The sequence below is a fragment of the Castor canadensis genome, chromosome 7 (genome assembly GCF_047511655.1).
Source record: "Castor canadensis chromosome 7, mCasCan1.hap1v2, whole genome shotgun sequence".
In the NCBI taxonomy this organism is placed as follows: domain Eukaryota; kingdom Metazoa; phylum Chordata; class Mammalia; order Rodentia; family Castoridae; genus Castor; species Castor canadensis.
Genome location: NC_133392.1, coordinates 17,577,594 through 17,865,951, shown reverse-complemented (window position 1 = coordinate 17,865,951; position 288,358 = coordinate 17,577,594). Strand labels below are relative to the sequence as shown.

At 43.7% G+C, this 288,358-nt stretch overlaps 1 protein-coding gene and 1 non-coding gene across 49 annotated transcripts; both read left to right on the top strand.

The window, feature by feature from the left end:
• The first annotated feature begins 41,966 nt into the window (after nt 1-41,966).
• Nucleotides 41,967-42,156, top strand: LOC141425094 (U2 spliceosomal RNA). Its single transcript, XR_012450199.1, has one exon. It is a non-coding gene; the product is annotated as a U2 spliceosomal RNA (small nuclear RNA).
• A 28,799-nt stretch (nt 42,157-70,955) lies between these two features.
• On the top strand, nt 70,956-258,582 carry Tcf7l2 (transcription factor 7 like 2). 48 transcript variants are annotated; one of them, XM_074078292.1, is made up of 17 exons: nt 70,956-71,683; nt 71,945-72,011; nt 72,215-72,339; nt 83,795-83,863; nt 144,511-144,612; nt 188,203-188,346; nt 233,687-233,819; nt 236,158-236,260; nt 238,157-238,243; nt 242,882-243,022; nt 243,620-243,779; nt 244,182-244,289; nt 248,910-248,958; nt 249,521-249,571; nt 250,818-250,890; nt 251,537-251,609; nt 256,454-256,591. In XM_074078292.1, exons 1-16 carry the CDS (start codon nt 71,495-71,497, stop codon nt 251,577-251,579), a joined length of 1,644 nt encoding a protein of 547 aa, XP_073934393.1. In that variant the 5' UTR covers nt 70,956-71,494; the 3' UTR covers nt 251,580-251,609; nt 256,454-256,591. The 48 variants fall into 48 exon arrangements, with proteins under 48 accessions (XP_073934393.1, XP_073934377.1, XP_073934380.1 ...); XM_074078276.1 differs by lacking the exon at nt 251,537-251,609 and having other exon boundaries at nt 188,206-188,346; nt 256,454-258,582; XM_074078279.1 differs by lacking the exon at nt 251,537-251,609 and having other exon boundaries at nt 236,158-236,248; nt 242,897-243,022; nt 256,454-258,582.
• The last annotated feature ends 29,776 nt before the right edge of the window (nt 258,583-288,358 follow it).

Here is a 288,358-nt window from a genome sequence, read left to right as displayed (position 1 = left end):
TGGAAAAAGGATGGTGGATGATTCAACTCCTGCCAGAACTTGCTTTCAGAGGAAAGGGGAAACAGACAGGTGCAACCAAGTGCTGAGGGAGCACGTTTGACATTGTGGGGTCAGGAAGGGGGATGGAGGCACCTGAAGGCATGGCCTTGGTATCCCCTTTGGGACCCAGAGGCATCTCCTGGAGAGCACAGCAGGTTCAGACACCACATCCCCAAGTCGAGAGTTTAACACAGGTAGACAAAGGCCAGCCTGGCTTTGGCTGGGAAGAATTTTGAAGCTGAACAGAAGGGGAATATACTTGGTAGAGGAAGGCAGATCCTGCATTTGAGGATGATGTTGGAAGTTTTGTTTGGTTGTTTTTCTTTCATTGAGTAAAAGATGAGTCCAACTCTTGAAACACTGACGGGATCTCACCACTTCCCCACTAAATTCAAAAGCCAAGAGTGGTCCCATGTAGGAGGAGTGTCATAAGTGGCCCACATGACCTCACAGGGTGTGACATGGAAACTTGAAGAGACCTTTAAGAAGTTGGGGCTTTGAAGGGCTCTGTCCATCTGCAATCTGCAAAGCTAATTTGTTAATGTTACTCCCTGTTACCTTTATCCTATTATCCTTCAGGATGCTTGCAGGACACTGGATATCATGGCAGTGTTGGAATTCTGTGTTTTCCTGTATGTTGGAGGAGGATTATGTGAAATGAGAAGTATCTATTCCAACAATAGCTCCAGTCTTCATGGTAGAAGCCTTCTGAATTAAATTTTTTTAAAAAGTAGTTTCTGTCTTGCCCATCCCTCCCCTTCTAGGTCATGAGTTCCTTCAGGGTGAGACTGCATCTTACTCATTTTTGTATCCCCACTGTGCCTGCACGGTTGTTTGCATCCCCAGGTCCTGAGGAAACTTAGTAATAAGGAACTTGAACCCTTGTCTGTATGGTTTCTGAGCCTTGGTTCCCTTTGCCAGTCCATCCTGTCTCCAAGAAGTAAACCCACGTACAACTTCACCAAGCCACAGAGACTGTATCTGAGTGAGATTATGGGGTAAGATTGAAGGGAGGAGTCAGGGAGATTATTCCAGAGTGGACTTGCCTCTCTCTTATGCTTTTCTCTAGTCTGTTTCACATCTCCTACCAGGCATTGTGGGGTTTCCCCTGTGCATATTGCTACTGGCACATAATCCCTTCCCTCAAACCTCTTTAATACATCAATGAACTTCTGCAAGAAGGCCCAGAGTAGACAGCAAGAGACATGGATTCTTAGCCTGGCTCTGTCACTGATGTGTAAATTTGGACAAGCCACCTGACTCAGTTTCCCCCAGTACCTTAAGGGGGTTAGATTATCTGATTTTAATCCCCCTTCATTATTCCTCAGGTTGGCCATCATCAGACTGAATATCCTCATCTTAGCCAATCTGGATTATTCTTTGATGGCCAGGAGATAATGACTAAAGGCTCATGAGAGTGTCTATGTTACTGTCTTCAGAGTTCCAAAAGCCAGGTCTGAGACCAGTCCTTGGTGACCAGGAATACCATGTGAACATGGAGTATGAGGCCAGGCACTTCGGGTCTTCCCCAAGTCTTCCCTGGCTCATAGCCTCCAACCTCCTATGAGATTTGGCTTTGGCTTCATCTGTAACTTTGGGATGATAAAACCTGCCCTACTTTTTCCCTGGACCATAGGAAGGATTAAATAATATCACAGATGCTTTAAAAGCACTGTATTATTATTAACCAGATCCCTTTCTGAGAAAGTTGAGACACTTCAGTTACAACAACAATATCAAGCCCTTCCAGCAGCACAGATAACGACTTTGACTCCATAGTATGACAATCACTGGATTCGCTACTTTTGATAAAATCAGAGCTGAGAGCTCATCAATCCAACTTAGGTATTTATTCCAACAAAGGTCAAATCTTATGCTATGGTACTTTTCTAAAAAGTTCATCAATAAAGAATATATTTAAATAAATTAAGATTTATCCATAACATGAACAACACCAAGTACTGATACAAACTTTCCACAATAGATAGTGAGAAGTCAAATTGCTCATGAAAATAAACTGTTATATTATATATTTATTGTACAGACTTATTTTTTAAAAATACATATATATAAATATGCATCTATAAGGGAGCATGTGTGTGTGTGTGTGTGTGTGTGTGTGTGTGTATTCATAAAAACATACTAATAGGTCTGGAAGGAAATGCACCAAATTGTCAACTGTGGTTAACTCTGAGAGGAATGTGGGATGGTAGTGGCAGAGGGTTTTTTCATATTGTTCTTTATATACATCTAAATTGTTTTTATAATGTACATGTATTGCTTGGTTTTTAAATCATCTTGTAAAAGAGGAGATGAGACTCAAAGACAAAGTCCTGAGAGAATTGTTTAGATACATACAGCAAGGGCTGTCTGTTCATTGATATCATTCTCCCCACCATCTTCTTTCTATGCTCAGTTTTACATTTCTCAGACTCCCTTGCAGCTAGGTACAGTCATGTGATGAGTTCTGGCCAATAGAAAGAGAGCAGAAGTAATATGTTAACAGCCAGTCCATAGGCTTAAAGTGGAGTGGCTCTGGCACAATGTACCCCCCCATACAAACCTTGGACTGGTTAGACCCAGAGAGCTACATGGGAGAGAAAAAAAATTCTGTCTTAAGTTACTCTTATTTTAGAGATTGTTTCAGCAGCTGAAACTTTTATGCTATCTAACATAGAAACTTAGAAATCTACTAGTAAATATCAAGGAGTGTGTCCAGCCTCTGTCAGCACCTTAGAGAGAGGAAATGTAGCATGAGACTCACTTCCTCTGCCCAAGGGGCTCAGAATCAACCAATAGGACAAATCTGATTCATGTTTAAAATGGTTCAGGAGAGGTTATTAGAGGCTAAGTGCTGTTCACATAGAAGATCTGGGAGCACGAAGGAAGAGAATGTCAGTGAATGGATCCTTGAGGACTGGAGGGGTCAGAAGGCTTCAAGTCCACATTTGCTGAGCCCCTACTGAGACCTGTGTGAAGCCCTGGGGAGAAAAATACATAGGACCAGGGCCCCATCTTCAAGGAACTCATAGTCAAGAGAGTGACCAATTCAGGGACCAGGTGAGTATCAAGATGGCTCAACCATCCGATCTGAAAGTGAGGTCTGCCCTTGTCTTATTGAAGGATGAGATGTTTGTCAGATAAAATGTGAGCTGAATACAGATGCATACAAACGTCTTTGGGCAATAGATGTTTGGGTCCAACATGTTGGCAGAATGGCCATCTGTGGTAAAAGCATAGCAAGGTCTCATTACCAAGGAAGAAGGAGAGGGTGTCACTCTAGCTACCACCGAGGTCTCCTTGTGCCTAGTGGGGCCAATCATTTCCTGCCTGACCCACACCACTTCCTGCATATTCTTCTTAATAGACCTACCTGTAAGGTAGACATGTTGGAAGAGAAAGCCCAATACCACATGATCCCATCCCACTCCAGCCACTTAACCCAAACTGAGCTTCTCAGATCTTCTCCCCCCACAATCTTGGATATAAAGCCCTGAGGGTGAGTTATCTCTGGGCAGCTGAGCTGACAGGCCATGTAGACACAGGGTCTGAGGCTGTCTTTTTGTAGCATTCATCATAGAATCACGGGTAAGTAGATATGGGAGTAGCAAAGTTGATGCCCAAGAAAGAGGAAGCAGCTGAGATGAATAGGTGACATATGGACCCAGGGGAAAATAACAGAGAAGGGAAACCAGAACAGAGAGGACCATGATCTTAGTTACTGAATCAGTGGGTCACTTCTTTCTTTGCAATGATGCACACTTTAAGCCATATCACAGAGTTTCTGAAGGCATACCTGAGACAGAAGGCCTCAGTGAGGTGGACAAGCAAGGTATCCCGTGCTACTGACATGTCTGCACAGGCCGTGTCAGAGTTCAGTTCAGCTCTGAGCAAGAGGATACTTGGTCTTAATCAGGCTTGACCAGTACTTTCAGGCCTGAACCTCTTCAGGAGTTCTAATTGAACAGCAGGCTAAACCTTTCTCTGCTTATCAAATATGCTTAAGGTCAACTAGGACACAGAGGCAGAAATTCCAGGTTGACCCAGGTAAAATGTGAGGCCCTACCTGAAAAACAAACTAAAAACACAGGCTGGGGGCATGGCTCAAGTGACAGAACACTTGCCTAGCAAACATGAGGCCCTGAGTTCAAATCTCAGTACTACAAAAATCAACTAGGCTTTGCCAGGTGTGGTGGTACATGCATGTAATCCCAGCAGTCAGGATGCTAAAACGGGAGAATAGAAAGTTCCAGAGCAGCCTGGTCTAAAAAGCATAACCCTGCCTCAAAAAAAGAGTCTTTTTTTTTTTTTTTGAAAAAAACATCAACTAGGGCTTGTCCATAACTGTGTGGTATTTTCTGGAAGGTATCTGAACGGATACTTCTGTTTTCAACATACTGCTTCAGTGGGAATTGTTAGCATTTATACCGACATTTACAAATTAGCCTAAAAAAACTAAATCCACATACAATTTGTAACTTTTACTGATTAGATAAATCTAATAACAGGTCAGTAGCACTAAATGAAAATAGCCACTGCAAGTTAAATAACTACAAATGTTCATCAAAAACAAAGATGAATTTCTTGCCCTTGTCCTGACATCAGTCCTCATCTGAGAAGCTCTCATCTTAGTAAGAAATATTAGTATTTCTTACTAATACCATTTGGAACCCAGAAATTGGGTTCTCTTTGCTGCTGGGCTGCTCACTGTCTCTAAATATTTAAGTGGAAAGAGCCAAAAAATGTTCACTGAGCAGAACATCAGGAGTTTAAATGATTCCCAGCACCAATTCTAACTTAGAATACTGGGTTTCTACTTATTTAATTTTATGTTTGTACCTTCACTTTGGTGAAAATCTTGGTCCCTAAGAACACAGACATAATCACTTGTTTGAGGTATAGGAAATAATTTCAAAGTAACACCACCAATGTTAGTGCTATCAAGAGAAAAAAGCAAACAAACTACAAAGACTAGTGTAATTGTGTCCAAGTAGATAGAGCCATTTGGAGGTGGCTTCCACTGAACGTAATAACTGTATCAAATCAATGCACATCAAATATGTTCAATTTGTAAGTTCATAACTATATTTAAAAAGAAGCATTGGGGTTGGAGGAGTGGCTCAAGTGGTAGCATGCCTGCCTAGCAAGCATGAGTCCCTGAGTTCAAGCCCCAGTGCCACCAAAAAAAAAAAAATCCTGAGAAAGAGGAAAGGCTGTCACCTTGACCTACATTCGGGGGCTTTGCAGTAGTAGATTGAACTGATTGTGCCTGCTAGGTAAGCAAGAGCCCTGTCACTTGAGCTACACCCCTGGCCCATTCATGTAGTTTCAAATACCTATCACATAGAAGTAGGTGTCAGTTCATATCACCAATTGCCTGTGGGCTAGAGGCATGGCTCACGTGGTAGAGTGCCTGCCTAGCAAGCACAAGGTCCTGAGTTCAAACCCCAGCACCATCAAAAAAAAAAAAAAAAAAGGAAGCAACAATAAATCTCAGGGCTGGTGGAGTGGCTCAAGTGGTAGAGCGCCTGCCTAGCAAGCATGAGGCACTGAGTTCAAACCCCAGTACCACCAAAAATAAATAAATAATTTTTTTAAAAAACCCTCTCCTAAGTAGTTCTTGCAGCTAGCTAAGGACCTAATTCATTTTCTAAAAACTGGCGCACACAAAAAAAAAATCAAGTATTTAGCTGTTTCTGTGGCATGAACAGTATTTCATAATAACCCAAATGCTGATATAGGAGAGTTCTTTTTTAGAGAAGATCAGCTAATCAACGCGAAAGAATGACAGAACTAGAATGTCACCTCTTACAACCTCTAGCAAGATAACGGATCCAGGCAAAGATCACCAGTGTGGCTCCGAGACCTCTCAGTGCAAAGGTAATGGGGGACTTCATAAGAATGGGTCAAGCTGAAAATGTCTGAGCCCACTGATAGATCGTACATCAGGTAATGTTAACTGTCCCCTTATGTAAAGGAGTACAAAACACACAATGCTGAATATGCAAGACTCTAGCCAAAAAAACACGTAAATCTGATCTTGCTGCCAACTCATTACCAATTAACAGAAAGTGCAGGGAACAACACCTTCACGAAGATTCAGCAAAACCAGGGGTATGGGAGCCTTCAGGGCCATGAGTCAGTTTGTTCAACAAAGAAAAGTCAAGAAATAGAAGAGGAGGGGTAACCTGCACGTTAGAAGGCACTTGGAACCTGACCCAGTAGCTGCAAATACGTGACTCCTTTCATGGAGAACATCCAGAACAGGCAAATCCACAGATACAGGAAGTGAATGTGTGGTAGCCAGTGGCTGGAGGGAGAGGAAACTAAGAATGACAACTTAAAGGGTGTTTTTTGAGGGGATGACAAGGTTCTGAAACTAGAGACAGGTGGTGGTTGCACAGCACTGTCAATATACTAAATGTCAGTGAATTGTACCCTTAAAATGGTGAATTTCACCTCCATAAAAATCAGAGGAAGATGTAAGAGACCTATCAGTCACAGGCAAATGTGTGGGCCTTGTATGGATCCTGATTTCTTTTTAAATAAAATTTTTAATTTGAATCCTTACTCAAATTTTTAAAAATTCAAACATAGTGGTGGTATACACTTGTAACCCCAATACTCAAAAAACTGAGGCAGGAGGTCCAAGAGTTCAAAGCCAGCTTGGGCTAGATAGGAAGAATTTGTCCAAAAAAACTATTCAAAATAATAACAACAACAATGATAATAAAAACATGATACAGGAGCTGGGGGCATAGCTGAGTGGTAGCGCGCATGTTTAGCCTGCACAAGGCCCTGAGTTCAAACCCCTGCAATGAAAAAGAAAAAGAAAAAAGAGACAATCAAACACATCTGAACATTGACTGGCTACTTGGTATTTTAGTAAGTTAGTATTTTTCAAGTTTCATAGTAATATTATGGTTATAGTATAATAAAAATTCCTTGTATTTTAAACTATATACTGGAAATATATCGTTGATTTGATGTCTTGGATTTATTTTGAATAACGTGATATATTTGTGTATGTGAGGAAGGAGAATTAGGAAGACATAAGTGAAGTAAAACTGGCCAGGTATTAATAAATGTTCAGGCTGAGTAATGGCTAGAGAGGTTTCTCTGCCTTTGTATTTTTGAAATTCTCCATAATAGAGTTAAAAAGAGTCAGGGGTGGTAAAGCATGCTTACAAATCCAGTACCAAAGAGGCTGAATCAGGAGGATCATGAATTTGGGGCCAGCCCAGGCTACATAGCAAGACCTTGTCTCAAATAAATAAATAAATACACAGGTAAATAAATAAGTACATAAATAAACAAATCTGCTAAGTTGGTCAACTAACACTTTGAGCATAGTTAGCTTTCCTAGTGATCAAAGAAATGTAAATCAAAATGACATGATACAAATTTTTCCTATCAGATTGTCAAGGGTTATAAGAATAGGCAGTACTGTAGCAGGCACCCATGCATTCCTATGTATTGGGTACAGCCTTGGTGTCACCTTGCTACAAAGCATCTTGGCAATATGAATAAAAGCCTTAACTATGTGGATACTGTTTGCCTTAGATATCCTACTCAAAGACAATTATCCTATAAGGGTACAATAAGTCTGGTCAAGGATGCTTATTAGGGAATAATTATAATAGCATAAATAAATAAGTAAAAAGTACAAGCCATTAAGGAAATGGTATTAAAACAAAGTGAGGGTGTATATACATATATATAGAGAGAGAGAATAAACAGCACTGTTAAGAGATACAGATATTATGTTCATTAGCATAGAAAGATGTGTCTGAGATATGTTAACAAGGGGAAAAAACAAGTTTCAATATAAGGTATGTTTTGTTTTTTTAAATGTGGAAGGAAAAATAAATAAATAAAATGTGGAAGGAGATGGAGTGGTGTAAATGGTAGAGCACCTACATCACAAGCATGAGGCCCTGAGTTCAAACTCTAGGACAACAAAAGAAAAAAATCTGGCAGAAAACATTTTAACAATAATTTCTTGATGATGAGAACATGAATTATTTTTATTACTTTTCTTGCCCTTCTGTTTTGAGGTCTTTATCTCCTGGGAAGAGAGAAACAAAGAGAAGTAGAAAGGAAAGGGGAATTTTTCTGCACAAGTGACTTTGGGCTTTTTTTTTTCTTTCCCAAGGACCCGATCAATGCACAAAATCAAAAATTTTTTAAAGGGATTAAAATTAAAACACCTCTAATAACAAGAAGTCATATATAAAGAACAAAAGGAGAGGGACTAAAGATCCAGGGAAGTTTGTGCAGCTCTATTTTGTTGTTGTTTTTCTAAATAGATTTTGAATCATTTGGGAATTCTAAATAATGAATTCCTATGTAATCAAAATCACCTTTGCCAAGAGAACATCTTAGATATATGTTCTCAACACACACACGCACACACTAGATGTGTGTGAGTAGATAGGTATGAGTCCTATCCAGAGACTTAACACTGTCTGGTATTTTGATTCCTAGAGTGGCTCACCTGCCCTATGGTCAGCAAGGCATTGAGTATGGACTGGTCCTTTTCTGAGCACCACAACCCCCAAATTTTCCTGCCTATGTAAGATAGCTCTGATAATCAGCCTTAGGCATCAACGTGACTGGACCATGGATACCAGATAGCTAACTAAATGTCATTTCTGGGTGTCTGTGAAGGTATTTGTGGACGACACTAGTATTGAGTTTGTGGTCTCAGTAAAGGAGAATGTCCTTCCCAATGTGGTGGGTATCAACCAATTCACTGAGAGCCTGAAAAGGTGCAGAAAGGTTGAGTTTGCTGTCTCTGCCTAACTCCTGGAGCTGGAGTAGTGGTCTTCTGTCCTTGGACTGGGAATTCCAGCATTGGACTTGACCTGGAATTTGTGCCACCAGTTTTGCTGGGTGTCCAACGCACAGACAGCAGATCATGGTACTTCTCAGTCTCCGCAATCATCTGAGCCCATTCCTTATAGCTAAATGTATATCCTATTTGTTCTGTTTCTCTGCAGGACATTGACTAATACACTACCTCTCTGGGACCAGGATTCAGACATCCGCAAGAGACCCAGCAGAGCTAATTGGTCCATGTAAGGAATGAACTCACACTCTTTCCTCTTTAGCACCTCCATCTGTCCGATTCCTGTGTCACCCTATCTGTGATGACATGGCATTGATGCCTCCCACACCTGCCATTTCTTTCTCAGGGGAAGGAAGCATGAACTGGTTAATGGAGTTAGAATTCTGGGCCTAAAGACTGGTTCTTTTCACTTGACCACTGTCTGATACTTTCTCACCCATGTAAATTGAATCTAAAAGTGTCTGGAATGCAAAAATCATTATGAATATTCATGAAGTCATATCATGAATAATACTTCTTTTAAAAGTGAATACTCTTCTGGCTATTTGCCCTAGAAATTGACTTCTTCTCTCACATTTCGAGCCACTAGGAGATTGTTTTATAGCAGCGTTCAGCAAACTACAGCCCAGAGGCCAAAGGTGGTCCGCCATCTATTTTTATATGGCCTGCAAACCAAGAGTGGTTTGACATTTTTAAGTGGTAGAAAAAAATTAGAAGGAGAAGAAAATTTGACATGAAAAATTATATAAAATTCAAGTTGCTCTGTCCATAAATCCAATATCCTTAGCATACAACCAGCTCATTTGTTTGCATATGGCCAATGCCTGCCTTGATGTTACAATGAGAGTTGAATGGATGTGATAGAAACATGTGACCCACACAGTCTGAAATATTTAATTTGTTGATCTTTTTCTATAGGCTTGAGATTTTCCTAACCACACTCTGTGATTCCTCCTTGTCTAATAGAGCTGAACTGCAATGCCACACATGGCCAGCAGGTGAGGCTGTTCACCATACAGCAACCTGAAATCACCAACTATAAAACATTGGATTTTAGAAAATTCATTCACCCATACAACAAAGATTTAATGAATGCCAACTCTGCCACACACAGCTTTGGTTCTAGACTTATAGTAGCCCCCTCCCCAAAAAAGAGCAAAAACTCTGCTTTCTTGGAGCTGAGATTCTACTGAAGGTGATGACCACAAATAAGATAAATAACAACACAAAGTATACTAAGTGATCAGAAGGGCCATGGAGAAAAAATAAAGACAAGGAATCCAGAGGGTCAGAAAAGATTGAGATCAGAGATTTTAAATCAGGGAAGACTTCCTTGACAAGGTAACAATTGAGGAAAAACCTGAAGGAGGTAGGAAAGTGATATATCTACCAGAAGATTCCAGGCATAGGGATTAGCAAATGCAAAGGTCCTGAGGTGGGTTTTGCCCATCCTATTTAGAGTATCACAGATATTGGGTAGCCACTGGGATGAGGAAGCCAAGGGGTAGAGGAAAAAAAAGATCATAGGAGTGTCATACTGATGATTTGGTTTGTATTCTGAGTGAGATGGGAAGACAATGAGGGTGAGAGCAGATAAGTAATTCAGTCTGATTTCCAATGCCTTTCTTAACCTCTGTATGAAATAGAATCAACTATTTTACATAAATAAGGCACACTTTTGCTTTTGCTTTGATTTCTTAAGGCTAAAGAAGAATTCATGAAGACATGTATAAAGAGTTGAAAAACAGGAAAAACTCCTGAAGTATTTCAGTTACCCATTGCTGTGTAACAAATCAGCCCAAAGCTTAGTGGTTTAAAAGAGCAAAAATGTGTTCTTTCTCATGATTATGGATTTAGTAAGATCAGCTTACTAAATTCTGCTTTTTGGGGTTTTTATCACTATTGTTTTTTGTTTTGTTTGGGAGATTTTGCTGTTGTTGATTTGGGGTTTTTGGTTTGGGCGTTAGCGGAGTCACTTATTTTCAGTGAATTCCACTGGACACTAAGAAGCTGGCTGGCAGGTCCAAGGTTTGGTTCACATATCTGGAATTTAGTTGCATCTCCCTGTGGCTATCTCAGGCTTTCTCACAACATGATGGTCTCGGGGTCACAGGTTTCTGTGAAAGCTGATTTTTAAAAGAAAGGCAGAAGCCGACAGAACTCTTAAAGGCTAGACTCAGAACTGGCACAGTATCCCTTCTGCCACATCCTAGTGATCAAAGCAAGTCAAAAGGCCAACCAAGATTCAAGGATAGGAGAAAGAGGTTCCACCAGGTAATAGTCACCCGATGGGGCGAGCAGCATGTATGTACTTAAAGAGAAGAAATTGACACCTAGGCTGGGAAGACTGTCAGAGTAGACAAAAAATACTCTCATTTTCACCCTTAGAATCTTGAGGTCCCCTCCTCTCCTTTTAGCCATTGTATGTGCATGATATTGAGAAATTTGTTTGGCAGATTATAACTGAGTAAGATTCCTAAAATCCAACAAATCATTCTGAGGAGCCCCCGAGCCCTATATACAAGCTCCCTGAGCCTGTGCTCATTTTCAAAGCTGGCTCTGCTGACCTAAGTGTCTGGCTGGACCCCTTCGACATTCCCATTCCTGGGGATCATCACACTCCAACAGATAGCTGTGCTAATCTCAGAAAGGAGGCAAGTGGCACATTCTAAAGAATTTAGGGAAGGTGATACAGTTTTTTCCCCAGAAGAAGTTGCCCAGACTGACCAAATATACTCCCCAGTGACACACTGCCTACCTTCCCAAAGGAAAAGGAACAAAGAATTGCACATGGGCTTTAAAAGCACTTTTACTGGAAATAGTTCCAGATTTACCAAAGAGTTACAACAGTGGTACAGAGAATTCTCATCTACCCTTCACCCAGCTTCCACTAATGCTAGCTCACACCCTCCATAACCATGGGCCATTTGTCATACTATCAAGTAAACCACAGACACTCAGATTGCCCCAGTTTTCCACCAACGTCCCTCTTTTGTTCCAAGATCATAGCCAGGATCCCCTGTGGCTTCTAGATGCCATGTCTTCTTAGTCTTCCCTCATCTTTCATGACCTTGACAGCATTTGAAGAGTAGTGATCAGATGTTTTGTAGACTTTCCCTCAATTTGAAGTGAGTTATGTTTTCTCAGAATTAAATTGAGGCTATCAGGTTTGGGAAGAAAATTACAGTTGTGAAGTGTCTTTTGCATTACCTTTTATCAGGGGGCACATGACATAGACTTGTCTTATTATTGGTGGTGTTAACCTTGATGTTGACCCTAGTTAAGGTGGTGTTTGTGAGGTTTCTCCTCTGTATCTCCATTTTTTGTTTGTTAGAAGCAAGTCACTGATCCAGCTCACAGGATGGAATTGAACTCTAGAGGGAGGAACCTTTCAACTTTTGAAAAATACACAGCACACCAGGCATGACTGCCAGGAGCAGGGAGGGTCCGGGCCTGCCCACTGACTTGCTGGTGACCTTAAATGAGTCAGTTGGTCTCTCAGAGCTGGGATTTCCCTCCCCTTATGAAATCCATAATGGTATCCCTGCCCCACAGCTGTCTCACAGGAGCTACAGGAGGATGGATGGACTGGTAACATTCAGAGATGCTGGAGTATCGATCTGATGGGAGACAACGGGCCCTTGTGGATGGCAGCTGGGGTCCCATTCCTGGTCTGTCAGCATTCCCCAACCCTGATCCCATCATGCCCACAACAGGAGTGTCCCTAAAAGTGATGAGACTATCACTTCTTATAAACATGCTAACAAGGGCTTCGTGTAGAAGGAAATACCACAGGGAAATATTTTTGTAAAGTGAAACATTGTTTTGCAAAGTGGATAATTCCCTTGAATTAGCCTTTTTTGGATAAAGTCAGCTCTTTGCTTATTGGATTTGCTGAAATCAAAGGGTTCTAGGAATTCCTTCCAAAGTGCACACTGTCTTTGTGCAAATGCTTCTGAACACACAGAAAATTTCTACTGTATAGAAAGAGTTCTGTTTCTGTTTGTGATGAATTGCATTTGAGTTGTCAATTATAGTAATTATGTCACATCCTTCTCTACTGGAGAATCCTGACCAACTTGTGTGTCTGACATTTGACACTAGCAAGAACTAAACCCGGAGAGGATGGCTGCTTGGTGACTCTCACAAAAACAATGGCTGGTTAACTGTTTTTCTGAAAGTAGATAAACCTGCTAGGACTGGATGTTTTCCTTCATTCCTGTGGAAATCTCACCTCTCTATGTGGCCCACAACATCTAGAAGACAAACCTTGTATCATCCGCAACTCAAGGGCATCATTTCTAGGGACCCTGATGAGGACTGTGCTCCCTGGAGTTTAGCAACATGGCAGCCTTGTCTCCCAATCTGCAGAGACCACTGCTGAGCCAACCTTGGCTTGACCAATGGCCCAGCTCTTACAAGCCTAGAGCAGGGCTTGTGTTTAGCAGGAATGCCATCAAGCCAAGCCTTTGCTGTTACCTCTGAATTCATCCTGCAGACAATGGAGGAGGTCCTCTGGAGCGGTGAAAGGAGGGCGGGCATTCATCCTACACGGTCCCCTTGTGGCCGTGACTGGACCACACAGCCTGTGTAGTAAGTGACCATGTGCTTTCTAGTTCCTCTAACTTGTCCAGAGAATGGCACAACAGCCTGGGCGGTGTTGGAGAAAGGTGGCCAAGTGTTTCTTAAATATAGAGTAAAGCAGACAAGAATTTTGAGTGCTCACTCGACATTGCATCATTTTAGTGACTCAGAGAATCACTCAGCCTCAGACAGGCTCAGGCCACAAAACCTCCGCCCTCTAATGCTCTCTCTCTCTCTCTCCCTCTCTCTACTTTGACTATCCAACGATGTACGCTTCTTCAAGATTCAGACAGGCATGTAGTTTGTAGGAGGCCCTTTCTATTGCTGTCTTTGCCCCAAAATGACACCCCTATCTACTACTCCAGACCTACTTGGAAGGGAAGGACATGCCACCTCCTTAACACAACACTTTTCTCTTACTGTTTCCTTTCTTGTTAAATGGAGTGTGATGATGGGCACATATTATATTTGCCAGATAAGTATCCACTCCTTCTTCTGGCAAAAGATTTAACTTTCCTTTCTCTGTGTCTCTCATACTTCTCTCTCCTGCCTCCCAGCACCCTACTAAGTTCTTCTAGCTCAGAAGAGCAAGTATAACCCATGCCTTCCATTTCCCTGGCAGATGTTTCATTTTGGGTTTATCAGAGGCACCAGAGAAATGGGATCATATCAGAAGAAAGAAAGAGCAATGGAGTCAGAGACTGAGACAGCGGCCATGTGTGAGCCCCTGGATTCAGCTGCACTGGAAGTGAGGATTATCTCCTGGACTTTTCTGGTATCTAAGCTAGCAAATTTCTCCACTTGTAATACGAAGTTCTCTGGGGGTGGGGCTCAGACCTTATTTACCTTGACTTTCCTCTTATTTACCTTGACGTGCAAGCCCAGTTCTGTGCACATATATAGTGCTTCATAAATAGTTATTACTGATATAAGGGGAAATATGCTAAATCAGCCAGTTCAAAAAGGGAAACTTTTATTTAACAATGAAAACCAAACCAACCATAGTGGTTTTTCACTTCTTACCTAGTGATGTGAGCTCAAGGAGGCAGCCTATAACTAAGGACATTTCTCTTTTTTACCCTTCTCTGAATTATGGCTTTTTGTTTTGGCTTGATTTGGGTTTTTTGTTTGTTTGTTTGCTTTTTGTTTTTGGTAATATTAGGAATTGAACCCAAGATTGAATTTGCCTATGAAAGAAGGCACTTCACCACTGAGCTATACCCCCAGCTCTTTTAATTTTATTTTGAGACAGGATTTCACTAAGTTGCCTGGCTGGCCTTGACTTCACAATCCTCCTGCCTCAGCTTCCTAAATAGTTGAGATTATAGGCATGCTATACCACGCCCAGCTGAATTATGACCTGCTGCTTCTTCTCCTCCTTTTCTTTTTTCTGTTCAAACTCCTGATTCTCCTGCCTTGGCCCTCTGATTGCTGAGATTCCAGGTGTGAGTCACCTCACTCAGCCTGAATTATGGCTGTGTGTGTGTGAGTGGTTCTAGGGATTAAACCCAGGGCCTTGCACATACTAGGCAAGTGTTCTACCACTGAGCTATATTCCCAGCCCCAGCTCTGTTTCCTTAGGCAAGGTAGTCTTTCTAATTCTCAGTTTCTTCAGAAGGAAAAATGATAGTATCCATTTCTTGGGTTGCTATGAAAACTAAATGAGCTATTCCTGGCTATGGAAAAGACTGACTTAATGTTGCTACAATTCTATTTTTTTAGGGGGAGGAACTGAGGTTTGAACTCAGAGAGCTTCATTCTTGCAAAGCAGGCACTCTATCACTTGAGCTGCACGTCCAGTCCATTTTGCTGTGGTGATTTTAGAGATAGGGTCTAACAAACTGTTTGCTTGGACTGACCTCAAACCATGATCCTCCCAAGCTCAGCCTCCCAAGTAGCTAGGATTACAGGTATGAGCCACCGGAGACCAGCATGTTGTTATAATTCTTAAAATGCCAGTATCTCCTCCCATCCAAACCCTTTAGTCTGTTCCCACACAGGACATTGGGACCAAGCTATGCTGTAAGAAAAGGGGTGAGAATAATGGGAGACTTGGGAGAGTTGGCCAGGAGAGAAGGAAGAGGCTGCCCAAGTAACAGGTAAGAAAGACCTCAGTTCCCACAACTGCAGGAACAGCCACAGCCTAAAAATTTTACAGGTCTTTTGTTCTCTACAGACAGGGCAATAGCAGAACAAATGTGAGCTCTGGAGTAAAACTGAGAGTTCAAAGCCCAGCTCTGGTCCTTCACAACATTTTGACCTTCCTAACCCTCTGTTTCTTCATATGTAAAATGGGGATTATATTACCAGCCTCAGTGAGGAATAGTATTCAGGTCATCATCCAACGTGACTAGTCTACTTGTTGATCATCATCTATGTTACAGTCCTTTTGATACATGACAGGGTGACCAGCACATACATGCGCTCTACTCTCCTGGACCTTAGACTAGGTAGGAAGAGAATTATCAGTCAACAAATTCTAATAAAATATGGTGAGTAATTTGATAGAGGAAGAACAAGGAATTCAAGAACTTATAATGGGAGGTTCACCATAAGTTAAGTATTTAGGAGGTCAGGAGAAGAGGCGGAGGAGAAGTTGAAAACTGATAAGAAGCAGAGAGCAAAATAGAAAAAAAAAAAAAAAAAGGAGAGTCATAGAGTGTGGAACATTAGGACTATCTCTCTAATAGCCATCTATCTCTCAACCGTGTGATTTGATGATACCCTTCCCAATCCTTGCTCCAGGAGTAATTTCAGTCAATTAGGCAGCCCCACCCTAAACCAGAGAGCCTATGGCATTCTTCTCATCACAGCAATTGCTTTAGAATGGTTCAAGCACAGCAAAGATAAAGACTCTTTCTTCTCTTGGACATATCCTAAAAAGCATTATCTATTGCTGGCAGCCATCTTACAAGCGTCGGAGAAACCAGACAGGATAGAGCCAATACCGCATAAAGGAAAAGCTAAAAGAATTGCAGACCCCACACTTACGAACCACTGTTCTTTTGACTGACATGTACTGATAGATTCCCTTGGATGTTTTAGCCAGCTTGAGTTGAACTTTCTGTTATTTTCAATGAACTATTCTAAGACACAAGAGTAGTGTGAGAAGTAAGGAGCAAATACAATAATGCCTGATGACATCAACGTCAAGCTACACAAAGTCAGAAAGCATCCGCTGGATCTAGCAATATGAAGGTCATTTGAGACCTAAGAAAGATCAGTCTTTGTCAGGAAGGATGTTGGGAAGAACCCTAGGCAGGTTTCTACTGGGCAACTTCTGAGTAAGCAGAAGATCTCTGAAAGCCATGAATCCTTGACTGACCTTGGAGAGACACAAGCAATCCATGTCTCTGTCATCACAGACAGATGGATTCTCTGAGATTTTAAACAATCTGTCTCATTGTCCTGCTATTCATCAAAATGTCCCCCCCCCATTGGGGTTATTGAGTGGCTTAAGTGGTAGAGGGCTTGCCTAGCAAGCATGAAGCCCTGAGTTAAAACCCCAGTACTGTCAAAAAAATAACGTGAATAAATGAATAATAATTTTAAAAAAATAAATAAAGACAATTAATTTTTTAAAATGTATTCTCCCCCCCCCCAAAAAATATTCCCCCAAACCCTTTAGCTGTTGGGTTCTGTGCTGTCCTCAGGTTCAACTATAGAAGGACCAGGATTTAGAATAGTTTCTTTATAGCTGACCAGTTTGGTTAAATTTTGGTCTTTCTCTCCGGAAAGAAGTTTCTAATTCTTAACATTTTGAGGACACATAGCCCTTGAAAAAATTAGATTTAAACTATGAACTGGGGTGTGTGTGGGGGTGGCTCAGTGGTAGTACACTTGCCCAACATTAGGGAGGCCTTAGGTACAATCCCCAACATCACAAAACTAATAAACAAATAACAAAACATATGAACTATTTCCTTAGGAGAGAAAATGACCCAAAATTCTGTATATGCTTCTAGGGCTTCCTGACCCCTAAGAAACTAGCCTTGCAGGCCAGGTAGGATGCTAGCTAAGCATTCCTCAATTATAAGGTCTGGTGAGTCAAAGTTTCCTTAACTGGGGTCTTGTTCCAATGAATAAAAGATTCCAATTCACAAAGCTCCCTCTTCCTGCCAATTGCTTCTGGATCTCCAGCTTTCGCCTCCAGTTTCTGAGTATTGATCAAGGAAGGACTTATAGCCTTCTCACCCCATCAGAACTCTCACACTAGCCTTACCTCTCCCTATTCCCCTCCAATCCCTCCTTCCCCAAGCACAAATTCCAGCCCTGGTATTAGTAAGGCCTTTGGATATAGGTATATCACTCTCTTTCTCATTCATCTCTTCACTCTGGGGCTCCTACCTGCATAGTGAGTTCCACTTCTCAAGCATCTGTCCTATTCAGCTCTTGGAAACCACACCCAAGGGGAGACAAAAAGGCATCCTTTCCTAGACGTGCCCCGTCACTAACATGTTCCCTTGTCTTTGGCCTCAGTTTTTCTCATTATGGTGCACCATCACTATAAAAGAATTTACTTGTCTCAAAGTGCTGACTTCAGCCTGGCTCAGGCACTCGCTGGTGAGAACTGGAGTGAGGTATAACCTGAGGGCAACTCCCGCTTTCCCGCATGGAGCGCTGGTTTGCTGTGTACTTCCCACCTGAGCCCAAGGAAGGAGTTGAAAGTGTTTTGTCTTGATCTCTGTCAGCACTTACAATGATGCCTTTATTGTCTGCATATCCACAAATCCTCTCACTAGCTCCTTAAGGGTTGTGGCCATGAATAATTAACCTTCCTGTACAATGGATAATAACATTAAACTGACCAACTAAATGTAGACTCAGCTCCCTGCTCTAAGAAAGGAGTTAGGCACTGTTTCTGCCTGTTTCCCTCACAACACTCTGGAAGGCCACCATTATTACCCTACTTGAATGTTTTTTGACTTTTCAGTCTGGAATAAATTCACACTTAAGGGAAAAATTTGCTAAATTAGTACCCCAAGAAATCCCCTTATATCCAGCCCCCACCTAAATGTTAACATCTTACACAATCACAATAAAAAGAGTCAAGGGCTGGGAGCATGGCCTAAGTGGTACAGCATCTGCCTAGCAAGTATGAGGCCCTGGGTTTAGACCCCAGTACTGCCAAAAAATAAATAAAGTCAAAATCAGGAAATTAATCTTATCCAACTTTTAGCAGTTATACCTCTGCTGGGTTCCTTTTCCTGCTCTAGAATTTAGAGTTTTGTGTTGGAGTTGTCACATCTCTAGTGTCCTTTCATTTGAGACAGTTTGAAAAGTTAGCAATTTGTAGACTATCCTCCACTTGGATTTGCCTGATGTTTCTTCAAGATTAGGCTTAGGTTATGTACTTTTGGCAAGAATTCCACCACAGTAATGCCATGCCCTTTTCAGGGCATCATATCGGGTGGTACATGATGTCAATGAATGTCATTTCTGAAAATGTCAACCTTGATCACTTGAGGAAATTGGTGTTTGCCAGCTCTCTCCACTGTAAAGTCACTACTTTTCCCTTTGTATCTGATAAGTATCTTGTGGGAAAATTCCTCCAGTCTATGTACATATCCTGTTTCTCATCATACTTTCAAACACTGGCTTTAGCATCGATTGGTGGTCCTCGCTTGACAACCTTCACTACTGTGGTGTTTGCCAAATGCTGACTATATCCAAATCACCCTCAGTATTGACAATTGGAATTCCACTGTAAGGAAGAGATTGCCTCCTTCTCCCTTCTACTATTTACTTATTTATTAGGCCTGGGTATGGCTCAAGTGGTAGAGCACCTATTTACTTATTTATTTACACCACTAGGAACCCATAGGACATTAACCTCATATTTTAGATGAGAGCTGAGGCTGAGAGCTTTTAGATGAGGTGCCACAAATCAAGGTGAAGGTGAATCAGGAGTTAGTCTTGATCCACCTGGCTCCTTAACAAATACTTCTTCCTGAGAACATAAATTTGTAACCTAACCTGGTTACCTCTTTGCTTTGACTACTATGAAGTTCAAATTAGTAATAAATTTACTAATACCACTGTAAGTAATGTTGCCAGTCTTTACAACATACAAACCGCCCTGACATCCTCTTATATTATTGTACCCTAATTCTCTTACTTCCATGTCTTTGTTTTTATATTTTCATGCTTTTAAACATGAATCCCTTTTAGGAATAGAATTAATAATAAATAAACATGTCTCTGAGGTTAGAACATGGTAGGATTTTTATTATTGTTTGAAATAAATCACTTTGCTGAAAGATTGTTCTGACAATGGTCACCCATGAGTAGTCCTCAAGACCTCCCCAAGAGGACAAATCCACAGAATTATGTAGAAACACACATTATCCAATAAGTGACTGTGTCCAGATAGAGTGTTACCAAAGGACGAATTCCCCACCCCGCTTTTTTTTTGAAACTAGGTCTCACTCTGTACCCAGGCTGGCCTCAAACTCTTAATCCTCTTGCTTCAGCCTCTTGAGTGTTGGGATTACAAACATAAAGAACAATTTTTAATGAATGTCCTGTGCATCCTTAAGATGAACCCCCAGGGATAGGGATGTGACTCAGTGGTATCATGCTTGTCTGGCATGCATGAGGCCCTGGGGTCAGTCCCAAACTTTGAAAACATAAACAAAGACTTGTCCTGGGGCATCATTTGAAGATTCTAGGAGAGGGCAAGCAGTAAGTACTCAAGCAGAGCCTCCCTGGACACCAAATACAGGACTACTGCAGGGCAGGCCAATGTCTTGGAAGATGTGGATGGTGGACCCCTGCACTTTGCTTCCCGAATCCATTTTCCCTCCTTCTGGGAAAGGTGTCTAACGTTTGGGAAATCATCTCTCCTCCATTTTCAATCCTGTGTTTAGATGGAGGTGAATTTACCCATTGCTCCAGGGGGTTAAACCGATAGGTTTAGTCCATTCCCAGCTATCATCAGCTATAGGCAGATAACAGACTCAGAGTCAGACACATGACAGCCAGCTCCTGGGACCTTCTGAGAGAGAGAAGCACGTGTTTTCCATACAAGTTTATGGAGAAAAATACTCTTTCTTGCCCCAATGATAGGGACCATGGTAGGTAGCCATTTGGCAATCTCAGAAGGGAGTCATCCTGTGAAAGAGACAAAACCAGGGAGCTGGAGGTGAGAAATGGAAACCCGGATCTGGGCTCTTCTACCTCCACCGGAAGCCAGATAATCTCCTGGATTGTTATAAAAGCCAGTAGGCTGCCATTATTTTTTACTAGAACAGTTTGGGTAGAGGGTTTTTTTTGTTGTTGTTTTATTTTCCTTTTTTTAACCATTTGCAAAGGAAAAAAACATACATATTCAAACTAGATGGACTAAAAGTCAGTCCAGGCATTCTGTGTTTTAATAAGTACCCCCAATAAACCTGCGCACACCCAAGCCTGGAGCCACAGCCTGGGCATAGGAGGTCCTCATAGGTCCCTTTGGCTTCCTTCCTCCTCCTCCCTCACTCCTCTCCCTCCTCAGGCAGGTGAGAGACCCCCAGGGAAGAGGCCTGGCCCTAGCACCCAAGCTTCAAGGCTTCCTATTTATATGCGAAATTGCTTGCAGTTTCCTAGTTAGTGGCAGATCTGTCTGTTTGATGTTAATGAGTTTGTGAACCCAACAAAAACATAAAAGAGGAGGCTCTTCCAAAGAGGGAAAATAGAAAAAAAGTGCCATCCAAAATGGGACAGGCTTGAAATCTGCCTTAAATCTCACCAGCCCCTTTCCCTGTCTTCCCAATGGGGCCCCCTTTCATCCAATGGAAAAAATCAAGACAAAATACCATCCTGGTGAATATCCTGCAAAACCAAACCAAACTGATTAGTCTAGACAAAGAAAATGAAGAATTTGGCTGATCAAAGTGGGCAAGACTCCCCCTTAAGCTCCACCCACCCCATTAGACCTCCTGTGGACAAGAGACATTTCTCACACATCAGGGACTCTGCCATATTCATTTTCAAATAGCCCCTTGCATCCCAGTGCAAATCTTAGCTGCTTCCTAATAACCCACTTTAGGACATGGATGTTCTGATCTGATATTATTAAATGGAAAGTGGCCGTTTCTAATCTAGAGAGAGACAGGGGCATTTGTAACAGACAGAATCAAAGGCTTGGTCTCTTTCTGTTCCTAATTATCAATAGTGTTTTATAATCTTATTAATATTGATACACAGTATACTGAAGATCTGTTAAGGCGTAATGTATGTGGAAGATAATTAACAAGATCCGAGTCAGATCAATCGCCTATTTGACAGCCAACAGTGTGTGGCTTATAAATTATACATATTCTAGGTATTGCTCAAAATGTTTAAAGTTTCCATCCAATCCTTCCCATCCAGGCGCTAGGGGAAGGCATGAACCTAAAGGTACCGTCCCCAGCCTATTGGAGCCTTCTCTGCACACACAGACTCTCTTTCTTACTTAAAAATCAAAGGGTTCTGTTAACTGCCAAGCTCTACACACAGCATTAAAACACACCTTTTCCTTGTAAAGTGCAGAAAAACAAAAGGTGAAATCTTGTAAGAAAAGAGATGATTAATAAAAGCAAGGTAAGTCGCCTTTTGATTTCCAAGATAAGGTAGCAGTTGGGTGTTTCAAATGGCAGAGCTGGTCTTTCTTACTGACGCTAGTTGGGATCAGAGTGAGCTATTGGGTTACCGTGGACACAATTAATAATCCCAGAGAATGTGTCTGTTTGGGTGAGTTCAGGAATTTAAACTGTACTTGTGGTCAAGTGAAGTGTATGTGTGCACACTCTTAGGTGTGCCATGTGTGTGCATGTACACATCTATACAGATGGCAGGAAGGTAATAAATGCTAGTTTTTTCCTCCAACAGCAACCCAGTCCATGCCTGAAGCAGGGCTGCCTTGTGTCAGCCAACCCACAGAACTATGAGCTAGAAATATATGAGTGAGAAGTATTCACATTTGTGTTGGGAGCCACTTGGTATGCAGCACTGTTGACTAGAAGCTAACTAGTTCAGAGGAGATGTTTAAGAGCTTCTATTCCTATCCACTGGCTTTGCAGATGAAATTATTCACCAACTCTCTGACACGGGATCAGGCAGTATCTGTGATACCAGGCTAGACCATTTCTGGTCTCACTCTGCCATTTCTGTAAAATGGAAATGCAGAACCTGTCTTACCCAGCACTCAGGGATGCAAGAAGGGTAAAACGATAGCTATGAGAAAGTTTTTGTTGTGAGCCCTAAACCATTGTTTCACTGTGGCACATGAATCTGCTGTCTGTTCCTGCTGGCTGATCCACTTTGTTCCTCATAATACCCATATGTGAACCATTTGTCACCCCCAAACTGTCTCTGATCCGCTCTCCATGCCCTGTCTCACCTCAACCCCTTCCCTTGCAGTGCCTTTTCCTGCTATCTCACCTTTTGGAAGCTTCATGGTGTAGCCCAGATGTCACATCCTCCAAATGGTTTCCCTGGCCCCTTAAGCAAAACTTAAGCCATAGTTCCTCCTGGACACTTACCTCATTTTACTTGTATTACAGACACTGGCTCAAGTCTGTCCCCCACACTGAGAGAGGAAAACTTTCTTAGAGCAAGAAACTCTTCTTGTTCATTTTCATCTCCCATGGGCTGGTGAGGTACTATAGATGTGCTCAGTGCTTATGGATCTTGAAGGGTCTTAGACCAACTTCAGTAATCAAATGCGCCTCACACACTGTGCCGTAAATTCTGCTTTCTTCCTCAATAGACAGGGGTACTGACACCTACACCATGAGGACCTGAGTAGCTGCCATTTATTGAGCACTTATTCTGGGGCAGCATCTGTACTAAGCACTTTCTTTCTTTCTTTCTTCTTTCTTTCCTTCCTTCCTCCTTCCCTCCCTCCCTCCCTCCCTCCCTTCTCTTCCTCCTCCTTTCTTTTCTTTTTTTTCTTTTGAGACGGGGTCTCTATATATTCACACTGGCCTTGAACTCATTATCTTCCCTCCTCAGCCTCCCAAGTGCTGGGATTACAGTTGTGTGCCACCACGCCTGGTCATATTGTCTTATTTAAACCTCCCAACAGCCCTCTTGGTTTGTGTCTAAGATGTGTTTCATCTAAATGGTACAATATAGCAGAAACTGTTATGCCTTGTCTCTGTCCTGAGCATCCAGCTGGACCACACTTCCCAGATTCCCCTGCGGTTAGGTGAAACCATGTGTCTGGCTTCTGCCTGATGCAATGTAAAAAGAAGTAATAAGTGGTACTTCCAGGCCGAGCTCATAGCCCTCTGTAATTCTTCTCCCTCCTATTCTGCCTATAGATGCAAAGCATCCAGCCAACAAGCTTAGAGGATAGTGGAGCCCCAGGGAAAACCACCTCTATTGAACCAGTCATACTGGAGGCTCACAACTGTAATCCTAGCAATTTGGGTGGTTGAGATGAAGGCTAGCTCAGGCAAATTGTTTGTGAGACACCATCTCCAAAATAACCCAAGCAAAAAAGAAAAAAAATGGATTGGGGGTGTGGCTCAAGTGGTAGAGCTCCTGCTGTGCTCTTAGTTCAAACTCCAGTCCTACCAAAAAAAAAAAAAAATCCATTTTGTTAAGCCACTGAGATTTTCGAGTTCTTACTTACAGCTGTTATGTTAGGAAATTAAGGTTCCACTTAAATGACTTTAGGCAAGTTACATAATAAGTGATGGAGAGCTAGGATTTTAACCCACCCCTGGCTGTCTCTGATTCCCGTGATTTCACCTACTATAACATGCTGTCTTTCTGCTATGAAAAAAAAAAAAAAACCCAAATAAATAGAAACAAACTTCCTACTGGGGCAAAACCAAGGTTTTCTAAACCATGACTCTGGAATGTTGTCTCCAACAGAGTTCTCCATTGGGCAGTTTTGGGGGGTACTGGGGTTTGAACTCATGGCCTTGCACCTCTAAGGCAGGTGCTCTACAATTTGAGCCACACACACATACTACCATCCCAGCCCTCTTGGATCTGATCCAAGAGAAGGCAGAGCCTGACCACTGAATGGAAGCAGTATCAAAGTATGAACAGCCATTTTAAAACCATCACAATAGGGGGAAAAAATTCTATAGTAGGCAAGACCTTTATTGTGTGACAGTGTGTAACAGAAGGTGCTGTAGAGGAACTGAATTGGTCACAGCAAACGCCTCATTTATGCATTTGCTCGCTCATTCATTCATGCATCTGTGCATTCACTGAGCACCTGTAGGGCATGGGGCCCTCAGGGGAGGAAGTGGACCTGCAAATGGTCATGAGAGGGGCAGGGCTGCCTGGGCAGGAGCACAGTCAGCTCTTGCTTTATCTGGCTTCTTATGAGGCTGCAGAGGTGGTGCCAGTCCATTACCCAGAATGGTTCAGATGCATGTGTAAACTATGTCCAGAGCCCTTCACCTGTGCTGGCCTGGGGAAGGAGTTCAGGGTAACATGGAAGGGTCAGTTCTTGACTCTGGAGGACTTTGACTCTGTGCTGCTATTACGGTCCCCACCATCATTAGTATCAGGAACGCACTACAACCCATGTTGCCTTATGTCCTTAACTACGCTTTGCATTTGGAAAGTGCTGTAGTAGTCGGGTTCTCCAGGGACACAGACTAAGAAGGGATATATACTTGGGAGGAGGGAAGGGAGGGAGAAAACGAGAGAGTAAGGGAAAGGTTGTGAGGTGGGGGGTGGAGATTATGGGACTAGGCTTACATGGTTATGAGGCCCAGAAGTTTACAATCTACCATCTGCAGGCTAAAGAACCAAGAAGAGCCTGCACCTGAGGAGGGTAGAGGGGAGGGTGACAATGTGTAAGTCCTGCTGTGATATCCCAGCACCAGAAGAGAGTGAATATACGCCTTTCCTCCACCTTCTTATTCTATTCGGCCCTCAACAGACTGGTGATGCCATTTTATTTACTGGTCTACTGACTCAAATGCTAATCTCTTCTGGAAACACCTTCACAGACACACCCAGAACTAATGTTTTACCAGCTATCTGGGCATCTCTTAACCCAGTCATGTTGACAAAAGAAATTAGCCATCCTGTAAAGGGATTATGAGTTCCAAAGTTCTTTCCCAGCCCTTACCTTATATGAAGCAATCTATAGGGGAATGGAGTAAGCATCCCATGCACTCCCATTTTACAGATAAGGAGACTGAGCGCAGAGAACTTAAGCCAAGGACTGCCCCAAATCAGCTGTTCATGGCCCCGAGATTCTTCATCGGCCTGACTGTGTTTTTTTAAGTTCTCAAATCCATTTTCTTCTAAATTCTTTTCTTCTCCCTGCCATCAGTATTTCCCTTTAGAGATAAAATTATTGAACACGCTGTAAATATGCATCAAAATATCACACTGTACTCCCAAGTTATGTAAATCTTTATGTGCCGGTTAATTTTTTTTAATTAAAAAAAATTGCTGAACCCCTGTGTGTGTGCCTGATGTTGTACAAAGCTGGCTCTCAAAATCTTCCCAGCTCTCTCAGAGGAGTTCATTGCTATGCCCCTCCCCCCCCACATACAGATTGGGGTTCCTGGGCCTAGCAAAGCAGAATCACATTCTCAGGGTCACACAACAAGTGACAAAGCGGTGCAGAAGAAACTCAGACTCATTAGTTTGACTTGAACCCAACTTGGCCACCGCTGCCTGGAAACAGCATGTGGCGCCCCTCCTCCACTGCCGGCTCCTGCAGTGGTCGCCTTTGTCCCCAAAGTGCTGAGGTGGACACTCAGGGACCCAGGCTAGGATGCTCTGCCCCGGCCTATGCCGAGGCAAATATTCACCGTCATTGCCAGTGTGGGGAACGGGCCTGGCGTTATCAATAATGCATGCTAAGCCCCCGCACCTTGGGAACTGCAGGGAAGGTGCTTGCACAGGGAGTCAGGTTTGGGCCACTTGCCTCTCCTTTAACCCTTTCCCTGCTGCCTCCACCCTAGTGACAGGGCTTCGGTTTGGAGTTCTGTTTTAGGCGTCTCTAACCCAGGCTTGCATCCTCACTGTGTCTCAATGGTGCTGCAGTCAGCTGGCCTTGGGTTCCAGTCACTCCAGGCGATTAGGGGCTCAGCTCAGGTTTACACAGATGTAAACGAGGTCATTAGCACTCCAGGCTTTGGTGAGGAGGTGTGGCCAAAAGGGGATTTAAGGGCGACCTGGTGGGGGTAGGGAGCAAACTTTGAGGCCAACTTAATGTTTCCCCTCTGGGACAAAGGGATTGCGAGGTGTTTCCCCACCCTTATCCCGGGCAGCTCGTGGGGCGAGAGAGCAGATAAATACCCGTAGATAGCAGATGGGGCTGGGGGAGGAAGTGGATTGCTAAATTATACATCAGATGCAGGGTGGCCGGGCCTGGCCAATAGCAGACGACTCCTACCTCCATAGCAGGACTTTCTCCAGCCCCGTCCTCTCCCTTCCTTTGTCTGGGAGGAGAGGGCTGAATGCCTCTTAACACGGTGTTAAATCGTCCAGAGGCGGGAAATCGAAGGGAAGATAATTCCAGGGGGTGGGGGCAGGGAAGAGAGCTGCTGTTTCTGGTAAATAATTAACAAAAATTGTTTCCCTAAAAAAAAAAAAAAGTGCCCAGCAGAACTTTCAACTTCTCTAATTTGGAAAGTCAAAAGTTTAACTGGGCGCCAGGTTGCTGATGCCAACGCGGAGTCATCCTGGCGGTGCCCGAGCTGTCACTCAGCTCTGGACCTCTGCTCAGGAAAGCATGGGGTCCAGGTGACAGTTGACTGGTGGCCTCTAGTTTTCCTCGGGAGTCCCAGGCAGGGAGGCAGGACCCTTGGGTCTCATCCTAGTTGTTGAGGACCCCTCCACAGTGCTACCCAGAACCACTGAGAGTATTTTCAAGCTGATGGCAGGTCAGGACATTGGAAGTATCCATTTTGAATTAAATCAAAACTGGGTTTCCATCCTGGTTTGGTCACTACTGCTGTGTAACCTCACACAAGTGACTTAACCTCTATGAATCAGTTTATTTCATTATAGAATGGAGTCAATAAAACTGCTTTTGCAGAGTCATTGCCAGGACAGTATTTGTCAGGGTTTGGCAAACCATGGCTCATGGACCAAGTTCATCTGACACCCGTTTTTAAAATATAACTCCAAGTTTTGTTGGAAAACATCCCACCCCATTGAATTACTTATTGTCCAAGGCTGCTTTTGTGCTACAAATATAGAGTTGATAGCAGAGACCATGGGGCCAGCAAAGCCTACTGTGTTTCCTCAGCCCTTCACAGACACTTTTGCTGACCTCTGAGATGTGTAAAGTTGAAGCCTAGGGCTGCAGAAGCTGAGCATGGGGAGGAGGTGCTCATTAACACCATGACTGGGCTTGGTTTTCCAGAAGGGTGGCTCTTGCTTCTCTTGCTCATTCACTCCTCCCAGCTCCTCCTCCAAAGCAGTCTGAGGGATGGGAATGGCATTGACTCTGGTTTTTCCTTATGCAACAGATGCTAAAGACACCCCTTCTCACTCTTGTTAGGACCAAGCCGGCCTTTGCCCTCGCTGGTCACCAAGTCATTTGACAGGTGACAACCTGAGGTCCAGGAAAAAGAAACCAGAGACAGGTGAGAGCAGAGCAAGGCCCCAAAGGCAGACCTGTGTCCTCTGAATCACCAAGGCCCAACTCTTCCTGGGAGCCAGCATCTGCCTCCGGATGAGGGACAGTGAGGAAAGAAGGCAGTGAGCCATCACTTCTGGAATGTGGCAGGCCAGCAGCCTGAGCTGCGGGAAGACAGTGCAGACCCCTCCCACAAAAGAGCCGACGAAATCAGGGGCAATGCAGAACTCTTCACTCCTGCCTTCTAGAAGGCAGCACAGAGTGTACAAGTTTAATGAAACTTCATGTTGAGTTTGGCAGACAGAGAGAGACCCTCTCCCTGAACTGTGGTTGGTTCATAGTATCCTGATTTGCCCTTCGTGCAGGGTATCTTAGCATTGTCCCTGCTTGACACGAAAGGAAACTGGAGAAAATCTCTGTTCTCAGAACAAGGCAGCCAGATTCACCGGAAGTCCTCCATGCCCGTCTTCCTTCCAGCCTGCTTCATAGGGCGCATGTGCCCTGGCCCAAAAACCTGAATCATGAGCTTGCAGAGCAGGACTGCAACAGGCACTGGAGAAGTAGTCTAGCAAGTCCTGCCCACAAATACTGTACACCTGCCCTCAGCCTGTTTGGCCTCCCGCTCTCTTCCTGGTAGCCCCAGACTAGAAGAATTGCAGGCGTCCTGAGAACCCTGGAATCCTGCTAGAGAGCCTCCTGCTCCATGAACTCCATGTGGCATGTATCCATCAACTTCAAGTGCATCCAGTGACATAGCTAGAAATGCCAATCCTTGGACCCTAGGCACTGGCCCTTGACACCATGAACTGGCACCTAGCATGCACCAGGTATTGTGTCAAGGGTTTCTCATGCACTAGTACAGAGGTCCTCAAAGTCCCTGAGACCTTCGCAGGGGGCTCCACAATGTCAAAACCACTTCATCATCCTTCATAATATCACTGAGGCATGATTTGTGCTCTCCTTGAGCATACATACTAGGGCAAACGCTCTTCTACTGCCATTCCCTCTTAACTACAAAATAGAATTTTCCAGAGGACCTATGGTATCATCATAGATTTTGATGTTATCATGCGGATGGCCAAAGAAATGTGTTTTCTAAGTTGAGGTCTTTGGGGATATTCACTAATTTTTGTGAGCGTAAAAGGGTCCTGAGATCAAAATGCTTGAGAACTGCTTCTTTTCTTTAGTGTGTTTTTGGAGCCTTCACAACAACCCTGAGGTAACTCCCATCACATCTACTTAAGTAAGGTAAGGTAAGGAAACCCAGGCTCAGAGAGATAAAGTGACTTGCCTTAGGTCACACAGTTAGGACTAGAAGCTGTTTCTGTCTAGGGCCAAGTACAAGCTCAAAACACCTCTGTCCAGTTCTTGTATGAACACATCACTCAGGAGCTAGAAATTCTGACTTAGGGTGTACAAGGCAGGTTCTCTGGGGACAAATGGATTGTTCTCTTGGGTGACCCCAGAAATCCTTTCCAACTGGGCTTTCCCAGGCCCAGAGCTCAAAGTACCAACCTGTAATGAGAGGTGAGGGCAGATGAGGACAATGACAGAGGGGTCAGCTGGGATGGGGCAAAGAGGTCAAAGGACCAGTCACATCTGTTCATTGCTTTTCCTCAGATTTCAACTTTCCCTTTTTAAAAAAATTTGGATAGTCTAGTCAGATTTCATTCCAGTGGCTTTGCCAAGAAGAAATTACTTTAAAAGAAAGAAACAAACAAACGAAACAAAACCTTTTCAACATTGAAAGGTTGGCCCAGCCTTGCCTTCCCTCCATGCGTTAATGGCTATCCCCAATGGCCTAGGCCAGGGCTCTGCTTTGTTCCCTGTGAATGAGGGAGGAGAGCACCTGCTCATCTCTTAAACAAACAGCACCATTTAAACCAGCACCTCAATACCATTGGTGAAGGAGCTCAGAGAAACAGAAACTCTGACTTCAGTTGGGGATTTGTGTGTATGTTTTTCGTTTTGTTTTGTTTGGGATAGTTTGTTATTCTGCACACTTCAAAAGAGCTTGGGTGGCCCAGGGAAGGCCTGTATTCTTAGTTCATTTCCCTCCCATGTGGCTTTTGTGGACTTACTCCTTCTGTTGGTCTTACTATTCTTGCCTATGGATTTGGGCTGTGAAATAAAGAGACTGGATTTTTAAAAAGAAACAAATGTGGCTAGCATAGAGGGGCCCTGAGCAGCTCAATTATACCTGTGAAGTCACTGCATCCCTTAGCACCAGCATTTTTTCCCTCAAGCAGTGGCTGAGTCCCAGTCACAAAGTCCAACCTGCCTGCAACCTGGGACTCTTCTTTGACCCCTATCCATCTCCCAGCAGACCATCCATTCCACCTCCAAGGTTTGGGGCTACTTCCTCCTTAATTGGCCTTAAGTGTTTGGTGTTGCAGGAGGGAAAAGAGTTTTGTCATGAAATAGACATACGTTGGAATCCCAGTTCAGCTTCTTTGACTTTCAGTATCACTGTGGGCAAACACATCCCATATTGTTCTGGCTCACCTTCAAGTTCACCTGCAATTCCTTGTGACCATTGATAGTCTCCTTCATCAAGCACCCTGGGTCTCTCTGCTTTGTGATTCAAAGGCTTTCCATGGTACCAAGGAACTTGCTCAATCATTGAGTAAGGCATCCAGAGTACCCTAGATTTGGCCATCTAGAGAAGACATGTCCCAAAGAGGGACAGTGATTGGTGGATACAGCTCAGCTTCCTTTGGGGCCCTTTGGGGGTGGGGGTGGATGATACTGAGCAGGTGATTCCTCAGAGGGTCTCCAGCAAAATTAAGCCACTTGCCCATGGCAATGCCACGCTTTCCCTCCATTACCCCCTTACTTGTGCTTCCAGGATCACCTTCCAAATAAATTACCCATTCCCAAGTCCTTGTCTTGGGATCTACTAATACAGGTTTATCATCGCTAATCCAAAATCAGAAATGCTCCAAAATCTAGAACTTTTGAGCACTGATATAAGGCCATAAGTGGAAAACTCCACAATGTGGTTACAATCAAAATGCAGGTATTAGGGGGCTGAGGGGGGAGAGATGGTGGGGTTGATCGAACCAATGTACAATATAACCTATTTGGAATTGTCACAGTGAATCCCCCTGTACAAGGAATATATCCTGATTTTTAAAAAACGGGAAAAAAACTCAGAAAACCAAAAAAAAAAAAATGCAGGTACATGGAAAGTATTACATAAAATTACCTTGATGTTTTATATATATATATATATATATATATATATATGTCATGTATGTATATACACATATATATGGCATATGAAACATAAACGAATGTCATTAAAATTACCATATTATTCTCCTGGGTTTACACTTGAAAGACTCAAAGTCAGCATACAAGCAAGGCACCTGCACACCCATGTTTATCTCAGCACTGGTCACAATAGCCAAGTCCATAAACTGGTGACTGGATGAAGAAAATGTGGTATATATATATACAATGGAGTATTATCCAATCACAAAGAAAAATGAAATTATGTTGTTTTCAGGAAAATGGATGGAACTACATCATGTTAAGTGAAATAACACAGACTAAGAAAGACAAATATAAGTGCCAGGGGGGCTATTTCAGAGTGGGGGGGGAGGCGCCAGTGGGAGGAGAAAGGAGACAAGGGAGGGTAGTGAGGGGGTGAATATGATGAATGCACATAGTATGCATTTTGAAAACATAATAATTAAACATATTATCTTATATAATATATAAAAATGAAATTAAAAAATAAACGAATTCCATGTTTAGGCTTGGGTCCACTCCCCAGGATATCTCATGGTATATATGCAAAAATCCCAAAATCTGAAGAAAAAAAAAATTTGACCCCGAGCATTTTGGATAAGGGATACTCAACCTTATCAAAATGAGCTGGGATCATCTCCTTTCCAGTAGTGTTAAACAGTAATGTAATAATTCTCACAATGGCAAAATCCAAAAGTGCACTTGCTGTCTTCCTGAGCCCATGACTACCTTGTGCTCAATAGAACTGACTGGGTATTTATGAAGTCTCATTATTTCCTGATCATAATATTTTCACGGTTAATATTCAGTGCACAGTGACTGAGGTTTAGAGAGTACTTATTACACACTTGGACCAAAGCACTTATGTTCTTCCTTGGATCCTTGTGACAAATGAAAAAATGGCCACTATAGCAAAGAAAGGAAATGAAGTTCCCTGGGCGAGAAGACAAATTCACTACTCATTTGTCAGAAAGATTCTTGATCCTTTCAGAAGTAGCACAGAAGAGCAGAGAGGGTCTGAATTTGGCCCCATCACTTTATAGCCAGGCAAGTTTGAACAATTGGCTTGATCCTGCTAAACCTCAGTTTTCTGCCTTACAGGATTCTAAGAAGAGTTAGAAATAATATCTATAAAACCTTAAAATAGAGGCAGTGCTATCATGGGTAATGAAATGGATGATTCTGTCTCGATTTTCAAAGATCTTAGAATTTCATTGGGGAGTCATCTCAAGACACAGGGATAGCAGAAGCAGGGCATGACTGGATCCTTGGTCACCAACATTTTCAGCCTGTGCTAGGCTCTAGAATAGAGATGTCCACTACAGGTGACTGCAAAAGAGTCTCTCTCCACCGGTGCCCATTTTTTGAGCCTACTTTTTCTTTCTTTTCCTTCCTCCTTTCTTAATTTCTTTCTTTCTTTCTTCTTTTTCTTTCCTTTTTCCTTTCTCTCCCTCACTTCTTTCCTCTCTCCGTCCCTTCCTTCTTTCCTCCCTGCCTTTCTTCCTTCATCTGTTTCTCTCTTCCTCCTTTGCTCTTCTTCTCATCCATATTCTTTCAATCCTTCCTGCCAGCACCATAAGCCTCCAACCAGCAACATCACTTGTCCTCCAGGTACAGTAGATGTTGAGCGCTGTAGATCCCATCCATCTGTCAGTATAGACTGATGCATCTGGATGGATGCAGGATCCTCATAAGCACTGAATTAATCAAATGCCTCTGAGTTCCAGTACACAGAAGCTGTTCTACAAACCATGAACTCAGTCATAAGGGCCAATTGTTAAACTTTTAGGGAATTTCACAAGTACTTGATGTCACCATTGGTTGCTTGAAATCACCCACAGTGAGGGTAGTTATACTACAGAAATTGGCAATCAGGGATTTGTTTCCTCAGAGAATCATTTGTTAAAGGTATCACCCCTGCCTAAAATGTAGGTGATACAAGACAGACTGAGTCTGTATGTACAAGTCTGCCTTCCATGAGCTGCACAGCAGACTGGAGTATGATGCAGAGTGTCACTGATTGATCCACAGTCAGGAAACAAAAATTCAAGCTCCAACTAAATGATCCAGAGTTGATCACTTTTCTTCTCTGGAAATCATTTTTTTTTTTTTTGACAGTACTGAGTTTGAACTCAGGGCTTCAGCTTGCTAGTTAAGTAGTACCCTTTTTCGCTTTAGTTATTTTTTGGATAGGGTCTTGTGCTTTTTGCCTAGGGCTGGCCTCTGACCAAAATCTCTTACCTCTACTTCCTACGTACCTGGGATTACAGGCCTGAGCTACCATGTCAGACCTAGTTTTGTTTTTGTTTTTGTTTTTTGAGACCGGTTCTCACTATGTATTTAAGGCTGGTCTGGAATTTGCTATGCGCTCAGGCTGACCTCAAAGTCATGATCCTCCTGCCTCAGGCTTCTGAGTGCTGGAATTGCAGTTGCTCACTACCATACCTGGATTGGAACTCAGTTTTTGTCTGCTAAATGAGGGTTACAAGAAATACCTCTCTGCCTTTCTCACCAAGCTGTTAGAGGTCTCACCAGCATGTCCCAATCATCATGGAAACATCTAGAAAGCACAAGACTGTCTTATTTAGTACCTGAAGACTGGATTTAACCACATACAGGACCTGCCTGATAAACAGAAGCCAAGACACACAGCAATGACATTAACTCCCTGAGTAGATAAGAAGCAGCATGACAGCATGACTGTCACTCTATACCCCTCCTAGAGTCCAACATGAGCTCGGAGAATAAATATGACGGAGGAGAAGGCTTGGGAGACTTGTGGGTGTCCCACCAAAGCTGTCCTCATGGGTGGGAGCAGAGGAAGCTTTGTCTTTTCCCATTCACTGTCAGGGTTTGGCATAGCTGAATGAAAATGAATGTCCTTGGTGGATGAGGAGAAAAAACAAACACATAAACAAACAAGCTGATATAAGGAGGCAAGAGTGAGTCGCTTTGTAGACTGAGGATTTCTCCTTGGTGGAGTATCATCTCCAAGGTCACCCCCTCAACAGGTGGCCCCTCTCATCATATCCAACAGTCCCAGCACCACCTCCCACATCCTGTCTGTTAGTTCCCCTCTGTCCCTCCATGAAAGTCCAGGGCCACAGCACTTACAGTTGGAACCACATACTCTGCAGTTTAATTGTAGGAAAGTATGCATATCTTTTTCTCTAATGATTTAGTAATCTGTCTTCCCAACCAAACTGTAGAGCCCTGGAGGGTCTGGAAAGCAGCCAATTGACTCTGATTCGCCTGAGCCTCCAGGTGCCCTGCAAGTGCTCAGTAGGTCATTAGCTGCCACGGATAGACTGGTGGCCAGGATGAGGCTACACTTTGCACGTTGGACACAGCACCTCCCAGGAACACAGGAGCCAGCCAACCTCAATGTGTTGACTGGAGCCTTGCAAGGATCCAGTGAGGCAGTAGGTGTAAGCAGGTCCTTTTCGCAGCTAAAGAAACTGTGTTGGAATTACAGATATTCACTACCATACCCGGATGGGGACTCAGTTTTTGTCTGCTAAATGGGGGTTACAAGAAATACTTCTCTGCTTTTCTCACCAAGCTGTGAGAGGTCTCACCAGCATGTCCCAATCATCATGGAAACATCTAGAAAACACAAGATTGTCCTATTTAGTGCTGGCTGCTTACTTTGCCCCAAAGTAAGCAGCAGAAGCAGAATTCAAAGTCTCTTAAAACTCGTGCTCTTTTCTAATATCTCATTAAGCAAAACGGAAATAAAGCTTCCAGGCTAAGTGAGTCATACTACTCACCGAGCAGATTGAGAAACTGAGGCAGTAGTGACTAAGATAACTTGCCATACGGTTGCTGGCAGCCTGCCTACCAGAAAGGACTCAGGAGTTGCATTTCTGCAGAGTTACATGTAAAGTACCATTGGGCCCAAGAAGAGAGGGCCTACCAGGGGTGGGAGCCTCAGAGTGCTCCCAGGTAAGCACTACCGTAGGGTCAGCTTGTCCTTTTGTCCTCTGGGTAGGTGGCCCTTAAACCCCACAGTGACTTGATATGAGTCTCCATTTCTGCTCTGGTTTTCTGTCTTTCTTCCTTCTCTTTTGTTCCTCCTCCTGGGGAGCCCAGGGTATTTTCTGGTTTTTCTCTCCTGTGCTACACAACTATGGCAGAGTGTTCTAGAAACAGCTAGTCAAAGACCACTCACTCACTGTCCTTCCAGGCTGGGTAGCCACCAGAGACTATTAACATGGTGGCAGCCTGGCCTCACAGAGATTAAGGGTAGCGTGTGAGGGTACCAGTGGGATATGTTGTAAACCCAGAGCAGGGGCCAGATGAAGATGAAGGCCAAAGGGTCCTACCTCAAGGTCTTATTTCTCCCTGGGCCTAAGTCATCTCCCAGCATTTCCTCGGCATCAGAAACAGCCGCTGAGGTCCCCACCAATGCTGGTGACTTGGAGTATCTCAGTCTGATTTGCCTCATGTCTCCCACTCCTCAAAAAGCCACTCTCCATTGGCATTGGTGGAGGACATTCTGAACCATCCTCCCCAAAGAGTGATGGTGAAACACCACACACCCTTGGCATGCACCCCAAAGAGCAACTTTTTTTTTACTTGTAGAGCAACGGCATTTCACTCTTCCTTCCCACAAACATTTGCCCTAAAAAGTCCTCTGGTCCTTAAATCAAGCTCCAGGCTGATTTGTATGCTGTAATGGTGACACGCACCGTCTGGCTATAACCAGATCCAAACGCCAAATGGTGAACTTGCTTGAGAAAGTGCAGTTTGTGAGCAACTGTAGAAGGGAAAACGTTAATAAAGGGCAGATCGCTAAGCAGAGGTTAAATACTTTCTTACTTCTCAGCTAAGCCAGAAACTTCCCTGAATTCTCATTAAAAAAAAAAAAGAAAGAAAGTAAGGTCTCTGTAATCTGATGTTTTACCTCATTAAACGCTGCAATTTGAGAAGCATGGAAAGGACCTGAGTTGAAAATTGGCACCTGGTTCAGGTCACTGAGCTGTTATTCTGTGTCTGGTTTGCCTGGTTTCCCTTTCTTGGGGGGGGGGGGGGGCTCAGCAGAGTGACAGGAAACTGGGCAGGGCCTGAGATTTCCTATGGCCTCCGGGAAGCCTTTCCTTTTCTTCTCTCAGCCTCAGTCAACAAAGCCTATTCTGGTCCTTTCCTCTATCACTGACTGCCCTTGGGGCATATGCCACCATGTTGGTTTTTGAATCATTGGCTAAAAGATTGAGAAACCTGGAAGCAAGTTTTCCTTGGTTCCTGGCTCACTTTCTCCTTCCTTTCTGTACTTCTACTATCACTTTCTTCTCTATTCCAATTTGATTTGTCGAAACTTCTAATAAAAAAAGTAAAAACACAATTGCAACGTTAATGACAATATACAATTGAATTGTGCACTTTAAATGGGCGAATTATTGTATCTCAGTAAAACTGTTTAAAGGAAGAAAATGTAGAAATATAATCGTATGTTCTCCCTCATATGTGGACATTAGATCAAGGCAAACACAACAAGGGGGTTGAGCTTTGATCACAAGATAAAAGCGAGGGCCCACAAGAGAGATATGAGGATGGGTAAGACACCTAAAAAATTAGCTAGCATTTGTTGCCCTCAATGCAAAGAAACTAAAGCAGATACTTAAAAGCAACTGAGGCCAATAGGAGAAAGGGACCAGGAACTAGAGAAAAGGTTAGATCAAAAAGAATTAACCTAGAAGGTAACACCCACGCACAGGAAATCAATGTGAGTCAATGCCCTGTATAGCTATCCTTATCTCAACCAGCAAAAACCTTTGTTCCTTCCTATTATTGCTTATATTCGATCTTCAACAAAATTTAGAGATAAGGGCAAAATAGTTTCTGCCGGGTATCAAGGGGGTGGGGGGGGAGAGGAAAGGGGGGAGTGGGTGGTAAGGGAGGGGGTGGGGGCGGGGGGAGAAATGACCCAAGCATTGTATGCACATATGAATAATAAAACAATAAATAAATAAGAAAATGTAGAAATATAATCTGAATAGATGAGAGGTTGAAGCAGTGTTTACATAGCAGCGTTCCTAGCTACCCACATCTAAAAGCAAACTGAGCTAATGGAGATTGAGCAGTACATTCACTCAACTTGAAGTTACATTGTTCTTTTTCCTCCCTCCAAAGGGTAAAATGGCAGATGACTTTGAGGTTGTGGCCAAAATTTGGGTATGTGTGTACAGGGTATATCGATGTGGATGGGAATATTTCTACCACCATGCAGAGTCGTATCCCCTAAGTGTCTTAGTGTTTAGAATCTCAGAGGTTAAATTCAAGTAGCTATGGCTTCTTTTTCTGAGAACTAGCTGGTAGAAAGGTGTGTAAGTCATCTTTGTAAGAGACAATTTGCTTTTATTTGACTTTTTTCCTCATTGACATCACCTCCTCCTCCTTCTTTCCACAGGAGGCACACACACCAGGGGCAGCTAGGATTCTGCAGCACAGGCTCAGCAGTTGAAGGGGAAGTTACTCAAGGTCTCCTCAGTGGCTTGGTGGCCATAACCAGAGCTCCCCTACGCTACCCTCAACCCCTACACACCACCTGCCCCAAGTCACACACTCACAGCTCCGCGTAGGAAATTCACCACTTTACGGCCTCGCATAAAAGTGCCATTCTGAATAAACACAAAAGCCATCAAATGCTCTCGAATTGTTAGTCTTAAATATCAGTCATGCTTCATCGCAGCCATACGGGACCTGTTTCTTGCATGATATCGTCATATAAAGAATGAGGACCTTAGGGGTATCTTAATGAGGTGATAATGAGGAAAAAATGTTCTGGCTGGGGAAAGCTGGTGTTCACTCTGATGCTCAAAATGGTTTAATCTTACATTAGACTTCTTGCTATGCAGTATTAAGAAGAAGTGCAGGAAGGAAATAAAGATGGTATTGAGGTAGGATATGTGTGTGTGTGTGTGTGCACACAGGATTGCACAGTGTTTAGAACTTTCTTAATCTGCCCTTTATTGCTCTTGAAGACCTGCCCATCATATTAAAAGGCTCCTCTTTTTGTGCAGCTGGCTCCAGTCCCGGAGTAGGAATGGAAGGAGGAGCTTCCTTCTCTAACACCCACACCTCTTTGTAGGCTCTGCCTCTGTACTTACGCTGCCTTCCTTCTTTATTATGCTCTCATTGCTTTGCTCTGTTTTCTAAGATGCTCTTTGTTACTCTTGAGGACCTGCCATATTTCAAAACCTTTCTCTTTATAGGAACACCGTGGAGCCATAGGGCAACAGAACTTCAAACTCCACCATACAGATGGTCTTTGTTCTCCCTTCTGCTTTCTTTCTTTTCAGAAACTTGGAATAACCAGGTAGAGAAAATTGGTTGAAATGGGAAATGACAAACTGTCCTCTGTTGAGTGATTTAACCTCTTTGGGAGAAAAGTGTTGTACAAAACCAAGGTGGTATTTTATTACTATTCCCATGTAACAATGAGTTATCATCTATTCATTCATTTGTGACCTAAATGTTCCCCAGGAACATCAGAATTACCTTGGAGACTTATGCCCTAAATTATGTTCGCCCTAAGTCTTCACTTTGCTGAAAGAATTCCATAATTAAAAAAAAATTATTCTACTCCAACAATTCCAACAATTTTAGTCATAACCTCATTTTTGCTCCCTTGCTGCCATTCATTGCCAGTTAATTCAGTCTATAATTATCCATCCATCTATCCACCCATCTATTCATCTGTCCATCTGTCTATTCATCCATCTCTCCATCTATTCAACAAATATTTACTGAACATTTTTATGAGCCAGGTATTGGCAGGACATAGTCTTGAGAGGAATATAGACAAAGTAGAGAAATAATTACAGTATAGTGTAAGATCCAGTGCAGAATGGACAGGGTGCACAAAGGAAGGGAAGCTGGCCAGAGACTCAGAAAGTACCCGTATGGAAATGCTATCTGAGACCCAAAGGATAAAAGAGGAGGAGGGAGAGGGGTGGGACTTTTACTGAGAAAAATATCCACAGGTGTTTCTGCTATTCTACTGAGCAAAGTAATTCATCTTGCTGAACCCTGGGCCTCCTAAGTAATGATGGATTTTCATGTAGAAAGAGCATAGGTTTAGACTTAGTAACTTAGGACAATTTGCTTAAATTCTTCTGGGCCTCAGTTGCCTCATTTGTAATATGTACACGAGAATTCCTGCCCCACAGAGTTGTTAGAAAGTTTCGATGTGTTATAATCAGACTGTTGATCTTACTATGATATAAACAAAAAAAAAATTATAAGATTCAGGGAGACGGAGACTCTTGGAAAGCTTTAAAAAAAAAAAGTAAGAACAAATACACAAATCCAGGCTGCATCCCAGGAGATTCTGAATCACTAGGTCAGGGGTGGTTTTCTAGCATCTGGATTGTCCTAAAATCTCCAGAGGCGATTCTGATATTAACCATGGTTGTGAATTACCACTCTACCCTGAAAAAACAGGGGCCTATTTTCATCCCTATAGCTGCTACTTTGAGTACATTAAAACCACAACTGAGAACACTGTAACCATGATTTAAAGGAACTACCCAGCAGAGTTGGAAGAGTATGCTGATGACCAGTAACCCTCCTCCCGGGGTAATTGAGAAGGGAGTTTGAATTAGTGAGAGTAGAGCTGCAGTTTCCCAGGCTCTTAGAATCCTGCCTGTAAAAATGTCTGGCTTGGGTCAGAGTGGAATTTTGCTGTCATATTTCTCTTGACTGACCACCATAACCCTTTGGTAATTGATCTAGTAAGTTAGTAACTCATATCACACAGCAGCTTAAACTTTCTAGAGTTCATGATTGCTTGCTGAAAATAGACATCTGGCCACAGGATATACAGTATAACTTAAAGACTTCAGTCAGGCATTTGCTCAGGAAAAAGTCCCAATATTTCAATCTGAAATTGTAGTTGTTCAGGATGGAATTCTTAAAGAGTATGTTTGTAAATGTACCCCCAACAGAGAGAATCCAGACTGTTTGTCTTTCATTCACTTCCTCGGTGTAACACAATCTAACACAGTAAGGCTGAAGTTTCGATTTGCTACAGCTTAGGGATATCATTATCTATGAATTGCTGGAAAAAATGTCAGGAATGGGCAAGTTTGGATTTTCAGAGGTGGCTTTGTTGCCCTGGATATAAAAGAAGAGAACACTAAGCATTCTTGATTTGGCCTGAATCATTCCAAGAAAGAAAAGACCTACTATCCAACTCTCCAAATTTGGTCCAAGGAGCCTGCCTGAGGCCCCTGGCAGAGTCCATTAAATAGGCAGGTTCCTGGGGACCTGCCCAGCCGTGCTGATTCTGAATTTCTATGTGTGACACTCAGTGGCCCACCAGGGAACTTTTATAGGTAGTCACATCCTGTCTTGATGTCATACCCTATGAGATGGAAAAAATGTCACTCTTTTTTTTCTTTTTTCCTGAGACAGGGTCTCCTCACTATTTCACTCAGTCTGGCCTGGGACTTGCCATATAGCCCAGGCTGTCTTCAAAATCCCAATCCTCCTGCCCCAGACACCCAAGTGCTGATATTATAGGTGTGTGCCAACACATGCAGCAAAAAGTGAGTTTTTTTCAGTACATTCTTTTGTCACAATGGAATTCCATTTCTGCATTTAGATTTCCAAAAATGAACAAAAAGAAGGAGGAGGTTAGAGCATGAAACTTGGAGTCTCCCACTTTCTGTCCATTTTCTCTTGTTAATTCCCGTAGACAAGCCCTTTACACTTAGAAACTACAGTTTTATTTTCCCCAAATGGCAATAATACTTATTATTGTGCTGTATACTAATTGATGAAAATAATGCATTATTTATTATTATTGTTATTAATTTTTGGTACTAGAGATTGAACCCAGAGCTCCCTGCATGCTAGGCAGACCCTTTATCACTGAGTCCCACCCCTAGCTGCAATAGCCATCATCATTTGAAGAGGAATTATAATTCCAGTGCACCTTACATTAAAAATGAAATGAAGAAATGGATTTGAAACCTAAATGTACACATTTCCATCATTACACTCATTATATTGATATGAAGGTCTGAGGTCTGCAGCTAACGTTATTCCTGGCTAAATGCTAAGTAGACTTTTTAATTTGATTGTTTTGATTTTCACTTAAAGGGAGGTGAATGTTTCCATACACAATGAGCCATCTAGCCCTAAGCATAAATAAGGTGGCTCAGATGTTGCAAAGAAGCAGACAGAGGTCATAAAGTCCTTCACATATCAATTGAGAATTGCATAATTCACATCTAGAGCAGCTACCCAGGAGCAAGGGGAGGAACTTAATATGTTCCCCAAAGCATATTATGGTATTCCATATCCAGGAAGCTACTTAAACCAGAGCTTTCTGGAACCAAAGCAGCGTCCACTATCTCTGAGACTGGTTGCCTGCTGAGTTTTTTTTTTCTTTTTTTCTATTTCAAGCAAAAAAAAAAAAAAAAGCCCTGGCTGTAGAACAAGCTGGCTTGATGTATTTTGCGACAGATCTTTCTTAATATTCTAATCTCTTAGGCTCCAGGCATAAGTCCTCAATAGAGGTAGAAGACTTTGTCCTGAGTCTGGTGGACATGTTAAGAGCCCTCTATTAGCTGGGCACCGGTGGTTCATGCCTATAATCCTAGTTACTCAGGAGGCAGAGACCAGGAGGATCGAGGTTTGGAGCCAGCCTGGGCAAATAGTTCATGAGACCCTATCTCAAAAATATACCTTCACATCGCTTTTCAGCCTTTTGGCTAAGATCGAGTGTAGTGTCTGTTCTTATCAGTTTAATATCTGATATGTCCTCTATCCGAGGACAATATATTAAATGGATTTTTGGAGCAGGGAGATGGAATGGGGCTTGCTCCGTCCACTCCACGCAGTGACCTGGTATTGCAGTACTTCCAGAAATGGCGCACCAAAAAAAAAAAAAAAAAATCCCTTCACAAAAAAAGGGCTGATGGAGTGGCTAAAGGTGCAGGCTCTGAGTTCAAGCCCCAGCACTGAAAAAACAAACAAACAAACAAAAACCCTCTATTATCTGCCTTAAATTATCCTCCTGAGAATGGAGGCTGCCTCCTTCCCAAAATACATTCCTTGACATTTTCAATGGCTAGAGATTGAATCATGCATTAACTAGTCCTATATAGAGCTGTTCCTATTTAGTTACCCGACATCTCTTCAGTATAGTCCTTCTCTGGCATAAATCTAAAGGTGCTTGGACAACCATTTGCTTTGAATAGATGTTTCCCAGGTCTAGAGCAGATTGCCACTGGTAACAGAAGTCTTACAAGCCCCTCCCTAGGGTCCAGTAGAAAATGAGCAAAGGCTGGTGGAGCAGGAAGCAGGAAGCAGGAGAATGAAATGACTGTCCAGACTGAAGAGACTCGCATTCATTCTGCTCCCTGGCTCACTCATGCCATTCTCTGATTCAGCAGTCAGTGTCCCCCTGCTGGGGGAGACCTGTGCCTTTTCAGGTGAGAGTTGCTCTGCACAACCACAGCAGGGTTTTCAGTCACAGTATTTACAAGGTTTCCTCTGCTTTGTTTGAGAGAACAAAGGACCAGAAGATAAAGTGGGCTGAGGCACTGGGGAAGAAAATCCAGTTCCACCTGACTCCTCCTTGACCAGCTCCCACCCCTTCATCAGTCACTGGGACAGGTGGGGAAGACAGAGCCCCTAACCACTGGCTTGGTAAAGAAACTCCTGGTGTCATTTGATCTAGCTCTAAGGGCTGCATTCTACCAGAAACTGGAAGGTAACTTCCAAGATGTTAACCCTTTCATTCACAAGTATAAGATGCAAGACCTTCGAGACACTAAGAGGACACACATCCACGCACTTGAAAAGATGACGATGATGTGGTGGTGATGATGATGATGACAAATGACTCCCATTTATTGAGACTTTCCTATGTGGCTTGATTTTTAGGTGAATCATTCATTGCATCCTCACAACCACAGAATAGGGTGGAGTCACCTCCATTTTACAGATAAGGAAACTGAGGGTCAGAAAAGTTAAGAATTTTATTCAGTCACACAACTAGAAGATGGAAAAGCTGAGCTAGTGTTTCTTCATCTTCTTTCTCCATTCCATTACTCCTGGTTAGTGGAATAAAACAATGGTCATCTTTTATAACTCACATCTTGAGGCTGGGCTTGGCTGGGCGATTCTTCTGTTCCAAATGGTGTCTATACAACTCACATGGTTATGTTCAGCTGCATGATAGGCTGCATTCAGGGTACAAGATGGCACCATTCACATGTCTGGGGCCTTACGAGGATGACTGGCAGGCTGGGCTCAGCTGGGACTGTCAACCAGAGTACCTATACCAGGACATTCCAGTATGGTGGACTTAGGCTAACTGAACAAAGAGAAAGCTGCACAGCTTCATAACCAAGCCTTTCTCTGCCCTCTATTGATAGACATGTAGCCATTCTTCAATATCCATGGGAATTTAGTTCTAGGACACCCACTGGCCTATGGATGCCAAAATCTGTAGATGTTCAAGTCCTTATATACAATGGCATAGAGCCAGGCATGGTGGGTCATGCCTCTTATTGTAGCACTTGGGAAGCAGAGGCAGGAGGATTGCAAGTTTGAGGCCAGCCTGGGCTATAGAGTGAGATCTTGTCTCAAAAAATGAATTTTAAGAAATAAAGTTAAGCTGGGCACTGGTGGCTCATGTCTGTAATCAATCTTAGCTACTCAGGAGGCAGAGATCAGGAAGATCACAGTTTGAAGCCAGTCCAGGCAAATAGTTTGTGAGACTCTACCTTGGAAAATGCCAATCACAAAAAAAAAGGCTGGTAGAATGGCTCAAGGTGTAAGCCCTGAGTTCAAATCCCAGTACAGCAAAAAAAAAAAAAAAAAAGAAAGAAAGAAATGAAATAAAATAAAATGGCATAGTGTTTGCATAAAATCTGCAGTCATCCTCCCATATGATTTACATAATCTCCAGATTACTCATACTACCTAGGCAACCCAAATGCTATGCAAATAGTTGTTACACTGTATTGTTTAGGGAATAAAGATAAGAAAAGAGTGTCTCTGTGTGTTCAATACATTTTTATTTTTCTTGCAGCACTAGTGCTCAAGCCTAGGGTTTTGTGTGTACTAGACAAGCCCTCTACTCTGAGCTTGATGCAATTTTTAATTTTTTAATTAAAATTTAATTTTTAATTTTTTGGTGGTACTGGGGTTTGAATTGAGGGCCATACACTTCCGAGAGCTACTTGAGTCACACCCCCAGCCCTTTTTGCTTTGGTTATTTTTGAGATAGGGTTTCACGATTATGTTGGGGCTGGCTTGAACCGTGATCCTCCTGTTTATGCTTCTCGTATAGCTGGGATGACAGGGGTGCCACTGCATCCAGATATTGATTGAGTTGTAGCCTCACAATTTTTTTGCCTGGGCTGACCTCAAACTGTAATCTTTCAGCTTTCTGCCTCCCCAGTAGCTGGGATTACAGGCATGAGTCACCATGCTCTGCTCTTGTGCAATTTTTAAAAACTGTTTTCAATCTGCAGTTGGTTGAATCTGCAGGTGCACAACCCACAGGTATAGGGGACCAACTGTATAAGCCAGACCATCTGGATTCAAGAAGAAGAGGCATAGACCCCATCTGTCGATGAGAAGGGAATTAAAGTATTTATTTGCAGCCATGTTTTAAAACTGCTACACTACCTCGGGTTACAGATGACACAGAAAGCTCTTGGCATGATGTCTGGCGTGCAGTAGGAGCACATAAGGTTAGGGTCTCTTCCTCAGCTTCTACCCGTAGGCAGAAGAGTAGTCTAAGTTTATTATCTGGGATTTCATAACAAGAAGGCCTGCATCCATTAGGATGGTTTAGTTACAAGTAACAGAAAATTTACATAAAGTACCTTAAGCAATAAGTCATTTATTAGCTCCCCTAACAAGAACATTGACGTTAGAATGATTCCAGAGTCAATAGTTTAGTTGCCCAATTACATGCACAAGGAACCGGGTTATTTCCCTCTGTTCTTTTTTTTTTTTAATCCTTAGCCTGTTTACTCATTCTCCTTAAGTGAGACTCCCTCGTTGTTCCAAACTGGCTGCGAGGGTCACATAAAAATGAAAATAGCCATTAAGCAGTCCATTTGAATGTTAGGGTTAGGCTCTTGTGTTCCTTTTCATGAGCAATGAAACTTTCTGTGAGGCTCTCTAGCACATTTTCCCTCATGACACATTGGTCCTTGTCCAAACCATTCATTTGGCAAGAATGAGACCCCGCTGGGACTGGCTTAGGTCAGTCAGACCTTAAGCCCCTGGGACTGAGGAGGAGTCCAGTGTTTCCGAAAAGCTGTGATCACTCGGATAAGATGAACAAAGTCGGGTTCCATTGACCAGGAAAATAGGAGAGCCACTAGAGACTGTTCTCTTAGAGATCAGGTGATAGGAAGCAGAGAACAAGGTGGGTTAGGGGGAGATGCAAAGATAAGATACAAGTCTAAACCCAAAAGTCTGGGACATTGGTTTGGAACCAAGCCACCAGAATGAGGGCCTGAAAAGGCAAATGTACAGCCATTTTGGAAAGTAGCATTGAGGTTCCTCAAAAAAAAAAAAAAAAAAAAAGATGCCAGTCATGGTAGTGCACACCGTTAATTCCAGCACTTGGGAGTCTCAGACAGGACTGTGAGCTTGAGCCCAGCATGGGCTACATAATAAGACCCCCATCTCAAAAAACAAAAATAAACCAATCAAGAAGCTAAAATGCAATCACCACATGACCCAGCAATCCTACTTGTGGGAATATACCCAAGGCCACTGAAATCAGAGCATTAAAGAGAGGTCTACAGGGTGGCTCAAGACACAGAATCTGTGTTCACTGCAATACCAAGCTCTAGAGTCAACCTCAGTGTCCATCCGTGGACGAAGGTTTTAACATGTGGCTTATATACAGAATGGAATACTACTCAGCCTTAAAAAGAAAAATCAGAGGATTCTGTCATTTATGACAACCTGGGTGAACCTAGAGAACGTTGTTAAGTGGCCCAGGGGTAGAGCACTGGCCTCACAGGTGAAAGGCCCTGGGTTCAATCCCCAGCATCACAAGTAAACAAAACAAAACAAAAAAAACATTTAAAATAAGTGAAATAAGTCAGGCACAGAAAGACAAATGCTGTCTGATCTCACTGATATGTGGAATCCAAAAAAAGTTGAACTCAATACAACTGGAGAGAAAAATAGTGGCTAACAAAAGCTGGAGGGGAGGGGAGGGATATGTGGGTGAGGAAAGCGGAGACCTTGGTCAAGGGATACAAAGTCTCGGTTAGAAATGGGGAGTAAGTTCTGGAGTTCTATTGACAGCAAGCTGACTGTAGTTAATAAAAATGTATTATATATTTCAAAATAACAATAGGATTTTCAATGTTCTTATCACAAAGAAATGATAAGTACTTGATGCTAGTTAGCTTGAATTGATCATTCCATAATGTATACATTATGTATATTATGTATATGTAAAATGTCATATTGTATCATATATATGTATACATAGACATAAAATTATTTATCAATTAAAAATAAAATAAGACTGGGTGCAGAGGCTCATGCCTGTAATCCTAGCCACTTGGGAAGTGAAGATACGAAAGACTGTAGTTCAAGGATAACCCCGGCGAACAATTAGTGAGACCCCATCTCAACCAATAAAAAGCTGGGTGTGGTGGCATGCACTTTTCATCCCAGCCCCATAGGAGGCATGAACAGGAAGATCACTGTCTAGACTGGCCCAGGCATAAAAGTGAGACTCTGTCCCAAAAATAAGACTCTGTCCCAAAAATGAGACTCTGTCCCCTAAATATCAGACCTGAAACTCTGAAGTTACTACAGGAAGGAGCAGGAAACACTCTGGAACTAATAGCTGTAGGCAAAGACTTCCTCAATAGAACCCTGGCAGCCCAGAAACTAAGAGAAAGGATGAATAAATGGGACTTCATAAAATTAAAATTTTCTGCACAACAAAAGAAATGGTCTCTAAACTGAAGAGAACACCCACAGAGTGGGAGAAAATATTTGCCAGCTACACATCAGACAAAGGACTGATAACCAGAATATACAGGGAACTTAAGAAACTAAACCCTCCTAAAGTCAATGAACCAATAAAGAAATGGGCAAGTGAACTAAACAGAACTTTCTCAAAAGAAGAAATTCAAATGGCCAAAAACCACATGAAAAAATGCTCACCATCTCTAGCAATAAAGGAAATGCAAATCAAAACCACACTAAGATTCTACCTCACCCCTGTTAGAATAGCCACCACCAAAAACACCACCAACCACAGGTGTTGGTGAGGATGTGGAGAAAAAGGAAGCCTCATACACTGCTGGTGGGAATGCAAGCTGGTGCAACCACTCTGGAAAAAAATTCGGAGAAGTCTTAAAAATCTAAACATAGACCTGCCATATGATCCAGCAATCCTACTCCTGGGGATATACCCAAAGAAATGCAACATAGGCTACTCCAGAGGCACCTGCACCCCCATGTTTACTGCAGCACTATTCACAATAGCCAAGTTATGGAAACAGCCAAGATGCCCCACTACTGACGAATGGAGCAAGGAAATGTGGTATTGATACACAATGGAATTTTACTCAGCCATGAAGAATGAAATCTTATCATTTGCAGGTAAATGGATGGAACTGGAGAACATCATTCTGAGTGAGGTCAGCCAGGCTCAGAAGACCAAAAATCATACGTTCTCCCTCATATGTGGACTTTAGATCTAGGGCAAATGCAGCAATGTGGTTGGACATGGGTCACATGACAAGGGGAGAGCACATACGGGAGATATAGGAATAGATAGAAAACCCAAAACATGAAAGCGTTTGGTGTCCCCACTCCAGAGGAACTAATACAGAAACCTTAAAATGACAGGTTATCATGAGCAGGGGATCAGGAACTAATGTAAAGATCAGTTAGAGATGAATCAACATGGGTCGTAACACATGGGTACACGAAAGCAATGCTAGGAATCTCTCTGTATAGCTGTCCTTAACTCAACTAGCAAAAACACTTTGTCTTCCTTATTGTGCTTGTGTCTTTTCTTCAACAAAATTAGTGATAAGGGCAGAACAGGATCTGCCTGGACCTGAGAGGGGGAGGGAGAGGAGGTGGAAGAGGGGGGCAGGGTGGAGAAATGACCCAAACAATGTATGCACATGTGAATAAATGAACAACAACAACAACAAAGCAAAAAGGGCTGGGGGCGTGGCTCTAGTGATACAGCACCTGCCTAGCAAAGCACAAGTCCTACTACCACCAAAGAAATAAAACTTAAAAAAAAAAAAAGGCAAAGGGGCCTGAAGCTTGTAGCCATCTTTAAGCTCTTTTGACCTAGTGCAGAACTGGGATTAGTGTGTGGCTAGAGCAGGCCCCATAAGTAGGAGAGTTTACCTCTACCTCGACACAAGAAAAATGTTGAAGAAACGGGAAGTCTGACTTCTGACCCCATTCTCAACCTTGGAAATGGAACCTTAACTCTACGGACAGCACAGATCAGATGTCTTTTGGGAGCCCCTGATTCACTTCCCTGCCCACTTGCCTGGTTCCCCACTGCTCCTAGAAGAAGGACCAGAGTCCCTAACTCTGAGGCTTTGTATGATCTCACGGGGCCCCTCATATGGTGACAGATGTGTGCGTTGGAGAAAGACGTGGATTGAGGTGCAGGTGAGGGCTGAAAGCCACCACTGCAAGAGCCAAGCAGGGTGCCCAGGTCTTTATTTGTCCTAGAGATGCTTTTGCTGGAGTCATTGGGCCCCAGCAAGTTCTGGGTCAGCCCTTGCTTCTTTTCCATTCCCAGATCACAGGGTAGCACTCCAAGCTGTTCTGTTCTTTTCCACTGGCTTCTCACAGTTTCCCATACACATGGTTATCTGCAGCTACAGAATAAAGCATGCCAACAGTTAATGGCTTAAAATGACGATGACATTATTTAATTTAGGCAGGGCTTGTTCTACCTGGCAGCTGCTGAAGCAGCTCAAAAGCAGAGCTGGAGTCATCCAAATGCTCCCTCACTCTTGGGTCTGGAGGGCAATGGCCTTGTTCAGCTGGGGCTGTTCCACGGGGCGCTGTGGCTGCCTCACAGCATGGTTGCTGGGTCCCAAGAAGACTAGGTGGCAGATTTGTATTTAGCATCATATCTGCTGTAGTCACAGGCCCCTTAGGTTAAGGGAAGAAAACATAGATGCTCACCTCTCAGTGGATGAGTGTGGTGTCAGCTTGTAAGAAGAACCATGGGATATCTTATAGTGATGCAACCATCTTTGGAAAATATGTACATAACTGCTTCCTCAGGTCACAGGGCTTTTGAACATTCTGTTTCTTCTACCTGGAAGCCTTCCCTGATCTCCCTGACCAGGTCAGTTCTCCATAGTTTATGCTTTCTGATTCTTCCTCAAAGCTTATCAAAGTTATGTTTTACATATGTGTGGGCATGTATAATACCTGCATACACTTCTGTGTTCTTTTACTCACACACATGTACACACAATTAATGTTTGTCTCAATCAGATAATAAGCCACCTCAAAAGAGTTGTTTGGTTTTTGGTCATCTCTGTTCTGACTGACACACTAAGTGATATACAGTAGGCCTCATTTATTTGTTGAATGAAAAAAAAAAAAGTATGGAGGTCCAGGCTGGCTTTTGGAGCCTCCCATGCAGATGGCCGTGTTGCCACTGGGGAAGGAGCCTTTGATCCAGCAGAGATATGGAGTAGGTGTTTTTGAGCCTCGGACTGGAGTAGCAGCTGACCTCAATTTGGAGGCTCAGCAGCATTGTGAATCCCTCCTGCCTTGCTCCCACAGACTTGCTTACAAATGCCAAAGAGTTCCTTTCATTTGTCTCCACTGAGTAACCCAGGTAGTTCTATTTGCCCCAGGGGAATTAGGGAGACTTGGAAAACTGGGGGAAATGCAGGACTAATGAGCAGCATCCAGCTGCCTTCAGTTCCTTTATCAGTCAGGCAGCAGAAACCTCCAACCGGTTGTGACTTTGCCCTGGGATTAGCAAATGGGCTCTGCTGGGATGCACAGATTCCTGCACAGGGCAGAGGCGTTCAGGTTCAGGAAGCGTAAACCCTAATTATGGAGGAGAGGAAAAAGGCAGTGCAGTGGGGATGGGAAAGGTTTCTGGGAAGGGCCTGGAAAAAGAAGCAAAAAGGTTAGTATCCTGGTTTGCGGTGAGATTAAAATTCCATGCCACAGCCTGCAGAAGACTTGCAAACCTCTCTGTAAGAAGCAGCAGTGATGCAACCAATGAGAAGACACAGTGCAGGGTGGAAACTGGGTCCCACCTATCCCTATTCCAGGGAAAACCTGGAGCACAGGCCTCCCACAGACCACACCCATGCTCTCATCCATGCTCAGACCCAGCTTCTGAGGGCCAAAACCTAGCCCAAGTTTTGTCCCATCTGCTCCAGGGAAGAGCTGCACGTGCTGGAATAGAGAGTGAGGTGCCTATAGGACATCTTAACTTTTTGTGCATGTGTCATAATTCCCTCTGACCATCTGATAAAGGGTACTGACCCTTTTCAGGGTCCATGTTGTGTTTTAAAAGCATTAAACATAGGATTGATGAAGGCTTTTACTACCACTCAAGATGGACTAAAAGAGATCAGGTTTACACCCCTGCCCAAAACAACTAAAAAACCAGACAAAGTATATGAAATCATAGTTTCCAAAACACTGTTTTTTGATCAACAAAAAACAGTGATCAATGAGAGATGAGAAATAAACTTGGTGAGCATCATGACATTGTGCCCAGTGTACTGCCTGGGGGCTTTTCCAAATGGGTACCAGGAAAGGGAGATACAGTCTCATTGAGTTGAGGAGAAAAGCCTGGGAAAAGGGGAGGCTAAGATGGTTAGAATTTTCAAAGCAGAATACCAAAGAGGAGACACTTGCACAGACAGCTCTAGAGATCCACAGAGAGTCTCCCTGGAGTCTTCAGCTGAATGCTGATTGACAGGTGTGTGAAGAAATTCTGCAAAGCCAGGAAAGGAACCACCTGATAGAAGTGGGGAATCAATTCCTGAGCTCACATGGCAGGAGGGAGGGTGTCAGGAAAGGTTCTATTACTGGAATCTAAGGTTCCTACTACTCTACTGACCACCAAATAACAGGGAGACAAAAGTTAGTAGAAGGAAATAGATTTATTCAAGTTTGGCACTGAGAAAAAAAGGGTTTTCTATCTCAAATTTTTTTGGGGGTTACTCTGGAGCGAAAGGCTTTACTGGGACACAAAGGGGGTACAGTGAGACAATGGGCAGAAAACCCCCATACTGATTGGGTTCTTTCTCTCCTTTTCCTTTTCTTACTTATTGAAAGCAATCCAGACCTCAACTTTTTGGGCTAGCATCTGCATTTTCTTTTCATACCCATTACTCTTCTGCAAGTTAAATCATAAGAACTGAGGAGAAGAAGGGTTATACCCAAAGCCTCTCTTTAGGATTTAGAACACCATCTGAAAGGGATGGGCCATTTAAAGATTAGGGAAGAGACTAGGGAGGGGAAGCAAAGACAGCTTCCCCAGGATGCTGCTCCTGTTCTCATCAACCAGAGTAAAAAAACAAAACAAAACCCAAAAAACCTTATAATCCACAGAGGATGAGGGGCAGCACTCAGAATGATTTTGTCTTGGTAGTTGGGAAAATTTAGCTCTAAATTATATGCTGCCCTAAACTCATCCATCAAGGCTTAAAAATAAGACTGGAAAAAAAAAGCAAACTCATTCTAGATAACTTAGCCATGTAGCAAAACAATGCTTGAGAATTTAGGATATTTGTAAGGCTATAAAAATATCCAGCAGCCAAAAGATAAGGTTCATAAAGTCTGGCATGTAATGAAAAATTACCAGGCATGCAAAGAATTAGGAAAATACAACCAATAATGAGTATAATGACCATTCAATCAAAACTGATTCAGAAATGCTACAGATGATAGAATTCATCTATTAGAACCATGTTATATTCACAAAGCTAGAGGGAATACTAAGCATATTAAATAGAAACATCAAAGACTATATATATATGTATATTGCCAGCTGTGTTGGCACATACCTATAATCCCAGCACTTGGAAGGCAAAGGCAGGAGGATTAAAAGTGCAGGAGCCAGCCTGGGCTATGTAATAAGTTCGAGCTCAGCCTGGGCTATATAGCAAGACCCTATCTCAAAATGAAACAAAACAAAAGGATGTATTAGAGAGAATCAGGCATGGTGATGCACCCTGTAATTCCACCTCTTGGGAGGCTGAGGTTGGAGGATCTCAAGTTAGAGGCTGGCCTGCCTGAGCTACATAATTAATGAGCTACATAATGTGTGAGACCTGGGCTCAAAAAACATCTTTGATGTTTTTTGGCAGTGCTGGGGATCAAGCAACCTCATGTATACTAGGCATGCACTCTACACTGAGCTACATCCCCAGCTTCTCAAAGTGCTTTCTAAAAATCAAAATAAAAATGTAGAGACGAAAACTATGATGTCTAAGATGAAAAATACACTAGATTTTATTAATAGCAGATTACATGCTATAGAAAATACGTGTACTTGAAACATAACAACAGAAACGAAAATAAGACACAGAGAAAAAAGGCTTTAAAAAGTAGACAAAAAAAGCATTTAGCTAGGGAACAACTTCAAGCAGCCCAACGTATTTGTGATTGGAATTTTTGAGCAGTAACATATTTGAGGAAATAATGGTCAAAAACTTCAATTTTGATGGAAAATATAAAACCTAGGATACAAGAATCGCAACCAATCCCAAGCACAAGAAACAGGAATAAAATTACACTGAGGCATATCCTAGTAAAGTGGCTTAAAATGAGTAACAAAGAAGCCAGGTTTGGTGGTACATATCTCTAATCTCAACACTCAGGAGGCTATTCTAGGAGGAAAGTTAGTTTGAGACCAGCCTGAGCTATATACTGAGTTCAAGGATTGCTTGGGCTATATAAATGAGACACTGCCTCAAAAAAAAAAAAAAAGTTTTACAGCAGCCAGGGATGAATCACCTCCATGTGTATGGGAACAAAGATAAGAATGATAGTAGACTTCTTGTTAGAGTCAATGCAAGCCAGAAGACAGTGGAGCAAAACCTTATTGAACTGAAAGAAGCAAAACAAAAACTGGCAACTTAGAATTCCGTACTTAACAAAAATATGACCTTTCAAAAATTAAAATAAACACCTCACCAAAGAAGAAGGAAAATAAGCACAGGAAAAGATGCTCAGCCACATATTAATTAAAGAATTGCAAATGGAAAGAACAGTGAGACATCATGACATGTCTAAAGAATGGCTGAAATTCAAAGCTCTGACAGCATCAAATGGTGATGAAGAAGCCTGTGAAAAGCTCCTCACACCATATGTCGTTAGAGAATTACAGAGTGAGACATTAAATTTTGGGATTGGTAGTGTAGCTCAATGGCACAGCATTTACTTAGCCTTTGTGAGGCCCTGGGTTCAATACCCAGCATCAAAAAAAAAAAAAAAATCAAATGCTGATCAGGATGTTGGAGCAGCAGGAACTCTTAATTCATTGCTGGCTCTGAGAGTAAGATATTTTGAAAGACAGTTTGGCATTCTGGAAGACAGCTCATATAAGACCATACACACTTTACCATATGATCCAGTAACTATGCTCCTTGATATTTACCTAGATTAGTTGAAAAACTTTTGTACAATCAAAACCTGCACCCACAGCTAGATGTGATGGCACCAGCACATCCATAATTCCAGCTCTCAAAAGATTGAGGCAGGAGAATTGTGAGTTTGAGGCAAGCCTGGGCTACATGTGATACCCTGTCTCAAAACAAAACAACAAAACAAGGCCAGGGATGTACTCAGTGGTAGTGTGCTTGCCTAGCAAGATGCAAGACCCTTAGTTCCATCCCCAGAGCTCTGAAGCACTGCAAACAATGGTAATAATAACAACAAATGAAACAAGAAACGACCCAAATGTAAATTATGAGCTTTGGTGGTAAAGATGTGTTGATGTAGCTTCATCAGTTGTAACAAATTTTCCATTCTGATGCAGGATATTGGTAGTGAAAGAGGCTGTGTTTGGGTCCAGAAGGAAAGCACAGGGGAAGTATTTGTAACTAATACTATTCTAAGGGTTGGAGGTGTAGCTCAAGTGGTAGAGTGCCTGAGTAGCAAGCATGAGGTCCTGAGTTCAAGCTCTATTGTAGGAAAAAAAAAAAAAACTAACACTACTTTAAAAAATAAAGCATATTTTAAAAAATGAAAGTGAAACACACAGACTCATACTTCAAAAAATGTTAAAAGAAGTCTTTAGGAAGAAAGAAAATTGTATCAGTTTGAAATCCATATCTACACAAGGAAACAGAGTACCAGAAACATTAACTACATGGGTAAGTGCAAGAATTTTTCCCTATTATATAAATATATTTCAAACCTCATTACATAAATATATTTCAAAGGTATTTGACTATTTAAAGAAAGACTACTACCAATGTATTGTAGGGTTTAAACAATTTGTTGTAGCAAAACATATAGCAAAAAGGCAGGTGGGAAGAAATGGACATACATTATTATAAGTTTCTTACACTATAAGTACAGAAGTATTTAAAGGTAGACAATGATAAGGTAAACTCTAAGTCAATTATCAAGAAATACAACAAAGAGTTTTAGCAAACAAGTCAACAAAGGTGATAATATAGAACCATAAAAATGTTCACTTAATTCAAAAGAACATGAGAATGAAGGGAAAAGGAACAAAAGCAAATATGACAACTTGAAAATGACTAGAAAGATGATAGATTTAAACCCAACCACAGTGATATTTACATTAAATATAAATGGCCCTAAACACCCAATCTAAAAAAGTAGAGACCATCAGATTAAATAAAAAAGCAAGTTTTATCTATATGATGCCTACAAGGCATAACTTCAAGTGTAAAGACATAAAGAGATTAGAAACAAAGGGACTAAAAAAGATACACTATGCTAACATGAATCAAAAGGAATTTAGAATATCTATATTAAAATGAGATGAATTAAATTTAGCAGTAAAGAATATTGCCAGTTATAAAAAGAATTGTTTCTGTATATTAACAAGAAATGATTAGAAATTAAAATATTAAAAATACCATTTACATGGTTTTGATTCTTCCAGTTGTTAGGGATCTAGAACTGGAGTTTGCAAACTTAAACCTGAAGTCCAGAACTGGCCCCCTAACTGGTTTTGTAAATAAAGTTTTATTGGAACATACACACACACACACACACAAAATACCATTTACAATAGCATAAACTGTAGGACTAGTACCGTATATAAAATACTTACAGATAAAAGATGTCCAAGACTTGTATACTTAGTATTACAAAATGTTGTCAAAATAAAAATTTGAATGTCTAATTTCCCACTGTTCAGGTGTGGATTGTGTTTATTAACTTTTTTCTTTTCAAATGTACAGTACAATTAGGTAGAAGAAGGGAATAACATGATACTGGAGAAATCAAGCAGAAGACAATGCTAACATCAACAGTCATAAATCACGCTGATATGATGTGCCTTGGCTATGATGTGATGAAAATGATATTTTACCTCTGTGATCTTCCTTCAAGTATCTGAAGTTTAATGAGACAAATTCCAATAGTGGGGCATGCTACAAAATTCTCAAAACTCTTAAAGAAGGTCATGAAAAACAAGGAACACTTGAGAAACTGTTACAGTCAAGATGAGCATAAGAGCCAGGTGCTGGTGGCTATAATCCTAGTTATTTGGGAGGCAGCGATAAGGAGGATCATAATTCGAAGCCAGCCTGGGCAAATAGTTCTGGAGACCCTGTCTTGAAAGTGCCCAACAGGACAAAAGGCTTGTGGAGCAGCTCAAGTGATAGAGTACCTGCCTAGCAAGTGTAAGATCCTGAGTTCAAACTCCAGTACTGTCCACAAAAAGAAGAACCAAAGTAGAGGATTGTACCACCTAATTTCAAGACTTTTTATCAAAAGAGTATGGTGTTGGTGCAAAGATAGACAAATAAGTTAATGGAAGAGAATAAAGAGTTCAGAAATAGATTCAGGCATATATAATCAATTAATCTTATGAAGGCAACTCAGTGGAGACATTTTAATATTTTCAATAAATGTTGATGGAACAATTGGATGTCTATGAGAGGTGAGAAAAGGGAACTGGATTCATACCCTGTTGCTTCATATGTGAAAATTAATTCAAAATGATCCATCAACCTAATAGAAGTATAGCGTTTCTAGAAGAATATATTTGTGACCTTTGGTTAGGTAAAAATCTTAGAGTTTTTACTTTTGTTTCTGCTTTTGTTTAGAGACAGTCTTACTGTGTTGCTCAGGCTAGCCTGGAAATTGCTATTTAGCAATGGCCTTGATATCACCATCCTTCTGCCTCCACCTCCCAAATGCTGGGATTACAGGCTCGTACAACTATGCCTGGCTGATTTCTGAGATTTGACACCCAAAAGATAACACACAAAACAAAACAAACAAATCTGACAAACTGGATGATTTTAATGAATTTGGAATTCATCAAAATCAAGAACTTTTGCTCTTCAAAAAACATTGTGAGGGCTGGGGCATGCTTGTCTAGCATATACAAGCCCAGGGCTCAATCTTCACCACTGAAAAAACAACAACAACAAAAAAAATCAACCAACCAACAAATAAAAAACACTGTTAAACAAGTAAAAAAAAATTTAAAAATAAGTAATCCAATAGGAAATAGCAAAAGCTCTGAACAAACACATCACTAAAGCGATACACAGATTATCAATAAGCACATAGAAAGAGCTCAACATCCTTCATCATCAAGGAAATGCCAACGAAAGCTGGAGTGAGGGATTGGGGACTTAGCTCAGTGGTACAGCACTTCAGTCTGAGGCCCTGGGTTCCTTCCCAGCACCACAATGAGTGAATGAATGAACGAAATCAAAATTAACTACTTATACTTCTTATAACGTCTATAATTAAAAAGGTTGAAGCAGGTCTTGGTGATGCACACCTATAATCTCAGCTCTTGGGAGGTTGAAGCAAAGGGATCTCAAATTTGAGGTCAGCCTGAGCTCAAAAGCCAGACCGTGTCTCAAAAATCAAACAACAACAAAACAAAACAAAGCCCCAAACAAAGAAAATAATGCACCAAATTAAGGAAGATATGGAGCACCTGGAACTCTTGGACAGACTGCTAGTGTTGAACGTCAATGTTACACCACTTTGGGAGAAAAATTCGTGGCTTCCTAACAAGTCAAACACCCTCCTACATGTGGCTGAGCTCTTCCACAGTAGGTAATTACCCCAGAGAAGTGAAAGTAGAAGTGCACACACAGATGTATACCCTAATGTTTAAGAAAGCTTCATTTCCAGGAGTTGGAAGCAATGTAAGTGTGTGCCAACAGGTGAGTGGAGATGCAAATTAGTGTTTATTCACACAAAATAACACCCCTTAGGGAGAAAAAGCAGTAGCCTGCTACTATACATAGCAATGTGGATGAACATGAAAGAAGTTGTATACAATTCTACTTCTATAAAGTCCTAGAAAGTGACAACTAGAGTAGAGTGACAGAAATCAGCTCAATGACTTCCTGGGGATTGAGGTATGAGCAGGAGCAGGAGGGAGGTGCTACTAAATGGTGCCAGGAAGTGTTTGAGAGTGAGCTTTACTTACTTATTTTTTGAGACAGGGTCTCACTGTTTTGCTCAAGCTGACCTTGAACTCATGATCCTCCTGCCTCAGCTTCATGAATAGCTGTACACTGTTTGGATTATGTGTGTACTTATGCCAGAATTTAGCCAATTGTTCATTTTTGCATTAGTCAAGTCTGTAACAAAATACCATGTAACAAAATACCCATGGACCAGGAGGCTCAATTATCAGAAATTTATTTTCTTTCAGTTTTGCAGGCTGGAAGCCCCAGATCAAGATTCAAAAGAATCTGATGAGGCCCTTCTCCTCCTCCTTCTTCTGCTTCTTCTTTGTGGTACTGGGGTTTGAACTCAGGGCTTCATGGTTGCAAAGCAGGTGCTCTATCACTTCAGCCATGCCTCCAGTCCATTTTGTACTGGTTATTTTGGAGATGGAGGTCTTATGAATTGTTTGCCCAGGCTGACCTTGAACCGTGATCCTCCTGATTTCAGCCTCACAAGAGAACAAAGCCCTAGGTTTGATCCTTCACACCACAAAAACAAAAACAAAAGATGGAATGCTTTTGTCTCAGAGTCCTGGGCTGCTAAATTTTGTCCAGGTTGGGAAATCTTGGAAAACCTTTTGGGTCAACCTGTGGTAAAATTGTCAGTTCAGTGCGTAAAGCTGTTTCTCAAAAGCAGGTAAGCACTTGCTTCCTCTCCTCCCTGCTGTGTGGTGGGCTGAAGGGAAGAATCACTAAAAGTCCTGCAATGCAGGGCCCTGGGAGCAAGCGTTCGGGTTACTCAGGAAGGTGCAGGGGGTGTGCACACTCTGTGCACTTGACCTGCTCTGCAGAGCCGATCTCACGCTCCCCTCTCCTTGCAGCCACCTGCAGATGTCAGAGAACACATTTCCTTAATGAAGACCACACCTGCTGATTCCAGGGAAACCAGGCTCACTCCACAGCTGGGCACTTCGTCTTGTGGAAGTGAAGCAGGCAGGTTTCTGTAGGGCCTGGAGTCACTAGAGCCCTTAGTGTCTCCTGCAGTGTCCAGGACTCATTTCCTGTGGAAGGTGATGGGCCTGAGCTGGGCCCACAGGACAATTCTCACTTGGCACAGGGACCCTGCAACTCAGGATTCAGATGTCAGCTTCTTCCTTTGAGCCTTCCATCAAAGCTGCCCCAAAGGAAACCACTCTTGATCTCCCTGCCCCGACCCTGGAGGACAGGCACCAAGCCTCAGCCTGAGAAGTGCTCCTCCGTTAGACATTGCTTCTCAGGCCAGGGAAGCCGAGGAGACATGGAGCATGGAGGGCCTTACGTGAATCTGGGCAGATGCCATGGAATAAGGCATCAGACTGGGAGCTCGAAACCAACCACTGCAGCGGCAAGTTCAAGTTTTAGATTATAGCACAGGTGAAGATGCTTTGTCATTCTTTCTTGGATAGAGTGCAACTATCTCACCATGTTGGAAGTGAACATAGATTCTGTGGAGTTGTGAAACTGGGAGAGAGTTGTAGAATGAATAGAAAGGCGGGACCTGCTGCACAATCAGGTTTGGACTCCAGTGCGGTACCTTCTTGCCTTCTGCTTGCGTGGCTTGGCTTTTTCTGCCCTGGTTGGTCTTCCCACAGGTTGAACTCAGTCTGAAGATCATGACTTTATTCAGGGTCTGCTTTGGATAAGGCCACCTTAGTAATGGGCTTTACAACCATTCAGAACTATAAAAAAATTTTAATAGACCCAGGTGCCAGTGGCTCATGCCTGTAATCCTAGCTACTTGGGAGACAGAGAGCAGAAGGATTGTCACTGGAAGCCAACCCAGGCAAATAGTTTGTGAGGCCCTATCATGAAAAATAACCAACACAAAAAAAGAGATGGTAGAGTGGCTCAAATGGTAGAGTGTCTGCCTAGCAAGTGAGAGACCCTGAGTTTAATCTCCAGTGCCACCAAAAAAAAAAAAAAAAAGATAATAGGAAGGTACATATCCTAAAAACCAAGTCCAATAGATCTACAGGTGGAAGAGAAAGCATAAGTGCTTTTAGAAGGTAACACAGGAGGCTTTTTATAGTAGGTGAAGATTTCTTAACACATACTCATAAAAGCAATAACATAAAGGTTGCTAAAATTAAATTTTTCTGTTCATCAAAATGAACCCTTCTGAGATTAAAAAGACAAGCTACATGGGGAGAGAGAATATTTGCACAACCTATAAAGACCTCATATATAGAATATGGAAAAAGACAAACAGCCCCCTTGTAAAAGTGGGTAAAAGATTGTGGTCCCAGTGTCAGAAGGCTGAGGCAGGTGAATTACAAGTTTAAGGCCAGCCTGAACTACATATCGAGCCCCCATCTCAAAAAAAAAAAAAAAAAGAAAAAGACTAGAACAGGAATTTCATGAAAGAAGACATCTAAACAGCCAATAATCATGTGGAAACATGCTCAGCATCGCTAGTGGCCAGGGAAATGCAAGTTAAAGCCACAGTGATAAACCTCTGTGCACTCGTCATTAAAAAAGAAAACTGACAAACCAGTGAGGCAACCAGATGTGCCAGCACACTCTTGAGTAAATGGTTTCAACAGCTTTGGAGAAATTTGGTACTGGCTGAAGATATGTGTTACTTTCCACCTGCTGCAGGAGTATATCCATCTCCACCTGCACTCATATTTAACAGAGAAGTATATAAGAATGTTTACAGTAGCCTGTTTGCCTTGGCTAAAAACAACCTAAAGATTCATCTTCAATAGAGTGGATAAGTAAATTTATATTCATTGTGTATCTGTGTGTATATCATATACACATATACATATGCATTTATAAATTATTTATACTTATGTAGCAGAACAATATACAGTAATAAAAAAGAACAGACATAAATCAGCTGAAACCAACTGAATACTACTATCTGTATGATTCCACTTGTAAACTGGACTAGAACAGCAAACTATCCTATTATCATATGTCAGAATAGTGATGCCATTGAGGTAGAATTACCAGATAAAATATAGGCCACCCAGTTAAACTTGAAATTCAGATTAATAATGAATAATTTTTAGTACAATGCAATACTCTATTTGCTAAATCTGGTAACTCCATTGTGAAGGAATATTGACTTGTAGGGGGCAATAGGTTTGCTTCTGATATTTAAGACAGAGTTGCATGGGTGTGTCCATTTGTAAATATTCACCGAGGTTAGTGTTTAAGATTTAGTACTTCACAACATGAATTTTATACTTCAACAAAAAGGTTTTAAAAGTTAATAGAGAAGTAGTACAAGGCACTGAGTTCAAAACCCCAGTACTGCCCTCCCATTAATACAGAAGTAGAACAATTTAAGAAGAGTAAGGACTTTTGGGTTCAAATTCCAATTCTTAATGAGTTTGGTTAAGTTTTTCCAAGTGTCAGTTTTTCCATCTGTAAAATAGGATTATTTTTATTTTAAAAATTTTTTATTAGGGTATATTCATTATATAGGGGAGGAATTCATAGTGACAATCTAATTAGACTTATTATTTATTTTGCCCCCATCGTCTGTCCTCCTCAGCCCCCTCCCCACCCCACTTACAGCAATTGTAAGAGGTATTTTAGTCCTGTTTCATATAGGTATATGAAGTCCATCTACCATATACCATCACCTTAATCTTCTTCCTCACCATCTTCCCTCCCACTAGTACCCCCCCACACACACATACACACTGTACCTATTTTACAGTTCTGGTTTTTGTCATTAATATTTAAGTTGATGATCAAGGGGTATCTCAGTGTATGCCCACTGTGGGTATACCCCTTCCATTACTCTCCCTTACCCCTTTACCTCCCACCCCCCCATTTTCAACAGCTTTCAATACACATCCTTATATCCTCTACCTTCACAGATCTTATGTTTTACAATATTACTGTCGCTCTATCTTTCTCTTTTCCTTTCCCTCTTTCCCCGAGTTCCATAGAGTCGTTCCATTGTTACAAACATGTTCTACATCTGAGTTTGTATAGATCATGCTTGTTTTTGTGTATATGTTTATCTTTGGATCTATCTTCCACATATGAGGGAAAACATGCAGCTTTTGTGTTTCGGATCCTGGCTTACTTCATTTAACATGATGTCCTCCAATTGCACGAATGGGAATAATTTTAATTAGAACATCTACTAACTGCATTTTAGATGAGAGAAAATGGAAGTGTAGGGAGGTGAAACAGCTTATTGAGGGCAACTTAGGTGGTGAGTGGCATTGACAGGTTTAAATTTATCATCCCAAAAAACAAAACAAAAAACCCCTGTCATCCTATCTTGTGGTTCCTGCACTCTACAGCTTTGCTAGGAAGGTGCTTCTTAAATTGTAAATCACGCAGCACATGTAATATTTGACTTGAGATTAAATAAGAGGGATTTTCCCCTCTCCTTTCTTTTTTCCCTTTCTTCCCTTTTCCTTTCTTTTTTCTTTTCTTTTCTTTTTTTTGAGACATGATCTCACTATGTAACCCAGGCTGCCCTGGAATGCTCAGTCATCTTGCCTCAGTCTCCTGAGTGCTAGGACTACAGGTGTGTACCACCATGCCCAGTTTAAGGCAGAAAATTTTAATAAAAAGTCTTAAGATTTAGGACAGTCTAAACCTAGGTTCAAATTCTCAAAGAGGTGCCTGACACCCTCCCCTAAAAGTGGGTGAGTCAGAAGAGCCTGGTCTGCAGAAGACCACCAGGCAGAGTCTTAGCCGTAGCCTTGAACTGGCAGCCCTCTCTTCCCTTTTGACCTAGCCTTGCTCCTTTCCTTTTCCTTAGCCTGAGGCCAGCCACTTCTCCTGGGAGCCGTCCCCATTGCCTGCTTTGAAAGCCAGCCAAGGGTGGGAGGGTGGCAGGCCTTCTTCACCCACAGCCCTGCTCTGCTTAATTAGTGTTTGCAAAGGACTGCCTATTATTAAATTACTAGACAATTCAGAGGAAGCCTTAGGGGCTTTGGAAATCTGCACGCTGCCCTAACTACGTAGGAGGGACTTGCCTGGAGGGACCAAGAGAAGAGCATGGTGGAGACCCCCTTCAGTGGGCTGTCCCCCTCCTGAAAGACAACACCTCTAAGAGATCCAGCTTGTCTTTGGGGCTTGACAGTGGCAGCCACTGTGGGAATGTTATTTTCCCTCTCCTTTTATAAAGCAGCTGCTCTTGAAAGGAATTAGGAAGAAGGAAGGAGTAACAGTGGTAAGAGCTACAGTGTGCTAAGGCTTTGGGGGGAGTGTCAGAACCCCACTAAGTCCTAGAATCCAACCCTCATTCTCCAGGAGCAGACCAGAAAGGAAAAGTGCCCGGTGAAAACCACAGCTATTAGTTCTACCTGTTATTTTCAGTGACTCACAATAACATCCAAAGGCAGATACTACGTCCTCATTTATAGATGAGGAGAGTCAGAATGAGTTAGGGATGGGTCCAATGTCACTCATCCATACAAGGTGAAGTAGAGATTTGAATTCCTCCTGTAGCCAAGATGCCCCTGTGCAAGGCATAGGCTATTAACAGGGAGGTAGGGTGTGCTTGGAAAAAAACACCTTGGGCCATTCTGATACAGCTCCTCTTTGACTGGGGTTGGGAGGAGGGGTGGTGACCCCCCAGGTAGAAAACTGACTCACTGATCACATTTCTCCCAGAGAGAGGCTTCTCTGTAGAGCTATGGGTCTTCACAGAGGAAAATTCCTCCCCCAATCTCTGGGGACATTTTTTTTTATTATCACAACCAAGGGGAGAGTTTGCCCCTGGCAACTAGTGAGGAAAGATTGGGGACGCTGGTCAATATCCATCAAGACACAGGAAAGTCCACAAACCAGACTCTTTAACTCCAAGGTGTTAACAGTGCCAAGGATGAGATACTGGAGGAGAGTAAAAGGTGCTGCTTTGGGGTCAAGGCAGGGTAAGTTGGGGAAAGTCCTGGCATCCCAGAAAAGGGTAAGGGGAGGAGGAATGGATGAGCTTTGAAGACAAATATTAGCTACTTCACAACACAGCCTGGGGCTGGGTGCGAGTTGCTTTAAAGGGAGCTATTTATTTTCTTGCCAAGATCTCTGTTTTTCTTTTCTGATAAGATTGGGGTTTGAACTCCGGGCTTTGCACTTGCAAAGCAGGCACTCTACTGTTTGAGCCACGCCTCCAAGTCCATTTTGCTCTGGTTATTTTGGTGATGGTGATCTCAAGAACTATTTGCCAGGGGTGGGCCTGGAACCTCAATCTTCCTGATCTCAGCCTTCCAAGTAGCTAAGGTTACAGGCCACCAAAGACCAGCCAAGATCCTCTTTATAACTTTAGAATGTCACAGAAAAATCATGAGGGTGATTTTGTTGTCATCTTGACCAGGTTCCAGTAACAAAAAAGACCTGGACTTGGATTCAGGAAACTTGAACTCTCGTCCTGGTGTGGTCACTTATGGGACACCTGGATCTCTTAGCGCCTCAGGGTCCTCACCTGTGAGATGGGGATAAACATATTTGTTCTCTGCTTCACAAGCTATGTGAGCAGCAGTGGGACCATGTACGAGAAAGAGTTTTGTAGAAGGACAATCCCACTATGGGACAGAGCACACTGCCTTCATGGCCTGTATAAGGTCGCCAAGTACATTTTTGATAGGGTTCATTACTTATTTTTATTTTATTTTTCAGCACTGGGGATGGAACCCAGGGCCTCATGCATGCTAAGCAATTGCTGTACCACTGAGCTACACTCCTAGCAATCTGTGTGCTTTGAAATTGAACTACAAGAGTAAATTTGTTTAAAATCATGTATTAGGTGCACCTTAGCAATGGCTACCTTGAAATAGTCCCAACTTGCACAGAAAGGTATGGATATGAGCTAGAAGGAAGAAAGTGAAAGAGTTTATTACTTAAAATAGAAAGTACATTACTTCCATTCGGATCATGCAAATAATCCATGCCCTGTTGTAAAAAAAAAAAAAGATAACAGAAAAGTATGAAAATGAAAGTAAAAATTCTCCTAAATTTTCTCATCGAGGAAAAAAAAGTGTTGTTGACATTTTAGAACATAACCTTCCAAATATTTTTAACGAGCAATCACGCATTTTCTTTAGAGAACTCTGCAGTACATGCTGTTTTGTAACCAGCAATAATGTGGCATGACTAGACAGAAGATACACTGGAAAGATGTCTCTTGTATAAAGGCAGGGGTGAGCCTTCGAGAAGAAAGGCTGAAAGGTATAATATCAGATGCCCCCTTAAGAAATGCACCCACTTGGTTCCAGATAACTTATCTATGGCCTTTGCCCCAGGGAGAAGGGGTGAGTAAGGGGCCTGGCAGGAGAGTATCAAAAGCATGCCAGCCATCACGTCTAAGGCCGCCAGACTGAAAGGAGAGGGGAGAAATGGGGCCAAGGGGGCCTCTTTGGGTTCTTCTCCACCCAGGGTTTCTTGGGTTTCTTAAGGAGCAGAGCCGTTTGGAGGGAGCTCGCCTCTCAGACCAGCAGGAGCCCGGGCCACGCTTAGGAAGTAGCCCAAGCAGGGTCCGTGTGCGCAGGCGCGGAAAGAGGCCACGTTTCCACGGGAGGGCACCTGTGTTGCTTATGGGGTTTTGAGGTCGTTATAAGCACTCACGCTCAGCATCTTGGAACCTTTAAGAAGTAACGATTAATGCCTTCTCTCCTGCTCTAGGTATTTACAGTGTGCCCTCAGGCTACCAAGAAGGAGTTTGCTTAAGGTGACAGTCAACCGGAAGCCTCTCGCGTGGTTACTGAACCGTGTGCTGCAGGCTGTTGTCTATATTGAGATCCAAACTCACTCTGGACCCCGGAATTCATTCATTTAACCTTCCTCCTTTTCCCCTTCCAAACGAGTTAAACATAATCCACGCATAGCCCCGGAATTGACAGAAGCAACTGGAATTTTGCAAGGGAGGAGGAGGAGTTGTTGATTCTAATTCAGTCTCCAGTGATTTGATCAGAACACATTTAGTCCTTCCTCCCAGCACACGGGAACTAAGGCTGCTGTGGATTCCGAGGGGGACCAAGCCTGAGATCTTCCCACTCTGGACCTGAGTGTCTCCTTGCATCCATCACCTCCTCCATCCCATGATACTTCTGGTTCAGAAGCAGGTGTATCAGCCCATACCTAGATAAATTACCAGGGGGAACAATGACATTGTCTTCTCCTGAAATTTCACCTGCTTTGTCTCTTGAACACCTTGTGAGTCACCTGTAAGCCACCTTGTGAGATTGCTCAACGCTGGCTGACATCCTCTCTACATCAATTTAAAGTGCCCACAACTGTGTGGAAGGTGCTCTGGTATCTAGGATATTTTTAAACGTGGCAATGGGTTTGAGTGGGCAAAGATGCCCAGGTCATTGAAGCTATTAAAAAAAAAAAAAAAAGAAGGAAGAAAAGAAAACCTCAGGCATTTTAATATGTTAAATACACAACCAATTATTAATTCTAAAGACTTCAACAAGATCAGCCAAGATAAAACTTTTTTCACCTTTTTCCCCCTTCTCAGAAACATTTAGACCTACCCTATGGCAACAACTATCAGGAAGTCTCTACCCTGTGTATCAGGATAGCACAAATAATTCAGCAAAAAAAGCAGTGCAGTTCTTGTAGCCTGGCATTAGGATAAGTATATCTTAAAAAAGTTCTTATGCAGACTTGGCTTCAGGCAATAAAACGTCATAGATGTATAACTGTAGCAAGTGAAATTTCTAGGGAACAAATTAGGCTGCAAACATCTTCTGGAGACGGCAAGAAAGGAATCGTACACTATCCCAAAATAAGGCAAGTTATGCAGTAAATGTTTCATTTATTGGCCTTCTTCCATTATTATTAGGGCTAAAAGACATCTTGTCAATAAGAAAAGTATATTTACGGAGGACTGATGTCTTTTGGAAAGCTGTTCCTGTCACAAATGCCTATAGCAGTAGTGATCAGTGTATGAAAGCAGGTGGTGAGGCCCTGCATGAATGCATACATCTCCCCATTAACCCCTTGATCATCAGTCATCATTGTCACTTTATTGCCTGGACCTGTTATTAGCTGAAGCAAGGCGATCAAGCCAGGTACTTCAGAGAAATGTCAGAAGAGTGTGGCTCAAGGTTTTAAGAGGAGGGTGTGTGTCTTTCTAAGTCCCTTGACAGAATTGTTCCAGGAGAAAAAGGATGCCTGTGAAGTGGGCCCTTTGGCCTACCCCTTCCTCCTGCTAAAATGGAAAACTCTTGGATTTTTAATGTTCCCATGTTGGCAAAGCAAGGCGCTTTCCCCAAGGTCCAAATAAGAAACCATCACCCACGCAGAACAAAAAGCAAACAGAAAAATCTCACAGTGGAATCAGGACTTTGGCTTCTCAACATTTCCCCATTTTATAGCTTCCTTGTGTTTTCAGATTCTTTTTTTGGCTTCCCTCAGTCAGCACACTCCCTGCATAGATAAGTCTAACACAGTGGGTAACAGATCATCCATCTTGGAGCAGGGATCTTTAAAGGAAAACTGCACAGGAACAGAAGTACACACACACACATCCCTGTCGAGGGTAATTTAGTAGACTCTTGCCCAGTGATTGGGGGAGCTGAATATGACTGTCAGCATGTATTTCCTCCTGGTAAGTCTGAGCAGACTATCCTTGTTTTTTCTAAATTCCAAAGTCAGCCTTCAACATGGTTTGTCTCCTTTACTGGTGTGCTGTGAAACTCTTGGCCCTAACTGGGGTGTGGGAGGAAACCAGAGTCACGGACTCTTTGAATATTAAAAAGCACATAGAAAATATTCACCTTATTCACCAGGTGAAGGGGCCACAGGTAACATGGCATATGGCCAACCTATTTCTCCAGTTCCCACCAAGCACATTCCCATATTTTAGTGGGTGCCTAACACTCCACCATAATTTCCCCATAGAGAGCCAATACCAAAATGTAAATCATCTTTTATATAAACTGTAACTTCCTCTTCACACTCACTGATACATATGAGCAAGGAATTACCTGGGGTAGAGGTGATCTAGTCACTTAAGTTTTAAGGTAAAATGAAGATGACTGATATCAACACTTAAGTTTCCACAGAGAAAGCGCTAAGGGAAGGAAGGCTGAAGAGGAGACAACAGAAAAGTGAAGAAACAAGAGTAGATGAGGAGGAGGAGGAGGAAGAGAAAGAAAGGCTGAGGGACAGTTTCTTATAGTTCAGGACCAGGACTGGCCCCAGAAAGGGGCTTCAAAAGATGAGGGCACAGCTTCTTCCCCATCCTGCCCACTCCCATATGCAGAGACCACGCTGGCCAAACCCTTGCAAGGCTCAGGCTAGCATCAGAACCATCTGGTGTTCTCCCTATGGTTTCAGAATCTCTGTCATTTGGGCAGAACCCAGTCCTACAAACTTAAGAGTTGTCATTGCCTAGGGAGAAGTTGCCTTCATACTTGGATCAAAGCCAACACTATTTAAAGATTTCACACCAAATCCATAAATTATATGTCCACATTGGGGGCCAACCTGACTTTTCTTTCTTAAATATTGAATTACCTTGCTTCTTGCCAAGTGCACGTCCAATCCTGCCCCTCTTCCATCTGGGCATGACTGTGAGCCCCTCCAGAGACCAGGGGTTATTGACCCTCTGAGATCTTGTTGATCTTCCAAAGTGTTTTCATAGCACTTAGCAACGAAATGAAATGTGGTGCTTATGCTAGCATGGAATAAGTTTTAATTGCTTAATTAAATCAGAGATTTAAGGGAGGAAAGACTCAAAAGTTCCCTTTGAATAAAAAAAACAAATGAGGATATGTCAAAATGGATATTACTGAACATGGGAAGAAAGCCTGAAGTATTGACATGTGATAAAAATGCAGGCCAGACACTAAAAACAATAGGGACACTCTTTAAAATTTCAGTTTGGCCTATTTATGAGCTTTTATTATACAGGTAGTCCTGCAAAGCACATAGAAGACCTCATTATCCAACTTAATTCAGATCAGTTTAGGTTAAAAAACAAAACAACTTAAAACAAAAAACAAGTCCACCTATACAGGACAAAGAAATTTGTCATAAAAGTGACTGACTATAAATATGTTCCAGTTTATGTAAATAAGCTCTTAAAACAGATCTTAGGAAAAGTCTATGCTTTATATAGACAAACTTAGGCACAAATATACAGGTGACAATTAGCAAGTGGGTAATGCTATGGTCATTTTGGCTAAATGTGTAAATCTAAAGTGAAAAGACCTAAAAAAGGAAACTGTTAAATCCATTTGTACATGGGTTTAACAGTGAAGCATTTCATTTTTCACGTTTTTACTTGGTATCTTGAAATAATCCCTTTTCTGTCTCACTCACCAGCTTAGACTCTGCGCCTGCCTTATTTATTTATGAAGTCTGAAGGTTAGTCCTACCTGCTGAGACTAATTAGCCCTGTGCTTTGTATCCTATGCAATCCTGTCTGATTAAATGTACACATTTGTTTTACTTCTTTTCAGGCTCCTTCTCACTCCACTTGTGATATTCTGATTAATATTAAAGTTGGGAGTTACAGTGTTTTTCCTCTGTCTCCCTCCCAACCCATTTTTATTTTACCTGCATCTTACTCTTTAGTGTGCAAATTCGGTTGTGAATTTTCTTCAGCGCTGGGGAATTCGTTGGCCTTGTCAATCTCGGTATCATTATTTTTAGCAGTCTTCTTTCTGAGACCTTAGCCTATAAAACAGTTTTGCTGAAAACCCAAACTCTCTAAATAGTATATAGTAAATTTGCTTTCTTTTGGAAATGTAGGTTCTGATGGGCCAGCTGAAGTTACAGGTGAGTTTTTTTTTTAAGGGAAGTGTTGTTCCTAATAGGCAATTTGCTAATTCCTATTGATTTTTTTTTTCCTGGTTCTTTTTGTCCCCCTTTTCATGTTGTTTCCAGTCCATTTCTCATTTGGATATTTGCAAGAAAAAGAATATTCTTGCTCTGTCATCCAGGAACACTGTGTTTTGGGATCTAGGCCTTTGTCTTTTAACACAATTCTGTTCACCATTTACAGCAAATCAATCTGCTTGCCTGGTGTGTGTGTGTCTAACACTCAACAAATACTCGTCTCAAATCTCAGGTTTCCCACTTCCTCCCTGAGGTCTTCCACTCCAGCTTGGTTAGCAATCTCCTACTAGGAGCATCTTCATCTTGCTATTTGGTCAGTCTTTAGGGATTTCACTTCAGACCCCCCGGGGAGAAAAACTCCAGCCCCACTGATCTCAGGGCTTGGTGAACTTTCAGTTTTATTTTCCCTGGCGCTGTTAACGCCCAAACTTTTCACCTCCAAAGTCAGAAAGGACTTTGATTCCTAGCTCACTTCCTACCACCTCCAACGTCAGTTAAAAACCAAAACACTTTACATTTGGAAGAATCATATATTTTTCCTTAAGGATATTTGTAATGCCCCTGACAAATCCTACAGTGTCTGTTTTTTGGATAAGAAGTCATCTTGGCATCTTTAACCTAGTGGGACTTTACATTTAATGACATGATTCACTATTACTAAACACAAAAGGGAGGGGGAGACGTCGTGGGTTAATAGTCTCTTTCACTGTAGATGACCAGGAACTTTGTCCAGCCCCTCCGCTTCCCAAGCTCTCACAGAGCCCGGGGGTGATCTATGCTTTTGCCCACTTCTGTTACATCCCGCCCTATGGCGGCCCATTTCACTGCGGGACTAACCATTAAGCACCCCCTCCCCTAGTCCACCACACTCCCCTCCTTCTCCCCTTCCCTAAGACTTATTTCTAATATTTCTAAAGCGCACTTTTCTGGGCCTCTCCCCATCCCCGCCCCCCAAGTGGGCTTTCCTTCCGCCTTCCTCGGCTCAGATTCCCGAGTCGGTCGCCACCCCTTTCCCCTCCTCTCCCACTCCGCATTGTCTTTCTGAAACCGCCCCTCCCGGAGTGAGTCCCGCACCCTGCCCGGACTCCCGGCTCGCGCACTGCGCGCAGGTCCCCCGCCCCCCCATCCCCCCCGCCGCGCGCCTCCCGCGTCCCCCTCCCTCCTCCCTCTCCCGGCGCCCGAAAGGATCATTGTTGGCCGCCCCCGCCCCGCCCACCCCGGCTGTTTATTTATGCACACGTCACCGGGCCGGCCCCGCCCCCCGGCATCTCATTAAGGCGAGTGTGTTCCTCTCGCCCTGTCAATAATCTCCGCTCCCAGACTACTCCGTTCCTCCGGATTTCGATCCCCCTTTTTCTATCTGTCAATCAGCGCCGCCTTTGAACTGAAAAGCTCTCAGTCTAACTTCAACTCACTCAAATCCGAGCGGCACGAGCTCCTCCTGTATCTTCGGCTTCCCCCCCCTTTGCTCCTTATATCTGACTTCTTGTTGTTGTTGGTGTTTTTTTTTTACCCCCCCTTTTTATTTATTATTTTTTTTTTTGCACATTGATCGGATCCTTGGGAACGAGAGAAAAAAGAAACCCAAACTCACGCGTGCAGAAGATCTCCCCCCCTTCCCCTCCCCTCCTCCCTCTTTTCCCCTCCCCAGGAGAGAAAGACCCCAAAGCAGAAAAAAAGTTCACCTTGGACTCGTCTTTTTCTTGCAATATTTTTTTTGGGGGGGCAAAACTTTTTTGGGTTTTTTTTTTTTTTTTTGGCTTTTCTTCCTCCATTTTTCTTCCAAAATTGCTGCTGGTGGGTGAAAAAAAAATGCCGCAGCTGAACGGCGGTGGAGGAGATGACCTAGGCGCCAACGACGAACTGATTTCCTTCAAAGACGAGGGCGAGCAGGAGGAGAAGAGCTCGGACAACTCCTCGGCAGAGAGGGACTTAGCTGATGTCAAGTCGTCTCTAGTCAATGAATCAGAAACGAATCAAAACAGCTCCTCCGATTCCGAGGTAGGAAAAGCCCCTCGGGCTGGTGGGGTTTTTATCTCTTTCCTGGGTTTGGCAAATGTGGCTGGAAGGCGAGAAGTCGGGGCTGGGGGCGGCGGACGCCGCGGGCCGGGCAGGCGGCGTGTGCGCGCGGGGCCACCACTGCAAAAACTTGTAACCCTGTTTTTCTTTCCCCCACCCCCACCCCGCCGACTCTGTTCCCCCCGTACCCCCTTCTGCGTGGCGTTTGCCCCTCGCCCTCCCCACCTCCACCTCTCCGGGAAGGCGGAAAGACGGCCTCCGCCACGCTCCGAAAGTTTCCGAGATAAATCCCGGGAAAGTTTGGAGGAAGGTGAGTACGCCCCGCGCGCCCCCAGTCGCCCGAGCTGTCCCCACGATCGGGCCCGCGCGCCCCGGCCCTGCGCCCCGCTCGGCTCGGCCCAGCGCTGGCCCGGCCGGGGCGCGCGGCCCCTCCGGGCACTTTCTAAAAAGTTTCTCCTGCTTTCTCCCGCTCCGCGCGGCCGCCGGCGTCCCCTCGCTGCCCCGCCATGTTAGCCGCCAAGAGGCAAGATGGAGGGCTCTTTAAGGGGCCACCGTATCCCGGCTACCCCTTCATCATGATCCCCGACCTGACGAGCCCCTACCTCCCCAACGGATCGCTCTCGCCCACCGCCCGAACCGTAAGTGCCACTGCGCGCGCCCCCGCCCGCTGCCCGCCCGGCCCCGCATGCGGCCCCTGCCCTGCCCCCTCCCCTCCCCCTCCCCACCTCTCCCTCCCTCCTTCCCCTCCCCCGCTCGTGGCCCAGGCAGCCCGAAACTCTCCAAACTTCTCTGCCTTTTGTGGACTGGATTTGTTTGCACTTCGCCATGTTCTTGCTTTCAGTTTGCTGCCTCGCGATGTTGGGGAGCCCTTTCTTTCCAAGCAGGGCTTTGTTGGGGGGAAATCAGAACTTTTTTTTGCACTCTGATTTTCCCCCTCCCCCTTTGGTGGTGGTGTTTGTTTCTTCACCCTGGGAAGATGACTGAGTGGCTCTTTCTTTTCTCTCTCTCCCTCTCTCGCTCTCCCTCTTCCTTCCCTCTTCTGTGGCGTCTTGGGTTTTCCCCGGTTAACCCTTTGTCTGCTGCTGCGGGGCACTGATGACGGGTTGCGCCCGAAGCGCGGGGTGCCGAGTGCATTTTCCTCCAGGCGTTGCACTTGAGAACTAGCGAGCGCGCAGAGCCGGGGGCCTTGGAGAGGTGCCTCGGCTTTCTCTTTCGGGCGGTTATTTAGCTTTCTAGTAGTGATCACTTGACTCTCAGGCCTCCTTCCTCCTCCCCCTGGAAGGTCACATTTTCCAGGCTGGTCCCATCGCAAACTTGGGAGCTCTGGGAGCCGTTTTCTTTGGCAACCATGCAGGGCCGCGAGCGCCCAGGGTTCCGTGGCGGGCTCGGCCGCCGGACGCACTGCTACGGGCTCTCCCGGGCCGCGCGGGCAGCCGGGCTGTGCGGGGTGGGGAGGCCCTTGTGACCGAGGTTCTTGATTTGTGTGCAGCCGGCATGGCCTCCTCCGAGCGGACCTGAGGAATTTCTAGGGAAATTTGCTGCCTTGGGGTGTGGAGCGGGGTCTGCTTTCATCAGTTCCCGAGAAGGCCCTCAATGGACTCTGGAGGGGCCAAAGAGACCAGGGTGTGAAGGCTCAAGGGGGTGCAGGGGTTGTAGGAAGCCAAGGGTGTCTCCTGCAGAGAAGTGGACCGCTGATCTCAGGCCACCCAACTTTAGGGGCCCCAGGGCAGCACTGGGTACTAGGTTCCCGGGGACGCTTCCTGCCGCGGGTGTCCGGCACCCTCCGCTGACATTTGTTCGTTCAGCTCACGCTCATTCCCTCCCTCCACCGGCCTTTGCCTCCAGTCCTCACCCTAACCCCCCTCCCCCATCCCACTAGCCTCTAAAAAGCCTGGATTACAAATCTCGACGCGCTAGACAGCGTTTGTGCCCAGCTTCCCGCGACTGTCATTTTGCACCTTCTTTGACTTGGTTCTTCACCTCGTATTTACATACGCTACCTTTGTTTTTTCTTTTTTCGGTAACTCAAGGTGGCAATTTGAAATAATGCACCCACTGTTCAGCAGTGGTGGCTTGGGTGCTCGTGGCCGAGGGTTTTGCCGGCTGGAGCGGATTAGATCTACAAGTGTTTTAAGCATTAAAATATTAACTATCAGGTTGGACTTGTTTTTTTTTTTTTTTTTCTTTTTCCTTTTGGGTCCTGGCAAAATGGCAAGGGCATGCTAGATCGGTCATATATATATATTTTTAAATGGTTAGTAGAGAAAACGAATTATTCTGCCCCCCCACCCCAGCGCCCAGGCGGCTCTGCCTGCTTGGGAAGCTGAAGAGTGGTTCAGCCCGCGCTTTCCGGCTGCAGGGGCCCGGCTGTGGGTTTGCAGCCGTAGGGGACGCAGTGTCCGGTTTTGTTTTTTTGTTTTGGTATTTTTCCTGCGAGTTTGTGGGCATCTTAAAAGGGACTGTGGGGTTCACAATCGAGTGTTCAGTGTAGTAACAAATCAATCGGACCAAGTAATGGAAATTTCTCCCTTTCCTACCATCCTCCCCAGAATGGAAATCTCCTTACTGTTATTTTAAAATCCATTTAGGTATCTGAATATTGAGCTTTGATGGCGGGGCTTGTTGGCTTTCTTGACTCTTCACATTCCACCTCATGACCGCTGGCAATCTTGCCTTACCATAGCCTAAAACTTGAACAGTTGTGTTGTGCTGTAATTAGCAAACAGGGAAATTGTTAAAGACAAATAAATGATTTCCTGGTGAGAAAAGGAAGGCTCCCAACCCTCGGTCCCCTTTGTGGGCATTATAGGAATAGACGGCGTCTAGTTATTTTAATTGTGGACATAGCGGGTGGCCCTGTGCTGTGACATCAGATGGAGTCTAAGAAGACATTTCTGAACTCAGTAGGCAGTTTTAGTATTTGCATGTCAAACACCAGTAGACATCTTTGTGTACACTGCCTCTTCCTCCTTTTTTGTTACCTGAGTTAGATTACGGCTCCTGAATTAAAGTGACTTCTTTAGGCTGGTAAGTGGAGCAGAGGCAATGCGCACCGGAGGCTGTGGTGTATCACTTTTGACGTCTTCGATCTGAGGGCCAGCTTGCAATTCCAGATTTGTTATAGTTTCCGGAGGAATCCACAGGCGAGAGAGCCATCCTTCCACGCTCATTTGAAATTCTCAGTGCTTTCTAGGGTTTGTTTTTGAGGGCAAGGTGTAAAGACAGACTGTGGTCTGCTGGATTCTCTTCCTAGTCCTCGTTTTGGGTGCTTTTGCCCCATTTTCTGTTCCTTATGAGTGTACCTGTAAAACAGCTGCATCCTTTCAAAAGCAAACTTCTGGAACCCTGGTTTCTGCTTTTTCTATTTAAGAATGTAAAGAATTAAGGAGTATCATCAAATCGGCTTATGATGAATAATACATTATTTCAAGAATAATGCTTTAATTGCTAAAGATGCCATAAAGCTTGATAGTAATAATTTTGTTTTAAAATGACAAGGATTTCTGCATAACATTAATGTAGTCTTTAATACAGTAATAGGAATGACTCTTAAAAGGACAGATTCAGATACAAAAATGCATTTAAGGAGAAGTCTAGTTAAGTAGATGAGAAGGGTTAGAACTGCAAATATTAGAATTATGGTAACATTTGTATACTAAAGATAAGAATACTGTTACATATTAAAGTTGATAGGAAAGAGTAGTTTTACATTTCTTTTTCCCTCCTGGCAAACAAGAAATAGGGTTACAGTGGTGAAAATTCTAGTTAGGTTTTTTAAGGACTCTGTTATTAGAATTGTTTGCATCTTCTGTTATCCAAAGTTGTGTGCTTTTCAACTGAGCTGTTTGCTACTAGGCTGAACAGATAAATAAGCAGCATCTTGAATTCATTTTTGAACTTGGAATCCAGCTTTTAAAGGAAACCAAGAGGGGCCTATTCATTGGGGTTTTAGTTAGCCAGGCAACTTCTTCTCTTTCTGGCTTGTGAAAAAATGGAAGTTTTCTCCTCGCTCAAACAATATAATCCTTTTTAATACAAAAGATTGAGACCTTGGAGTGTGAAGGGTTAATATTGGTCCTCCCCTGTTGTCTTCCCACCCCCCACCTTCACCCCTGATTGTTTTGACAACACTTTTCAAAGTGTGACATTCCAAGCTCCTACATAACAATGTAATATTACTGTAATTACACAGGTCATTACATTTTAAATAGAGAACAATAAAATGCTTATCGCCCTGAAAAAGAACAGGTGTTCTTGCTCTTCTTTGGTCTTTACGCTAATTGTTTTTCATCTCCTTCAGAAATATTTATGGCGAACATGTTTAGATTTCAATCTCAATGCAACAGTATTAATTCCGTGCTAATCTTTATAGGTTGGGGTTTAATGTCTGCTGTATGGATTATGGTTTCAACATTTACCCAATAAGTCATATTTAAATGATTATAAATTTAATATGCCAGCACTTGGCAGTTTGTGGATATTAAGGCTTTTTGAAGCCCCAGAAACAAACTCTTAGCAGTTGGGAGCCTAAAGTACTTGTCTAAAAGAAGCGTTTTTTTTTTTTTTGAAAACTTTCTAACTGCTTAAGTAAGGGAAGTAGTTGGCTGATACCCCCCTAATCTCTGATGGAGAAAAGATTTTTCAGGCAAACAGTCCTGGCTTTTGCTTGGAGTTTTTCACCTGCATTTTAATTTTACTGATAGGGATTTCATGTGGAATCACTGCTGGAAGTTTGCTAGCTTTCTGTTTCTTAGCAAGCTGTAAAAGAGTTAGGGGAAGGTTTTTCTTTTTGTGAGCTTACAGATCAAAAATGCTGTTGTGTTCCCAACGCAGGATTATGCCATTAAAAATATATTTGTTTTAGCAAACTGGCATTTTAATAGTTGTACCAGAGGCTCTGCCTTCCAAGATTATAGTACAAGTGTTTCCAGGATTTGAATGCTTTCTCTCATCCCACAAGGTGCCCGGCTACACACAAAAAGTGCCTAGATTTCTCAGTTGAGAAATCCTGGTGCAACTTCCCTTACACACACGCAGTGGGTAAACTAGAAGGTATCTAAGAGGGTTTTGCGTTTTGTCAGATGTTTCACAACAGGGGCCCCTGAATCACATTAAAAAATGCACTGCAGAGAAAGGACAGCTGCAAATTTTTGTGTGGACGCATGTTTCTGGACCATGACTAAAACTCCTAGGACCTTTTCCCCAGCTGTCTGGAAGTTATGTGGAAGTTGGTTTATTGGCAGTTATGTATGACACAACCTGGATTTAGCAAATGCTCTCTCCTACACAGGAAGTAGTGATATTATATTGGGGGGAAGGGAGGAGGCTTCAGGCAGGGAGCAATTTTATAAAAGAAGAATCTTGGAGGTGCCAAATAAATAAGCACTTTCCAAGGAAGTAGGTGTAAGCTTTTTAGTTTTGGTAAGTGGAATTAGATAGTATCTTTGATTGCATTTATAACTCTGGAGGTGACACAGTTCAGGGTTTTGTAAAGGAGGGGTTTTATTTTTGAAGGGTGTGTATGAGGTGAATGTCTGAATTTCTTCAGGGAGTGGATATTGACAATCTTGTAAGTAAATCTTCAACTTGGACTTATAATTCAGCACATTTGTGAAGGAAATGGTTAATTTTACAACCAAAGGCAAACTTGCACCTCGACAGATCTGCTGAAAGAAATGTGCCCCAGTCCTTTGCTGGCAAGCATATCGGGTCATAAATCCACAGGCTTTATTTACAGCCCGTAACACTTATGAATGTTAAGATATTTGACGCCACATTGGCCTTATAATATTCAAGGTCCGCAGACATTGGCAGTAGCTCAAATTTCTCTCACTAATTATAAGCAATGAGGTGGGGGTGGCATGACAAAGGCTGTCCTCTCCCGTCTCCGACCCCCACTTCTGCAGTGTGGGAGTACGGAGACAGACAGCCCCCTCCTTTGGCAGCTGACCTGTACTTTTCCTCTAGGCTATTGTTATACACGTTTATAAAGAGCACTTTCAAGGATGGAAATTCAGTGGGGGGTTTTGCACAAATACCTTCTTTAAAAGCAAAGTTGCTCTGGGTGTTTGCATCTTGCCCCCTTTCTTCTGGGGTCCCCTTCTTTTTCCTTTCTTTTCTTTCTTAATCCCTCTTTTTTTTTTTTTGAGACTACTTTGCCTATATTGTGTATTTCCCACAATACTTAGAGAAACCTGATACAGGAGACTGTGCCTTCATTTACATGATGTTCCACGGGGCTGGAAGAGAAAATATACACACATTGCACGGCGCTCTGTGCGTGAGGTGGGGTGAGGAGAGTTGACTAAAAGAATTTAATAGATTAAAAAAAAAAAACAGTCCAGGATTACAGTGGGGATAGGAGGGCCACTCATTTGGGGAAAATAACCGTGCTGGTGTCTGGGGAAGTAGCCAGAGGTGGCAGGATAAATAAATGCTGGACTAAGAAAAGTTAAAAAAGGAGGAGGAGATGCTACTGAGATTTGGGGTCGACTAATGGCTTGTCTGACATTGGGGGCTGGAGTTTCCTTATGAGGGGCAGGAGTGCCGGGGAGGGTTAGTACAAACTGGATTGCCTTGCTCAGCAGAGATGGTTCCAATCCTGTTCTGACCAAAGTGTTCTATCAGGCACAAATGTTTCCTATCAGTCATCCTGGGAGCATCTGGAGGTGGGGAGTCTGGTTGGGCATTATCTGTGATGGAAACCAAGCAAAGAGAGAGAGAGGGAGGGGGAGAGAGAGTGAGTTAGTTTTAACTTTGGCTTAAAAAGTGGACTGTTCTGGCATAGTACTGGGGGGCGGATTCAGAAGTGAGTGTCTGTAACTGTTGAGCTGATGGCTCTTGTTGTTTCTGGCCCCATCCTTCCATTCAACCCGAACTTAAAGACCCAGGCTGAAAGGTTTTATTTTCTAATCAATGGAATGCAGAAATTTACCAGCCCTGAGGGATGGATGTGAATCCCTTAACAGCTCCATTACAAAGATGGTGCTCAGGGATCTTTGAGCAGGGTATCATCAGCATGGTGTTTTTCAGTTTCCCCATGATAGGGTTTTCCTTCCCTGGCCACATCTGATTTCACTCGAGTAATTCAGTCCAGTTCTATTTTATCCTTTTTTTTTTGTCACGAGGTGGCCCTAGACAGTGTGATCTACGGGGCGGGGGGAGATTGGTGATCAGCTTTGAAGGAGTTAACATTGCTCGCCAAAGTTTGGCATCGTGAAAAGAAATTTGGGGCCTGGTAGGCATTAGCAGGGCCCAGCACATTTACAGAGCTTAATTAGTACGAACTGTAATTGTTCACGGTCGGCCAGAAGTGATGTTCAGGAAAAGTGGAGTCCCTTTCTTGCAGTCTTCAGTTTGAAACCGATAAATCACTTGCATATTTGTGTAGTGATTCAAATGGAGCTAAGACCTCTCCCATCCCAACATGTGGTAAATTGTAAAGTCAATAAATTGCAGATGTAGGCTGCAGTGAGATTCTCTAAGAAAATGCAGAATGAATGGGAAAGAGTGATGCTATAAATATTTACTGAGAAGATAACTAGATTCCTGCGTGCTGGGCCAATTATAATGTACTAAATATATTAGTAAAATGCCTTAAAAAATCGAGAGGATTTGTGTGGGTCTTTGGGTGGGTTGGTTTGTTTTGGAAAGTGAAATAAAGGCACTGTGGTGTTGTCATGTCAGCTTTATGGAGCCTGAGTCACAATGGGATGCCCAGCACAGGACACGTGAAACCCACATTAATGCAAGTTAATTCGTGACGAGTTGCAGTGCTGTGATGCTAAGTGGCGTAATGACGGAGCATCGTTTGAAGAGTGTTAGTGTACAACTTCTAATGAAAAATGCTGCGTTAAGAACACATCTCAGCGCTTCAGCCCATGTGTTTTTATGTGCTAGAAATGTGTTTTATACAAGAGCAGGAAACTTGATTCACTTTTTTTTTTCCCACTTGAAGAACTTTAATTATGTTTTGACGTGTAGTTTTTCTCACAAACCAACCCAGAAATGCCTAACGCCATCACACGAGTTCAACCTCAACTTTTTCTTTTGCCAGCCATTGTAGCTCCAAGTAGAAAAATGGTGAATTCAATGTTCCCCTTGGATCCATAACAAAACTCTTGAAGTGATTTCCCCTGCTTTCTTCTTCTTAGAGGATTTTGGTCTCGGGCAGTGTTGCAAGTCAATACTTCTTTCCCCCAATGTGAGTAGGTGGATATGTATGGAAGCTATAAAAGTTAATGATTGTTCTCTGACTCATAGCTGATGGTTTCAGGTGGAGAAGAAGCAAAAGAAAATTAATGAGGGCAAATAGACATTTGGTGGAACACTGAGACAGTGGTAGAGATTGTTCTTGTGGCTGAGGGCAAGTGTTTTGTTGCTGGAGAATTTCTAAAGGCGAATAATATAGTGAGGTGGCTGTTTTAGGATACAACAGATGTTTGGTGTCCAGATCTTTGCAGAAATACTTAAACTAAGAATCCAGTAGTCATTCTGGTTTTGCCCTCCCTCTTGAAGTTAGAGGCTTCCTTGGCACTTTTTATAAGGACGGTGTGAGTGCAGGCAGTCCTGGTCAAGGGTTTATTTTGCCATTAAATAAAAAAGGATTGGGGTTGGGGCTGTGATATGATGTCCTCTATCTCAACTCCTCAAAATGACTGATAACCTAAGAAGAAGTTTATATATATTTAATACATATATGTTTATATATGAAAGCCAGGTTATTCATAAAACTGAAAATAAAGTGACCACCTTGTCCCAATTTGGTGGGAAATCAACAATTAAGCTTTACCCTATTGGAAGCTAACTTAATGCTGAACAAGGCAACCTTGGGCTTCAATTTTTTTTTTTTTTTTGTGACTTGGAACATGAGATTCCTGTGGTTGAAAAAGCACTTTCCTCTTCTGTCTCTGGATATTTCTGGTATTCTGTATCTGGAGCATCAAATTTAGAGCCAGTAGTTAATGGTTAGAAATAAAATCAAGATATGGTAATAAGGGAAGCAGTTGATCAAAAAATGTAAGCATGTGCTGAGAACTGCAGCGTCTTTAGGTTCTTTTCTAGACAACTGGGGCCCCAGGTGATTTAGGTGTTTGAATGGGAAGGGAGACTTGACGAGTGTGAACAAGCCCCAGGGAAGGTGTCCTTTTGCTGAAAGTTTCCTAGGAGGGAAGGAATGAAATGAAAGTCCCCTGGAGTTCTGCTTTGGTAGCTCCCTGGACATCCCAGGGAGGGAGACACTTGTGGAAGATTTGGCCCATGGTCAGGTTAGAACAGTCACAGTTGCTAGATGAGGAAATGACCTGGAGGCTTAGGTCACTGGAAAAGCCAGTGCAAAGCAGCCCCAGGAGGTAAGGTGTGTGGGTACCTGGTTCTTCAATTCAGATAAGTCTCAGCCATCTTGTCCTGGCTCCACCTCCTCTTAGATTTCCAAAGCCCAGAGAGCCAAGCATTTCTTGTTCTCTCTTTCCTTGTAGCTTCTAGAGAGAGAGAGAAACAATTGTTCCAGTTCAGAGTGCCAAGTTTTGACTGAGCTTGTATTTTATCTTTGTCTTAAAAAGCTGGACTATTAACAAACAAGTATCTTTGTATTTTATAGGGAAGGCAAAAGCAGTTACAGTGTGTTTTAGAAAAGTGTCTTTGGGAAAAGAGGAGAGAATGGAAGCCCAGAGGAGAAAGAAGAAAAATATTTAAGTCTTCACTGCTGCAGCTGGAGGTAGTGCAGTGGAAGTCTCTGCAGTCCAGTGGTTACTGGCTGAGATGGAAGATTTCACTTAGTCACAGATGAGATGCTTGTACTGGCTGGATTTGTGACCCTTTGAGGGTTTTCTGTATTGCTGGACACCTGAGGGAAGGGACATTGGTGGGGGGGAGGTGTTAGGATGGGGTGTGTGTATGCAAGTGCACCTGTGTAATTGAAGGTAAAGTAGCTTTGTCCTGTGTGTTGGTTTCTCTGGTAGAGTCTTCAGGAACTTGGAACTGCACTTCCGTTTTAATTGTAGCATTCTCTCAGTATTGTCCGTGCTATTTGGTGATGAATGCAAGGATTACGAATGGAACTGAACAAAGTTAAAATTGAGTTTGGCTTCGCCACAGTTTCATTAATTTAGTCATAAGACTGTGACTTTATGAAATTATTTTCCACGACATATCCTTAGTTATTAGCTGTCCATTCAGTTTTAATTGATAATATAAGATTCCTGCGGTTACACCAAGTACAGATTGCCTAGGGCTCCACAGGGTTTGTGGGAAGAAAAGCTTGGACAAGTTTCCATTAGGCTTTGAATTGGGCAGTTGGAAAAGAGGAGAATAAAATGGGCTGAAAAGAGGAACAGGTTGTTAGTGTTGCATGCTCTGCTTAAGACAACCTCCTCTCTGTCAAGAGCTGCTCTCTGGCCAAGAATTCCAAACTCGCAGAGAGAGCTGTCCGAAGCACAAAAGTTGTCTTAACACGATGTGGAATTGTCACAGTAATTAGTGCAATCTCTGCTTACTGACTGGCAGTTTTTACAAAAAGGGCAGGGGGACAAAGGGTGCAAATTCATCTTTCCTTTTTAGTGGTTCACTTTGGATGGACTGCCTCTGAGTGTGTGGGGACTGTTTGCTTTCGGGGTTACTTCACTTGCTCATTCTTTATGTTTCTTTGTTTTGGGGGAGTGTGGGTGCCTGCTGTGTTGACAGGTAGGGAATGTATTTTTTATTTTTTGCCTACCTTAATTGTGCCTCCTTTTAATTTTGATTAATCTGTTTTGGCATATGCATACCACACATACAGTACATGTCTTTCTGTTTCTCTCTCTCTCTCTCTCTCTACCTCTCTCTCTCTCTCCTGTCAGAGCCCACTGTGTTCTGAAATGGATTCTGACTGTTTTTTAAAAATTTCATTACTACTGTGGTAAGTATATTTTGAGTTAGTTGAAAAAGTTCTTATGTGTATTTTTTTCCCCCTTTTTAAAAAAACCGAACAAACTGTGGTCTGGATGATTTTTCTTCCAGGGAGCAAGATGCAAATTAACTTGGTCTGAAACTCACTTTAGTCTAAATTATGCTTTTGTTCTAGTAACATAGAGGTGTTCTGATAGTCGTGACAATAGGAATAGTTTGTGGTAACAGTACAGATCTGAGTTTGGGGTGGGCAGTGATTTCATAGTATCATTTGCTTTGCTCTTCATTTATATAGCAATTTAAAGCGCATTTTCAGATGAGATTCTTCAGTGATTATTGGGTTGTTTATAAAATAAGTCAGCAGATGGTGTTTGCTTTCCCAATTGGTAGGATCCCAAGAGAAAGGAGAATTTGGTGAGGAATCTTGGGACTCCTTTTGTTTTGAAAAACCCCCTTCTGTGATGGGTGTTTGTAGGGCTGCAGAGAGTGAGGCTGTGCGGAAACGCCTGTGCTGCGGAGGATCTGAGTAAGCCAGTGGCTTACTAAGAGGTAGTCCTTAGCAGATTGGTGCTGAGATTGGTGGCTGTTGGGCAGTGCCTGGCGCCCTTTGGGGAAGTGTGGATTACTAGAGTGCAGGCGGCAGAGATGTCTTGGACTGACAGCTTAGCCATTGTGAAAGAATGTCTAAGGCATCAGGTGGCCCCTGAATTCTGTCAGACACATTTATTTTCCCAGAAATAGATTGGTGGTGGAGAGCCAGGGCCCAGTTCTATTAGAAGTAGGAGGAGGGGGCTTGTACTTGTAGTCTTGTGGCTTCTCGTAATCCTTTCTTGCAGACGCTGTACTCTTGCCTACGTGTTGCAACTCTGCTGACTTTTTGTAGCACAGTTAATTTTTCTTCAGCCTCCTGCTCAGCACACTGGCTTCCTTTATGTTTTAATGAGCATCAGTCTTTCCTTTTCATGTCATTGACTCTCATTCCTGTCCCCCCTCACCCCTTTTTGCTTACTGAATAGGCACTTTTTTTTTTTTTAAATCTTAGTATGATCAGCTTATCCATAGCAACAAATAAAAGTACACAGGTCTTGATTGAATGCCAAGGCTGCAGTTCAATCTAGGAAGGGTTGTCTGCTATTCATAAACTGCTTAAGATGTTTTCTTGTAGTTTGTGACATCAGCAGAACGCTTTGATTTGGTTTCTTCCTACAGCTCCATTTTCAGTCCGGCAGTACACATTACTCAGCGTACAAAACGATTGAACACCAGATTGCAATTCAGGTAGGAACTGCAAGAGATTCTGAAGTTTGAATTATCAATGTGTAGATCTCTTGTGTCTTTTATCCTCTGCCCCTCCCCCACGTAGATGATGATGGTAATGATAATGGTGGTGATGGTGGTGATGATAGCAATGATGGAGGTGGTGGTGGTGGTGGTGGTGGTGGTGGTTGAATCACTGGGGGTGGTGGAAAACAAAGACGAAAGAAGAACAGAAGAAATGCTGCTGACTTGAGTTAAAGATTTGGACAGAAAGAGAAGCCTGTGTTTATTGTTAAAAATGTCTCCATCAGGCAATATGGGTACAGCTTGGCTACTGCTTTTGGCTTAGGGAGGGATCCTGACTTGGGAGGAGAATGGGATGACAAAATGTGAACAGGAAGAAGTAAGGGAGGAGGGAGAGTTGGGACAGAAGGCCATGTGACAGCCAGAAAGTTGTTTCCGGTGGATCAAAATCACGTTAAGTGATGCTAAGAATATCACTTTTGACCTGATCGTCCTGAAATGTTGATTTCTCTTGGGCCTGTTGATATATGACACTGAAAGTGCTGGAAGGAAAAGGTGACAGATCCCAGCTTCTGATGAGTGTCCTGTTTCCTGCTCACGTAGTACTTCCATTCTCTTAAATCCAAAGGCTAAACAAATCACAAACAAATATAGACCTGGGGTTGAACTAGAGCCAACAGAAAGCAATAGTGGAGGGAGAGCAGACTAATAGGATTTTCGTCTGTCTGTCTTGCAAGAATGGATGTAGCATGGTGTAACTGATGGTACCAGATCTTGAGTGATCTGCTTTAACCCTTGGCAGGGAGGCTACAGAAACCTTTCGTTGTGGTGTGGAAGTCTGGCTTTAGGTTCTTCTCTTTGTAAGTTGATGTTAGTTTGGTGGAAAGTCCCAGTTCTCATCGCTCCCTTTCTTGCAGGCCACTTGTGTACGTCTGAGTATGTGTGTGTGGTCTTGGGCAGCTCCCACCACATGGCACCCATGCATCTTGGCCATTTCAAATCTGCATAGTCTGCAATATGACTTTGAAATAGCCATTTGCCCTGGGACAATGGAGTTATTCCACCTGGGAAGAGCATGAGCCAGCAGGCATTTGTGTTTGGTGGGTTCCTAGTCTTTCTGTGTTTATTTCAAGGCTGCAGTACTTAGTTTAAAAATTTTTTGATCATCTTTCTTGTTGGGGTGCTGCTGATCTTCTGTGTGTGTGCTCTTGATTTTACCCTTTCAACCCCAGAAATTTTCAAGACTGGTGTGACATGAGCCAGTTGCAGCAGTTCTGGCACACCTCCTGTTGGACCTTCCTTCCTTTTGATTAAGGTGTATAAGTCTTGCCTCCAGAAAATGGTTTAGTCTCAGGGTTTAGTTAGAGGGCAAGCACAAACCCTAACTCTAGATGAATGGGTGAATGAATACTCAGTGTCCTGAGGTCTGAGGTCTGCTGCATCTTGGGAGTGCTAGCAAATCCTGATGCCTGGGGTGTGGGAACTGCCAGGGCTGAATAGGATAGTGATCGTTATCTTGGTGTGCAAAGGCTGGCTGGGGCCATGGCACTGGGAGACCAGCCGAGATCACACCAGCTGGTGAATCTTTACACCCCAAGCTGAAGTGCCTCTTGTTTGGCCGAGCAGTTCGTCTTTCTCCAAACCACCTGGCACGGTGCAGACCATGTGAAGCTCTTTCTCAGGAAGAAGATGGAGTAAATTACAGAGCTCATTGTTTGGAGGACTGAAGCCATCACTATTCCTCCATGAACAGGTAGTATTGTTTTTCCCTCCTTCTATTTGCTAAGGCTTGAGGCCCATGTGGGCAAACAGAGAGACGTTTTATTAGAGACCCAGCACCATGCTTTCAGTGTTCATTCTTCTCCTCAGTGTCTGCTAGACCAGCACAAGGCCAGGCCAAATGGCATCGAGCTGTAATTTTAGTGTGATCATCAAAGGATAAATGGCCCAAAACAAAAGAAGCAAAGGGAAAAAAGGGGAAACCTCAGACGGAATGAAATTGTTCCCAGAGTACTCTGGGCAGCTCACCAGCAGCCTGAGTGGGGGTGAGAGAAGAAGGTGGCACCATTGTGATATGGGGAAAGAAGACTTTTCCTTCACTCTTTTCTTCCATCCAAGGCTTCCGCGCATCGTGATGGTCAGGGTAGAATTTTCTTCTCTGGAAACTTAAGACTGTTCAACCTTAATAAATACTGTATTTCAATAGGAGCTGAGCTTGTTGCTCTCCTAAGCTATATCCTAAAATAACCTGGAGTAGTATGACACTGTGAATCACATGAGATTCTTACCCTTTCTCTTCCCATCCCTCCTGTAATCTCAGGATTCAGCCAAGTTCACTGTTTATGTGAATGGCTTCTGAGTGATTCTGTGGACATGTCACACTCATAAAAGGTATGGACTTAGTATCGAGACAAGGATAAATGGCCACATTCTCCCCAAATTGCAAACATAGTTATAACGAATTAAGATTAAAAGGACCTCAATTTAGTTCTGTTTTTCTGCTCTATCTTTTTGTGGTGTTGGGGATTGAACCCAGGGTCTTGCACATGCCATGCATGAATTCCACCATTGAGCTACACCCTCAGCCCTTGACTATTTATTTGGAGGTGTCATTGAAATATATATATATATATATATATATATATATATATATATATATATATATATATATATATTTGAAATATGTATATACACACATGTATTTATGTGCATCATTGAAATATTTATGTATTTTGGCACAGTGGCGTTTGAACTCAGTACCTCATACTTGCTGGGCAGGTGGTCTTACCACTTGAGCTACTCCACAGGCCCATGAAGTATAATTTACAATATAGCACACAGGCCTTTAGTAGAGGTGGGTGAACTTTGGTATGTGTGAACATCCATGAGGCCATCACCCTGATGAATATGTAGATTGGGGTTGGAATACCTCTGTAATGGGCCAGAAAATATTTTAGGCTTTTCAGGCTGAACAGTTTCTTTTGCAACTACTCAACTTTACTATTGTGGTTCAAAAACATCTGAGGATAAGCCTAAAGGAGTAAGTGTGGCTGTGTCCCGGTGAGTCTTATAGAAAGCAGTAATAGCTGAATTTGGCCTCATGGGCTATAGGCTGCTGCCCTCTGAAAAAGAATACCTATAACTTTCCCTGTTCCCTTTTCTTCCCAGTCATTTTGCTTCTTCTGTCACCTGCCTCCAATGAAAATTCTCAGAGTGGATCAGTTTTGTGTTTTTTGGCTTCATATAAATGGACTCGTACAGAATGTACTATTTCCTGTCTGTCCCCTCTCAGCATTTTGTCTGTGAGTTGCACCCACATTATTGTGGGTAGCAGTGGTTTTCTCTTTTTCATTACCCTGTAGCATTCCATGTGTGAACAATGCCCTGATACATTATGTCTCCTTTCTATTTTGGGAGGTATTTACTTCCAGTTTTTTGCTGTTATAAATAAAGCTCTAGCGACATTCTCATACATGTCTTTGGGGCTCTCATGTTTCTGTTTTTGTTGTTCATACATTATGGTTGAACTTGTGGACGTGAGGAGTAGATGTGTCTTCAGCTTTGCATCAACCTTCTGAGAGAGGCCTGGACATTGAATTTTGAGTGTTGACATTGAAATATATAGTGCATAGTGGTTGTCAGGTGTGTGAGTGACAGTTTTAGGGGACAATAAAATTATCTAAGTGTGATTGATCAGAGGCCACTTTGGCCCACACTTCACTGCTGGCTCTTTGTGCAGTGGATTGGCCTCTGGTTCTAGCTCCTGGGAACTCCTCCCAACTTCTCCATCAACCTGGGAAGAGGACAGGCAGGCTGAAGATAGACTCACATTGCAGATATGCATAAACAGAGCTGCCTCCCACCTCCTAGGGATGCCATGAAAGTGATTGCAGATAAACATTTAGGCCTCTCTGTGGTCTCCTTAAAGGAAGCTCTTCCAACATTCCTACTCATGATTATTCCAGCCCCAAGAGCAGAGCTGTAATCAAGGTCAAGACCCACAGAAGATGTTGTCCTTGTTTTTCAGAAGGGCTCCTTCAGAACCAATTAGGCTTTGTTTTAAGAGTATTTTGGCCAAAGGTTGATGTTTTAACACTAAGTCAGATGTGATTTAGGGAAAAAAAACCTCCGCACACAGCAAAAACAAACCGTGTAGCCCTTTCTTGGTTGTTTTTCTTTTAAGATGTGACGTGATTGGGAGTGTGTGTGCACACTCATGCATGTGCACGCTTTTGCGTGTGCGCAAAGACAACTAGGAGCAGATCCAGAAGAAACGGACCATTTGATTTGTTTACACAGCTGAGCAGTGGAGACTTTACAGTGGGTGTTACTCTCCCTCCTATCCTTACGCTCCTGAGATCCTGTCTGAGCTTTGGTCTTGGATTTCCCTGCCATGATTCACTGAGGCCTCCAGAACTAGAGTGCTTTTTAGAGCCAGGGCAAGAAGGATACAAACTGGAGAGTATCCTTGTGCCATTTTGGCTTCCTATTCCTATATGTCAACTGGATGTCTTGCCCACATCTTAAAATTACTGAGATTCTTGAGGTGCTGTGGCTTAGCCTAATTGTCTAACTTAAGTGTAAACTTCAGAACATTCATTCATCAGAAATATGCATTGTGCATCTACTTTGTGCCAGGCCCTTGGGAAATTTACCTGTGAGCAAAACAGTCAAAAAACTCCTTGTTCTTGCCACACTTAAACTCTAGTGCTATTTCAGATAGTGATTTTTTTTAAATACCCCTACTTTGTGGGTCTAGTTGAGCAGGTTTCTGGCATAGTCCATGAGTTACATTTTTAACTCAGGCTGTGATTTTTCAGCTTACTAAAGGTTGAGAATTGCTTCCTTATGTTAGTCTTCTGAAATCAATCCATTGATCATTTATTGGGTACTCAGTCATTTTCAGCTGCTGAATCGAGATGATTGGGATAACATTTTCTCATTCTGAGTGAGAATGTAGACTGGGCTTCGGCTCCAGTGCTCATCTGAGGTCTTTGCTTTTCATTGCTTCTGTGAAGATAGCTAGATACTTCTGCAACACTGTGGAAGAAGGCCTTTTTTTCTGGAAGAATAGCTTGGGCAATAAAGTGCTTGGTTTTGGGGTCAGAGGCAAGAGCAACGGTTAATAATAAGAGCAGCTTATGTTTATTGAATAATCTTGATGCACTGGGTCTGGTGTTAAGTGCTTTTCATGAATTATTTATTGATTCCTTATAACCACACAGAGGGAAGCCTGAAAGGTGGAGTTACTGTTATCACCATATCCCCAGTTTGTAAACAAGGAAGCAGACACCTGAGGTGTTTTGCCCAAGGTCACTTAAGGTTCAGACCCAGGCTGTGTGACTGGAGGGACTAGGCATATCGCCTCATGTGAAGTAATGGCTGCTGAAAACCATGTGCAAAGCTCAGGGCTCAGTGATAGAGTGCTTGCCCAGCATGTCTGAGGTGCTGAGTTCGATTCCGGTACTGCAAAAAATGCTCAAGAGAGCCTATCTGTTTTCTAAGGCAGTGACTACCCTCAATCGTGAGTCCTCCTTGGAGGTTCTCATTTAGGAGAGCAAGGTCAGTGTCTTCCAAACTTGTGCATGTATTGTCTAGAGGAACCTCAAGAGCTTAAGATGCAGACTGGAGTCCCACTCCGGTTTCAGATTCTGCAGGCTGAGGTGGGTTCCTGTGTTTGCAGATTTAACAAGTTCTGGGATAAAACTGATTCCACATCTCTGTGTCCAGCACTCAGAGCTCTTGAGATGAGAGCAGTCGTTCCCAACCTGGCTGCAGGTTATACTCACCTGGGAAATGCTTAGAACAGTGCTCAGGTCCTGGCCCTGCCCCAGACACCTGGCTTAGTATCCTTGGAGGTGGGGTCTGAGCAGCCCTGATTGGCACCGACTATCCAGATGACTTTAGTGAGCAAGTAGACTTGAGTGTCTTCATCTTGCACCCCTTCCCCCAGTGGATGATTCCGTGCTACAGTCTGGGAGGACAGCCATTTCAAGGCCGTCGTTGTTGGCTTATTTACTTTAGCGTGACCCTCTCCTGGAGAGAGAAGAGGGGCTGTCTGCACTCGGAGCTCTGAGGGATGGTCTGTGCCTGTCTGAATGCAGGAGTCTGTTCTGAGAACATTTTATGAACAGGTAGTCAGCAAGGACCTCTGTCTCCTAGGTTAGAACCGGTGAGAGAAGGTGGTGTCAGTCAGGGGCTGCAGAACCCAGGAGCAGAGGGACCTGCTGGTTTGGGGCTTCTCATGCTTTTAGATTATGCCAAAATGCAACTTTGGGCTCTGCAGCTTTGGGTCAGGGCCTGGGTTTCTGAATTTCTGCCGAGCTCCTTAAGGGTGCTGGTGCTTTTTCCCCAGACTGCCAGAGTGCTCTTGGAGTGGATCAAAGGTAGAGTCTCCCCACCTTTTTTCTTTTGAGACAGGGTCTCACTATGTAGCCCAGACTGACCTTGAACTCGCTATCTCCTGCCTCAGCCTCCCAAATACTGAGATTGTAGGCAAGCACTACCATGCCCGTTTTAGAGTACAGTTTGCTAGGCCAAGAAACTGCCTGAGATGCAGACAGGTAAATTGGTTTGTCCAAGGTCCCACATCTTAGTGGAAATGGGATAAGCCAAGACCCCACGAGTCCAGCTCTGCTTTATTTCTGTCTGTCAAGGAGAAGTTTGTGTCTTGCCCAAGCTAATCGTAGCTGTATTACATTCAATAGATAAAACAGTCTAGTTCATTGTTTTACTGATACATCCTTTTCAATGGGTATCTGCTCTAATTATATCATTGTATTTGCATGTGTATGCATTGAGATATATCTCTTCATTCTGCACTGTGTTAAGGCTCTGGGGACCAGCTTGTGAGGTCTGGTTTGTAAGAGAACTGGTGGGGATGCAGGCAGAAGTCTGGTGTCCATCAGTCATCTGCGAGTCCCTTGTGGACCACAGCAAGTGCATGCGGGGGTCTCATCTGAGGCAGTCAGGTGGTTGTTCCTTTTTTTTTTCTTTTTTAGCATAACTTTATTTAAGTTCCACTTATAATATTTACTTTTTATAAAGTCCTTGAAAATCATGGAGCTGTTCAGCTGAGTGCAGAACTTGCTAAATGGGTTATTCCTGACATTTGCAGGCTTATCAGGCTTAGCACTTCATTTGTTTCTGGAGTTTGATTTGGTTGGATAGTATCAAGTCCTGATCAAACAGATACGTGGCTGCAATTTCTTTTTCTCTTCTTTCTTTTTTTTTTTTTTTTACTGTTTGCTTTGAAATCTCAGCATATTCTTCCATTAAACAGAGATAGTGCAGACCATTATTCCTGAGTGTTCCACCCAAACCACTAGTTGGCAGCGCATTTAGTACCAAATGAAATTTAAAAATAAAGTTTAGAGGTAGATACATGTTCTGTATATCTATAATAAATGTTCTAAAAAGAAACATTAGAATCAAAGGTGTTGGGCTGGTGGGATGGCTCAAGTGGTAGAGAGCCTGCCTTGCAAGTGTGATGCCCTGAGTTCAAAAAAAAAGAATCAAAGGTGTGTGGATTCTTTGAAGCATCTCCACAAAGTCCCAGGTTTAAGGGATACAGCTGGAAAGACAGTTGGTTATACCAGATTCCATGCAGGCTGAGGCTGAGTCTTTGCTTTGCTTTGCTTAGTGAGGGCGTAGAGGGTAGCTGGAGGAGATGGGATGGTTTAGAGCCAGGTTTCTGAACCTCAGCACTAGTGACACCTGGGCCCAATAATTCTTTGTTGCAAGGAGCTATCCTGTGCACAGTAGGAAGTTTTTTTCTTTTAGCACCATCCCTGACCACTATCCTCTCTGTGCCACTAGTGCTCAACAGAAATATGACAACCAAAAACGTCTCTAGAGATTGTCAGTTGTCTCCAGGAGTCTAAAGCACCCCTGGCTGGGAACCAGGGGCTTACAAGTTAGAGCATGTGTCCAGCCACCAATGCTGCGAGGGTTCCTTTTGTATTTTAAGGAAAAGAGGTGAGAGGAGGTGGTGGTCCAGTTCAGGATAAACTGGAGTTGAATCTTGGTTCTGGCCAGGTTTCTGTCTCCAGATTGTGAAATGGGGATAACAGTAGTACCTGTTTCCAGAGGGCTGTTGGAAGGTTCAGTGAGACAAGGTGTGCCATGAGCAGGGCAGTGCGGTGGTGCAGAGGAGGGTGTCTGGTGACTGTAAGATTCCGTTTTTACCATTGGGAGCTGTGAAGTAGTCATTTTTCCCCTCTGGGATATGCCTTATCCTGATGTGTATGGTGTATTGTTTATTTCCTGTCAGGAATATCACACATGATGAATTTGATAACCTGGACTATCTTTGCTGGGTAACAAAGATTTATGACTCCTGTTGGTTACCGTTTGTATTTCTCTTATGTCACTTCAAGATTCTGCCTAGTCCTTGCTACAACTGACAAGAATGTAAGCTCTTCTGACGGGTTGGACTGTGTTTTACGTATATTTATGTACTGGTAGTTGGGATGTAATAGGTGGGCAAGGAGTGTGTGTTTAAATGTATAAGTATGAAAGATACAGAGCACGGAAGTGAGACTAGGTTGGCTGGTGTGTATTAGAAGTAGCAATTGAAGAGTGTTATTCTAAGTTTTTATTAACAGCTCCTTTCACAACATGAGAGATCAATACTAATTTTTTCTTGTACTCCACCAAGTAATTTGAGAGGGGAGTTTTGTTCAACTCCTTTGTCACCTTGATGTTCTTTTCCAAGTATTTCAGGTTTTGATTTCTGCTGTCCTTCTGTGTGAATTTGCACCAATGTGAATCTTCATAATGACTTGAATTGGCATTGCTCAAACAATAAGTAACCATGGCGGGGCTGGTTTATATTTACGAGATTGCCTTCTAATTTTCAAAATGCCTGGTGGGTGGCTGGCTTTTGAAAGTGATATTAGACTTTGATAGTTGTCATTCATTCCTGCAGAGGACTTTCCCTACTTGTGGATGAATGAGTCTGCATAGACAAATTCATTTTTTTGTGTTCCCCAAACCCTGTGCCTCTCTGGATTTTGAGGTTGAGATGAAGCACCAGAATAAATAGCTTTGGTGGAGAATTGGAAATATTCCAAGGCTTGAAAATGGCTGTGTGTGGTAGTAACCTATCCCAGGGAGACTGGAAGATGTGTCCCTGTAGGGTTTTGGTGAAACTGCCCTGCAGGGAAGACAGCCTTGTGTCAATAGTTTTTCAGTTGATTCAGTAAGCATTGTTGATGATTGAAATTGAAGAATTGTGAGGACAATTCGTCTTGAGGAAGAGAGAGCATCGGGTGTGAGCCAGGCTGCTGGGAGCAGACATTGACATACGGGCCGTCATCACACTAATTGTTGTTTGAATTACCTGTTATGATCCGATGACAAATCTGCCTTGCTCCTGCCACTGGAGCAGAAAATGTAGCTTGAATTGGCGTGATGTTAGCAAGTGTAAACTGTACTTCAACAAGATGGATAAACCCAATTATGGGGCAGACCTGTAGAGAGAAAATCCATTTAAATCTCGTAATGTTAAGCAGAGCTGTGTTTAATTCATTTGGACCAATTTGGGAATGATGTATGAGTGTTGGTGAACATTCGTCAAAGGGTGACCACTGGGGGAAAGGGATGTGCTGATGCCGTGGCCACGCTGGGGAGGCAGCTGGGTGTCGTCTCAGCAGCCTGCACTAATGGCGGTCAAAGGCAGAAACGACAAAACGATGTACTCACTGCCGTGGGGAGCAGGGCTGTGCGAATGAACCAATAAGGAAAACATATGAAGCAGAAAGGAGAGGGGCTGATTTTCCTAAATGCCACGGCAGTCCAAAATCTAAAGGAAATTTGAGGTTTCTGTGCTGGGTTCCCACCCCTTGACAGCATGTGGGCTTTTCTAAGCCTTGCAGTGGAAGGCCTAGAAAAGCCTTTTCTTGAGAGCAAACGGATGATTTGAGAGCGACAGAGAGAGAGAGAATGCGCGAGAGAGCTAATTTTAGATTGATACCCTGCGTATCTGATTTTCTACTGGAAAGGAGTTAAAGAGGACTGCTTTGAGAGTTATACGTTGTGCATATTTGAAAGTTTGGAAGGTCTCATCTATTGAAAGTTTTCTCTGTCTTTTAACAGCTACTGAATGGTGGCCAGTGCTGCACATAGTAGGCACTTTACTGATTGAGTAAATGAAAACTTTGAACTTGAGGGAAATTTCAGGGATGGATACTGAAGTTTTCCACAACTCAAGCACATTAAGATATGCTTCACCCAGCAGTCAGTCCTGGCTTGCATTCCCAGGAATTTTTGATGGCTTTACTTCTTATCCATCTCCTCTGCAGTGTTGGTTTTACTCAGGATGGTTCTGGCCTCCTTTGATTTGGGGAGGAGCAGATGAAGTCCCTAGAGTGTGGTCCTTGCTTTGCCTTTTCTGCTTGGGTGTAGGGGTTCACTTCTTTTCTTTTGTGGACTGGGCTGGACTTAGAAAGTGCTGCCGAAGAGAGAACTTAGAAGATCAACTTGAGTGTCTGAGGAACTTGGCAGTGCATTGCGGAGGCATTCATTGTCGTGTTCTCCTACCCCATAAATCTAATGGTGTGAATAGGTTAAAGCCCTAAGAGTTGTTTCCTGTTACTGGGGGGATATTCACTGGGAGGGGATGGGGTATACTTAGTTCCCATTCCCAGCAAAGTTTTTCTCCCAGAGGCAAATTTGGTGGGATATTACTTTCTAACTGTCTCCAAGTTTCAACTCAGAAGGGGTTGATAATAAAAAATTTAAAAAAACCCCAGAATTTATGGCCTTATAATAATACTTCAACACTTCGAATTTTGAGAGTCTGAATATGCTAGTGACCAGTAGAATGTTGGTAAAACATTTTGAGAACATGTAAACCACCATCTCCTCCATAAAGCCCCCAGGACATAAAGCTTTCAGTTAGCTGACCCACGGTGGACCTCCAAGTCACTTACGAGCAAGTGCGAGTGCATAATTAAATTAACTTGGGGGTAGGAGTGTGTGCTGCTGAGTCTGAAGATCTTTGTACTTTCTGGTTAATCTTTTGGTTTTTGTGGTTCAGGGATTTGAACTCAGGGCCTTGCACTTGCCGACTGCTTGAACCACGCCTCCAGCCCTTTTTGCACTTTCTGAAAACAGCAGTGTCCCCTGAATTAGACTGGGGAGTCTGGTTTGGCTTAATTTATCTCCTGAGTGTGGGGAAGGGGTGTTGTGAATTGGGCAGGCAGTGAGTGAGGGGATTTCTGGGGCACGGACCCTTACAGGAAAAGAATGCACCCGTTTTGTAGGTTGGGATGAGATGTGTGTCTTGGGGTGTTTTTCCTGGTTAACTTCCAAGCTTTCTGGTATTACAGCCAAGCTGAAATCTTGCAGTAATGTGCAAAGAGTAAGCGTTGTCCTTTTGATTAGCTCCTAAGATATAAATATATATCAAAAGAGCGAGTACCATTGAATATAATACAGAACTGAAATAGTGAGATATCTAGATAAGGGCTTTATTGATTTATGGAATGTATAAGACTCAATTCAGGATTGTTCTAGGAGTCACAAAGTTTTGAACTTGATTCTTATCCTTAAAATCAAAAACAAACCTCCCCCGCTTTCCTCCTCCTGGTCTTTAGTTGCTTCGTTTTCATTCTGGAATCCAGAAACATTTATTTCTTCATAGTTACTTGAGAAGCCAAGAGTTTCCTGTTAATTAAAGAAAAAAAAAAGGGAAAAAAATAAAAACGAACAACAAACTCATAGATTTAGTATATAAAGGCATTTTTTCTTGCAAGAGACTGTAGAGGAATGTTTGAAAGTGTCCCTAAGCTAAGCACACATATACCAAACCACCGACATTCTTAATGCACCCTATCTTGGTTTGTGTTTTCTTAAAACTTGTCACTGTTCCCACATTGTCATAATGGTGAGTGAAAGCAGATGACAAATGTCTCACCGCAGAAGACCCAGTGTGTGAAGCCATTTGTTTCTGAACAACTGTCACTAGGCTTGAGTTGTGGGAGGGAAGGCTTCCATGGTGTGGGGTCTGCTTTCCTTGGTAGAGAATTCCAACCCCCGCCCCCCTCCCAAAAAAAGAAAAGCTGTTTTGTTTGTGTCACTTTTCAGTTGGATCAAATTTGCCAATTTATTTCCATCAGAAAATAAATTCCTACTCTATTCTTCCTAATTTGATGGTGCCATTTTAGGACCGTTTAAGAAAAGTATCCGGTGTTGTTTCTATACACTGGGTTGAGGGTCTACCACGCAGCTGTTTCCTGCAGAGTGGCAAAGGGAGGGTTGCGGGTGGCTCCTGTCTGCCCTGTGTTGGGATCTTAGGCTAGTATGACCATCTCCAGCCTCCTTGGTTTGCAGAGCAGTTAAAGGAGCACAACAGTGACTTGCGCGTGACTGGAACCCATGATCTGATGTGTAAAAGTGCACAGAGCAAACCACATGCCACGTGCAAGGCAGAGATGGCTTTGCTTTCTCCTCTGTGGCTCTGCTATCTGATCTTTGCTCTGAAAGTGGGTTTTTATCTTTTGGTTTGACTTCTGGGTTGCTTTTGGTTTGTGGTTTCCATTCGCCCTTGTAGTCCAGCCATTTTGGGTGCTGCAGAGCCAAAGTGACCTGGGCTGCTGACTAAAGACCTCTGAGGACTCATAGCTCCAGGATGTGTTCCCAGGGAATACTGAGTGTGGCCCTGGAGTCCTGGCAAGTTGCTGCAGAGCCATTGTTCCTGTCACTGGTGTCCCCACCTGGGGTTTCTTTTCCCTCTTTCCATGTTCCTTCTGTAATTCCTCTAAGGAACATTTTGGAGTCATTCAGACTAACTCTTAATTGATCTTTCTGTGCTGTGTATCTCCCTGGCATCCCTGCTTTTCTGTCCTCTCCTTTGACAGAGGGTATGTTTTCCTCATTAACTAGTTTCCAGGTCACAATTTCCTTGTGAAGCATAAACTTTTCTTCATCCTACCATTTCATTTCTGTCACTTTAAAAAAAAACATATATATAAGGCTAAAGACCGAAATTGGGCAAGTTGCTGAATTGCTCTGTCTCCCTTTTCTCATCTGTCACAAAGGTTATCGTGAGACTGTGTCAGAGCCTGGCACACACATAAGAAAGGGTTATGGTGTAGTATTGTCACCAATTGGGTGTCCCTAGTTCTTCCCAACAGCACTGTTGTTACTAGAATGCTTCCTAGCTGACATTTGGGGACGTACTATATTGCATGTCCTTTTCTGTTCTTCCCCCCCGCCCCCACCCACCTAAGCAAAGAATCTGGTCATGAGTTTTTCCTCCTGCAAGTGAATAGCTAGAATACCTATTGAAGAGAGCTATGGTGAAAGAGACCATGTTGTGACATAATTTATCTCCCCATGGAGGGAAAACAAAAAACCTAGAGGGGAGACTGGACTTTGAATCATTCAGCTTCTGATCGGCATGAAATTAGTGACAGCAAGACAGGAATTTGTGGCCTTTTGGTTGTGATGTCTGCTCTCTTCTTTGGTCAAATTTCTCTTGCTTAGAACTTCATTAAAAAAAATAAATTTAAAAACTCATTCTTTTTGGTTCTCACAAGACAGAGGTCTGGCTTGTGAATTTAATAACACTGATTTCTTTCTTTATGAGGGATTTTCTTCTGGTTGCTCTGGCCCAGCTCTTGTTTGTCTGAGTTTGTAATAAGCATGTAACAGTCCCCCCTGCCCCCCACGCCCCAATTTGCCTCAAAGACACACTGCCATGCTAGTTGGTTACCAGGGACAGGAGACCTCTGGAATTTGTGATGGAGGCTTACTGCTCTGGGTTCCTGGGTGCTGGCACTTGCTGGGAGTCCACACTGCCATCTCTGCTGATGAGTCTGAGTCTATAACACAGGTCAGCTTGCTGGAACTTTCTCCTGGGGCTCTTCTGAGCAAGAAATCCAGTAATGACCAGCCAACTCAGGCCTATCCATACTTAAACTTGGGTGACAGTGATGCAGTAAGGAGCTTGTCCAGAATGATTTATTCCCAGTAGAGGTTAAGAAATGACATCGATTCTCCCCAGTGCATTGAAAGCAGCCATTGTTTCTTTATCACGTACTGGTTCTAGAAGGTACAGTTCAAACCTCCTTGTTCGCAGAAGGCTGAATTTAAACACAGCACCTCGAAATTGGTCTGTATCTATTGCTATCTTTCTTTAGCTTTTCAGAGGCCAAACTGAAAAGAGAAGGAGTGAAATAAGCAATCAGAAAACAGTCAGGGCCAATGGACTTCCCTCCCCCAACTCTTCTCTTGGCTTGGGGAAATGTGGAACAATAGATGAATGTGATCTCCCCCCAGCCAAGTACCAAAGACTTGTTTTTCAGCAGTTTTGTTTAATCAGAAAGCTATGTTTTCTGATTAAAAGAAAACTGGCTAGAACTTTGGCACTGGCTAGAACTTTGTAGCCACTCGGTGGCCTTAGGCTGTGGAAATGGCTTCCATTTTCCTCCTCTCTTCTACTCTTGTTTCACCAGGACATCCTGATGTGGCATGACTTTTCAGCAAGGGCTGTGCCTTACTTTTTTAATTCGTTAGTTCCTCTAAGTGATGACTTATGTCCTACCTGTCAGAAGTATCTTAATTTACTTAATCTGATAGTACCTCCCCAACACCACCACAACTGTTTCCCCCAGGCAATACTTGGTCTGATGAGTTATTTTTCTCTGGGGAGAACCTTGTCTTTGTGCAGTGGGAAGGAAATTAATTATGGGAAAGGATGAGGCTTAACTGGAGTTAGGGGCCCAGGAGCTCTGAACACTCCTAGGTCTGCTATCAAATTACCTGGCTATGATAGCTTATTCTTGGGGTCTTGATTTGCTCATCTGTGAAATAGGATGTGTGCCATGGCAAAACCTATTAGAAGCCAGGAAAGTGTCGTAAGTGACCTTAAAAGCTTTTGCTCTGGTGCATGGGTAGCGTACTTGCCTAGCATGCGTACGGACCTGGGTTTGAGTCACAGCACCACAAGAAGAAAAAGGTTTTTACTGTGAAAAGGAGGCATTCTGGGATGATGGATACGCCCTTTGGCACTGAAGTCAGACATACCTATGGACACGAGTCACCATTTTCCCTTGATTGCATGTGGACCATGACCAGTTATTTAACCTCCTTTAGCCTTCGTTTTATCTATAGCATGGGGCTAGAACCTCTGTCAGGATTAAATGCGATGACATCTGTACAGCTGTGACACGGTGGCCAGCGTCAAATGAAGAACAGCAGTGATCCTTTTATTTAAAGGGAATGATACCTGTAATCCTGGTTAGCGCCAGTAGTTGGTGGAGTACTTTGGCCCATTTTGCTACTAGTGAGTGAAATTGGACAGGCTGTGTGGCTGATTCTATTATGTCTTTCCATTTCATCTTTTCTGGCTAAATTTCTTTTGCTTGTCAGAAGCCGTAAGAGATGAACCATATTCTGCTTGTCAGGTAGATATAAAAATAGGCCTTTGAAATAAACTCTGGGCTCTTTCAGTTGAATGAAACAAAATTCATTTACTCTCAGGTTTTAACTCATTTTGGAGCTGTCCCCTCCCCCAACACATACATAAACACATACATTGATTTCTTTTTTCTTGTATTACTACAAGGATCAGTTTCTTCTGGCTTCATTCCAGAAACAACATGCCTGTCTTTTTTCATCGTTGAGGAAAAACAGTCTGAAGGCACCATAATTCCTTAAATTGGATTTCAATTCTTGATCCCCTTATGTTCGGTAAACAGAGTGTTCTATGAAACATCATTGTTTAGGAGCAAGAGGTTGCCAGCTTTGCTGTTTCCAGAAGTCTTGGAGTCTCCTGGGCTGAGGCAGTGGGCAGGGTTGCCTTAGAGGTCAATGCCCACCTTTACTTGGGGTGGAGGCACTTCTGAAAAAAGACTGGTGAAAGTTGGGAGGGGCTGCCTGGTAGTGAGTGGAGTTTAGCTTGGGAGAAGCCTCTCTCTCTCTCTCTCTGTCTCTCTCTCTGTATGTGTGTGTGTGTGTATTCTTATTAACTCTATTAGTGCCCTGGGCAGCTGCCATTGAAAGCTTTGGAATTCCTATATTCAAATCAAAGGCACCCAGAAGCAAAGATAAAGGGGACAGTGTGATCTTCACAGATGAGGGAATAAAATAGTAGTGGGGAATATTTTCCTGGTTAATTCTGTCCCCCCTCCCTTAAGAAATATTGAGAACACTGGCTACTTCCTCTTATTTGCAATTACGTGGGTATTCTGGCTCTGGTTGAGCCCTTGGCTGTTTATGAAGCAGGAGACAGATGACTTGTAGAAAACAAAATGGAAATGTCTTGGCTGGATCTGAGCTTGCTTGGGGGAGTGAGTCAGTTGATGCTTCTTGGGCTGTTGTCTTCCTCTCTCTTCTTTCTTCCTTTTTCTGAGCTGGTTTCACTCTGGGAGCACCAGCTTGGCACCCACTTACCCAAGAACTGATTAGTTTCTGAAAGAAACAGTGGGTTGATTGCTCACAGAGATGACGTAAGCTTTGCTCTGGGGTACATCAACTTGGATTTCTCATGCTTTATCTTATAAAGCCTAAATTAACAGCTGGTTTGGTTTGAGTTCTTTGGGATCTGACTAAGGGATTAAAGTCTGTTCTCAAGTGAGTCAATCTAGTTTAATTTATTTCAGGTCTATCAAAAAAGATCAATCAAAGCTCTTTTGAAAGTAAAGCTATAATCGGTCTGCACACTTATAAGTCACTGTGGTTGTTGTTCTTGGTGTGTCTCTCTGGCGAAAAGGTGCTCTGGCGATGGCTAAGAGTATGTATTGGAGTGTTTTTTGCATGCCTCCCTTTCTTGTGGCCTCCACACCTTCCCCAGAAAATCTCGAGGAAGTGTCACGTTGGAGAACTTTACTCAGATGGGTGCTCTGCTGACATCCTGCTCCCTTTTCTTGTGGATGCTGGATTCCTGGTTTGGGAATTTCTAGTTCAGTATAATTTAATACCTGGAGCTGAACAAGTCCAGCTCTTTTCATGTCACTGTTTTTGCTCCTGGGCTTTCTGTTGCAGATATCGGTGGGTGAAGACATGCACTGAATTCTTTTTCCAAAATGTCTGCAGTGAGTTTGCAACCTTAAGGTAGAAGCATTTTCTGCTGGCATTCATCTAGGTTTTTGTGAGCCTGGGCGCTGCAGCTTGAGTTGCTTAATTCTTTTTGTATTTCTATCTAAAAAATACTTACCAAGCGTTTACTGGTAGCTAAGAACTAGATGCACTTAATGAGATAGAAAGAAGGAAGTAGTTAAGAGCTTGAGTGTAGACTCAAGACAGATCCATCTTTGAATCCTGACTTGGCTGCTTTGTGACTGTTTGACCTTGAGCAGATACTTCCTTAAACTTCAGCTGCTTTGTCTATAAAATAGGCACAGTAGAACTGTTTCCCTCAGATGACTGCTGAGATAATGAAATGAAATAGTACCATATCCTTTGCTTTTATTAAAAAAAAAAAAAAAAAAAAAAAAAAGCAAAAGGACACTTGGAGGCAGTTTCCAGGAATCTGAAGCTATTTTTTTTTTCCAAATGCATTCATCAGTCATATATTTTCTTCCTGCCATCTTTCCCTTCCACCAAAGTGGTGCACATAAATGTTTGGACTGGTACTGCCAAGAGCATCATCAATGTGACAAGAGAAGTAAGTGCCAGATTCTCATTCAGCTGTGCTCCAGAATTGTCATCCAGTTTCAGAGGGGATGATGAGGCCTGAGTACACCAGCAGATCTGAAGTTGTGATCATGGATGCTGGGCCTCATAGGCAGGTTCAACAAGTGTGCAGTGATCAGCCACAGATTTGATGTGTAGCTCAAAGATCGAGCAAAATAGAATAATCTGTTACTGCCCAAGAAGTTAGGTACCATTGTACTGACCTCAGCTTGTGGCAGCAGGGGCTACAAAGAATTGAGCAAAACCACACAGGAGGGAAAATGCTGGGGTTCTTTTCTAAGGATGCAGTACATACATACAACTAAAATGCCTCAGTAGGGACCCTCCCACACTGGCAAGGAATATTTATTTAGGGTCTGTAATGTGTCAGTTGAACTAGAGATATCTTAGTTACAGTGACATTGTCCTTGCCTTTAAGAATGTATAGTTCATTGGGAAAAGAAACACTGAGCAGAGAAGGGTATCTGGAACTGTGAATCCTGTGTTTTGTTTTGACCTTCCATCTTAGGTACTACTTATCTTTGCCCAAGTGTTGCATTTTGTCTTCCTTCTTATTTGATGAAAAGAAAATAATTTGGGTCGTTTTCTATCTGCCTCCCAATAATGGTTCCTTTTGGAGATAGGCTAGTTAGTTGCTCGCCCTCCCTGCTCACCAGGTTTGAAGGTTAGCATCATCACCAATGTAAATGAGTTTAACCTCAGTGTTTCCAGCTATGAAATGGACCTGGCATTTATTGTAGGAGTGTGTGTTAAGGGAGGGGAAAGCTCACACTTTCGGCATCTCCCATGGTTCTGTTGTCTGAAAGATCTTAGACTTTGTTCATTCAACAATCATTACTCCAGAAATAACCTTAATAACAAAAGGAAAAAAAAAAGAATAGGTGTTATTTTTCAAGCTGTTAGTGTGTGCCAGTTTCAGTTTTTCAACATAATTGTTCACGACAACTTTATATATCAACTCTGTTTTGCAGATGAGATAAGTGAATCTCAAAGAAGGTTTGCCCATAGATACATTAGCTAGTAAGTGGCTGTTTTGAGGTTTGCATCTGGCCCTTGTTTGATGCTAGGGGCCTGCCTGTTGTGTTACATGGAGCCATTTCAAGGGAGAGACTGCAGTTGGGAATACTATTGAACTTGTCTTTCCAAATTGTGGACTCTAAAGAATAATCCTTTTGCAAATGACTAACCAGAAGTGGGCTGCTGTGTTTCTCAGAGGCTAAAATGAAAGCCTCTTTTTTTCCCCAGGCCCTGAGTAGATCCACATCTGGCCCTTGTGGCATTTCTCCCTCTGGTGGGAGTGACTGACTGAGGTCTCGCCTTTGCACCAGTGCTCTAGAGACCTTTTACATCACCAGGCTGGGTGAGTTCAGTTTGGTGAGGATTTGTAGCTTCAGGACTGGCTCTTCTTAGCAACCCCTCCTTCCTGTCTCTGCCTTTGGAGTTAACCAGTAAAAAAAAAAAAAATAAATAGCCAAAGCACTTTAGAAAGCTGCAGACTGAGTTTCCTATGTCTGTTTTAATTCATTTTCCCCTTTACTCTTTCTTGAGTAGAAAGAAAAAAAATTGATAGTCGATGCTAATAATTGTGACATGTAATGTAATTGGAAGTGTTTCATTGACATGCTCGTGAGTTTGTGGCTTCATCTTTGGGCTGGGATGCAGCGCTTGGCTTGCCTTGAGTGTCTGTGGAGCCTTTGATGCAGGTAGACATATTATAAATAGGCGCGTTGCTATGGTGAGGATGGCAGTCCTTGCTTGCTGTGGGTAACCTTTTCTACCTTCTCGGACACTGTTTTAAAACACAGCAGTGTGATAGCATTTCCTTTAATTTGGACCAAGGTGGGGTAGATAGGTTGGTGAGACTGAGATGTAAAATTTTTGTGTGATGATGTCTTGGGGGGTTTCTTCTCCCCTAGTACAATGCAGTCCTTTGCAGACTGGGCTTCCTCATGATTCATTGAGAAATAGGTTTTCTGATGGATGGGGTGGGGGATGGTGATGGGCAGAAGCTGGGCTATTTTCTCTTCCCCCTCCTTCTTTCCCCAAGCATTTCTGAGAATTTGTTGGCTTTGATGCCCAGCGGCTCTTGCAGTGAAATGGAAGTTCAGGTTGGCACGATGCAGAAATGATTATTCCAGGTAGGACGTTCCCATTCCTGTGAATAGTATAAAGACAATTGCCTGCCTCTTGAGGACTCGTCTGTGTGGCCAACAGAGTTCTTTCTCCATGGAATTGGGCACATAGCAGTGTGGACAAGAGTGCTTTCATCATGATGGTCCCCCTGCAGGTTCCTAGGGTAGCTCAGATTAGACACATTCATTTATTCTTTTCCTATGTGTGAAGAGTAACTTTTATTGCATCCCTTAAATGTCAGAGATGTTCAGGTTTGCGGATTTTCTCCTCCACCTTTTCCTCACCCTCCACTCTCATCCCTACAATCTCAGGATTCTACAGGTTGTCAAAACTTAGCCAGTTAGCTGCTTATAAGTCTTCACAAGCCTGTTTCTCACCTTTAAATGAGAACATAACGTATCCTCACTCATTTTAGTGGTAGTTTTGAGCACCAGAAGTGGCAAGATTTGATGGAAGCCCTGAGTGTGTGTGTATATGTGTGTGTGTGTTACAGAGTCAGGCTTTCATTTGGAAACCATTCAGTTTGTAGGTTGTTCAGCTGGAGTCTGAATCCCATAGTCTTCCATGTCAGTGTTGCCTTCTTCTAGCTCTGAGACCTTCTCCAGGAGCCCTTAGGAACTTTCTGGATTCCTTTGTGCCAGATGGAGAATATGTGCCAAGTTAAGGGTTTAGACTATGGCCATCTAGCTTCTCTCAGCAGTGTCAGGACTCAGTTTCCCTTTCTGGGAAGTGAAGAACATCTTGCTAGTGCAGTACACATCCTGTATGTGGTGTGAGGATGTGCCCCAAGCTCCTGAGTGGTTCAGAAAGGGGGAACTCTCCCTCAGGGTGAGGAGAACCAGGGTGAGTCTCCCACTGCCAAAGGGTATCAGCTCAGGCACCTTAACAGGGCCAGTGGTCTCTCTTCTGATTGCTTGCCCTCTAGCTGCTGTGTCCCTGGTGAAGACCCGTGTCAGTGAGTCCAGCTGCAACCTACCCCCTTCCCTGTGCTTTCTGGGGAGGGGACTTTTGGAGGAGAAGGACATGCTGGGCTCTGCCTCCCGGCCCCACTCCAGTAAACCTGTGGCTTCTGCCACTGATTCTAAGGAATTCTCAAAGGGAAAGTGGAGGGAGCTGCGTAGTAGGTGGTGGTCAGGGCCTTAGAGGGAAGAGATGCCACCATGGTGGGCACTGTGCTGGAAGCTGGGCTACATAGGGATTTCAGGATGGGCTGCCTTAGGAGTTGCTTAGAAGTATTTCTAGAGGGTAACCTCATGGGCTCCAAAGCGTGTCTGAACAAGGGCTCTGTTGTTCACTCCAGCCCTGTTGCCTGGGCAGGATGCAGGCTGCAGGCGGCCTGTTGGTTAGGCTTTGAATTCAGATCGGTGAGGCCTGGGGAGGGGGGAGGGATGTGACTGGTCCGGGACTCAATTCCCTGCAGGGCACCCCATGCCAAGCTCTACCCATCGGTCCCCTTGGGCAGTGGGATTGGGCAACCTGGAAAGTAGCAAACACGTCGGTAGCATAGATGCCATTCCACACGCCACCCTCGCCCCCACTCCCCAACCCCAGGAAGGAAACGGGCCCTCTGGGAGACACCCAACCCTGACAAAGGGACCTTTGTTGGAGTTAGAGGTGAGAATCTGTGGGCGTTGGGATTCCTGGGTTCGAGTTCCAGCTCACTGCCAATTGCCCGGGCGCTGGGCTAGCATTTCTGGAACCAAAAGGAGAGCAGCCTGCCCAGCAAGGCCTGCAGGAGCTGGAGGCTGCTGGGCGCTAAGATGGTATTGTCTCTGCCAACTAAGAGCTTGGAGCTCCTGGGAGGAGGGAGAGCCCTAGGACTCAGGGTGGGAGTGGTGGGGGTCCATGAGGAGGGTTCCATATGTTCTGGTCCCTGTGAACTGCTAATGAAGACCAGAGCTCAGAAGTGAGCTCTCTGAGGTCCTGGAGTACAGGCTTGCTTGGGTAGAGCACTAATGTTCTACCACTTCCTGGATTTTTTATTTTTATTTATTTATTTTCTTATTTTATTATTCATATGTGCATACAAGGCTTGGGTCATTTCTCCACTTCCTGGATTATGACCTTTTTGCTCAAAATTGGATTCATCCTGGGTCCTGCCCCCAAGGGGTAAGAGCCTACAGGTAAGACCCAGGGATGTGTCTTTATCAGCGTGCTCCGAACAGTGCTCTTATCCCAGACCGTCTCCTGCTTCTCCTTTGCATCAGGCCTCTGTGCCTGGATGGGTACACCTGGACTCAATGGTACCTGGAAGTGGTCCTGCCAAGCACCTCACACAGTTGCATTAGGGCTACCAAGAGAGGGACCAGGCAAAGCCCACCTCCTGCTTCTCAGACTGCTGTGAGCACAGCCCTACTGGGATATGTAGACATCACAGACTTCACCAGTTTGAACTGTACACATTGCTGATTTTTAGTATATTCAGAGTTGTGTAACCAACAGCACTATCGATAGCAGGACATTTTCCTCACCCTCGAGAGGAGACCTCAGTCTCCTCATTTCCTCATTCCCTCCTCATTTCTTCTCCCTCCAGCCCCTGGAAATCACTTTGGATTTCCCTGTTCTTGACATTTCATATGAATGGAATCATACAGTATATAGTCCTTTGTGCTTCTCTTCTTTCACTTTTCAAGGTTAATCCATGTGGAAGTTTGTCATTCCTTTGTATGGCTAAAAAAAACACTCCATTATATGGATATACCATATTTATTCATTCATCTATTTTGACTGTTTGTGAATACTATTGCTATGAAAAGTTATACACACATTTTTGGATGCAGATGTTTTCATTTCTCTTGGGTATATTTTTATGAGTGCAATCACTGGGTCTCATGACTCCCTCAACCTCAGCTGCTGTACTCTTTTCTCCCAATAGTTCAGACTCTGGCTGTGCAATGCAGTCACCTGAAAAGTGCCTTGCTGCTGGAATTTTAGCCCAATCTAAAATCTGGTGTCTGTTTCTCTTTTTTCTCCCGTGGGTGAGAAGAAAAGGCATAGATGACAGGTAGGATTGGTCACGTGGACCATACAGCAGGCATTGCAAACACTGTTCTAGGGAAGGTCTCTGGGTGTGGATGAGGACTTGGGCAGGTACGTGGGAGGAACTTGTGAGAAGTTGCACAGGTGGCTGGGATGGAGAAGAATCTTGTAATCTATGTAGAGTCTGGCCTTGATCTTTTTTGCAAACAGAGGTGCATGACTTCCCACAGGACAGAGGGTTTTGGTCCCCTGAAAGTGACTGGAAATGAGGATTGTTGTACTGGAGATGGGAGCGAGGCTCTCCTAGTTCATGTGATTCCTTGGGTACCAGTGCTGCAGGGAGAAGGAGCAGCTGGGAGTGGAGAGACCTGGCCTGTGCTGGCTGTGAAGTATCCGTGTGACCTTAGGCAAATCAGACTGTGCCAGGCAGCTCAGGATGAGGGGTCAATATGGAGACCCCTTTCATGAGGGCTGTTCTGTGTTCAAATTGTCTTCTCCAAAGCCTGCCACAGCCTGGAGCGCTGGTTCCGTCAACCACTGAGGTCCCGCCCCCTAGAAACAGCCTGCTTCTTCGAGTTGTCCCTCTGGTTGGGCCTGCCCATGAGTTTCTTATAGACTACTGATTGTACACTCTTCTTTTATCTGTCCCTTCCCTTCCCCACCTGTGATGTTGGCTCCATGAGCGTAGGGTTGTTCATGGCTTTAAACTCATTGCCTCAGAGCTCCAGAGACATTTGTGAGGAAATGAATGAGTTACTGAATTTTTACCTCCTATTCCCAGTGACTATAATAATGTAAGCACTTGGGAGCCTCTAGGAGCAGGTTCTTCTTCTTCCTCCTCCTCCTCCATTTAATAAACTTTGCCTAGGGCAGGCCGAGGGCTGTATATTCATGACCTTGTTCACACCTCCCAGCAGTCCTCTGAGGTGGAGGTTGTCTTCAGAGATTGCCAGTTGGCCACCCAGGAAGAAGGCTGGGGAGGAGTGAGCCTCGAATAGAATAGAATAGGATCGGTCATACCCTGTTGCCCCCAGGGTGGGGGGAATCAGCAGGTAAAAGAACACTGCATAGAGACATGACACTTGGAAGGAGGAGGTTCCTCTGGGATGTGGCAGCCAAAAAGATCTGGCCCACTGTCCATCTGGCCACTGCTATAGCCCCAAAAAGAGCTGCTGCTTTCCGAGACACTCAAGGAGACCTGCAGAATGTATACACGAAGCCCAGAAAAGGGCACTGTGTGGAGGTGTGCATTGCCCAAGATACTAACAGAGACTAGGAGAGCACCAACATGTCAGGTTACTGGGGACCAGCATTGTCTCTTGCCATCCTAACCAGGGCTTCCTACTGTGGTCCTGTAGTGTAAGATTTGATTAGGACATTGATGGAGGCCACAGTGCTCACCAGGGACCCCATTGCCAATCCTCTCCTTTTTGAGCCAACTCTGGGGTCACCCGGGCTTTCTGGTCAGCAGGCTGATGTGTGCTTGTCATACCAGGTCACAATCTTTTAGATGAAGGTGCCAAGGAGACTGTTTCATTCAACATCCACATTAGTTTCTGTTCAGGGAACAGAGGCAGAGAAAGGTGAAAGTAGTTGCTCCTTAAAGCTGAGCCAGGACTAGAGTCCAGGTTCTCGAGTCAGAATTTTGGCAGTTTTGAGGGGCTTTTCAAGCACATTTTTTTCTCTTTTCCCAGACTGTAGGGAAGACCCTAGGTTCTTTAGGTGTTAGACTTTAGCTAGAGGAAAGATAAGACATGACAAAGGAGGAGCACGCTCTGCCATGATTGTGGGTAGTTGTGGTGGTGAGCTGAATTTCAAGTGGTTCCTTGGGTTTGGCAGGACTTCTGCTGAAGCGTCCAATTACCAGCAAAGAAATGGGTCCCAAAGGGGTCTTGCAGGATGTTGACTGGGGCTTTTGGAGTTTATTGGTTGATTTCCTCCTGTCCCGCCTTTTCCTATTATGTGGGATGAGGTAGAGATCTTTGAGACTCTATGGTACAAATCACGCAGCTGGGAGAATTTTCTGTTCTGGGCAAATCTGACTCTAGCAAAGGCCGATTAGCTGGTTTAAGCAGACCACAGGCGCATCAGCACAGGTGGGAAACTGCTTGTCTTGATTTGTCATCATCCTTTATTTTGAAATCTCAAATAGCATTGAGGGAGGGTTTCTGCTCAGCCACAGGGGGGCAGGGATGGAGGTAGGTTGGGAGTCATTGAGAGTGAAGTGATGGCAATTCTATCTATTGATAGGCACTTGTCTGTCACCCAGAGGAAAAGGGACAAGAGGCTTGTTGGCCTCACTGGGAGGAGTTTATAGGGCTGTTGCCTTCCTATGAAAGGCTTGACACCCTGTTCCCCAGGGAAGCATGGCCAGGAAGCAGAGAAGGTTCTACAGAGTGATAGCCTTGCAGTGGGCATCTTTGATGGTGCTTCCTGCACTCCAGGGATTTCCCTTCTCAGGACTGGTCAGCTGACCAAATTCCATGTTGGTTTCTTTTCTGTTGAGCTATATTTAATGAGTTCTAGTACTGCCCGTGAAGGTAGCAGGAGGATTCTTCTGCTGGAGAGTTTTACCATTGACTTTGTATTATAACCTTGTATTGTATTGTCACTCCTGTGAATTTATTCTCCTTTCTAGTGCATTGCAGTTGGCCTTGGAGTTGCTGATTTGTCAGTTGCCTAGGCAGTTGGAAAAGGGGGGGGAGGGCATTTTGACGATGTTCCTGATTTACCATAGAAGGTTCAGAGACTGGGGTGGGAGGGACAATCTTTGGCAGTGGAAATAGCCCTGGTCTAAGAAACCAGAGCTCAAGTTTTGTTCTTTGCTTACTTTCTGGCTGCACAAACTGGAACCTTCCTTCTGAGCCTCAGTTTCCTTTACTGTAAGAGGAGTTGTACTAAAACGTTCCAAGTGTTTTTTTAATGGATGTAGACCACCTCCTCACTCCTTTAAGGTGTTACTGGAAGGTCATACTTTGTAAAAGAAAAAGAGAATAAAGAGTGAGCATCAGATGGCCGTGCAGATCTGGAGAAGTCTCTACCCAGCCCTATCAGAAAACTTTTTTCAATATTGAAAGTTTCACGCCTCCAAAACTTAGGATAACTGTCGTTTACCGAGCAGTTATTGAGCTAAGTGCTTTATAGACGTTATGCAATCTAATTACGGTGTGAGGCGTGCTTTTTCTCGCACAAGGAGTCATGGGTACAGGGGAAGCAAGTAACCTGGCCAGTGTCACGCAGCTGGGAGGGGTTAGAAGGTGCTTTGGACTAAGGCCTGTTTGAGCAACTGGAACACTTGTTTTACTTTTTGTATTTGCTGACAGGGAGCAGTACACAGTGACCAAAAATGAATGTGGTCATTTTTTTGTTGTTGTTGAGTTTTGCGTTTTTATTGGACATCACTGAGTTTCCATAAATTAAGACCCACTGTGAGAGACTGTTTCCCATTGGTCCCTCCATTAGTATTAGCCCATGGGTGGGTTTGCGGCCTCTGAAGTAACTCTGGTTCCCCCTGGGGAACCCCCAAAGTGGACACCAGGCTTCCCCTCTTTGGGTGGACTTTCCAGTCAGTGTGAGAGAACCCTGTCTATCTCAGCCTGCATGGTGGACTGTATAGTCCTGTGTTGCCGGCTGTGCTCCACATGGCTGAGCGAGCAGCCTTTTGGTGACTTGCTTGGAGGCCCCATCCCCTGATTGGTGGGAGAGGCAGGGAAGCGCCTTGTAGTACAGGTAGGCATGGGGCCTGAACACATCTGCATGCTGCTGATGCCTTTGTGGCGAGGTTTACGAGCCCTTGCTATCATATAACAATACCTTGTCTCAGCTTGGTGCTTTTCTTCTCGGAAGCTTCAGGCACTCTGCAGATACTTCCTCTCTTTGCTTTCTGGGAGGAGGGGAGGAAACTGTCGAGGAGATGAAGTCCTTGATGAGGAGTCTGAATACAGGTAAGAGGGGTGCCAATGAGTTACTCTCCTGGTATGAATTGAGTACACTGGAATTTTAGTTACCTGTCACATAAGTAAGGTGCGTATGCAGAAGATAGCCTGGCCTAAGGAGTTCCTTAGTTTTGGGACATGCTACTACCTAATAGATGTTGGCTAGCGATCTGGGGAATTGTGGGGGATATTGGGGAACTCCAAGTAACTTATATTTTTGGTGGCTCCTGTCTTGTCTATAAATACTCCTGTCTATATTGAATTAAAACTAGAAAGTCGCTTAGACTGAACTTCGAAGAAGCTATCCTGGAATGATCAGATGGGGGCCTACTCTTGTCTGTCTGGATTTGCCTGTCTGGGGCCTGTCTTCTCATCTGTAAAATGAAGCGGGTTGTAAGCAGTTTCTTCGTGTGACTTCTGGGATCCTAGGCCTGAGAATTCTCTCCAGAAGTTGTGTGGCTACTTTCAGAGGATGCTCTTGGAGAATTTGAGTGCTCTTTAGGATAGTGAGCACTTGTCTAGCAGCTAAAGAAAATCTGACAGCTCTCGGGAGGTTGGAATAATGCACTCTGGGAAATGTGGGTTTGGGTGATGTTTTTGAGCAGCCTTCCAGACCTAAGACAAGTGTTACCACCTGTGTTTTCCCTGTCTGGTGGGGCCTGGGTATCTGCCCAGTTAAGGGGCAGGCAGCATTTTGGAAGAGAATGAGCACCAACAGTGATGGTCCATTTAGCTACCTGGGGAGCCAAGCCCCCAAGGGAAGGTGCACTGGCTTAGGACTTGAGCTTTGGCAAATAGAAGTATAGGTGGTCCCTGACTTAAGATGTATTGACTTATTGGGGTTTTTTGGGAGGTACTAGGGTTTGAACTCGAGGCCTTGTGCTTGTTGGGCAGACACTCTACTACCTGAGCCATTCCTCCAGCCCTTTGTGCTTTAGTTATTTTTTATGTAGGCTCTTATATTTTTGCCTGCGATCCTCCTATTTATGCTTCCCACATAGCTTGGACCACAGGGGTGAGCCACCTAGCTCAGCTTTTGGTTGAGAGAGGGTCTTGCTAACTTTTTGCCCATGCTAGCCTCAATCCTTGATCCTCCCAATACCTCCCAAGTTGCTGGGTTTACAGGCATGAGCTGATGTGCCTGGACTGACTTATTAATTTTGGTGTTACAATGGTGCACAAGCATTCCCGAATACTACCATTTTGTTTTTAACTTTCAGTATAGTATTTAGTGGATTATATAAGGTATTCAGTACTTTATTATAAAATGGGCTTTGTGTTAGGTGATTTTGCCCAGTAGCAGGCTAATATGTGTTGAGCACATTTAAGGTGGACTAGGTTAAAGCATGACACTCACTAGATTAGGTGTATCAAATGCAGTTTTGACTTGGTAAGTCAGGAGTGTCTGTATACTGCTGCATGACAGAGAGAATTGGCACAGTCTGGCCAATCTCCCTCTCTCTCTCTCTTTTTCTTGGCAATACTCAGGCCTCACACTTAACTAGGCAGGTGCTCTACTGCTTGAGCCATTTCTTTGTTTTTTTTTTTTTTTTTTAATGATACTGGGGTTTGAACTCGGGGCCTACACTTGAGCCTTTCCACCAGCCCTTTTTTTGTGATAAGTCTTCTTATTTATTTATTTTTTTCAAGATAGGGTCTCTGTTAGCCCCACCTTGCTTCGAACCATGATCCTCCTGATCTCTGCCTCCTGAGTTGCTAGGATTATAGGTGTGAGCCACTGGCGCCCGGAAGTCTCTTCTTAAAGATGAGAAATCTTTAGGCCCAGAGATGCAAAATGACATGCTTGAGATCCCACAGTTAACCAGTGGCTCAGATCTGACAAATGGCTCATAGCAAGACGCCAGAGCTATTTAATCTGCCAAATGGTGTGAGGATGATGGTTTTCCTGGACAGTGTAAGCAGCGATGTTTGCTTAGGATGGCCTTTGGCAGTGCTGTTGTAGTCTTACCACTGGCAAACCATCTTTTGGGCCTGGAGGGGAGCTAGAAGTCATCATTCTGCTAGAACACTCTGAGGACACGAGCATACGGCACAGATGCCTGGGCTCTGCCCACGCAGGGGACAGCAGAAGATTTACTGTGCGGCCTTTGGACAGGCACCTCTGTTTTTCTCTTTCTGGGCATTTGAAGTAGTTGGATCCTGTTTCTTCTCTGTTCTACACCTGCTACTTCCTGGCCTTCCACTGAGCCCCTTGGCCACACTCTGAGGATTTTGCTTCATTTCTAACTTTGAGCAAACTGGGTTTTTGCAAACGTGATCAACTGGGTACTTTTGAAAGGCTAGGGAGGAACCAGGGAACCAGAGTGTTCCATGTGCAACTGTGCACATGGAGGGTGCACCTTCCCTGCTCTGCCTTTTGGGTGTGGAACGTGCAGGCTGAAGGTAGGATGGCTACCTACTGTTTGAGAACTCCAGGCTCTCCCTAGGCCTCAGATGGCTCCTATGAAAGCTAGGCCTGAAACTTTTATCACCACTGCTACAGGTGAAAGACTTTCATTTGGCTGGGCTGGTCCAGCGAAGACTATTTTATTTATGTTTCCAAGCCCTTAAAAATTCTTTGAGGGCACATCAGTGGGGAGTTAATAGAAACTTTGAAAGAAGAAAAATGCCTGCAGGGTAAGTAGAACCCCAGCCAGTCAGCTTGGAGCTCAGTACTGTTAGCTGGTGGATTGTTCTCTGAGAAGAGGCTGGCTGGCTGGGCCAGGAAGCCGTATCTCCATCCTGGGGTGTTTAATCATTCAGTGTTTCCCCCCATGCTTCTTTTGGGGTTGAAGCAGGATGGATCTAACCTTTTCTCTGGGCTTGTTAGCAGCTCCTGAAAGGGTCCTGTAGTCTTTTTCCATATGTGCCACAAGGAAAGCTTGGAGGCCTGTACATAGGAGGTGGCTTTCCTGTGTCCCCCACTGGGAACCAAATTACCACATAAGATACTAGTTGTTGACATAGGGTTTTTTATTTTCTGAGTGTTGAGTGAAAACAACATAGGAGATGTGACTCTCGTCCTGGTTTTGGGATGATAGTCTTGTTTAGTTTGTTTCTTTTCCCCTAAAGTAATTTCCTGGAGCATTAAATAAACCCTTGAAACCCAGCTCGGCATTGTTTCAGATAATCAGTAGGAGCCTCAGGGCTTTGAGGTCTGAGCCCAGCTGCTTGGAGGCTGGGAGACTCTGGTAAGTCCTGGCATTACTGAGCCTCGGTTTCTTCATCTGTAAAATGGCATGATAATACACATTGAGAATGAGGATGAGAATTAAATGGGATGACAGGTTCTACCACCCAGTTCCTGTGTTTAGGAGAAAAGTATGTGACTTGGGAAACCTGTTAGTTGTATTTAGCTTTGTATGAGGCCTGGGCAGCATGCAAGTGGCAGACCCATGTTTAGAACTAGAGTTTTTAGTTCCATTAACTGGTCTGTTTTTTTTTTTTCCCCCTGTGGTGCTGGCAATTGAACCCAGGGCCTTGTGCATACTAGGCAAGCCAACTACCACTTAAGCCATACCCCTAGTCATTTTGCTTTTATTTTTGAGTCTCCCTAACTTTTAACCAGATTGGCCTCAAACTCAAGATCCTCCTATCTCTGCCTCTCAAATAGCTGGAATTACAGGCGTGTGCCACCAAGGCCACCAAGCTTGAATGCCTACTGGGCATCAGATGAGTGGCTTCCATGGAAGCTGGCTGGGGGGCTTCTGTGTTGTCCCTTACGGCTGTTGAGTGCAGGTTGTTTTCATTCAGCGGTTTTCAGATGGAGGTGACTTTGCTTGCCAGGAGGCATTTGGCAAAGTCTGGAGACATTCAGTCTGTGGGAGGTGTTATTAGCATCTAGTGACCCTGCCGTGCACAGGGCTGCTCCTGCAACACAGAGTGACCTTGCCCGGGATGCCAACAGTGCTGCGTTTGGAAAACCTGTTTTAGCACCTGGCATGGTATGTGTGTGCTTCTCGTTCTACATTTGGTAAAGAAAACTTATCCGAATGGCCCCAGGACCACAGGGATGCTCAAGTGTGTCACATTACTGGTGTGGGTTGATGGGAGCATCAAGCCTTAAGCAGGCTGATGCACACCACTTAGAGCTAACAGAAGAAAGAGTTCATCTGCTTTATTTAGTGATTCTGTTGTCTTCTAGTTCAAGACTTTCTCTTTGAAAAAAAGATCTCCACTTTTTCTTGGAAGGGAATACTGAGTTCACCATCTCTTTGGATAGATCTAACCATGTTTAACAGTTTGGTCTGTCTATAAAGTTTGCTCATTTCTAATTTCATTTTAGAGCCTGTGTTTTTATATGTGTATGTGTACATATGTAAATACACATTAAAATGTGTATTCTTATGAATAAATATAGAGAAATTAATTCTTGGAATCTCAGCCTACCAGAGACTTATGTAATAACTAGAGGCAGACCTGGTTATGTATGGGAAAAGCGTTTGTGAACAATGTCTCCATTGTACAACATACAAAACAGGCTTGTCTTCACGTTGGATGTGCAAGTCTGCCTTCTCCAATAAGGGCCTGTCTCTGTCCAGCCCGCTCCACCTCCCACCTTTGAGCAAACATTATTTATTGTGGCCGATGTGTGATTGTGTCTTGATTTGGGGCTTCTTTTTGATGCCTTTGCTTTGTAGGATCTCACCTACCTGCCCCTGGAGAGCCCTGGGCTGCCAGGACATTTGTTTCCAACTACCCATGTGATGCCAGTAGTGACTGGCTTGGTGGCAAGCTGCATAGCATGTGGGTGTTCTCTGTGATTGTGCTCGGATCACTCTTGGAGTCACTTTTGGGCACAGAAATAATGGCTTCAATCTATTCCTTTCCTCTCCTCCCTCATCCTCTTTTCTAGCCAGAACCTTTTATTTTTAAAGTCTTGTTTCTTGTAACTTGCCGAGTTCTCTGTGGACAAGCAGGGGAGGGGAGAGGGCTCATCTGTCAAGATAACCTACTTTGTGTTGGCCACTGAGCACAGCAGCTGTCCCTTCTCCAGCCTCTGAGGTCAGTGACTGGGCTTGTCATTAAACAGGTGAGAAACCCAGGGCTTCTGTTAGGGAAGTTGCTTGAGGTTCCCCAGGCAGCAGGTGCCAGCATCGGGACTAGAACCTGGTCTGTTGGACTCAGTGTACCCAGGATGGTAGTGGAAGCTGTGAAGCCCATACACTTCTGTGGGGAGGAGGGACCATGGATGAGGGCCTTCTACAAGGGGAACATGGAGGATATACACCTCCGGAGGCTGAGCGATGAAGCCAGGGGTAGTGTACCATTGGGACTTCTTAGATGGAACACTTAGAGGCTTATGGGAAGGCGGAAATTGATGGCCCAACATCATTCAGCTTGTCTTTCACGAATGAGGATATTATACCAGGTCCTTGAAGAGATGGAGGACTTCTGCTCAGAGAAAGGAAGGGTGTTAGAGAGGGGGGACAGCTTTGGGTGGGTGCTGTGGGGCAGGAAGTGGGGGCACTGTGGTAGGAAAGCTAAGGAGTCCTGGAAGGAAGGAGCAGGAGTCACTTGAACTTGAGGATGTGCTGAGAGTCTGTAGACTCCAAATGAGCTATACAGTTGTCCCCCTTACCTGCGAGGGGTAGGTTTCAAGACTCAGTGGATGTATGACTGTGTGGATAATACTAAACCCAGTGTATATTGTACTGTATTTTTTCTATACACACCCCTATGATGAAATTTAATTTATAAATTAGGTACAGTCAGATCAAGAACAGTAATCAATAAAAAATAGAATGATTGTGTAATACACTATACTAAAAGTTACTGAAAACTGTTTTCTGTTCATTCAGTAATTTTGGACTGTGGCTAACTGGGTAATTGAAGCTGCATTAAGTGAAACTGTGGATAAGGGGGCACAACTGTATTAATATTTTAGGCAGCTGTGACAGAGCTGCTGACCAGAGTATAAGCTGACTCATTAATCAGTCCTTCCCCTGCAGAATGTACACTCCCAGCTGCGACTCACCAAATGTCTACAGGCAATGAACATGGGATTGTCCACTGAGTCCAGTGGGCAATAGATAATACTGGGGGTGGGTCTTTGCGCAGCTCTGCTTTTTAACCCCCTTTCTGATTCCTGGGGATGTCTTTTTGGTAAGCCTTCATTGCTGTGAGGGCTTTGTTTTATGATTCTCCAGACCATAGACACGTTTCCTGGCACCTAGCAGGTGTTGGGTATACCATGAGAGAATGGATGAGTGGATGAGGTTCTTAGGGCTCTAGCCAGTGTTGTGTATGTCTTCACACTTGATAGTCGATTATTCTGGTGGTGCCTTGCAAAGTAACAGGACCTTCCCATCTTTTGGTTGTCACAGTACAGGTTATAGAGGTGCCTAAGAGAGAAAGGTTGTTCTCAGCATGGGAGCGAGGTAGATCCACCTCTGCCACCAGCCAGGAGGGTAACTGTGTATGGGGGCGTGTACCATCTCTCTGCCTTTTAATTTCCTCATGGCAGAATGGGAGCTTGGCCAGGTCATTGTATGTCCTCCTCTACTCCAAACTTCATCGTGGGTGCTGTCTGCATGGCTCAGCTCTGCCTTTTGGAGATGTCCTTACCCCTTGGTGGCCTTCTAGTGGATGGCACAGGTTCCTAAGTGCCTCTGAACTGCTGGCTTTACCTTCCTGCCAACCCCTGCTATCCTGTTTGGCTCAAGGTTTTGGGGTGGCATTGCCACTCCTCTACTGGGGTGGAGAGGGCTTGTTCTACAGCAGTGGTCTGCAGGAGTTGGAGAGAGTGAGGAGCGAGTCATTCCCATGAGTGTTGGTCCTTGTCATCCCAGAGTGTATCCTGGACTGAGAAGGAAGGAAAAGAAAAACATGCTGGATGGTTTGAGAAGGAGTTTTGTCCATGACTCTGGTAGCTCCCTCTGTCTAAGTGTCTAAATGTGGAATGTAGCTGTGAATATTGAAGGAATTACAACCAAGGCTGGTCCAGGGCATCTGTGGAGATTGGAAGAGAAGGAGCCCAGTGGGGATGTGGCTAAGCCCTGCGGACCGGCTCCATTGCTGACCTGCGGGAAGAATTGGTTGTATTTGCGAGAATGAGGATAAATTTGGCCCTCAGGGTCTTTGATTCCTTTTAGAGACTTCTTGTAAAAAATAAAATGGAACTCAGGAGAGGCGGCAACTTGGGGAAACAGCACATTCTGTCCATAACAAGAGTCATCCCACAAGAGTTTTTCTATTTTACCCCTTCAGCCAAATTTCTGTTTCTAAAAGGGGAAAGGGACCAGGGATAGGCTGTTTGTTTGCTTAGTGGAAACCTTGGGTTTTGTATTTCCAGCCCATTCTCCCTGGTGATAACAGGCAGAGCCTGGGGGTTGGTTCCCTGTGGTATTCTGAGCCTCCTCTGCCCAGCTGAGCATGGGATACAGGCAGTAGAACAGGCCCTCAGGATGCCCACCCCCCCACTTTGCTTACTGAGGATAACTTACAGCAGATCCAGGGACCTCAGGTGTCAGCACTGACTGTTACATGTCCACACCTGCGTAACCACAACCAGATCTGCATAAGGACTGGTCCAGCCCCTTCCCACAGGGAGCTGCTTCTGATTACTATAACCATAGGCTAGATTTACATAGACTGTTCATGGGCATTTTAATTTCCTGTCCCTCCCCCTGAAACTCTCTTGGAGTCTTTGAATGTTTCTTTGCAAGAAGCCTTTTTGTAGCTCATCCAGGTGTCAAAGTATTGTATCTGGAAAAGCTGTAAGTCTGCCTTGCTGCTGGATGGCTGCTGGCCTGTGCCCACCTCCTGGCATGCTATCCTCATGGTTTCCTTCCCACCCTTGATGCATCAAGACCCCTGGGCAACATCTTTCTTTCCCCCAGCAGAACCCTAGGATTAGGTCTGTGTTTTGCACCCTCTTAAACTTACATTCCTTTTCCGTCAGCATTGTCACTTCAATTGGTTATTGTGCTTTACCTTGTGTGATGATTTGCTTAACAAGTGCTTCCTCCCTAGAGCACAGGACCAGTGTCTGTGACCCAGCGGATACCCAGTTCTATTTTGTTGGCTGATGGGCTGGGGTTCATGGTGAAGGACATGGGCCAAAGGAGTAGTTTGGCTCTTTTTGAGGGTGTGTGGTACCTGCCAATTCAGTTTCCTTCTTGGGGATTCTTTGTGTGCCAGGTACCTCCATCATGTTGACGTCTCTGTCACCAGTGACCTCATTCTTCCCCAGCCTGGTTCTCTGCTCTGCCTGCCAGCCCCAGGTCTCTCTGGAGCCAGTTCCCTCTCCTGCCTGCTCTCTTTTGGCCAGGATTTTAACATATATCACAGGCTGCTAGGCTAAGAGCTTGGGACTTCCCCTCACCACACTCAAAGCCTTTGATCTTTTGCTTTGGAGGTAACATCAAAAGGAAGACTGAGGAAGACAGCCAGGCTGTGAAGTTCAACGTTCAAGTTAATAGCTTGACTGGAGGTTGTGCTGCGTGGCATGGAGGCAGCATCACCATGGCTGGAGTAAACACTGTGATTCCGCCCCAGTTTCCTGGAAAGACACCCTCACATTTCTAATGCATTCCTGGTTGTCTTTCCCTCCCCGCTTTCCTTGGAAGTGTGAAAACACGGGAGAAGGTGTGTGTGGGTGATGTAGAGCCCAAGGAGTGGATCTGGGGAGGGGAAAGAGTCTGTGGGGACCAGCATGCTTGAAGTGTCCTCACCTCTATTTTGGGGGCTGTCTGCCTTCTCTTCTCCTGATCTCCATGATACCGACTATCTCCATGTATCTGGGTGTTTTCAAATTCGGATGGCGTTCAAAAAATGTGGGTGGGCCAGCAGACTGCTTTTGGCTCTGGGCTTGGGGAAGTTGTGTGCAGTAAGGAGCGACCTCAGGCCTGAGAGCTGGAATGTGAATCACCTGGGAAGCAAAAGTGAAAGTGATCCACCAGCCTCCTCTGCCTGGTCTCCGCTGAGCTCTGCTGACTCTTGTTTGGTGGTGGTTTCCGCTAAGCTCTTGCTTTAGATTTTCCTTCAAAGCTGTGTTTGAGTTGTTTTCAAGCATATTTTGCTCCAGTGCCATTTGGCATATGATTCACCTGTGGGTGATGTGGTCATTTTCTCCACATCTGTCCTAGGTACCTTTTTGGCGTGTGTCCAGAGTACCATAGATGGCTGCCCTTATGTGCAGTATCAAGAGCCTCTGCTACCTTTGTTCACAGCCATCCTGTCTCCCTCACCTGTCTCCCTCTGCAGCAGCTCCCAGCCTTCCTGTCTGCAGGGTCAGCATTGTGTGGCCAGTTAGCATCGATGATGTCAGCACTGTGTGGCCAGAATTCCGGTTGGATTTTAGTGTGGTTTCTTGCCACACCCCTTTCATGAACTCTGGCATAACTGCCACCTGCACTATTATTATTTGGTGCATTCAAACATTTGATTCATTTATTTTAACTCAGCTTCATTGTAAACCTCATTGTAAATTTCATCTGTGAAATTATAGGTTTGATGTGCTAGTTAATTTTTTCTTATACACAAATGAATAGGACCCCAAACTACTAAAGTAACACCTTGACTGCCTAAAACTGTGCTCGGTAGCAGACCAGGTGGGGAAACAGCTTTCTCTGTTTTGGGGACTCCCAGTTTGGGGCATCCCCAGGTGCTAGGTCCTGTGAGTTACTGTTCAAATCTTGATTGGCTCAAAACACCCTGCTCATGGAGTGGTCCCAGGCTTCTGGAAATCTCTTTGTTGAGTGATAGGGAATTCAAACTGAATTGGAAGGAGTCTCCCTTGTTGCTTTCTCTCCCCTGATCTGCATCTGTCTTCTCATTGTCCTTATTTTTCATGTTGCCACCCTTCTTTTTCCAGCTGGTAGTGAAGCTGGCCTGGGGCAGCCTGTCTGGGTTGAGTTATTTTGAAAGGTCTCTGCAAATCCCTGCCACCTCTTGATCAGTTGTTGGCATGAGTCCTCCATGGTTCTAGGTTTTCGGCCCTGGAGACTAGACCGCATTCATTATACACCTCCATTTGGTGTCTTGTAGAAAAGGTGTCCCTTGCCACTAAGGGATGTGGGTAAGAGATACGGAGATTCTTTAGGAATTACAAGATGTTAGTCTCCGGGGAGAGGTCTCCAAAGCTTTGGGAACACATCCTACGGCATTGAAGAAATGCTCCCCCTTGTTCGCTCCCTGGGAGAAGCATCGCTGCTTGCCTTCACCTCTTGAGCTGGTGCCCAGATGATCTAACAGGGGCTTTTTTTGGTCCATCCTTAAAGCTGTAAAGGGCCATTGTCAAGATTGTTTTGCATCTCAGTTCCTGTTCCTCAGAGGATGGTAAATTAAAGATAGCATTCCTGGACAGACTCTTTCATACATTTTAAGAAAAACCTGTTGAGTCTCCCCAGGGAAGCCTCAAGAGAGGGATGAAAGGTTTTCTCCTGACCTGCTCTGTAGTGGACTGTTCTTTTAGGTAATTAAGGAGACCGTAAAAGATGAGGCACAAGTCCATTTACCTTCCACAAGGAGGTCTTAAATCTTTGGCTGGTCTTCTTTGACTTTCTGTCTAGGTCACCCACAGGCCACTGTGGGTTCCATTTTCATTGTTCCCCTTGCTGGTAAGCTCGCTTATGCTGTTGGGGATTGGAGAATGGGGTTATGGGAACTGGGAGTTTTCCTAGGCAGTGATACTGACTAGGCTGGGGCAGCCAGGTAAGAGGTTTTTGGGGCAGGTTTTATGTCTTAGTAATTTTTGTGACAGTAGGCTATCTATCTTCCATCTCCCTTGAATGAGGCCAGGGGCTTCCCCAACTAGCCGCATATTCAAATTGCCTGGAGAATTTTTATAGCAATCACGATCAATGCCCAGGTCCCTTATGGGGAGGAACTGAGCATCAGTAAATATCCCTGAGTGATTCTGAAGTTTGGGACTCATGTATTAGGATAATAAAAGCTGAGTTATTTGCATTCCAAGTCATCTATGCTAATTACCCATCAGGCAGCAACCCCCCCCCCCCAAGAGCCTTAGATACACTATCACAATCCTCATGCAGTTGGGGAGGTAGAGGGTATCCTCCCCATTTTACAGGCAGCACAACAAGCACAGAAGGTTTAAGGCCAAGTGATCAAGGTCACTTGAGTTAGTCAGTGGTGAAGGTGACTTTGAATCTGGTGTGTCTGCCTGCAGTCAGCGTCACTGCACATCCTGAAGAAACCCAGCTTTAGGTAGGGTATGCTTTAGTGGTTAAGGGCATGGAATCAGGAGGAAAGAATGGTCTTTTCCTGGGAGAATGGAAACAACCTGAAATGCCTACACTGTGGCTGTACCAGTAACTTTCTTACACAGAGGGTAGGGAGGGACTTGGGCAGAGGAAACTGCGTTGTACCAAGGCTCTCAGTTCTCAGGCCAGGAGACCAGAGGGATGGTTCTGAAGCCGTCTCCAGCTCTCTGGGACTCTGGATAAAATGCAGGTTTTGTACAGCTGGCTGAGTCCTGGGAGCTTGCATTTTCAAGACGCTCTTCGATATATCTTGAATGAGGCTTTTGGTCAGTGGTTCCCAAACTCTGCTGCCCATCAGAATCACCCAGGAAACTTAGAATCCTTCCGTTCAGGTTGTGTCCCATTCCAGTAAGTCAGACTGGCTGGGGAGCACGAGCCAGGCATCAGTCCTGTCAAGTGTCCCTTAGTGGTTTCTAGCGGGCAGGAACCCTTGAGACACCCTGCTTTAGGGGGATGGGATAGGCCTGGCTGAATTTTCATCAAGACTGACTATTCCATTCATAAAATCTAGGACCCGAATTGTAGCTAGGCTGAGAAAGAATTGTAACAGTTTCTTCATTAGGGAAGCATTACCTACAGCTGGCCAAATACTGACCTAGGAGTTGGGGGTCCAGCAGTGTGCTATTAGGATGATGATCTGAACTTGTGTGAAGGCTGTGGGGAAGGAAGAAAGGCAGGATCTGAGAGCAGAAGCATTTTAGGAAGGAGACAGCGAGGACTTTGGAATTACAGGTAATTTGGTCAGCACCCAAACTGAAATTTCTCCTCTCTATGATGAAAGGGTTTGCTGGGCGTTGAGCGACCAGAGGGTCCATTAACCTGTATCCAGGTCTTTTAGAAGTCCTGTCATTTACATACTAGCACCTGCCTGGCTGAACTGTTCATTCATTTCTGCACTTCTTTGAGAATCTGTCTCGGGAATATCTGTTTTGTATATTTTGGGATTACATTAAATGCTTGAGGGGACCAAAACATTTTTTTTTCTTAAAAATTAACCCTCACCTGCAATTCCCCTTATTCATTAGTTTTGACTCATTTGTGAAAATCAGTACGTGCCGGCCAACTGAAACCCCTCTACATTCAGCTTTGCCTTTTACCCATAAATGTGTTGTTGAAACTTGGATGTAAAAATTAGTCGAGTCCGCGTGTGAGGACAGGGGTGTGTGCCTTGGGGATGCACCCAGAGGAGCCTGGCGCGTCTGTTGGTGGGGAATGAGGCTGGACAGGAAATGGGTGGTTTCTGGCTTGGCATTCATCTGAAATGCTAGTGGTTAAAATCCTGAAGAATATCCTTGCTCTGCAGTCCCCTCCCAAGGCTCTGTGATCCCAACCTTGGGCAAAGCAGGGGACTTAGGCCATGAGTGGATCTGGTGAGAGGGTCCTCTGCTGGTAGACACGAATTTTTTAACATTACTCCTGCCCGGACAGGGTTTAGACTGACTGTTGGTAGTTTTGCAAGGTTTAATTGCACAGGCCAAGGATGCTTCTAGAACGGAAGTCAGTGATTGGTACTTGGAGCTTTATTTGTTGATGATGTCAGTGTGAGAATCCAGGAAGCCCAGAGCTAAGGCTTAATCCTGAAATGAGTAGGTTTCACCCCGTGTGAGGGGCTTTGTCCTCTGGAGAGTTTGGAATCCTTGGATGTTTTGTGATTGTGAATTTTTTTTTGCCTGTCCAGGCCATGTCAGCTCTTTTCTGCTGTTATCTCGTAGGATTCTGTGAGGAATAATTAGTTAATGTTTGCAGAGCACTTTGAAATCCTCAGATGAAAGGCACCAGAGGAGTGCAAAGTATTATTATTTATTATTAGTCTGAACCAAAATGTGGTGTGAGAGCAGGAGGCCCTGACAGCACTTCTGGCCTCTGCTGGTCTTTTTGGACATGATGAATTTTTTTAAAAATTAAAAACAAAACTGAAGAATGCTTGAGGGATAGGAGTCAGTAAAGTGTTGTGTGCCTACAATTGTCACTGGGTGGTGATGGAGCAGGAGTTTCTCGACCCCGGCAAGACTGGCTGCAGTTAATGTGGGCTCGGGGTCAGGCAAGGGCGCATTGTTGAGCCTATTTGCTTGATGGTAATACTAAGGTAGCTCATGCTTTGGGTATTTGCTTTTAACTTAAGTTTTATGAAATTTAATGATTCCTGAGGAGTCTGCTTCCTGGAGACCCAAATGTGTTGAATCCTGAGGGTAGGGCGGAGTGTTCCAGCATCATTCACATAGTGTCCATATTTTATTTCTTCATAAAGTTGTGGCATGCTGAGGCAGGCCCCCTGAAGCTCAGACAGAGCCAGGAGACTTAGCAGGAACTCTCTGCCTCCTTCTCCTCTCCCCATCCCAGCTGACTTAGACTGGAATTAAATCCATCAGTTGCCAGAGGGCTTCTTCCTTTTGCCCTGGTGCTGGAGAGGGAGGAAAGGAGTCATTGGGCCAGTCTTGTACTGAAAGATTTGATTTATCTTCTTAGCAGAATGCCCTGCTCCCCTCCCCAGCTGCCCTCCGTGCAGCTCATCAGACATATTTGTACCTAATGCCGCTGCTGCCTACCAGATCTTGACAGCCTCCCTTGCAGGAGTGTCAGCGTGAGCCCCCCCCACTCCCGGCAGCCTGTGCTACCTGCAGTTCTGTAAGTGCAGTGGTGTCTCTGCCCCAAGGCTCAGAAACCCGGAGGACTGACCACTTCCTTAGGCTTAGCTCCAGTTTGCAAAGAGCCCCTGGCAAGGAGAGAGGGAATTTTTGTATTAGCAAGGTCCCTCCCTTCCCCCCAATACCTTCCACTCTGTCCCCTCTAAATGGGGAATAGCCAGTGCTACTCAGTCCTGTCTGCCATGAAGCCAAACATTAGTCTGAAGGTTTCTCATGGTCACCCCAGGGTTCGTCTGTAACTCTCCTAAGTGAGAAGAGGGAATGTGTCCTGGGGAGCAGTAATACAGGACAAAGTCTGAGTGACTTCCTCCCTGAGCCAGGATGGCTGCTCCTGGGCGGGATCCTGTGTGGTTGGTAGAAGCAGGCATCACCCCATGTCACCCATGAGGAAGCAGGAATGACCTGGGGTGGTGCAATGTTCAGTGTCCTTGTTCCTAGTTCCTCCTCAGCTGTTACTTTTCAGCTTCTCACACTGTCTCCTTTGTGAGCCCTCCTGCCCAGACTGAGGCAGCTGTAGGTGAAAATCCTTCCAGAGACGCTGCTTCCTCTGGCTGGAGTCTGGCTGGGAAGGAGCAGGGGGCTCTCTTGGTTGTGGCCCATTGCCGTTGAGCTAAGGAAGGCTGGTGCCTTGGAGACACCCTTTCTAGTCACTTCAGACTTTCTTCTCAATGTCCAGTGTTCTTGGAGGACAGACACCTTGCAGAGAGTGTTTCCTAAGAAGACTTTTGTAGTTACTGGGATATCCAGTCATTCTTGTCCTGGTCTTATTTCTCAGAAAAAGGACAGGTGGACTATTTTGTATTGACTTCCATGCTGGGCCTGCTAATTGGGTCTCATTTACTTTTCATGGTAACTGTGCAAACGGGGGTATGCTTTTATTTTTTTACAGATGAGAAAATTGAGGTCCTCAGAGGTTAAGATAGAGTTGTGGTCTTTAACATGCATTTCTTCGCAAACAAATTTAGTGTATTTAAGAGGGCTGGAGAGAGATGAGTTCTGGGCTGCCCACTCACAGTGCTGGGTGATAGATGAACTGCTGGTCACTAAGAGATATTGAGTCATTTAATTCATTCCCAGTCCATTTCCTCGGACTGTTGAGGTAATGCCATGTTGCGTTATGTTGTCAGGGGTTGTAAAGGCTGCATGAGTTAAGTATCACGTTTGGCCTGTGCTTGGCACATGGCAGGTGCTCAGTGAAGGTCACCTTCTTCAGGCGCCTCTCGGGGGCTTGTTGTCCTGTTGTTTGGGGACAGTGAAGGGTCTCCTCAGGCTGGCGACCTGTTGGTATTGAGGATGGATGAAGGAAAGGAGACGGAGCAGCCTCTGCAGGCTTTCTTCTGAGTCCTTCTGTTGGAACCTGCATTGGAGACTCCCTCTTGCTGGGTCATTGGTTCTGTTTGTCTCGTGTGCATTTCTGGTGCACCCGGTATTTGTCAGCTGCAGTGCTCATTGCTGGAGAGAGGTGAGCAGGACATGGCTCTGGGAGTCAGCCACGGGATTCTGGAAGCCAATCAAGGTTTTCTGGGTATAGTGGAAGTCTGAGCAGCATCCAGAGGGACAAATTCTGGTAGGTATCTAGGGCCAGTGGGACACAGCACGTGAAACTGCAGCCATCAGGGAAATGTAGGATGGTGCAGGATGGTGGACCATCCTTGGTCTCCTCTCTGAAACAGAGCCACCTTTGTGGACGTCCCCACAAGAGAAGAGAATGCATTTGCCTCAGGTGATGTAAAAGAAAAGTGTTGGCCATGCTTGGTGACAGAGCAGGAGTCTCTTAGCATGTTTGGGGCTGCAGTTCTTGTGGGGTCTGGGGTGAGTCTAGGGGTTTAAAGTCAGCTCCACTTGCCTGATGGTAACATGGTAATAAGTGAAGTGACGCTAATCCAGGTCTCTGGTTAGGAATGGGTCATTGTTTGAAAGGCTCCCTTGTGTATCTGGAGGTCCCCGAGGACCTCTGGGAAGGGACAAGTGGTTGTCCCTTGATCACAGGGTTTCCCTTACCAAGCAGAATTGGCCTACCTGGTTTCTGGTGCTGTGTCCCACTGAGCACTCTTGGGTAGGTCCAGAGACCTACCAAATTTAAATGTTACCAGGCTTGGTAGTCCCTTTCACCTCTTAATTCTATGTAAGCTATGGCCAAGCTCATAGTTTAGTGAAAAATATATTCAGCAGTTTTTTAAAAATAATTTCATATTGTCATATTACTTATTTTTGTGACAGGTATTTTGGTGGATTTCTTTGAAAAATATTTTTTTATTATTAATTTATTCCCATGTGCATACATTGTTTGGGTCTTTTCTCCCAGTAGTTTTATTTTCAAATCAAAACAATGTTTTGGGAAGTACAGAAAAGCAAGAAAAGATGGGTCTGTAATCCTACCACCATCGAAAAGCATTATTAAAGGTGGTTGACTTTTTTTGTTGTTGTTGTTTTTTTCCTTTTTCCTTTTGAAAGTAGGCACAGGTACTCACCTGTCTTGGATATATTGATTTTCAGGTGTGTACACCATCACCTGGGCAGCCGACATTTTTTTCATGTGGATTTCAGCCCTGCCTGACACCTGTCTTTTAACAGTGCCTTATTCGCCTGACAGTTGAACTGTGGGTAATGTTGGGGGAGGCAGGTTTACATTATGTTGGAAACTTGACAACCCAGAACCCCACTGGTGGTTTCTTTGTTGTCACCTTTGAGCTGGTGGCTATTCAGAACTATCACCTCTGCCCGTCTTGAAGAGCAGGAGTGATAGGGTGCCTCTGAAAAGTGTTGGGGAATAACTGTGGCCTGAGGGTAAGCATTTCAGAAGTTAGTGTGTGTGTGTGCTGTGTTGTTTTAATTAATGAATCTTTTAGGCTGAAGATAATGAGGTCAGTGAAGGCAGTGGTGATGTATTACTGCTCACCTTAGCATCCCATCACCCCAAGCGTGTTTCTCCTACTGTAGAGGCCTGAGAATGCCTCTGTTTGACATGGGTGTTGGAAGATAGCGGCCTCCATGCTGAAGGACAAACCACTGAGGAGGAGGAGGCCATGGGCGCCATCTTGGGAGCATGTAGACTTCTTCCTTATCCCCTCACCTGTGTGGTGGAAGCATAGCTGCTACAGCTTAGCTTCCTTTTCCACCCTTTTTCCCAACCCCTTAGAGAGCCCTCTACTCACCCTGAGGCTGGAGGACCAGGCTGGTTTTCCTGATGGAGCAGGCTTAGCTAATGTGGTTAGGCTTCTGTGTGCAGAGACAGGGCACATTTCTAATAATAACTTTGTGTTTTTATAATGCTTTACAGTAGAAGTAATTTTCTAATACTTTACCTCATTTACTTCTCACCACAGCCTTCAGAAAGGGTTATTACTATTATCTTTATTTTATAGATTCATTAACTAAGACTTGGTTGGGGAGGTAGGGAGAAGGTGTGGGGACACAAGGAAAGGAACCAGTGTTGAATGAATCCCCAAACTCTGCCAGGAGCTGCCAACTGGCTAGGTATAGTTTAATGGATTTTTTTCATTAAGAAGGAAGGAAATTATTTTACAATAAGCGAGAGGGAAACCAAATCTTCACCCACCTTAACATAGCAAAGTTGGGTGAGAGTTGGAATTTGTCATCCAGGTCACCTGACTCTTAGGTCCTGTCATCTTTCTCTTCTGTCTCTAGTACCCAGCAGAATGCCTGGCGAGGAGTCAGCATCAATAAATATTTGTCGAATAGTCAGTGAGGCTTAAAGAGACCATTCGTGCTTGGCTTGGGCACAGTGAGAGAAACACGTTCCTGCCCCGTCACCTTCACTTCCAAATCCTGTGTCCCAGGGCTGGCTGTCTGCATTCTCTCCTGACAGCTTATTGGAAACATGGGTAGAACCAGAGGGCAGTCCTTACAGTAAGATTGCAATCATTAGATCATTTGCTACTTACTGTTTTTCAGTTTGTTACCACTCAGATTCCTTTTTTATGTCTTCCTCCTAGAAAATAAATTTCTTTTCTTTGTTTTTATTTTTGTTTTTTTGAGACAAGGTATCACTAACCCATGTTGGCCTCCAACTCTAGATTCTCTTGCCTCAGCCTTCCAAGTGCTGGGACTACACACATGTACCACCACACCCGGCTCTCTAAAAAATAAATTTCTGATGACATGTTGAATAGCAACAACAACAAAAAGCATTTTCTGACATTTTTGCCTAAGTCACCAAATGGAGCAAATATCAACTTAATAACAAAAGAACTGGTGTTTCTTGAGTACTTAAGCATTACACCAGGTTCTACTCCAAGCTGCTTCCTGCAATCATGATTCAGCAACTCTGATGGAAAGAGCTATTACCTCCTATTTTGTAGAAGAGAACACTGAGGCTCAGAGTTGGAGTAATCCAGGGTTTTCTAGGAAGTCCTTGGTGGTCTGGGATACAAACACCCAATTGGTTTGACTTCCCACTTTTTGCAGTACTGGGATTTGAACTGAGGGCCTCATTCTTGCTAGACAGGTGCTGTACCATTTGAGCCACTCCACCAGCCCCTGACTTCCCACTCTTTAAACCACACTTATTGCTGGCTGCACACATGGGGTGTGTTCTGGGCATTTTCATGTCTCCCTTGGCTTGTTTCCAATCTGGACTTTTGCTTTCTCCTTTCTTGGAGAACATGGCCAGTGCAGGAGGAAATCCACACTGGTCTTTGGACTGAACTAGGGGCTGGCGGTCCTCCTGAAATAGGGTGACAAATGGCTGACCTGTGTTGTTATGCCTTACGGTGGTAAGCCAGAGGCCACAGGGAGTTCTTTGAATTTCCTTTTCCCAGTTATTGCCCTTCTTTAGGCAATCTTTCTAACAGGCTAGGTTTTAAATCTTAGTGATGTCTCTAAAGAAAGATAGAAGAGGAGGAAAAAAAATTCAGCACATGGCCTGGGAGAAAAGTAGCAGGTTTTCTCTGAGATTTTTGTTTATGTTTTCATTTTTATTTGGTATACACATTGCAGAAACTCTGTTGGATGATGATTTTGTGTGATTTCTCCACAGCATAGCTGCAGTTTAACCCCAGCGCATTTTAACGCTCTGTTCTGTGGGCTGGTGGGTGCCCCCACCTGTCTGCCTGTGCCTGGTGTGTCACCATGTGCAGGGTGTCAGGGCAAGAGTGGGAATTCTGCTGACCTTGCAAACATTTAAGAACTGTCTTGAGAGCCAGTTGTAGGGAGAGAGGCGGTGACTGCTGTTGAGCTCTGGGTATCTGGGAGGAACCCAAACAGACTAACAGGAAAATTCCACTTAACCAGAAGACTGGGGGATAAGTGAGTTGGGCGTGGGGCTGGGAGAGGTGGAGGCTGGTTAACTAGGAATGTGTTTGGTTCCTTTGCTTTATTTAGCATAAAGTGTTCATTTCCCTTTAGGCCTTGTTCAGTATACCTATCTAGGGATTTACTTTTTGAATGATGTAGAATCTTGCAATGACTCAAGGTTTTTTTTTTTTTTTTTTCCTGATGGTACTGATTATATTAATAGCAATGTAATAGCTAGCTAATAATATAATAGGGTGCATTTGCTAAGTACTTACTAAGTACCAGGCACCTTGCCAAGCCTTTGATCCTCACAAGAACTCTGAGATGACTGTTTGTTTACGGTCCCATCTTACAGATGAGGAAACCGGTACTCAGAGAGGCGAGATCATTTCCCCAAGCTCACCTGCCTTTAGATGGTTTGCTTTTACATCTTCTTTTAAAGAACCCAACTCTTTGGGATATCTGCACTTGGCATGTATTAAGGGATGGGGTGTGACTCAAGTGATAGCATACTTGCCTAGCAAGTGGGAGATCCTGAGTTCAAATCCCATCACCTCCAAAAAAAATCTGTGTATAGACACTCAAAAAATACTTTTGTCAAATGGATGAGGTTATGGAGCTTGTGTTGAAGAGGTCTGGGCTGCCTCTGGATACACACAGCCCCCAGGACTAACTCACTTTGCTGCTTTAGTTACTGATTAACCCACTGGGGAGCCTAGCGGTCCAAGAAAAAGCAGACACTGTGATGAAAAGTACAGGACTCCTGGGGCACTACTGGGCACACTGGCCTCGAAGGCATTGCATGACTGTGTCATTCAAGAGAATGTGCTGAGACAGCAGTTTTCCTCGCCCGTGGCCCTGCACCACGTGTGTGCTTTGTGCCTGTGCCTGCAGAAGTGTTGAGTTGAACTCTGACGGACCTTTTCGGTACAGATTTTCACCTGTACCTGAGCAGGGACTGAGCCTCACTGACCATTTTGTACAGCTGAGACCTCATTAAATTGGCTTCCCCCAATCAGGCAACTTTAGACAGTTATAGCTGAACTCTCAAGGCAAAGCCTCTTTTTGTAGTATGGAGGGGAAGAGGGATCTGTTTAAAATACCAAAGGAACGGTTTCTTACTTGCCCATTTGCATGTTGACAAGAATGGCAGGTGATCACCTAGTCTGTTAAGCAGGTATCTGAGCTGGTGGGCCTCTTGTTGCCTGAGCTCACTGGCGTACATACGTCACACGCTGTCCTGTCTCCCCTTTTGTTGCTGGCGCACAGACCTTGCAAGCCCCACATCCATCACAGGGCCTAACTTGCAATGGGTAGACTGTGATTCCCTAAGTCACTTACATCCCATGAGGGAGTACTGTTGTGATGCCTGGGTGTGATAGATACTAGCCTCATCTTGCAGGCAAGGATGCACAAGCAGAGAGAAGGGACACTTTTGGCCAAGGCCCCAGAAGTACCAAGCTGCAGATCCTGGGATTTGAACTCAGGCATCTGTGCCCCTGAGCCCATGCTCTTTATTCTGCTGTACCACTTAAGTCAGAATTAGAGAAGTGTTTTTTCTTTTCCTCCTTTTCTAGTATGGAACCCATGTTAAGCAAGTGCTCTACTGTTCAGTCACATCCCCTGTCCTAGGGAGGTTTTAAATTTACTTTTAACCAGCTTACTCCTACTAGAACACTCTGCCAGCCAACTCCAAGATGGAAGTATGTGTGAGGTTAGCTCAGAGTGGAAGAGAAAGCCCAGGAGCTGGGTCAAATAGGTAAAGAGATAGGATTTAGTTCTTACCCTTTGATGCTGAGCCCTGTCATGGGGCTTAGCCCTCTGTGACCTGAGTCTCATTTTCCTCCTTTATTTTTTTGTGGTACTGGGGTTTGAACTCAGGGCCTACATCTGGAGCCACCACCCCACTAGCCCTTTTCATGTTTTTTTTTTTTTTTTTTTTTCGAGATAGGGTCTTGCAAACTATTTGGCTGGGCTGACTTCGAACCACAGTCTTCCTGATCTCTGCCTCCTGAGTAGCTAGGATTCCAGGTGTGAGCCACCAGCGCCTGGTCTCTTTGTCCTTAAACCCATTCTTCTTTCCATATTTTCACTACATCAAAAATATGATAGCTGGACCTGTGACTGTAATCCTAGGTACGTGGGAGATGGAGATAGGGTCATGGTTGGAAGTTGGCACTAGTAAAGTTAGCAAGACCCTCTTTCAAAAACAAGCTGGGTACCATGATGCATTTCTGTAATTCGAGGTACGTGGGAGATGGAGATAAAGAGGATAGTTGTTCAAGGCTAGCCTGGGCAAAAGCATAAGACTCCATCTGGAAAACAAACTAAAGCAAAAAATGTCTGAGTGCACAGCTCAAGTGGTAGAGCATTTGTCTAACAAGTGTGAGTTCCTGAGTTCAATCCCCAGTAACAGGAGGAAGTGGAGAGTGGGGGTGGGAGGTCTGAAATTCTGTCTTCCAAGTCTGTGGGAGCTCTGAAAGTGGAGATGGCTGTGTTGTGTGGTGAGGGCTGGATGGACCACAAAGGAACCAAAGGCTGGGAAACTTTCTTGCTATTAACAGTGCAGACCTTAGGTGGAAGGAATAACCAAACTGATGCTGTTGAAATTAATTTTGCCTGTCCAAAGGTCATAGTAATGATCTTAGTGGTTAGTGTCAGATTGTTTGTGCTCCTTCCTAAGTCAAGTTCTTTTAAAGAGTGAAGCCACACAGGCAGAGGGCAAGTTGGTTTAGAGGCCCAGTGGCTCGGCCAAGAGGAGCATGTGGTCCGTCCAGATCTACACATGAGCAGTGCTTACTCGGTACTGAGTTAGCAGTGGTTCTACATTTTAAATTGGGTGGTGCAATTTGGTGTCTGGATTCGGGTGGGGAACCAGTGTTCCTCCCTCCACTGTCTTTTGGTTATTTCTGGAAGTTCTCTTCTTGTCCGTCATGCATCAAGGAACATGCTGTCAACTGTGCGCTCTCGCTCTGTCTCTCTCTCTCTCTCTCTCTCTCTAGGGAGAAAGTCTCACAACAGCCCCCAAGATCCTTATCTCCTCCATTCACCCACTTTGATTATAACATCCATTGTTCTGTTCTTTGCTTCTTGGCTGTGTATAAAATTAAAAAACCAGAACAGCTCTGTATATCTGAAGAGCCCGGAATCTCCTGGTGTTTCAGAGGTGACTTGGGAAGTGAACAAAACTGTATTTCCTTCCCTAAATGAGCTTATTGTTCTGGAAATATCTCCTGCTAGTTTGTTAAGGGAAGCCACAGGCTAGGGACAGAGTATTTCTCTTGCGTGCAGCTGCTGTCTTGCCTGTCATCAGATCTTCCTCCTTTTCTTCCTCCTTCACCCCATTAAACCTGACCCCAGATGTGATGCCACCACTGGGGAGCAGCCCTGCTTCCCTGACATGCCTTGACTCTGCACAGCACAGCTGTGTCGCACCCCGTCCTTACTTGTCCCTCTGGACTGCTAGGAAGGAATTTGGGGTGTGGACTTCCTTGAGTGACTAGGATTAGAGCAGACGAGAAGTGTGTGGGCAAAGGGAGTCATTGTGCGAGGCTTCTGGGGACAGAAAGCCCGCCTTCATCTTTTACTGTGCCTGGTGGACAATTGAGACATTCAGCTTATGTCTGAAAGCAGAGTGGGCCGGGATGGGCTTGCAGACCTCCCAGACGAAAGCTTGTCGCAGAAGCAAATAGAGACAGGGATTACCAACGGGAACAACTGGGCCAGAGTCCTGGGAGAGAATGTTTATTTCCTTGCTCTCTAGGAGGGATTTGGAATAATCCTGGGTTAGGAGTAATTTGTTACAGCAAGATGATACTTGAGTGGCAGGCCTCTCTGGCTGAGGCGGCAGGACATGCGTGCAGGGGGGTCATGGGCCTGCAGGTCAGCCTGGCGGAAACCGCCACCATCCCTGAGCGAAATTAACCAGAGGCGCTCCTGACCTTGAGGCTTCCAGGGTGTAGCATTACGAAGCATCTCCGCCTGCTTGTCACAGCTGGAATTCGACAATAAAAATTTGGACAGGCAGAGCTTGCTGGAGCCACTGACCTCTTTCAGATGTGACAAGGGAAAAAGGCAAAGACATTTCAGCTGGAGTTGGAGGCCATGAGCTGGACTGTTTTGCATTTGGTTCCTATGAAAGCTTAAAAAAAGCGAGTTAATTCATTGCTCTTGACTGCCAGGTTGTGTTTCATTGTGGGGACTGGGGGAAAGATGGTAAAATCTTAGCCTTGAGTGCTCTTAGCCAGGGGGAAAGAAAAGGAATGAAAACATTTTTGATTTTACTGTCAGCTGTGATTGGATGACCCATGAATTTAAAAATACCCCTGCTAGAACATCAGCATACTGATGGTCTTTTGCTTTCTGCCCCTCAGAGATTACCTGGTGGCTGGCTACATCTCCACCGTTGTCCACCATAGACCTACAGTTTCTGGCTTTTAAATCACCTATGTAGTTGGAGTAAAAAATAGCAAATCTTAATGGCCTCTGACATTATGGTTCTCTTTCCCTTTATTTCATTTGTGTGGCTTAATTTTGGAGGTTAAAGAAATGGTGTGGAAGCCAGTCATGAGATTTTACATGAGCGATTTCATGCCAATTTTTTTAGACAGAGAAACTGAGGTATAGATGGTGGAGACTGGACTGTAGGACTCAGGTTTCTGACTTGCCTGTAGTTCTGTTGACTCACCCACTGTTCTGTTTGCTTTGAACCATGTGCCTTACAACAGTGATCATGCACTTCTGTTTCTCTTTCCCACGTTCTTTCATCAGTACCTTTAACCCAAGGTGTACCATGCTCTCTCGGCCTTAGGAGGTCATGCAGTTCCCTTGCCCTTGTAGCAGTCCCTTCTGTACATTCAACACCAGTGAACATGGCATTTGGAGACCACTTGAAGCTTTGGGTTCATGATGTGTGCTTGTGGCTTGCGCCTCACTAATTGGGAGGCTGAGGTCTGGAGGATCGTGGTTTGAGGCAGAAAGTTTGCAAGATCCCATCTCAACCAAAAAAAAGCTGGACGTGGTGACAGATGCCAATCATCCCTGTGGCATTGAAAACTTAAAATAGGAGGATCTCGGTTCAGACCAGCCTGGGCAAAAAGTGAGACCCTGAGTCCAAAATAACTGGAGCAAAAAGGGCTGGAGGTGTGGCTCAAGTGATAGGAACACCTGCCTAGGAGGCGCAAAGTCCTTCTTTCTGTTCATTCTTTTATGCACTGGAGCGTTATGGGTGGAGTATGTGTAGAGTCTGCATCCTTCTTTTCCCCCTTTGTGTCTTAAATGAATGTGACTGCCATCAAATGAATTGGTGCCTTCTTTAAAAAATTTTGTTTTTACTTGAGATATAATTTACAAATAATAAATTTTACCTAACGTGTACAATTCAGTGGTTTTTAGAAACTTCACAAGGTTCTGCAAGTCTCATCACTAACTATTTCCAGGACATTTTCATCACTCCAGAAAGAAACCCCATACCCCCAAGATGGCACTCCCTGTCCCCTCCCTGCTGCCCCCCAGCTCCTGGCCATCACCAGTTTACATCTGTGGATATTTTATATGAAAAGAATCATACAACATGTGACCTCTGCATGCCTATTTTAAGTTAGCATAGGGTCATCCATGATGTAGCATGTGTCAGTTCTTCACCTATTTTTATTACTGCATAGTATTTCATTTTATGCGTGTGCCACATTTTCTTTATCCTGCTATCAGGATCACCTGGGTTTCCTGTTGTTCCAAGATTGCTCCCCAGGGTGTTCTGTATCTTCCAGCTTATTTTCTGGCCTGCAGATGCCTGTGTCCCCGTCAGCACGCTGTGGGGACACAGGTGGCAGCTAAAACATTCCCATTAACTCAACTACACTGGGCCTTTTTATAAGTAATAAAGTGGGGCCATTGCAATAGTTGATCATAAAATGAAAGATTGTAAACGCTTTTCTGCCTAAAGGTAGATGGTCTCTGGTCTGCCTCTTCATGGGAGGTCTACGATAGCTTGTACGCTTTCATTACTTGTTAGTCACCAGCTGGGGGGCCACAGGGAAGTGAGCTCACGTGGAACATGATGGGAGGGCTGTCTTTCCCAATTCCTCAGTGACTTTATGTCCTCTGACCATGGCTTAGGAACTTGAGTACTTGTGGCAAAGTTGACACTGGCTTGGATTATAGCCCTTGATGTGAGACTCAATCTTGGGGCTGCATGAAGACTGAGACAGCTGGTCTTGGGTTGCTTTGGTCACAGTGGAGTAAGACTGTCTCTGAGGCTGGTTTCCAGCCACCCCTACTTTGGGAGCTGCCCTGTACTTTGTCCCATGTACCTTTTTTGTCCTGCCCCAGAGATTTTTCTCCTGTGTGGGCACCATTGCCCATTGCGCTCATTCTCTTTTGGGAGTTTACATGTAGTTTGTAGGTGAAGAAGTTCTGCTTGGAAATGCCTAAAGTCCCCATTTTAGGTCAGAATCCTAATAACTGTGTGGATGGCTAAGTCACTTTCCTTCTGCCTCACTTTCTTTTGCTTTAAGATGGGCTTGGAGATTGTGGACTTTGACCACCTAAAAAGGATGTAGAGTGTTAAGTCTTAGAGAAAGAACCCGTACATACGCTTGGTTACTACTGACACTGCCATAGCCCTTGTTATCAGAGTAGCTTGGTGAGTTGGGGGGAAAAAAAAAAGTCTTAACAGACACTTTGGCTCACTCTCAGGTATTTAAGTAGTCTGGAGTGGGTTAGGAGAAAACTCTCTCAACAGGACAGTGTGGTTTGGGTGCTGTCGGACCAGGTCATCACCATTCATTCAGTTGGGTTTTGTTTTTTTTTTTGCTTTAGATTTTTTCAGATAGGGCTTTGGACCTTGGTCCTCCTACCTGTGCCTCCCTTGTAGCTGGATCATGGGTGCTTGCCACCACACCTAGCTTATTTGTTGAGATAGGGTCTCAGTGACTTTCTCTCCAGGCTGGCCTCAAACCATGATCGCCATCTGCGTAGATGAGATTTACAGGCATCAGCCACTACGCCTGGTCAAATTCAATCCTTCTTTACAGTAGCTCTCCTTCCTTCTTTGGGTTCAACCTTTTACCATTCATAGTTTCTTGACTCATTGATTGTGCTTTAGATGACTTTCCTGGGCCTCAGACTGCCTAAGCCATATCTGATGAAGACATATGCCCAGTACATGCTGCAGGGGTTGGAGTCTTGGAGTTTCCTGCTGTAGATTTAGGCTCCACGTGAGGAAGAGGTTGTCCAGTGAAGAAGCAGGTGACATGCCTATCCAGCTACTGGAAGTTAGTGGAAATAGAGCTGTGTCTAGAATAAGTTTCTAGGTCTCCCTGTCCCCCACTGTGCACTTCTAGGAGTACGGTCATAATTTGAAGAGTGACTTTTTGGGGGAGGAGGAAGGAAGACCTGGACCATTTGTGTGTGAGGGGAAGGGCCTGGTAGAACTCCTTACCTGTTGTGTGAGTTGTTGTACCTTACGTACCCTGACCTGGCAAATGCAAAAATAATCAGGGCAGGGTAAAGAAAATAGTGAGCCCCAGATTTTGGTTATTGGATTGTTTTGTTTGTTAATAATTTATTCATTTTGCTTTGTTTCCTCCTTTCTATCCGTGGCCTCAGTAGCTTTGGGAGAAAAATTTCCTTAGAGGAAAGTAATTTCATGTCTGCCCATGGGCCTGGGAGGGAGAGATGCTAGATGCTGAAGAAGGATGGTGAATTACTTTGGGGATGATTCCCTTAGCTATATACTCTGAGAAACCCTTCCCTGCTTGGAGTTCAGGCAAGGATGCCTAACAGAAAACCGGAGAAGGCAGGAGGTGAGCAGGATGGAGTAGAAACAGCTGGATGTCTAGAGCCCTGTGCCCTTGACTGCCAACTGACCTTGTGACCTCAGGCAAACTGGGTCATGCTGTACTGGCCTTAGTTTCCTCCTTAACAAAATGTGGGGGCTGTTCATTGGTTTCACAGCTCATTGATTCATAGCTGCATTGTGAATGTAGCTACCAACTGTAAGACACTCTTCAAATAGGAAGCGATACTATTGGGCTCTTAGATTTTTGAGATTAAAGCAGTCTATGAGAAAAAAGGTCAGTTGGCTAGAGAACTTCATTTAAAATCTTGCAATGACCAGTCCATGAAAACAAAGGGTAAGAGTTCATGTACCCAGGACTGCCCCCCGTCCCCAAAAATAAAATAAAATAAAACAAATCAAAACAAAAAAAACCCACAGAGGAGAAGGCCATTAACAAATGCTTTGGCATAGGTGCCTTGGTTTCTTATTAATTCCCCATGTTCTTTTTTTGTGAGAAATACAATGATAACTCTAAAGAAAAAATTTGAGTTCTTATTACATTGGGTTTTATTTAAAATAAAAATACTACAACTTACAGAATTTCTCCTATGTTTATTCCTTCAAGTTTATTCCAGTCTTCTGAGATTTTTGGTTTTCTTTTCCTAGGTAATCCATGGTATATACTTATTTATGCTAAATTACAACCACCAGAAATAACGCATCCTTGAATTTTTTTTTCTATGCAGTCAGTCATGCTTTATGGGAAGATAAAGCCTTTTTAAAGATAGAACCACCCCCTACCACTGGATTTTGCAAAAGTTGCAATTCCTGGAGCATGTTTCAATGCAGGACAGAGCATCCTAATCACACACACCCTCTGCACTTGCAGACTGTTCAAGCAGGCTACAACCATGTCCCTGAGGATTCTGCTGGACTCTGAAGGGACTTAGGGAAATGTTCCTCACCGGTCCAGTGTTAGTGCATCTGATCTACACTGACTGTAGGAAAACAGGTATAGCGAGTAGGACAGACTTCCGTTAATCAAAAGTTTGTATATTTTGACCATTATGGGAAAATTGGGATTTTTCTGACTCCCTGGGCAAAACTGCTTGGTCATTGAAGAAGATGGACCGGATCTTCCGTCTTCCATTTCTGAAAAATGAAGATGCTCTAGAAAGAGCCAGGCAGACCTGTTTTTTACCAACTGTGTGTGTGTGTGTGTGTGTGTGTGTGTGTGTGTGTGTGTGTGGTCTGTCTGTCTGTCTCTGTCTGGTATACCTCACAACAGGAGCTCCTGAAGAAACTCAGTAGGGACAGCTGTGGGATTGGATCTAGAGCATCTATTTTTTACTTAGTAAATTCTTCTGATATTTTCTTATGTTAAGTGGCTTCTGGTGGCCTTTTCTTTGGTAAAGTCTCACGATGTGAAAAGCACAGTCGTGGTTCTGCCTTTTCTGTATGGCCCACTTTGAGTGACTCATGGTGAGGCCTCTCTGCTGGGGCAGGAGCACCTTCCTTAAAGGGGAAGAAAGCTTCATGACTTCGGACGTGATTGGCCATGACTGACCCTACCTTTGGTTTTGGATATGTAGACAGAATATTGCCTTCCTAGTTTCTTATTGAACCTGTCCAGCTTTTGTAACAGAGTAGGTTAGGAAGATTGACCAGTGGAAATCCCTCAAGTCGATACAGCCTGTTAATTTGATTTCTTGTGAAATGAATTTTCCTAGTCAGGAATAGCTTGGGTTGAGAAGAGTGTGGGTCCTTTGGTAAGTTAGGAGCTTGCTTGTCCCTGGCTGACAGGCTGTCTGTGGAACCTAGCTTTCAGGAAGAGACAAGCTCCGGAATCACCTCCCCTGCCACCTGAGGAAGTTTCATCTGTTGTCCTCTTGGGGTGATCTGATGTCACATGACACATTCAGTACCCCTGAAAAGTGGGTGAGAACTTTTGAACATGTGAACCTTTTCCAGTCAGAATTGCTCAGGGATTTCCAAAACTTCCATTTTGGACAAGAGGTGGGTAGTTATTTTGGTGAGGTTGTGGTCTAGTGGTTAGACCTTGTGACTGGGCACCTTGGCTAGAGGGCTCAGATTCTTTTCTAAGCTTTTGCCCCCAAATTTAAGTCTGCCGGTAACGATTAAATCCAAAATACTGCTTTGAGGTCACTGACCACACTTTGCTACATGCCTGTGTTTGACTGTCTGGACAGAAGACCCAACCAGGGACAGTGTCCTATCTGATACGACTTTGGAAGTCCTTACATATTTATTCCCCAAGCCAGAGATGACCAACTGTTGTCATCCACAGGCCCAAACTGTCTTGAAACCTGTTTTTATATGGCCTGTAAAAATGAAAAATGACTTACTATTTTTAAATGGCTGAAGAAATCAAGAGAAGAATACTATTTCCCGACAGGAAAATTAATATGAAATTCAGATTTCAGCATCCTTAAAGAAGATTTATTGGAACACAGCCATAATGCATACATACCTTGCCTAAGGCTGCTTTCATGTTGCCAGGGCAAGTTGAATAGTCACAACAGAGATGGTGTGGCTGCTGAGCCTAAGATAATTTGTTATCTAGTGCTTTACAGAAAAAGTTTGCCAACCCTGCCCTGAACAAATAAAGGGGACAGTTTCCACTTGTCTGTCCATCTGTGGGGTGGGGTAAATGAGAGAGTGCTGGGAAACCTCGCTGATGTTTAATCTAAGGACGTGAGTTTTCCTGGCAACTTTTGTGTTTTGTTTTTGGTGGTAGTAGAGTTTGAATTCAGGACCTTGCACTTGCTGGGCAAGTGCTCTACCAGTTAGGCTACACAGCCAGTCCTTTTTGCCTTCGTTTTTTTTTTTTTTAGAAAGGGTCTTACGCTTTTTGCCTGGGTCGATTCCTCCTAACTCTGCTTCCTAAGTAGCTGGGATTATAGCTATGTACCATCACTGTTTTTGAGATAGGATCTCACTAACTTTTCCCCTCAAGGCTAGCCTCAGACCATGATCCTCTTACCTCCCCCCTCCCCAGTAGTTGGGATTACAGGTGTGTCCTACCACGCCCAGCTTTCCCGCAACTTTGTCATCATTGACACCATCAACACCATCATTGTCCTTTGAATTCTCATGTTTGTTTAGGAAAGAACTGTGCACAGAGCCCTCATCAGCAGTCTAAGGTGGTGGGTCTACTGATGCTGGACCCTGGAGGACACAGGTGGTGTGTAGAGCAGCCTTCTGTCAGGACAACTTGAGTTGGTGCTGATGGCTGTTAAAGTGGCTTTCCAAAGACACATTCTGATGGGAGGTCTTCCTCATCCACCTTTCCTTTCCCCTTTTATTGGGGGAGATAGAAGAGGGGACAAAATGAAAACTGCTTCCCTTTTTCATTTTGCTAACAGTTTAGCAGACTTTTCAGCTGCTTTGATTCCTTTCAGGCGTTCGCTGTTGAATATACACCTTGAGACTTTGCTCACAGGTCCAAAGCTCAACCTAAGCTTCCAGAGACATCATAAAATAGGATTTGGGGAGGAAAACCCCAGTGGGTCATGATCAGAATGTCATTATTAAACAAAAGACGAACTGCTTAAGCTAAGAACTCCCCCCGCCCCTTTTTTCTTTTTGAACAAAATGAAAGTCGAGCAGACTCCATTTCAACAGTTTTAAATGTAGGAATTCCCACAGCCCGGTTTGATTGCCGTTTGTTGAAAAGCTTAATGTTTTTGTAGGCAATTCATAATTTCCACCTTGAGCAGCCTGAGAGGAGGAGACCCCAGCATTGTTTTCATAGTGGGAGGGTGGGAACTTTTTTTTCCCCCTTCCCCCAAAGGGTATAAAACTGAAAGTGAGCAGTTGGGAAAATGTGGCATGGTGTCCCAACCCCTTGTAAATCTGAGATACCTCCTCTTTCAGGTCTTTCTTTAGGACCCAACAGAATAGAATTTCCTGCCTCTTAATGTCTCCAGGAAGGAAAAGATTTTCCTCTAGGCTGTAATAGTACCTAATTTCCTTTTTCTTCCCTTTATTTTTTTTCCCCTATTAATAAGGACCAATTGTAGAAGATGAAGGAAGCTGGAAACATCACTTTTGGAGGAGGTTAATAACTTCCTTAAAAAAAAAAATCCCAACATACTACTTAACTTCCCCAAAAGGAACCCCATCCACCAGAATGCCAGTTACTAGTCAAGGGGTGGACAAGGATTTGTGGGTACCCAGCTGTCCTGTGGGGGGCTGCCATTGCAGAGTTCCTGCCCGTCTGCGGGGCTGGGGCTGGGGCTGGGGCTGTCTTCTTCCACCATCTGGATTTGGTTAGCTCTCTCTGGGCAGCAGGGCTGAGTCTCATTTCCTCCAACCAGTAATGTTATATAGGCAGTGATCCTGGGCTGCCCTAACAGAATTGAAAATTATGTGTATTGTGGGCTTGGAGCGCTGAAATGTAGTCTCATAAAGATACGTGTGCAGGTAGCCTATGGAGCCGGGATAAGGCTCACAATGAAGCTTTTATGTCAACTCACAATTAGAAGTGTCTGTGTTACTGTTGCATTAGGGGTACGACAGTTTTTGAGTGGAGTCCTCAGGACAGGGCTGTCACCCTAAACTAAGCTGAAACTTCCTAATTCTATGGAGCTGACATTAGGATGTGATCAAATAAGTTTTGCAGAGGACAGAGGATGAAAATGTGCCCACTCACGGAACGCTCCCTATGCAGCACTGCAGGAGGCATGAGTGTGTCTACTTGACTTGGCATTTTTGTTTGCAGGATTTTGTGAGATAGAGAGGTGAGTGTTGGCTGGTGTCCATTTTGGTCACCCTCAAGGAAATGACTCTATTGAGTGGTTTTGACCAATGTGGCCCCTGTAGTTATGTGGCAAGAGAGAATGGGAAGAAGACAGGGTGAGAAGGGATGAAATAGATTCCCAGAGTCCTCTGGCTTGGGTTACAGGGCTGAAGAGACCTCAAGAGCATTTGTTTCAGTGGTTTCTGACTTAGGGTGATACTGGCCCCAAAGACTGTATTTGGAAATGGTTTGATTGTAAGGATGTCTGGGAGGTGCCTGCTGGGATTCACTGTCTGGGGCCTAGAATCCTTGAAGTCCTTCAGTGTTTAGGGCCGACTCTCACCCACTCCTCTATCACAGATTGATGGACCCCTTCACATTTCAGAGGGAAATGGAGATGTATAGATACAAAGGGATTTGGTGTATGGTCTTGCAGAGTTACCTACAGAGCCCCAACCAATAATCAGGTTTCTTCCCCACAGGGGGCTTCTTGGTAAAAGCGCTTACGTCTGCCTTGTATAGATATAGCTTGGAGAAATCCGAGTAGCCCATGGGTGTGGATCGTGCAGCAAGAGGGATAACTGAGTGTGGTTTTAATTTGCTGAGCAGGTATATCTTAGAGGAACCATGGACTGGCTGCGGGGATGGCTTTGGCCCTTCTGTCTCTCCTGGGATTTGTGTAAACCTTTCTTTCTGAACTATTCTTTGCTGGCTCTTTTTTTCTCTCCATCGACTCTTTCTGACTTATCCAGATCGACTCTGTGCAGTAGTCTTCAGAAATTCTACCTTATTTCTTGGCTTTGCCTGGACATAGCTCCTCCATATTTTGTCTTGACTTACAAGACAGATGCCTTGGCAGACATCTTTTGTATCTCCATATGCTTAGCAGGAAGGCTGGACACAAATCAAGTTTTCATCTTTGTTTATTGAATACAAGTTTCTGTAGAATGAATGTTAAAACTAGTAATTTTGCTTTGAGCCTCTGAAGCGATCAAGGAAGTTTGTACATGTTCTGTGAGCATTAACTGATGCATAAATCAATTGGCTTTTGGAACCTTCTGGATGTCTTATAGGCATTGTGTCTAATTTTGTTCAGTTGTCTGAAGTTTTCCTGAGTAAAACTGTTACCAGCAGAAGTCAAATGCCAGAGAGTTGCTTAGGGTGTGCTAAATACCTCTGGGACTGACAAGCCACCTCACCTCAGTTTCCCTTATCTGCCAAGCCAAACAAGGAGTTGGATTAGTTGATCTCTTCAATCCCTCCTACAGCTGGTATGTCACTTTCTCCAGAAGTAGCTTGCTTGTGCCATGGATTAATTTCCTACCTCAGATAAAGGTAGGGAGAGACATATTTGGCTCATACCTTATTTTCATTTCAGGGCTAAATGTGTGTTTAAGAATTTCTCTGGTCTTTTGAAATGGCTCTATAAATTGCACTGTGCCCTGGGTGTGCAACTGTTGCCAAGAAATTTTTTGCCTGATAAGCTTTTGGATTGGTTGAGGAATTCCATACTTGCCTTACTACCAGTTTCTACTACACAAAGGCAGTTGTCCGTAGGTACTCAGCTTCCTTTAAAGCAAAGGAGCTACAGGGGAGGCAGAGAGAGGGAGGATCGTGGTTAAAAGTCAGCCTGGGCAATTGTTAATGAGACCCCATATCAATAAATAAGCAAGGCATGGTGGGTCACCTCTGTAACTCCAGCTGTACAAGAGTCATAGGTGGCAGAATTATGGGCTGAGATCATCCTGGGCAAAATCGTGAAACTATCTGAAAAATAAAGCCAAAAAGGCTGAGGATATGCCCCAAGTGGTAGAGCGCCTGCCTGGTAAGTGCGAAGCCCCGAGTTTAGATTGCAGTACTGCTAAAAATAAAATAAATAAAAGTGAAGAGTAATGGCATTTAAAGACGAAGGCCACTGACTGAATAGGTGTGGAATTGATGGTCTCTTCAGGGCACTTCTGGCTTGAGATTTATGTCTGCTTTCTACCTCCGGAATTGCTCTGTTCCCTGCTTTCTTCCCGCCACCTCTTTACCCCCTCACTGTTCCTCTCTGAATAAGGTTAGTATTAAGCAGCCCATTTTATCCAGGACACAGTTGATGGTAACGTTAATGTTCTGTGTTTGAACTTTGAACTCGAAGGAAGACGTTAGTGATAGTGCATGATTTTTCTTTCGTTGTCATTATTTGCCTGCTTTTCACTTCACCAGTTTCTGAGGCATGTCAGTTATCTCCTGGGTGAGGGGTTTTGGATTTCTTCGCTGAATGGATTGTTTCTGGTTTTCCAGTATCTTCAGATGAAATGGCCACTACTTGATGTCCAGGCAGGGAGCCTCCAGAGCAGACAAGCCCTCAAAGATGCCCGCTCACCATCGCCAGCGCACATTGTCGTAAGTAAACCTCCCAAAGACAGTTGATCCTGTGCCCTTCTGATGGTAACAGGCCTTGCTTGTCAGTTTTTCTTTCTTGGAATATTTTTGGATATGGTTTATGTCTATAAGCTATTCATTTTCTGTGATTGGACCTTAGTGATTGGAAACTTTCTGAGTCTTCCCTCTACCTTTTTCTCTGTGTTAGGGACAGAATCTAACCTTGTGGACACAACCTTAATAGGACACAATCTCCATGGTTTAGGGGAAACTAGAAATGCTATCAAAGCAACTTAAAAAAATGCAATTAGGGGGAGTGTAGTAGAGAGGAAGGAATTAGAATCAGGGAATCCTGGGTTTAAGACTTTACAGTCTTCCCCCCTCCTTTATCCTCATGTTGGAAAGTAACATTTTATACTAACAGAAAATTTCATCTGAGCTGGCTGATGATAAGCCTAGAGTAGAAATGAATTTAGAAAGTCTGGAATTAAATTTGACCTATGTATCTATAGCTTTGGAAGGGTATGGGTTTAACTTAGAGAACGTTTGTTTTCAGTACTAAGAGCCTACAACATGAAGTGTGTGTTGACATATATTTTTAATGTACTTTCTTAGGTTTTTGTAGGCTCTGAAAGTTTATAAATTAACCTCTTGAGAAGATAGCTCAGCCCTGTTAGAATATTCATTCCCTTGTATGTATTTCTATCATGAGCCGGACTTCATACTTTTGAAATAATTAATGAAAGACATATTTTTATAATGAATCCGTGACAGGTAGAATTACCAAAGCATGAAACAACTCATGTATTTTTTATTTAAGTTTCACAAAATGTTACCCATTAGTATATTTGCTACTATATTACTTGCAATTTCTAAAAATTGCAAAATAACTTTCTTAAGTTAAGAAATCTCAAGACGCATTGTGTCAAATTTCAGGCCTCCTTATTTGGTAGCTTGCTGTAATTGAGTATATATTATTTAATGAGCTCTGCCTTGGTTGTATGTGTGTATGTCACAAAATGATTCCTTTCTGTAAAACCCCATTTTGAGACATGATTTGTGAAAATGTCTTAACTTATGGTATAAATAAGGCTTGTAGAAAGAAGGCTACCTTTGCTAGAAGGGCCTTCCTTCCTTGCAACTCCATAATTAAATGGATGCTTGTAATTATGGATGCTCTGGGAACATCAAGACTTCAGGGCTAGAGGTGATGTCCTTAGATCATTTTAGGCCCAACCTGATCTCAGAAAAGGAAACTGAGGCCCAGAGATGCCTTAAGTGAATTGCCCAATGTCACACACTGAGGTAGTAGCCACAATGAGAATTGGATCCTGTTCTCTGGTCTCTTCTGGGGCCTTGTGGCATATTCTTTTCTGTGAGAGGTAAAAGTAATTTTTGTGGCTGACTCTGTTTTGCTTACTATAAGTGCAATCATCATCAGGAACCGTGACGAAAGGGTAATGAACTTTGTTGACTTGGGATGCTGATAAAGGTTCTTTTAGAAATTGAATGCCATGTTAAAAGATCTTAACATACAGAGATTTAAACACAAGTGGGACAGTTTTAGAGTTTTAGAGGGTGAAGTGAGGAAGCCAACCTCACTTCACTTTTCCTGCCTCCCTGGATTTCCCAGTGTGGGTCTAAGCTTTGAAATTTGTTTGTCTCCTTTTTGATGTGGTATGTGAGATTTCCCCACATATTTTAGTGACAGAGAAAGAATGTAATCTGTTGGAGGCCTTTTCTCTCTGAGTGTGGAGAGGAGTAAACCCTACAAGTGATTCAGTGTGGGTCCCTCATGGTTGTGGCATAGGATCTATGGGTCATACCTGTGGTGAGTGTAATTCTGATACAAGGGTGAGGAGTTGTCTGGAGAGAGGTAATGATTTTCCACCTCTTGTCCTCCCAAATCCCATAAGCATAGTTGTTACAACCTGGATCCTAACAGTCTAGTTTCCCTAGTGGAAATTAATGATCTGGAGGAGATGGTAAAACATTCTTTCCAGTGCCAGTGTGGATTTTGGCAAAGGGAGAGAGTAGGAACTTGGGTTCCTTTTTTCCTTTGCTGTTAACAGAAGGCACAGTTATCATAGCAACCATTTGGGAGCACACACATCACGTTTGAGATAGGGACTTGTGTGTAAAGGAGCCACAGCTCACAACTGTCATGTGATCTGGACCTGAGGATTAGTCGTTGTGTAGAGGTTATGGGCTAGTGGAAGAGGGTGGGTCCTGGGAGCTGTGGAGAAAAGAAAGACCTTATGTTTGGGCAGAAGGAGACCACATTTGGGAAATGCTTAATTACCATTTCACTGGACATGGGTAGTGTGTCAACCAAAACCAACCATACTGTGGCAGGTACTAAGAGTCTGTTTGTAAAGGGAGCATTCTGAAGTATGGCTCATCCATCACTTGGGTCTTTGTGCAGTTTCACATTGGCCAGAAGGTCTGGTTTATGTTTAAATTTGGCCAAGAGTGGCCCAATTTTTCTCCACATACTTGGGGCTTTTCCTCTCACTTTGCTTTTTATTCTGTTAAACAAAATCTTGTCAGATCACAGTACATCACCAGACATGTTTCAAAATAATCTTCTAAGGATTGCTTCCTAATTTCTCTGAAATCTGGATTTATTTTAACATGTGGGCCAAGCTGTTTCATAATTATTTCCAATGTTTCACTTTGAAAATAGAGAAGTGTTCAGCCTTTGTTGGTAATCACTAGCGACTACAGCTATCCCAGATTGCAAACAAAAGAAATTTCTCCAGTACCCATTTGTGGGAGAATCTGAAAGCATTTTGTTGGAATATTTTAATCTGATTGGATTTTTTTTTTCATGTGGTACGTGGGTTACCACATTACAAAAATATTGGTGTGTGGAATAAGTGTTCTTAAGTGGAATTCATTTTATCCAGTATTATGTGTTCATTCGTTCATTCATCCACTCATTCATTCATTCATTCATTTTCTGGTGCTGGGGATGGAACCCAGGCCCTTGAGCATTCCGGACAAGCATTCTGTCACTGAGTTACGTTCACAGTTCTATCCAATAATTAAATCAAGAAATAAACCCCACAGATTTTAGTTCCTCTAGCTGATAGAACATTCTGTAGGTTATAATCCGATGACTCCTCGTGTGTTTGGAGGAGAGAAGAAGTCTTTCCTAGAGTTGTCTTGATTGACTGACCAAAAACACAAGCAGTTACCCAAGGAAAGAATCAGTTGTTTTTTTCCCCTTCTTTCCCAGAAATTTATTAACTTCTTAAAGTCTCAAAGATACTAGCCACACAGCCCAAGACTTTGCTCTCTCCCCAATCCTGCTTTCTCATTTGTACAACTAGCTAATTTTTCTTCCTCTGCCTTACTTTGAAATCTGTATTTGTAATTTTTGCTTTTTCCCTCTCACAAAACAAGGGCCAAGCTGCTGGGCTGTGCAAAGTGGTAGTGTTTGCATGCGTCCTGGCTGACTGCCTCCAGCGGCTGGTAAGCTGTGGGTTAGGAGCTGCTCCCTGGATACCACCCCAGGTGTCTTTGCTATACAAAGACTTTCATTTAACTTCCTTTGTACCCGGCAAAAAAAAGATCCTGGACCAAAAATGGTGGTATTTTGGTATAATATATATCTAACAAACTAGCAAAAGGCTTCAAAAGTTTTTACAATTTTATCTTGGGGGTTTCCTTTTGAAGTCGGTGTGGAATTTTACCTTGGGGTGGATTTCTAGTGTTTCTCGTCTTGTGTGTTTTGTTGTGTAATGAGCATCGAAGTGCGAGATGAGAAAGCGGACTGAATCCTGAGGAAGAAAGCCCTCCAGACAGTGGTGGTGGTGCACATGTTTTTGTTGTATTGCTTAAATGCTGAAAGAGAGCAGAAAACTTATGAAATATAGCATGATGACTAGGATATCAGACAGGAGCTATGCCGTCTGTGCTGAGCGTTTCCAAGTAAGCTCAGGACATAAAGAGCCTTTGGGTTTTGTTTCTGTAGAGTTCAGGGGAGCCCACTGGTGGTTATTAGAAACCTACCTTGAAAGCACATTCTCTTTTTTGTCAAATACATGTGAGGTTTTGATCGGTTACTTGACCTGGGTTGTATTTCCCTGCGTTTACCTGAACCTGGAATGTACTAAGGGACTCTGCTGGATGCTACAGCTGGTACAAGCATGGTAGCCCTTAGCTGTATGGATCAGGTGCCAAGAAAGAATACAGAGCTCTTTTGAAAAGACTGAGAATTTGGGTGGGGATGATGGGCTCAGATGGCTCCATGAGAAAATGATATTTAAGAGAGGCTGCTAATGGGTACAGGGTTGTATTTGGAAAGCTGGAATAACTTCTGATGTTCTGTGGCACAGTAGGTCAGCCATGGGGGACAACATTTAAATCGTGTATTTCAAAATGGCTAGTCTTCCCAGCCCAAAGCAATGATAAGAGTTTGAGTTGATGGATATGCCAGTTACCCTGCTCTGATCCTTGCACATTGTGTGTGCATGGAAATAGCACACCGTACCCTATGTATCTATACATTAATTATTTGTTGATTAAAAAAGAGATAAAGTAAAATGGAATTTGAAGGATGGTTGGAGTTGTCCACATAAAGGTAGAAAAGAAGGGGTGAGAAGAGAGTCCATTCTAGACTGAAAGAAAAATATGAATGAAAGTCCTACAGGAAGGAGTTGGCTTTGAGAGAAGCAGAAGGTCAGGTGGGATGGCTAGAGGTTGGGTAGGCGTGGGATATGGTGAACTGGCCTCTAATCTTAAACACTGGGAATTTACGGTGGCATTTGGCTGTTGCCATAGGTGGCTTATGTTAAGCCGCTGGTTGTGGGGATGGTAAGTGAGGACAGATCTGGAGGGAACACCAGAAGAACCTGCTAATAAATTAGATGTTGGCTTGAGGGAGAAAAGTAGGTGGCTGGAGAATGCCATTTGCCCAGTGGTGAATGTAATCAAGAGAAGGAGCAGGCTTGGGGTGGAAGAGCTGTTTTTTTCCATAGATTTAGTGTTTGCCCTGATTCAATCATGGATTCATTCATTGGCCTGCAAATATTTAATGACTGCTTATGGTGTGGAAAAAAGCCTTCTAGACATTGAGAGAAATTGGAGTGAATGACAAACAATTATTCCAACAATGACAAAAAAGATTGTGACACTTCCCACACATCAGGTGTTTTGGGTGCTTTGTAGATGTTGCATTACCACCTTTCTCTAAAGGAGGAATTGACCACCTGGTCTCTGAGAAAGAGACAAGTAAGTGGGCACCTGAGTACAGTGTGTGTGGTGTGCCAAGTGTTTCCAGTAGGGTGCATATGGGGGAGGTCCCCACTCGATCTGCAGAGGCTGTGCCTCAAGGACACCTGCTTGCTTCCAAGGGCATAGGTAAGGCTGCATGGAATTTGGCTTCTGGTGTTTAAGCATTGTGACTACAGCAAAGGACTCATTATTGGTATGTTGTGGGAAGGAGGCACAAGGGGAGGTAGTAAATTTTGGGTGATGAAAGGATGTGAACCTACAATGATTTCCTGAAAGCTTTTGTTCTATGAGCCTGTTTTCCTTCATTCTCTCTACTACATATATGCATACTTCCCTGTGATTGATTTATTTACTTATTTATGTAATCAGTCCATTTATCAGTGACTCAGTCAGACTTTCTAGAAAACTTGGAGTGTGTTTTCCTGGCAGCACCTGAGTCATAACTTTCCCATTTCACAGACCGGGCTGTGGTAGGGACATTGTTTTGTCTACAGTATAAGGCAAGCCTGTGAACACTGCAAACATACTGTTATTTTTATGAGGGGAGCTAAGAGTGCCTAACATGAAGAACTGGGCACCCATATTACCTTTTTTGTTGGGGAAGGAATGGTAGATGGAGTCAAAGTGATTTGTAGGAAGTGTATAGTGTAAACCCCAAAGTGGACCCTGGGCTGTTGTAGAGTCCAGGATCAAAAGTCCAAAGCGTCTTTCTCTCCTCTCAGAAACTCTGAAGCTCTTGAGGTTTGGGTTCCTGGTATGGCCGCTGACCACCACTGCAATGAAATTCTCTGTCAGGAAGGATTATGTAACCTCTATGGTGTCCCTTTCAGATTTGAATCACATTTTCAGGACCTCAAAAATCCCACATCATCCTTTTCCTCCATGGTTTCATCCCTTTTTGGTAGTTGACTGTTGCTCTGGTTGTTTTTGGACACTTCCAGAGACGTAGTATCTTATCTCCTGATGGAGACTTTTTTTTTTTTTTTTTTTTTGGCACAATATGGACTCTTAAGAGAGTTCCACCTTTATATTGTGAACTGAAATTTCTATCCTCGAGGTGCCCGCGCCTTGGTGTGTGTTTTTGCTGTTTCATTATATGTAGAATGTCTTGACAATTTGAAGGTAGCTGTTGTGCTACCAATCCCCACCTCTCCACCACCAAGTCTTCAGAATTATCCTTGACTATGATTCATGTCTTCAGTGACTGATATCTTAAACTATTCAAGGTTGGGATGACTAATTTTTGGTTAAAACATTCTAACCTCTAAAGTAAGTGAAATTAACTTTTAAGTGAATGCAGTGCTATTCATTCATAAACTTTGTGTTCATTGTAGACAATTTGGAAAGTAGCCCATAATCTCACCACTCAGAGATTACATTTGAATTATTTGGTATATTTCCTTTTGGGCCTTTTCTTCTGAATATATTAATAGTTATATTTGTTTTTTAACACACTTGAGCTCATAGTTGTGCTCAGTATTTCTAGCTTTGTGTTTATTTAAAAAGAAAATTGCTGTACTTAATAAGCACATCCCCCCCATGTCATTAAAATTCTTAAGGGTTTTTAATGACCACATAATAGTCCATGATATGATTATCCCCCAATTTACTTAATCAGTGCCATGTCGTCGAACCTTTATATTATATTCTTTTGTTTCTGTTATTTTTGGGCAGTCCTGTGACGATTGTCTCTTTGTGCATGAATCTTCTTTTTTTGCTTCCCTGGGATAGATTCTTGAGAAGAATGGTAAAGGAGAACAGAGTTTGATACATAAGCACAAATTATTTTTCTAAAAGGTCTCGATTCTTTGGGAGTGTTAGAATTACCATGATCAGGATGGTTTTAATGTCTCTGGGGGAATTTAACAAAAGAAAACGTTCAGACTTGCCCGGAGAGGTGAGCACTTGACTCCATTTGCCCTAGAGACCCAGCCCATGCGTGACCCAGCTGACCAGGGTCAGCTTCCCCAAGGCCTTTCACCTTCCAGGTAGGCACACAAAGTGCTTGTTGCTGAAATGATAAGTAGGTGAAAGTCAGCTGGTGTGTGCTGTTTCATGGGATTGTATATTCATCTTAGATAATTCACAGTTTAGCATATGCTTTTGGTGCAGCTTGGGCCCTGGAAAATGCTTAGTATGTTTAGGGCTACATTGGAGGTATTGGCTGTACTCTTACAACTGCAAATGTTTGTAGCTAATGTGTTAGTTATCGTAGTTCCTTCTTTCCTTTTCTTCTTTTTTCTTTTTTTCGAGACTTGGTCTCACCATGTAACCCAGACTGGCTTTGAACTTGTAATCCTCTTGCCTCAACTGCTGAGGGCTGGGATTATAGGCATGGACTACCACATGCCTTAGTTACAGTATTTTTGTTAGTGTCATCTTATTATCTTTATATTTATTTGATGCTACGTGTGAGCTTGGTTAGGAGTGTGACCCTGAATTAGGTTTCTGGGCAAAAGTACCCACTCTTCAGAGATGCCATTGGATCCATTGTCTACAATGAGCCAACATTAATTGTGGCCAGCGCAGCCTTGCATTGGTTCTGGGCCGTTTCTCAATGCTGGGTCTTTGGCAGTTCCTGGCTAGCATTTCCTAACATTTGTTTCACTAAGTGTTTAATAAGGTTACTGGAAGAAAAGAGTTCTCTCCTAAAATAGGTTTAGGGAAGCTCTGGGGTATGCAAAGCAAATGAATCTCACTGGATCATCACTCAGCAGGGGGTTTGGGACCCTTTCTGGAGGAGGACTACCCCACTGCAGAGCGCTTCCTAGCATAAGTGACAAGATTGGAACCTACTTTGGGAAGTTGCTTTTGTTTCAGCACCTGCTCTGTTTACCAAGCGTGGGAGCCTGTTTTAAATTAACATGGATCTACTTAGAGCTAAATTCATGGTTTGGGCTATGTTTATCTTTCCAGTAAATAAAACAAAAGTGTTCCTTTGGCATCCATTCCGTCCTGCTTGTCATCTCTTGTCTTGCTGATTAACTCTGTGTTTGGGGCTTGCCTGTATCTCCAACCAGATTGTAAGTTTCTTGAAGCCAAGGAGTCCGTGGTTGATTTCTTGGCATGTGGTTTTCTTCTCTTCCACTGTGTGGTGCTTCGTTAATTAAGCAGAAAACCAATTTCTGATGACGGACTGGAGCTGATTTAGTCTGGAATGAGGGTGATTTCATCGTGACCGTGGAGTGTTCACAAGTGTCTTGGTTAACACAAGAGCCTTTACACGTGTCTACTTTCTACCTGATGTGGTAGCATGTTTTGGAGAGACATAATTTTGGGTTATGACATGGTGCAGGGTTTGCCAGTAACTTGATAATCCACCCTTACACATTCCAGCTCCCAGCCGAGCGTGTCTAATTGCTGCCACAGCATTTCTGAGGAACACAGTTACACAGAACTCTAGCAAGTCAGGCTGTGGGGCTTCTGTCTCTTTCCAGTCTTGGTTTAAACTGACTGTTCTTTAGGACTCGTGGGATAGATTCCCTGAGCTCTTGAAGAGTGTGCTCAATTGGGAAAACCAGGACTTGGTTATTGATTTTGGGAGATGGTTATAATTTACTAATGTTGTAAGGTTTATGACATTATTTTGTGATTTACTTGTTAATGACTGGCAGGTCAGATTTTCATCTCTTTAATACGTCAATATAGAAGGAAAAAACCACTGAGTTCTTGAATTGTCCCTTGGAGTTCACTTGGGTCCTATGAGGAAGTGTATTATGTTCATTTTGTTTGGGCTGAGTTGCCCAGGAATCTCCAGGCAAGGATGACCACGTTCTGACAATTACCCAGGTTTACGCTGAAGCCCAACACTCTTCTGAGTGTTGGGTCCAGCCTCTGTTTGGTTGCCAAACAGATGGCCAAGTTAGCACGTCCAGAATCTACCTGTTCCACTTCCTGCCCACTCTAAACCTGTCACTCCCTCCCTGTGTCCACCATCCTAATAAAGATCAACAGCATTTACCAGTTGCTTAGGTTCCAAACCTTGGAGTGCATTCTTTCTTTGTGGCATTGTGAGGTTTGCATTCAGGCCCTTGCACTTGCTAGGTAGGCCCTCTGCCACCTGAGCCATGCCACCAGCCCGTGGAGTGCATTCTTCATTCCTCTTGTTCTCTCATAGCTCCCATTCATTCAGCCTATCAGCCCATCTGTGAGCTCGAAATCTACCGCTTACAGTGTCTTTGCCCCCCTTCCATATATGTGGTGAATCTGACCTCTTTTCACTCTAGTACCATTACCCCTGGAGTCCAGCTGCCTTCATCTCTTGCTTGCATGTCGTCAAGACATCTTTGTTGGTCTCCTTTCTTCCCAACTTTGAGACTTCCCATCATCCATCCTTGGTCCCTGTCATTCATTCCCATACTTGAGATGGCCTTTGAAGGCCTCAGTCAGATGCTATCACATACCTCATCTTGCCTTTTGAAAGAGGCCCAGAGCAGTTATGAACAGATAGCTATCCTGTCACCTGACTGAAGTATGGACTGTGAGATTCAGGGTCTGGAGAATGTCTGGGCTGGTTAGGTCCAGGGAACTGTTCATGCTCACAGCTTTGTGTTGGCTGGAGTTTATAGAGCCTATGGAGGATGTGGCTAATATCTTTGTCATTGTACCCTGAGCAGAACCCAATGTCCCCAACAGTGTACACCCGAGCCCTGCTTATCCCCGAGGTTTGCTCTGTGTCCAGCTGCAGGCTCCTGCAACTGACTGTTGAAGAGCTTGCAACAGTGTGATGCAATCTGTTTTCTAGTCTAAGCCCGCATAGTGGGTGGATCTGGGCAGTGATTAAGTGCATCACTGCAGCTACTTAATAGACATGGGTAAGATGGGGGTCACCATGTGTCTAAGCACAGTGGGGTAAAGGCTTCTTGTCCTCCCTGTTCCACTGGCACCAGCTTGCCTGTTGCTGTCACTAGATTCCAAAAAAGAGATTCCAAGTGAAGTGTTGGTCCTCCAGCTCTTTGAGACTGGGGGTGCTGGTGATGGGGTGGGGAGGTGGGTGGGGCGCGGGAGAATAAGCTGACTTTGATGGGTACAGACAGAAAATAAAATCTAAAAAAGATTGTTTCACAGAGTGGGATTGTGGCCAAGCAGAAGGGTTTCTGGGAAAATCTTTAGGGTGATTCAGTTGGAACTCAAAACAAAACAAAAAAGTTTTTTTTTGGAGTCAGGTAGCAGCACCCCCTCAGCCAAAGCTCATAAATGAAGCAATGTCTGAAACCCAGAAGTAGCAACCAAGGGAAGGCATTGTCAGTGGCTGAAAAGGTGAGGTTGACTAGGAGAAACCGTTTGCACTTTGAGAACACAGCCAAGCAAGTGTCTTTCCTTCATTCTCCCTCAAGGTCCTTCCCATCCCTTTTCTGCAAAGCACTTGGCTGGTGTAGCCTTTGTAAATAGCACTTGTTATTGTCCTCTTAGTCTAAGAAATCACTACTAAAGGGAGCTAGAGTTCCGAAGGTGACCAGCATCTTTCCACCAGTTTTCTTCCTGATAATAGCACCTTTCCCCTAGTCACTTAACTCTGATGGATGTGTGATTGGGCAAGGGGCAAGCATATGATATAAACTTAAGAGTCTTTATGGAGATTTTATAACAATGGCTCTATGCAATCTTCATGCACACACACATATGTGCACACATGCCCCTTACTCCTCAATGGAAAATGCTTATTTGCAGAGGATTAAAATTTTAGCCAGCTTTAATCCTAAACTATCCAGCAAGTGTTGAAAGTGGTTCTCTGTCACTTATAAAGGAGTTTTAACTCATACAGTTATTCAAGCCTTACGCTTATGATACAAAAAAGAGTTGCTTCTTTTGAATTTTTAATTCTCTCAAAAGTGCTGGAGCATGAACCAGTTTTGCTGCCACTGTGTAAATAGGGCCTGTGGGAGAACACACCTTTCTTCTTTCAGAGAGGATTGATCCGGGCTAGTCTGAGAGTTGCTGTAAGGAAGAGACCAAACACTCTCCCACAGATGATCTATGTGAAAAAAGGAGTTTCCGTGATTCGCTTCTGTGGTCATGGGGAATTTTGGAAATGAACTTTAGGTATTTTCATGAAATTCCTATTTTCATATTTTTAGTTTCTCGGAGTTTTCTGGCTCCTACTTAGCATACTCATCTTTGCTCTAAAGCCCTCTCATTTTTGTTCCTTGGGAACACTTGTATTTAAAAGCATTGTTTTCTTATCACAGATAATTGGTGGCAAACTGAGTATACCATTGACTTACTGCTCTGTCTTTCCTATGTGATGTAAGTTTCTTCCATTTCCCATTAAAGTACATATAAAGTACAAAATGTCCCACAACTGCAAAACGTTTGAGCTGTTGTTCCAAGGCCTTTGAGCTGAGTGTGGTGTTTTTGTCCCTCTGCCGTAGGCTGGGCAGTGTCTGCTTGGGGCAATGTGTTGAGAGCGATTTTGAAGTCTTGTGTGACAGGGCTCTAAAGGAAAGTATGCACTTGATGGATTCGTATCTGCAAAGGGTCAAGGGAGAGAATAAGGGACTATAGGGAGGTCACAGCTGTCATTTCTGCTTTAGGCAATCAACCTTTTTTGGGGGGAAGGTGTCAGAAATTGAGCCCCTTACTGAATCTATCAGAGTCCTGTCTATGGCCGTGAAGACGACTCACAGACTTGTTCCAAATGAAATGGAGGAGAGAACCAGGCCTACAAAGTGAACGTAGGTTTTGGAGCTGGGCTGTGGTTTCACATTCTTGATTTATCCCACTTTGTTCCTCCCTGACGGAGATGTTCCCTTGCTACCCATGACCGATGTCTTGGGGACATGACCTATAAGTCAAGGGTGACACGCAGTTGTAGCCCATTTCTTGTGCATCCCACTTTGAATGCTTGCATTAACTTCTGGAAGTTACTAAAACTAGATTTCAGGAGTGATTTCCATGTGTTCATTCTTCCCATCCCTTCAATTAAAAATTGAATAATAAAAAAATCACTTTCCTTCTAAAGAAGGACCTAACGTTCATGTTATCTGAGCATTTTATTTGGAAGGGCAGGCTTTTTTTTTTCTGTAATACAAGCCAAATTATTTCTCTGTTTTGTTGTTTGATGGACACATGTAGTGACTCTGATTATTTAACAGTTCAAGTCTGAAGTGAGACAAGCACAGGTGTCATGCCAACAATCTCACGGTCAAGTTTCAGAGCATAATGTTTTAAAAAAATCTGACCCATGGAGAGGCAGTAAAGACATGTGAGCTATTGCATGTTGGATGTCTGGGTGGAATAAGTGAGTAGCAGAGGGCGTTTGTCAAGGAGAGGCAGGGCGGGCCATTGGCCCCAGGGAGCTGGGCTGGGGCTCCAGGGGTGCCCAGTGCCACATTCAGAGGCCAGCAGGGTTGGGCTTGGCGAAGTGCACTGGTCTGGATGCCTGTGTGAGTCTCCTCTACAGGTTTTCAGTTGGCAAAGTAGAATCTGCTGGATACGGAGCAAGGGTGTGGATTGTCGGGATCCTGCTGGGCCCAGGCCTGTGATACCAGAGGTCAGAACAGAAGCCAAATTATAAAGGGCTTGCAGAACATTTTGTGGTGCTCCATCCTGGAGCCTCAGTGACTACAAGATTGCAAGTTATAGGCCAGCGCTTTGTTCGCTCTTGGGCTAACTCCTCTTCCTGATTTTTCTTTCAGTGTTAGACTTTATCCCAGAATGTACATGTTGAAAGGTCTTGTGGTACAAGGCTCTCATTTTAATAGTCGAACTGATGCACTGAAAAATGTTGAGATGTAAGTACAAGGTCATGATGCTGCCTGTTCACTGAACACTCACTTAAACTAAGCACTTTGCTCGGTCGTATATGTAGTCGTCAGGTTTAATCTTTATAACACCCTATGAGCTAGCCAGCGTTACTCCCATTTTACAGATGAGGAAACTGAGGCGTAGTTGGGGGAGGATAGTGGACAACAGGTCATACAGTTGGAATTTGAGCTCAGAGAGCCAGAATCCATAGTCATGTTGCTGTCTTCGTCAGGAGCACACACAGTAGGCAGAATCAGGTTTTTGGACACCACCCCAGACTAATGTCTGTCAGGCTACTGCAGGACCCCAGGCCTACTGTAGTTCCTGTTGAGGAAGTGGGGCTTTGAGAGTTCCTAGGAGGAAAAAGTATGAACTCATGACAAAAGAAAAGAACCAACAGAGGGAGGTTTGCTTGGAGACTTCCATTCATCCCAAATTATACCTCCTTGCTTGCCCTGTGGGCTTGTGTCTGCACACTTGTGGGTAACTTACAAATCTTTTTGGTTAAGTCACAATGGATGGTGGTTTTGTTGAGTATTTTTCTCCCATCACCTGCCATGTAGTGCTGTGCCTACTCACTCTCTGACCTAATTTTTGTTTAAATTTGGATCCAAGGTGCTTAGAATCCTCATAGAGTGTGTGTCTTGGGGTGTTTGCAGCACCTTTGGCAAGAGAGGTTCAATGAGGTGAGATTCCCCATTTTTAGGGTGTCATGTTGGCTATTCTGTCTATTCTGCAGGACAAGTGAGACTGATTGCTCTCTAGTTCTATTTAAAATTAAAACAAAAGAACAGAAAAAGATCAAGAATAACATAACAAACCCACTCATGTACCTGCCACACAAAATAACAATTATTAATCTCCCCTGTGCTTAAAAGAAAAAACCCAAACCTCTAATCTTCTCTTGGGCCCATGATCTTCCTTTGTAAGTACTTACTATGTCAAAATTGGTGTCTGCCTAGTTGAGTTTTAGACATATTGTGTTATGCCCCTGTGTGTGCATGAATACAGTGTATCATAATTAATGTTAGTGGTTTTAAAACTTTAAGTTTCACATTCTGCAGCTTGCTTTTTTTTTTTTTCCCCTTAAATGCTGTATTTGAATTTAGTCAGGTACATTTAAATTAGTTCACTCATTGCTGTGTAGTATTCCATTGTATGGATATCTCACTGTTTTGTACTTCTGTATTGATGGTTATTTAGGTTGCTTGTAGTTTTTTTTTTTTTTTTAAGATTACAGACTGTGCTGTAATAACCGTCCTTGGGCAGGTGTATGTAGGCTTGTGTGTAGGGTTTGTAGAGGAATTGAGAAGACATTGTTGAGTTTTGATGTTAATTCATATTGTCAAGCCCTCCAGAACAATTGGATCAATTAGTACTTCTATTACAAATGTATAAACTCTCATTGATTGCACCAACCCTTAAACACTTATGTCAGACTTAAAATTCTTGCCAATCTCATGGATATTACAGTGACATCTTACCTAATTTGCATTTTTGACTTCTGAGATTAAATACTTTGTGTTTATTGTCTCCTCTGTGACTTGCCTGATTTAATCCTTTCTTATTTTAAAGAATCAGATGGTTTTCCCTTGTTGATTTATGGGAGCTCTTTATAAAAATTGGAGAATTGGTTTTAAGAATTGAAAATATTTTCTGCCAGACCATGATGAAAGTTTGAAACTTTGCTTAGGTGGATTTTTAAATAAAGAGGTTTTTTTAATATACTGAATTTTAGTATGTATTTTAATTTTATATATTGATGAATTCTATCAATATTTTCCTCTTTGCTTTTGTTTTGTGCCTACTCTAAGTAGCTCCAGATTTTGCAAACAGTTGGTGCAGGAGCTGTTGATTTTAACTGTATGTCTTCTAGCTAACAGCCGTAACGCGGAAATTAGTTTTCATTGGTAGGAATCTAAGCCAAGGGGTTTATTTTATTTATTTTCTGGTGGTACTGAGGTTTGAATTTCATCTCCCGCTTATTAGAAAGGTGCTCTACCTCTTGAGTCACACCTCCAGCCCAAGGCTTTGATTTTAAAGTAGGATTTAAAAACATTTTAAAAACTACTCATTTGGGGCAGAATATTGTCTTGTGGTTCTGGGGATGGAACCTAGGGCCTCTTGCTTGCTAGGCAAGTGCTCTGCCACTGAGCCACACCCCCAGCCTAAGATACAGAAACTCTGGATGCAGAAACAAAATCCAGGAGTGCAGGCACAGTAAATCTCTCTCCATCATGTATTGACAGGGAACTAGTCCCCAGTTCTCTCCCCAGACACTTTCTATGTTTTATCTCATCAGTCTTTCTAGCAGTCCCTCTTGAAGTAGGTGATTTTTTTTACCCCCATTTAGGGATGAGAAAACCAGAACCTAAAGTGGTTAGGTAATTGACAAGGCCAGTGGCAGAGTCAAGATGCAAATCCTGACCACAAAGCTGTGCACTTTGTACTACACCTCATTAAAGTGGTGTAGTACACTTTAAAAAAGTTAAAAAAAAGTTAGTTGGAGGGTGAGTCTACATAGTTTTCAGTTGGAATGTAATTGAAAAGAAAGAGGGGTGAGAATGAAGGACACCAAGGAGAAAGGAGAAGGGCTTGAGTTTGAGATTCAGTAATTGAGGTTAAAAACCCATCGCTAGGAGGGCAGTTCCAAAGCAACAGTTCCGTATTTCATGTAACTGAGATGTTAAAAGCCCAAATAATTGCATCACACAGGTCTGGGGCTGAGTAATCAACCTCCCTGTTCTGGTGGCGGAGGCAAAAAGTCTGGGAAGCTGCTTTTGCCTAAGGAATTACATTCCAGGGGACTCCGAGGATTTAGGGAACCACAAAAGCCATTTATTTCGAGTACAGTGAGATTTCTCCCACTTTGATCCCTAATCCATAGCATCATTAATAAATGAAAAGTGCTGTAGTTACTTTTTTCTTTCTTTCTTCTTCTTCTTTTTTTAAAACAAAGCGTGCTTTTAAAATGGCTTTTGGTCTGACATGATTCATTTGCCACTTGGAAAAGTGCCATTACTTGGGATGAGCAGGCCAGGAGGGGGACGCCCAGTGGGCAGGCGAGGGCTGCTGCCTGGGGCCTGGTCCCCAGCATCTACCCTTGAAGCTGCACCCTTCAGGAAGTGTGTGAAACTAGGCTCCAAGACTGAACTAGCTTCTGCTGCATGTATGTGTGAAGGCTGTAGACCACTCACAGCCAGTGTGGATCTTTATTTGCCACTGCCTCTTACATCAGCTGAGGAAGACTGCTATGAGTGGGCTTTGATTATTGCAAGCCAGACAACTGCCTTGGTCTCCCCTTTCCCTCCCTCCCACCCTGCCAGCAAATAGTGGTTCCCCACAAGAAGTCAGGCTGGGAGTTTAACAGCAGGCAAGAAAATAGTGTAGCTGTCACGGGAGGTTCCATTTTATTGGTGACCAGGAGGGCAGAGAGGGTACAGAAAAATAATATGAAAGAAACTAATGAAGTAATAAATGACAAAATAAAAACATTATATTTTGACCACCTACGTTGTGTGGCAGATTCTTCATCTAGTAATTTAATCTTTACAGTTTGAGTTTATTATCATTCCCTTTTTACAGATGAAGAAATTGAGGCCCATAGAGAAAGGAGGTGGTTTCTTCATAGGTAGGAAGTCAGGTCTTGATAGTGTTAGTTTGATTGGTTTGGTTTGGTTAATTCCTGTGTTCTCTTTTAGCTGACAATGGACAAGTAATTTCAGAGTGACAGGTGGCACTGAAAGTCAAGCAGTGAGACAGAGGGGCTCTGGCTGGAGACTTATTTTAGGTGGGTGGTCAGGGGGTCGTGATACTCGCCTACAAGGGCCCTGTGTGGAGCCCTCAGAGGCTTCTGGACTGAAAGAGTTAACACCTCTGTGTGCCTTCCACTGGTTCATTAGGACCTTAAAATGGGGAAGAAGGTGGTGGATGTAAATGTTACAGTCTTACCTTTGGCCCTTGGGGACTCTTTCTTTCAGGCTTGGTTTAGTAATAATTTGTGACTGCCCCCAACAGGGCTTCCTCTTAGGAAACAGGAGAGAATGGCTTGTTACATTCAAATATACCATAAAAGTATCACCATTTATTTCAGAGTCTGATGACCTGAGCTGGGGGAGACTTTGAAAGGGTCTGAAGTGGCCCTTTGGAGGAAGATGAGAGGGGGTGGGGATCCTCGAGCCTTTGTAAAGAGGCTCAATGGGAAGATTGCCAAATGCTGTTTTTGGAGTGGGTGAGGGGGAGGAAAGGTGTAGATGGTTGATTGGAAAATGCGGCTTCGCACACGATTTTGGCCGAGCCAGGCCCTAATCCTTTGACTTCCTGGCCAGTTTGTGAAAAGAAGGGGCTGTGTTGTGTCTTCAGTTGGAGTAATAAGGGGGCCCGGAGAGTTGGATCCATGTGGCTTTCAACTTCCCAAGAGTGCTGGTCCCTGTGACAGTTAGTTTCAGGTTTTGGGAGGTGGGCTAACAAGAGACAGAGACAGAGACAGACCCCAGCCCAGACTGACAGTTCTGGGTAGAAAGCAGCAGGAGAGCCAGGCTGACAGCATCCTTCAGAGATCCCGTATACCATCCCTTGCTCTTGCCTTCTGGAACTGTGCAGGGGAGGGTGTGATTTAGGGAGTGCCCACTCTGCAAACAGGAAACCCCTGCTCCTGCTGCCTATGCTTGTCACAGAGATAGTGTCACAGTCTGCCCCAAACCTGCAAAATCACTCCTGCCACTGCTCATGCCCACAAAGGGTGGCAGTGGTGGTGGTGGTGGGGGGGGGGTGGGAAGGAATAGGGGAACAGGATGGGGAGGGGAGCTTTGGGCTGTAATTTGAGCAGTTGATCAGGTTGGGAGGAAAATATTGATGTACCCTCTTTGTTTTTTGAACCTGAAGTTTGGGTTTTTCAGTGGCTTCTGTGGATTTTGAAATGTTTTCTGAGCGCTGGAGTTTGGACGTGAGGTCACCATAGGTACCCACTTGCCTATACACTATTCAGTAGAATATTTTCAAGACTCCATAAAAACAGAAGGCTTTCAAGCTGGGCCACTTGTCCTGGCCCTCCTCCCACCCCCCACCCTTTTTGGCCAAACCATGCAAACATTGGTATTCAAAAATATTTTGTTACTTTTCTTGGCAACCGGTTCCAAGAAGAAATTGCAACACAGTCTCAGAGTTAGGAGGCAACTTTCTGGGGAAAAGGCGGGGGCGGGGAGGTTTGGAGTTTGAATCAAAAACAGACACGAAGCTTTAATAAAATAAATGAAGCGAAGCCCTTTCAGCTCACGCCGGACTGTGTTGGTGCGGGTCAGGCTTCATCGTACCTAGTGGAAATTGACAGTCTGAGAACAGGGACATAAACAAAAATGTCAGGCCCTGGGAGTCTCATTCGCTGGACAATGTCTCAATTGTTCCCTTGTTCTTCAAGGCAGCAGGAGGGTGGAATATTAACTGTTTACTGCCCGAAACTGGCTGAGAAATTGCTTGGAGAGGAAAAAGGAAAGACAGAAAACTGCCTTTTTTATTTAGAAGCTATTAAACATGTCAGTAAGTGATAAGAAAAGAGCAGATTGCTTTCCCCTCAATTATCTGCCATTCAACTCCATATTCTCGGGCACAATTTTTGGGGTGTGTAAGCTGGCAGGGCCCTGCATTTTACATTTCAGTTTTTAAGAAAGATTGCTGCCTGTAGGTTATTTGCCCCAAGTGGATGTGTGACACTGGGGTTTAGGGAAAGGAGCACATTTTTGATAACAATTTAGATTTTTAGCTTTCACTTGCTAAATGCTGTTGGTGTTTGTTCTTCTTGTAAAACTGCCCCCCTCCCCCCCATGGAATAAAAACTGGAAAATTTCAAAAACAATAGGGATTCCCATCCCCCACCCCCCTGTAAAAATACTTAGTGCTAAAGACAAGGGGAGAGGTGACTTTGTCTTAGAGGGAATTGGAGGCACAAAAGCAAGACCAGAATTCTTTTCACACTTGAACTTTGTTGATTAGAGAGGCACACAGCACAGCCTGCTGTATCAGCCTTTATCTGGGCAAAGTTCAAAACTCAACTGGTAATTATGTCCTTAGAAGCTTTAAAAGGGCTGTGTTGTTTCAAAACCAGAGAGCAAGCTTACTTCTTCGGGACATAATGCACTCGGGTTGTTTGTTAGATAAACTTGTTTTAATAAATAGGGGTCAGGGGAAAGGTTGGCAGTCTTGGAAGACTTTGGTTCTGACTCCCTGATAAGGACTGTCTTCTCTCGGGGAACTTGAGGCTTTCTCTTCCATTTAACTTTCAAACAAGAAGTTTGCAGGCAGCTAAAGTGAGCTTTGGCTCCTGCTTCCTGTCAGACAGGAAGTCACTTCCTTGGCCAAAATTACAAGCTATGGCAGAATTCCCTGGCCACACCGAAAAGAGCATGTTTTTCCCAGAAGACTGTGTTTCTAGATGCGAAAGCATGAATTGGTAGGCTGTGTGATCATGGGGTACCCAAAATACATAGGGAAGAATGTTGTTGGAAAGAGGCTGTGGCCCAAGGCAAATGCACTACCCAGAATGGTCCACAGAGGTGGCAGTGGCCTGGAGCTGTGTGACGATGGGATAGTAGCCATCTGTGGGAAGCCCTGACTGTCTCAGCCCTAGATAGAGAAGTTTGTGTCTTAAGTGAGAGCTCACCTTGTTTATTTGAGAAGTTTTAAGTCTTAATGGTGGTAGAGATGCTAAGCAACTTGGTGACCTCACAGATTCAAGGTCTTAGGACGCCATTAGCAAGCTTTATTGTATGTTTACCTCCCCCTCCTCTTTATTACTCAAGGGTTCAGCCCCCACCCTCCCCGCCACCCAGCCCTTCCGCCCTTAGAAAAGTTCTCAACCTCATGGCTTCTGTTAGGAGACAGTTCAGTGACTTTTGGTGGACAGTTTCTTAAGACTGTTCCCAGCCTGGCACGGTCCCCAGGTGCTGGGTGGGGCTTGTGATTTCTGGTCATTTCATAGATTACAGAGGTTTTCTCAGCTCTCTAGAATAGAGTGTACTCCAGAGTCCGCCACATGGAGGCTTCTTCGTTCTCCCCGAGGGATACCCAGGAGATAAACTGCTGTCCTCTGCATTTCCTGAGTTTGGGGGAGCAGCGTACACTCTGCCAGCAAGGCAGATTAACATCTACCATGGGTTGTCCACCTTCAAGCACTAGTTTCCCTCTTATGTCTGGGCACGAATGAGAATATTGGTAATAAGTGTTGCAGGCATCAGTGAGAAAGGGTCCAAGTCATAAATATTTCACATGTTGTTAGTTGGTCAAGACGTGGCAGGAGAGGGAAGGCTGTGTCACCTAGGAAATTTGCTCTTCCATTGAGATGAAAGGCAGTGAATTAAGTGCCCGCTTTTTCTCCCTTTTCCCCTCTGACGGTTATTGATCCTCTCCTGGAACTGTACAGTTCACTTTCTGATCTTTTTCTCCACAAAGGGAATTCCCAGTTTGATAGCTGGCATACACACAAGCTGCACAAGAGTTAAAAGTTGGCAGTGCTTGTCCCCTTGAGAGACTCAGTATTTTCTTTCTCGTCCTTCTTAGGAGCTAGAAGATATTTCTAAAAGAATCTCTTTGGTGACTTCGAAGTGAAGAGAGCTTTAGAAGCGTTGCACAGAGGAAAGAAGCAAACGCTGTCATTCTACACACTATTTCCTTGTTAACAAAGAGTGAGGAGATGTCTCTCACTAAACTTTTACTAGGAAAGGAGATGGGCCCGGAGAGCAAAAGCTTAAAATTATACCATGGCTGAACTACTTTGGACATACCATTTAGTAGAAATCTTAGGAGGGGAAATTGTCTTTGAAAACGATTGCTACCAAGTCACTCAATCAGTATCTAGCTAGCCAGCTATCTTCTGCCTCTTCCAGCTGGTCTGGAGCTACCATTTGAAGGTTCCCCTCAAACCCTAACCTTCTACCCTCACTTTTGCGATGTCGGTGTGAAACTGTCCTCCTCTAGACTGGAAGCATATTTAGTGCACCTGGTTAGTTCTTACCTCAGTTCTGTTCTCAGGGACTCACAAATATATCCGTGTTAGGCACAAGAAAATGGACTGTATCCCATCTTCCTATATCCTTGGCTTACAGTGAACTCAGCAGTAACACAGGCTGACATCTTCCAGGGTACAGTTTCTTTTGCTGCCCTGGTCACATTTCTTCCATGTGTGGCTCTCTTAAGGTCATAGCACCTTTTGTTGTTATTGTTGATCCACGCCCCCCCACCCCGACTTTGGAGGGTGGGTGCCAAGTGAGGATATAAGCAGACAGTGGTTAAAGGAAGTTTAGTCTTTCTAGGTCAGATTATTTAGTTTTGCCATCTAGGTAAAATTCAACCCAATTAAGGAACCATTTGGTGTTTGTAAAAGCCAGGAAAGGAATTGAACAAAGACCTGGAGGTCAGGTCTTTGTGGTCTGTTACAATCCCCCTAGGGTCTCTGGCCAGAGGGACACTTGAGAGTCTTCATAAATGAGTAAGGGTTTCTTTCTGAGCTCTTTATTACCAAAGACTGAATAATAAATTGGGTGTGATGGCTTTTGTCTTACACATTAGCAGCCACCAGGGTAGAAAGTATGTTTGTGTGTTTATAGTTAAACAAATATCGTGACTAATTTATTGTGGACTATGAATAGGATTTCTCATAATACATCAGAAAAAACAGTACTCTGAATGGACTTTGGACCTGCTTTACCACAGAACTTGCAGGCAGGAGAGTATTTTTGTTGTGAAGTTACAGTTCCTGTCATGTCTCTAGTGGTGACCTTCTGAAGCTGGTCTTTAAGACATGGCTGCCAGTTGTCCACATATCCTTGTGGGGGTTATAAATTTGATCTTAGAGAGAAACACTGTAATAATAGGTTACTGCTCGTATTTACTAATAAACCTCCCCTTTGACAGGCTTCAGGCTTCAGGGCCCCAAACTAAACTATTTGCCTACTTTTATGTTGGTCCAAAAAGCATGTTCTTTGTTTTCTTCTCAGTTTCTTAAGGGTTTTTTTTTTTTTTTTTTTGGCCATGCTGGGGATTGAACCTAGGGCCTCATGCATGCCAGGCAAGCACTCCACCAGTAAGCTACACTCCAGCTCCTAGTTTCTTAACCAATGAAACAGTGATATTTTACAGTACTGTCGGTATTGGTGAGTGAGTTGCAATGGCCCTGGGATGTGGCATTGCTCTGTCTGGGGTAGGTAAGGGATAGAAAGGAGATGAGAGCAAGGGCTCTGTAGATTAAGGTTAACTTGACACTGGATGGTACATGATTTTGATTCTGTTGTTTGAAGCTATCATATCCGCCACCCTCCCAGCCTCCCTCTGCTCTTGGCTGTCTTCTCTTGAGACCTCCTCACTTGACTGATTCTGAGCCACTTCCAATGGGCCTGAGGGTGGAGAAAGAAATAGGAAGAAAAAGGGGCCAAGAAAAGAGCAGTGAAAGAGTTTTTATTTAGGAAAAGGGAAACAAGCCAAGAGATTTGGTCAATTTTAAACAGAAGGGTCAACCAAAGGGAGGGAGGCAGTGGATGCAGTGATGTGTGTGAGCCCTGCCTACAGGAGAAGGTGTATGTATTTTGGTGGATGAGCGGATTATGTGTTATCCAGGCAGGTTGGAGGGGGTTCCTGAAATAGACAGGACTAGAACACCTGGATGGAAGGGGAAGCGTTTATTGCTACATGGGGAAATTGCTAAGGGCTTGCTGGAGTCTGGCTGGGTTTGTCCCTTTTTGCTTTGTGAAAAGGACTGTGACCTTTGAAATATGTAACAGGCTCCCAATTAGACATCACAGTTCTTTTGCTAGAGATCATATTTTTTTGTTCTTTGACTCTGGCTGGCTGCTAGGATCCTCATACCTGTCAGGGACAGGTCTCCTGGGGTGAGAGGAAGGGGCTAGGCCAGGGCAAGCTCTCAATGGTGGCCACTGAGGCATTTTCCAGACAGTTCCACTCTTTTGCAGGAGCTCGGTGAACATTTAAATGGGGCAGTAGGCTCACATCTGCTTCTGTTTTTCCCTTTTCTGCAGGCCAGACTGAAAACTTAATAAATTGCATGAAACCCAAGTAAGCATGGATGTTAAAGAGCATTAAATAAATTACATAAGTATGCCTACCTGTAACACTTTTATAAGGTAAACGCACGTGGGTTATTTTGCCATAAATGTGCACACGGATTAAGATTTAGTCTAAAGCCTCCTTGTTTGAGCCCAGCCATCGGTGAAGGTAGTACTGTTCTCCTCCTCTCCTTCTCTCCGTGGCACACACTGTAACTGGGTTCGGAAAATGCGATGATGATGCCATAAGTACCCTTGTACAAAAGTTGTTTTTTGTTCCAAAACATTGCCAGTTCACGGCATGTAAAACTACCACGGATGCCTCATCCAGTTTTCTTCCTCCCCAAATAAGGTAAGCATTAATGAAGCAGCTAAAGGCCTGGGAAAATATTTTGCTATTCCTTGAAATGAAATTTCTCCTCTTGTGGCAGCCCCAGAGATTGTTCAGCTGAAATGCCAGTCTCTAGCCAGGCTTTTGAATAGTCAGACAGGCAACGAAACTTAAATAATAACCACCTTCCTATGAGTGGTAGTGAAGAAAATGATGAGAGGGTCATGTAGCCTGATAGAGAATCACTTTCCATGAGTTGCTTTGCCCAGTATTTGGAAAGGCCTTGCTATTAATACCAGGAGTGCTTTGCAAATGATGTATCTTTTGCATCGTTATAAGGCTATGATTCTTATTATTTGGTTTGTGTCAGTGCATGAAGGCAAGAAGCAGCCAGAGGAATGCACCTTCAAGGAGCATGAGAATTACTGTTTTTAACACCACATCCTCTCACTTCCGACACATCACGAGTCATAAGATAGACCCTTAAAAAGGAATGTTCAGGGCTGGAGGCATGCATGGCCCAGGTGGTAGAGAACCCACCAAAATAATAATAATAATGAAACATTTTTCTGGGAGAAAAGGAAACCCTATTACATTGTTTATCCATCTAATTTTAGACGTGTAAAATATAGAAACAACATGGGTGTTAGAATGAAGGAGGTAAACAAACTTGTGTAGGTGCGTACTTGGAATAGAAGCTATGTGGCTTGGACCTCTAAATTCCAAACAGGAGCTTCCAAACTGGGTTTGATCACTTGTGTGATAGCATCCACACCTTCAGCTGTGTTGATAGAGGAACAGCGGACTAAGAGTCATTGGGCATGGCCTAGTCAGATATCAGCACTAAGAAGATCCTGCTGACCAATTTTGCAGGGTTCTGTTAATAAAGATTCTGCAGTTCCCAAGTTTCACATTGTTTTTGACCATTCAAGAAAGTTGCTGGCATTGACAGATGACAAGGCTGGATTGTCCTGCCAGCTTGCTTCTCCATATGCACACCACTGAAAATAGGTGCACATTCCAACCTCTGCTTAGCCTGCTTCCCCTCTGGGAGGACTAGGGCTGCTGCATGAATGGGAACAATGAACACACAGTCTTCATCAGAAGGAGATATCAGCACATTTAATGTACTGCTGTTCTTGTGTATTCTATTGGGAAGAATAGGCCTCGCACATTAACCTTACTGAAAGTGTGATGCATTTGAACATACAGTTGAAGACCGACCCAAAGAATATGCATTTCTGCTGCGAGCGGTTTTTAATAAGTCAACATAATAGCCTGTGGTTATTAACGTATTATGTGAATTGGACAATGATATATACTTTGAGGACCTTGAACTAAATCTCCAAGCTAACGGCCTATAGGATGGGCTCCAGGAGGGTTGGCGTTCTGGCGTTGAGGTTGTCATACAAAGAAATGAACTGCAGACCACTCACTGGCAGAAAGAATTTTCTGGTACTACTCAACCCAAAGTAAATTTTCAAATGCTTAGACTGCAGTGTAGCATTGACTAATGTCAGATTAATTGGATCTGGACTTCTAAATGTGGGTCAGCTTGGGTTGGAAGTGATTTTATTATCCAGAAATCTCTTTGTACCTCTTTTCCCCTCAGAAATACTCAGCCCTTATTTTCTTCTGTTGCCAAGGTTTTCTGGTTCAACTTCTGAGAAGCAGTGTATTTTTCTGCTAGATGTCATGAGAAGTAGTGCTGGTAGGCTTTGGTGAAATGCTGTTTAGATTTCCTAGAAACTTTCAATGTGTTGATAGTTAAATTCCAGGGCAGAGAGGAAGGGACTTAGTCCTGGAGAGCCACAGTTCGTGTCTTAGCCCAGTCACAAACTTGCTGTGTAACCTGGGGCAAGTCTTGGCTATTTTCTGTCATGAATAAAAATTTTTTAAAAGGGGAGGTTGTATATGATTTTGGACTATGACTACAAAATGGAAAATAAAGTGAACAGAGCTTCATCATCTTTGAGAACCAGGATTGTCTTTATGTTGTTATTCTTTGAGTACCCTTTAACTTTTTAAACTGGGGAAAGCTTTCCTCCATGATGTGTAATACAACTTCATGGACTTTGGTTAGACCCTGAAGTCCCTTTCAAAATGCTGCAAGTTTTAACAAAATGCTGTTAAACGTGCTGGAGGAGATAGAGTTCAAAGAGGCTGTTCATTCTATATGAAAACATGCTAGATACAGCCCTGCTTTGTAAAGACGGTTGGTGAAGGGTAGACCAGCTTCCCATTTTGAACAAAAAATAAGTAAGTCTCAAAAAAGTAAGTCTCTCTGCTCTGTCTACTCTTTTGTTTCTCATAGACAGCTTACCTGAGGACTCCTTAATCAGGGGCTGTATTAGTTAGAGAGGGGCTCACCTGAAATGTGATCACTTGGGAACACTTGGATGATCCAGGATGTTGGAAAGGGGCTGGGAGGGGGCCCTTTTGGAAGCAAGGGATCTTAGTCAGTCCCTGTAAGTCATGGGGAGTTTATTATAAGACTGCACAAGAACCAGGGAGAGACTACCACGGTGCTAGGCTTCTCAGACAGACAGCAGAATTCACAGCTTTCAGAACTCACTCGGCAGCAGCTACTGGATGTTGGCCTTAGGAGCCCTGAGGGGTGGGGCTGGGGGTGCTGTTCTGAATCCCTGGCTGTTTGAAGGACCTCAGCAGCAGAAGTTGGTGCCTCATCATAGTTTTACTTGGTCCTTCACTTGGTGTTGTCTCGTCTTTATGTGTGGGGGTCTTTTCACCATGCTCTCTCTCCTGCGGGGTCACCCCAGCCTGCTCCATACCTTCGCTTACTGGCTCTGTGTACCCTTAACCTTTGGCTGTCTATGTTCCACCTTCTCCTTTCCATCTTGTAGATAGATACATGCTCTTTAGAGGCCCCCAATTCTTTCTGTAGTTCTGGGGTGAGAGGGATTTGGTGCTGCTTATCTCTGTATGGATGGGGGGAGGTGTTTGTGCCAGGCAATGTCACCAGCCACTGTTCAGGCTTGGGCTGGCTGTCCTTGGGTGAGGTCCATTAGCAGGAAGAACTGTCACATGACTCAGAAAGGGAAGCACAGGAATGGTGTGGCCTTTCAAATCCCAGTTCCACCAAAAAAATTAAAAGGTTACTAGGAATGGTGGCCTTTCAGAGGGGCCCACGATGGTGGTTGACTCTGTAGAAAGGGGTAGTGGATATGGTGGATACTCTGAATACTGTGTCTAGCTTAAAGGGGGCACGTGCATCTGTGATAGAAGGCTGTTTGTTTCTTGCTTGGTTAAGTCCAAGAAGCCTTCCAGAAGGATGTGTACAGCCACCAACATCCAGACATTATTTAGAGAGGGAATTAGGAAATGTTTAAAAGCAGTGGCAGTCTATTGAGGGCCTATGTATACATTTGGTGAGGAGAACTGGCTGGCCACAGCGTAAGCCTCTCCTTTGAAGGTTATTTCCGCTTGTCAACATTTGAGATCCAAAGGGGCTGATTGGTCAACATAGGTTTTTTTTTTTTTCCTCCAGTGTTGGGGGTTGAACTCAGGGCCTTGCACTCTCTAGGCAGGTGCTCTACCGCTTGAGCCATTCCACCAGCCCCTTTTGCATTGGTTATTTTTGAGATAGGGTCTCACTTTATGCTGGGGCCAACATGGACCATGATCCTCCTGTTTGTGCTTCCCTGTGTAGTTGGGATGAGGCTAACACCGTAGCACTCAGACATTGGTTGAGATGGGGTCTGCTGGGGTTGGCTTTCTTATCTCTGCTTTCAAAAAGCTTGGATTATAGGCTTGAGCCACCATACCTGCCCAAGATTTTCTTATTGAACCAGATATTGTAGAATACTAATTAAAGGCTGTTGTGTCATGGGAAAGGGCCGTTTGCTAACTGTGTCATGGGAAAGGGCCGTTTGCTAACCCCTCGCTCAAGTTCTGAGATTGTATTCTGCAGAAGTGAGATGGGTGTGGTATTTTCCTTGTCTTTTGACATTCAGTTCCCCAGTATACCATAACATCTAATAATAAAACTGTCATATGTGGAGCATGGGCGGGGGAGGTACACAGGTCTGTCGTTTCACATACGCAAGCCACAGCGAGTCCTTGTTTGCTTATTTTGGTATTTGCTCTGGCAGAGGGCTTTCTGTGTTCGCAGTTGTCTTGTTTGAATGTACACATAGGTATTTTGTAGACAACACTTGTGAAACCTCATAAGGGCCAGCTGAGGGCTTCACAAGATCCTGTGCTGGGGAAGAAAGTTTTAGTAGGAATGATGGGTTGGTATAGAACACCAGAATGGGCCACAGAAGGCCCTGGAGTTTGACAGAAGAGCCAAGGGTTTTGGTAATAATGTCCTTACTATCTCTGTGACATTGAAAGCTTGCTGAATGTGGATACCTGTCCTCCTTTCTTTAAAATCTAAAAAACTTGTATAATGAAACTGGTCACAGGTATCAGAAACTCAGCCTGCACAAGGCTAAATAGAAAAGTGGGCTTCATTGGCTCCAATAACCAGCTGTTGGGAACAGCAGAGATGGATGCGCCCTTAGGGACATGTGAAATGCTGTTTTCACGAGGTGCCATCAGGCCTGTGATTGGCAGTTGTGTTCTCTCTTTCCTTGTTGTCTTCATGTTCTCCTGCTGCAGCTCTTAGGTGGGAAGGTCTAGAGGATGGGGAGGATCCTGTGTTCTTCTCCAGAACTGGAAGTAGATGAGCTCCAACCTTTACTCAGCCTTACTTAGCAAAAATCTCAGGGCAGAGTGCTAATTGGCTTGGGTTGGGTTGGGTGCCATTTTTGTCTGAAGCTCTCCATGAGGCTAGGAGGGAGGGATCATGTAAGAAGATGGGGCCTCCCATCAGGGAGCCGAGTGAGGTATCAGAGAGATCAATAAGGGAATTAGCAGAATTCCATTAGTCTAATTTCTCATCGACGGAGTTGTAAAGTTCTTAGCCCTTTGTCTGCTCTCTGCTAGTACTCCACGTTTGTACCTTCCCTTCCCTGTGTATTTTGACTCAAGAACTAGTCATGGACTCCACCTTCCCATTGAATCTGATGTAATCCTGCATGTGCTCCTAGGGTGTTTGCTGTGGCCCGGCAGCTGTATGAGGCCTCTTACACGTGAGAGCCCACAGGATGGTTATTTGGTGTATTTTCAGGACATGCCCTTGCAGGTATAGCTTCCAGATAGTTCCTGAATCTTGAGCTGTTTAAAAAATTGAAGTTGCTCAAAGTGTTAATATTGAAGATGAGGAAAAATGCTGAGAAAAACAACAGTTCAGGCAGACAGTTGTCAGTCTGTCCTTATCTCTAAGGGCTGGCCATTCTCTCTGAGTTCTGGAAACCCCTGTGGGAGGGCATTTGCAATGGACCCTCTCCGTGGAGTGCCTGTTGTGCACAAGCACCGTGCTGGACTCTTGACGTGAATCATTGAAAGTGATCCTTGTGACATCTCCAGTAGATACTAGAGGCGCCTAGATCTCAAGCACCTGAGTCTCGTCGAGATAGTATGTACAGGTGACTCAGCCAGAGACAGGTGAAAGCTGTTTGCTGTGGCTAATGCTGGAGGAACCTTTTTGCACTGGGGGTTGCACTCAGGGCCTCATGCTTACTAGGCAGACACACTGCCACTTGAGCCACACCTCCTTCCCTTTTGTGCTCTTATTTTTTAAGATAGAGTCTCTCTTGACTTTGCCTAGGACTACCCATGGACTATGATCTTCCTGTTGATGCCTCCTCTGTAGCTGGGATCACAGGAGCATGCCACCCTGCTGGGCTAATTTGTGCGAACTTTAGGGTTGTGCTAACTTTTTGCCTGGGCTGGCTTTGAACAGCGATCCTCCAATCTCTGTCTCCTGAGTGGCTGGAATTACAGGCATGAGCCACCATGTCCAACCCTTGGAGGAACCTTCTTAAACATAAATTTATAAGCAAATAAATAAAGAACAGCTTTATTGAGATATAATTCACATCCCATATGATCCACTCATTTGTAGTGTGCAATTCTGTGGTTGTGGTAGGTTTCAGAGTTGTGGAACCATCACCACAATCATTAAGACTGTTCCATCCTCTTCTCTCCCCACAAGCCCATTAGCACTTACTCACCCCCTTTCCCATGACACTCCTGGTCCTGGGCTACCCTGTACAGTTTCCATTTCTGTGGAATTGCCTGTTCTGGACATTTCATATCAGTGGAGTCATCTGATATGTGGTCTTTAGTAACTGGCCTCTTTCACTTAACAGAGTGAGGAACATTTGATGGACACTTGACCAAGCTATCTCTCAGCTCTGGCCTTCTGGAAGTCATTGTCCTTTTGCCTACTTCTACTCTAGCTCACTAACCTGTTTACTAGAAGAAGTCAGAAGGTAGAAAACTCCAAGTTGACATGAGTCTCTTTATAATGAGTCGCAGAATATTTGATTGAGCCAGCCCTGGTGCTGGGACAGTGGCATTTCTTCCTTCTAATGCCTTGTCATCCACTGTTGGCAGGTAGAGGGTTAAATGGATATTCAGCCCCACTGGGAGTTCCTGCTGGGCTGTGCCTTGAAGAGGACCAAGGTTTTCAGACATGGAGCAAACTAATTCCCTTGGTGCTAAAAGTTTGGAAAACCTCTCCATTTCTCATCCTTATAGTGGACTCTGGAGGGAGAAATCTCCTACCTATTGGATCTAGACAGCAACCGTGGGGAATGTTATCAGTGTTGGTATTGGGCACAGGCCTGAACCCTGTTGGTGCCTAAACTGAATGTGAGCTATGCCTGAGACAGCCAGGCAGGTTGTGTGTGAGGTGGCCACCACCCCACAAAGATTTGTCCTGGCCATCCTGGGATGCTGGAGAGGCTGACAAGAGGGGGTGATACCATTACCATCAGGTAGGCCAAGCTGGGGTAGACCCACAGAGAACTTTCATTTGCTTTTTAAATACTTAAGTGAAAGGGCCCAACTCAAATCTTGGTCTATCTTGGAAAACTGAGAGTGGGCTTTGGGGTGAGAGCAGATGATGAGGGAGGTGCTGCATAGCTTGGTTCTTTCCTCCATCTCTAGCAATCTTCTGATTCTTGCTTGTCCTTTGGGAGAAAAGAGAAAAAAAGCAGTGACCTGTGTAAATCATGGTAGCCGTAGCACTGGGTCTGAGATCGTTTCTGGTATCTAAGCAAAACCATGAGACCATAGTTCTCAAGGTTTCTTAAACTTAGGTGTGATGCTAAGAGATTAACCTGGCTCTTGAGCTAGAGTAATGAAACTGTCATGTCCCCAGGGTAGAAGTGGTCTCTGGGATGCTGGGGGCCAGCCATCCTTACACAGAGCAGAGCCGGGTGGTCATGTATGTTGGAGATGGAAGCTGTGTGGCCTTCGTCTGGGTGGGTTTCTTGTTTCTCAACTAAGCATCTTGCCAGGATACAGTTTGGACTATAGGTAGAGGTCCAGCTCCCTTTTAGCTCAGATCCCAGAGAGAAAGCCATTAAGTTATCTTGGTAATGGTCAATCCCCGAAAGCCTAGATTTTGATGATCAGGGGTGTTTGGATTCAAAAGATCACAATGCACTCTTGATGAGTTTTTTTTTTTTTTTTTTTTTTTTTTTTTGGAGCTGCATGCCTCCCATTTGCCTTCATTTTCCAACCTGTCGGCCTCAGCATGACTCACTTTGCCAGACTGCCAGGCCCTGCCGCCCTTCCTTGTGGCCTGGACGGCTCCAGCACGAGTTGCTGGCACAGCATCCAGAAAACAAACCACACCCCAGGAATGATGACGATACGTGAGAGTATTTCTCCACTCTGGAGAAGGGGCTCTGGGGTCGTGTTCTGGATTTGTGGTTTGTTCATCCTACATCCAGGGCTGCTGCTGGCAACATTGCTACTGAGCCGGCCTGCCTTGCTTGCTGGTTCACAGAGGAGTGCTGGCCCTTGGTGGTTAGAAAGGGCGGTCACAGGCTGACTCAAACACCAAAGGTCAGTCAGCAAGGCTGCCGGCGCCAGCACCTCTCTTCCTTGAGCACACACCTGGTCTTGGATCTTTCAGATACTTAACTTTACGCAGAACATTCTGGGTTGATGAGTTAGACATGGGCTCATTTTATTATTTTGTACTTTGGAATCTTTCTTTAAGGAGCTCAGAGATAAAAATATATCATTGTTTGCCAACTTGCTATCATCTGCCTCCCTTCCCTCCAAAAAGGGGGTAGTTGGAATTTTCTGGAATGAAAGGCTATCTGTTACAAATGAGCAGATTCCTAAAGCCTTATGGTTTTAAAGAGGCCTAACCACACCCCCATCTTCAGTCATACTAACCTGCTAGTACTAATGCCGTGATTTCATCTTTTGTCATTTACAGTACCTGATTTCATCTTTTGTCATTTACAGTACCTGGGAGCTGTGTGGGACTAAGGTACATTGCTGAAGGGTACCCACTGGTCTGGGGGAGGGATCATGGCCTATTTACACCATCACCATCCTGTGCTGGGTTTCCTGATCTCCATTGAGGACTTGGGTTTGGACCTGACAGTCTGGGGTTTGCTGATCTCCATTGATGACTTGGGTTTGGACCCGACAGTCTGGGGTTTGCTGTTGGCTGCTGCAGTGATCTGACTACTTTTTCAAACCAGGGCATGCTCCAGTCCATTTCATAAGAAAGATTTCAGACCAGTTAACTTTAACTCAGTGGTTTTCCACTGGGTAATTTTGTTCCATGGAGACAGCTCCATACAGTTTCGGTTGTCACAGCTGGGTGAGAGGAGTAAGCTACATCATCAGTAAGTAGAGACCAGAGATGCTCTTGGCAGTGGTTTACCTGCCATTCCCTCTCCCCTCCCCCCCAACTCTAGAGAATTATCCAAATGTCAGCAGTGCTTCGGCTGAGAAACACCACTTTAACAGGAATGTTTATGGAACAACTAAAAAATAGACTGATAAAAGAAAAAGTACCTTTAAGTGAGTGACAACCCGGGTTGCAAATGTATGTTTTAACTTGCCTTTTTTTTTTCTTCCATGTTACCAGTTACTTTCCTGAGCTTAAAAAAATCTTAGTGGTTTACTGGAGTGTTCTTCAAAAAAAAAGAGAAATGATTAGAACTGCATACACATAAATGATCCCAGAGCCAGTAGCTTCTCGTGCTGAGAAGGGGCTGGGATGCAGAGACTGACTCCCTCTGAGCTGTGTTTTGTTTGCAGTGGTCCAGCTGTGATTTCAGATCCTACCTAGTTGTAGAAGAGAGAATGTGAAGTCATTATATTTGCATTTCTTACAAGTTTAGTTCTCTACTTATCTAATAGGTTTTTTTTTTTTTAAGTGAGAGACCCAAACCCAAATCACCTTGCTTCTCCCAGAATACTAAAGCTTTTTCTCTTTTTTTTTTTTAAAAGTACCCTTCCCTATTACCTTCTAGGATTCACCTCTTGCTTTCTAAATCCTGTTCTTAAAATGAATTGTCTATTGACAGGATATCATAGATTTCATGGCTCTCCTTGACATTTCTGGGGAAGTAAATGAAAGGTGTAAATTAAGAAAAGCAAGTGTTTGTGGTTCCACTTTAACCTTCTGTTATGTTAAATGGCTCTGTTGAAGAGGGCTGTCACTGCTCTTGAAAACTTGGGAAAATCCACAGCCAGCTGTGCCACTTCTTGCCTTTAGGAGCGCAGGATGTTTGATGTGAAAATTATACGGACACATCTAATTGGGTGTGTTTTCACCCCACTAGACATCAACTAAAGGGATGACTCTCCTCCTTCCCTGCTTTTTTAGCTAAATTGTTTAACCTGAATTTCATGCTGTTCAGAATTGCATTCGGCAATCCAAGTGCCATTTTCTCAATGTCCTTTGTTTGGTATATGACCTAACCATATAAATTTCTAAACACCTGGAAAGAGCTGGCTATCAATCCTCCCTGATTTGGAGGATGATAAGACCCATGACCCCCATCCTTCCCCTGTAATTTATGATCCTCTTCCCTGTGTCCTGCAGAAGTCCAGCCAGCCAGCCAGTGAAAGAAAACAGAAGCTTTCTGGACCTCTGCTTCCTGTAAAATGGGAATAATAATTTCTTGTCCTGCTTGGTTTCCAGTCAGGAATAAAATGTGCTCAGAGTTAAAATTCAAAGCAGTCACACCGAGATGAGAGTGGCAATTATGTCATTTTAAACTCTGGAATTGGGGTGTGTGTGGGGGGGAACAGTTTATTCACATACCCTAGAGCTCACCCATTTAATGTATATAATTCAACAACTTTGAGCATATTTACAGAGTTGAGCAACTATCACCACAAGGTCAGAATATTTTCATTCTCTCCTCCCCCGCCAAAAGCCCTCCATTGCATTAGTTATTCTGTTCACTTATTCTCCACTTTCTGCCAGCACATCTGTTTTTCCTATGGATTTGCCTATTCTGGGCATTCAATGTCTATCTGAAATCATGCAAATTTGTGATCCTTTGTAATTGGCTTCTTTCACTTAGCACATTTTCACAGTTCATTTATGTTGTAGCATATACCAGTACTTCATTCCTTGTATGGTTGAAAAATAATTGGGTAGATGGATAGTATTTTATTGATACAGTTGGTGGCAAGCTTTAGAATTAAAAAGAAATTAAGGTAATTCATATTTGTTTTAATTTTTAAAACTCATCTGTTCCCTGCTTTGGAAATTAAGTGTTCTTATGGCAATGATTATTTTGGAGCAAAGATTTCCAAGTCTATGAGCTGTCCACGTATTTCAACAAGTACGTACTTTAACAGAGGTAGGTAGTTTCTAGATAGGAAGCAAAAGGTGGAGGGAATAACTTTGGAGTTCATGGTCTCTGAAGCACTAAGGACTTTTAATCAATAAAATAGTAACTATTTCTAGTTATTCTTTCCCGCGCGGGTTGGCTGAGGATTAAGACATTATCTCCAGGAGATAGGAACTATCTCCTTTGTCTCCATTTTCTCCTTTGGTGGTAATACTTTAACTGTGGTTATCAGTTACTGGTAACAACAGATTGTGATGAGGCTATTTCCATCCTTGGGAGTCTTCTTGTTTTGCTTTTGGTTTTCTTGGTCACTGTTTCAGGTGTTGTTTTTAATCTGTTGCAAGTAGTGGAAAGCACAGGTTCGTTTACATTCTGGAGATAGGAAAATCCCCTCTGTTCAGATTTGCTCTGTAGCGATGTGGCTAAAGTGTTTCTTTGCCCAAGGTAGAACCAGCCTGGGTCGGTTACTTGTAATCAGTTGTGATCGCTACCCTCCACAGCTGTTTTTGGCATTCAAGTTCTTGAAAGTACTTAGAGAAGAAACTTTTAAGGAAGACCTGAAGTTTTACTTACTGGCTGCACATGTCAGGTATAGGAATCTTTAAAAGAAACCTAAAAGAATTGGGCACCAGTGGCTCACGCCTGTAATCCCAGCTACTCAGGAGGCAGAGATCAAGAGAATAGCGGTTCGAAGCCAACTGCAAGCAAGTGGTTTGAGAGCTCTTACCTTGAAAAAAAAAAACCCTTCATAAAAAGTGACTGGTGGAGTGGCTGTAGGTGTAGGCCCTGAGTTCAAACCCCAGTACCACAAAAAAGAACCCTAAAAGATGGATGCTGTGTCAGGGCCACCAAAATATGAGGCAGTATGGATTGTTATTCTTATCCTTGGCTCTGAATTTTGGCAGGCAGGGCCGTATTCATTACTGGTTGGAAGAAATGGGAGCAAGATGAGGTTGACGCCTCCAATTACATGTGTACTGGCTCTGATGCCTTCTCCACGTGGACACCCTCAGACAATTGTCTGTCAGCTGATTTTTACTAATAAAGATGTCTGCATTTGGAAGGAGATAGCCCAAGGTTTGGGCTTCACAGAAGATAATTTAGCCCAGACTTTATATACCTTATACCATGACTCCAGCTCCCCTTTTCAAGGAAATATCATAATCCTTAGAGAATTTGTTACAGAGGGGGTAACTCAGATCACCTGTGATGGCATCATCAGAGTGAGGCAGGAACCACTGGGGATGCCTGTGGCACATGCTCACGGATGAAAGTGGTGACTACCCAAATTGTTGGATAGGCGGCAGTGCGATCCTTTCTGAGGCTAAGCAATGGAGAAGTGTCATTCTGAAGCCAGATGTGTTAGTGAATGGAGCTGGCAAATTTCCTCAAATTTTCTAGTGGGTCCCTATTCTGAATCAGATGGAGTCAAGGTCATCCTGTCTATGGGAATCCATTGTTTTGAATATTTGTATCTTAAGGTAATCGCTTGTGATCACTCCTTTCATAATATCTGGAGAGGATTTTTTTAAAAATCAGCTTAGTATGTTTGATGCAATTAATTTAGTGTCTGTAATACATCTCAGCCAAAACAGCTTGTTTTTCATAAACACCTGAGAAGGTTTAAATAAGATTTTCTCATAAATTAGCCCTTGTTTGCACAATTGCTCAGTTATTACACCACGAAGACCCTCTGGAGTTTGATGTTGTCAAGAAATATATTAGCAGAAAATAGTATGTTATTATCTAATGCTAATAACTGGTTAGTAGAAGTGGAAAGAGAAGATGTGTAATTGGGGTTCCTGTGGCTAATGAGATGTGAATTAGGAAAACATTTCCAGAAGAAATTCCAGGGTGGTTCTGGAAACCTGTTATTTGCATTTTAAGACATTGGATTCCTATTGAGGGGAGGAGGGTGCTGTTTATCAACACTGCTTTCCTTAACAAAGCAATCTAAATTCCTGAACAGTAAATGAGATTTCTGGCACACCCGGCCCCTGTGATGTCTTTCCCACTCCTCATCTCCATTTTAGGCAGCTTGCTGGCACTTTGGGGGAAATCTGCATAGTAGAAAGAAAATGAGGGTTTGGATTAGACCTCCTTGCCACATTTGGCCATACAGTTCTGTTCACAGTATGCAGGCATGGCTCCATGTTCCATCCCAAAGCTTGTCTGAGAGTGATCTTCTCTCTAGCAAGAGTCTTGCTCCACACAGAGCATAGGGTCTACTTTAGCAACTCAGCAGCCTGTGGTTTTTGAACCCAAGCTTCTGCCCCAGGTTCTGCTCTAGCCAGGCATTGATGAGTATGGGAGAGGGCTCATTGAACATGGACTCACCCTTACTTCCTCAAAGTCATTGATGAACCATTTGCTTGTCTAGAGAAATTATACTGTTAAGAACAGGGGCACTCACTCAGTTCCATCTGCAAATAATGACTATGAAATTGTGGGGAAAAATGTCACTTTCCATCTGCATGGAACCTCCACTGCACAGGAACCAAGCAGGAGCAGATGTACTGGTGTCAACTAGAGTATGGCTGTCCCTGGAATTAGGAAGGACTTCATTTAGTGTTGCAGCAAGGTCTGGTAGAGCGTCTGGCTAATGTCCCAAGCCTGGGACATTAAAGTTAAGGTCACCTTACCTTATTACCTTTTATTCTAGAATATCCTTGGCCTTTATGTTTGAGACTCATTTAGTGTTGATAGTAGTTAAAGAAGTAAAATAACTCCTTATTCAAAATTACCCCAGGAACTCTTCTTTTTTTTTCTTTAAGCTTTCTCCCAAGCTCTTTTAGAAAACATGTGTTGCACCTTCCTTCCCTCCATTGTTAAAGACACCAAAATAAACAAAGCTTATCCTATTAGCAACTTCTCACTATTTTATTGATAGAATTTTTTCCCAAAGGGGGGGAATAACAAGTGTCAGAACTTTGTTTTAACCAAGAAGCATGTTTTGAAAAGACGCTGCAAGTTCCCATTCATAAAGACTTGTCCCTAAAATATTTTTTCTTCGCTGTATAGAACCGTTATTGGTCAGTTCTCCAGCATGTGTGTTGACTTTCTTCCTTGAATGTAACTTGTTCCAGTACCACCCTCTTCTTAAATAACAGCAGCATCCAGAAGGAAGGAGGCTCCTCGCTTCTAGACTAAAGAGGTTTGAGGACCCAGTGAGTCTTCTTGTCTGTGTTGTGTTCTGTTAGCACTACAGAGTGGGGTCTGGTGGAGGTGGGCAGGGCCCTCAGAAGACATCCAGTGTAGCCAGTGCCCTCAGGTGATGTGACAAACCCAGTCCAGAGACTCAGGGTGTGCAGCTAGGTAGTGTGTGTGTGTGATGTGTGCGTAGGGGACAGGAGGCAGTGACAGAGAGGCCCCAATCTATTTGTATCTGCTGAGGCAGATTGCTTGGCGAAGTGTGAAGGTGGACTGAGCACAGCACCTGTTGTGCTCATTTTGTGTTGCTGTCTGCTTGGATCCATGTTTCCCTTCTTTCCTAATTGAGGTCCAAGAGGGCCAAGGCTGAACTCATTCTGTATCCCTTGGGTGTAAGTTCAGGATGGTGACTCTGTGCCAGTTCATGCCAACTCTGAGCGGAGTGGCTAAGTGACAGGGTGACGAGTATGGGAAGAGAGGAAGGCATGAGGGATTAGATATTTGCTATTCCCAAGTCCCGGACATTGTCTTCAGTAATGCTGTGCTCCTGCCTGTGCAGGAGCTCACACGCTCACATTTAAAAAAATAATAAATAGCCGGGCTCTGGTGGATCACGCCTGTAATCCCAGCTATCAGGAGGCAGAGATCAGGAAGATTGAGGTTCAAAACCAGCCCAGGCAAATAGTTTGTGACACCCTGTCTCCAAAATATAAAAAATTAAAAACCTATCACACACACACAAAAAGAGCTGATTGAGTGGCTCAAGGTGTAGGCACTGAGTTCAAAACCCCATACTGAAAAAAAAAATTTGTGCATTGGAAGTGATAATGATGGCATCCTGCTCTGGGGAGGAAGTGGACTTGCTTTTTAACACTCTTTTCAGGTTTTTTTGGTGGTGGTGGTGGTGGCGCTAGGGATGGAACCCAGGGTCTCATGCATGCCAGGCAAAGCGCTCTACCACTGACCTAAAACCCCCATCCCAAACTGGGTTTATTTTTAGTGATAAAAATGATCACTTGTCTGGAGGCCTGATTGCAGTTTCCTTGCCTCTGCTTTAAGTTGTTAGACAACATATTTCAGATGTAATTAGTTCCCATCAAAGTTACCTCGCCTTCAGAGGTGAGAATTGTGGATGGCGCTTAAAGCCATATCAGCATAACCTGTAAAGACCTTAAGTCTCCCCCTACTTGTGTAGGGCTAGGGTGGGGGAAGGGGTGTTTGTCTGGATGGTTGCTATGACTTATTTGTGTTTTAGTATCCGTGCTTGTGCACAAGTGTATATTTGAACAAATGATAAAGAAACATGGGGGCTTTACCCTCTCACCAATTTTTAAAAAATTTTCATTTTTCAGTAGTTTGCTTGTTTTAGTGGAATGGCCCTGGTCAAAGTCTGTGGCCAAATGGATCCCTTATTCCTCCAGAAATGTGGCATTTTCAAAAGAAAATTCTTCCACAGTGTGCATAAAACCCTGAACTCCTGGGTTTTTTTTCTAAATCTAGGTTTTAGTTTCCATTCTTTCTCAGTGGTATAGACCTGGACAGTCCTTTCACATCTAGGCCTAGGAATCTAAAAGCCAGTCTGTAAGAAAGAATTAAATCAGGTGATCTCTAAGACTCATTCCATTCTGAAATTCTGATCTCATTCACAGATCCATGAATAATCGTTTCCTTCTTGCTATGGAGGAGAAAATACACGAAAACACAGGCCACATGCCTTAGTCAGGGCTCTCCAGAGACACAGAGCCGATAGAATGTAAGTGTGGATGTGCAGAAAGAGGCTTACTGTAAGGATCTGCCTCACACAGTTCTAAAGCTGAGAAGTCACAGGCAGGAGACTGACTGGAGAATCGTAGCAGAGCTCCAGTCAAAGGCCCGAGGACCAGGACAACCACTGGTGGAACTTCTTCCCAAAACCCTGGAAGAAATGGTGTTTTAGTCAAGTTCAAAGGTAGGAGCAAGCTTGATACCTAGGCTCCAAAGCAGTTAGTTCAGCAGAGGATTTCTCTCTTATTTGGGAACCCGCCTACTATAGACAAGGCTGTCAACTGAATAGGGTTCACCCATATTTGGTCTGGCCATTTAAGTGTTAAACGTATCCAGACGCCCCATGGAACCTTCCAGAATTGTATGTTACCAAATATCTAGACACCCCATGGTGCAGACAGACTGACACATGAAATTGATCACCACGTGGAACTTTTCTTAGACAGTGTGTTCTCCCAAGAGCCAGTAGCCATTGACAAATTTCACTGAGTCATATTATTTTATACAAAACCTCTCCCCTCCCCTTTCCCTTTCCTGCTCTCGCTTGCTAGGCAGGCACTCTGCCACTCTGAGGTGTTCTGCCAGCTACTTTTGCATTGGTTATTTTTGAGACAGGGTCTCACTTCATGCCTGGGCCAGCCTGGACCACGACAGTTGCATAGCTGGGATGACCGATGTGTGCCACTGTGCCCAGCCACTGGTTGAGATGGGGGCTCTCCAACTTCTCTTGCCTGGGCTGGCGTCAAACTGTGTTCCTCCCTGTGTCTGTCTCCCAAGTAGCTAGGATTGCAGGCATGAGCCACGACACACAGCCTAAAAATCTCTGGAAGGTTTAATATTTTTAGGGTGTTTTTGTTTGTTTGTTTTTTGAGAAAGTGTCTCACCATGTGGGATCCAGACTGGCCTAGAACTCACAGTCCTCTTGCTTCCCCCTCCCAAGTGCTAGGATTACAGGTTTGTGGCACTATACCTGGGTTTATGTGTGTTTTTTTTTAAATGCTTTTCGCCTCTTTTTTCTTTTCCTATATTTTTCCATTTTAAAGTTTTCCTTTCAGAGCAATTTGTACTTTTCTAGTTCACTGGACTCCATTCTGTTGCATTAACTTTGAATATTGCCCAGCCACTTGTTGAGGGGGCTGTAAGCTCATAAGGAAGCAAGATAATGGTGTATGCAAATACTGCTCGACTTTATGGGCGGCACACCTTGATTCTCTATCTAGATTCCTGTAACTGGGCACAGTCTGGTTAACACACTGCGTCAGGAGGCGCTGGGCCACAGGGAGACTCAAACCCGCCAACCCTCCTGCCCGTATTCTCTCTTGTCATTATGCAAGCTCGTAACTTCATCTTCCCCAGAAGACGTGACCTATGGAAATCCTGTCACAGACAGGCCAAGCTCAGAAAGCCAAGGAGCAGATTTTTAGCACTGGCGAGGATTGGTGACCCCTGCTTTCTTGAATGCCTGCGGTGTGATGTGTTTGTGGACTTGAACTAGGCATTAGCCGCTAGTGGCTTTGTTGGGGACCCTAGAGGAGAAACAGGGCTCACTGCTCAAGGTCCCTCTCCCGCATTCTAGCTTAACCATAAGGAGGTACTGAGTGTCTACTCCAGCTCCCTCACGGCAGGAGCAGGGAACTCACCAGGACTTCATTTAATTTTTCCTGGAGCTTCTCTGTTCTTTTCTGTATTACCACTTGATTCATGAGTAGACAATTGTTCAGGTCAGTCTGGCTAAGGTGACTAGACTTTTTAGTCCTAAACTTCCTTCTCTCTCCAACCCCAGTTCAGACTGGCTGAGAAGTATTGTATTGATCCGCAGATGAAATATCCAAGAGTAGGAGACATCAGGTATGGCTGGATCCAGGGGCCCATGCACTAAGATCGTGTTCCTTCCAGTACTTGGTTCTGCTGCCCTCCAAATTGGCTTCACTGCACAGAGACTTATTCAAGGTCCTTGACCTTGATTCTGACTCAGCATCTTTGGTAAGGGATTGTAGTGTCCTGAGTGGGTTTGGACTAAGTAAATGTTTTAGCCCACCCCTGGAGCAAGGGAGGCGTTTATGCTGTTTGTGCTCAAGACTCGGGCCCTAAGTAGTTTGAGGTTTCCTTATCAGAGAAATCATGAAGGATGTAGAACAGAAAACTCAGCAGTAGCCCACACCTAATTTCCAGAATCTATTGAAGAATTTTGTCTTCTGTGGTAGAGACTCAACTGTAGTTCTTCTCTTATCACAAAATGATTTTAGGCTTGGATATACATTCAGTTTTTGTGTGGTGTTGTGATTTGAACTCAGGGTTTTGCCCTTGTAAAGCATGTGTGCTAGCACTTGAGCTGTGGCTCCAGTCCATTTTGCTCTGGATATTTTGGAGGTGGGGGGACTCATGAGCTATCTGTCCAGGCTGGCCTCTAACTGTGATCCTTCTGATCTCAGCCTCCCAAGTAGCTAGGATTACAGGTATGAGCAACCAGTGCCCAGTAACATTGAAATTTTTTATAGGACATTACCCTAAAACTTGAGGTGACTTGTAAGATTTTGTGTTCTGCAATAGATTAGATATGAATAATGAAGACACTAAATAAAGAAAAAGCAGGGTAGGCCCATTAGAAAAGGCACATTCTACAAGTTCAAAGCTGATAGCTCCTAAAGAGAGGGGGGATGTGACCTACAAATTTGGCTCTAAGAGTCCCAGTTCCTAGGCAGGAAAGGAAGAATTGTGTGTGTGTGTGTGTGTGTGTGTGTGTGTGTGTGTGTGTGTGTGTGTGTGTGTGTGGACAAGGCACAGGTGCTGTAAGAGAGAAGATAGATGGCATAGAAGTGATGATGGAAGATAATAAAGATGACATAGTTGATGGCAGCCCTTGCTTGACTGCATAATTTCTTTTCCAAACTCCTCCCAGCTACTTGCCCTTGCTTCTTTGCTTCCAGCATTATGTTAGAAAACAAAGCAAGTAGACCAGGATTAAGCCTTGTGTTTCTGGGTTCCTTCCAGAAACAACTGGAGGGTTAACCATGTTACCTTTGAAAGGCAGCATTCAGGTGAGTCACGGCTGTGGATCAGTTCAGCTGTAAAGTTGGGCTCATCTCTCATATGGACTCATGCTTGCCTCGTGACTCATTCTGTTTACCCATGAGCACCGTGGAGAACATAGGGTGGGCAGGCTTGGCTTCCCAGGTAGAGATAGGAGACTTCTGGGGTTGGAGGACAGTATTCCCTCTGCTGCTGGCAGGGGCAAATCCCTGGACTTTTGGCAGATGGTGGCTCTCACAGTCTGGACACAGGGTCAGCTGCAGCCACAGGAGTCATGGAAGCTCCAATTTTCAGACAGTGTGGTCCCTTCTCATTTGGGGAGCTCACTTTGCCTATGGATGGTTTTAATCCACCTGAAAGAACTCAGGGCCCAGTGCTATGGTAACCATGTAGGCTGTTCTGGAATTGTGGCTACTGTTGTATTTTCACTGATCTCTTATGTCCCAGAACCATCCCTACCCACTGCATTCACTCTGATCGTGAATATGAGAACATAGAAGATGCTGAGTATTGTGTTCAACCTCCATTTTTACTTCTGAATTATTATTATTCAGGATTATGAAGGGTGGCATATTCATGTACTTTTTCTTCACATCAATTTTTGAGAAGTTACAATAGAAAGGGCATACATCTTTTCCAGTGAACATAAAAGGCATAAGCCTTTTCTTTTTCTAAAGAAAATTGAAATACTATTTCTTGGTTGTGAAATAACCCTTCTTGGACCCCAGGTTGCTCTTTACACCCCTAAATTCTCCACTCTGTATGTAGAACCATAGGACACACTTGGAAAAGCAAACAGGTCTACACAGCAGCCATTTCAGTTGACTGAAACATGGTCCATATTGCCCCTCTACCATCGCTAGCTGTGTGACCTTGGGCATGCTTCTTAACGTCTCTGAGTCAGTTTCCTCCTCTGTGAACTGGGCATGACACTCCTACCTTTTAGGGTGGTGGTGAGGATTAATGGAATCACAAGCACATTTCTGTCTAGGGCCCTAGATGGAGGAGGCAGTCAGTAGCAGCTCTTGGGACCAGGCTCCTGTTGGGCAGAAATTCAATTCAGCACCCATGGTGTGTGCTGCCTGATGTTTCTAGGAGTGCAGAGATGGTGCTGTAGCTGGTTCTCTCAAAAAATTTCAGTCTAGGTAGGACCAGGTATTATGACAGACCAGATCCCCAGACAGCTTAGGCAGTGAGTGGAAGCATGTTTTTGTAGGGCAGAAATAGCAATTTCACAGAGTTCAGACTAATAGAAGATTCAGTAAGGTAAGTTGAGAGAGAGAGAGAGAGAGAGCCAGCTAGGTGGCTTGTTGGAGGCTCAGAGCGACAAGCAGCAGGAGCATGAGGGACTGATGGGTAGGGTGGAGATGGCGGAAAGGGCCACAACAGGAAGGCTACTTGGAGGAGGTTGTGTCAGAGGTCCCTCAAGGGACCGCAGCTGCACAGCAGGGAGGTGAAGAGTTCTGGGCTCATGCTGGGAGTATCATCTCCTGTGTTACTGAAGAAGCGTGGGTTTGGTGGAATGGCAGGCTGGGGGCTGTGTATACCTTGGTGACCGTGTCCCCTCCCTCCCGAGCCTCACTCTGTTCCCCTTTCTTCCTGGCAGCAGAGCCCCCTCCCTTGCTGCACTCAGGGACATGCCTGTCAGCACTTCTACCCCCCCTCAGACTTCACTGTCAGCACGCAAGTCTTCAGGGACATGAAAAGCTGCCACTCCTTACAAAAGGTTGGGGAGCCCTGGTGTTTGGAGGTAGGTCTCGGAGCAGAATGACGGTATGAGATCAGCCAGCTCTGGAATGAAACCACCCATCCAAAGTTTACCTTTCACGAGGACAGGGCCCAGGCATCCACCACCATGCCCGAATTCTCATGGGGTCACTATCATTTCGGGTGCCATGATGTCTGGCTGTACTGACGGTTGATAGAGGTATCATAGCCATAAAAGTGCCAGTTTACAAGAAGAGGGTGGAGGTGGTGCTTCTGTGAATGCAAGATACCCTGCTCCCCATAAAGGCCACGTGACCCCGTGTCACACAGGGCTACTGTGAGAGTGATGAGCAGCAAGTGAGCCCATTAAACATGACCCCAGGAAGTAATTTCCTGGGACTCTTTCCAGCTCCCTGTGGGAGGCAAGTTAGCACCTCAACTTTGCCGTTGTTATTAGTAATTTAGAACGTATAGATTTTCTTTTAAAATTCAGGGGACCGAGAAATGCACACTCCTCCACACCCACCCGGAGGCAGACGCTCTCCAAGGACAGGAAGCATCGTTAATTTCCTTTAAATAATTCAATACAGTGTCAATACCCCACCCTGCTCCACGCTTGGGAGCGACAGTTCTCTTCAAATTAGTAGTCCCGAAGACTAAAGATCTCCTAGAACATGCTTTTATCTTCAGGAAAGCAACAGTCAATGCCGATTTAAAAAAAAAAAAAGTTTTAAAGTAACTCAGATTTAAAGAGCAAATGACTTACTACTAATGCTAGGTTTTTTTCTTTTAATGAATATTCAAGTATCTTTAAAAAAACCTCCATTTATTATGTCCCTATCAGGTTCTGAGTGTGTGTTGTATGTTGGGGCAGAAAAGGTGCTTTCTCTGGCATGCAGAAATCTTTGGGGATATACAACATACACACGTATTTTGCCTTTGGAGAGAAAACATGGAATATGTCATCTTTGAAAGCTTATTCTACTTTAAGAAGTAGTAAATAGCTGTTTAAGAGAATTAAAGATATATAGAGAAACATAGAAGAAATGTAAACACCCAACCCCTAGCTAACCCTTGGCAGTCTCACTATTTGAATGCATTTCTTTCTAGTTATTCATTGCATAAACCTTTAAAGGTGTTAAAATTGTGATTGTACCTTACACAATTTGTGGGTTTTTTTTTTTCTTATTCGATATAACCCCAGGGATACTTTTCTGTATTATAACGTGTTAATTCTGATTAGAAACTTCACATATTGGTGTCCCATGGAAATCCTGTAGTCTAACCATTTCCCTTCAGCCAGGTGGGAATAAAACAGAAGCTATTTCCAGGCTCTCTTGAACTTTTCCTGCCCTTTCACCTCTGGCACACCTGTGCTTAGACTGTTCTTATTCCCTGATTACCTGGAAGAGAAGGGTGGGGGGGGGGGCGGGGAGAGACAGAAAGAGACAGAGAGTGAGTGAGTGAGTTTAACTGGCTTCAGCCTGCAGGCCAGGGAGGACCCCCTCTGCAGTTGCTGTGGCCTGATGGGAGCTTTTCTTCTGCAGTCCCTCCCTGGTCAGCTTTTCAATTAGCATTGCTGTTCATTCTGACTGTCGAGGTTTAAAACTGTTCATTTTTCAGGACCTGGCAAATGGTAACTAATTAATCTTTGGTCAGTGTAGGGAGGCAGATAAAGGAGAGCCAGGTGCCCAGCTGATATGAGGAAACAGAAAGACTGGGTTTCTTCCTTATAACTCAAGATCTGCAGGAAGCCAATTAGAACCCTGGTGCCAGTGACCTTGAACATGTCTCCGCCTTGTCCTCAGGACAGAGAGACGTCTCGCCAGGAGGTGCCAAAATGCTGTATATTCCAAATTGGGAATAAGCTGGACACAGAGGTGCCACTTATGGGCTGGAGCAACTTGAGGGCGAGTTACCTAGCTGCTCCATGCCTCAGTTTCCCCATCACATGGGCTGTGTATAAGATGAGTGCTTGGTGAGAGAGCTGCTGTGCTTAGTGGCACAAGCCCTGGCAGGATTCTTGGGCAATCCCACACTGTCAGTGCTTCTGTGTGATGGGCCAGCGGCTGCTGGTGTATGTTGTTAACACGCTTTCTTTCCATGTAGGTTTTCACAGAAGTTTATATGTGAAGGTCCTAGTTCTTGCTACTTCAAGAGTTTTGTTGGGGGGTGAAAATCCCAATTCACGCCATGTGCATGCTAGAAATGGCTCTGCAGAGTGAGGTAGAAAGCAGACTGGCAGTCTGGAGACACAGGTTTGAGTCCAGAGTTCTGTTGGCAAGGCTTTTGCTTGTCTGTGATGCAATCCCTAGGTCTGTGAAAGGGCACGTAGGGAGATCCCTGGACAATTAATACTGGCTTCCTATGGTCCAGGCACTATTTTATGCTATGTTAACCGTTGACAACCTGGCAGCAACTCTAAGAGGGAAACACTAGAATCATTCCCGTTTTGCAAAGAAGATAACTGAGCCACAGGGAGATGAAGCAACTTGCCTAATAGATCACAGAGCTGTGAGCGAAAGACCATGGCTATTACAATGGCTGAGATCCTTCCACACAACCCATCTTCCACCTGCTGAAGGACACTGTGTTTGGTCCTGTTTGATACCTGCCTTTTTGGGCACCAGGAGGGAACTTGGGAATCAGGACTTCTAAGTTTTTAGTTTTCAAGCTTCTCATCCAGGATACCTTCTGTGCCATCTCTATTTAAGTCACTGTCCCTTCTTTCTCTTTGCTTGCCTTTCAGTTTAGTTCTGACCCTTTAGTTCTCTTCTAGGGAAGTGAGCTTGGGAGACTAGTTGAGCAAATATGACTAAAAGTCAATACTGACCTGGGCAGCATGAGTCACTTCTTTCTAGTTAGCTATTCACTTACATTTTAAAGGTAGTCACACAAAGTCATTGCATTGAGGCTATTAACATGTTGAATAGTGACAATAATAGGGTGTGACCCACAGCATAACTTCATTCAGATAAGAAAGTATTTTTTTCTTCTGTAATTGCTTAGTCAATACCATTGTCACTGAAATGCTTGCAAACAAACTTTAAAAAGTTCTTTGTCAACCCTTCCCTTATTCTTTGTTTCCTTCCTCTTTTCGTGACCAGTGACTAGGGATTTAGGAAAACAGTCTCTTATTTCCCTTTGGAATTTTTGGCCAACCTGCCCTTTTGCCTGTTGCTATTTCGTTTTTTAGGGGTGTGTATGTTTTCAGAAGGGAGCAAATTATTGCTACAATTTACCCATTAACCTCTCAACTTACAAATTTTAGGGAAAAAGAGACTTCTGCTAAATTTGCAAAACTAGTCACATAGACAGGGAGTTAACCAGTTTGGTGAGAGGAAATGAAACTATTTTTTAGGGTTATTAGACCACATCCTATAAATCTGTGGCTTGTTATATATCTGATTTCTAAAAAGCATGGCATCACAGCGAAAGTTTTAGTTTTGCTAATTAGTCATTTGAAACAAATATAGATATTACTTCATTTCCTGGGTACTTTATTTTTCAGTACGTGTTACGTGTGGAAAATCTGGATTTACATAACATAGTGCGTTATAAGGGAAGTTGGTATTAATTTATAAATCCCCACATTGTAACTCTGAATTAGCAAACATTCTGTTAAAACTGAAAATTCTACTTTTGTCTCCTCACCCTTCCCCCAGTAGAAGTTGGTTGAGTAAAACAGCAAAAATATCTCCCAAAGGCAAAGTTAATGTTTTGGCATACTTCCTTCCATTTTTGTAGAAATGTGTTTTTTAAAAAACACAGGTGGGCTCATAATGTATATGTGTCCTGGTTGTTCAATTTATTTGTTTTGGGTGGTGTTAGGATTTGAACTCAGAGCCTCCTGCTCATTAGGTAGGCACTCTTTCCTGTTTGTTTCACGTTTCTCAGTGATAGAAATGTTTTTTTGCCTGTGCCATGAATAATCTTTGGAAAACTTCTAATGGTTGTCCGTTCCAGAAATGTCTGTCCTTTAATGTGCTTATCTACTGTCCAAAGCAAAGAGACTGTTCTCTAAGTTCCGCTATTACGGTGTAGTTGGCAGAGAATATAAGCTGACAATAGTGAAGACAGAGCAATTCTGGAACATTCTCTAATGCCCTCATGGTATGTATATGAGGGCTCCCCCTGCCCCTGATCACTGGGTAGGGTGGCAAATGGGACCACAGTATTACTTAATCTTTCCTGTTCTCCCAACTTCTACTTGTGAACCTTCTTTACTGACGTCTTCTAGGTTGAAAGAGTGCATGGCTCCTCTGCTGGTACCCACTCAGAAGCGTAAACAGACTCTGTGGTGCCTCCCTAGGTGTGTTTTACTGTCAGTGTACAGGGTGGGTGATACAGCGTAGTTCTACCCTTCTTATGCAACACAGACCCAGAGTGGGTGGGGATCGTTCCATGCCTGTCTCCTGTGTCATTTGCCATTTCCTGGACTGAAAAGAGGTGTCATTGTGAATGCTGTTGTCATTTTGGCAGCAGTGGGGTTTGAACTCAGGGCTTCACACTTGCTAGGCAGGCACTCTTGCTGCTTATGACACTCTACCAGTCCTGTTCTTCTTATTTTTGACACTTGTCTCTACCTGGCTAGCTGGTGCACTAGATGGAAAGTCCCCGCAGTGTGCGGAGGGCATTTCAGAGTTCATCTGTGGCAGATGGCATGTTCTCCTGTGCTGTAAGCAGACCTTGGTGACCCATCTGACACCTACCAGGACTCCACAGACTGGATCTATGGCTCTTATCTCAGCACTGCCTCCCTTTTCCTCATTTTCTGTAAGTCACATATCTTCTTTGCATTCATGTGACAAAGGTCATACTAACAGAGAAGACTTGGGCCTCCAGTGTATTATATATTGTCATCCATATGGTTTATTATTTTGGGTCCTCCCTTTTTGAATTCTGTGAGGTGACAGATTAGGGTTAATTTTTTTCATGGTGTTGGGAATAAAACCCTTGTGCATAATAGCCAAACGCAGTCTACCACTGAGCTACAAATTAGTTTTTAATGGGTTAAACTGCTGTCAAGAGAGAGCATAAATCAGCCTTTTCGTTCCTGTAGGGCCTCCAAAATAGAACAGTCAGTTGGTATGGGGATGGGGGTTGCTTTCCACTGGTGATTCTAATGTTATCCTACCTGTCCATCCGTCAGTCCTTCTCTCGCGGGTGTGATACTTCTGATTCTCAAAACCTTTTCTATAATGAATTCCTTTAATGATACCAGTGAGGTAGGTGTTTGGCGTTTGGAAAGAGATGGGAACTATGTTCCAATCCATACTCTGGAACATGATTTACTCATTTGTATTAAAGGCAATCATTGCCAGATAAACAAAGTGGAAGAGCTTAGTTTTTATCTTCCCTTCTCACTGTGTTCCTTGAACCTTATTTGTAAGGTATTTGTTACAACAACTCCTGCTAGTTTATCAAGAGTCTATACAACATGGTTTATCCATTGTCTGTACCTTCCATTTTCTCTGTTATGTCTCTGAAAGGCCATTTCAAGCCCGTTTGCATTTTTAAAAAAATCAGTAGTTAATTCTCCTTTTTTTTTTAAAGTTTGGGGAGCAGAGCGGTAGAAACCCTGTATGGCCCCCGATGAGGTCAGGTTTTAAGTTTTGGCCACTCTTTCCTGATCAACCTCTCCCTCTTTTACTTGACTGAAAATGAGGAAGGAGGTGGCCTTTGTACAGCACAGTTTTTAACTCTGTTAAAACTCTCTTGGGTGTGTGTATTTGACTGAGAGCATGCCCGTGGCCATACCACCCAGAGAGTGCTCACTGTCAGCCTTAGTGGCTCGTGCCACAGGAAGGCAAAGCTCTTCCCTGGGAAGGTCTAAATTAAAGGCTTTTTGGTGCTCAGAGAGAAAGTTTCTGTTTCGGAAAAGCCAGTTCCTTCCAGAAAGGAGGGTGGGGATGAGGAAGGAACAGAGACACTAGAGAAAGAAGAAATGAGAGTCAAAAGAAGTGGGAAGGACGTGGGGTGACTAAAGTACACATGGCTGGCCCACTCTGTCTATTTCCCAACCCCACTTGTCACTTGGTCTGACAAGTGACTGGCAGCCTGTCCTTGCTATAGTTTCTTGGTGTTGGGAGAGACAGAATAGGCAAGAAATGACATTAGATTGAATATGATCTACAGTGTAGGGTTGGGCGGGATCATGGAGGCTCTCAGTCACTTCATGCTGGGCCTTGTCTCTAATCTCTGAGTTTCTGGCAGGTCTGTTTCATCAGGGGACAGTGTGATGGGTGAGGGAGATGAGAAAGCCCTCAGCTAGAAAGCAGAAGAACCTTGTCACAACTATGTGTCTTGGACAAGTTTCTTTCCTCTTGCCACTTTTACGAGAACCCCTGGGAAAGGGGTGGGGGTGAGGGATGGATGGTGGTCCCATGGGAAAGGCAGGGCAACTTCTGTCCTTCCTCTGGGAAGGGACCACAGTGCCAGCCTGGGTTATGACCCTTGTGATGTAGGGATGTGTTTGCATCTAAGGGACATTTGTTTCTCCTTAGCCCTGCCCTGCTTGGGACAGCAAAATCCCCTCAAACCAGGTGCCCTGGGGGTCTTTTCCTGCTGTCATCTTGCTTGATTGACCTACTTCCAGCTTTGTTTTTCAGAGGCACACCTGTCACATATGCTTTTGCTCCCCCAATTTAAAGTTTAAAATGTGGACTTTGAAAGAAAACACATTTAAGTGTATGTCTTACTATGAAATTGATCTTTTCTTTTGGTCTTCAGTTCTATGACTTTTCATATAAATTCATATTACTACCACCAGCACCATAACCAGGATACAGAAAAGTACCATCTTTTTATATATGCCCTTGTATTGTTTACTCTTCATTGTCACAGGAGATGTGGCTTTTATTTTTATTATATTATTATTTTGATAGAGTGTTGCTTCAATTCATCTCTTTTATTCAGAAGCTACTTTTTTTTTTTTTTTTATCATCGATACCAGTTTCTGTGCTCTTTCTTATTCAGCCTCACAAAGAGAAATCATAGTGCTTTGGTGGTCAGCTTGCTAGTTATCAGAAGTTATTGCTAGTTATTTTTCATTCGACACCGTCCTTGCCTGCACTCCCAGAGTGCTTTGGGCCACCTTGTGGACTTAGGAGAATTCAAGCTAATTCGAACATTGGCCAAAGAAAAATATAATTAGCAGGGCAATAAGTTGGTGTAAACCAGAGAGGCAGCAGAGTAAAATGAGATGACTTTTGGAACATTCTGCTTTGAATTATCTGTATTACTGTTTTTGCGAATGCCAGGATAGACCGTCATGGTTTGGGTGTCATGTCTAGCATGAAGATGGAGCGTGGGCTGTATATTTTCTTGACTGAAGTTGGTTCTCCCAGGCTGTCCTTACTTGTCCCATTAGCTAGTAGAAATGAAGAATTTTCCAATTAGGTGCTTGACTATAGATAGGTGTATCCCCACCCAGGTTTTGGAACAAGCTGATACGTGTGCGGGGAGGCCACAGGTGCGAATTCCCTGGCTCTTGTTCAGAGCTGATGCTTTCTAAGGGAAAAGTGAAATGCAGGGAGGATCCTATGTGGATGCTTGTCATCCTCCTGGGAAATGATGAGTGGTGACCTGAAAGGTCTCCAGCTCAGAGTGTCCCACTTGAGTGAACCGAAGATGATGCATTTGACTGGGAAAGGTAACAGCAATCGCATACATGTAAATTCTTGTGCAATCTAATTCCTGTCTTTGTAATCACTTGGAGACCTGCCATTGTAGCCAGTTGAGAAGTGGGAGCAGTGACCCCGTGCAGAAAGCAGAAATTGGAGGGGAAGAGATGGAAGGAACACAGTCTGTCATAGCTCTCCGGCTGGCCTTTCAGTGTCTAAGGTCATTTTAGAAACAGGAAAAAGTACAATAGCTGCCTTCTACACATGCCACCCAACTGTCCTGTGTGTCCCCTTTGGCCCTGGGCTGAGGGAATCTTTCAGAGTGTGGTAGAGTCAAGGCCTCTGTGACTTAGCTGAAGGAAGGACAGTTTTTGATGAGAACTGACCATTGTCTGACAGCAGGTTTCTGCAGGGAATGTCTTCCAGGTGGAAGAATGAGCCTCATGTTTTAAGAACTCCACACATTAAACAGAGCATCCCAAGCACGGGAACGTAGCACAAGACGAAGCCAGCAGTGGCTTCTGTTCACCAGCGGAGCAAATGTCACCGTGGAGTCTTGCTTCTCTCCCACCTGCCTCTAGAAGGCAAAAGGCAAAATGATCACCTCCCCTGTAAATGCCTTTGCCATTTGTCTGATTGACGTCAGAAATGTGATGTCATTTCTACAAACACCCATATGAGAAGGTTTTTGTTTTTTTTTTTTTCTTTTATTTGGGTGACAGATTGCATGTTAGGGCATGAAAAGATGAAAGCACTAAATATTTGCTTTAGAAAAACACAGTGAAAGAGCCTCTCATCCTCCCAGCTGCAAACTGATGGGCTTAGAATTCCATTAACAAAAATGACTGTCTGCAGTTAAAGTGACTGCCACCCTCTGGGCCTGATTAACGAATGGGATAGCCAGTGAAGGTTGGTCAGTGGAGGATTAGACTGGATTCTTTTTTTCCCCATAGGATATAGGATAGGGCCATTGGGTTGCAATTAAGGTACAGGTTAGCCAAAAGAAAGTTCTTCTTCTCTGAAGTTTCTCTGCTCCTCCTGAGTCTTTAGCTGAACATCTCAATGGGTTACCTCTCCGTGAAAAGGAGATTTGTCGTTCTCCCTTTCAGATTGATGATAAAGTCATAATTCTTGCCAGCCTTTTTTGAAATGAATTATCTTACCTCAAAATATGAACAAATATGGTGTTGGTTCTTGGTTATGATTGGTGGGGTCTGTTTAGTGGAGTGGTTAACACATAGGGTCAGTACCCCCATGAGGCTGGTTGAGTGACCACATGCAGTTTACAGAACCTGTTTAGGCCTAAGTTTTTCCATTTGTAAAACTGGGAAATTATTGTCCCCACCATCATTTATCAGAAGAGTTGAAAGAGTATATAAGGCAGATGGTATTCGTGAAACTGGCAAACATCCATATCTTTTAATTCATCTCTTTGGTTGGTAGGAAAGAAACTTGAACCCTATCCATGATGGGGTGTGGTAAGGTTTAATATTAGTTTAATATTAATACTGCCTGTCATGTATTAAAAGTCTGTAATCCTGAGGTGGCTGACACAAGTCTATAGTCCCAGCTACTTGGGAGGCTGAGGTTGGAGGATCACTTGAGCTCAAGAGTTTAAGTAGGCCGGCCAGCCTGGGCAACATAGTCAGATCCCATCTCTTTAAAAAAGAAAAATTCCGAACAACTGTCTTTCACTGGGCTGACCTTTTCATAAATATTGTTCCACCATTACAGCTCCCCCCCATGAGAGAAAAAATTAATCATATTCCAATCTTATGTATAAAAAATAAGATAGTAGCTAACATTTACTGAATGCTTTACTGTATACCAGGCATTGCTTTAGAGTGGTTTTTGTGTAATAACTCATTTAATCCTCCTAGTCAGTAGCAACTGTTTCCTTCATTTTAACAAGAGGGAAACTAGCATGCCTTAAATTTATTTTTTTATTTTAATGATTTGTCCCTGGTTCCACTCAGAGTAATTGCTGGGACCAGGATTTGAAGCCTGGGGCTTCAAATGTTTTCCAAGCTAGGGTGTCCTCCTTTCCATCATCTCGCCACCCTTTGTCCTGTGACATGTAAATGAGCCCATCTGCAGGAGAAGCTCTGAGCAGGCACACACACATGTTCTCCAGACACGCGGATTTTATGATAGTTGGGAAAAGAACAATCTTCATTACCGGAAGTTGTGGCTTCTGAGTCTCTCAGCAGTTGGCAACATGGAGTTTTGTTTTGTTTTGTTTTGTGTGTGTGGTTTTGTTTTTTAAATAATTAGAAACAGTTCAACTCTTGTTACCACCCACAGCAAAAATTGCTTGGATCCCACAAATTAAGAAAGAAAGAAAGAAAGAAAGAAAGAAAGGAAGAAAGAAAGGGGAAAAAAATGAGGCCACTTGGTAGAACCATGAAAACCAAGCTTAAAGTGGGACATCCACCTTGGAGAGAGAGCTTTGGATATGCAAATGGCAGGGGCCCTTGGTTTTTACCACCCCTCTCTCTGCCTGAGTTCAGAATCAAGTCGTGTTCTTGGTGGTTGCCAACGCAGGGAGGATTCCTGTGTGGAAGATGGCCCTGGGAGGAAGCCCACATTTTTCTGTACTTACTAATGGTATGTCTTGTGCGAGTGGGTGTGAGCACTGAGAGCATAAACGTGCATTTGCACAGTGTGTGGTCCTTCCCACTGCACTCCACTCCCGTGCTGGTGGCCCCATGAGGTGGAGGAGGCAGAGGAGGCCTTGGCGCAGCTGTGAGTATCCCCAGTGTATGGACTGAATCATCAAGGCAGGAGCAAGCCAGGCCTCTTGCAGGTGCAGGGAGCCGAGGTTCTCAGTTTCCTAAATGAAGTCAGGGTCCTCGAATGTATGTGATTCTCTCATTCTCACCCCCTCTTAAGACTGAGGATGGACAGGACCTGAGCTAACTCCTCTGCTCCAGCCAGATGTGCTGCCCACTAGAGAGCCTTTTCCCTCATCCCCTCTTGGTGGTTCCAAAGCTATTTGGTCACATGGGCAAAGAGATGACTTCCTCATCCTCATGGGAGCTTGAAGGACCTGCCTTTGTAGAGGAGCAGGCGCACATCGTGCTGGAGGGGTGTTGGGCTGTGCGTCCCACTTGCCTGCTCTCCTGCGCGGATTCCCAGGCAGCCTGTTCTTGCCATCCTGACTTGTTTAAATTTATGCATTGTTGGCAAGCAATTTTTGATGCTATTCTTTTCATAGCTAGAGGCCAAGATCCCTTGTGGAGCAGTGCCTGAACTTAATAGATGGCATCTGGACACCAGGAGGGGTATCGCAAAGTACTGGGGAAAGTCTTAAAAGTGAGATTTTACCCTTCACTCTACCCCAAGCCCCTTATTTCTTACTGCCTTTCAGGGCAATGCGATCAGTTGTTTTTGGGTGGCATTGTGTACCATACCCTATAATTGAAGGAAACAGATCCAGTGCCCTAACGGTCTTGCAGATGGCCTAAAATATATGAGGAGAACTGTATCTTTAACTTGATCTGGAACTTCTTGGCACCATCAGGCTTTAGGTCTTGTTACACACAAAGACTAGAGATCTGGTTATCTCAGGTGTAACATTGGGTGACCTTCCAGGATCTCTATTCCACTCTTCAGGCTGGCTGGGGTCTTGTTCACATACCAGATTCATAAGCACATAGAACAGTACCATCTTGTAAACTTGGTGGATGAAGCAGAAAGAGACACCCAAGAGTGTGGGGGAAAGCAGGATACAGGGAGGTCTTCAGATCCTGCTTGTTCAGGTCAGACTTCTGACCAGTGCCCCTTCCCCAATGTTGTCAGGAACCTGGAAATATGGGGAGATTGTGAAAATAATTATCCCAAAAGCCATTCACTGGACTTGATGAGACAGGCACGTAGGTCTCTACTGCTTCCAGAAATTACGAAGAGCCTGCAAAATAGGTCTTGTCAACTCCCAGGGCAATATGACAGGGACTGTAGCCCCAGGGACAGCTTGAGTCCATTTAGTAAGATTTTATCTAGTACTCTGGTGCCCAACACTGGTCTGTCCCTAGGGATAGGGCATGAGCAGAAGTGAGCCTTTCATTTGTAGTCCCAAGCCATGGACTAGGCTCTGCCACCAGCTTGTCACCTATTGGTCCTATTCCATTCCAAGGCCTGCTCCTCTCTGAGGCACTGGCCAGAAGAAACTATCTTAAGAGCTTCTGGGATTTAGAGCTCCTCCCATGTTGTATCCTTCTGTCTTGGTGTGGCTGCCAAGGAAAGCTATATTGGAGCAAGTGTTTTGAGTTCAAGTCCACCTTTGAAGTTTTGGCAGTCACCATGGCTGTGGTTCTGAAGACAGCCCAATGCTATGACGCCCATTTCTCTGCTGCTTCTCTCTGTACTTCTGCCTGGTGTCCAGGGCCTTTTACCTAATTTTACCTCATCTGTGGGGTTCCCACACATTATCATTGTTGCTCTTTCAACATCAAGTCTTTGCTTCACCCCCTTCCTATCCCAGAGATGATCTAAGGCACATACCTGTTGTTCAGAAGCAGCTTGTCCAGTGTCTCTGAGCACTCTAGCCCCTTACACTTCAGAAAGAGGAAGAACAAAATGATGTTGAAAGTGTTAGAAACTGGAACTATTCAAATAGGGCAAACAATCTTTGGGGCTCTGGTGATTGATGGTTGTAATTAGTATCCCGATTTATTAAGAATTGTTGTCTCCAGGATTAAAAAGAAAAAAAAAAAGATTCTCCAAGGAGATTAAGATTGTCCCCTGGTTAAGGAGATAGCAGGGTGATAATAATAAATTGAATGTTACCTAATAGGTAAGGTTATTGTGCAAGAGGGCTGAGATATTCCCTTGGGCCTGTACTTTTGGTGCAAGATGAGTAAAATAACTGAGCAGAGAAATGGACCTATCAAAGTGTCCTAAAATTATTAATGCACAAAGTCCTTGAGCAACCACCCCAACCAGAATAATGTGTTCACTGCAGTTGAGAAGGGTGACTTGGTAGAGTCAGGTACAGAATCCGGGCATTGTGGGAGTAAACCAGTAACTGTGCCTTGCCCACTCCTCAAATCCTCTCTAGACCTTGGTGACTGAGGCTCAGAGAGAGACTGCTATAATATCCTCTGCAGGTTATTAAACATAGTGGCGGAATCAAGACCAGAATGTAGCTCTCCTGGTTTTTCTCTTTCCCCTCTGTCACTCCCGATTCAAGGCAGAGTTTAGTTTTGTGAAGTGTTCATGTTAAGTGTCATTAATTTTAAGCTCTTTCTTGGATTAGTGCGTGAAATTCAGTGTGTTCAGTATGAGTTTACTTATTTTCCACTTGAAATCTTGATTTTTCTCGGGTGTTGTGGGTGTTGATGTGATGGTCAGGAGGTTCGTGGTGGTTATGAAGAGAGATTATTATAATCATCTCTGCCTAAAGTTAACCAAGGAAGCAGTGAGCTGGAATATTGGAAACTTAAGCAATGGCTATGCTTCTTAGCAATGTATAGAAAACAGATCTTACCATCAATATGTGTATTTCGAGTGGTAGACGTACACCTGAGTCTTGGGCAGGCAATTTTGTTCTCTTATCTAATCCTCACCACCTTCTTTCCCCAAGGACTGGTATTTGGAAATCCTTCTGCTGTGTTGCTTTCTGGGCTTTTGTTAACAACTCAGACATAGAAATATGTGAAAACAATTCTCTGAAAACAGGTTTGGTCCCACCACTAGGTGTGATAAAGCTTGGGAAGTAGGTAGGGCTGGGGATCACCAATACTTGACATGTAAGCAACCCTGGTGGAGTCGATCATGGTAAGAATGGATTCAAAAGTTCATTGATGATTTTACAACTTTTGCTAAGAGCTCTGTTCTGCAGCTAGCAGTCCCAAGTCTTATAACCAGGAAGCAAGCTAGTGCTCTGGGTTGAGTTCAGCAAGTTTGTTTTGACTTGCAACCTGGGATGAGAGTGAAGCACTCATTATGTAGTGTTAAAGTGGGCCTGGAATGTCAGCCCGGCCAGGCCTGCCAAAGCTTGAAGAGGTGGTTGAGAGCAGGCTATGTTTAGTATGACTAATCCAGCCTGGCAGGGTGAAGGGGTGGGTGGGTGTCCCTCTGAGAGGGAGGGATGACTGACTATTTCAAATCTTAGTGCTTCATATAAACTCTGCACCCCTGCCACAGATAGACAGACAGACAAACTTGAGCTTTATTGACCAGCTAGTACTATCAGGGGCTGTTGACTGACACTGCAACTTTGGTGTAGAAATGTTTGTAGGGGTGGAGATACCAAGGAGTTAGGGGATTCTTGGAGTTAGGGGGGTTGGGTTTTTGGGTTGCATGAAATGTTTTTTGAAGTAGCTGTGTTGATCAAGTGTTACTTGGTAATTAGGGCAGTTATACAAAGCAAGCATCAGGTTCCTTAATAAAAATAGCAGTGAACCCCAATAAAAATTTAAAGTAAAGAAAAAGGTGGCCTACTTTCCTAATAAAGATTCTAGATTTTATTTTAGGATCTGTCTGCTGACTTCCTTGGTCTTTATTTGCAAGCCTTTTTTTCCACTTTTGCCCCCATTGCCCCCATCCCCCACCTTGAACCTTCTTAGGGGACAAAAGAATCCCATTTTCATGCAGATGTCCTTAGTTGGAGGTAGAAATAATCAGGAACCATGTTTGCACAATCATATTTAAGCACAGTGTGGTCCCCGCCTCCACCAGGAAAAGGTTGCTTTTTGGTGGGGATGGATGGTGGAGCCCAAGCTATGTCCCAGCCTGAGGTAAAGTAGGGAGTTGCTTTTGTCCCTGCTCTGATGAATGGACGCAAAGTGCTCAGTGAACCTGGAAACACCTCCTTTTGTACCCCGTGCTCCCCCAACACAGGCTGTTAAACTTGGGGCAATAGCTCATGATGGGGCCATTGAATGGGGCCATTGTGGGGAGGGGCTCACACTGAAGCTATTGTGGGCATAGAAATGCCATCGCCTTCTGAGTGTTAAGAAAAGAGTCAGACTCTGGGGACCTCCAGACACCAGTGTGCCCGACCACTGCACTGGCTGCGTTGCTTTCCTCCGTCTGCATTATCCCTGAAGCACCCCCTAATCAGAGAGGTTGGACAAGGTCCATTTAGACAGGAGGTGCTGCGGAGCACCCCCTACAGGACGCATGTGGTATTTCCTGCAAATAGCTGCATACCTGGTCTTTTCAGCCAGTGCATGTTCAGTGTGTGCCATTTCTTACAAGGCTGCTGCCTTGGTCCAGCCATCATTTCTGCTGGGAGGTTACTGTTTTCCTCTAGGCATCAGAATTTAAAAACATTTGTTAAAAATTACTTCTTTCACCTTATGAGTAACACTCCCCCCGTTCCCTGCCGGTAACTTTTTCATTTAACTTCCCTTTTGCCATATGGCCTTACAGAGGCACTTCTGATCCTAATTACAGCACTCAGCCTTTGTTTATTTAAAAATCAAAAGGCAGATAGGCTATTGAGGGTTTATCTGTACTAATTGTGCTGCCATGCCTGCCAACTGTCCCTTCAGTTAGTAAAGGGAACCGCTACAATCCCTGCCGACAAAGCGTACACCCACATGTGCCTGCACGCTAGGTGTTGCACACATCACTTAACATGATGTGTTCACCAAAGGCAGGAGTATTTTGTAGCTTGAAAATTGCTGTGGAGGCATTTTCCATTGTGAACCTCTGCCACAAAGTGTGGACTTGTAGGGGATTTAGCCCTGGGGAAAGCAGGCAGCAAGGATCAGAAGATATGGGTTCAGATTCTGACTCTGCCAGGTTTGGAGAGATAATTTATTCCCTGGGAGCCTCAGTCTTGCCATCTGTAGAACAGGGACAGTGATAACAGCATCCTAGGCATGGTGTAGCATTTAAGTGAGATACTTCTTTCTGAAAGGCTATCTCATGTATTAGGCATCCTTGCAGAACGTCATATGGGGCTCCAGGGATGTAGACTGAAACTCCCATCTACCTTCTGTAGGCAAGAGGCTTAGATGCAGTGGCACTGATTAATTTCTTTGGAATCATTATGTATCATTCGTTTGTCTATCTAACTGCCTCTTTGATAATTTTTAGTATTCTAATTAAACCATGGGTTAGATCAGAATCTTTAAAATTTTATAAATCTTTTAAAAATGACTCTTGCTTGAAGATTATAACAAATCATTTCACATAAAAAGATAGTTTTGCTGTTTACTCTTTAAAAACCCACTTGTTGAATGAAGCCAATAAAGAGACATGTTTAGAAAATGGTCAAAACATTAGGTTTAACCTCATTTTAATAAGCATGATAATTCTTGGCTTCTTCCTCTGAATTTGAGAAGTTCTGTGAAAGAAGTCAATTCTTATAGATTTCCGTGATATCTAAGGAAAGATGCCCCTCACCCCCTTTTTAAAAGAGTACCTTTTTAGTCAATAATGAATTTTTAGTTGCTACTGCATTGATACCTTTTCATCAACCCACCACAATCTATTTGTTTTGTTTTTAAGTCAACTTTAGGAACTGTATTTAAAGACTTTCTAATCACAATATTTTCTTTGAGATTGTCTTCTAAACCTTTTTAAAACAGATTCCCATCTCCTCAGCAGAAGTGTTTTTACATACCAGTTCTCACAACATGCACTTACTAAGTGTGTAAGCCATGCTCAATTGGTTCTATGTGTTTATACTCAGGGACACAGCAATAACCACGTAACACGCACACACACACACACACATACACACACACACCCCTTTGGTAGAGGAAGCACTTCTCACAAGCTTGGCTGCCTCAAAATTCCAGTAAAGGAGAAAGTAGGCTCTAATTCTAATTGCTGGCTCTTGACTCTTATACTTCTGTATTTTTAGCTAAAGCTGTTAAGAGGTCATGCCAGTAGCTTGAGTTGTCATAGTTATAAGCCCTGGAATCAAATATGGAAGCACTGGATATCACACACTAAGCATTAGGTCAAAAACCAGAAATCCAAAGTAGTATTAATTGATATTCATAAGCATCCCCTGAACACTAGTAAGGGTTCTGTCCCAATCATAGACTAATTTGGCCAACTTTTTGGGTCACAGGAAATAGCCTGAGAGTTTAGGGTGGCATGAACACAGTGACGTCTCATTGTTGACTCTGTGTACCCCCAGTCTACGATGTTGTTGACTTCCAGTTCCTGGTTACATGATTTGAAAGCATAGATTAGTATTTGGGATTCTTAAATGAAAGAAAGTGCTTCTTCTCCAGCACTTAAGCAAAGCATGTTTTTCAGTTATATTTTCCAGGGAGCAGAATAAGTGAAGTGAATTGAACATTGAGCTGGATAATCACAGAATTGGTTTTGTTGGAGGTTAGTGGACTGCGTGAGTGACACAGCATCAGGGTGTTCCCAGGTACCCCTGTGAACTTTGACAGTTCTAAATAATTGTCTCCCTTTCAACATTCTGCGCGTCCTGAGGGCGGATGTTCCTTTTTTTGGTTTACTGATGTAGCTCTAGTACCCAGAAGACTGCCAGGCAGGTTGCAGTGCTGAATTAGCATTTATTGACTCAAGGAACGAGTCTCCTATTGCACTTCGGGGAATGGTGCCGGCAAGATTCTACTATGTTCATGACAGCCAATAATTCCTCTTCTTCCTCTTCCTTTTCATATGCCAAAATTACTACCAAGCTAGCCTTCAATCAGAGCCAAGCTCAGCCTTGTAGATTCTCTGAGCTTGTTTATTTTTCTGTCTGTAAAATGGAGCTGTTGTCATGTGAGGCTTTGTTTGATTATGAGAAACAGTCTCTCCTCTACTTCCTTGAAGAGATGTGCTAGACAAAAACAAGATGGTTTTGAAAAAAAAAAACCCAAAAAACAACACTCCCATCCAGACTGTACGAAGATGCTTGGCTGCATTCGAAACCAGTTTCACAGTTTGCTTTAGGCAGGCCATTGCAACATGCTTTCTTTCCATCTGGGCCCAGTGCTAGTGCATTCCCAACTCCACGCTGTGGCAGGAACCTTGGCAGGGCTGTCCCTGAGAGAGCCAATGGGCGTTGTTGCTATGATGGAGGCATGACATAATTTAATTTTACTTTATTATTCACTGGATGTGCCCATTGTATGTTTGCCTGTGGGTGTGTTTACAAGGAGCTTAGGAAAGAGGTAGAGGTTGTCGCGTCTGTAAAGGTTGCCTTGTCACCATAAGATTGAGGCGTGTTCATGGCATATATAACATACATAAACACACATACCTTTATTCCCTGCCATCTGGCATCAGTCTTGGGGCAGGATTGAAATTCCCTTCTAGCTGGTGATTGACCAGGCTCAGAACGGTCTGCCTTCCTAAAATCTCTTCCCCTCAGCCCCCAAATTCCCTGTGACATCTTGGGGCTCGGGCATGTATGTACCTTACTTCTCAAAGAACACACAGGTGTTACAAGTCCCTGTGTTACTCAGTAGAATATAAGTCAACTTCCTGGATTTGGGTGACTTTCCATGGCATCCTTCCTAAACGTCCGGTGAAGACACAAAGTTCACAAAAACATCATTTTATTTGCTAATGAAAACCAAGGTATTTCAGGATGGGATCATGTGTTCCTGGGTTGTCCTCTGCCCCCAATGCTGTGGCATCATTGGAGCTTTCTCTAGAGACAAGCACTGATGTATTTTAAGCCTCTGAGGCAATAAAGCGAGGTGAGCCTGGCCAGTGTCCACACATTCAGCTCCCCCTCCTTGTCAAAAAGGAAAAGCAGGAGGCTTTCCCCTCCATAAGCCTCTCAAGCAGGTTTCTAGTTGTCATTGCTGCTGATAAAAATGACTTCTTTCCCTCTCCTTCCAGTTCATTTGTTAATTTTAACTCTTGGTTCCAGCAGAGTCACAGTTAGCTGAAAAGTGAACTCACTTTTTTTTTTTTTTTCCATATTGTGGCAGCAGTAGTTAATTAGGGGCCCCTTGAATGACAGGAGTCTTTTGGTTCAATAACCAAAAAACAGCCCCAACACTGGCCATGCAGGTCTGCCTTGTCAGACCGGGGAAATGCTGACAGTTTTAGGCTTTTACCCTCCCTCCCTGCATGGAGGTGCACAGGAATCGCCGATCCAGCAAATCCGGGCAGAAATCCCATAAGCATGTTATTCAGGTCCAGAACTTCCAACTTATTAAAGAAACTTGATGGCATTATTTAATCCCCGCCCCCCAAACCTGACTAGCTGGTCATGGACCATGAAGACTTAAATTCCTGGACAAGGGGTGTCCTTCCCCGCCAAGAGAGCTGGGTACACCAGCTGGAGGGATGAGGTGTCTCTAAGGGGGCTCTGTGTGGCCGTTGTCTTCACCTTGAAGGAGGTGTAAAGCATTTCGCCCTAGAAATTACAGCCCTTGTCCTTAGTAGTCTTTGCCTACTCTTCTTAGTCTCAGCATTTAAAGAAATCCAATGAATTCCCTTTGTTCCCCATTAGAGATCAATGACATTGTGGGTATCATAAACCCAAGGATTTCTATGTCAGTTGGGGAGAGGGAACTAAATAGTCAAGTATAAATCTAAAAGTCAGCTTTTTAAGAATCAAATGTAAAGCAGTCACTTAGCCTGGAATTTCCCATTCTTCCTAACCCATCACCGTGGGTTTAGTTTGACCATCCATTGTTACAGGGTCAAATATAGTCTCATGGTTGTTAAAATCTTAATAATGACCTCTCTAATTCTGTGATTTTGCCAAGGAAATCCTGATGCACAAAAATTGCTTTGTATGGTAACATCTTATTTATTGGCTGTATCCCCAGCTGGGCTCTCTTGGTTAATATGTTTACTCCAGCATCATTGTTTCTTTTTAGTCAGAAATGCTTACTGATAGGTTGCATGGTTAGAGAAAATGACATTTATTTTGTAGCATTTTCACCAAAACGTGTTTGGAGAATTTTTCTGATACTAAACATACAGAGGTCCTGGTTACAGCACTGTGATGTCTGCAAAGGAATTTTCCTTTTAGAGACTGGCTTGTAGGCTTGATGACTCTGGTTGATACTCTGTTGCATCCTGATCAGAAGCCCTGACTTTTTGGTCATTTGCACAGTACACTCCCCTCAGCACCCCCCCCCCGCCTTGGTAAGCAATGGTGTGTGGTCTTGGAGAAGCCAGAGAACTTGCAGGTCTGTTTTCCTCCAGTGTGGACTTTTGTCATTTCTAATGATGATAATCCATCAGTCCACACAGTTCAAAATGAAGATAAATTGAATTAATATATGTGAGTTAAATGACTCATTGATATAATTATACTGTGAAGATTTCTTTAGTGTAACCTAACACACTTAGTAGTGTTAATTGTAACAGCTTTGCATGAGAGCATTTAATTTCATAAGCAAACAGAATAATTTATTAATTCTCAAAAAGTGATCTCAAGGCCTAGACTTAGAAAGAATACACATTTAACAAAGTTTCAATACGCTTTGGCTAAGAATTTCCCTTGTTCAATTCCAGCTTTTATTGGGACGTGGCCATCTGTGTCCAGTTCAATAGTGTATTGAAATGAAAGCCGGAACTAGGTACCATCCAGTAAATCTTAGTAAGTTCCTGAAGATTGGAGGACACTTGAATAATCAGGCAGTTGTAATTGCAGCTAAAACTGTACTGGCTGCAGATATGCCTGAACAGGGATGATAAAATAATCAAAAAAAAAAGCAGTGGATCGGAGAAGTGACGATGGCTGATGCACAGATTAAATGCAGGACTCAATTCAAATATTTCGTAAGATGTAGGCATGCTGTGTAAACCCATTTTTTGCTGAAAAGCATGTTTTCTCTCATGTCAGAAATGATCACAGGAATCCTTTTAATATTCATTTAAATAGTTTTTAATTGGCTTCAGAGAGTTTAAAGTTCAGCATGAAGGTGAGATCTAAGCTTACTAATTAGATTGAATGGAGTCTGACTTAAAGAGCACTGGATAATTAAAGAATTTCCTACCACATATACGTTTTGAAAACCTCCCTTTTCCCATCCTTGAGGTAAAAATCTTCCCCATTCTTTTCAAATAGGAATTTCCCTTACAGTATGATGCTAGAGTCTCTCGTGTCGCTTGTTAGAAAAATGACAATCAGATTGTCGGCGCAAACCTCTTCATTTGTTTGTCATTTAGCTGAACCCTGTATTCAGGTTATTCTCCTTTTTTTTTTTCTCTAACTAAGTAGAATTTTGACTTGCCTGGAACGTTAGGATGAACACAAGTTGTTGTGTCTTATGTTTTTCCCCCACCAAGTTGTTTGATGCTGTTGAGATGGAAGCCTGAAGTAGAAGGGGGCACTTAAGCAGTGAAGGGTTTTTCTTTGTAAATAATAGATCAAGAGCATTGGCTGTGTATCTAATGGAGCTGTGTGCGGCCTCGGTTTCAAGGACAGCGCGCGGTTTCAAAACCCACAACTACCGACCATCCCGTCTGCAACCTGTGGTCAGTTGCGTGTGTGTGTGTGTGTGTGTGTGTGTGTGTGTGTGTGTGTGTGTGTGTGTGTGTGTGTACCTGGTGATACCTTATCACACCCCCCTTCATTGGTTTGCTGGAAGGCTGTATTTTACTTGATAAACTTAAAAAAAAAAACAAACCTCAATATAAAATTACACACAAACACACACACAGATTTATGTATGTGTTACTTCTTACTGTTAGCTGTCTTCTGTAATTGTGCAGTGATTTAAAGAAATCAGGTCTGTTTTACTAAAATGTTTGAAAGAGCCTGTTTGCCTGTGGTGTGCACTTTCCCAAGAAAATGTAGATGTATGAAGCTGACAGACATTAATGCAGAAATTAGTTTGTCAGAGCAGCAGAAAAATCAGGTTGCTATGTTTGCAAGGCTGTGTTGTCTTGATAATTGATGAAAACTTTTAATTTACCATTTTTCTCCTCCCTTTTGGAGTTTACAGATCTGTTCTTATATTTGGTTGGATACTCCTGTTTAAATCATGGATTTTATACTTCATTATTACAAGGTTATTTCATACAATTGCTGAGAGCAATCAAAGGGGTTTCTTTCCTCTGAATTTGAATGAATTCTTTTTACTACTTACAGTGTAAATATTGTACATCATTAATATTTTCCTTTGTATTGTAAGAGTGCAGACATGCTCCAGTATCGTAAAATGTTTAATCTCTGTCAAGAGTGTGATTGAAAATAGAAAAGCAGTGTTAAATGTTAGGTGTCCTGGAGGAGAGGTAGAGAAAGGTGTCATGTAAAGAAATGGAAGTAAAGATAGCAGATTGCATCCAGTGTGCCTTTGCTTGTTTCTGAAATACTTTATAAAATTGTGGGATAGTTACATTGAAAACACTTCTTTTTTACAGTGTCCTTTTGCCCGCTATGAGTACATCTCCACTCATTTGAGGGTATTTTTAAAAGGGTTAGAAATCATTTCCTTATAAAACAGGTCTCCAGATAAATAGAGATGTAGTAAATAGATCTTTAAAGCAAATGTATTTTTATTACGCATAAAAATAGATGTTGAAAATGAATGCTCCTAACACAGTTTCCTCGAAAGCAAGTGATTAATCTTCTCGAATATGAGTGTAAAGTTGGTCCAGATTCACCTTCTTGTCCATAAGTCGTTGCTTATTGGTTTTGAAGGAACGCGGCCAGGATGGGTGTGTTTTGAATTTTAACTTTGAAAGCATAGATGTACACCATGTTCACTGCCGGCAAATCACAAGCCCAGATCCCGTTTGAAACAGTTTTTAAAGCATTCCTATCGGGGCACTATTTAGTAGGAACGTTAAGTTTCAGGCTCTTAGGTTTAAGAAAGTTGGGGTTGACCCTACTTCAAATCTACAATTTAGCTGCTTTGAAAAAAATGCCTTTGCTTGTCTTCAGGGGGAAACAAATAACTTAGGGGACATCAGTTCATTCTTTTACAGTCTTTCATCCCTAAGTATAACAAATTGTTCCTTTTATTAATGTGGTCCTTGCGCCATGGAAGCCGTTCTTGGGGGAACGTAATCAGGAAGTATACTGCAACCTGAAATATGTCGCTGTGTTCCTTGAAGGGGTTCCGAATCTCTCTCTCTGTCTTCTGTCTCTCTCTCTCCTCCCAACAAATATAGCTAACATAATAGAAGTTACAGAAAAGAACACAATGAGATTTCTCTCCCTTTCCCGGCATGTTTTGGTTGGCTCTGAGACAGCAAGGTATTGGAATATGATTATCCCTATTTAAGGAAAAAAATGATATAATTTGTCATCTTACCAGTTCTCAGCATTCTTTGTGGTGCGCGCTTAGTCAATGCCGGGAAAACGGCGGGCTGACAGCTAATAGATATCTCTGCCCTCAATTGTTCAGACATTTTTGTCTTTTGTGACATTGAAGAAAAGACAAGGAAGGGAATGGAAGCAACTAAAAAATGTCAAAAGATCAAAAAATCAATGGGCCGCAGGAATGCGATCTGTTTACTGGGGTGTAGCTTCTCTTTCTGTTCCCCACCAGTCCGAGGCGGCGTCTGGGGCAGCCACCGATGTCGCATCGCCTCCCTCCCTGGGAGATGCCACACAGCACACAAAGCAGACACATTAGCTGGCTGCCACCGCACCTGCCCCAACCTCCCCCCACCCCGCCATAAATAATAAAATAAATCAAAGCTTTTCTCTGAAGATTACAAACCCCAAGTTTTGTACCTTGTGTCTTTTGCTCCATTTCCAGTCATTCCCAGGTTTTTCTGGGCTCTGCTCAACAAATGGGTTAAGGATTTACTTGTGGTGTTTGGATTTGCTGGTGGGGGGGGCAGTTAACATTTTTATTATTTATTTATTTGATTTTGGAGGGAAAAGGCAATAAGAATGAAATAGGTGATAGTCAGGTGAGGCGTGTGGACAGTTGAATATAATTGTTCTGTCCCTCTTTTGGACTCTTTGGGCAAGGCTTAGTTATTGTGGCGGTGGGTGGTGGGTGGGAGCAGTCGAGATTTTTATTTGAAAAGTTGTTTCTTAGAGAAGAGCTATTCTATGTGATTTTATAGTATTTTATAAGGAGAAGTGGCGGAAGTTGCTTTCCCTGAAAAACCTTTGAGTTTTGAACTTTAAATATAAGTTGCCTTTTCTTTTTCTTTTTGAAAACTTTTCAATCAACTGACCATCTGGCGTGCGTGAGTGCGTGTGTGTGTGTGTGTGTGTGTGTGCATGTGCGTCCCACCTACACATTTTCCTCAAAGTGACAGCACAGGAAAATGGATGGATCCTACCAGGCAAGGCTGCAGTCCATTGGGAAGTTTTTTCTTAAGCCTTGTAGCTGCTATTTGATAGTAAGCATGGCTCAGGCTGCATATTTTATAAACTTTCTATTAAAGTTATGGCATGTTATCATAAAACTCAATTGCGATACTTTGTATTACGCTCTGGGATTGAGAGATAGACATAGGATTAAAAAAACAATTTCTAGGCATTTCTAGATGATAAATTTAATTTTCTTTGCTATTTGGAGGTCTTCTTTGAAAATGCAATTGTAATGAACGCATTCAGAACTGGAGAATAGATTTACCCTTGGCTTCAAATAGTCGACGTTATCAGGCGCTGTCATTCGTTCCTTCCTATTTTCGGGCTGCTAATTGATGTTTTTGATGTCAGCAAGAAAATTGAAGAAAATGTCATGTGTGAACCAGTGCGGAAGTTAATAAGATTGACTTCGTTGACAGAATTTACAATGAGAGCAGAGACCGCATAATAGGACCACTGCGAATTCGCGTGCTCTCTTTGGAGTCAAAATTGACACCTCACGCTAGGCCAGTGGTCGATAGGAGACATGGAACATTTGGGAAAGTTCCTAATCTCATTTCTCCCCCTTACCTTTTGGTCTCTGATGGTTATTCAGTTTCACCAGCAGCTGTTTATCCAGGGGGCTATTGCTGCCGACTACGCCAGGCCCTTAGTTCAGGCTCCTGGTGCCACCAACAATGCTTATTTTTTCTGCTGTTTTGGGTTTGAAAGCAAAAGAGTCTTAAAAAGGTTAGATTAAGATGTGTCTTCAGGAAGGATATACTAATATCAGTCAGGGTCATTGCAGATGCTCGGGTTATGTGTAAGAAAGCCGAAACGCAAATCCTTCCCTGAATAAAGAGACCATGTTGGCACTAAGATTGATCCTTGAGCATAACAGAAGGCTATCACTTGCAAGTAAAAAAGAGTCAAATTTGGGGCCACATGTCTCTGCCCCCAGAAGAAACACTTTAGCATTGGTGCCCCTTAAAAGTTTTTTATTTTTAAAGTTATCGAAGGTTTCAATATAATAGTTCAATTTTCCAGTAATGTGGCAGAGTTTATTGGATTTGTGTGTATAATTATGGATTGGATTAGTTGAGTTTGGTTCAGTGCATCTGATTATCTTCCAGCCTTTAGGGAAATGCGCTAAAACCCTAATATGTCCAGGACCCCCAAGCGGTCTCTTTTTGAAGGCGCTGCACAAAATGTGGTCTCGACCAGCGCTCGGCCTCCAAGGATCTTCAGTGAGAGACATTATTCTTGGAATATCCAATTAATTCCACGGGCAGTGATCAGTTAGCGCTTCTTCTGCCTTTCTCGCCATTTGAAATGCTAACACAATGAATATTTTCTCATTGGTCTGTGTCCCTCGGCTAAGCTGTTGCCGCGGGCTGAGAATTTCATTGACTGATGAGACCAGAGGCTCCGCCAATAAAAGGTTACAGTACGTGATTTGCATGCCAAGTGGGGTTTGGTTTCATGAACTTAAAAGTTCTTTAACTTTTATTTGACTTTTTTTTTTCTTTTGTTCAAAGTAGATTGAGGGGGTAGTATATTTGTGAGTGTTTCAAGTGCAAGAATTACCAGGGACAGTAAGTCACCATGATATTTTGGAACATCTTTACAGAGGCAGAGAAGATGGCCTTTGTGTTACTAGCTTTCATGGAGAGCAACCACACCAACTCTAAGGTTGGGTCGGTGGAAAGCAGGTGTTCAGATGTTGCAGTTTAGTGTTGACTCCCTCCAGGTTCTTTGAGTAGCTTGACATTTTGGGGAACTACTCACAGAGTATCTTGTAGTATTGATAGTCAGGTACAGCATCTGCTGGAACAACTAGGTCGCCACTGAGCAGGGCATTTTGAAGAGGAAACGGCATCCTTCTCTTTGGGGTGATTGATAATCAGTTTTGGGTACCAAGGAAATAATACTTGTAAGGGAACATTCAGAGGCAGAATGTTTTGTTTCTCAGGGTACATTGGAGGTTGTCAGAGAATATTGAGTTGCAGTGAGTATAAGAAAATGTGTAAGAACAAGACAACTGTTAGCACCACTTTCATTGGCGAATACTGATGGCAAAGTGGATAGCCTACAAAAGTCTAGTTTGGGGACTGATTTCTCCACAAGACAAAGCCCCACGAAATATGGGACCAACAGTAGTTATACCTTGAATTGGTGAAAAAGGTTGACTTAGAAAAAGAACATTTGATGGTGTCATGTATATTTCTTTCATCTTCCAGAATCTTCCAAATATGGATTTTTAAGTCAGAATGCTTCTTGTTGATTTAGAGCCATAATAGATATCTTCTGACCTAAGTGGTACTAGTTGACAAAAGGGGAAAGGGAGGGAGTATGGTAACATAAAGTGCCCCCATACCCTTTGCAAAATGGCATGTGTGTGGTGGGGGACAAGAGTAAGGATTGAGGTAAAAGGAGTCAGCCTTCAGACCACTGTAATCTTCCAGGAAGGGTAATATGATTGGAGACTTGACATATTTCAACTGAATAAAAAAATGATACCTTTACCCAAATTGTTAGCAAAAGGGAACTGGCAGGGGTAGAGATAGAAGGCCTTTCTCTTCTTCTCCCCCTCTGCCCTCTTCCTTCCTTCCTTCCTTCCTCTCCTGGCTGTCTGTGAGAAGCAAAGCAGGTGGCTCCCTGTGGCTGACTTTTCATGACAACACGCCATTAGAAATTGCCGTCCTGTTGATCAATCCTCTCGACATGACAGATTTGCCGCAAGGCCTGGCTCTTTGAGCGCCAGCACTGTGGCTTTTCCCTCCTTTTTTCCTGCACTAATTGGTGAAAGTTTTTTTTACTGTGCTAGTGGCAGAGGAAATTCTTTTGAACGTTGTCACAATCAAGTGTTGACTTCTTTAGAATTGCAAGTAGGTTAAGTGAGTATCAACACGGGGAGGGAGGGTTGTGTAGGGAAACACCAACACAAAGTTACTACTACTTAAATTTTATGATTAGAGTAGTATTAGAAAGCCAAGTAATTGGATTTATCCCCCTCCTTCCAACACCTAATGCATGCACACACGAAGGAAAGTATTAAAATTATGGGCCTGTTAAACTTCATTAAGTTTTGCCATGATGCAGGGTCATCCCTAACATTTGGAATGGGGATGACACTTTACCATATTGACTGAAGAAAATACACCCATTAGTTTCTTCCTATAATTACTAGATTCATAACAATAGTAACACAAGCATTACATAACATACTATAAATCGGAGGGTCACATAAGGCTTCTTTTAGTCGAGCACATTTTCCTCTGAACTACTGACAGTCTCCTGTTCAAAATCAACACAAAGACGGCCTCTTGGCAAAGGATTTGTCCTCAGGTATTGATTCTTCCCTTGAATATCAAGATAGAGTTCCGCTTATATTTTGCTGTTCTGGTTATTATTCAGATTATTTTTCAGCCTAGAACATAGCAACCTTTTTGTATTATGCAGACGCAAACTTCTCAATAAAACCGATAATGATATGGTTTATCTACTTAGAACAGAAACTGAATTTAAGACCTGTTTTAATATCTATGACTCAAAATATTTACTGAAGGAATTTGTCAAAATAATCTATAAACACATATTCCCTGATGATGGAGAAAAAACTGTTTTCAGATTCAGTTTTGTGGAGCCAGTTCAAGAGAGAGTATGTTTTCTTAAATGTTTCATGCCATGGAATCCGTGTGGTACATTCTCAATCTTGTCTGTATATCACTTCAGATGACTCCTAATTGAAAAAAAGTAACAGATGGTATGAAATCTTATAACTTTGCTGTGGGTTTGTGACTGTCAGGAAGAAATCCTACACACAAATAAAGATTTTGTACTCACTGTGGAATAAACATAGAAACCACATGTTAAAAGAGGCTGCTTTTTTTCAACTAGTTATTTACTAGGAAATGAGAATTACAGGAAAAAAGATTTACTAGGGTTATTAGGGACATTCCTAATAAATTACCTTAGTTTTAGGTACAAAAGAGAAAGGTGAGAGAAAACGGTGAAGTATTATCCAGAATTACCTGGGCCTGTATCTCTCCGTCCTGAGCCATCCAAATTGCTCCAACTTACATTGTAGGGGAGAGAAGAGCAGAAATCCCCGTGACAAGAAGCAGCAATTCATATAATTAATTTCTCCATTGTAAAAATCATTTGTAAAATTTGCATTATCAACATTATCAAGTCACTAGTTGGTGAGACATCAGACATGACGAGAGTGAAGGGCAGCTTAGGGAGAACTGGGCTTTAAGCCCTCAGTAGATCGGAGTTAGGATCAAAGGCGCTTGCTTTATGTGGCTGTGCTAGACTTTGAAGTCATGACTGCACCTACAGCACTCATTTCATCAAGTTCACTGGTGTCTTAATAGCAGATCAATAAGTTTCAAAGTCGGAGAGTTAATTTGATACTAGTGCTGATGCGGTCGTGCTGGGGAAGCCGAGAGAGAGGCAGAGAACCTTGCCTGTTAACAACTCCGGTACAGAATGCACAAAGATGCAGATGAAGGATGTGTGCATGGCTCAGAAAAGGCGGGCTTTGGCCGGGAATGGGGAAGCCGTGGGTTGATAAAGCAAGGGGTCCTTAATTTAGACAACTCAGGTTATTTGGATGCAGGTTATGCTTGAAAATCTCCTTCAGTTTGGGATAACAGGTGATGGGGAAGTACAGGCCTTCCCAAAATAGAAGCTAAAGGTCCCTATATTTTATTGTATAAGGACCAGTTGTAGGTTTTATGGGATGATGTTGGGGGAGAAAAGGTACAAAATGGGCTTGTGGTTTTTCAAAGGAACTTTGAGTGTGTGCTTACATCATGGGGTTTATGCTGTGTTTTTAAAAAGTGGCACTAGGAATAGTTCTTTAAATGAATAATGCCTAGGTAATAATAATTTGATACCAGTCCCATTGTGATCCACTCGAACAAAAAAAAAAAGGAAAGGAACTGGTCAGGAAAAAGTCTTAGCCCCGAATTCCTTTCCTTCTTTATAGCATGACTTTATGTGTATGCAAAGAGACCAGATTCTTGATCGCCCTTATCTCTGTCCCCCTACAAGATTTTGTCTGTGGTCTTTCAGCTTAGAAAGTGGTACATTTTTGTGATCTAGTCCAAAGACTCGTTGGACATAGAGAATCCAGTAGATAAAGGCACTGGTGAATTGAAAGAGAGACATCGACAGTCGGGGCAAGGTGGCATGTTTGTATGTGTGTTTGGGACTTGGCTTTGTTTTCATGGGATAAGCATAAACATTGTTGTAGAGTTGACATCAGTGGCTATTATGGGAGGGGGTTGAGGAAGATGCTTTTTTTTTTGGTGAAAGGAGAGGGTTTAAAGATACAGAGTTCAAAGATGCAAATCAGAAGAAAGTAGAACGTTTAAAATTTTTTTTTAAATAAGAACTTTGCCGTCTGTATGTACAGCACAGGCCTCCCAGCATCGAAGGTCAGATTCATACCCTTTTTGAACAAAACTCTAATTTAGAATGTTCATCTAAGGGTTGATAATGGCATTAGAAGGCCGGTGGGGTGGTCAGTGGGTGTTGAAGATTAGCTCAGTGGCCAGGCTGGCTTTACCTAGACCCCCGCGATTCATTGGGTAGATTAACCGTCACATCTGTCATTTTATCCCTTTTACCACATTTAAAATATGAAAAGGGGGGGTGGAAATACCGTCTCGAAGACAATTTATATAGAGCAAGCCAACGAAGCACGCTGTTCTAAAACACCTAAGAAATCACTATCTATACCTATCTGTGTGTGTATAATATAGACATGATACAGCCCTGCATGGCACAGAGATAGAGATGTTGAAATGATTTGGGTGAATTCAGATAAGTTGGTTATCCCAGGTAAGCTGCAAGTTTTTAAACTTCATTTCTTTTAATTAGTCTTTTGCCTGTGTTGTAGAGAAAGTTCTGTGTTGTAGTCATCTTGCAAACCATTTTTCTGCTAGTAGCCTGATTGCACAGTTCGTTAAGCTGCTGTTGGTTGAATTTCTGATGGAACTTCCATTTCAACACCACCGTACCCCAAATTAGCCAGCATTGGCTGCTAAGGAGTGGGGGGGGGGCTGCCTCTTAGTGGCGTTTCGGGATCTGTGGCTTGTGTGAGGGGCTTTTGCTGAGTTGTGTTGTGTCCTGAGTGCTGATGACAGGGCAATGTCACTGTTAAAGGGAACTTAAGAGTTTCTGTAAATGTAATAGGTCGTCCTGAATAAAGTGAGAGAGACAGTGCTTGGAATCTAGGGAATAAGAGTGGAAGGAGCTGAGCTGATGAAGGTGTTTCTTGTCAAATTTGTGTAGGAATTATTTACCGTGCTGTCTTTCCCGAGCCGCCACAGTAAAAGTGAAGACATGGAAAATTATCCCAGATGGGACGAATCGCTCTTTCTCTGTTCTTTTTTTAAAAAGGAAAAGATTTCAGGGAAAAAAAAAGTGGTCTTTTTCTTTAGAACAGTATGAATAAAATCTGGACAGCTGTCGAAAAAGATATGCCGTCTGCATTTTTAAAAAAATTTCTCACCGCCACCATAACTAAATCGCCTGAATAGTACATCTTTTCTCTTTTTTTTTCCCCTTCATACATAATGATCTCTACTTCATTAAAAGCGTATTAATCTGGTTCCCGGTCTCTTGGGAGACACCTTAAGATGATGATATTGTGGGTTTTTTTCCCCCCGAATTGTTTAAAAAAAAAATTCTAGCAGATTTGGTCCCTGTCAGTCAGAAATAATTGTGTTCTTAATCTTGTCCCTGATGGATGACTTGGAGTTCAGCAACGGACCGGCTCCAATGACAAATACAATATTAATATTCATTAACTGCTTTGACAATGCTAATTTTGATGCAGTAGTAAAGGGCCTTCCAAAGTTAGCGGCCAAAGCATCAGAGCTGCGCAAGGTGGCAAGATAATTTGTGCTGGTTTGCTGAGCTGAAGGCTTTTAAAGTCTACAGCAAAAAGCTAGGTACCACAAACAAAAAAGGAGAAAGGGGAAAAGTTCTGAAGCATTGGAAGGCAGGGCTGCGGAAATAATACGATCACAGTCCGCTAAAAATTTTGACACCTCTGATGCAGTTTCTTTGAGTGAAATTTCTACAAAGTTGCAACAAAAAAAAGCATAGCATGGTAAGTCAGCACATTCTTGATTTTGTTTAATCTTTTTGATCTTTTCAATTATCGCTATTTGAAGATCAATAGTCATTTCTTCCTACTCTGCTTAGAAGATGCGCAGCGGTGGTTTAATATTCGTTAGGACCGTTTGCTTTAAAGGAACACATCCTCAAGTTTTGCTAGGTTTTTTTTTTTAAGTTATGAAAAAAATGTTATACAGTAAATTGTTCTGAATTCTGTACATATGGGTATTTTTAATGGTCTAGTTTGGTTTTTGCATTCCCCGCCCCCCCCAAATATAGAATTCAGCAAGATAATTAAGTTCTGGATGTTGTCAAGAATTTAGAGGGGACTTTGATTTGGTAAAAAGCTTGGGAGTGAAGTGGTCCTCTAACTTTATCTAAATTCAGCTGGTTTCCTCCCCTTCCTTTTCTGAATGGAGTAAGATAGCTGTTAAAGCTTAATTTCACTGGAGAACCGCAGAGCCTTACTTTGACTAACTTAGGTGGACTCCTTTGGACGATTGAAATTGCCTTTATGTTTGCCAAGTCGGCAAACAAAATATCAGGCTTTGTTCTTTTGATTGAATGCCGGTTTGGGGAGGGGGTAGAAAAAGAGAACAGTAAGAAAGCCCTGCCTTTTTTTTTTTTTTTTTACGTCCCCCTCCCCTTTTTCGAGGGGTGGATTGTTGTGGAACCGGGGGAGATCCCGGTTATTGTGCGCTTCCCGGTCAGGCGAGATAATTCTGTGAATGGAACTGTGCGTGAGCATCTTGTCTGGCGGCGCTGCTGGTGTGTGCGGCTCCCCTGTGCCGGGGGCGCGCGGCGCGGGCCGCAGGGCGGGTGCTGCCCTCCAGTGGAGCCCGCGGCCGGCGCGGGCCCGGGCCATCGGGCCATCAGGCCATCGGGCTCCTGCAGCATGCCCGCGAGCCGGCGGCGGGAAGGACAGCGCTGCGACCCGCTCTAGATGGTAAGCAGCCCCGCGCAGCGCTGGCGGGCGGGCGGACGGACGGACGGACGGACGGTGCGCGGTGATGCGCGGTGGCCTCCTCGAAGCATCCCTGCCCTGCCCGCGTGTCCAGCGCCATTGCGTGCTCTGCGCCCAGCCTGTGCAAGGTCTGCTGTCACTTCGTAGTAACTTTAAGATTGATGTCTTTTGACTGGTAAGGTGCCCGATGGATGCAGTGGATTTTTTTTAAACATCCTTAAAGAATAAAAATTAAAAATCAGCATTTTTTTTTAAATCTGCACTTTTCCTTCTGAAATATTATTATTATTTTGTAATTTGGAAGCGAAGATCTGCAGGAGGGGGACTCTTCCATTCTTTTCATTCATCAAGTTAAACTCACAGGGCTCCACCCTCCTTGCTGTCCTCCTCCCCAGCCCCAAGTATTTTTGCAAAGTAGCTGCATTTTTCTCCTTTCTCTGTATGCATTCCTACAACACCCATTTCCCCTTCCTCCTATCTCAAACCTCTTTATTTGAAAAACAAACAAAACAAAACTTTTCCTGTGGTGTGATGAGGGTGGTGGATTGAGGGCAGTACTCCCCCCCCACTTCATTTCTCCTTCATGATTATAATTTTATGTTTAAAAAAAGTGTAGGGGGGAATGCTGTCTGTTTGGGGTCGGAAGAAGTTTGTCCTCCCTTGTTACTAACACAGAACTTGCGGCTCTGTCACCTTTTGATTCTTTTATGGAAATGTTCTAAGTGTAAATATCCTTCTGACAAATTGGGGCATTCTGGGGAGGAATTCCGAACAGTGTGCTAGGGGAACAGCAGCAAGTCAGCCGGAAGGACTTTCTGAAGAGGAGTTTTTAGTTTGAAGAAATGCAAGAGATTTCCCTTTTCTCTTTGAGGACGAGGAGGAGGTCTGTCTGGAATGTGTTGGCTCTTCTTGCTGTTTTCATTTTCCTTATCTTTTGAGAAAGCCGGAAAAGAAAATTCCTAGTCTAAGTTGCCCACCGTGTGTTTGCAGCACTTTCTAAGTGATTGTTGCTGAATGATTGGGCACTGTCCATCAGCCTGTACAGAACTTGCAGTTTACTTAAGAAATTGCATGTGTGACAAAGGCAGCTGCCAGGAGTGTGGTGGTCTTGGTGAATAGAGGGAGGGAAGGCAATTAGGGGGTTGTGTGGTTGGGGCTTTTTACTTGTCAAACTGGAAGCTTATTGCTTTTGTTACTGCCCTGTAAAGGGAAATGGCAAGGTTTTGTTTTGGTATTAAGGGCCTTCCAGATTGCTGCCTGACACTTAAGCAGGAAGGCCAGCTAAGTCCAGGAAAAGGGGCCACGGAGCAGTATTTTAGGAAAGAAGAGAAAAGAAAATGAAGAATTCCCACTTTTTCTTTATCTTTAAGCCCTTCCAGCCCTTGTTTTTGTTGATTTTTTTTTTCTTTTGGGGCGGGGGCAAGGGCTATTAACTTGTCCGTGTATTAACAGATCACTTAAAGACCTACGTCATGAAAACAGCCCTGTGGGGTTTGGAGGTAAACAGTCCAGTCATCAGTACAGTAAATTAAACCTTCTTCTTCATGTTAGGTGTCCTGCCTCCAGAGAAACCAAATCTTCGCCACGGGTCTGGCTTCCAGCGAGACAAGTTTAGGATGTTGTCTTGCGTGTAAATCGGAGTTGTGTATTGGCTTTTGGAGAGGGTGAAATCACTTGTTCTCTGTCTAATTTAACCCCTCCTTGGAAAGTCACCCTCCCACACTCCCCTCCTGCATGTGAAAAGAGACGGTGACAGTCCTGTGATGTCTGAGGGTCTCAGCTCAAATTAAGTCAAACTCACACAAATGTACCAAGTCCTGGATCCTATGAGAGCCCTGGGAAAAGTAAGTTGGGTCAGGGGGATTCAGCCGGTACCTCCCTCTGCCCGCTCCCTTTCTTTCCTTTTCTTCCTCCTCTTCTTTTCCTTTCTGGGGTAAACTCACAAAACCCAACACCCAAAGAAGTGAAGTAGCCAGAGAGGGAGGTCTGCTGCTTGCAATGACAAGGGGACACAGGAAACCTAGTTTCTCCTGCTTCCGGGGAGGTCAGCTACAAATCTTTCAGCAGAGTCTCTTACTCTGCAAGGAAGAGAGGGTGTGTACGGGTGACAGACAAGGCCCTGAAAAGTGTCACTTCCGTGTCACCATGACAAGAAAATATACTTTCCTCCTCCCTCCCCCTCTCCCATCACAGCTCTCTCCCTAAGAAATTTGTTTTGAGGGATTTGACAATCTTGGAGATAAAGTGCCTGCCTACTGCATCTGGTTGATCATTTTCCCTCATGGCTGACCGTAATTTCTTTGCTACTCTAAGCAGCAACTCTGTCCCTGCCGCCCAAGGTAACGGGTGAGGGCGGGGAACTTTTCTGGTGTCCTGAGCTGGCTGGGGAAAATGGGCCTTCCCTGCTCTTGCTTCAGGATTCTGCAGTAGTGAAGATTAGAAACTAGAAGTAGGCTTAATTTTTAAAAACAAACAACCAACCTTCAATTTGATCTACGACCAGCTAAATTACAAGACAAGTGGAGGTTTTTTCTTTCCGTGTTTTTTAAGAGACGAGTGTGCAGGTGGAAGAATTGGCAAAGTAACTCTAGGCAATGTGAGTTTGGAGAATTTGGAGCACATCAGCCAGGAATCTGGAGCCCTCTCTGTCTTTTAAGATGCTTTTCTTTCAGCTCTTTAAGTGAGCAGTATAAAGGGAGGGGAAGTTGTTGGGAGGAAAAAGAAAAGTGAGAAAGAGCCAGAGGGAGGAAGAAAAAGAGCTGGCCCAGTCCCATCTTGAAGGTACAGAGAAAGTTTCCTAGAGGTGGAGAGAGGGCAAGGCAGAGCGTTATGTACCCCAGGGACGCAGTGTTAGTGGGGATGGAGGATTTGAGTGGGAAGGGGGGCACAGTGGCCTCCGGGGTCTCTCTCTTACAGCACTTGGGCGCCTGGCACCTCAATTTGAATTGCTGGGTGAGTAGCGGGGTGTGTGTGTGTGTGTGTGTGTGTGTGTGTGTGTGTGCGTGTGTGCGCGGTGCCTGTGTGTTGTGTGTGTGTTTTCATGTCCACTCTAATGGTTTTGACCATTAAATCTCCGCTTTTCTTTCTTTAAAAAAATGTTTTTGTTGTTCTTCTAAATTCAGGCAATGGGAAGGAAACCCTGTCACCACGTACTTTTCTCAGCAGCTTTTTGGGGGAGGAAGCAAAAGGGTTAAACTCTTCTGATAGGGAGGAGAGCAAGTCTGACTTTCATCACAGGCCTTATAGTATGTGGCAAGTGTGCTGGGATCTGGGAAGGGGTGTCGGGGCTTGGGGTTTCTTCTCACAAGCCCCTTTTTTCTTCACCCACCAGAGTGGGCTGCATTGGAAAAGAAAGGAGGGGAAGTAGCCTGCCTTGTTGAGGACCTCACTTTCAAAGCTCGGCCCCACTGAGCCAGCATCCTTTGACAGTGGCAGGCCTCTCTGTAAACTGTGTATTGTAATCTCAGATTTAATGCTAACTTTCTGTTGCTCTGTCTTTGGTTATGTTTGTTTTCAATTTCCAAATTTTGACATCTGGCCTTTCCGGGTACTGGTGTTGCTTGTGGCATTTATATTTTCTGAACTTAATAAAAAATGCATTTTGGAAACCTGAGCATGAGGTGAAGACAATTGATGACCTATTCCTGATGAGGAAGAAGGCTTTTCTGCAGTGTGAATTTGAGGTTTAGGATACATTTTTCTCTGTCCCATCGTTGTGGAGCCAATGGCTTCATTATCTTTATGATGACTTTTTATTATTTTTGTGGTTGAGTGGCCAAAGAAATATCTGCAGTGGTCAACCAAACTCTTAGATCCACTTTTGGAGGGACAGAGAATGAAATACACTATAGATTCTATCCTTGTTCTTTCAAAATCATGAATTAAGCATGATTATATGTCAATATTGGAGCCCATTGTGCTGGATAGTTCTCTAAAGTTGAGCATAAAATGATGACAGGTGTGACTCTTCCTTTGCACATGTGTACAGGTTTCTAGTCCACCCCTGAGAGTGTGTTAATGGTCAAGAATTACCAGGTCCAGGCTGGTGCCATTGGAAGTTCTGTTGCTGAGAATTTCACACCCAGCACCTTCTCCTGTGTCTAAATTCCTGAGCGGTCCTTGTTTGCGCAAATTACTTTGGTGTTTAATGGCTATCCTGCTGCTTTGGGAGCATAAACCTCTATTCTTGAGGTCTTAAGAGAAAGAACTTGCTTTCAAAGGGTGAATTCCCGGCTCCAATGATACAGATATTATAATCTTTGTATTGTCACTGTGGGCAGCTGCGTCGGCATTTTCTGGAAGCCACAGAGCCTGTGACCTTGTATTCTCAGGGAAACCTCCCCTCGGTGGTTTGGGGTTGGTGGGGGGCCTGGCTGAGCTCTGTAATGGCAGTTTTTCCTTCTGTAATATTGTGGAATGTGATGAAATGCTGACATGCACTCCAGTTACACACTCCTGCACTCACTGGAGCACTCCAAAAATCTAACGTTGCTTGGGTCTTTCACCCGCTTCCTTAAACCTCCCACACATCAGCTGGCCATGGAGCAACCGTTATTTGGCCCTGCTCGCCCCATGGTGACGCTGGGTCATTTTCTTGTGGGTCATTGTTTACTGAACCCAGATGCCCTATTTGGGACACCACCAGGGCAAAACGCAACAGCAAGATACAGTTCTACCTCCAGTCTGCCTTGGCCGACTTCCTGCTGAAGTTTGGGTGTTTGTGTTGGTAGGGCCAAATGAAAGACACATTCCTTTCTCCTCTCAGTTTACCCACTCTTTTCTTGCTTTTTGAAGAAAAGAGCTCTTTCTTGGTCTCTCAAACCTTCCATGGAGCAGGCCTGATTTTCAAATACAGACTAAGATCTGAAAGGTAGGCCCAGATTGCTAGAAACAGGCAACTTTTAGGCAGCTGTAAGGAAGTTAGGAAGGTGGTGTGGGATTTTGTACACTACCACTCTCTTGAACGCCCCAGGATGTAATAACGATTACGCACTTAAAACTTATTCTCCGTCAAAATTGGTGATTTCCTTTTCTTTGTATTTAGGAACCCCTAGATTTGAGTTTGTTGTATTTGGGGGGAGCGGTAGCCTGGAACTCATTATTATTTTTTAAAAGTTGTTTCAAATTTGAGCTTTTAGATTTCTTCATTTGGAGTAGGTTGGATTTATCCCTGGCTCTGTTTTGAAGATCGACTCTCCTAGAAACAGCTGTACCCTCTTAGCCAATTCCCAAACATTCCCTGCAAACTCAGCTGCTCAGCAAGATTGATTATGCTAACACTAATCATTTTAATACCCACGTAGTGGAGAACAATTTGGGGGGAGGGTGGAGGTTGCAAATTCCTGGGCGATTACTTAGGGGTGAAGTGGTCACTCCTTCCTCTCTGAGACCTGGTGGAAGATTAGGACATTTGGTGAACCCCACAGCGCTTCTGCACCCCTTTACTGACCTCTGTGTTGAAAATACTGATGGTACTGGAGAGAGCCAGGCAAGAGGAAAACCCTGGAAACCAGCTGCCCAGAGGCGATTCTGGACCAGTGGGCCAAAAACTTAAGCTTGCAAGTGTTTTAAGGGTTAGTTGGGGAGGCACAATGGGATGCTTTCATTTTATTGGAAAATAAATGAGAATGAGTGGAAATAAATTATGTTTAATGAACTTAACTGGAAGTAATTGTTCAAGAGCCTGTGAAAGCACAGTCTTGCCGGGTTGGGCCTTGGCTGCGGTTTTCACAAAACCAAGCAGCTGCAGGCACATCTTTATTTTCCAGGTTGGAAGGTCCCCACGGTTACATGCCCGCCCTAACACCTCTAGCCGAACCCCCCCCCCCACACACACACTGCTCTCCACCTGCTTGTAGGGAATGAGGCAAAGGTTAAGAAGAGCTGAACTTGGCCTTGTAGGCCCTCACCAATTGGGACTGGCAGTCTGTTTGGCATACAACCAACTGGGTGGTTATGTTATAGAAAGCTCTCCGCCACCACCAACCCCCCCCCAAAAAAAAAAAGGCCAAGGACTTCAGATGGTTTGAATTAGTTTTGTGTATATGCATGGAAGACTTTGGATGGCAAGTGACTGCACATTCACCTCTCCGTGCCTGCCCCGTGCAATCATTTCCTTGCAAGAAGAAATTGAATGCCTCTGAGTCCACGAGTAACTATGAGTCGGCAGAATTTCTCAGGCGGCTGCGAGAAATCATTCTTCCTCTTCTTACTGTCCAAATAGATTTCATTCCACAGAGGGAAGGTGTATAGTAGGGATGAGGGAAGTCAGTCGTTGATGATTTATAAAACAAATAAGCAGCACCCTTTTGTTTGGGCTCCCCGATGATGGGACCTGGATCTGTGCGGCCTGGTGGGTACTTGGTGTAGCACCTGACCAGAGGTATAGGCTATGCACTGCTCCTTCAGGTGGACCCGTCTCTTTATCTCATGGGCACATCTCTTACCACCTTGTCTAAGTAAAACTCAAACCCAGAGAAACCTTTCCTCTTTCATTTATTATTTTTCAACAGCAGTCCTATAGCCCTTATTAGATGTCTGGTCCAGGAACGCAGTGCACTGTTACCTGGGAGCAAAGCCTTCAGCAGAAAGGTACAGTATTGAGCTGTGAAACACTGGCCACTGCTCTGGCTGTTTCGTGGCTGGGCTTCCAATGGTTCTGAGAGGGACAGGGGAAAGTGAAAGGTTCTGAAGAAACCCATTTTGGGCTAGGAGGATGGAAGGGCCTACCTGCTGACCTTTTCTTCTGTAGATAGATGAGGTTCTCAGGATACAAAAGCAAGATGCTGACCAGCTGAGTTGGAATGGGTTGGCATATGCACCCTGGGACCAAGGCTGCTCCCTCTGGTCCTTCCCACAGCTAAGGGGCTTGTTCGGTGTTGGAGTACCGGGTTGTTGGAGCAGGTGCATGGCCTGAGTTGCCAAAGGGTTGGTGATGGCTCAGAAACAGCAGTCACTCCTTCATCATACCTCAGTCCCTCCTTCTCACCAGCTCTCAGGGACTCTAGTGACATGAGGCTTATATGAGTTTTGCTAGTTGCCATTGGCCTTGGTGCTGGTATTTAGAAACATACATGGGCACACTGAACCCGTTTTCTACGTAAACCTGGAGTGAGTGGTGCCCCTTCCTGAGGGCCATTCCAGCCTGTGGGAGGGCTGGTAATTTAAGACCACCAAAGACCTTCCATATTCATACTGAGGAGGGGAAAGGCTGACAAATGCTCCTCTGTGTAGCTTTTGTTTTATTGTGCTGGGCTCCTAAAGGCACTTTCTGGCCCCATTTTTCTTGTGCAGAAAGAGAGAGAGCAACTGGGGGAGAGGAGGGAGGATTGAAAGGGAGGCTGATGGAAAGACCAGGGCCAGCAATGGTTCTATTTGTTTCCAGTGTCTGTTGATTAATAGGTTGAAGAAGTGAATGGCGAGCTTCCATCCCCTTTACGTTGCCCCCAGTTGTAGGAGGTTGAGGGATTGGGGTTAGAGGGGGGCTAGCAGAGGGATCCAGAAGTGCCTTAATCAATCTTTCCCTTGCCAAGTCCCAATTTGTGAGCAGTGTTTGGACCAGTGTGTGGGCGCTGGGCGATGAGGGTGGCTTCGGCCAAGTTGCAGAACACTACACTTAAGGGTTCTTAAAAGGTCAAAGGTCAGCCACACTGGCCCCCCCCATGCCCCCAACTCCCCTCTACTATAGCTCAATGAATACTCCTGGTGGAAAGGTTTTGTGTGCTTTGAGGGCCTTTAGAGAATCTTTTCTTTATAATTTAACTTATTCAGTGCTCAACGCTTTGGAGCTTAGTTAAGGGAATAGGTTTGGATTTTGCTTGGGAAATAGAAAGCATCAAGCCCTAATAGTCTAAAATCAGATGAGGATTTTGGTTCCTTCTAAATAGACATTGTTTGGTTCATTTAATGGGCTCAGGTTTTCAGCTTTTTCTTTGGTCTCTTGTTGGCCCAGAACTGACCACATAGAGTGTTTTATCACCAGAATCCTGCTGGGTCCTGATACTGCATGTTTGTGTTTGGGAAGCAGAAACATCCTATTAAATGTCCTAGCCCCCTCCCATAACCAACCCAACACTGTAAAACTGCTGCTAAAAATCCTTAGTGCATCCTGGCTCAGACTCAGGGCTCTGAGCTGCTCCTTAATTTTGGGTTTGGGGATGAGGTAGGCAGGGAGCAGTGTTGGCCGAAACTAGTTGTAGGTTGCAGGTAGTGGTCAGAGGGGGATTTGAAGACCAGTGCCCACTCTGAGTCCTAAAGCATCTGTATCCACTGGAAAGGCTGGCCTTTCCAGTCTTAGGGTACCTCTCATTCCATCACCATGGCAGTCACTCACCCCAATAATTTAAGCATCCACAGATGTCATGAAGCAGCTTCAGATTGTGATGGTGGATGCAGACAGGTGAGGCTGCAGGATTTGGAAACACCACTCTCCCAAGGCACCTTTGACCTAGGAAACATTTCTTTACCTACTGAGTGGAATTGATAACAAATGTCAAGCATTTGTAGGTTTGTTGTTAATAGAATGAATGCATCCCGTGCTCCACATAGAAAGAAGCTGGTTTATCACCCTGTTCCTTAAGTGGGGACAGCTGAGCTGCGCTGAGGTGGGTTGACAGTGCTTTGGTGTGGTACTTGGACCATCCAGACGAGGGGCTTGAAGTGGCTCCCTGAGTGAGTTTCAGGTGGTCAGGGTGTTAGTATATATGGATAGCCTTGAAATTATGTGAAATATTTTATGTTTGTTTTTACAACTCATAGATTCGTAGTTCTCATTCTCAAAGGGTGAAATAAGTAAAAGTGTCTTAGGCCCTTCATGAGGCATCCCTGACTGTCACCACCATGGCCTTGAACATTACTAGCTGTCACTGATTTGTACCCCAGGTAGTTCTGAAGACACACTTAAGTAAAGTTGTTACCTAAAAGGTAATAATTTTATATTATAGTTGGGTGCCTTGAATGTTGGACTTTGTCTATAAAAACATTAAAGGGGAAGAGGACAAATATTTCAGGCTGTTTAGCACCCCCATCACCCACCCCCCCAGAGCATTGACTGTTGCTTTAATTTAGTTCCCATGATACATTTCTGGAAGGTTGACTGTGACCCTCCCCCAGCAAAGTTACTTTCCACACCTGGATTTTCTTAAGGTGGGACAATTTTAAGCACAACTCCTAAAGTCCTTCTTGGAAGGACTGGGAGCTGTTCAGGGAGAAGGAGCAAGTTGAAAGACCTTCTTGCCATTTGAATTTTTTTTTTTTTTTCATTTACTTTAGCTCTTTAAGATCCTTGTTCTGATTCTGGAAGGATTTTTGTCTATCTCCAAGTATCTTTTTAACTCTCAAGTTCCTCTGTGGCAATCTTATTCATTGGCATAGGAAAGTGATGATTTTTCTCACAAGAAATATTAAGATATTTGTATTAAGTACCACATTTTTAAGAAGGGTATGTGACTGAGGTAGGGTAGCCACAGGCCACTATTCACTCCTGCCTCATAGTGACATCCTTACTTTGAAACAGTGGGTGCCGATTGGGGCCATGTTCTCCCTATGAATTTAATTAGCAAAGACTATGAGTGAGGGCAGCCAACCTCATTGTCAGTCATAGTCATTGGATGCATTTTGCAAAGTTGTTTTGTATTGCATGTTTATCTGTGTGCCAGGCACTGTGTTGAGCACTTTGTATGTATGATGTCATCCAATTTTCACACCCCAGTGAGGTAGATACAATACTTACCCCGAGTTTATAGAGACAGAAATGAAACCCAGAGATAGATTAGGTAGGTAGGTAGGTAGGTGGGTAGGTGGGTAGGTAGGTGGATAGATAAATAGATAGATAGATAGGAGAGAGGAGAGACAGAATGGTTACCCAGCCAAACTGGGGAAATAAAATTGATACCCGTGTCTTCCTTGAATTCACAGCCCTCACTCTTGGTCCCTGTGTGAAGTCAACAGGCTATGAAACCATTTCAGAGGTATCCGTGTAGCTGAATGGTGTCTGTAAGAACACTGGGCTGGATGGTTTCAGAAGGACCATCCATCCTTGTTTCTGATTTCAAGTCGACCACATTGAAAGAGCCCAGCCTTTACTTGAAATGAGTCCACGTGATGCTCTGTGTCATGGCTCAGTTGTGGTTTGGTAGTTGCTATGCAGTTTTTGGGATGGTACTCATCACTCTCACGGGTGGGACATTGCAGGGGACACAAAGTTGTAGAAGACACAGTCCTTGTCCTTAAGGAACTTGGGTACAGTGGGGCAAGAAAGGCGCATACCCCACCCCAGCAATGGGCAGAATGTGATGTAAAAAGGAAGGCTTGTGAGATTCTGAGGCTAGAGAGTCACGGGCATTTGTCAGAAGAAAATCTTTCATCATAAAGCAATACAGGTGTAGGCAGATGGGGTAGAGCAGCAGCTAGACTCTGGCTTTGGCAAATGTAACTGCAAAGTCTTTTTTCTTGCTTGAAAACCAGTCAGGGTGGACAGAGAGTGGTCACGCTGTTTCCAGGGACATGTCTGGCATACATTTAAGGTCAGAAGGGAGGACCATACCCTAGCAGGACTCTCAGTTTTTTCTTCTAATGCCAGTAGCACCAAAATTCCAATCCCCTTCCATCCTGGCTACCTCCTACTCCAGACTTCTGACTGGACAGGAAAAAACTAGTTGGCTAGGCTTGGGTATACAGAAAAACACAAGGGCATAGGCAGCCATCACAGAGTTCAGATTTTTGTTAAAATTACCTTTACACATATATCTAAGAGGGAGATAGAGAATTAAAATTTAAATCCTACACCTATTTTACTGTAGCCAGATTCTACCTTCATCTTTCCCTGTACATGTGGAGAAAGAGATTCCCCTACATTTCCCATTCATCCTGCAGACAGAACCATGTCACCAGGCAGCTCCTCCCTAATAATAACAATGACAGTGAACCACCATAATTAATTAACTTACCCTGTGCTAGATCTGTGCAAACCCTCCTCCTGGCTTCTCTAACAACTAGGACTGGATTGAGAGAGAGAGAGAATATGAATCAAATATGTGAGATCAGAACTCATGTCTCTTAGCCTGTGTTTGCCTCTACCCATGTGATTTTCTAGCCTAGGGCTTCTCATTCAGGCTGAACAGAAAAACCAACCATGGCATTTCACAGCAGTCCCACATGCCTGGTCCTGAGCCCAGACCTATTGCATCAGGTTTCTTTTGAGAGATTTCCTAGAGCTGGGGATCTGCATTAGTGATAAGCATCCTGAGAGGTGTGTGACTCAGCTGGAATTGACAGCTGCTGTTTTCCATGCCCATGTCAAGCCCCCCTCCACCTCCATGGAGGATTGTGCACCTATTTCCACTGCTTATGGCAGGCCTGCTCCCATGGTACCCGATAGATAGTCTTGCAACCTTTCTCCTGGTATCACTATTTTTCCAGACTTACTTTTCCCTTCCTTCCTCCCTTCTTTTTTTTCCCCTGGTACTAGGGATTGAACCTGGGGCCTCAGACTTGCTAGGCAAGCGCTATATCACTTGAGCCATGCCCCAGTCCTTCCCACAGTGTCTGGAACCTGTCTACTTTCTTTAATGTCAGCAGGGATATATCTTTTTAACCAAATAGAAAACTTCTGAAATCAGCTGCAGTTATTTGCCTTTCCTCCTGATGGTCTCCACTGTGTCTGTGGCCCTATCTCTTTCTCTCTGTCCCTTCTTTCCCAGCACCACCACCTATGGGAGCTAATCCATTCATCCTTTCTTGAGGTGTTCTAAACAGAAATGTTCCCCTAAAGGATCCCCCAACACATTCTCTGAGCATCCATGAAATACAACTACAGCCTGACTCAGAACTTCTTGGCTGCTGACTCTAAGGGAACATTTCTAGTTTCCAGTGTTCACTCTGCTTTGGTGACTTTTAGCTTAACTATTTTTATTGCAGAATGGTAATCGGGCTTCTGTGAGCAACTAGTTATTGTTTCTCTGTGGAAGAGCCCAGTGTTTATAGGAGTCTGTAAGCCAGGTCTTTGGAGATGTTCTTATGTGAGTTTCTTTCTGGATCATCTAGGAAGACCACTTTTTTTCTTTCCAGATATACTCATGAAAAAGTTAGAAGCACTTTTTACAGATGCCTTTTCCACATTTCACTGTGGTAGGAAGTATTCTTGTGTTCTTTGCCTTCCTCATCCACTTAAAAAAAAAGGACAAGACGAAACATGGTGAGAGGCCTAACTGCTCAGTGGTCCCTAAGCTCAAGAGGCGCTAGTGGGCAGCACTAGAACCTGACTTCTTTTCTTTTAATGCAATTCCTTTTCCTTGATGTTAATGCAAGTTGTGCCTTCCTAAAAGTAATAAAAGGAAATGAAGACACGTTTGAAAATGAAACTTGACTCTAATCCATTCATCATCTAATACTAGCCTCTTTATCTTTGCTGGTACCTAATCTGGTTAAATGTCCCTGTTGTAGGATTTTAGTGAAAATCCTCTATTGGGAATAGGGTTTTTTGCAATTGGATTACTCAGTAAATGGCCCAGTAGTTCGCTGTTTCAGCTTAATTTTTTCTTTGTGATCTTGCTGGGCTGAGTTATAGCGCAGCCTAGAGGAGGAGGGAGTGGACTGGGCAGGGCTGGGGTGGGGGGGGAGAGGAGAGTGATTTGGGAGGGCTGGGGATGGCAACAAGAAACATGTTTAAAATTCTTTTCTTTTCTTTGTTTTCTGTTTCTCTCCACAGATTCACCCTGCCCAAACACAAAAATGCTTGTACTTTATTTGTTAGGAACTGCTCATTTCTCAAATGCATACCTTTTATAAGCCCAATTCATCATCATCCAGTTAATTTATTAGTGGTCCCTGATGACTGCCTAATGAAATTCCTAATGAATCAGGGCTGGAGTAATCTGCATAAAATATGCAGGTACTTGCTAGGCAGCTTAGAGCTTTCTGGTAAAGTTCACACTCCCACCCAAAGCCTGAGTGGGTCTTTTCATCCGGGCTGGATGTGAACAGTTGCAGCAGCCCGCTGTTTCCAAGGGCAGGGAGGGGTGAGGAGATGGGCAGGGAGGCAGGGTGGGTGGGATTCAGGCCCTGCTGGGTTTCTTGTAAATGAAGATTTTCCTAGCTGGTCCCCATGAAGCCAGCCTGCCTCCTGGAGGTCCCCGCCATGGGGCCTTGGGGTAGGAGATTCCCCCTATGTACAGAGCACAGTAGGCCTGGGAGATTAAAGTCCCCACTTCCGACTTACCTACCGATGGGAAAAGTGCAAACCCTTGGGATCCGTGATGGGTGGTGATGGAGAAGGTGTTTAAAAGCCACTCTGTGGGGAGGTGAAAGCAGACCAATGCAGAGACTGTCTTAAAACTACCTCTTACTTTTAAATGGATTGGGGAAGTAGGGGGCGGGCAGAGTTGAGTACCTCTCACGACATCAAGGTGGGAGGTGTTGCAGGGGACACGGGCCCTGTGCTCTGAAGTCTTGAGCTGCTGGGGCCGTCTGATGGTGTCTTCCTCTGTTCTTTCCCCTACAGTCGAACAAAGTGCCGGTGGTGCAGCACCCCCACCATGTTCACCCACTCACGCCTCTCATCACCTACAGCAACGAACACTTCACCCCAGGAAACCCACCTCCACACTTACCAGCTGACGTAGACCCCAAAACAGGTAGGCTTTGGGCTGGGGTGTTGGTACCATACAGGCTGGCAAGCTCCAGAGGACTATGGAGGCCTCTGAAGGGAGCCCAGCTTGGGCACAGAAGGACGGAGTGAGAGGGGTGATGGAGGGGCTCCCATTCCCCTCTGGGGGACTGAAAAGGAAGCTGCTAGATGAGCCAAAACCCAGCAAGGGAGTGGTTTTGCTCTTCCCTTTGGAGTTGTCATTTGTTAGGGATAAGATTTCCATAGGGCTTCCTGAAGGGGGGCTGCCTTGAAAACCTGGGTGTGGGTACCTCCCCAGACAGACTTGAGAGAATCTTATGGGCTCACTCTTAGCTTCCTGGAAGGATAAGAGGCCTAATATGGCTTCTAAGGGACTCCAGTTGCTTGACAGGAACTTATGGTATAGCCTCCAGAGACCACAACTCTAGGTTCCTTATTCTCTTTGCTGATCTAGTTGGGTTCTTCCTCCCCCTCCAATATCTTGGGCATTGTTGAGCCCATTTCACAGATGTGAAAACCAAAGCCCAGTTAGGTTTCTTCATTGCTTCAGGACAACTAAGAGGATCCCAGGCCGAAGCTGCCACACACCCCTCCAAATCTTTACACTGATCCCCTCTTCCCACTGTTCATTGATTGGTGGTTTTGTTTGTTTTTCCCAGAGGGGAGAGGAAGAGAAGGCAGGGTTACTTGTAGCCCTCTCTACAATAAGGCTAAGTCTGGCAAGCGGCCACAACTTAGGAAAGGAACAAGGCCCAGGTGCTTCTTTGACACTGGACAGTGTGTTAGCCAGCTAGTTCACTGGAAGGATGGATTTAAAATCCGCTAGTTCACTGGAAGGATGGATTTAAAATCCGCTAGTTCACTGGAAGGATGGATTTAAAATCCTCATTCCACGTCCCTTGTTAGAAGGAGTTGCTAGCATTGGTGAGATGGGCTTCGTTGCCACTGAAAGAAGCCACACATTAACTTGTTCTCAGTGCTTCTGAGCCCCCTTTGTGCCGGTATAGGACCCAGCCTGGCGCTGGCATGGCTGAAGGAGGCAGCCAGCCGGCCCCAGGCTCTGTCAGTGAATGTCAGCATCAATGTCTCATTTAAATAATGGTAGACCAGGGAATAGCTTTTAAAGGGTTATCGTAAAACATATGATTAACGTCTGTGGACTGTTTACTTTTCCTCTGTGAACATTCTTTCAAGTGTGCAAATGGCTCAGTGTAGGGTCCAAGCCCAGCTAATCTGTTTGGTTTTTGTAATAGGGAGAAAGCAATGTCTGCATGAAAATGTCACCCAGGGAGACTTAATTTACAGATTAAAAGCTTCCTGAATGAATTTTGAAAAAAATGAAGTAGTTTTCATCCATGAACACATAGCTTGCTCCCTTCAGTACTCCGTTTTAGTTCTGCTGCATTGTGCATTTGCTTCCTGCTTGAACTTCTCAGCTCCGCTCCTTTCCATCAGAATTTCTCCCAGCACCCGTCTTCCTGAGAACTGGTGGAATTAGGAGGAGTGTTGTGCCATGTGCCTTCCACATGCACAAGCTCATGTGTGCCTTGGGAAGGCTCTTGACCCCTGTGACACTCAGGGTACCCAATCAGCAGGGGGACCTGGTACCCACAGGTGGCTCTGTCCTCCAGAGAATAAGGTTTTCCACCTGAACACACCAGGCCTCCAGCTTCTTGCTGTCTGTTCAGTCCTGACCTCTGAGGATAAGACACCAGTTGGCATTTGGTGTTTTTTGTAGGTCATCTCCTCAGGGGAAGTGCTCACAGTCTAGAGGGGTTACCACTTTTGAAAGAAGTTAGGGTGACCTTCCTTAGCCATAGTTTAAAATAAGTTAGAAGGCACACCTGTAATCCCTGCACTCGGTAGGCAGAGGAGAATCATGAATTTGAGGCCAGCCTGGGCTACATAGTGAGACTTTGTTTTAAAAACAAAAACAAAAAGGTACAAGCGAGAGAAGTAACTCATGTAAGTAAGTCATTTACAATTGAAGGTCAATGGGAATTAATATTATTTGTTCACTTATGTGCCAGGCTCTTTAGATTTTTGTTTAACTTAACCATGTCAATCATATGACGTAGAAGTTACCAAGATGGCATTTCCTGAGTCTGATTTGAGCCAGTATACACCAGTCCATCTAGAATGAGCTAGTTAATTGTCCAAACTGAGATTTTGGGGAAAATGAGGTGGAAATCTAGTAACAACTCTTGCCATCGAATGACCTTTGTGAATGACCTTATGCTGGAATTCAAGAAGCGAATCCATTATTTCCTGATGCCAGCCCCCAACAGTCATTCTTGCTTCCTCTTCCTCCTCTGTACCTAAAACTTTGCTGCTTCTTCTCCCAGGAATCCCACGGCCTCCGCACCCTCCAGATATATCTCCGTATTACCCGCTATCACCCGGCACCGTAGGACAAATCCCCCATCCGCTAGGATGGTTAGTACCACAGTAAGGAGTTCCATTTTTTAATTTCCTTTTTGTTTCTTACATGGGCATGCTTATTAGTGTGTGCATGAATGTGTGTTTCAGAGGAGCAGGGTTGGTGGACGGCCCAGACATAAGACTACTGGGGTCCCACAGGCATGCAGGCTAGCCATGCCATTCTGGTGGGTTATGGAGAAAGGGTTAGTGGTACATGGCATTCCGGACCCATGCTCCCCAAAGGCGCTGTAGACAGAGGTGTCCTTAAGATACTTTGGGAATCACAGAAGACTCCAAGGGTTTCTACCCGGTGAAGCTAATTGTGGCAGCCATCATGTCATCAGGCTGAGCCCTCCCTTTTAGATGGTGTCTTTGTGGAGGAGGGACACAGGAACAACCTTGTTGTGAGCTCTAGGGGGAGGAGTGGGGGTTATTCTCTTTTTGTCCCAATATCCCTAACTCCATCTTTATCATCACTCCCAAGGTTGACAGCAACAGTGGGAAGCTTGAGTTATTTCACTAGAATCTCTCCATGATTTTTTGCTTGTTGAATGCTTCACCCAGCTATGGAGGGCAGGGAAAGGCAGCTCGAACCCTCACTCCAGCATGCAGTGCAGAGCCTCCCTGAATGGCAGCCTAGTTTCCAGCAGCGCCTAGTGCCTCTTACAACTTAAAAGCATAATGTGTTTTAAAATCAGAATAAATTGCCTAGCAAGCATGAGGCCCTGGTTCAACCCCCAGTACCACCATAAATAAATAAATAGTGTAAAAGTCCTATAATGCATAAACAGACCTTGTGTGTGCTGTGTGTGTGTGTGTGTGTGTATGCATGAGCATGCATGTAATGTTTTGATATTGTATATTTCTGTCTATATATTTCTCCATGTTTTTCTGTGATTTCTACTTTTTAGAAAACACAGGACAATGTTCAATGCTGAAATAAATAAGTCTTAGTAAAACTCACATTTGGGTCTTGGGGAAGATGGCCTTTGTAATCTTAAGAAAGATTAATTTTGAAATAGCTCACCTCTCAATTCTGCCATATTTCTTCAGTTGAACAGACAAAACAAAACACCAGATTGCACTATGTAGTAGGTATACCAATACCAGCCCTGGGTAGCATTTGTGTTTCTTTGTCTTCTTATTTTTGTGGTGTTGTACTTGGTGACCCATTTCTTCTAAAATGGATGGGGCCCTGATAGTTCTCAATTCATTTTGCCCCATTCAGCTGATGGGGAGGTACTGAAGGCTAGATAAAAAGGAATAGCCAACTCAGACAACCCTCTGTCAGGAAAAGTTGTGTGTCTTTCATGAGGATGCTATTTTGCATGTTGCTGTATTTTTTAATTATTGTAATGAAGTGTGATTGTCTATTGGTTACCCACAATTCTTCTTGGGGACTCTCCCCCCCGGTAACTCTTGTCAACACTTGTTAATTTGACAAAAGGCTACAAATTAAGCTCTGTTAATTTAATGTTTTCTCACCGAGATCTAAATACCGAAAGAGGCCCAAAGCGCAAGTGAAGTCCTTTGATTCACTGTACTTTATTTTGGTATAAATTTACATTCATTATTGTTTTCCGTTGGATGTGTAGCCCTCAATTAGTGTGATGACTCCATTAAAGCAAGCGAGACTTCGCCTTTAATTATTACAACAAAACACCTAGTTTCAGCTTGGGGAGAGGGTCTCTATTGACATAAGCAGAGGTTATAAAATTTAATTAGCCATTCCTATCAGATTTATGGCATTCAAATTGTTCTGTGTTTCTTCCCTTTGATCCTTCCTGTACAATCCCCAAGATTTTTGTTCTGATCAAATGAGAATAAAGCTTACTGTGCAGAGAACTTTTCCCTGTTCTTCTTTTTCTTGTCCCCACCCCCTGCCTCATTTCAAGTCTCTCACTTTGTACCACTTCTTTGTAGGCAAGGTCAACCAGTGTACCCAATCACAACAGGAGGATTCAGACACCCCTACCCCACAGCGTTGACCGTCAATGCTTCCATGTCCAGGTAAGTTCCAAGGACCAGGCCTTCAACCAAGGCCATGGGTAACCCTCTCAGAAAGCCCTCTAGACAGCCACCAGGCCACCCAGAGACTGCATCTCTGTGTGGGCCTAATAGTGTAAGGCTGATTCAGCATTAAACTCTTCCTAGAAAATCCTGAAAATTTCCCTAAGCTTCCAAGTAGGTGATGCCTTTCAAGGTCAGATTTTTAGGAGTTGGTCAGTGGAGCAATGTATTTTCCCAGATTAAGAAAGCAAGTGAAAGTGGTTAGGACATGTGGAGCTTTTAAAAGTGCCATTTCTCTATTGTCCTATACTGGGTAAGAAAGGAGGATTGGAAGTAATTTTATTATTATACAAAGATCGTGGGGAAAGAATATTGGTCTTTCCAAAGCTTAGATTCTGATTTAGAGACAATGAGAAAGCCCTGGATCTCCACCCCTTCTAGAACCACGATCCAATAGAAGTTTAATGTGAACCACATAGGACTTTTACATTTCCTGGTACCTAAAAGTATTTTTAAAAAGAAGAAATTATTTTCAGTGATAGGTGTTAATTCAACCCAGTACAGTATGGCCTCAAAGAATATTGTCATTTCAGCAAGGCACTCACTGTACAAATTCTCCCTTCAGTTTCTATAATCTGATGTGTATCTTACACTCATAGCACATGTCAATTTGAACTGGCCACATTTGAGGCACTCAGTTGCCACATGTGTCTGGTGGCTATTTTGTTGGCCTACACAACTCTTAAGTTTTTGAACACTTAAAAAAAAAATGTGTGTATATATTCCTGTATAGTATATTGAAACATATAAATACATAACACAACCTACACACATATCCCCCATTCTCATTTTCCTCCCTCTAATTAATCCTGGCTAATTTTTCAGTGACTGCTAGTTTATTTACAAACTGGTTGGCAGCAGTATGTTTAAGTAGTCACTAATTGCTTCTAATGATAGTTTTATTTTCTGTTCATCTGATTTTCAGTCAAGTTAATTAAATCGGTGGAGGTTTAGACTTTCCTGATGGGCTGAAACAACCAATCCATTTTGATGATGGCACATAATTAAATTAGCATGCATTGCAAGGCAAGAATGCTGCTTGCTCCCCAGCCTCTCCCCTCATTCTCTGTAGTCAACACGGAGAGCCAAGACCAGAGAAAGGGCTAAGATGGCAGGCCACAATGACACTTTTCCTACTTACAAAACAGCAATTTGGCGAGGGGCGGAGTGAGACCTACACCCACTGAGAAAAGCAAACTATAACATATCTCACATTTGTAATTACATTGTGAATTAGAAACATCCATTTCCCACGTGTGATACATTAACTAAATTTCAAAATGCGTACCAATATTAGTTAGATGGGAAAATGGGTTTTATATCCTATTGTCTAGTGAGAAGTGGAAGGTTATGGTTGTTAAATAATGTCATCACAGCCCCACAAGTCTGGGAGCAAATGGGGAGCCTCCCAGGAGGAGAGGGGAGCTACTATGATTTGCAGTTCAGCCTCCCTATCCCTCTGTTCATATACCGCACCTGATCATTCTTCACTTTTGTTTATTCAGTGTATCTGCAGGTTGGAAGTGGTAAAGTAATCATAGGATACAGATTGGGGTTAATCTTATCGATTGAATTATCATTAGGCGGTTAGCACATGGTTTACTGGTGGGCAGTGGGGTGGAGGAAAGGAAGGGCGAGGTGGGAAGAAAGGTTAGGGGCTCTGGGTGCAGGGAGGTGGGGAGACAGCCGATTCCCCAGGTAGGCCGTACGAAAGGTAGCTAGTTAAAAAGCATATACAGCAAATTAAATACATTATTGTGGTAAGGGGATGACAGAAGTATAGGTCTATTATACTTATGGCAGTTATAGCAGATGTAGGCAGCTTGCCCTGTTCCAGAACACCCTTTGATATTCATTCTATTGAGCAGCGAGGCCAGGACTTCTCAGAATTAAGTGATGGGTCATTATACTTTAAACACCATGGAGAAGCCTAGATTGGCAATTAAACAGCTCTTGCTGACACTCACTTGTGCCACCCTGTGACCCCCTTTAGATTGAGATGTTGGAGCTCCGGGCCCTCAGCCTGCTAAATTGGTGCAAGGCTCTTCTCCTGACGAGAGCGGGCTCTGAAATCTGCCGGCTTCAAAGGGAGTGAGATCATGTATAAACCATAATGTGGGTGCACCGTGGCTCACAAAAAATAAGGCAGGAAGAGATGAAATGTTACAAGTGCAAGGGGGAAAATGAGAGAATAATGACAAACCTAATGCAACTCAAAGCAGGATTGTTGCACGGGAAAATGCATCCTACTGCTTGTGCATAAAATCAAGGCCAGCAGATGACATCCAGTTAACAGAAACGTGTCAACAGTGAGGCAAAGTGAGAGTGAGTCCAAGAGAAGCCCCTGAGACAGCCAGAAACAAAAATTAGTTGTCCTTAACAAGTTAAGGTTCATCATTATATTCTGGCTTGGAGCCATAAAAGCAGACGGGGGTATATAATGAGCTGCTTAGAATTTTTAGGGTGTTTATTGCATTTCATGAAATAGTTGTCTGCAGAAAGGAATTTCTTGAGCCAAGGTGTGCACATGAGCCACATAGACACGCATGCAGTCTTTCTCAGCCAGAGATGAGTATGCACATAAGTAGAGGAGCTCAGAAGTGTTTGTTCTTCATGGCTATACTGAAATTTGTCCCCACCTCAAAATGTACTCAAATGGTGGTGTCTTTCCTTGATATTTGGTATATGTGTGTTACACACACACACACACACACACATACACACACACAGTTTTTCTTCCTCCCTCATACATCTGTACACATAGTCTTCTCCTACAGTAAGGGAACATATGTATTTGAGGAATGTTAAGCCTTTCACATTCACAGTAAAAACCTCCATTCCACCCACCCCTTCACCCAACGGCTTCCTAGAACACGTGTTCTTAACTTACGTTTCCTTTGAGGCCTTCGAGCCATGGCAGGGTGCAGCGTATAACTTGGGAGTCTGAGTGACTCCCAAGGGCTTTTCTTTTTTCCATTTATTCAAGGGAAGGGGCTAGAGGATGGTTATGTCTCTTTCTCTCTCTTGCCCTCTTTCTCTCTGTGATTCTTATTTAAAAAATCATGTTACTGATATCAAACTTAGCACTGGCTTGAGTTTGTAAAGGCAACTACAGGACAGGGCCGCCTTAGGGTGGAATTTCTGAATCAGCTATCTATGGTGGCTGCAGAGATCAGCATTCTTCATTGATATTTTTGTCTCTGTTGATCTGAGTAGACTATTTGTTCTTTAATTTTAAAATCATTTTTCAAGTTAACATGTTACATTATTTTGGTTAAATGAAAAACTATGCCCAATCCACTTACAGAAAGATGAATATTGTTTGAAGAACTGTCATGATAAATCCTCACTTAGACCACTCAATCCCACCTGAGCTGGCTTTCTAACAAGCACGTTGTTTGTCAGGAAGGCAACCCTTGGCATGGTTCAGGTGCCTTTCACCTAGACAGCCTCCCCATGGGCTTACTCTATCATCTCCAAGGTGGAGCCCAAGGCTGCCATTTAGTGTTCTTTGGGGACCTGTCCTTTTTCCCCTTCACCCTACTTTTCTCTGCATCATGTGCAACTTTAAGCTAGGGGATTCATCTACCTAGGACAAGTCATTGGGACTTCAAGCACACCACAGAAAGAAAAGGCCATTTGTCCCTCTAGTTGTCAATTTGCAGATGGACCAAGAGTCATTTGAAATTAGCTCTTTGTGTTCTCATTTGCGTGGTTGGGAAATATCAATTCAGGCACTAAAATGTGTTATAGAGAACCTTCCCCAAAATAGTATTAAAAGAGAAAACACAAACTTTACTGGAATTTTGATAGTCATTTGGAAGATGTTTTAATGATACATAGACAACATATTAATTAAAAGTAACATAGGAACCCTAAATTCTAGAGGAGAAAGGTCATAGAAACCAGAATTCAAAGATTCGTTTTTTTGCTATGAAAGAATACAAACTTATTTGAACTGTCCTTGACTATTATGGAAACCAAAGAGGAAGTATTTTTAATTTTTCTCTTTCTGCCTCACTCTCTCCCATTCCTGTCAAATGATGGGCACAGCAACAAAAGAAAAAGAAAAATTTTATTGCACTCCACCTGCAGAATGAGTCCTAATGAGGCATGCATAGCATTGTCAAAAATCTATGTGTATTTCAGCTACGTTAATATTTTACTTAGCTGTCAATATACACCAGAAGGTTTCACCTTTCATTCAAGAGCTGAGTAGGACTGAGGAAATTGTCTTCTTAGATGCTACTAATAATGCCTCAGAAATCAAGTGGACGTGTCATTTCCGGCAGGTAGTCCAAGCCCACTTTTCTGCCCAAGTACATCAGTTGAATTTGTCTTTTGCTAAAGATATTAAAAAAAATCATAATGTCTTATGTCAGTAACAATAATGAAGGGGAAGATTGGCTTTAATGACATTCTGAGAATCATTGTGTTTAATTTATCACTAATTAATGCTGACAGGTTTCATATGCCTTGGGTTGCTTTCACGTGAATATTACATGGTTTTGTGTTTTTTTTAATTATGTGCGCACATCCCTCCTCATTCATTCATTTTGATTCTGACGATTTACACAGCTTTCTGTCTTCTAGGTTCCCTCCCCACATGGTCCCACCACATCATACTCTACACACGACCGGCATACCCCACCCGGCCATAGTCACACCAACAGTCAAACAGGAATCCTCCCAGAGTGACGTCGGCTCACTCCATAGCTCGTAAGTGCTGCCCTTGTGACCGCGTGCTTTCGCCATGGTGTTGAGCAGACCTGTGGTGATTTTCCACCCATGGTGACTTTCCGCCCATGGTCAGCCTTGCCTATTTTTACTCCAGCAAGCCACCTATTCCTTGTGGGCTCTAGGTTCCCCTATCAAGAGAGAGAAAATGCACTCTGGTTGTTTTCACTGATTATCCTTTTGTGGGTTAGAACAGAGCTCTTTTTGTGCGTACTTGGGTGCACTGGGATTTGCAAACATTTCCGGCCCCTAACCCTGAAATGGAACATTTTGGAGCTTTTTCTGCAAGCACAGAGAGAATCCTTGCGACCATGACAGAGAACTCCTCTCTGCCTTGGAGAAAGTGTCTTTTTGTGAACCTTGAGGAAGTGATTACAGACTCCCTTATTGCTCTGTGCCCTCCCCAAGCTATTTTTGTTCATGCTCTGGGGTGGAAAAGGCTGAAGTGGTAGCTTTTTATTCCAAGCTGCCAGGCTTGGCTGGGAAGGAGCCTGGAATGTGAGCTTTCTGCTTGGGAGGAAGTTGGACCCTGTGGTTTTTTATTGGGTTGTTTGTGTTGTCTGTTTTGTCTATATCCAGAAAGCATCAGGACTCCAAAAAGGAAGAAGAAAAGAAGAAGCCCCACATAAAGAAGCCCCTTAATGCGTTCATGTTGTATATGAAAGAAATGAGGGCCAAGGTCGTGGCTGAGTGCACATTGAAAGAAAGTGCGGCCATCAACCAGATCCTTGGGCGCAGGGTAGGTGACCCCTTCATGGGATGGTGAGGGGGAAGAATGGACTGGGAGCAGTGGTCAGGTGGCAAAAGATCCCTGTCCACCCTCCAGAGTCCTTTCCCCTCAACTGGTCTGAATCCTTGAATGGCTTTCATGGGGCCAGGATGAGTCATTCTGCCTTCTGGGGACTCAGAACAGCCATAACCTTAGTCTTCCCCACCCCAAAGAGAGAAAGCAAGAGACAGAATAGCACGGAAAAGATCCATTTTGTCTGAGCACTCCAGGTAGAGCCCGGACCCAGCAAGCAAATTTGACCGTTACTGGATGAACTTTGCCCCCAGAGATGCATTACTTGTCCATTGGCTGTAGCATAGTTTGTGAAGTTTTTGTGATGTTTCTCTCATCCCTATCTCTTGCCCCCTCCAGTGGCATGCACTGTCCAGAGAAGAGCAAGCAAAGTACTATGAGCTGGCCCGGAAGGAGCGACAGCTTCACATGCAGCTGTACCCAGGCTGGTCTGCACGGGATAACTATGTAGGTGGATTATTTTCCATAAGATTGAGTCTGTAGAGATGTCTTATGTGTCTGCACAGAGAAAATGTTTACTTCCAACTTGAATCAGGCCTTGGAACCACTCATTCCGCCTCCTTCTGGGACCATTTGCATCTGACCCGCTCCCTCAATTGGAAGGCCATGTCCTGGCTTTCAGTGTGGCTCTGCCAGCACAGTCTGAAGGAGTAGGACGCTGGTGTCCATGTTCCAGTGTAGGGCTCTACTTGAGGCCAGTTTGGAGCTCAAAACCTTGTCTACTTTTCAGAAGAGATGGGGCTCTAGGATATGCTCACAGGGGCATAAGTTTCAGATTAAGGTCCCATGCTCTTCGTCAGTCACCGGTGGTGTGGCTTTATAAGGAAGACCAGTGGGGAGGGGAGGATGGAGCGAGTTTATTTCTCACAGGTCTTCCTTCAAGGCTGTGCCGTTGACTGATTGATTGATTGATTGATTGCAATATTGGGGATTGAACAGGAGTGTCATGCATGCTAGGCAAATGCTCTACCACTGAGATACACCCCTAGCCCCGCCTTAAGAAGGAAAGGGAAAAACAGCACCTTAGGCCAGGATGTAGTAGGAGTTGGAAGTTTGCTTCATCCTAAGAGTGGCATAATTGGAATGTCCCTGAAAGTAATCTTGGCAGGAAAGATGCAGTGGTTCCCGGCCCCAGAGGAGTAGAGAAGGGTGCTTGTTATGTGGTGTGTGTGCTACTGGTCTCTGTGTTGCTATAGGTTTTGCCCAATTTGCCATCTTGGTTAGAAAATAGCCCAGTAGGGCTATTGTTTTTATTAATTATATTGACACCACAATTTCTCTCTTGCCATGACTTTGCTGTCTTCTGGAGACTTCTGTCACTTCTCACCATTATTTCTAATACTGCCTTTTGCCCAGTCACTCAAGTTCTCGGCTTTCTTCCCTCTCTAGGTGGGTGAGGTGCCTCTTTCTTTGCTCAATACTTTATCACATGGCTTTTGGTTTCATGAAGTGATTTTGCTGTCCACTCAGAGGGCAAAAAGCAAACTTGTCTCCATGCCATTGTGGGCTTCCCCTCCCCTTGTGGAGGTCTTGCAGCCAAGAAAATAGTTGTCCCCACCAGCACTCCCTGCTTGACTGTCCCATTGGCACATTTCTGGGGAGGAAGGTCTCTATGTGCAGGATTAAGGTCATTACGCTATTACAGGTTGCAAATTTCCTGCATACAAGGCACTATGGGCATTCAGTGAGTTAAGTCTGCTCTCCCAGAACTGCCCATCCACCTGGAAGTCATCAATATCTTCATGACTGTGTGGCCCTGAGTGAAGGCAACTTTCTACTGCTCTGGAGAGTGATTTAAAATTCCCTTCCTTCTTATTCTCATACCTTTAAACGTGCTTGCTCACTGCTGCTTGCTGTGTAGACGGGGAGAAGGGAGTGTCAACACTGCTGGGATTCACTGCTATAAATCCATTCATTCACTTCATTCATTCACCCTTGTCCCTATGGCCCCACACCCCTAGCTGGAAGCTCTAGTCTGTATTTCCTGGGAGCTAAGACAGGAAAGTAGTGCTAGTCCCACTCTGATAGCACGTTTGCTGAGCTGAGAGCTCTTGTTGCTGATAGATGGTCATCACAGGGTCTTAGCTACTTGGGACCTTTCCACTCATCGTTGGCATGTAAGCCTTTCTTCTGGAGCTGAAAGGACAAGGATGAGACAGTTAATGCCCTCCCAAAGGCTCACTGTGCACCTTCGCCTGACCCTGAGGTAAAACTACCCAGCATCAGGTGCCTCCTGGCTTCAGGTCAGAAGTCTTTAGAGTTCATCTCCAGCTTCTATCTACTGCAGATCTAACTCTTTGAGTAATCTAGAGTGGTGCCTCAGAGAGGAATCAACTTCTCTCTAGATATCCTGTTCCCAGTAGACATTTTGGGTCACCTTAGAGCCTTCATGTACAACTGCCCAGATCATGCTTGGCCCAGCCCTGGGGTGTGCCATTTACATTTGACACTATGTGAAGGTCCCCGGGAATAGTGCAGGGTGAAATCTCCACAAAGGAACAAGGCAGACTTTGTGATAGCAGGAAAAGAGTGCTGTGTTTGACTTGTTGAGGAGTCATTTAGACAGTGTTGCCTGGGGCATTTTGTGACGTGTTTTCTAGGTTTCAAAAAGTCCACGAGGCTCTTGACCTGACTTCTGCTCAGTTCTGCCATTCTGGAGGGGTTTGAGTAATAGGAAGCCCTAAGAAGATTTGGAAGGGGTTTAGAGGTGATTTGGATTTAGACTGTGGGAATTTTATCTCCTCAAAAGGTGCCATCAGATTCCTGTTTTGACAGTCCTTTTTTACAGGCCTGAGAATGCACGCTCACTCACCCCTTCCATGGCCCTCTGGACAGATTAGGGACAGGAATACCAGAACAGAAGTTTTTATGGATGTGATTGTGGTGGAAACTTGTTAGCATTCCTTTTTAACTAACTCAATCCAGGAGTTTCTGCAAATGACTTTGGTTGTTGTAAAGTCCAAAAGGTTCTTCTGGAGAATGTTTTCTGAGCTAGTCTCCCTCACCCTCATAGTCCTGCTCTGTCACACAAGGGTGGCAAAAGCCTTTTTGTCACTACCTTAGGAAAATAGAATTGAATCAAGTGGCCCCATTTGAACCAAGCAACCCCCTTGTCAGGCTTAGCTCTTCCTTAAAGCACAAGAGAAAACACTTGGGTACCATCGTAGTATCTAATCCCTACATCACGTTAGAACCTTCTTTGCTTTCTGTCTCTTTGACATTGGATAAAAAGGTAAATCCTACACCATTTGTTTCTCTGAGTTCTTTCACTCACTGCCAGATATTAGGCCTTTTCTTCCTCTTCTTACTTTTAAAGAGGAAATGGGGTGGCCAGCCTCCCTTGAGACCAAGTAGAGTTAATTAATTTCTCATGTCCTCTTTTATTAAAACACAGTCCCTGTCTTCTTGAAGCTTTTAGTCTACACAGCCCTTTGCTCAGTCACAAACACCTCAGCCATGCATCCTAAATGGCAGCTCCCTGGACAGAGGACTTTTCTCTTCAGGTGCCTCCCAAGTATGCAGCAGGGAACTGGAAAGGGTGAGGCTGTGGGTTTGTGGGTGCTGCCACCCTAACACTGAGCTGTTTCTGTTGAGTTTTTAATTCAGGCCTCTGAATCACATGACAGGGCAGGCGTGGAGGGAAGGGAAGGGAGAACTAATTGCAGACCTAGAATGAGGCAAATACTCCCTAGAGCCCTGTAGTCCCACTCCACACACAGAACCCAAGCAGACTGTCAAAGTACCAGGGAGGGCCAGGCCAGAGGATGGGAATGACGTCATGCAGCCCATCCCCCTTGATGTATTAAAGAAGGGCTGCCGTGGAGGACCAGATGGTACCTAGTAGGTAGCAGAGCCTTGTGGTTGAGGGAGGGCTTGCTAGCTGTGCCACCTCAGGAAAGTTACCTGTCCTTCTTGTGCCTCAGTTTCTTCATCTGTAACATTGGAATGGTGGAAATACGTGTTGTATAGGGTTATTGTGAGGAGTAAATGAGTCCATCTGCATAGCAGCCTTAGACATGCCTGGCACCTTGTATGCTCTCAACAAATGGTAGCCATTATTAGGAGTGGCTATTACAGTGAGGAGCTAGCCATTATAAAATGAATAATTTTAATAATTATTAGGAGCTAAGCCATTATAACGAGTCCCAGAATACGCATATGGATTTTTTTTTACTTACAACTTTTCAACTATGGTGATGTAAAAGCCTACCATACAAACATTCTGTTTCTTACTTTTCAGTAAAGTGTTCATTAAATGACACGAGCCATTCAACACTTCATTAGAGAATAGTTTTTGTGTTTGAAGAGTTAACTTACAGGCTAATGGAAGTGTTCTGAGCGCCTGTCAGGTATGCTAGACTAAGCTGTGATGTTGACTAGGTTAGGTGTATTTAATTCATTTTCAAATTACGATGTGTTTGACTTACAGTGGTTTTATTGGGATGTACTCTATCATAAATGGAGAAGGTCTGAATTACATAGAGGATAATGGGGGGAAGGAGCCCAGATAATTTCTACTCCTATTTTGCCTTTTCCTTCCTTCTTTTAACACCAATACCCAGCTACAGGGCTAAGAGAAGCTCCAGGTATAGCTGTCATTCTCTTGGTTCAGAATAGGGTACTTTTTGGCCTTAATAGGGAGAGTTGAATGGATAGGCAAGGCAGCTCTGGCTGATGCAGACATGGCAGTATCTCTTTGCCCCGCAGAGGTGCACTCTCAGACTGCTTTCTACCCAGGCTCTCCACCACTCTGCAAATTTTCCTTTCTTCCCTCTCCTCTTCCATTTTATGGAATCAGATGTCTGGATCAGGGTTGGGGATGGATGGAGGCCATGAGATCTTTCCTTAATCCCTCACTGATCCCTCCTCTAACCCCTAAAAAGTGTGTATCCTTCAGCCTGGGCGCAAGTCAAGGGCATTTAGATTAAGGAATGGGAGGTTGGACAGACGTGGGGGTAAGTGTGGCTGGAGATGACAGATGGTCTCTTCCTCTGCCTTCTCCTTCCAGGTGAGCCTCCTCCTTTCTGTTGCTTGAACTAATGCCCTGTGTTTCATCTGTCCATTTAGGGGAAGAAGAAGAAGAGGAAAAGGGATAAGCAGCCAGGGGAGACCAATGGTAAGTTACAATAGTTGGAGGGCCACTCTTATGTCAGGCTTCCATCTGGGGAAGGCAGGAGAAATTCAAGGCCAGGACATTGTGGAGGAACCCATCTTAGCCAGCCTTTTTGTTTTATGCATTTTAATTAATTGCTTCATGACTGCCCTTTTAAAGCTAGTAACATCCATTGTTGCATGAAAAGCACATTGTAATTCTAGTGGAATGTGTTTTTAAATCACGGCAAAGCCTGTAACTGGAGAGCGAGCGGTAGGCATGCCTCTGCCGGGATGTAGACAGTCTGCTTATTTTGTGTGTGTCTGAGAAGGGATGAGGAGGGTTAGGGGACTAGGTGGGGTGTGTGTGAGTGTTGGGTATTAACCGGGCTGTTCCCGAATGTTCTGATGCATGCCTTTACAGTGGTAAATTGCACCCATTTTAAATTAAGGAGGTTTGTCATTCTTTAGAAGAAAGTAGAAATACTGCATAGGCAATCTCAGTGCTCCCTTGAACAAGACCAGGCTTTTACAAACAAACAAACAAAAATTTTGAAGGCTTTGTATAATTTGTTCTTTTTTTTCAGAACACAGCGAATGTTTCCTAAATCCTTGCCTTTCACTTCCTCCGATTACAGGTGCTAATGTCATTTTGAGTCATTAAAATAGTTGATAAACTGTTTTTTAATTTTTCTTGCCATTATAATTTTATTAACATTAAACACGTATGACATTTGAACATTCTTTAAAGTGACCATCTACAACAGTTTTGTATGTTTCGGTAGAGTTTTTTTTTTTCCCTCCCCCCCGTTGCTTTTGTTGTTTTTTTTGTTTTTAATTTATTTTAACTTCTGTTTCATTTATTTATTTATTTTCCCCATAACAGTTGTTGAAGCAGCGATGACAGTGGTTTAGAGCTGAACTAACTGTGCAAATTGAATATGCAGTATTTCTTTAAAAGAGACTGGTAAAGAGAAAAAATGGAAGGAATTCAGTAATAAACCTCCTTAATCTAATGGCATTTTTTTTCCATTATTCCCACTAAATTTTCTCACGCAAGCATGCATCCGCAGTATGATTATTTTTTCCTTTGCTTTTTATTTTATTTTATTTATTTTATTTTCTTCCTTTTGCTTTCCTGCTCATAATTTGCAAATCCGCTAGCATTTTACTGATCGTGTCTGCTTCCATGTTGCTATGAGCTTCTAACTAACCCCTAACAGCTCATTCACACAGCCTGTGACCCTCCTTTTTTCCTCCCTTAATATTAATGAAAATAGAGAAAAAGAAAAGACAAACCCAAAAGCTGCAATATCCCAATACCACGACCCTTTTCTTTCTTTATTTCTTTCTGTTTTGTTTCGTTTCATTCTTTTTTATTTTGTAGTTTTTTTTCTTTTTTTAAACTGTTGTACTCAGAAGAAAAAAGCATGTTACAAACTTAATTCCCTCCTTCGCTTTATTTTCTTCTTTAAGAAAAAGAAAATTGAGAGGAAAAAAAAGGAAAAGCAGAACTAAAAAAGAGGAAAAGTAATTGAGATGAAATGAGTTCTTCAGTATCTAACATCCCTTTGTCAGCTCAAACTGAATCTGAGACAGTCCTTATAGAAGGGATACTGCAGCTTTATTTGCAACAGCTAATTTCACCAGTTGAATAAGAATGTGATTTTTTTTTTATCTTTTTTTTTTTTTTTTAATTAAAGTTAAAAAAAGAACGAAAGTCAGTATTTTGCCATTAGTAACCAGGTCATTGATTTATTCCCTTTTTTATTTTTGTTTTTTTCTTATTTGTATCTCTCTCCCCCCTCCCTTTCTCTCTCTCTCTTTCTCTCCCTTTCTCCCTCGTCCTCCTCCTCTGCTCGCTCCTTTCTTGAACTCATTCAGACCTGAGCGCTCCTAAGAAATGCCGAGCGCGCTTTGGCCTTGATCAACAGAATAACTGGTGCGGCCCTTGCAGGTGTGTATATTCTCCCAGGTCCGCTGTGCTGGTTTGCAGCTGGTCTCTTCCACTGTCCCCTCTGGCCTGTTGCTTTGTAGCTCTGTGTGTGGATTGTAGGACGTGAGGGAGCGGTACACTGCCAGTATGTGGGCTCGATCAGGGATATGCTTGTTCTCCCGCTGCTGCTAGCCAAAGTGCCACTGTAAAACAGCATCCTGTGTGCCTCCTCGGCCAGGACTCAGACCCCAGCGCGCTCTCGCCCTGGGAACACGGCCTGCCAAGCCCCCTTCCTTGTGACAGCCCAGGATCCTCATCCTGGCCTAGGTAGAAGCAAAAGACGTCACCTTCTCCCCGCCTCTTCTCTCTGTTTTGATTTATTTTTCATTGTTTTTTTTGTTTTGTTTTGTTTTGGTTTCTGGTTGTTTTTTTTTTTTTTTGGTTTTTGGTTTTTTTTTTTTGTGTGTGTGTGTGTGTTATCGTTTTATTTGATTTTTTTTTCGTTTGACTCATAGACGTCCTTTCCTTTCATGCCCTTGGTAAGGGAAGAGTGTCAAGTAGAGCCAAGGTGATGCGGAAGACGAGTAAGCTGTAGCTGAGGTTTCATATCCAACTGAGCACGACCCACCATTGTGTTGTGTTTTTTGTGTTTACCTTATGCTAACAGATGCAAATACTCCAAAGAAGTGTCGAGCACTGTTCGGGCTTGACCGACAGACTTTATGGTGCAAACCCTGCAGGTACATCACCACTGCGAGGCCTCGGGGAAAAATCAGAGCCTTCTGTCCTTTTGCTACCTTAGTGGGATGATTATTTGGCCCTCATTCCCGTCTACTTTCCCCCACTGGCATCAATGAGTAACGATCCTCATTCTTCAAAATTTCCTTGCTAATTTCATGCGGTTTCCTCCCCCACCCCCACTTTCCTGTCCTCTCTGTCCCCCTGCTCTTACGAAAAAACATACCCCTGGTGGCAGCCCCAAGACCCAAGACCTTAACAAGCAAGGATGGGCACTGGTGCTTTTCTTTTGAAGCCAGAGTCCTGCAGTTGGCCCGGCCTGATGAATGCCCTGGTGGCCCATCTACTGAGCAGAGAGGCCACCGTTTCCTGAGGTCTGCATGAGACAGAACTTGGCAGTCAGCCGGTAGCATTCCCGTGCACTTGGAGTCAAGACATTTGGAGAAGTGTCCTGGGGCAGGCTGTTTATTTTTATGTTATCTTTTACTTTTTTTCCTCTTTGGTTGTTTTATGTTTAAAAAAAAACACATATTCCTGCTCGGTTAGTTGACCTGGTTTTACAGTGCTGAAAAAGACGTGGCATTGAGTGGCATGCCCCAGCTAAAGGTCTGCAAGCAGCGAGATGGCAGTCGGTCACACACTGCGGGTCACCAGGCCAGCAGAGTTCAGATCATATCTGATTGTTTACTGACAGAGCATTGCTCCCCCAAAGTGAATCAGGTCAGCCCAGAAGAGCCCAAATTGAGCACCCATGTTTTGCCTGCAGTTTTCCACCCCACCTGTGTTCTCAGGGAAGGTGTTGTACTTCCTTCTTGGTGGAGGGATACCAACTAGTTCCTGTCTCATTTCCTTTCTTTCAATGACCATCTTTGGTTAAATTTGTTGTTTCTTTGTTCTGATACAAGCAGTCTTTGAATTTGGAATATTATGATGGTAGGTATCTCAACACCCCCACCCCCAACACGCATCCCTGTTTGTAGTGCCTCCCTCGTCACGTGTCCCTCTTCTCCATGCCTTTGACGTGCTCCATGTCTAGACGTTAGCTCAGATGTTCATCCCATCACATGCATGCCCACAAGTCTCCTGTGTCTCTGACCCCCTTCTCTGATGCCAGTATGAGCGAGGTCGTCGATGTGTGCCTCATGCTGACCACACAGACCATAGGGGAGAGAGGGCCTGCGAATCTTTACTGACAGGCTACACAGGTGACCCTCCCCCCATGAATGAGGGATTTGGGGCCTTCGATGGACTCCCAGCAGCAGAGGAATTCCCATCTTCCTGTGAACTGGAAGCATTCACAGAGGGGACAAATGTCCTTTCAACCTTATCTGAGGGGTTCTCTGAACCACAGAAGAGTTTCTGATATAGTTGACAAAGGACATTAGGTATCTCATTAGGACAAGCTAGGGAAGACAGGGGCTCTGCTTACCCCATGTAGACAGTAATCCATCAATATTTTACACATGCCCAGTGGGAAGATGGTGGAAGGTTTTCTACCATGGCAAGTCACTGGCCAGCCACAGAGGCCACAACAAGGAGAGGGCTCCTCGGAAATCTTACAACTGACACCATTGTGTGTGCCTCTAAATAAGGCTGGTTCAGGTGCCTGGTGTGTTGATTTTATTCATGGGAATGAGTGGTGGTTCATGAATCCCCTTTTTGTTTTGGAGGTAGTTACAGCAAAGTTAGACTTGTACACTCCTGCCCCAGAAGTTCTTACCCACATTGATTGGGACAGACATCCTGTTCCCAGATATGGCCCACACCTTACTTAAAACCATGGTGGGCTATTTTCCTAGACTAGAATTTTCTTGATTTTTTTCTTTTTGCCAACCCCAAATCTTTATAGTTGCTTCATGCTTCAGCAGCATGGTTTTCTAAAACGCAGCTTAGAAGGGTTGTCTATATGGCAGCCTTTCTGTTGTCAAAGAGGTTAGGAGGCCCTGGTCATGGGAGCCAGAGTTCAACATGTCCTCCTCATTCTTCCAGCCTCAGCCCCATTGCAATGTTCCCAGCTGCCATTTTTCTTCTGCGGGGGACGTTTTTTTCATAAATTAAATAGCAAGTTCATTTCTGCTATCTTATTGAGAGTGTCATTCCAAAACTGAATCAGGAAGAACCCTTAGTTTCCTTTCAGAATAAATCCGTGGAAAGCTAGAACTGAGGGTTTGTGAAAAACCACCCTTCTTCCCAGAGGTGAGCCCCTAGATAGAGTGGGTCCAGAATATAGACAAGTAGTTACTGGTTCCTGTCCCTCCTTACTCTTTTACCTTTGTCATGATCACATCAGGCTTGATGCTGACATTAGCAGGACAAAAATGTGTGTTTCAAAAAGAAGAGCAAAAAACCAAAACAGAAGCAGTTGTAGACAGGCATTTTCTGACACATCAGAAATGTGTGTGTGTCCTGTTGCCCTTTGCTCAGCTCTGTTGGAGGAGCATTGCTCTGTCATCATAGTCCTCATGTCCTGTGTCCAAAATGCCCATGCATCCCCATGATCTGGAAACTTCCACATCATTAGGAGGGTGGGAGTGGGGAGGAGAGCCCCAGAAATGCTTCTAATCCATCAGAGCCCCCAGCTAACCACACAGGGCCTCTGATTTTGTTCGGCATTTTAACGAGACTCTGTTTTGAGCCCACCAAGTTGCTTCTCCATCTTTTCACTCCACCCTAACAGAGCCTGGAATGCTGCTTCATGCCGCTCCCTTGTCTTCCTGGTTGTCTGCCACCCACCCCACTTCCCCTCTCCTTTCCTCTCTCATTTTCCCTTCTTGCTTTCTCAGTTTTGCTTATGCCATCCCCACTGTTCCTTCCTCCATTTTAAAAATGCATGGACATCTTAGTTTTTGAGCATGTTTTGATCTGCAGGCTAAGGTGATATAAAATGGAGAGGCTTAATTATTTATCTTGGTTCCTGGGATGGTAGAACCCATAGTCTATGCCAGCCTATCCCAGGGAGCAAAAGGAACCTTGCCAAAGTGAGGGTGAGAGGGGGCTGTCCCTGCTCCTCCCAGTGTTCTCTCTGACCCAGCAGGGACAGATAGAAACCCAGGCCACCTGCCTCATGGGTCTCAGCCTCTGGGAGGCAGGGAGGACTGAGCATGCTCCCTTCCACCATCCCCTCCTTCCTTCCTCTCCTGCCATCTTGCGGAAGCCATGTCCCATGCACTAATGGGCATGTGAGTGCTGTGGGGCTCAGACCAGAGGAGGAACTCGGTACACCCGCTTCCATGCATAGTTCAGTGACACTGTCTAATCGTGTCTGCCTTCAAGCAGGCAGCATCCCAGTTACTCCGCCGCAACAAAAAGCTGGCCAGCGCTCACACTTGTTTTCAGACAGAGCATTACCAGCATGGTTCTGACTGTATAGTTAAGAGTCCTTGGATGAGCACATACATTCCCAGATCTGCATTATTTTTATAGCATTAGTGGGTTGAGCCCCAGGATCACCTTTCCTACCAAGTATGATCCCATCAGGCTGGGATTAATGGTGGGAGAGACTTTGAAGTCACATGCCCAATTTCTCCAGTTGATTTTCCCCTGACCTCATCCTTTGATGATAAGTAAGAAAGGCTCTGAAATTCTCCTTCCTATTTCTTACATAAATGGGGCAGTAGAGAGGGGAGACTCTGGTTTTGGTGCAGGGCAGAATTAGTCATTCTGGTTCAAACACTAATCACGATAACCCCAACCCAGGAAGGTCCATGCTGTGATTTCCTGGCACTTCTTCTTTGTCGTCACTTCTCTGTGACTGGCTTGTGCTGCGCCCTCCACCTCCTGGCCTCTGCCTATTAGCAGGAACAGGCTACCCCTGTATCCCATCCTCCCATCTCTCCTTCCAACCCTTCTCACTAGGGGGTGGGGGAGGGGAAGCCCAAATGTTTAAAAAAAATAAAATAAGATAATCAAGTTTGAATCTTAATTTAATCCACAACCTGCAGGCCATACAACCAGTTATTCTTGTTCCTTTGGATCATTTTCTGTTTTTCTTATTCTTCCCCCTCCCCCACCTTTGTTTATCCTCTTCTACCTGTTTTTGGTGGCTTTTATTTTTTTAAATTGTTTCTTGGTTTTGTTTTGGTTTTGGTTGGTTGGTTTTGTTTTTTTAGTTTAGTTTGTTTTGTTTTTGTTCCCCCTGCCCCCTCCCCTCTCACCTGATCCTGACCTCTCTTGATTTGGTGTGGTTCTTAACAGACAAGCCCAAAAGCTGTCTGGGCCCAGCAGCCTCATGGTGGTGGTGTGTTAAGACCTTTCAGCCTCTGGCTAGCTCTGCCTTCAGCTACAGTGGGCTCAACAGTCAGCATTTTGAGAGTTTCATATTGATCAGAGGCGGCTGGGGAAGGAGCTCTGTCTTTCTCTTTTATATACACATACACACACACTCACCATTGGGGTTTGGAGGGGGTGGTGGTGGTGGGAGTTGAGGAGGAGGGAGGGTAAGGAAATGGGATGGAAAGTCTGAGCCCAAAGAAATAAGCGTTTCTGTTAGCCTCAGTTTGGACGGAGCCACTTTCTGGCAAATCCGTGCCACTTGTGCAGGTGACTTCCTTTAATCTGCTCACTTACATTTGGGTGGGGGGTGGGGGGTGGGGGCGGGGGATGTGAGGTGGGGAAGCAGGTAGGGCTTCTCTTAAACATCGTCTTGCCAGAGCCAATTTAAACATGGGCCATGGTTAAGGGAGCAACACAACCAGGTGGCATCAGTCTAATTGCTGCCCTGTCACCAGGTGTGTCATACTGTAGAGAATCCATTAGGTGACTTCAGCTTGGCCATGTGCCTTAGATAACTCTCTCCCTTGGCATCTTTGCCCTTTATTCACAGATAAATCTCTCCCCCTGTTTCTAGGAGAAAAAAAAAGTGCGTTCGCTACATACAAGGTGAAGGCAGCTGCCTCAGCCCACCCTCTTCAGATGGAAGCTTACTAGACTCGCCACCCCCGTCCCCGCACCTGCTAGGCTCCCCACCCCGAGACGCCAAGTCACAGACTGAGCAGACCCAGCCGCTGTCCCTGTCCCTGAAGCCTGACCCCCTGGCCCACCTATCCATGATGCCTCCACCACCTGCGCTCCTGCTGGCTGAGGCCGCCCATGGCAAGGTCTCTGCCCTCTGTCCTAACGGGGCCCTGGACCTGCCACCTGCCGCCTTGCAGCCGCCCATTGTCCCCTCCTCATCGCTCGCACAGCCGTCAACATCTTCCTTACATTCCCACAACTCGCTGGCCGGGACTCAGCCCCAGCCTCTGTCCCTCGTAACCAAGTCTTTAGAATAGCTTTAGAGTGAACCCTGCCTAAGTGTTTTCTTCCAGGTTCTTGATTTGCCCCTCCCCCCACTCTGAAAGCTTTTGTTTTGTACTCTTAATTTTGTGCCACGTGGCTACATGAGTTGATGTTTATCGAGTTCATTGGTCAATATTTGACCCATTCTTATTTCAATTTCTCCTTTTAAATATGTAGATGAGAGAACAACCTCATGATTCTACCAAAATTTTTATCAACAGCTGTTTAAAGTCTTTGTAGTGTTAAAAAAAAATATATATATATATACATAACTGTTATGTAGTTCGGATAGCTTAGTTTTAAAAGACTGATTAAAAAACAAAAAGAAAAAAAAAAAGAGAGAGAAGCAATTTTGAAGCGGCCCTCCAGAAGGAGTTGGTTCTGTATTATTTGTATTAAATACGAGCTTGCGAACCAATCATTTTACACCTGGTTTTTAAACCACAAGGGCACAATGAATGCAGTGCCGTTGCCTTTTTTTTTTTTTTTTTTCTGTGTGAGACAACTTTTATTGTGATGTTACTTGTTATTGTTTAAATGTACAGAGACAAGGGGTTAAAGTGTGTTAATATACCTTGTTCCGTGGTGGTGTTCTTTTTTGGGGGGGGGGGCTACTGAGCATTTAATGGAATCACAGCGCTGTTGGACCAGTAGTATTTATTGCTTTAGAGGTTGCTTGTCGTACCTGTACGTTGTCCCTTTTTAAATATGTTTTCCTTTTTCTTGAAACTGTATAAAGTTTTTTTTCCCCCATAGCATAAGCATCTTATATATAACAACTCATTTGTACAAGGTTTTTAAGTTTATATATAAAATGTGTATATATATATTTTTTGTTTCCCTTTTGACTTTTTTTTTTCCTGTATGAAAACCAGACGCCGCCAAATGGACATTAATTGTTGCATTAAGGATCAGTAGCATTAAAAGTTGCTTTAAAAGCCATTAAGGAAAACAAGACTTGAACATAATTAGTGAGGGAATTTTAGATGCCGTCTGAGCAGCAGTGGGAACTGCCCGTTTCCCCCATGAACTCCTTGTCAAACGCCCTGCGCCCTTAGGACATGGACTGACCGTGTGCAAAACTTCATGTGCCAAAATTCTCAGTGACTTTAGCTTTCTCCCTCTTTTGATGCTGAACTTTCTGTTCATCATGTTTTGCTGTGATGTTACATAGGTAGATTTGTATGTAGTTTTAATGTCACCTATAACAAAATGTGTTTGGTAGCAGATTGTCCAGAAAGCATTTTAAATGAAGAGGCATAAACCCTTAAGGGCCAAAATTCTGTATATTAGATTACTCTTAAATGAAAAACCAGCTGCCGCTTTTATGTACGCGTATGACATACAAGTAGGTAGCGAACTTTAAGAATAAAATAAAAACCTAGGCATGTTGATGTTGCAAAATGCTGTATAGAGCTGAAACCTGTTCATTCAGTGCCATGGTAGTTGACATGAAGCGATTGTAAAACTGTCTCCGATTTTTCTCTGGTTTATTAAAATGCTAACTATAACATTTTTTGTGAATACTTTGAATGTTTCCTAACAGTTGTGATGTTACTGTTCCGTTTCATGCTCTTACTCCAAGTTCATTTTTAATGGTTTGGAAGCCATTTTTGTAATGAATAAATGTTCACGCTGTACAGTATCTGTAGCATGCCGTTCTGGATTAATAAAAGCAACTTAGTATGTGCAGAGAAAGACTGGTCACTTGTTTTTGTGATTTGGACTTTTTCTCTCTTAAGACATCAGACCTCCCTCCCCTCATCAAGAGAGATTGTGTGGTTAGTGTATGGGTGGTGGGTGGCACCAAAAAGTGGCCTTGAGCTCTCCTGACTCCCCTCTCCCATCCTTGATGCCCACTTGGGGCGCCTTGTATATCATGTCAGGTGTGGTGAAGATTGACTGTATAAAAGGGAGCTCTGGATGTGTCTTTCTCCACATTCAACTATGCCAAGCCCAAAAGTTGATTTCCAAAGGTAAACCACAGTTGCAGAGCAAATATCACTTGTTTGGCTATCACACAGATAATCTGATATCCTATTAATCCCACAATATCGAGAAAAAAGGATTTAATTCCAGTGAAAAAGACTTAGTTCTCCAAGACTGGACTTAGGAAAGCACATGAAGGATTATCAATGTGGAAATGTGCTAAGTGCTTTCTAGCTGTTGCCTGCCGGGAGAGATGTGAGGTTGAGACCCTGTCTCTATCAATGAGTGGGTGGTCATTGAGCAAGCAGCTTATTGAATTGGATTAAGGTGATTCCTTTAGTGGTGTGTATGGAGAGGTCTTGCTGTTTGTGGGACCTCTGTTTTTGGTGGTATCTGGCAAGAGTGATGTTTGTCACCATCACCAAGGAGGGCTGCCACTAACAATCTTCTTATCATCTCCACTGGATGTCTATTCTCCCACTGATGAGGTGGATGGATATATATGTTGTGTTTGTTTAGGACATCTGTGCCTTCAACGGATGGTGATGGAGGCTGTTCATGTCTTGTTCTTAAGGTCACCACAATGTCACATCAAGGACTGTCAAGCTTCTCAGAAACTGCCTTGCCTGAACTAGTTTTTGTTCTGTGAACTTTGGGTATTTTGTTTTTGCTGTGCTTTGTGCTCCAAGCGAGGTGTGTTTTTTGTCTTTCCTCGCTGTATTCTGCACACTGAGCCCACAGTGAGCATTGAAAACTCAAGAGAACAACACAATGTGTGGGCAGAGGTGGCCAAGCCACCTTTGTGTATTTAGTCCTAACATCACTACCCTTGGGAGATACAATTCTCCCCCATTTTTCTAAAAATGGATGTAGAAACTGAAGAGGGTAAGTGTCTTGTACAGGGTTGCACGGTTAGTAGGTGGTGACGTTGAGACTTAAATGGAGAACTGACTCAAAGCCACACCCTGAACACCAAGTTAAATCCTTCACATGATATCATGGAGCTTCTCCTGACAGCAGGACTGGCCCCATCCTTTGAAGGACTTCCTGGCTTACTCCATCTGCTCCTCCCCTCCTCTGCTTCACCCACACACTCACTTTCCCTCCTGCGTACTAAATTACTAGGCTACCTAAAGTCATTGCTTGCTGCTCTTTCTGCCTGGACAACTCCCTTATGCTTCTGTCAGTCCCAGTGTGGACACCACGCTCTCATGGCCCTACCCCGTGAGGATGGACAATGCCCCTTCCTCCTGTGCTCCTGCAACCCCAACTTTCCTTCCCCTGTAGCTCACATCCACCATGGCACTAGTGGGTGTCACCTACCACCTGCTCAAGGACACAGTATTTCTCACCCTCAACACTACTAACGTTTGGGGATGGGTAGTTCTTTGTTCTGAGGCCTGTCCTGTGCATTGTAGACACCAGAAGCACTCCACCCCCCGCCGCAACACACACACACAGTCATGCCAACCAGAAATGTATCCAGACTTTGCCAATGTCCCCTAGGGGAGGGGCAAAGTCACCCCAGCTGAAAACCCTTTCTGTAGCAAGTCCTCCAAAAGGACAGTAGTGTGGCTTTCACGTTCACCACTTTACATAGGGTTCTCAGTCTAAGCCAGGCAGGTGCTCCACGTGTATTTGCTAAAAGAAGGAAGGAAAGAATGAGGTTGTTCAACTTGACACATGTATCATGGGAGAAGTAGGTGGAAACTTGCCATAAAGCTCACCAATTGTTAGCAACTTCCAGGGTGCCAGTGACCTCCTTAACTCACCTTGTCATGCTGGCTTTCCAAAGGCCAGAAAAAGGGCAGAGGGCAGACCCTCTATCAACAGTCAGCCCAGGGACAGATCTCTTTAGTTCAAATATGAGCACAAGCCTATAATCCTCGTACTTGGGCAGTTGAGGCAGGAGGATTGTAGGTACAAGGCCAACCTGGGTTACATAGCAAGACCCTGTCTCAGAAAAAACACACAATAACATTCAAAATACAGGTCACCTCACCACATGCTTAACTGGCCTGCAATAACTGATCTCTATTCAGAGGATCTTCTTTCCACCCCCATATAGAGCTTTCTTTCCCTCAGTGTGTCTTCTCAACAGTCCAGGTACTAGTCTCCCCAGTGCCAGGCCACTCCTGCCTTTCACCATTTCTTTGCTACATCCATTTGATGACTTCCCACCTTAAGTCTGTTTTCAAAGTAAGCAGCTTCCAGTGTCATCTCTAAGTGTGGATCTGTGGGGTATTGTTACTTACAGACCCCGAGATAACATCTAGCAGACTAGAAGAACTACTCTCACTCTGAGCCTCATAAACCCCAGCTGACAAGACCTAGCCAAGAACACCTGTATACATGGCTATGGCTTTCCTGCAGCTGCAGTAACAGATTACCATACCGTGGTGAAATTTGTTCCCCTCACAGCCTTGCAGGCCAGAAGTCTGAAATGAAGGACATGGCAGGATCATGGTGCCTCTGAAGGTGTTGGAGGCTCATCTGTTTAATGCCTTCTTCCTTGGATTGTAGCCACTTCACTCCAATCTCTGCCTCTTACCTTCTTATCATCCTCTCCTCTGTTTGGCTGCAAGATCCCGTTGCTTCTCTCTCATAGGGATACATCGATTGTATTTCACAGCCACCTTGTCAACCCTGGATATGCCTCTTCTCTTTACATCCTTAATCACATCTTTTGCCACGGAAAATAATAAAAGTTCAGGGATGAGGATATGGAGATCTATTTTGGGTGACTACTGTTCAGGCCACTTTGCTGATCCTGGACAGCTGTTTCACTGTTGGTGTGGTCTTAGACCCTTGTAGAAGTGATTATTGTAGTGGCTGGTATTCTGTAGCAGATACTAGAAGGTTCACTTTTTAGTCTCCCGTCATGGGGACCATTCATCTGGATGCAAGACTTCAAGAGGAAGCCTCAGAAGGCAAGAGAGGGTGCTCGGAATCTGAACTTGGAGCATCCCGCATCTGACTTGCTGTGTGTCCGTTAGCAATTCCTTCATCCCTCAGAGTCCCTGTTACTTTGGCTAGCAAATAGTGATGGTAATATTCATTTTGACAGATTCTTTCAAGGGCTAAAGTGCCGAGTGTCTGGAATAACAAGTCATAGTGTTTATTATGACCACACAAAGGCCAGTCATCTATGTGTCTTCAAGTTCTCTTTGGGATTCTGTGAATCTGTCTCTTCACGCTTGAGTTAGAGAACCTCTGAAATCTAGATATGGAAGACATATGCAGATGGCCCAGGGACATGGTGACTCATCCACAGCTATTCATTTTAATGACGCTCTAAAAATGACTTCCATTCTTTGGAGGAGCTGCAGCCCTGATTGGGGTGCTTTTTGATTGGGGCTTTTAATTAAAGCTCTTCAGAAAAAAACTCAGATGTAGCCTCAAAGTCTCTGGTGAACAGTGCCTGAAGCAAGTGCCACAGACCAGAGCGGGGATCTCCAGTAGATTGGATTTCCTACAGCATTCTTAGCTGAAATTGGCCTCTTCATGTCCCATCACAGGTCTGGATGAACATCCCCAGCTGGGAGTGGTGGCAGAGGCCTGCCATGAATTCTGGCCTTGGGTTCACAGGCGACTCTGGAAAACTCTGGCTCTGAAACCAGAGCTTTTTAAAGTCAGCAGCTTGATGGGAACTATGAGTAAGCACATTCATTTATTCATTCCACGACTATTTCTTGGGCATTTATTTGCACCAGGTGTGGTTCTAGGCACTAGCACATGTGTGGATGAAGTCAGCTTGGTCTCTATTTTCCTCTCTGATCTCCATCCTACACCATCTTACAAGATACAGTTTTTACATGAGTTTTACGCAAGAATGCGCTGAAGATGATACACTGAAAACCCTACTGTGGTTCTCATTTAATCCTCATGGGGATAAAAGTTACTTTTATGTTCATTTTACGGAGGTAAAAAGTGAGGCTCAGGTTCAGTGGCTTTACTAAAAGTATCTAGCTGGGAAGCAGCCTAAGATTTGAACCTGGCAGCACAACTCAGAAGCCTGCAAGCTAAACACCACTCTACAGTATCTGCTGAGTAGGTGGGGAGATGATGTGGGGGGCGGGGCTCATTGGAGCCATGTCTTGCAAGAGGATTTGCAATAAGACCCCAAGAGGTGTGTGTGAGGTTTTTGGTTTTGTTTTCTCATTCTGGTTTCTGGGTATGTAGTAATAATAATAAAGACAGTTGATAATTGTGTGGATTGAGCTACTTTGGACTCATCAGTAGGAGTCAGCAAGTCCTAATATTGGAAGAAAATTGGGAGCGTGTGAATGTATATCACAGTATTGAGTATTTACATTATATAGTGTCTTTCAAAATATGAGTTGCAACTCATTGAAGGTCAGAAAAGCAACTGAATGACTCAAGGCCAGCATTTTTTAAAAAAGAAAATAGAATGAAATAGAAAATAGAATCTATTGCTGTGTGTGTGTGTGTGTGTGTGTGTGTGTGTTGCTGCATTGTGTCAAAATCTTTCTTGCTATGCTTAGAGTAAAACGTGAAAAAGCCAAGTTTGAAAAATAATAATAGCTGTAATGGATTGAATATAATACTTTTCATATATAAAATGCAATATTTGTGTGTACAAAGTATAGTGCATGGAATGAAATTTTTTTGATGGACATCTTACTATGTTACATGAACATTTCCCCAAATGGGCTCCATGTAGCCTTAGCCCTATGAAGGCTTTTGCATCAAATCTGTGGGTAACATTTCATGCAATGCTTCCTCTTTTTTGCCCAGTACTGGGATTTGAACTCAAGGCCTCACACCTGCTAGGCAAGCACTTGACCTCGATTCATGCCCCCAGTCCCTGTGAGTCCTCTTAATGCTTCAAAATGCTAGTTAATTTATTAGGCTCCATGAAAGTCTACCATATAGACGCCACTTTCACTTTACCTCTAACATTTCCCAATGTAATTGACCACAGAAGATTTTTTGGGAGGATAATACCTGTTAACTTCTTTCTGAATGACTGTTCTTTGGAGTAGGTCTTCAAAAAATAACTCTTTACGTGCATATTAGCTCTTATAATTCTCTTAACTGCTCTACATTGCAGAATTATTTCCTGCTTTCAGAAGAGGAAAGCAACTTAAGTTAAATAGTTACCACTTATTGGGTACCAGTTATATGCCAAGTATATTTGTCAGCTAGCTCTGCTGACAACAATTCTATGTAACCCACTGACTGAAAACTCAGAGGCTTAAGGGAACAAATATTTCTTTTTCTTGCTATTAGGTCTGTGAGTTGGCTGTGATTCTAATGGGATTGGCTGCACCATTAATGCATTGGCTCCAGGCTAAGTTGGGTTCAGATTTGTTCACTGTGTCTCTTCAGCTGAGCTAGTGGCTACCTGGGGCATTTTCCTAGAGTTATGGCAGAAATCTATGAGTCCTCTTAAGGATTCAGTTTGAAACTGGCTCATTGTCAATTTCTACCACATTCATTTCACTGGCCAAAACATATGGTCAGTCACACATCAATAGGGTGGAACGCAAAAAATCTCACCTACCAAGCATTGCACTCATCACCTTTCCCGTCTTATTTAATCCTTACAACAAGTCTGTGAGGTAGGTATCAGTATAGTCCCCTTTTACACATCAGTAAACTGAGGTTCAGAGAGTTCAAGTCTTTTGCTCAGGCAGGAAGCTCCAGCAGAATAGTGAAAAACAGGAGCCCAGGCAGTGGCTTTCTTATCTTTTTTTCTGAACTCCTGGAGAAGCAATCATTTCATCATAAGTACAATGGAAGCTGTATGTTTTTGAAGATACATGTTATCAAGTTAAGAAAATTCCTTTCTAGTCATAATTTGCTAAAGGTATTTATCAAAAACTCATTTAAAGAGTTTAAAGGTAAGTCAGTCTAGAAGATAATGTGTACAACACATTTATGTGACCAAAAATTAAAATCCAGAAGTAATAAGAATTCCTAAAAGTCAAAAGAAAATCAAAAAGAAAAACAATACCAAAAATGGCTGTAGATAATTCACAAAAAGGGATATCCAAATGGTCTTGTTTAACTCTAATAGATGGCATGGTAGCTTCATGCATAACAGCCAAAAACTTTGTACAAGTTACCCGTCCATCAGTACTGGAGGTGATAAGTAAGTTGTGGTTGTCATGCAACCGATTAGTTCTCATCAGTGCCCACAAACACCTCTGGGTTTTTCTGAGATTACATATTCTGAAGATGATATTTGATGAGGGAGAGAAATGAAAGCACTACGTTGTGTGTATTGTTTGAAGCAAGTAATAAAACTCTGTAACTGAGACCCTTCAGTGGGGCCTGAAGATGGTGTCACCATGGCAAAGTAATGACAGAAACCTTTAAGAAAATGGCAAATTCCCCCGTCACTTGATTTATGGAATAATGAAGAATTATCTATTACTATCTAAAGGTAGTGGTGGTTGCTATTTTTGTTTTTTAAAGCAGTTCTGGGGTTTGAATTCAAGGTCTCATGCTGCTAGACAGGTGTTCTACTGCTTGAGCCATTCCACCAGCCCTTTTTTGTGGTGGGTTTTTTAGAGATAAGTTTCACAAATAACTTGCCCGGGGCTGATTTTGAACCATGATCCTCCTGATCTCTGCATCCTCAGTAGTTAGGATTACAGGCATGTGAGCCACCGGCACCCAGCAATGGTTGCTACTTAAAATAAAACTGCCTCCCCTCTCACCCATATTCCTGTTGGCTTTATGAGACCAAGTATGGTGGAAAATTTAAAGTGAAAAATAGGTGGAGTTGAGGCTTCTAGAATGGCCTCTAAGAAAAAAAAAAACTATTAAGCAGATTTGATTGTTATTAATAACCTTCAGTAACTCTTCTAGAAATCGTCCTGGTGTCTGTATTTGCTTCATGGAGTGAACGGGTTGAGTGGGAGGACAGGAATGGGAAGTCCTGGGCATGTAAATGACATTAGAGCTGCCCCTTGGTGTGAGGGTGTTCAGGGAACTCATTCAGTTCTGGAGCCCCCCCCTCCTCCTGGGGCTTCAGAACTCCCCAAAAGGGAGGTACTAAGGCATCAAATTCTACCCTTTCGGAAGGAATTCAAGGAGGGCTTTATGAATAAGAGAAGCTACTCTCAACAGAGTCAAACTGCCTAGTCTCTGATATCCCTGGAAAGATGGACCCAAAATAACTGAAGTCCAGAGAAGGGGCCCCAGGGCTGTCTTGCCAAAAGCCACAGAGCAAAATGCTGCAAGGTCTAGGTTAGGTGCCATGATTCCTTGCATTCTAGATCAGAGATCTTCCTAGTAGCTATCTGCTGCTTTGAATTCTCTACTTGCTTCCTTTGATGTGGGGAATTTAAATCCTGCTGCCAGCTTCAAGACTTGTTCCCAATCTTGGGTGAGTGTCCAGGTTTGGGGACTTTAGTGCAATGGAGAGCTTGAGTGGAAAGCTCCCAGAAACACAACAGTCACCTATTAGCAGTGCCTCTGGTGGGTCAGGTGCCATACCAGGCTCTCAAGCATCTGGAACAGATGCATTATTTCATTTATTCTTCACTCAACTACTATGAGGTACATCTTATTTCCACTGTCACAGGAAAGAGCCAAGTGATGGACTCGGGACCAGTCAGCCCAAAAGTGGGTATATCTGGGATTACAATTAGGCTTGGAATTCTGAGTCAATTTTTTTCACTCACTCTGTGAATAAAAATCTTAAGAAGAACCTAAGGTCCAACATATCTCTGAGGCTTGGGAAATGCTGTCAGGGTTAGGCTAGACTTGGCTATTTGTCTGCTTAGAACAAACAGGGCTGTGCCTTCTGGACCCTTATGTCTGGTGTCTGCCATACCCTAGGGTTAGGATGGTGTGTAATAGCCAGACTAGCAGGGCCTAGATGCTTCTCCATTTGGTTCCAGGAGCCTCAATCTCACCCTACAGCCCACCTATAGGATCCGGCAGAAGATCACAGTCCAGTCCAGCCCTTATTGCAACTGTCAAAGTCTGACCCTTGAAGTACAGGTTGGGCAGCCATAATTACCATGGCCAGGCGTTTGAGGGCTCCTGACTGCTCACTGAGGTGATGCTAGTAGGATTCTCAGTGCCTGCATCCAGCGTTGGGCACCTGAGGCAGAGGGCTCGGCCTTTGGAGCAGACAGCCTGGCTCTCTGCGAGGCTGTCTCTGTTTCCCCAGGAAGGGGCTCTGCCCACCGCACTGCATCCTCCCACCCAGCCCTCCACCTTATATAATAGCACATTACACAACATCGCAAAGCAGGTGGTATTTTTAAAGACAGCAAGTGAGCATTTTTTTGGCCTAAATTTGGGAATGAAACAGATGGATTTTTAAGACTGGGCTTTTCCTATGAATAGTAACCGTTGTTCTCCCTGCCTTTAAACACCAGCTTCTAGACCACCTCCAGCAACCAATCAGCACTCTGTTATTTAATTATAACAAAATTCTTAGCTCTGTCTACTGCTGCTTGGACAAGTGGGGGGCACTGGATCAATTTCTGGAGCCAGGCAGACTTGCCAACAACAATTTTCCTTTTCCCAGAGGGCCTCAGAGGCCTGGAGCAGGTTCCAAGGAACTCGTCTCCCGCCTGCTCCGCGTGGGCTCCCTGACAGCGGCTGAAAAGGGTTATAGAGAGGCAGATAAATGCACTGCTTGTTGCGGCCTTCCCTGACAGCACCGACCCCCACGCCAGTGAGCTCATGCCTGCCTCATTACGGCTGGTGCCAGATTTTTTCCATTAACAGGTAATTGAGTAGAAACCAAAATAAGCCAAGTTTGTTTCATCCCTTGAATTTTCTTGCTGGGGTTTGAAAGAAAAACACTTTAGCATCGTTAGTAGAGGAGTGTCCTTGAAAATGTATTTATGTTTTCCAAGTGATTTGTCACTCGCTAGGTGTAATTAGCCTATTCCTTGGGCCTCTCCTTTCTTGTTTTTATTCTTTAAGGACCACTATGTTCAGAGAATAGGAGTTGCTTTCCTGGGCCCCCTCACTGTCTGACAGTACCCTATTTAAGAGTAGATAGAAAAGAATGTTTGCAGTAAACTTTTTCCTCCCTCTTCTTTCTCTCTGCCTTTCAGGTTCATGTGTACCTGTGTATGCACATCACACACACACACACACACACACACACACTTCCCTGGAAACCCACCAGCAGCAGCCTGTTATCATAGCCTCACCATTTTACCCAGAATTCCCTGCTCTTGGGTTCTGCCCAGACTTGGCCTTCCCTGCCCTCCTCTGAGCCTTTCTCCCTTCCATGTGCTCCGGATTGATAACAGAGACGGGGGCTTTGTTTCACTTGATCTCTTTGGTTTTTTTTTTTTTTTTTTGGTAGAACTGGGGTTTGAACTCAGGACTTTACTTGCTAGGCAGGGGCTCCAATGCTTGAGCCAAGCCTCCAGCCCTTTTTTACTCTGGTTATTCTGGAGATAAGGTCTTACATTTTGCCCAAGCTAGCCTGGACTGGGATCCTCCTATTTTAGGCTTCCTGCTGTAGCTGCGATGACAGACACATGTGAGCATGCCCAGTATTGCTCTGTTTAGATCGGGGGTCTTACAAACTCTTTTTTTTTTTTTTGCTAGGGCTGGCCTGGAACTACGAGCCTCCCAGTCTTAGCCTCCCAGATTCCTTCGGATGACAGGCATGTGTCGTCCTGTTCACAAGATGAGATCTCGTGAACTCCCTGCCAGAGCTGGCCTGGAACCACATCCTCCTGACCTCAGCCTCCCAAGTAGCAGGATTACAGGTGTGAGTCATCAGTGTCTGGTTTGTGGGTTTCTTCATATGTACCCCAATCGCAGGTTCTAATTTTTCAATTTATTCCAGGACCTGATGTCTCTACCTCCCTGGGCTCCTGTCTAAGCTGATCTGGCTGCATTTTCATAAAGACATGGGCTAGGTTTGGGGACATGGTCTCCACACTTAGGAGTTTCATCTCACCTGGATCACCAGGGAATCATGACCTTGTTTCTTTATGAACCCCTCTGAGATTCTGATAAGTGCTAATGACCATCACCCCCTCACCCCCAACGTATATGCTTAAATGAAAACAGCCCATGTTTCAATAGTTTCATGAGCTCCCTGGCTCTCAGGATAAGAAACCACTATACTGAGCATACATGGCAAATGGGTAAGTATAATTTAAAGCAGTTTTCCCCCCAATTATTCACCCTTTCATACACCAGCCATAGAAATCTTTCTGATGTAAGGAAGCTTCCAGAAATTTGCAACTTTCGACGAATAAACTTAGTTCATATAGCCACATTCATTGGTATATTCAACCAACAACAATAATAATAATAACTAATATTTGTATGTTGCTCTTTTGTGCCAGTGTGGGATATCCTTATAACAAATATGGGCTCAGGAGATGAGGTCCCTACCACCTGGAGATAGCATTCCACTGAGGAGGTGGGGCATAGACAAAAAGCAAGCAAGTCAAAGGCCATGTGAGATTTCTGTAAGCCCACAAGGAGATAAGCATGCTGGGTAGCAACCCCAGGGGTCAAGAGCAGCCTGTCAAGGAGATGCTATCTTCCTAGAGGCCTGAGATGAAAAGGAGTTCTTCATCTGCGTACATTTGGTGTCCCGAGGCCATTCCTCTCAGATCCTCACCACAGTGCTGAGGGCTTGAACACATGTACTATGGTTTGGGGTTGGTGTGTCCTCCAAAATTCATGTGCAGGGAGCTTGATCCCCAGTGTCATGGGGATGCAATGGGAAATTATTACACCATTGGGGTACCACCCCTATTAGGGTGTCATGTCCGTCTTACAGGGGTGGGTTAGGTTTCATGTGACAATACTAAATCTCTCAAGGGTGGGTTGTATAAAGTAATGCTACTCCATGTGCTTGGTCCCTTCTGCACATGTCAGGTTCCTTTTCTGTTTCTTACCTATGTTGTGATGCAGCCAGGGGCCCTTGCAGAAACCGATGCCATGCAGTTTAAACTCTTCAGCCACCTGACTCACTAACCAAAATAAACCTCTTTTCTTTATACAATACCCAGTGTCAAGTATTCCATGATAGCAATACAATAAGGACTAATACAACATCTTATTGCTTCCTCCCAGCCTCCCAAAACTCTGGTTAAAGAAAAAAACAACCCTCATTTTATAGATGTGGATACCAAAGCCTGGAGCAACTTGCCTGGGATATGGGATTGGGGGAATGAGAACAGGAGTTGGGCTTCTAAGGTCCCAAGCCTGTGTTCTTCCTTTTTGAAAAAATAGCTTCATTGGAGTATAATTTAGATACCAGAAAATTCACTTATTTTAAATGTACAATTCAATGACTTTTAGGAAATGTATGGAATTATGCAACCATCATTCATATTCAGAACATTTCTATCACCTCAGAAAGATCCCTCTTATTCAGATGTAGTCACTCCATGTCACCACACCACGTCAGTCATCTCCCCTCACTGAAGATTTGCTTTGTCACACATTTCATTTCATACATATGTGGTCTTTGGTGTCTGGCTTCTTTCATTGAGCACAGGTTCTCACCCTTTCTTTAATTAACATCCATTCCTCCCCAACAGAATAAAAAATTAATTTAATTTATATTCCCTCTAAAGGTAGAAATGAAATACCAAGAAAGATGGTTTTGTTGAGGTTTGGAGGGCTGCAAGCCACTGTGATAACTAAGGATTTTGTGTATGTCTCCAAGATACAATTTTCTCCCTTTTAGGGGTCATATCACCCCGGTAGAGACTATTTTTGATTGAGAGGGGAAACAATACTTGGGGAAAACAATACTAGGGGTTGAACTCATGATGCCGCTAGGCAGGTGCTCTACCACTTGAGCCACTCCGCCAGTCCTTTTTGTACTGTTATTTTTGAGATATGGTCTTACTTTATGCCCAGGCCATTTTGGACCTTGATCCTCCTATTTGGCCTTCCCCATGTAGCTGGGATGACAGGCACACACCACCGCATCCAGCCATTGGTTTGAGATGGGTGGGGGTCCCACAAACTTTTTACCTTGGATGGTCCTGAACCATGTTCCTTTCGAACTCTGCCTCCCCAGTGGCTAGGGTCATAGGCTTGTGTCAACACCTGGTAGTTGACAACATTTTTGAGGTCCATCCATGTTGGAGTTTGTATTTGTAGTGGATTGTCAGTAGAGTCCCACAGTATGGATCTGCAGTCCAGTGTGTATGCATCACCAGGTAACGGGCTTTTGGGTTGTTTTCAATTCCTGACTATTAAAACCTGGTCCTTAAATACTGCACTGAATCATGCAGCCCACACCCCATTTGAGGAAGAGTGCTTGGGCTTCTCAGCTCTACTCCTAGAGAATGGAATCATCCCCAGTGCCTCAGTTTCCTCATCTGCAGACTGGAGGTCATAACCCTGAGTCCATGGGGCTGTCATGGCATGAAATAGCTGTCCAGTGTCTAGTAGATAGCAATGACTCAGTGTCCATCAATGGCCCCTCCTACCCCTATTGCTTCCACTACCCTCTGTGAAATTTGCTCTGCTGTGCTCCAACTCCTGCTTCCATCCATATCTCCATGGATTATGAAATGTCTGGCATTCTTTGTCTCTCTGGTGTTATTCAGGTCAAACCCAACATTGTTCTTCACAAGAATCTCAAGTATTTCTTTCCTTTGGCACTTGTCTTCTGGTCTCAGCAGTTGACACGTTTCCAGGGCCAATTGATTTCATCTGCTACTAAAAATCTTGGCGTCTTGCAAGGGGTGGAGGTATATTTGATGCTATAAGAAAAAGTGCCCTGGGGAGAGCTCCCCAGGACCATTCTAGGGACCCAGCTGGGCTGAATGGTCTGGGCCATATTCCAGTTACTTGAATTAACTTCTTTCTGTGAAAAGCATCGTTGTGTGCTGGCCTCACAAAATTATCAAAGGCAAATGAGAAATGGACTTTGCAAGTGCCTTGTAGATGGCAAGGCCCTTGAGAGAGGGGCTTGTTGTCTTGTGGGGCCTGCCCAGTTACACTGTCTTCTTTGGGTGTGGGATCAGGGGTATATATGTCCACAGAGTCCCTAAGCAGCCCCTGGTGCCTGCCACGTGCCCAGAGTCTCAGGCTCCAACTGGTTCCCCTTACAATCTGAAATAATTCAAAGCAGGTACTGAGCCTGCTGTGTGCAGGAACACTAGAACTGACCTAAGTGAGTCTTATCCTGAAAGGACTGGACACCATAAATAAGACTCTGAGGGTCAATGGAATGCCTAGCCAAGAGGAATGGGCAGAAATCACCTTCCTTGCACATAGTAGTTTTCCTCCTACTTCTGGCCTCCCTATTGTCACCCCTTTATTTCCCCTATCATTTTGTTTTTTCCCTTGTCCAGACCTGGGTGGAAGGAAGCCTCAGGGATCTGTGACCATTGGGCCTAGAAACTCAGTTTCTTGGGAACCAGTTGAGATGGAGTTAAGAGAAGAACTCTGGCAGCCTGATTTTGAATCCCTGTTATGTGGCTTCTGACTGAGCAGCTTAGGCCACAGGAGGAGATTGTCTAAGCCTTGGCTTCCTCAACTAGAAGATGGGACCAAGACACCATTTATTTCTGGGAGGCTTAAATGAGACCACAGTGCTTAGAGCAGAGGTTGACATTTAAGGCCTGTTCTATCTCTATTGCTTTGTGTTTTCTGGAGCAGGAGAGAGAAGGATCCAGATCAAGTGCAGCCTTCTAGGAAGTAGCAGACATTTGCCTGGTAATGTGTTTGTGGAAGGCCCCCCAACTTAAATTTGAAAATCACTCCCCATCCCTAACATTCCCATTAAGGTTCATTCTGTAGGGTCCTGGAGGCCTTTCAGCTTCTCCGAACCTCTGGTCAGGCCAACACTTTATGAGAAGGCTCATAGCTTCAGCCTCCTCAGCTGAGGCCCACAGAGAGGCTGTGGGAGAGCCCAAGTGGGTCCAAGGACAGGTGAGTTCCCTAAAGCCAGAAACTTGTCTCTCCTGGTTCCCATTCCTGAACCCAGCATGTGCTTCAGGATTAAATATTTGGCCTGGAATTATCCTCGTTAAAAACAGGCATTGAACCAAATTGTTTTTAAAGAATCTTGGAGACAGAAATGATTTTTTCCCCTGATACAACATTTTCTTTTAGAGAGAGAGAAGAAAAAATAGGATGGATGAGTGAATGCATGTATAAACATGGTGTCAGGAAGCTCAAAAGTTTCGAGCTTAACACTTTCATATGGTTTTTGTCTTCTTATGGTATTGTCATCAATGCAAATTGCCATTCCATCTCTTCTTCCTCTCTCCATGGTGACTTGTTTCAGAGAGAAAGTGACTTGTCAGTCAGACAACTCCCCAACCAATGAACTGCTAAATGTTAACAACAGTACTTTGAGGGAAAGGGACTGATTTGTGGCATTTGCCAATTTCTGTGGGGTAAATAGTCTACCATGGCCAATTTCCAGCTATCAGTGTGACTTCATTTTACTTGGAGCTGGGGAGAAAGGTTCAGAAGTACTCCGTGATTCAATATTTCCACCATTTAGATACAATGAATACGTATAAACTCAAGAGCATAGAAAACAGTAAAATGATTAGGAAGTGATGGATTTTGTTTTATTTTTTTGATTATAAATTCTTAATTTAGGAAAAAAACTGACCTGCAAGATTACAAAAACTTTAATAGTCACCTATAATGCAGTATACTGCTGCTCCAACAGGATCCCAGGGAGTCTTTGAACCAGGCCTGAAGCCTTCCCTTTGCTGGCCTCTGAACCATTCCATGTTGAGGGCATCTACCCTGCATGTCCAGACAAGATGGCTGCCCTAGTTGCCAGTCCTTAGCATCCAGAATATAAGTAGGAAGCAGCTTATCTGTAAATGCATCCTTTGCCGTGCATGCCACCCTCCAAGGAAGCTGGGTATGTCTTCTCTGAGTCTGGGCTGCTGGAGGAAGGTTCAGAGATACTCAGTTTCATCCTATTCACTACTTGAGAAAATTCTAGAACTCTCACAAAGGGAGTCTCACGTGAAAGGAAAAGTACCCAGAAGTCCAGAGAAATCAGAGTGGGGAATTCCACTTTCCTTCATGGCTGTTGAGGAAAAATGCCAGGGACCAAATCTGTTCTCTGACATTCTGTCAGGAAAGCAGGGTGTGTGGGTAACTTTCCACACAACGAGTAAGGTCAGGGCCAAGGCACCATGCAGGTTGGAGGCCGGTGTGGCTCCTGTGCGCTGTGCTGGGCCTGGTCATAAGAGGTAGGCAGCAGGGAGCCATTGCTTTGTGGTCTGTCCCCCTGCCTCACCCATGACTCCCCTGGACTTCTGCTTGCTCTGGGCACCCGTTGGTTGAAGCATTATCCTGGAAGAAAGGCATCCAGGCTGAATGGACAGCGTCTGCTTTCTGAAGGAGCGGCTCTGCTGCCCCTCGACTGCCTGGCTCCTGGCCCCGTGCCATTGTGGAGGGACAAAGCTGACACACACAACAATCCCATGACAATCTCCTCTCAGCCCTTTCTTCTTTATTATTGTTATGATTACCTTTCAAACACTCCAGCTCCTTGGGCTCGTTATAGCTGGTAAGGCCTTTGGCCAAAGTGTGTGGGGGCCTGCTTTCCCTCCTTGCGCTCCCTTGCCCTCATGGGCCCAGCCTCACTGCTGTCTCTTTGACAAAATACATAAAACCGATACTGATCGGTTAACATACATGACATCTTTAAACTTTAATCCATTTTCCCTCTCTCGATGCGGCGGGCCGGCCTCTGAGAGGTGCCCATCCATTGTTCCCTGTCAAAGCCTTCTTGAGTGGGTTTCCCACTGAGTCACTTTTGTGTGAGTCAAATCAAGATTATAGGTAGCGGAGAAGAAAAAGCAGAGAAGAGAAGGTTAGCCCCTCATTTCAGACTTTAAGAAAAATCTGCCAGCAGGTGCCAGTCGGAGTGGGTAACACACATGAAAGACCAAGACCAAGCAGGGTCGCAGTGTCACTGGAGGAGTTTTTCAGGGAGAAGCACACAAAACACACATTGTCGTGGTCACACACAGAGACATAAATTTAGGAACATGTTCGTCTTTGCCTGAACATAGTTAGCTCTGATAATGAGGAACAATGAGCCAGAATGCAGCCTTCTGGATTGAGTAGAGAGGGCATTGATACTTGCCACAGAAGTGGCTTCTCCTCTTCCTCCTCTCAGTCTCTCCCAGTGCCAAATGACCCTCAGTCACTCACCACTGTCCTCCCACAGCCTCGCTTGGCAGAATGGTGGAAAAAGCATGTGTCCAACAGGAAGCCAGTGAACTCTGTAGCTTCCCTGGCTCTTCTGAATTAGAGAAAAATACTTTTTGACTCTGAGGTCCTTTTGGATGCTTCTCTCATAGTGGTAAGGGGCAGACCTACCTGTTCTTACTCACAAGTTAGCAGTGGAAAGTCGAGATGGCAGTGTCTGGAGAGGTATACTAGCAAACAGAAGAACACAAGTTCTGGAATCAGACTGCCTGGCTTCAATCCCTGCTCTCCTACCTCTAGTTGTGGACCTTGGTAAACTGCCCATTTCCAAGTACCTCACTCTCTTCTGTTAGATAGATCACCATCGCCTAGCAGGCTGAATAGCAGGATGAGGTGTCTCTAAATCACACTGCACATCATATCCGGCATTGAGAAAATTCCAGTAATTCTCAGTAAGTGTTGACTGTTATTATCACTAGGCAAAAGGGTGTCGATTCCAAAATAGGAGAAGGCAGTTGGTTAGATCATGAAGACCTAAGCGGTAGGTTCTTTAAATGATACTCACTCAACCTTTCCATTAAATGTGGAGATGGATGGAATGGTTTCCTTCTCATGGATAAGGAAACTGGGGTTTAGAAAGAGTGAATGACATATCCAAAGTGACACAGAAAATAGATGAAGAAAAATGGGTAGGTTCCTCACACACAGAGCATATGACTGTAATTTTCAGATATAACAGAGTCAGTGAACTGAGTAGTACGGCATGGTACTATTTTTCAGACAACATACAAATATTTGTAGTAAAAGGAGTTGAAAGAAAGATTATTTGGAGATCATCCTTCTCTTAATTAAAAAAAAGGGGGGTTGGCGGGGGCAACTCTCTAGCACCTGCCATTACTTAAATATCCTGACAAGTCCAAGTCCCATTGTCAATGAGGCTTGGACTAGATGGTCTCCAGGGCAATAGAAGTTTAGCCCAGTGGTTAAACTGTGGGCTTGTCTTGACTCTGTCACTTCCTGGCTGGCTGCCCTAGAGCAAGTTACTCAGCCATTTTGAATCTCTGATTTTCTCCCCCTGCTTAAAAAGAATTAAAGTTTAATTTACATATAATAAATTGTCTATTCATTTCTTAGTGGAGGGACATTTGGGTTATTTCCAATTTGGGGTGATTGTGAAAAAACCACTGTATTTACACACAGGTTTCATTTCATCTGGATAAATGCCTAGGAGAGGGCTTGCTGGGTCATATGGTTAGTGATGTTTAACTTTACAACAAACTGTCATACTGTTTTCAAAGGGTCTATACCACTACGCTGCTATCGCAATGCATGGGAGTTCCAGTTGCTCTGCATCCTCACTACCATTTGCTATTATCAAATTTTAAATTTTTTGCCATTCTACTGGGTGCATGGACCTTGGTTTTTAATCTGTAAATGGAGACAGGAATTGTACTTTCATAGTGTTCTTGACAAAATGAGTCAATATGGTCTGTGTAAAGCACTTAATATGGTGCCTGGTGTCCAAGGAGGATTTGCTAAATGTGAGCAGCTTTATTTATTATTCTGTCCCAGCCTGACTTTCTTGCACGTGATGGATATTGTACATTCTACCTCCTGAGACCTTTTCCCTGCATGAAAACATCAGTCTGTATTGGTCCCAATTGCCACAGGGCTCTGAGAAGAGACTGCTCTGTGTCTCTGTTTTCAATCAGACTCTGTTTTGTCTCCCTGGCTCTCTGCACAGGGACTGAGCAGTGGCTGCTGGCAGCGGGCCAAGTCGGTCCCAGGGAGCTCCAAGGCTAGGCTTTGGGGAGTAGGCCATGGGCACGAGTCCTTCTGAACCGCCTGAGTCCTGGGGGTTTTTCTTGGCTTGTTCCCACCCTGTTGTCAGGCTTCCTTGCTGGTCTGCCTGCCAGCACCAAGCTCCCAGCCAGAGGCTCAGGGGTACTACACACATAGCTCCCTATTAAACATGGATTATCAAAAGAGAGAGAGAGAGAGAGAAAGATAGATCATAAGGGTAAATGAGTCTGTCTCTGGAGGATAGGGCCTTGGAGGTCTTGTGGAGGGAAACAAACCATACAAACGCTCCTTTCAAAGCAGGAGTCATTGGCCTAATCACAGTGGTCACTGTTGGAGGCCAGAGATGGGAGCGTCCCTTCCCCCTTCCTGACAGCAGCGCCACAGAGTAGCTAATGTTCCAGGTAGCCTTGATACTCAACAGCAGCCCAAGTTCCCAGGGCTTTGGGCAGTCTGGCAGCAGGCCCAAAGATATAAAACGACAAGCTTAAATAATCCAGACAGCAAACCTAAAGCAATGTGGGGTGGACCCAAAGACATGAGGAGGCTGGCCCAGGAATTAGGCCGTGTGCCCAAAGCATGCAAGTGGGAGGCAAGAAGATAATAAGGGGCAGGCCCAACATCTCAGGCAGTGGACCCAAAGAAACCAGGCAGTGAGCTCAAAGAAGTCAAGTGTTAGGACCAAGGAATACACGTGACAAGTCTAAAGTCGAGTCACCTGGCACTGCTTATATAGAACTTTTGTACAAATTAGAAGTGACCCCTCTGCTGTGACAAGCAGAGCACATCATAGACAATCGGCTGGTAGCCCTGGGTGTGAGACCCTCACCCTCCTCTGTCATTCCCCTGGGTTTCTTCTCAAAGGGGCTACTCACAGCTGTTAGGTGCACCCCACCATGGGTTATGCTTTGAGCATCCCCCTCTTTGAGTCACTGGGCTTACTGTAGAGAATACCATTGCTCTGGGGAAGAAAGGCCTACCAGAAGAGGGCTTGAGCTCTGTGAGCTGTGCCAAACAAAGGGACAAGTTGAGTCTGAAGTCATGTTGGCACAGGGAGGGCTGTCAGCAAGAGATTACCATCTCTGGCTTTTTCATTTGTCCCAGGAAGAACTGGAACTAGGGAGAGCAAAGACCTGGCAAGGGCCACACAACATTTGGTGCCAGGACGCTGAAGATCGAGGGTCTGCCATGTGCTATTGGCTAGTAAAGTAGGTTTGGTACCTTAGAGGGCAACTGATCCAAGGTCTAAGGAGGGGACTTTACAATTCAGCAGAATGGGAAGGGGGACCTTGGGAGGTTTGTACACTTTGTCCTGAATCATTTCCTCTGCCTGCAGATAATTCTCTCTCCCTCTCGACTTCTCTCCTCTGTCTCTCCCTCCCCATCTCTCTCTCTGTAATCTCATCCAGACCCATAATGTGAAATGTTGCTGGCTTAGTCAGTTTGGGTTGCTGTAATAAATTATCATAGTCAGGGGTTCTTTTTTTTTTTTTTTTTGCAGTACTGGGGCTTGAACTCAGGGCATTCACATTGAGCCACTCCACCATTCCTATTTTTTGAGATAGGGTCTCAAAAACTATTTGCCTGTGCTGCCTTTGAACCATGATCCTCCTGATCTCTGCCTCCGGAATAGCTATGATTATAGGCGTGCGCCAGCAGCACCCAGCAGTCAGGAGTTCTTAAGCAAAGGATATTTATTCCTTGCCATTTTAGAGGTTGGCAAGTCTAAGATTAAGGCCCTGGCACATTTGGTGTGTGGTGAGAGCCCAGTTCCTAGTTTGCAAATGGTGGTCTTCTCACATGGCAGAGAGCAGAAAGAATGCAAATTCTCTTGTGACTTTTTACAAAGGCATTAATCCATAGTCAAGTCCTCCCCATACCATCACACTGAGTTTCAACATACAAATCTGAGGGGATGACAAATATTCAGCCCATAGCAGTCTACCTATGTACACTCTCTCCAGCTCATCTCCAGACCCATAATGTTAAATGTTACCTAAAGCAGATGATACCCAAATTTACGTCTCCCCAGAACTTCATTCTTGTGTATCTAACCAGGCAATGTTACTTCCGTGAGAGACCTAATAGGCATCTGGAAATGAACAGAGCCTAATAATCTTCACTGTCTGTCTCAAGCCCTCTCCTCCACTGTCCTTACAGTAAAGGGCATTCCCATCTGCCCAGTTTCCTTGATTCTTGTTCCCTTATTACCAACCTTCATATGGAATGCAAGAGCACTTTCTATCAATTCTGCTTTCTGAATGTGAACAAGTCCAAACAATTCTTCCTTCAGGCATGGATCCCTCCACTTCTCTACTTCATCATTATCTTATCTATCCTACTTAAGCAAATATCCCCTTCTGTTTGGACTGGCAGAATAACTTCCTATCTGGTCTCTCCACTTCTACTCTTTCCCCTGCTCCTCCATTCCATTTCTATGTGGTGGTCAGGTCAGCCTTTTAAAATCACAAATTATATCACATCACTCCCAGTCTAAGACCCTCTGCTGGACATCCATTCCACTTGACTAAAATAGAACCTCCTTATCATGGTCCGTAAGACTACATAAGCTGGTCCCTGCCTACGTCACTAGCCTTGTCTCAAACATGCTCCCCATTGCCCATTGCATTCTGTCACCTTGACTTTCTTTCTGCTCCAGCCTCCCCATCTTAAGACTCTGGCACCAGTTGTCCCTTGCCTGGAATCCTACCTTTCCCATTCACACTCACATGACTGGTTCTTTTATTATTATATATTTTTTTTGTCGTTTCATCTCAGTCCTGTTCCCTAGAGAGGCCTTCTTCCTCTATCCAACAAAAGTACCCACTAACTCAAACTCTATCACATCTGCCTATTTCCATTGTCTTCGCAGCATTTGTCATTGTCTTGTTATTTCCTGTCCTTTCCTGCTAGTATGCAAACTCTCTGAGAAGACCTTTCTTTGTTCCTGACTGCGCACCTAGCACTCGGCAGTGCCTGGTCTGTTGAAGATGCACAGCAAATATTTGTTGCATGAGTGAATAACTGATTAAGAAGGAAGAGACACTGAACTCATAGACAGAGGGCCTGGACATCATCTTTTAACTCTGTGTGCCTGAGAAGTAGCAACTTGTGCATTCAATTGGTGCCCTATTCTAAGGAATATGGAACGTTAAGAAGTGCTCTCTACCCTCAGACAACTCACAATCCTGGACACATAAACAAACATAGATTCAGGGCACCAGAAGAAGCCAATAGAGGGGCCCCTCTTGCATCCCAATAGAAGAGATAGCTGAGCCAAGACCCAAAAGATATCAGGTATAGAAAGAGTGGTCCAGAGAGAGGCACAGCAGGTACAAAGGCCTTGAGATGGGAGAGAGAAAACAAGAGGAATAGCAAGAAATTGTCAATGGCTGGATCCACATAGCAGAAAATGAGAAAGAGGGAAGGAAGAAGACAAAGATAAAGTAAAAAAAGAAGGGAAAAGGTAAAATGAATGGAGAAAATTTGATCTTTGTATTCAGGACCCTTGTGTTTGGAACTGGGAGTAGGGAAGAGGTCCAGATTCTGTCTACAACCTTCTTTGTCCTGGTTGTTAGGTCTTGGTCACTTGGACTGTACCCTTTTGGTTGTCCCCTATGCCTGATGATGGCAACAAAGGACATGCATGGTGTCTGAGGCTACTGTAATTCTACCTTCCCCAACCCACTCTACACTTCATTCATAGATGAGGAAACAAAATCCCAGAGCCAGAAGTACTTGCTCAGAATTGCAGAGCTGGGATCCGAACTTACCCTGGGCTGGAGTTCCCCATGCTGAAGCACAACCCCATCTCTCCTGAGGTAAGTCTCCTTGGGCAGAGGCTTCACTCCAGGGAGCATGTTCTGGGGGTCCTGAAAGACCTAGCCTGGGACCTTCCATGTGGCCTTCCTGCCATGTTCCCTTTGGCCTAAGAGCCTTCCACAAGCCACTGATGGCTGTACGCCAGGCTGACAGCATGTGAGCTGACTTAAAGTATTTATTTTGAGAGTCAAGTGTAGTTTAGCTCCTGGTAGAGTCTGGTTGGCAATGAATTTGGCCTGTGGTGGTACTGGCTCTGTGAGTTGATGCCTGGGCTGCTAAGAAGACCCAGCAGAGGTCCTGTCTGTGTTGAGAGTTTTGTTCTCCCTGAGCCTCTGGTGAAGGGTATATACTCATGACCTACTATTAAGGGATCTGAAATGAAGGAAATCAGGGAGGGATTGTTCCACGGGTTTGGGAAAATTTCTCTGCTTCTTTGGACCTCTTGAGCCACAAGGAGACAGTGCTCCCTGCTTCACAGATCCCTGAGAGTCACCGAGGGAAATCTGTGGAGTTGTAGAAATGCAAACTGCAGGGCAACCAGAGGAAGTGACAACCATGGGGAGTGAGTCAAATGGTGAACAGCTTGGCTGTTCCATGGCCCTTGCCTCAGTGTCCTGAATTGACCCACTGAAGACTGGGTCAGCAAAAACACCAAGTACTATCGCTCATTAAAACCAACTATATATTTATTGGAAGCAGCTATTTCTTATCTACACTTAGGATGGATTGAAAGGAGGAGTGGGTCTTCCATAAGACTCAAGTCTACTTTGAGTGATGAGGACCCCCAAAGAAATGACCTTGTGAGTAAGGGTGAGAAACACGAAACACAAAGGAGAAGGGATGGTGACATTGAGTGGGAGAAGACTCAAAGGGACTGGAATGCTAACTTTAAGTGCTTGGAGGAGGGGAGGTGGAGGTCTCAGGCTGCCCCTGAGGACAGAAGGGCCAGAACCAAGAAGGCTTTTCTTCAAACTCCAATACCGCCAAAAAAAGGGAGCTTTTCCTTAGTAGGACCCCCATGTGTTAGTTTGATTGTGCTGCTATAACAAAATGCTAAAAACTGGGTAACTTACAAAGAACAGAACTTAATTTTCTCACAGTTCTGGAGGCTGGGAAGTCCAAGATCAAGGTGCCAGCAGATTCAGTTGTCTGGTGAGGGCTGCTCTCTGCCTCTAAGATGTCCACTGGAGGTATATGGGGTGTCGGGGGGGTGCTGTGTCCTCCCATGGCAGATGGCTGAGGGCAAGAAGACTGAGGCCCTCTGTCAAGCCCTTTATCAGGGTATCTCATCCCACTCCTGAGGATGGAGACCTTAGGACTCAGTTACCTCTCAAAGGCCACGGTTCCAATACTGTTGCATTGGGATTAGGTTTCTGCATGTGTTTGGAAGGAGCACCATTACTAAGCCTCTGCAGAGACAAAAGATGGAGGGGTGAGTTTGCATTCATGAATGCCCAAATTGTTTTCAGTCGTGTTGACAATAGTGGTAAGATTGTGATGAACAACTTTTTCTTTAAATCTGTGAGTACATTTAAATAAAAAATTATTTCTTTGCAATCACCCCTGGGATTGACATTACCAATGGGAAGGAAGGGACACATTTGATAAGGCTTTTGTTGCATACTGCCATATTGTTCTCTGTAAGAGCTCTCTCAAGGGCTGGTGGAATGACTCAAGCAGGAGAGTGCCTGTCTAGCAAGCGTGAAGCCCTAAGTTCAAACTCCACTACTATATATAATTTTTTTTCAGAAAAGCTTTTTTAATTAGAAAGCCATAAATGACAATGGCTATTTCCACTCTCTAACACCTAAATATTACTCATTTTAATTTAAAATACTAACAATTTGTTAGGTAGTAGAATATATCCTTAAATACGTGTGTATTAAAACAAATAAAATTCTATTTGCCCAATGAACTTAAACTTTTCTTTCCATAACTTCCATCCACTGGTCCAATTTTGCAAGGAATCAATTCCATATTTGAAAAGAGCTACCATGTCCCCAGCCCCTTTTAAAAATCATACTCCTTTCTTTTTTGCTGGCTAAGCATTCTCATTATTGTGAGATATTATGACTTTCCAGATCTTTCATGGTCCTGATTATCATCTTCTGTGTTTGGTCCCATTTGTGCACATCCTTCTTCACTGTGCATTGCTGGGCTCTACTGACATGTGCAGCAGGGCAGGACAATTACCTCTTTGTCTTAGACCTTTCTTCTTGAGAATATTTTATCCTTTTTTTTTCTTCCTGGAGTTTATTCATTTAAAAACTAAACATATATTCATTCTCTTGTAGCAGAGCCAATTAATCAAAATATGTAGAACAATGTATTATTAAAGTTCTCATCAACTTTTTCTTCATTCCCAATCCACCTTCCCTCCCTAGAGCCCATTTGTCTTCATTAACATATGTAAATGTGTATTTACACTTAAAAAACATAAACCTATTTTATGTGTCCATTTCATTCTCCAGTTTGCTATTCTTGAATAACAGATCTTTAAATTTTTTTGTGTCAGTACATTTTTTTTAAATGACTACCTTGTATTTCTCAGTATTCATCTACCATAATTTATCTTTCATCCACTACTTATCCACATGTAAGTTGTTACCATTTTTATTTTTACTATTATAAATCATGCTACAGTGAGTACTCCTGACAAACATTTCAATTATTTTCTTACCTGAGATTTCTGAAGCATCTATTTGAGCCAAAAATATGTGAATTTAAAATTTTTAATGATTTTTGCCAAATTGTCTTTCAAAAACACAACTGTAACATAAAAGGTGCCAATTTGATTGCATTCTCATTGACATGGATGTTATCAATCTTTAATTCTTCTCAAACTGCTGGCTAAAATTAATTATGTTAATAGTGTCATAATTTTGCTAGTAGAGGACATTTTCTAAAAGATATTTTGCTTTACCTGTTTTATTTTTGCTGTGAACTTCTTATTTGTTTTAAAGCATTTGCAATGGATTTTCTCTTTTTCTTGAGCTGTGTTAAAAATCACATCTTTAATATCTTCCGAATCTTCCTTCCTCTTCTTTTCTCAGGTATATCTTTCTCAAAGTCTCTAATGAGCCTATGAATATAAACTTACTGCCCTTACGAGAGACACAACCATCATTCTGGCATTTCCAGTTGTTGCCCTATTTGGTTGGCTCCACTCTTTTCAGAATTCCCTATTTTCCTTTTTCTTATTATTGCCCTGTTTTGTTAGAGCATGACTTCAAGTGATGTCTAAAGAAGGAATGTAAAAGAGTGAAAATTCTAAGATCTTGAATGTCTGAAAATGTCTTTATTCTACCTCTCATCCTTCAACGATAGCTTTGCTGGGTATAAAATTATATGAAGAAACTATCAGGACATTTCTGTATCATCTTTGGTATCCAGTGTGCTAATGAGAAATGTGGTATGAATCTGATTCTGATTCTTGTAGGCAGAGTCTAAGATTACTTTAAGAATCTATTCTTTATTCTTGATGGTTGAAATTAAATTATGTGTTTATTTCCTTTTTTTTTTTTCATTTATCATATCCTAAGAATCTGAACATTTAGATACTTCAAATTTGGAAAATTCTCCAGTATTATTTCTTTGATAATTTTTTTCTTCAATTTTCTCCATTCTGTCCTTCAGTAATTTCTTTTAGCCTAATTTTGAAAGAGATTTTTTTTTTCATTTAAGTCTATTATACCACCTTTTATACACATAAAGTGAAGGCTTTTCTTTAGCTTTCAGTCTTCTTGTTGTAATTTCAACAATCATATTTTTATCTCCTAGGAGCTCTTACCTGGTTTTACTTTCCTCTGTGTGTACAGTGGCTTCCTGAAGCACTACCAAAAAACAAATTTTCTTCTGTTTCCTAAATTAATATAGTTTCTTTAGAATAATTTTTCCTGTTATTCACTTTGGACTTTTTCTTAATTTTCATCTCATATTTAAGAATGACTAATAAAAGCATAATAAAAGTTACTTTGCAAGATAATTGCTACTTAGAGTTTATTCATTTCACTTTTGCCTTTTCATGCCCCCATCCTGAGGCTGAGTAAGGCTTCCTCTTCACACATCATCTCATTAGCATACGAAAGATAGTAAACGCCAATCCTTTAGGTGTTTGTGCTTAGATTGTTTGTACCAGGATCTGTGGACAATAGCCAAATATTTATTTACTTTTTGTTATACCATACCTTTAATACAACAAGATTTTTTTTCTTTCTTTTAAATAGCTGTTAAAGAAATCTATATTTTCTTCTTCTTTTTCTTCCTTTATTGTTGTGATGGGTGGGGGTACATTGTGGCATTTACCAGGTTCTTACAATGTATCAAATATGTCATACATGAATTTACCTCCTCAGCCATTCTCCCTCATTCCCCCCCACCCTTGATAAAATGCAAAACATGACATTTTAGCTTGTTAGAGATAAAGGAGATAAACTCACAGTGAGTTTCCTTGTGATATTTCCATGTATGTATGTATTAGGACCCCAACTGGCTTATCTCCTCTAATTTTCTTCATTCTACTTAGTCTCTTTCTTATAGTAGTTTCTGTCAGTTTAAGATTTCTATATGCATTCTTGTATAGTGAATATATTAATCTTATTCTAGTTCTTAGCTTCCCAACCCCTCCTGTGCATGACCTCCCTTTAGTGTGACTAGTTTTTCACAATATTGCAACATTTGTGTGAGGTCTATATTCCACAAATGAGAGAGAACATGTGGCTTTTGGCCTTCTGAGCCTGGCTGACTTCACTTAAGATGATGTTTTTCAGTTCCATCCATTTATCTGTGAATGACAAAATTTCATTCTTTGTGGCTGAGTAAAATTCTATTGTATATAAATACTGTATTTTCTTAATCCATCCATCACTAGTGGGGCATCTAGGCTGTTTCCATGCTTAACTATTGTGAATAGTGCTGCAATAAACATGGGTGTACAGGTGCTTTTGTTGTAAGCTGACTCACAATCCTTTGTGTATATCCATAGGAGTGGTATTTCTGGATCATGTGGCATGTCTACTTTTAGTTTTTTAAGGAGCTTCCAAACTGTTTTCCATAGTGGTTGTACTAGCTTACATTACCACCACAGTGTATGAGGGTTTCTTTTTGCCTGCATCCTTGCCAACATTTGTTGTCATTTGTGTTGTTGATGGTAGCTATTCTAACAGGAGTAAGGTGGAATTGTGGTTTCAATTTGCATTTCCTTTATGATCGGGGTGGTGAGCATTCTTTCATGTGTTTTATAGCCATTTGGACATCTTCCTTTGAAAGGCTCTGTTTAGATCATTTGCCATTTCTTCATTGAGCTGTTGATTTTTGGGGTGCTTAGTTTTTTGAGCTCTCTGTACATACTGGTTTTCAGTCACTTATCTGATGTCTAGCTGGCAAAGATTTTCTCTCATTCTGTGGATTTAAAGACATGGTCTCATTATGTAACCCAGGCTAGCCTTGAACTCAAGATGCTCCTGACTTTTCCTTCTATTACAGGCCTGGTCCAGCATATACAGTTCCACCAAATCTTTAGAAATGTATTATTTAACTTCCAAATAGATGGGAATTTTTCTGGAAAAACCTCTGGTTTGTAATTCTAATTCCATTGTGATGAGGTAATATATTCTATGTGATTTTAATCCTTCAAGTTTTTTTGAAACTTGTTTTGCATGTGGTCTACTTGGTGAACAAGTTACCTACCCTTGAAGGGAATGTATCCTCTGTTGTTGCTGAGCATAGTGCTCTTTGAATGTCAATTAGGTCAATGTAGTTGACCTAATAAGAAATTTATGTCTTATTTCTTGTCTAGTTTTTCTCTCACTTGATAAATGAAATGAGAGAGAGAGAGTGGTGTTAAATCTTCAATCATGACTATGGAATTTGACTATTTCTCTCTGGAAGTCTGTCCATTTTGCCTTATGTACACTGAAGCTCTGTTATCAAATGAATACATATTTATGATTGCTATATCTTATTAATAAATTAATGTTTTAACATCGGGAAATATTCCTCCTTATCTATGGTAATACTCTTTGTTCTTGAAGTCTACTTTACCTGATGATAGAATAATAACTCTAACCTTCTTAAGCCTGCTCTTAACATGATAAATCTTTTTCTATCTATTTTTCTACTACCTGGGTTTTTACATTTAAAGCATGTGTCTATTGATATGCTTTTTATTATTTTCATGATCTTATCTATAAATCTGAGTGTTTAGTTCATTTATATTTAATGTAGTTTATTATATGATTGGATCTTGTTTAGCATTTTCCTATTTGTTTTCAGTTCACCCCATCTGTTTTTGTTTGTTTGTTTCTCTGTTCCTTCTTTTTGGCCTTCTTATGGAATTAGTGAACATTTTCAGAATTCCATTTAAATTTATTTTTGTTATTTTTATTATTATACCTCTGTAACATTTTTTAAGGTGCCTCCAAGGATTGCAGCATATCTAATTTTACACAGTCTACCTACAACTTTCTTTCTTTACTTCCTTCCTTCCTTCCTTCCTTCCTTCCTTCCCTTTCTTCTTTCTCTCTCTCTTCTTGCCTTCCTCCCTCCCTCCCTTCCTCTATTCCTTCCTTCTTCCTTTCCTTTTCTTTTTTCATGGTCTTGGTCATTCATTTAATGTCACATTTTATTCTCATTATATTATGAGGGAAAGGAGTAAATCACATATATAGAGTTATGCCATTCTATTGTCTTTCAGAGTTTCTAATTGCTTTTAAGTTCAGCATTTGGATGAGAGTCAAAAGAGGTCAGCCAGAGCTGTTAGGGGCTGTAGGGAGAAAGGCAGGAAATAGACATGTGGCTGACCATGCAGAGTTCAGGTTTCTGTGCTCCCATCTGGACACTGGGAATCCTCCATGTAGATTACAGGTTGCTCAGCAGCAACTCCAAGGGAATGGTGATGGCAGAAGGCTGTGGCTGGTACTTGGTGAGTGGGAGATCAGAGGCATCTGAACATGGGGTAGGGTGGGGGGAAACCTGTGGGTTTTTCTGTTCCCTGAGTTTGTTTGCCATCTTTTCTTTCTTGGGTATTTCTAATAATTTCAGTCTATAGTGTCACTTTCTTGGAAATCACTTAAATTTGTTTCTTATAAATCTTGCAGCAAAATGGATGCTTCAGAAAGATGTACCATAAATATCCTGCTTTTTTCCATTCTCCTGGCACATTATTGGAATTGTACTACTACAGGTAGAACATACAGCAATGCACTACTAGGAATTTATCTGAAAAACTGGCCATGGTGGGTCCTGCAAGTAAGAGAGGCTTAGGAGTGCCCAGTCTACTCAGATTTTAATTGTACCACTTTGCATAAAACTTAAAAACTGCAAATGCAGGTGGGTGGCGGTGCCCATAATCCTAGCACTCAGGAGGAGGCTGAGGCAGGAGAATTAAGTTGGAGGCCAGCCTGGGCTACATAGGGAGACCCTGTCTCATAGCAAACAAAACAAATAAATAAAGCAAACTTGTAAGTAAAGAAACAAAGCCTGCAAATGAGTAGGGCCATAACCCTCCATACCCCATACTTTGGCTTATTACCTGTGTTACATTTGTTTACATTGCCACTTCCACAATACAGTGTTTGGTTTTTGCTTAAAACAAGTGCATATGTTTTAAGAGAAAAGATAATCTTTATTGCTATTCATATATTTATTAATTCTAGTGTTGTTTACTTTTTCCTAAAGATCCAAATTTCTCTTCATCCTCAAAATTTCCTTTAGCATTTATTGTAGCTCAAGTCTGCTAGACACAAACTGACTTAGTTACTGTTGATCAGAAAATGTACTTATTTTTACCCTC

Bases quoted from the DNA above. Each gene is read 5' to 3' on its own strand.
- Tcf7l2 (XM_074078275.1), top strand. From the start codon at position 71,495: ATGCCGCAGCTGAACGGCGGTGGAGGAGATGACCTAGGCGCCAACGAC. The intron at 144,613-188,202 runs GTAAGTAAACCT...TCTTCCTGGCAG, and splicing joins CATCGCCAGCGCACATTGTC to CAGAGCCCCCTCCCTTGCTG. The intron at 248,959-249,520 runs GTAAGTTACAAT...CTTTTTTTTCAG, and splicing joins GCAGCCAGGGGAGACCAATG to AACACAGCGAATGTTTCCTA.